Consider the following 288,358-nt stretch of genomic DNA (forward strand, 5'->3'; position numbering starts at 1 on the left):
CAGAACCAAAATCTCCTGCCCCCGAAAACCTGCAACCCAAGGAACAGAGGGGGGCTAGGAGAAACTCAAAAAGACCCAGTTTGTGGAGGAAGATAGTGTCCTCCAATTTGAAGGGGAAGAATCCTCAGAGGATTCTGGGAAAAAGATATTCTCCTTCAGGGATGGGGGGACTCCTCCCAAAATAAAATGGGTCCCAAGAGATCGAGATGAAGACTGGGTAGGTCTTCTGGGTGAATCGCCTATCCTTGAACCCCAGAATGAGCATCAAGAAGACATAATATTAAAAGAGGATTCCCAAACTTCCCAAAGCAATTCTGGTGACTGTCTCCAAAAAGGGGGGGCAGCCCAGATTCAGAAAAGGAGGAGCCTGAAACTCCTCGAATCTCTGAGTGCAACATTTTAATTTCAGATTCCCAAACTCCTACACAGAATTATGCCCAAACTACCCCTGTGACGGAGTCCAAAATAAGGAATTTTACCACCCAATTTGCCCAAAATGCACATTATCTTTGTCCCCTGGAGGAGAAGGAAGGTAGATTTTATGCCCCGGTCTAGGTACAGGGACAATGTACATTTTCGGCACTGGTAGACACTGGATCCCAAGCCACTCTTCTGTCAAAAAGGACCTTTGATCAGATAAATTCAGGAAGGGGGAGAGATACCAGATCCCTCTCACCCCTCTTCCTGGACAACTCCAGAACTTCGAAGGGAATGAAATTCCTGTCGAGGGGACTGCAGATTTGGAAATAAAAATTGGGTGACATAAGGTGAAACACCCTGTCATAGTCGTGACTCCAGAGGGCACACCCTGTCTACTAGGGAATGACATCCTGCAAAGCTTGTCCCTTTTAATAGACTATACCAACAAGGTCCTCTCGACTCAGACTAACAGGCCAATAAAATTGAAAGAGAGTGTCAACCAAGTTAGTTTAAATGGCACATGCCACATGGTTGAACAAAAACCTGATCATATTGAGTTCCATGTTCAGAACAATCAAATACCGACGTGACAGTAATTGCAATAGGACAACAAACTGGTGATGGGAACTCCTCTCCATTCCTGAAAATCAACCTTCCTTCCAGGAAATACTTTGAAATTCTATACTGGTTTACAATCTGAAAATCCCAATTCCATAGTTAAAAGTGATGAGAAACCAGCTCAAGGTTTAGCTGACATTCAGAAAATTGGAGAACAGTTATTCATCCCTATTCAGTTAAATGAGGGGAAGGAATCCGTTCTCACCCGAGTGTGCGTGATCAACGGTAAGAGCTTCATCAGCGAAGTCATGTTCCGACAGCTCCAAAAGATCCCGCCATTCCTACATTTAAATTGATCGATAGGTGGGAAATGGGCCCGGAAACTCCCAATGCCAAACATCTCCTGCCTAGCAGGTGTATGCTCAAAATCTCTATTGGAAACAAAAGCATAGTACATAATTGTTGGGTCGTGCGAGATGTCCCTGCTGCATTCTATTTAGGCAGTGACATTCTCAATCGTTTTGCCATTAATTTGGACCTGATAAATTACAAAGCCTGGTCCTGACTAGGGGGCAATCACATGGACTTTGATTATTCAGAAAAAGCATTTCGGTCAGCCCAACTGCTGCCGTATGCAATTGAAGTTCAAATTGGAGAGGAGGTCACCATTCAAAGGACGGGCATGACTATTTTCACTCGAATTAAATTCTGCAAAATCCTGACTCATATGTACACCTCAATGCCCATCTCCAACAGCAGGGGTTGGGGCTAAACCCAACCCCATTAGTCAATGTAGAACACAACACCATTCCAATATTGATGGATAACAGCGACCTTAGGCTTATAACTCTGGGCGCAGGCACCATTATTGGAATGGCGGTTGATGACTGACATTTTTATATGGATCTAGTTAATGAACTGATAGGATCTAGGTAATGAACTGATAGGACCAATCCCCAATGACTGTTTTGACAGTGATAGTGACAATGACTTACCACCAGACAGGATCTTCACCAGGCAAGTGGAGAATTTCCTGGTGTACTCTTCCTGCCCTTACGGGGAGGAAGAGGTGACTTGTGACATCAGGCAGGATGAGGTGATCTTCCAGGTCCCCAATGATAGCCTCGCCTACCTGAAACCCTCTGTCCAGGTCAATACTCTCACCAGGAACCTCTCCACCGAGCTGGAGGAGGCCGCTGACATAGCAAAACCGGAAATCTTTCCAGGCTTCAGGCAAATGGTTGAAGAGCGGGTCAACCTAGCTGATGCATGTGAGACGCCGGAGCAAAAGCAAAAGTTGAAACAAGTTTTCTTAGATTTTCAAGATCTCTTTGCGATGGACTCGTATGACTGTGGTCGCACTGAAATCCATACAACAACAATTCCCACAGACCCTGGAATGACTCCAGTGTTTGTGAAGCAATACGCTTGCCTCTCGCATCCATGGAGTCCCTGACAGAAATAATCAAAAACCTTGAGTCCCGTGGGATAATTCGTCCAGTCCACAGCACCTTTAATAATCCGGTGCTGGGGATTTTAAAACCGAACGGCCGGTGGAGACTCTGTGCCGACCTTAGGGAGCTAAATAAATGTGTCCACCTGTCCCGATGGCCTCTCCCCTACATTGACCAGGGGCTGGCCCAGACCCATGGGTCAAAGGTATACACTGCCATTGACCTGACCAATAGGTAATGGACCGTACCTGTCAGTAGGGAGGACCAATACAAGCTGGCCTTTACATTCGGGGGGCAGCAGCACACCTGGACCCGGACTCCCTTCGGATACATCAACTCCGGCAACACATTCAACATGTGATGCACATACCACGCCATAGCATCTTAAAGGCGCACACTTTTATCATAACAATAAACAACTGTCCATGCCTTCTCTATTACTCAACCACATAACATATACTTTATCATATAACTAGCATACTATTCATCAAGACTAAGTCCTCTAGATGTGCTGGATGGCAGGGTCCAGCCAAAGGATCGAAAACAAAAGGATCAAATGCCTTTTGTTCGACACCAAAAGGACCGGGAAAAAAAAGTGTTGAATGTTTTTTTATTTATTTATTTATATATTTTTTTAGTTTGGTATGCATAAAAACAAAATATTAAAAAGAAAACAGGGGGCGGCAGAGGGAACCCCCCCCATAAAAAACCCTGGATGGCATCAGAATTCCCTCGACGTATAGCGGCGTGGGCTTGTCGCTTCAACTGGTGGATCCTGTGCTCTACTTGCGTCATCTGCTTCAGAGCCATTCTCACCCTTGCTCATCAAGGTTAAGTGGTCATCGTCTTCTTTTGAGTGTATTACGGCCAGGCCCCCATTTAGGCCACACTCATTCCTTTCACGGTGTGTTACAGGACCTGTGTATTCTTCTCTGTGTTGTTAACTAGTTGCAGAGACAGGGTGCTGTGACGATCCTTCAGATGGCGTCACTTCTCGCCAGGGGAGAACCCCTCTCCATGAGGCTAGGGAGGTGAGGCCACTAACCAGTAGTCCCCTTAGGGGTGGTAATATGCAGGAGGATCTCATGAAGAGGGACTCCTCTCCTGGGTATAAGGACTGGATTGGGAGGCACAGCCCCTTTAAACCCCAACCCGGTAGGCTGACGGTAGGACGTGAAACGTGTGAGTCTAAACTCATGTCTAAAACCATGTGTTACTGTGAAACATCAAACTACCATGACGGTTTAGGTACTGAGACGAAGAAGCTCCAGAGAATGCCACAAGCGAGCAGGAACATCGCCAGAGCAGCTGTAGTCAATGGAATGGACGTTACATCAGGGCAGACCGTACCATATCAGGGCATCAGAAACAAACAAAGGCGGAAGGGTACCAGAGAGAGTACTAGAGAGAGAACCAGAAAGAGCAGTCGAGGTGGAGTGACAAAATGAAGATGGTTCTGGCTGCGTACTCATAGGAGCACGAGCTAGCCACCAGTGAACACACGCTTTCTGGCTCCTGTAATTACTGGAGCCTGTGGGTACAGCACACTGGCCTGTGCGGCTGGTGCATTGAGCCGTGTGAAGGAATGACCATGACACCCACAACACTTTGCCTACAACACAAGCAAGGCATCACCCCACTCCTGCAAGGGCACACGTCTTCTATATAATGTTCTGAATTTGTACTGAATTTCCCCTAAAACACCCGTACCCAGCATTCTGGCTCCCCCGTCCACTCCCCCCCAAGCATATGACCCTATATTGAGTCCTGCCTGCCCACCACACTACCCCTCCTTACAAAGCACAAGACACCTCCCCATAGTCCTGCTACCTCGCACTACTACCTAAGATCACAAGTTTACAACAGAGGGTCCGGTCTCAAGCCTGAAACAACACAGCTCCCAAGTTTTCCCAATTCCATGCAGGCAAAAGTCACAGTCCTATTTTTTTCTAGAATTCTCTAAATTTAAAATTGAACAAAAATCTACAGATACCAGCATTCCAATTAATAAAAACAAACAGGACTCAATGACGTGTGCATGGAATTGGGAACCAAGAGCTTTTCCTATAGAGCTTCCTGCAACCCCACCGCACTCCCACAACAGCAGAATATTCCTAGCTGGCATCATGCCTTCCTACTCAAATGCGGAATAGCCATACCTTATGTTTAGAGAAACAAAAAAACAATCTTGCTTGGCTACATGCATGTCTGCACCCTGACCACCTCCATTGTTGTATGATGTCTGTGGTGCCTGCCCCTTTAAGGGCACACACGCGGCGTAGTGACGCAACTCTGCCACGTGTGCCTGGAATAAACGGTGCATTTCCACGGCCACATCAGGGCGATCGTGGAGCCCGGACAGCAAGCACGTCTCTGAGTGTGCTCTGTCGCTGGGGGGATGTCGGGGGCCAGGTGGGCAATCTGGCCACACACAACAGTGGTGACGAGTCGGGGGATGGATCCAACATGGACCCGGGCGCAGGCAGTGAACAAACATAGAGGCACTCTTCTCCAGTTTCATGCTGCGAAGCCGACAGAGTCCACGCAGTCGGCTGCCATCTTGTCCACGCAGTGGTGAGGGTTGTGGCTCCTGCTAGAAGTGCTTGTGCCCCACCCATTTGGAATTTTTGGAAACCCTGTACAGGGCACAGCATTGTGCTTTATATTCACCACTTCTGGCGTGTTTTCAACACTTTTCAAGCATCGCGTGTGAGGTAAGGAGAAAGGGGAGGCCTACACTGCGTTATTCTTGTCCCAATGGGCCCACCCCATTCAATTTTTGGCATATCTAGCCTTTGGACCAAGAGAACTGTCCCATTTTTCTTGGCTATTTTGACATTGGTGAACAGGGCTACTATGGCCACAAGCCCTAGGGTGGAGTAGTGGCAAGTGGCTACACGTGCACATTTTTGGACATTCTTGACTGGGTGCCAGGCAGTGCATTTTGTGACTGTGTGGTTTGGTGGAGAGCACTCATCAGAAGTAGCTTCAAGGGGAGCGTCTGGCCAACATCATCACGCTCAATATTTTGGTGTAGTTTGCCTGAAGGAGGCTATCTGGGAGTTGTGGCCTGGTGCTCTGGTGGGGTGCTTGTGCGCTCACCATCATTAATCACCAGGATGGCGGTGCAGGAGCCGAAGCACAAGTGGCAGGACCAGCAGACCCAGTGGGTGCCCGTGCGCTGAGACAACAGGGGGCGCTCACACTAATGCCTGAGATTGATATCTCGGGAGCCCTGTTAAGCCTTGGACCAAGGTGGAGGCTCTGGATAGATCGGCTCGACATGTAATTCCGGGACACTGGTGAGACTAATGAGGACAGTAAAGTGGCCACACTTCTCTACTCAGCAGGACCAGCAGTGCATGAAGTCTTTCAGTCCCTGACACATGCGGATGCATCGTACATGGCGACCAAGAACGCACTACACAAGCATTTCATGCCCCTGATTAACACAGATTATGAGCGCTTTGTGATGTGCAGTGCCAGACAAAAGGACAATGAGTCTCTGGACACTTTCAATGGAGGGCTGCTTCGGATGTCCCTGTCGTGTGCCTGGGAGAATCCCCAAACAATGATCAGGAACCAACTCATACAGGGCTGTTGTTCTGGAAAACTGCGCAGACAGGTGCTGCGGGAACCGGGACTCACTCTACCCTGCATATTGGAGCTCGGCCATTGCCAAGAGGTGTCGGAGGTGCATGCCTCGAGAATGTACGGCAGTGCGTCCAGCGAAGGCTGTGGAGGTATGTGCTGTATGCCGCGGTCAAGGTGGAAGAGGGGCCCAATGTCCAAGTGGTGGCCATCGTGATAGAGATGCTAGAGCACTCGAATCCTGAATAAAGTGTGGGTATGATCCTCTGCACCCCACAGAGTGCCCGGAGCAGAGGAAAGCCTGCGGACGTTGTGGGGTGCTTGACCATTATGCATGTATGTGCAGGGCTCCGTTGCCAGTGGTGGTACCAAGGGGGCCGTACTGGCAGGATTCTTTAGGCCGCAGCGCCTGCCCAATGTTTCCCAATAGACCAAGGGGAGGATGGTGGACTTCATGAGGATTGAGAGGAGGATGAGGAGGAGACTATCGTCTTTATCTTGAGTGTCAGTGCGCTACGTGCCACCACCAGAAGACAGCCACGGTGCCTCGTGAAAGTCAATGAGTCGATGATACCGGGGTTAGTGGACTCAGGGGCGTCAGTCAATGTAATGGCCAAGGTGCACTATGACGCCATGGTGGCGCTGTGCACATTACAGAAGCCTAGGGTGCACATGTTCACTTTTGGCGGTGAGCAGCTGATCCCAATGGCCGGGGCATTTGTGGCAAACATTGAGCATGGAGGGTCGTCCATCAAGGCCTGATTCTATGTTATGAGCATCAGCCGCAATACCCTCCTGAGTTGTGCCGCAGTAGAAGCACTGGGCATCGTGAGCTTTGCCTATTCTGTGTATGTGGAAGACGTGCAGGGGCTGTTTGTGAAGTATAGCCAGCTCTTCGAGGGAATCGGCCACATGACCAGCGAACCATTGAGGTTGCATGTTGACGAGTCAATACAACCAATTGTGCTTGAGCACTGCAGAGTACCATTCCATCTGCGGGACCTTGTCGACAAAGAGCTGGACAGTTTGGTGGAACTAGACATCATTGAGAAGGTGGATGAAGCGACCCCGTGGGTGTCTCCAATTGTCATCGCAAGGAAGCCAAAGCAACCTGATTCAGTGAGAATTTGTGTGGACATGAGGCTCCCTAACAAGGCAATCAAGTGTGAAAGACACATCACCCCCACGATAGATGATATAATTGCGGAATTGCAAGGGGCGCGTTTCTTTTCAAAGCTTGACCTACGGGCAGGATACCACCAAGTGGTATTGCATATGGACTAAAGGTACATAACCGGCTTTACCACACATTGAGGCCTCTACAGATACAACACCTAAGCTTCGGGGTGTCTTCCGCGGCAGAGGTGTTCAAGAACATCATTCGTGGGGCCCTGGCTGACTTGGATGGAGTCCTCAATATCAGTGATGACATCCTGGTGTTTGCGAAGACAGAGGCAGAACACTTGGAGAGGCTAGGGAAAACTCTGGAACAGCTGCAGGCACTCTGACTTTGCATAAGGAAAAATACAAATTACTCAAGGAAAGCATTGAGTTTTTTTCGGGTTCGTGTTTAAGGAGGGAGGTGTGTCACCTGATCCCCGAAAGGCCAAAGACATTGGCCCCCGGAGAATGTGTCTGAGGTGGATGCTGGCACTCCTGGAATATGGGGTCTCGTTTGTGTATCGGTCGGGCAGTAACAACGCTGCAGACTATCTGTCTAGGCACCCCAGAGGCGAGGCGGAAGGACGTGCAAACATCAGTGGGGAGGAAGCTGATGAACATGTGAGACTGATTGTGCAGGCTACACCCCCAAACTCGGTGCATCTCAAGAAGCTGGAAAAATTGGCAGCCCAGGACGAGTGCTTCATAATTCTAAAGGCGGCCTTTCAGCAAGGGTTGTGGAGGTGGGTGGTGGACACGCTGGCACAAAGGACCAAGGAGGCACGGTTGGCACTTGAACAACTGTGGAGAGTCAAAGATAAGATGAACTGGCATTTGTTGAGTCTTGGCTATTGCTCTGGGGTGACCGCATAGTAATACCAATGTGCAAGATTCCCCAAGTCATCGAGTTAGCGCACCAGAGCCATCAAGGAATTGCCAAGACTGTGGCCTGGCTACGACAGAAAGTATGGTTCCCAGACCTTGAGAGACGGGTGGAGGAATTTGTGTCGGCTTGTGTGTGGTGCCAAGCAGCGGCCACAGCACAGAGGGAGCCCCTGATTGAGATGATGCTCCGAGGAACGAGGCCTTGGGAAAACGTCCATGCTGACTTTGGGTCCACGGGCCGGGGCACTCATTTCCTGTTGGTGGTGGATGAGTGGTTGTGGTACCCTGAGGTCGAGTTCATCGACTCTGTTTCTTTTGACAAGGTAGCTGTGGCCCTAGAGAAAATCTTTGCCACTCACGGCCTGCGTCAGACCCTGTGTTCGGACAATGGGGACTAAGGGATACAACATGGGAAAATTACACCAGTCTGGCCCTGTGCTAATGGCGAAGCTGAAAGGTTCATGAGGGCTCTGAACAAGGTGCTTTGCATCGCTCAAGGCAAAGGACACTGCCTGTAACGGGCCACCCCTCATGCGGCCACTGGAGTGGCACCAGCAGAGTCAATGTTTCGGCGCTGTCCAAGGGGTCGGATCCCTGAGGTGCGGGAGCGGGAACCGGCTGTCATTGATGATGCTCAGGTGGAGTGTGAAAGGAGACTCAGGACAGAGGGAAAGTACATCAGGAGAGGGTTCCAGCCCCAGCAGGCGATTCCTGGGGATGAAGTACCTGTGAATAACCGGCATCTTCAAGGCAAGCTTTCACTAACTTATGAGCCTGGTCCGATGGACGTGGTGGCGATGCGTGGCTCGATGGTGACTGCATCGGATGGGACTGCCACTGTTACCCGTAATGTCAGCTTCTTCAAGAAGGTGGGGGAGACCAGGCCGGAGGTGATCCTGAGAAGAGACTGTGGTGAGGTACCGCATGAGGGCGGTGGCCTGGCCCATCCGCAGAGTCCCCTATGTTGAGGGCCCACAGGTGAGGACTATGTGTTGGACCCCTGAACTGGTAGGCCTAGCCCACAGGGTGAATAGTGACTTGTGGGACTGGGAGGGAAGTGGTTAAAGGGGTGTTTTATTTGGGGTGCAGTATAATGTTTGATGTGTGTGTAATTACCTTCTTTTGTTGTTTGTTATGAAAAAGGAGGAGTGTGGTGCCTGCCCCTTTAAGGGCACACACGCGGTGGAGTGACGCAACTCCGCTCTGTGTGGCTGGAATAAATGGGGTTTCCACGGCCATATTAGAGCGGCCGTGGAGCACGGACAGCAAGCACGTCTCTTAGTGCGCTCTGTGGCTGGGGGGGTCTCACGGGGGCCAGAGGGGCAATCTGGGCACACACAACGTCTACACGAGTTTTAATGTGTTGCAATTGTCCTTTGCCTTATTTAGTCTTACTATGATTTTATTTTTAACTAGTCACCCAACAGTGGGGCAAAGGTTTGCAAAGATAGATGGAGGGAATGGCACATTCCCGGTGAGAAAAGCAGGGGTGGGGGGGGGGCAATATTGTTGTATTGTTTATTTATATTACGTATATTCAATACCATGATAGGCCTGGGGCGTGTGCGTTAGGTTAGCCTTATCAGCTATTTAGAGCCAAATTCTACCATCTAGGCGTGGGGTGAGGAATGGGAGAGGGTCGAGGTGAAAGCAGCGACAGACTTGAATTGCATTAACCGATGAAGTATGTTTGGCAGGATTTGCACCGGTCGGTTCGGAACACGAGGGGTCGACCTGAGGCCGTGACAGTGACAGCTGGGACCCTCGGTCTCCTGTGGGAGGCAGGGCCAGGGGGCTCCTGAGACGGGAGTTTGTGAGACAGGGACGTGACTTTAAAGAGGAAGGCCCAAGGTGGGACAGACAAGGAGTGTGGAGTGACTACCAAGAGGTATCGAGTCCTGGGCGAAGGGTGGGTGGAGCTGGGCGAGTCTGGCCCAGGATGGGGTGGGCAGGAGGCGTGGTAAGGCAGAGCCTAGGCGACTCCTGAGACTGGGGGCAAGCACGGGGCGTGGTGTGGCAGAGCCTGGGCACAGTGAGGCGGGTCCTGGGACTGGGGAGGCTGGACTGGAGGGCACGCACGCGGCGTGGTGAGGACCGCCCAGGCTGCATTGAGGCGCTGGCCTAGGCCTGTGTAATGAAGCGCTGGTAGGCGTGGTGAGGCGGAGAGTCCATGCGAGGCTTGCCCAGGGGCGGAGCGGCTTATTCCTGGCCTTCCCCCCCCCCCCCTCCGCTTGCATACATTTCCTTCAAAACTGGAGCTGCAGCTCACGCACCCCTTGAAGCTGAGCCCGGCGGGAGGGGGAACCGAGGACATGGCAGATAAGGACGTCGCGCAGCCGAAGACCCGCAGGGTGGCCGAAGGTGTGGGCTATATCGAGAGTAAGAGAGGTCTGGTGGAGGTCGGAGGAGCCGACGCTGTTTGTTGTTTATACAGGGGGAGAGTGGGAGAGTTTCACACTGGCGGCGGTGTTGTTTACGTTGTTATGGTGCATTGAAGGGTGACTCTGCGTAGGCTGGAGAAAGTCTAGTGGCCACCTGTGGGTCGACTCTCAATCATAAGCAGTAGGATGTAAGTGCGCAGGCTGAAGAAACCAGGGCCACTGCCATAGGTCCTGTGATGTGGATGCGAGAATTAGACATCAAGAGTAGAGAATACATTGCTATCCTTGTGTAAAAGTTGTGGGGTTGGCGCACAAGTAAAGGGCAGCGAGGGTGTGAAGTGGAGCATTTGTGACCCGGAGAAGCCAAGTTGGTCTTGGCAAAAGCGAAGCCCCGTGGCATAACGCAAAACATGCGGGTGTGCCGCTGAGCTTCCCACCTCCCAAGAGCATTGGACCTGCACGCATGCACGTTAATCATGGGTTTGGACGGTGATGGTGATCTTGAGGTGAGCACTGGTGGCCTGGAGAAGTGTAGATAGTCTGGGGGGCGTGGAGGGGAATGGGGATGAGCAGGGGTTTCTACTAAGCAATCTATTGTAAAGGGGGGGGGCTGTAAGAAAGGGGATGCAAACATACATTTTTTTAAATTAAGAAACTATAGTGTCTAAATTAGAGTAGCAGTTTGTTGAAGACAACAGATGAGTATTAGTGGTGAGCAGAAGGGCACAGGCAATGGATGGGGATCCAGACTAGAAGGGAGTAGAGTAGGTCTTGAGTTGAACACAGGTATTACAAGCATGTATGATTTGGGGAAGAATAGGGATTGGGCAATATCGAGGAAGACTGGATCTAAGAGACAAGGAGCATCATTATAAGGCAGACCTGGAGGGAGAAAGCTCCTTGCAAGTAATACAGAAAGCATTCGCCCAGTCATAGAGAAATGGAAGCATGGGTCCCAATAGGAGAAAGAAGTCTGGCTACAACCATAGGCGTGAGGGACCAGGCTATTGAGAGAAGAACCAAGGAAACCAATCCGGGAGAAAGAATTGGGAAGCTGGCCATGATGAGAAGGAATTAAGGACCAACCCATAGGGAGATGGAGCCACCGGTTCCAGCCATAGCCAGTAGGAACGTTCGGCCCAACTCTATCGAGAACTTCAGTAGGCACAACACGATGGGAAGGTACCAGAGCCCCAGCCGTGAGAAGAACGATTCAAATGCCTAGTAATAGGTAGTGTCATAGAGAGATGGACTCGGGACCCAGGCATAAGGAGAAGGCGGAAGGCACACCATTGCCAGAAGAGGGGAACCACTAGCACGCATAGTCGCAATGATTTATGGGAGGTTCTCTCATTATGAAATGTCCTTTTTGTAATCTATACAAGGCATTATTTCTGCCCTCTCCTTCTACAAACACATATTTATTCAAAAGTTGTGTAGACTGCTTAGCCAGGTTGAATAAAATCTCCCAGGGCAAGTACAGCTTAGACTGTCAGCTTTTATGGGGAGGACTGATGGGAGAGTTCTAAAGGACTGATACAAAGGACTGGGTGTGTAAAAATCTAGTGTGCCTGATTGCATTACCCAGGATATCAGGCAATAGGCTTCTCCCATTTCAAATGCTGGATGATATGCCAATGAGACGGCTCTGGTGGCAGGGCCGATCATTAAGTGTATTTGCGGGTGGGGCATATATTGTTTCAAGGAGACTCATTAAGTGTAATGCCAGTGAGTTATATGCTTGTGAGGCTACTATTGTGGCGGGAACTCATTCCTTTTATGTGTAAAGGGAAGATCAATGAGGGGAACATAGGGACTGCCTTCTAGGCAGTGCTACATGGGATGGTGGACCATGTGTTGCAGCAGCAAAACATGGTGTGCCTGCTATAGTGTTTACAGCAAATGGGGCACCACCCACTTGACCGCCTCAGCCTGTAATTGGGATGGTGCTTGTAGCAGTGTAAGAAGGGTCGGGCTAGGAACAGGCCATAACCCCCCTAAAAGGCGATAGAACTATGGCACTGAAAAGTGCCAAAGGAAAGCATCTGTCAGTGTAGTGTAGGTCTCTGCGCTGAAGCTGTAAGCTTGTTGTATGAGGTCTGCTATGTAATTGCATTTTCTCCTTCGCCATGGCATGCCATTTTCCCTTCATGTGTTAACTTGCTTGGGCTGTCGTGTACGGCATCTTTGGTCAGTTTCTACCTGGCTAACGCCACATACGAGGCCAGACTCCGACACTGGCCTTGAGCAAAGATCAACGCTACCAACTTCTTACCCGATTCAAAGCCTGCACCGAAACCAGCCTGCTGTAATAACTTCTCCTCCAGTGGGGTTGCGCAATTTAAGAATTCCCCAGTCATGTTACATTTCTTGTGGTCACATGGTGATTTTATTAACTGTCTTCCTTCTTTAAAGGTCAGTGGTATGTGCGTATATATTTTTTAACAGTATCGGTCGTATAGCCGCCCGTGAATAATGTACACTTATTGGAACTACAAGAATGTTTTATTTTATTTTTATTTTCTCCTCCTTAGGAGCCATGTCATAGCTTTACGAATGCCAGTGTTTTCACGGAGGGTGCACATTTTGTATTAAACTGGTCGTGTGTAGAACTTGTTGCTTCCTTGAAAGTACAAGGTCTTGTGAGAGCGAACAGGTGAACAGTTAAGGGAAGACATGAGACAATATGAAGAGGGAGAGAGAGAGAGAGAGAGAGAGAGAGAGAGAGAGGCTGGAGATGGAAGGGGGGAAGAGAGTTAACTTTGTTAGGAAAGATATATATTTATTTATGTAGTACACTAGTGGCTACTAAAGAAACAAAAGCAGATTGAAGGAAGATGTAGGTGAGGCAAGGAGTTAACATAACACACTATAATATTCTAAACCTTTTTATGATGCTTTAAATTGCCTCTTTAATTAGATAAGGAGGCCATTTAAACGATAATAGAAAGGGCACAGTGTATCCAGTGGTATCGGCTAAACGAGGAAAACAGTTTCAACAGACGTTAATGCCGTATACATGCAAAAATAGCACTCCCATTTTAGCTAGCCTTTTGTGACCCACAGATAAAAAGAAAAGGCAGCTGTTTGAAACGGTCTATACACATGCGTGCTGTCGTGTTTATATAAACAGACAATACGAAGCAGTTTCTAAATGATCAGAGGTTAGCGCTATCTTGTGTATTGTAAACTGAACACTTAAGCGTCAGCCCCCTAGAACGCCTTCATTGAGCAATACATTTGTAGAGCATACCATAAGTAAACCCCAATCATAGCTAAACATACAATTAGAATGTACATAGTAAATAGCAACATTATTATTTAAAATAATAAAGAGAAACACGTACGCGCTTCTGGTGCGATGCATTCTAGGTGGAGAGGTTGGTTTATGGGTGCAAAAAAGAGTGAAACTGCCTGGTACAGGTGTCGAAATTGGGCTTTGTTGCCCAGGTGCAAAAAGCAGTTCCTGAGTATCGGGCATCACCCGTTAGGTAGGGGCTGCTTCTGGAGAACCAGGAGCTAGTGCATAGTGGACAGAAAATGAAACGTGTGCGTAAGTTCAAACTCTAACTTTTTGTTGATTATATATTATCCTATATGCTTTAAATGTCAGTTAGGTGTGTCCTTTATTCTCTTTTATACACATTCCGAAACTTACACTGTTAATATTACATAGCTATGTTTGTATGCCACCCCTTGTCTGGGGGGTCACAAATAGCTCTTGGTTTAAAGCTAACCAGGCCCTTCTTCGCTCTAACAGGAGCTAAATAGCTCCTGGCAATTTCGAACCCCGTTGGTACAGATCACCCCCTTGCTACTACATACACCGAAGAAAACGGACATTTCTGAAACTAAATGCAAACAATTGATGGCATTTCGTTGTAAAACAAAGAACATAAAGCATTTGCGGTTTTTGCATTCGTCATTTGAATTTCTATTTTTGTTTTTTACTGTTTGTTTTACCTTCAGTGTCAAATCTGGTATTTTTTGTATCCGCCTACCCCCTTATTATAAGTTTGGGTTGTTAGTGACCAAGTTATTACATGTAGGCAAATAAAAAGCCCTGTGGTGTTCTTGTCATCATTACCTTTTGACAAAGGTCAGAAATCTTGTAACCCTTAAGTAAGCCTGCATACATATTCTTCTCAGTGCCTCTATGCCCGTGGGTTGTAGCGCGCTATACAAATACTAAAAATAAAAAAATAATCAAAAAAAAAATCGATAGTAATAAATAAAACACCAGTACGCTGAGCCGTTCACATTTTAACTATTAAAATGATGAAGTGAGAACTTAATTTGGTTGATTGATCTGTTGAACTGGTATTTGTACAATGTTGAAGCATAGGTGGAAGTAGTAATGTTCCTGTTTTTAATTGGAGCATTTTACAGCTAACCTTTGGAACAAATTTATGAGAGATGAGCAATAACATTGTCCTTTTATCATTGTAATCCTTCATTAGTCAAATGAATTATCAGACACTCTGAATGAAAAGGGAGGGGTTTGAAGCAGCTGTGCATGGGCATCTAACCCCAGTATTTCGTTTAACGTGTGGGGCCATTTGATGGCGTAATGACTTATGCTCTAACGACGTATGGGACTATGCCATTTCACATACAACAGGACTTTTTCCCTTTCTCTCAGTGACTGTTTGTTTGTTTTGTTGACTGCTGCTTTGCCGTAGTTTGGATTGATCCTGTTTGATTATATCAACTTTCTGAATTTTGAATACCGACTATAGACTACCGTGATGTACTAATCTTACGCCTGGGACTACACCCCATACCTGCTGCATCATTCTTTCGGATTCAACCTTACTTCACTATTGCCCCTCCACTATCTGATCTGGATTTTGGGCCTTGAAACCGACTGGTTCGGTTGAAACACGTGTCGGCTGTACAGAGAATAATTAAAACATTACCTACCTTTATGTTAGAATCGTATCTTGTGTATATATCTGCACCATTATTCTGTACCTAGCCCATACATGTTGGGCTTTGCGCGTTTTACCACATTCCCATTCAAACTATGAGAATTATCAGACACCCGTGAGTACATATTTAACCCAACACATCCTCTTCTGCGCCACTAACATTAGCTCCTGCTGGTTTCATAGCAGCTTCCATGAAACCACCTTGTTCCCTTTTGAACACCACTATCCAATTCACTCCTTTATCTCTGCCAGCCCTCGCCCCAAACCCTGCATCTCTCCAGCGATCACCACTGCAGGACCAACGACCAACATGTGCCTCAACATCTAGGATGCTGGCGCAAAGACTGACCCCTTCTCTCCCATCTGGTCATGCTCTCCTCTATGGACAGGCTGAGTCCAGCTACTTCACTAACCTTATATTCTCACTATAATTCCACCTCCACGTCTCTCTACTTGCCTTCAGGCTGTGTGGGCTCACCCTGGTTCACACTTGATCGCCACCTGTATTGGCCATCAACTTTCTAGTGTCTTGTCTAAGATCAACATGAACGGACACACCGTAACCTCTCTCCAGTCTCTGTTGCCCATACTCTTTCCTTGCTTTGTTCCTTCACACCTGCCGAACTAGCATCCATTCTCCTGAAATGCCAGTCCATCTCCTCCCCCTGCGGGCCCTTTTGCTCTTCAAACACTTAAGGCTTGGCGTCCCTTTCATGTTCCTACCTCTCCACCCTCTTTAAACTTTCCCTTGTAAGTGGGATCCTCCCCTGTCTACTTTAAAATTATTACCACTGCAGGTGTACGTTGCAAGCTCCTAGCCCAACATTAAAATTCACTCGCATTTTATGCACAATTTCATACTCCCAAAGAGTCCATCATCATCAACCAATGGCTAGTGCTGAGTGCACATTTTCAGGCCTGACCACTGTACATCAAAATGCCATTGTTTAACCCTGGCAACATTGCTCTATAGTCCAGTCTCCCTTCTCGCCCACTCCTCTAAAGTCCTTGAGTGGGTGGTCTATAACCAAATCACCACCAACTCAACACAGCAACCCTCCCCTCCTGCCCCCCTAACCAAGTCTGGATTCTGAAGCCATCAGTCCACGGAACCAGCACTGATCCATGTCTCTAACTTCTGTACCTCTTCCTGTTACTCCAAACACTCCCCTCTACTCTATGACACTGTTGCCCACCCTCTCTCCTTGAATGATCTCACCTCAGCATCCAAAACGTCACTTTCCTGTATTGCTTCGTACCTTTCTGACTGCTCATTCTCCATTACTGGAAACCCAACTCCTCAGATCCCATTTATCTCCCAGTGGGCGTTCCCCCATGGGTCCATCCTTGGCCTGCTCCACTTTATCCCCAGGATCCCCTCTCTTGGAAAACGAATCTAATAATTCAGGTTGTCCTACCCACCTATTTGCTGATGACAGCCATATTTTCTTCCCTTTTCCCATCTCTGCCCCTTATCTCTCCAAGTCCTTCCATCTATAATTATCTGATGGTCATGTACAAGTTGGCCACTGTATGGTGCTTAATTTTCTTATACGCAATCCCTCTAAGACCAAAGTGATCTACCTCGTAGCAAACTATGCACCACCACCGATCCCATCCCTTCTGACCTTTCCATCCTATCATTTCTCAATGGATCCCCTCAAGGTTCATAACCCTGTGGTTGTCTTTGATGGTGACTTAACAGTCCTACAACCACTGATGGGTTAATCTTCGTAGACATCATGAATATCATCCACTTCCTCCCTTAGCACTCCACCAAAATGCCACTGTTGTACTCTGTTCAATTTACTGCTTCTCTAGACCTTCTGTTCTGGGCCTACTTCTGTCTTCCTTCGCCCACCTTCACAAAGTGCTCAGCTTTAAAACCCACACTACCTGCTTACTCCCCTGCTATTCTCCTGCTTCTTCCAACTAATCCAGTGTCCGCTGGCTCTCTGAATACCACCATTCCCTCTTCAAATTCCTTCACCATATCTTTAAATCTGTCTCTAGCCTTGCCCTGCCATCCCCTTATTTGGCTGGCTAATCATTTGCTACTTCCTGCACTCTACACAGTCCCTCTATTCCCTGCCCTCCCTGTGCGCCACTCAACTTCCCTGCCTTTTTTCACTGCTGTTCTTTTTCTCTCGTTATCCCTCATCATTGCAGTTCCCCCCTACACAAAATATCACAACTATCCCTTCTTTCAAATCTGCCCTTAAACCGCACCACCTGCCATCATCTGGACCGTTTCCTTCTTAATCATCTCTTGGACCATTTTAAAGCACGGTGGATAGGGGTGTAGAGAAGCCCCTCAACGCGCACACCAGAATAAATACAGCCAACTAGGGGAAAAAAGCCAAGCACAACTCTTGCAAGAAAAACAATGTATTTTTTTTTTTTTTTTTACAAAAAGAGAAATGCCCCAGCATGGCTCTGCTGCCACCGAATGTTCTGCTAAAAGTAGTACGAGCAACATTTTAGAAAGGCACACAGCGCCATCCGTGACGTAATATTTATAGGTTGCAAATCCGAATGGCTGCTCCATATGGGATGCCAGGCCATTGGTCCCAGCCTCGTCTGTCCATGTTCTTCCACGTGGGCTCCTTCTCGCCAGTAGGCAAGTTACAATTAATTGCTCGTTAGGCAAAGCAAAAAACAATACATTCTCTATCTCTGACCTAACATGCACCTGTTACTGCAGACATAGGCTAAGAAGAGACCTTGAGGCCATTGCTTCTAACTACAACTCGATTCAAGACACGTTGGCACCCTCCCGAAGCTTCCCACCCTTGTTTTAGCTATATTGTTTTATCCTTCCCGGCCCCTCGCAGCACAAATCACATGACCTATGGTGAAGGAAAGTGGTCCCTGCTTTCTCATTTTACCGACTCGATCGTGGGTCTAACAGTTTTATGGTCGCTGGTCTGGGACTGGCTGGTATTTTGGAATGCTGGGGGTCTTGGGATGGGGGCATTTAAATGCTGTTACTTAGAATTGAAACATGGAAGGTCGGAGGCTTGTGCCCTCCTTCTCTTGTGATAACTTTTTACAGAGAGCTCTCAACCCCCACGTGGCCTTACAAGGCACATTCTATCTGGGATATGAACACTGGCAACATGAGACAATGGAAGGTCTATGAATCTCTGCAGCTCTGGCCTTTGTCCCCGGTGCCCATGCTACGACCTATTCTCACATGCAATCACCTACTTCCTCATGTGTGCCTTGGGGCCTGCGGTCTTAACTGCAGTGCAACGCTAGGCCTCGATTTTTAATATGTTATCCAAGATGGCGTTTAATTCCCCATGTATACCAGAGTAAAAAAGTACACTACCCTCCCTTCATAACGGTCCGTAGCGATACCCCCCTCTACCCTCCCCAATCCCCCTACTGCACAGACCCAGGACTCTGCCTCATCTGAAAGTGCTGGGGGCCTGGGGCGAGCGTCCCTCCCTCCCAACGCGAGTTTACCCACTCAATGTTTGTAGAGCGTTTGTTATGAATCCATTCCCTTTCTTGTTCAGTAATTTCTAAATACCAAGACCTCTTTTACTAGCACTACACATCTTATCTTAAAACACATTTACACTTCATTTTATTGTATTAGTATTTCATTTTATTGATCCGAGTAAGCTGCTACAAAACATAAGTGCCAGGGCTTGGGGACGCCAACAACATGGGTGCATTATGCCACATACGGCTATATTAGGAAGTGGGAAGATGATGTTTTTGTTAAAAACCTTTTTTTTTTTTTTTTTACACTTTTTCCTCTGTTTTCTTCCTGACCCCTCACTCTAGGAATCTTTTTAGTATCGTTTATTATCGTGACTGGCGACTTGGAGTCATCTGTCCATTCAACTTTATTGGGATAAGCCACTTGGATGAAATCAGTTGAAACGACGCATGAAGCATTTTCCCAGTGTTCCTTCATGATGTCTGTGCTAAGCAATTCTGGTAACAAGGATGCATATATGGCATTGAAGTCCTTGGGGATATGGCACGCCACAGCCCCATCTTTTTAATCTAACTGTGTGGTCTTTGTTACTACTTTGCATACAAAAACTACCCTGTGTGCAAAATGTCAGGGCTTGCAAAATCTACTAGCCCACTAGCATTGACTAGTTTTTAAGAAGGACGAGCACCAGATACCTAAGGGTTAGGCGCGCACCATAAATTAAACTAAACCATTTGCAGGATACTTGACCTTGCTGGCGAGTATGGGGATGTTACAAACATATTTTGCATTTACTGCAAACACTGTTTGCCGAAACCGGCAAATGCAAGTTTCACTGTACATGCTTGGCAGCATTGCACCAAATATGAAGTGTGCTTATGGTGACATGCACCATATTACAAAAAGCACTGGTAACTATTGTCACCAGTCTCCTTGGGGTGAGTGCATTTCTCTTAGATTGAGTATGTAAACTAAGGAACTCGCCCTGCCGGTCTAGTGGGATTTTAAATAATTTCCAAGGCCTGAATGTGCACTCACCACTAGCCTTTGCTAATGATATTTGACTCTTGGTGAATAAGAAATACTGTGCCTGCTACCTATCATGTGTAATTTACACATGTATAGGGTGGCGGTCACCACCCTATAGTTGAGGTGAGTCGATCTCCCATAGGAAACCTGAAAAAATGAATTGCTAATAACATTTGACTTGTGCAACGGATTTGCTCATAATTCTGAAGATACCTAGGTGAAAGATTTGTTAAAAAACAAGTTATTAAGAAAAAAGACAGTTATGGCCTACTCCCCCATTCATTTTCCCAAAGACAAAAAAGGTTAATGTTTGCTGGACCGGACAGCCCAAACTCCCGGATGTTTTTCGACCTAGTCCTTAACAACTTCGGCATTAAGCGTTGACACGGGCCCTTTCATGGTTTGGGGTTATTACGTCCAGTAGCTTTTATGATTGGATGGACAAGAGGGTGCCTCCTTCTCCAGGTGGATAGGTATATCTTGGTTAAAATGGCCAAGATACCGGGTGTTTATAAATGAAACAGTCCCATCTTTTATTTTTCAAGAATGCAAGAGATGGCCGCGGCTATAGCTGAGGGTAATGGAAAATGATACACAGAAAAAAAGCTATTTGGAGGTAAAAAAACATCCAAATTCCAACAGTCTAGTGGTGGGAGGAGAGGTAAGAGGACACTAAGTGAAATGAGAGTTGGGGGGGGTCTAGGGACTGAATTTGCAACACAAAGCTTTTCTGTAACCTTGGCTATCGGGCAGAAGTCGCAAATAGCCGACACCTCAAAGCAAACTGCGTCACAGAAACAGCATAAAGACTGTGTTGTAACCGATACAGTGGGTGGACATTCCTTTGTGGGTGCTTGGGAACTACACTATACTTAAGAACCAGCCCGCATCACCTCCTGAGAAGCTAGGCCTTGATTGCTCGACCACATTTACCAATAATAGAGAATCTTGGCAGGGGCTTCTGTGCCTCTCCTCTACCATATAGAGAGCAGAAGTACAAACACCCCCCTCTGGCGTCTTTACTAAGAGGCACAAAGTTAAGGTGTCTTTAGCTGGATTTCAGGGGTTTTGTTGCGTTGGGTTCTCATGCTAGAGTAAAAAATATTTTTTTTTAAAAACAGGGCTGGTTGAGCTACTCACGCCTCACGTAACTCAGAGAGCTGTGTAGTTTACATCACTCTACTTGCCTGCAATCTAATTAATGCTAATCCTGGACTGTCTGGAACTAGCCTTTGGCTGTTCCTTGTCTGGCTCGATAATGGATGCTTTTTGTATTAGCGCGAACAAGGAAAATAGTTATTCTAATTGTTACCTGTAAACATTCCTCTAAGTGGAGGGTGAATTACGAGGCAATTTCTGCTAGTCCAATTGCATGCAGGGAGAAGGAAAAACGAATGCATACACAGGAAAGCAGGGACGAATGCTGGCTTTGAAGGCAGTGGGACATATCTTTCTCCTGTGGTACTAAGGGTTACAAATAGCGTGTGCTAAGCACCAACGAGTCTGTAACGCACCACCACCCTTAAAAAATAAAAATAAAAAAATAGGACTTTCTAAATGCCAATTATAAACGTACAACTGTATCTGTTGTAAGTTTTTTTATTTTTTTAGGTTTTTTTAATATATACTTGGGGAATCTGAATTTACATCAAAAGTCTGATATTTGGCCTCTTAACAGGGATCGAATACCGCAGAGCCTGAGACTCTATGCAGAATCTCAGAGTCTCTTGGTGTCCATGCACCGCAGACTTGGACACCAAGGGAGCTCAAGGGCACAGGGGAATAATCAGGGGGGCCAGGGCAAGGGAACAGGACATCAAGCAAAGGCTGCCCCCCTTCCATGCACTTTTCCCCTCCCCCCTCTCCCATGCACTTGCGCGTTCTCATTGTCACTGGGCCTAGTAAGATCACTGTTTTGTTCTCCCCTTCTCCCCTCCCTTGCCTTGTCGCGCTCTGAAACACTTGTGTACGAGCACGATAGAAATAAAATATCAATCAAAGGGAGAATATTTGATATTTATGTGTTTTGAGTTTGATTTTTTTAATGTTTTTATTGTGGTAATATTCCAATGGAATAATGTAACAACACAACAGCCAATTTCATTTTTGTAAACCAAAGGGCTAAATACATGTTTTTAAATATAAAAATTACAAATATCCATTAGACTGTGCATTTGTAAATTCCCTTTTTTTCTTTCTTACTCAAATTACATCAATTCATATGCATTTAGACTAATTATTACTTTGTCTATTACTCATGTCTGTTTGAAATTTAACAAATTTCATGTATGTGCCAATAACTCTCTCCTGCATTATTGCATATTTCCTAATCGACATATTGATCTCTGCAGGTTTTACATGGTGAAACTGAATTGAACAAATGCATGATATAAAGCAACCCTGCAAGGGAGGAAGTTTTTAAGTTATCAAAAAATACTTCAGTCAAATTCATAGTTTATTTTATCAATTTCCCTAAAATTGAAAAGACAATTATTATAAATGTATCAGAAAAAAATGCTTTTTATCATCTTAAGTCTGTCCCTTACAAAAGTGAGCTCCTCTTGTGAGCTACATTAAGACTGAGCTCTGTCGCCCGAAATATGCATATCATTCTGGCCTCAGTTTGCACGTTCTTTATTTCCTCCTGTCTTACCTAATGAAACTTTTTTAAGACCTATAAATCTCATTTTATTTGATGGTGCTGTTGCCAATGCTGAGCCCAAGGCAGCTTAGGGTCTTGGCTATTAATAGAGGAAATGTGTTCCCTTATTCTAGTTTTCAATGGCCTAATTGAGCTACCAATATACACTCTATCACAGACACATATTTATTTATTTAAATTCTTAGTTACGCGCCACATCGCCCGGGGGCCTCACGGCACATATCGGTGCATATTCTCCAAAAGTAGTTTTACAGTTTATGTAATCCTTAATGTGTACTGTTATTCCGCTCACGTCTGTGAATGTGTCTGTATTGCCTTGTGCAAATGTGCATGTTCCACATTTGTAGAAACCCAGTCTCGAGGGTTACAGCCATGTCACTGGCCTTTCAGTGTGTTTGTTTTTAAGCATTTTTCTGCTCTTTTAGAAATGACTGTGAATTTCCCATCCAGATATTTATTAAGATCTTTGTCCAATAGAAGAAGATGCCAATGTCTCTTAAGAATGTCTCTAATCTTGAAGTGGTCCTGACAATACTTTGTCATAAACATGATTTTGGCTTTTGCTATGTCTGTACTCTTTTCCTTCTGTTTCAGCGTCTCCGTTCTGACAGTTCGCTTCGCCTTCTTTCGTGCTTCATGCATGCTTTCTTTGGAGTATCGCCTTTGTTGGAATCTTGTACAGGATTACATTCTTGTTCAAAAACGGCTTAGTCTTCAGTTACCCTGTGACTTTGCAAGGCAAAAATACACTTTGCACTGAATCAGGGTGTTTGTTGGCAGTGCAAAGTCACTTTTCACCAGTGAACAGTCCCTTTGCACTGTGCAAAAAAATTATCCACGAATCCTGCCCATAGCCATTATTTCATAAAGTCTGCAGCATTATGCATCCTTTTCACTTCACTTCCTCCCATTGCCATTTCTAAAGAGACAAAAGTCCCTGCTAATATGCCCCCCCCAACCTCTCCCATCAGTGCCCAATGGCTCACATTGTATTGACACAGAGCAACGTCAGACACCCTCTGCTGCCCAGAGCTCCTTGGGACATTGTCCTGGCAGCGGGACACCTCTCCCGTTCAGAAGGGTAAGGAGTCCTGCTGCCAGGACAGTGAGCGTGCTGAGCAGGAATTGCTTGGCACACATTGTCCTGCCAGCGGGACATCTTTCCTGTTGGGCACCCTCTTTGAGGTGCTGAACTGGAGAGGTGTCCAATGCATGAACAAATGTCCCGGTCTTGCTCTCAAAAGAGCCTTTGGAGGGGCAGCTGCTCCCCCTACCCAGCCCCCCGGTACAGCACTGCATTTATGTTAGTCCGGTACGTCCTGTGTAAATGAATTGGGGTAATATGCCATTGGGGGATTTATTTGAATCTGTGCCTTGTTACATTTTGTAGGTTTCTCGCATACATGAAGATGCCAATAGTTACTGGTATAAATCATATGTGCGTTTATTTTGTTTACTTACGCAGAACTAGTGTTAGTCACTTTTTCACATACACCTTCTAAGATAAATGTTTTGTTTCATTTATAGATTAAGGGAGCCTGTCCTGATGAAACCCTTGTCTCCAGTTGGAAGTTAGAATTGTTGAAACTAGTGACTTTGTAGTGCCTCCTCATGAGCTCACCGTTGAAAACAACAATAGGATGCTCAACACAGTTGTCTAAACTAGTAGACTTTGGGCTCACTGACCTAGGAGAAATGTCATGGTTTACTCTTCCCTTTATGAACATTGTATTTATTTTGAGTGATTTCTATTCAGGAAAGTATATTGCACTTCCTTTACTAATCTCTGCTGCTGAATTTTGCACTGTTTGTCTCTTGTTTAGTTCATGTTTGACGGCTGTTTAGTGTTAATCACGGTTTACATGATTGTTTTTGTAGGTGTATCCTGTAATATGGGACTTGCAATATTCTTGTAGATACTAGGTAATATACGTGATATCCTAAAATCGTGTATTTTTACTTTTTCTACCTTCATGCAAACCTTTTTGTTTGCTTCCGTATGGAAACCGTCCCACTGGTTTCACGCCATCATGACCTTCTCATGCTGGCGTAAAAGTTGTTGTCATTGAAGGCGGCGGAGGCCAGACCTGAGGTGGGAACATAACTCTTGGAACGCCTCTGCCTTCAAAACCGATGAAACCTCCCCCCCCCCGTGAATGGACGATCTTAACTGTGTTAGCCTGTTATTAGCCCCTCGATTTATGCTGTCAGGACGATGGAAATGTGCCCCTCTCGCAAATCTTCACACTCTCCTGACAAGGCACCTTTTTGTTTAACTGTTAAAATGCATGTTTTTATTTTCAAAGTTGTAGCTGCAGAAATGTTTAAGCAATTTGCAGTGAGGTTACCAGTTCAACATCTGGCACCACTGACTCATTCTGCTCCATCAAACTGGCTACCTTTCAGTTGGGTGATGGTAGTACCTGTGTAAACCTGCATTTCCTGTGGGGTTTGTGTGTGCCTGGACTATGTGTCACGTTGTTGGCAGGCATGTTTGTTTACATTCTCTTTGCGTTGTCTGTTTCATCTGCAGGGGTTTTGGTGCACAGAATTAGTCAGAGCTATCTTGGTAGGCTCCACCAACAGGGCGGGCGGGGCTGTCTGTGAGGTGATTTCACCTCGGGGTGGGCGCAAGCCCCCCAGCTGGCGGACAAAAGTGGAGAGTTCCCGGGGGAGATAAGAGCCTGAGGGGATCAGCTGAGGAGAGAGCCGGGAGGGATGAGCAGAGAGAAGGGAGCCTGTTCTGTCAAGGAGGGCATCCCAGGCCCTCTGGTGTGCCTGGGATGGCCCATACTTCATAGGCCGTCTGCCGGTCTAGGCCCGCAGTCCTTTCCCCCCACCTAGGGTCGAAAGAGTGCGGGAGGCTGAGCTGCAGAAGCATTTGGCGGGTGCTCCACCCTGCTCGCCACCGCTCCTGAGAGAGAGAGAGAGCGGTGACGGTTTTCTCGCACTATGTATTAGCGTTCAGGTAGGAAAGGGAAAGTGAGTAAAAAGGGACACCGGGCCCTTTGTGAGCCGGATTTACGGCTAACCCGTGGGCAGGTAAGGACCGGACGAAAGGCGGTATTCTCATAACCTGTCCCTGGGACGCTGACAGGATTACTTTTACAGTAGCTCTGTGGAAGCAGAGTTGACCAATTTCGGAGACAGTGTATAAGGCTCAGTGGAAACCGGAGGGAGTTGGGTCACTCCTGCTGTGGAAGGGTCCCTCCTGTCAGTCGATAGCCAGTTTTGGCCCAGGCTGTTAAGTTGAGTAATGGATCTGTTCCCCCGGATATAGCCGCACTGGGGGTAGGGACTGTGATTTAACCAGCCCGGAGCTCGGCACTTCGCCAGCTGGGTGGGGACGTTGAGAATTCCCGTGGGATCCATTCCTAGGGGACTCGCCTAGCGTATTTCTGAGGCGTGATACGGCCCGGTTGTCTGACTGGGTAAGTGTTGTAATATTGTGATAAGTGTTGTATGTCCCAGTGGTAGTCTGCAGCTACCTGTAGTGAGGGGACGGGGTCCGATCACGATATAATTATTTATTTGCCAATTGTGAACTGCCCGCTCTCAGGTGATCCCACTGATGTATATGAATATTTATTTGCCAAATATGAATGTGCATTTTCTCAGGTGACCCCACTGAGAGATATGATTGTTTGTTTATTTACCAAATATGAATGCGCACGTTCCCAGGCCTTTGCTATATATGATTAGTTATTTACTACATGTGAATGTGCACGTCCTCAGGTGACCCTACTGATTTCATTTAATCAGATATTTACAAGAATGAAAATGAACTTGTCCTCCGGGGCCCCACAGGACCCACTTTAATATTACTTCAACCCAAAGTGTAATTAATGCTACGGAAAGTGATTGAATGAGAAATGTATTGGGTCTGTTATGTGCTAGCAGAGAGTGCCTCTGTTAGGAGGTATGTTAAATGGTTCATGTGTAACAAGGATTGGGTTAAAAGATTGAAATTACATAAAAGAAACCGTTTCATGCTTGTTATAAGAAGAAAGGCTTTGTCTGTTCGTTTAACCACAGGCACGGGTATAAGTGTCAGTGATCTGGGCTGACCGAATCTAGGCCCTCATGAGGGTCCATACATCATCCCCTTGGGTCTTCATTATTTGCGCATGTGTGCAGTAAGGTGTTGTACTCCTATACCCGGATCTCCTACAGGTGCGTTTCACTCATTGTACAGAAAAGAGAAAAAAAAAGGGAGAAACACCTTACACCTGTTAACATGACCAGTATTGTGATTTAATCACGTTCTCAAAAATGTAATGTCCTTTTGCAAAAGACACTTTTTCATGGTGCTACCAGCCAGGGTGATTGATCTGAAACTCATGGTTTCCTTACTTGACCAAATTGTGTGATCCTAGACAAATCGGGTTATTTGTCAAAGAATGGTTGCTTTCAATGAGTGTCCACATGTCCTGACACAAGCACGTGACCACGGTCTACTCCTGTACTTCCCCATTTTGAACTACTTTGTAAATAAGCCAACGTGTGAGAAAACATACTGAATAAGCATCATGGCTGCCATCGCAGCATACACAAACAAAATAGTTTATGCTGCGTGTCATGGGACTGTGCCTGCCCTGGGCTAGAATCCACATCAAGGTTGAAGCCACTTGACCCAGAAAGAAAAAATGTTTGGTATCTTCTTTTGACAAAATTGTATTCACTTTATTTCAGCATGTCGCATGCGCGGTTTGTTTGTATCGTGTTTTTGTTTTCTTGAAAGCATTGCTGTTGTGCTTTTTCGTTTTTTGCACTTCCTCCAATCACACCCCTCGTGACTTGGCCAGTTTTTCGAGTAGGGACTTTTGAGAAGAGTACCTTGCTGTTAATTTCTGCTTTCACATCCTTCTCTTTAGAAAGGCTGCTATACAGGGAATTAGCACAGTTTACTCATGTCAACACAATGCAAACCAGCCCAAGGGAATACATCGTTTAATTCCTTTGGCAATTCTCCACTGTTGCCCGGAACTGATGTTGTTTTTTAGACATCGGATCAGTGCTATTAACCAGCTCTCCTCCCCTCCCCCTTCCCTGTGTCGATTTTCATTTACTAGCATAATGTTATTTTTGTCAACATGAAAACTTGGAAGCACGAGCACAACTCTTAGGGTCAAACAGAGCGACGCAAAAGTCGAATTGAACCATGGGTGTAAATGTTTATTAAAGCTCTTTTTAGCTAGGGATCACTCGCCTGCACACCCAAACATGTCCTACTGCCACACGGGGCACGCCCCTCACCCTCTCTTCTCAATCAGTCTACAAAAGCAGCACCTGCATAAACCCCTCTGTGACTTTTAATTATGTGGAATGGCTGGGGAGTCGCTAAGGCATTTTCTTTAGTGCCGCACACATGCACTCGATAATGGCCAATCTGACCCACCAGTAATGTTCTTGCTAATTTGTTATTCCATATTTTTCACGAAAAGCTTTTTACCATGACCGCATTAATGTAATTTAGCAACATGATCATTAAAGTGCAAACCACAAACGCGAGTTGTATCTTTCTTCTTGAATAGGATTTCTTGTCAGTTACCCAATGCTGCTGATTTTGACCAACTTCAGGAGAATGAAATTCAGCCATTGCAGGATGGGAGCACGTGACCTGCAGAGTTGCTCAACCCTCTAGCTATCGCCTTGGCTTTCTAAGCTGGTGGGATCGGTCTCCGTGTTGCCTCCAGATTCGTAAGGCCGGAGAATAAGCCAGCAACCTGCTACCATCCCATACCTTCCACTCCATATTCCAGCAGAGCAAAACGTAAGCCCACAATGAAAGCTTTTGCAATAAATGATCTGATAGGTTATGACGGGTTATTTATAACGTGCTTAATACCCAGAGATTACTAAGCGCGGACCGAGGGATCGAACCTGAGTTGCTCAGTGTCGTCTTGCACGTTGCCCCTGAGCTATCCTCTCGAGAATTAGAATAAGGCACAACTCCTGCTCCTCTCAAAATTGCCAAGATTTTGGGCTTGTGGTCTGGACCAACGTTCTGTGAACTGTTCTTGTGTGGTGCTCTCCGATGAAGAGTAGGTTACGCCCGGAGGCTTTGCACCCTAAAAGTGAGTTTCCACAAAAGTCAAATTCAACTCTTCACGATGTGAGCCAAAGGCAATATTAAAGTATTCTAGGCTGTCGATTATTTGTGTAGTGCAGCCAACTTCAGAGAGCAAAACAGTTAAGAAGTAAAGGACAACTATCGAGATCGAGCATTCTGTAAACGAGTGCGCTTTTTTTCTACTAGAAATTAGGCAAAGGCCCCTATATCAACTTTTGTTTTCTTCTAGAGACCCGTTAAAGGCCACTGTGGTTGCAGTGTGTTAAGAGTCATTTGAGGGCCTGACTTTATTGTTCGTGAACCAGGTCCGCAAGTAGGGTATAGTGGGTTTGCTGAGCAAAGCCAGATCAGTTCAGAGACATGGAAGTGGGTCACAGGCAGTGAGGCCCTTTTCAAATGTTGATGTTCTTGGATTAGCTTGATGGCCCGTCAAGAGGATAACTTGTAGTGGGGAAAAATCGGGTGGCAAGGCAACCTCTGCCATCTTTCCCAGTGGTGGTCTCTTATAATGTTTTGTGGAGTAAATTTGAAGAAGAAGGGAAGCCAGGAGTTACAGATGCCACCTAATGACAGTGCATTGAACTAGGTTTGGCTCAATCCATCTGCTTCCAATCTTTATATAGTGCTTCAAGCAAGACTCTTTCCCAATCTAAGAGCTGTACTTTGGGCCTATCATCCAATTTAAGTACTCAGTGTATCGGAACAATGAAGGGCTTAGTCAACCCTGTCAGAATATACACAAGTTTCCTGCAGGCTGAGCACCAATAACTTGGGGCAATGCGTAAACTCGCTGAGCTGTCTTGATGCAGGAGCCTCTCCGGGTCGGTTGTTTTTGGAGTGCCGGGAAGTCTCCAGGTGCCACGTGAACTCCTGATCTCACTGATTTGGCAGTATGAGCTGCGTCCAGTCAGACTCATTATTTTTGATGGACAACACTGCCACATTTCAGGTAAGTCCTGTACAGTGCGTGTCCTAGCCCCAAAGTAGTTGGTGCAATTATGGTGCCCCTGCTCTGATTCTGGCCCATTATCTTTGCACCACAATACAGAGCTTCTTGGAGCTCTGCAGCAGTTCTGTCCCAGAGACCTTTTGTCTTGTGTTGGGAAATGTGGGCGCCATCTAGATAAGATGGACTTGGGGTACCACTGCCCCAGAAGACTGCTTCTCCCAACTTCTTTCACATTGGTAATTTCCATTGCTCCCATATATAAAATGCATTTCAGAATTCTAAAAGCTGAAATATGCCATCGTTCAATCCTTTATTTTAATTTCCTCAAGAATGTTTTCCTTCTAGCTCCTGCTTATTAGAAAATGTGGGCACGGGTAATTCCCCTTACGGGCAATTCATTGTGGGGGTGGCCTGTAGATTGTTCCAATGGCCCCACCCCCCCAACCACACCCAAAATGGCAATGTCTCCCCTGTGACTACGAAGACCGGCACATTTTAAAAAAACTGGTTATCTTGGCAAAGTACATCATCTGCCTTTCACAAAGGGGCCAGTTTTTTCCCAAGCTCATTATAGTTTTCTTATTCAAAAGACGACGCGTAAAGCTTCCTTTTACAACTGAAGTAGCCTCTGGGCACTCCGCATAAGAATGGAGAAAGAAATACTAACATGGCAAGCCTGTGGGAACTGCCAGATGGTCACCACACTGAGTAGAAGAATGACATCTAAATTGATTGTTAATGATGTCCATCCCCACTGGACAATTTACGCGTCTATTTCTAGTGCCAGTGCAATGGATACTGAAGTCAATCGTCAAAGAGGAGTGTAACATTGCAGAGGCAGTGCTTGGGACTAATTGGTGACCTTTGGGGAACTTCAATTACTCATTAATGTAGTGTGTCGGTCTCCTCTGTGAGAAACCTGAAAATGTCTCGCTGTCTGAACCCTGGGGATCTCTTTCTCAGGTGGCCAGAGCACGGCCATTGCTCTTTGATCCCGACCTTGGGGGTGGACACGTGGGGGAGGATCACCTGGATGAGGGATCTTCTGGGAATGGGGGTGAGATATTCGATGGCGAAACACGGTTTTCCCCCTTACTGATGCCTCGTTTAACTTTATTGGTTATTCTGAATCCTGTCCCGTTGCGCCCCTCCGTAATTACAGCAAAATATCACCCCATGTATTACAACAGCAGGACTATCCCCTTGTCTCAGATATGCCCCTATCAGACATTCCTTCAGTTGAAATAGACTATTGTCAAACCAGTACCATTATGCCCCAGTACCTTTCTCTGAAACCACACTAACACATGTATTTACCATCACACGCTGGTCCCTTTTATTTGGACAAAACCCAACACAGTTTCCCCCTAATTAATCAGAAAAACTACAACTCCCACAATCCCTCCTCACTGTTTTTTTTTCTACAAACACTGAGACGAGGAAGAGCGGACCTGACTGCCATATTGTGACTGGACTGTCCCGCTAATGAGGCCAGGCAAGGCCAGGCCTCCCTTTCTAACTGCTCACACCTGACTCCACTTAACATGCCCAGGTGGAGCAGGAGAGTACACTTTGAGCGAGCTGGGGATGCTGGAGGGTGCCAGGATGCCAGAGAGAGACCTGTGGAGCTGAGAGGAACCTTGTAGGCCTGGAGGAGAAAGAACACCCAGACACTGAGCCTGACTGCGCAGGGGAGGCTGCAGTGAGGAGCGGAAGCTATGGCTCCAGGGAGTCTTAACCAGGGGCAGCTGGTGTTACCTGGTGGCACCCACAATAAAGCTCCTCCCCATTGCTAAACCAGGACAGCCCAGGCCTCTGGAGGGCGGGGGGCAGGTGGCGAGACCCTGACCCCAGGTAAAATTCCCGTAGTGCTCCAGCAGCTCCTAAAACTGCAAGAATGCCGTTTTGGGGGAGCTGAGAAGTGTGAGCAAAATGCCAAGAACTGCATTATGGGACTGGAAGTCCAAAGACATATATATTTTTTTTTCTTTTGATAAATTGAAGGGTCACAGTCCGGCAGAGGGCAACCCCTTGTGAACTTTGGGAGGGGGTCCGAACCCGGTGGAGGGAGGTCCGGAAAGAATGAGCAAGGCCAAGCAGCGAAGAAAACAGAAAGCCGAACCTTCAACACAACCAGTGAGTCCAAGGCAATGTACACGAAACCGGTTTGTGAATGAATGAAGGTCGAGCAGCAACAAAGTGTCCATAGAAACCAAGCGTGAAAGTGTTGGACGAAGAGGTGAGAAGATTGCAGGAAACCAATAAATAATTTTTTAATTGTGTAGTGTTGAAAGGAGGATATAAAACTAAAGAGTGGTGAAGCAAAGGGAAACTGCCCAGTCAAGTCTCGGTGAGATGTGTTTCAAACTCTGTAACTGAAGAGAACGGATCTGTGTGAAATTACTGAGTTGAAAAGTCTGACCACCAAAAGACAGCCGCCCCCCATTTTTTCGCACATATACATATATGTGGGGGGAGACACCCTACTGCCCCCACCTTACACCTATGCATTTTTATTAACTTTACCCCCCCACATATACATATGCAAATAAATGGGGGTCAGACCTTTGGTGGTCAGACTTTTCCACCTCAGTATTTTCGTCCTATTCCAAAGAGAACAGTGTGTGAAGTGTATGTGGCGAGCGAAGTGAAAATAATTAAAGCAGCAAAGGAGTGACTGAACTTTGAAGTTAAGATTTAATACCGTATGCAGAGTGGTCCGGTACCACGTGGGTGCTCATTCGAAAGTCTGTTAGGTATCTGACCAAAAGGTGACAAATGTTAAAGGGGCGAAATTGCAAAATCGAAGTGGTCGTATAGCGGTCAAGCCAAACCCCTTGCACATTTGAAAGTCTTCGATACTTGATGTAAATTGAAATTGGTCCGAGCCTGGCTGAGGGAGACTAATTGTTTTAAAAGGGATCTGAGCCTGGCGGATGGGAATCCAGGGTGCACTGTGAGTCACCCGAGAGAGAATATCCTACGAACATTGTGCAAGAGTATCTGTGGGGGATCCAAAGTGACGAACATTGTGTGTGTAAAGGATCTGAGCCTGGCTGAGGGGGGTGTCTGGGGTGAATAGTGAATCGCCTGAATTAAGTACTTGAGAAAATCTGAAAGAGAATAACGTATCTTTGTCGAATCAGGCCCTCTGCATTAAGAGACTTGTATAGGCAAAGAGACTTGGGCACAGAAGGCCATGATGCTAATTATTGAACTGCATCCTCGTGCTAAAGAAGCCAGAGATTGTGCTATGCTCGAGTGAACCGCCTTGTCCTGTGCTGAACACGTGGCGAAATGCAGCCAACGCCTGAGCATCCTGATTTACCATGTTGTGAACACTACTTTCTTTTTGCTAAGACAGTTTCCCACACTATTTGTATTTGGAGATCAGGATTCTCAATAGGTTTCTTAGTATAGACCCTTTTATTTTGACAAGACACCACTAGGACTGCGTTATCATTATTTAATGGTTGTAGCTTGCTCCCATCTGTACATTTAGGATTAGATGGGCGTTTTTCAGACCCTTTTTGAAGTTCAAAAACAGTCTTGAACTGTGGTCACTTGTGTCGGTCTTACTGTTGATATCATGCCTTCCTTACACCACATATAGTAATTTTGATTGCATTCAAACCAGCAGACAACCAGGCATGGTCTAAAATTTGTTGTGGAAGCGACTATGTGTCATGTAGCCAGGACACCATGCCACTGGTTCCGACCTTTGCTTTTAGAAATCCGTGCAATCTGGTACTTCCGTTTTTTCACAGTATCAAGCATGAACCAAGACTTGCTCTCAAGATGCCTTTAGGTTGTTACATGGAATCCCAGAACTAAAAACATGGTGTTTTGATGACTCTGAGCGATGCGATCAACCTAGCCATGCGAACGCTAGGCTTCAGCTGTAGACCGAGTATTATCTTCACAGCAATGATTAGCAGGAACAAGTGGTGGCAATGCCACCGTTTTGACTTTTTGTGTGCGCATACGATCAGCATTTGCCAGGCACTGTCTTAAATGTACTAGCTAGCCATTAATGGTAGCAGCTGCAAATGGTGCAAGTAGTTGGGCATATAATAGCAGTGCCCGGCTAATGCCTATATAAAACCTATGCACAAGCCCAAACTGTTGGCTTTGCCAATACTAGTTATCAACAGGCCTTCCGTGAAGGGCATGCGTACTGCTTATAAACCAAGTAGCGGAAGTCGCGCTTTGTTAAGGCATTTTTATTACACCAGTACTGCATTTGCAGCTCCAATTAAGCCATTAACTGTATATACTGCTTTGAATTAACACTTGCAGATACTTCAATGAAAGAGTTTGATGTTACTGACTGATAAAGCAAGCTCAAACATATCCCTGTAGGGATTTGTGCTGGGTGGGAGAGGGCAGGAAGAGGGTGGGAATGGTCAGACATAGCGGATCCTTGCCATTGTCACCTCTACTGTAAGGAATATTGGAACCACAGTATATGGCAAGCTTGCACTATAATCCCAGGCTTAATCCATTGGTCTACTTTCTCTCTCGATACAACAAACTCTCTAGCCAAACACCTCTGTACAGCAGAGGGCCACCTAGTCTTCAGCAAACGGCTATAAACCTGACTTTTCAACCAATTACTTCACAAGGCCAGCGTCCCCACCCAACTATACACTTACTTGCCTAATACTTGCCACAGAGAGGGCGCCTTTCAAACCATAGAATGTACCAGGAACTTGTGGATACCCCACGACTAGCTGTTTGGAAAACGGATCCACGTGTATCGGATGCCACACAACTGGAATGAAATCCAACAATTATCACTGCGATCTTCCGAACAAACCACTGTAGTCATGTCAGTTGTAAAGTGCATCTTGTCACACCTATATGGAGCCCAACATTAACCCTCTTCCCCCTCCACTCCTGCCATCACGTGTCTACTGCCCTCGGCTAACGTATTCCCTTCTAAATTCTCGGGCACATTGCCCAAAGATGGCCGCCACAACCACACTCGAGACTACACGAAAGTGTTCAAGCTATGACTAAGCTCCCCTCTTCACTCCTATTGTACTCTTCCCCCTCACCGCCCCCAACATCAGCAGATAACATTACCCAAAGCACGCCTAGTCTCTTAGATTTTCAACATTACCCAAAGCACGCCTAGTCTTAGATTTTCAACATTACCCAAAGCACGCCTAGTCTCTCAGATTTTCAGCTGTTAAGCTGCGGTTAAAATATTCCCAAGGGTCTAAACGCCACCGAAACCAGGATTAAACACATTGCGTCGAAGCCTTGACAAAGTGCTTGATTGGGCAAAAAACGTGCTTTCTTCTTTTGGGTAATGCATTCAAGAATAAGCTTTGGGCTGGGATACCTGATCCAATTTGCTCCAGCATTTAAACTCTTTAGGATCTTTCCATGGGTGCCTGCCAGACCCATAGAAAAATACAGCACACAGAACCCAGGTGCTCCTGACCTGCACCCATCTAAACTAGAGGTGGGGGAGCCAGAGGTGTCATGGGTTGGCCTGAGCCTGGGGGTCAGACCGGGCTCTAGGAGCCCACTACGTGCCAAGCCTGGGATGTGGCTGCACAAAACGAGGATTGGGGGGAGTGATGGGGGTTTGGGAGTGGCCGGCGGTGGGGGCGGGGGGCTGTGTCAGGGTCAAAAGAAGGTGGCAAATCATCCGTAATACCATGGAGCAGTGGTATGGCAAGAGACTGTTAAATATGAAAAGGGTGAGCTTTAAAGTGAACGTTTTCAGTTTCACTCTCGTGAATGTATTTTGCTGCAAACTCTGTGTCCGGAAAAGTGAACGCAGAATGGGCATCCTAGGATTTGTACAAACAGACATAAACTGAAAAGTCGTGCAGCAGAGAACAACTGATGTGTTCGGTAACTGATATTCAAGATTGTCACATGTCCACTGTCTCCACATAACAAACGGGCTGGGAGAAGAAGTGGGCCTGAGTGTAAGCAAAGAATACAGCAGGTTGGCAACAGCTGGTTATTGAAGGGAGGAGGCAACGGGGACGGAGATCAGTCTTTCCCAATAAAGCCCACCCAGGGAACAGGCAGAAAACTATGGGAGAGTGGACACCCCAGAGATCATCACACTGTACGCAGATGATGTACTCCTCTACATCAGAGACCCGGCTGTCCACTTGGACCCGATTATACGGGACATAAAAAAAATCGGCACATTTTCGGGCTTCACCATAAACTATACCAAATCTGAAATCTTCACGCTCACACCGACCACTTCTCAACCAGCATGCGAATCCCCCCTCCGCTGGTCACCTAAGGGCATCAGCTATCTCGGGGTCCAGGTATCCCTCACCAAATCTTCACTATTGGCCAACAATTACGTGGCTACAGAGCAGCTTGCAGAGGCCCAAATGTCGAAATGGCGCAACCTCCCGCTCTCCTTATCGGGCAGACTGTCCCTAATCAAAATGATAATAGACCCTAGGCTGCTCTATGTTTTCGTTAACGTGCCGGTCTGGCCTGGGAGACGATACTTCAAGGACCTACACACTGCATGTGCCCAATTCTTGTGGCACTCTGCCGCAGTTCGTAAGAAGTGGCAGCATATGACGCTTCCATACGAGAATGGGGGCTTCACTGCCCCAGACTTCGCTAAATACTTTACCCCTGCGCAAGCCCAATACGCTACACACTGGTACACATTCACCGATCCTCCCCCACAGGTGAAACTCGAACAACTAGCAAGTGAAGGGATTAACACCCTCTCTCTCATACTCCATCATACATTTCATACTGATGCCCCAGCTGACCCCATAGCGGCAACAACCATGGCTTGGAAACGAATACTACACACACAACCTGACCACCACCCATGCTACAAATGGCTGCCCATTTGGCAGTTCCCAGGCCTCAGCCCCACCCAAGACAAACTCCTAATGAAACACTGGCATGACTTGGGATACCGAGCCCTGACTGACTTATACTCTGAAGGGAAGTTTATCACCCCATAGACATGGCGCCACGGTCACTCTGGCTCTGCGCTGGAACTATTACAATACTCCAGGTTGAGAGCAGTGGTCCGTGCCTGGTGGCCCTCATACCCTGACGAACCCCCAGATTTGCCTGAGATCCACTATATAACCAACTCGGCCGGGGCCAGAGGGATAATATCCTCGCTCTACAAAATGCTGATGGCCAACCCTAAAGATGTGCCACAGGCGGCACGCGACATGTGGAGCGGTGAGCTAGGCCTGCCCATCACTGATGTAATGTGGAGGAAAATGTGCATCCACACCCGCACCACTTCCTTAAACGCCAGATATAGGTGTATACAATACAAGCTCCTGAACCGATTATATTACACACAGCACAGACTGGATAGATTCGCAAACAGCCAGGCTCACACTTGTCCGAGATGCAAATCTACAGATGCAGATCACATACATATGTTTTGGACTTGCGGCACACTAGGCCTGTACTGGAAAGCCATAACAGACGCTCTCCCTAAAATAACAGCGTCCCATATCCCTCCTGAGCCATTAGATGTACTGTTCGGCCTATGGGACGAGCCCGAATTGAGAAAAGTGTCCAGGTTTTTTAAAACAAAAGCGCACAGAATAACATTTCCACACAACTCCCATTCCCAGGCTATCTACCGGAGGGCATCGTATGCGCACGACTGACCGCTTCTTTCAATCACAATACCATTGCTGACTTGACCATTCCAAAATAAAAATAATTTGTCATTTCTATAGCGCCTTCTCCAAAGCGCTGCACATACAACATATTTGCGTGTTGATAAATGTGTACTGCAGTTGGTACCCATTTATCTACCTTGGAAGGAGGAAAGGCTGAGTTGGTCTTGCCGGGATTAGAACCTGCATATCGCACTACGATCGCAGCAGTGAGTGCTCAAGCAACTGAGCTATCTTACCCGCTATGGTATAGAATAAAGTATGAGAAAGATTTTCTGTGTCACTTATATTTTCAGCTTCAATGTCAAATGAATGTAAGCAGGATCAGTGCCCGAGCAACCGGTAGGCGAGTGCGACACCCTGAGTGCCCGAGCAACTGGTAGGCGAGTGCGACACCCTGCTGCACTTCGCACTCCGCCTCCATGACACAATTGAAAACAACGAGATTGCAGGGGGCGGGAATGGCCCTGAGATGAAATAACGTGTTCACGGGAGCGTCACACAGAGCCGGCGTGTAGGGCCAGTGGCGTGACTCTGCTCTATATTGTGCCTTCATTAGATCCTCATTATGCTGCCAGTCAGGCGGCCGGAATATAGGCAGACGTGAGTGAATCTTCTTTTGCAAAACACATTTTTTTTTAATTGATGGAGTGGGCGAGCACCCGGTGGGGTTCGTGGCCAGCCCCTGCTTTGGGCAGGCACTGGCCTGACAGGGGCGGGGGGGGTCAGGCCTGAGCCCTAGATGGGGTTCAGACCAGCCCAACCCCTGCCGGGCTCCCCCAGCTCTATCAAAGAGGCAACTAGATAAAGAAATATACTCCTGCACAGTGCTGCCTGTCCAATGCCACCACTTCTAAGCAGTGTGGTAATGAGTGCTCTTACTGCCTAATTAAATGATACTCAAATTTACTGATCTCGGAATGATAATGTGTTATTTATATAGCGCCTTAATCCAAAGCGCTTTACAGAGCACATATATACATACAATATCACCCAACCAAAATTGGTACTCATTTATCGACCTCGGAAGGATGAAAGGCTGAGTTGGCCTTGCCGGGATTCAGCGAGCGCTCAACCGGCTGAGCTATCTTACTGGCTACATGATGAAGGGCTAAGGATTCCAATCTGTGTCCTGAAGGCCGAACACACATTATTGTGGCGTGGGTTCAGGGGTGCAGTGAAACCTACATTTCAGTGGGGCTGGATGGGGGTAACCCTTCAAATGTTGGGAGAGGTACTAGCTTCAGAGACTGGGGGAGGGGCAAACCTATTTTGTGGGGTGCCTCTAACTTCTTTACGAATTCTAATGAGACTAATTATAGTGGAGCTACAATGTTACAAACAATTAACTGTATTCTTTAAGTCCGAAAGCAACCACGGAAGTACTGCTGTGAGAATAAGTGGTCTCCTGTCTCCTCTCTACCCTTCCAATCACTTCCCTGGTTTACAAGTACTAAACCCACATCACAATTTGAATTGCCTAAAAAAATTCTGCATATAAATGCAGGTGCTAACAATGAAATGCTTTTCGTTGGTAATTGCAGGGCCTTTGTTAACAGTGAAGCCCAGGTGTCGTTTAACATCTGTGTTCTGTTCTGGCTGGCCATGGCTCTGTAGGTTAGCCGGGTTGAGTCGCCAAACATAGCCCAAAATGTTAGGGTATTAGGGGGGGAGCGAAAGGGGGCTGAAGCTCGGTCAGTTCAATGGTGTATCGAGAACAGGACAAGATCAAAGACGGACCTTTCTCTACAAGTGTGTAAAAGCAATAGCTACGAACTTGAGAATTTGGAAGAATGCTGAGCAGACACGTTTCAACACAAAGCATGACGGGCCTCTTTTTCTAATTTTGTGTCTCACTTGCTTCCCAGTGCCATGACTCTGCTCTGTCATGCCTTCACTAGACCCTCATGATGCTGGCTGGCAGTCAGGCCCGGAATAGTTGTTCCTATGCCTCACTGAAATAGCACAAACCTTTTCATTCATAATAGCTTTTTCACTACTGGCCAGCGGACCATAGTCCTTCTTTTATTTCAAGACAGATTTCATCCATTCCCTTGACTGGTCAGAACCACATATCATTTGCGCCCAGTAACCAACGCTGATTGTAATGATGGGGAAGCTGGCAGCCTCCTGGGGCACAAAGGTGGAAGTGTCTGATGTACGTGCAAATATGTGCTCCTAATTAACCTCCTAATGCGACCGCTGCAGAGGGCTGAAGCCTGTTCTGGCCAGTATGCTCAAATGTCTCCCCATGGCTCCTCCCACACACAGCAAAATCTTTGTTTATCAACAAACCCAAACATTAGCGGCTCATTGTGAATCTATATAGCTACCTTAACTTAGACTGCCTTCCTTTCCGCTTTCCTTGATCAAGGTGTGGTCATTAGTACCCCACAGGGTTGTTGGGGTGGTTGGAGGAGGGCAGAAGGATGGATCAGGAGGCAGCAAATAGCAAAATGGGCCGATAACTGCACCAAAAGAAGAGAAAGCAAAGTGAGAATGGAAGGAGACAAAGGGGTTCGCAAGAGGAAGGGGAGGAGACTAGGTAGACGGGATGAGGCTTGAGAAAGGCAAAAGCAAAGAACGAGAGAAACATAGTGACCATGAATGTGAGGGAAAGAATAAGAGAGGGTGTCAATGTGCCTTCTAAGCCAACCGAGGCGGATGCATTCAAAGGAAAGCGGGCATTGAGCGAAAAGCAAAAGAAAAGGGGAGTGAATGAAGAAAAAACAGAGAAATGGCAAGATGAAGGCAGCAGCATTGCAAGAAAGCGGGTGGATGGGGGCCAGGAAAGAGCAGGCAGACGACGGAGAGAGAGGGAGATATATAATAGGGAAGATGTCTGTCCAGCAAGTAAGGCATGGGGTGGTCTAAAAGAAGCTATATAATGGGGGACCAAGTGCTGTACATCATATGGTACAGGAGACCACATTGTGCAAATTAAAGAGAAAAGGATTCAATTTACTCTCACTTATAACAAATAGCAAACAATGTATTAATATTCATATAAAAGACAGGCAAATACCAGTTACAATTACAGGCAAGTCTAAAAGTGCTTCCTATAGTGAATACCTACTAAAACATTGAAACAATACAGAACATAATAAGTCAACCTAAAGATATAATGAGACAGTATTGCACATAACAATGGTGGAACTTCTTCAGGGAACTTTCTGTCAGTGTTCACTTGTCTCGTATTTTCAAAACCTCACTTAAGGCGAGTGCAGTAGTCCATATCGCACTATCCTTATTTCTCTGTGGTATCCTGTATCGTAAAAACATATACACAGCTCTAATTAAATGCTGTTGTAGTTGTGTAGCAAATTAGATTATAAGCTAATGGTGGCTTTACTTAAGTATATACTTAATTTACTCTCTTAACTATTATCTCGTATGTAAATAGGTCTTTGGGAGAAGCGCAATTTGTCGCTTATCACTCTTCCTATGAAATTGACATTTCTTCCCATGTGCACAGTATTCGTAACCCAGGTGCACAGAGATTTTCCACAATGCACCTTTTCTAAAAACATGACACCATGTGCAACCGAAAAGCTTTACTGTCAGTCAGGCTTCTCCCATGTGTAAACAGAAGCACTCTTTGCTGAGGCCAAATTCGGGCCTGACGGGCCGGTGGAGGTCAAAATGCAATGCGACAGGTCAAGAAAATATGTAGGGTTTTACAAAAAGGCAGATGGCACTCCTTTTATGCACTCTGTACAATTAACTGTCTCTGTGGGCTTCAGTGTGTCTGAGACAGGGCTTCAGATTAGTGCTTCTTCAGGGCTTCAGATTAGTGCTTCTTCAGGTGTTTGCTCAAGAGCTTGTGGTTGCTGACATAGTTTGATCATAGCGATGTGGTTTCACAGTCGGGGACCAATAATTGAGAAGTGTTCACCAATCATAAGAATCCTTTAACTTAAAAAAAAGACCTCCCATGAAATTGGTGCAATGTTTGCAGCCCATGAATGATATTATTGACTTTGCATGGAGGGCGGTTGCTGTGAGAACCTGACTTTGTTTGGTAAAATCATGAAAAGGAATTTCTTAGAAACAATTTGTTGGCAAATAAATGCTGTCTTGCTGTTATGTACCCTCTGTTCATACATTGTCTCCAAATCTACCATGGTGTGTGTGTGTGTTCATTTTGTTTTTGTTTTGGGTTTCGTTCATTGATCAGATGCACTAGCCTTTGCGCTGACTGGCCGTATGGCACATATGTTTTTCTGCATATGAACTCTACTAGAATAATTGTGATGTTTGAAATTATTATTGGGTTGCAAAAGAAACACCTATGCATTAAGTAAAAGTCGGGACAAATTTACGACGTGCGAATTGCAGGAAAAAAAGAGAATTGAAAATAAATTTCAGGAAGGTAAAAAACTCCCTCTAACTCATTTGGAACTGAATATTGAGACATCTAAATTAAAAACAAAGTACCGAACTGGCTAAGATTGCATAAGGGGACTTTACGCAACGGCAAATCATTTTTAAAGCCTTGCAAGGTCCGGATTCCTGTAAATTCTGGGCAATATATAATGGCTTTATGCTCATCTTTGTCAATAAATGAGATTAACCCGATTGCTGAGGACGTATGGCTTAAATATGTGTACTAATCATAGTTTGGGGACGAATGCTCTGAAACAATGCCCTCCAGTTATAGGGGTTGTTATACTAAGAACTGCCTTGGGGTATCTGAGCCTGACATCCTTTTGATCATACAAAAATGGAAACCCTTGCGAACCCGATGGGATTGCTAACATAATTATCAAAAAGGCTCCGGAGTTATGGGCAAAGGTGATTAACCGGCTCTTCATGTATATTCTCAAGAACAGCGTACTCCTGCGGACCTGGAAAAATTCTGTATCGATTCCCATTTATAAAAAGGGTTCTCGCAAGCATCCAAAAAATTACTGCCTACTAGCAATGGTGGACTCCCTATAAAATCTTTTCTTATTTTCTGCTGGATAAGATGAATGAATGGATCGAGAAAAATAACATTATAAAGAGACAGGTTTCGAAAGGGAGTAGGCACGATAAGCAACCTTTGGTGTCTGTTTCATTTGATTCGATCTACTCGAAGAGATAAGACGTTCTCTGTATATCTTCTATGCTGACTACGAGGGGAGCTTTTTGATACTGTTAATGCTACCCAATTATGGGGAAAGCTTGAAAGATGGTGCTTGGACAAATCCATCCTGTACTTAATAAAAGAATGATACACTAATACATAATACATATATACTAATGCATAATAGATTACACCATGAAGGATGCTGATCTTCGATCCCTACAAATTATGGTTTAAAATGGGGATGCGTCCTTGCACCGGTACCTTTATGTTTCCGATTTGGATGACGTTTTATCAAACTGCCAACATTTCTGACCTTGCATTGGCCAGCAATGTGTTTGTTGCCTTTTGTATGAGGATGACACCATCATTTTAGATCGGACCGCAATCGGATTACAGTGCGGTTTATGTGCCTTGGAACAATTGTCTGTAAACAATAATCTTAGGATAAATTTGGAGAAAAAAAAACAAGGTTATGGTTATTAAATCCAGCAGGAAAAAAGATCCGGGACTTGTATAGAAAAGGGATGATTCCCCTTTGAAATTGTAATGAAATATACATATTTGGGCATCCCGATATGACTCCCTAAATGTGTCATCCATAGCTAATGACATAAGCGCAAAGATACAGAACACATTTTCTGCTATAAAGTCTTTTGTATCCAAAGGTGGAGGCTATTCAATAGAAGGCCTCTTAAAAGTCCAGTATCGTTCCCAATGTCTTATATGGACTAGAAGTACTTCAGAGTAAAGAAACCCTTTGTTTAAAGGTACTGGAAGGTAAACTATCGCAGTCTGCCTTTGGGTCTTTTAAGGTCTACTCCTGTAGAAGCCATCTGCAGAGAACTTGGCATGGTTTCATTGTATACCAAGTGTAGAATTGCGTGTAGTTGTTTATATATAAAGATCGTATCAGAAGACGACAATTATGTATCGTTATACACCCAATTTCCACATGTTTTTAAAGAAAGTGCCAAAGGCGGTGTCTTTAATAGTTGGTTGAATGATGTTGAGAACTTTAACGAGAAAATGTGTTTTAAATTATGTCTCCCAATAAATTTAAGTGTGGCCCATAAAGAAATGAAACAGAAGGCCAGAGATGGGGATATTAGCAATTGCTTCTCATCTTTCTTGTAAAACATTTAATCACGAATGTGTTGCAAGGCTTTCCTAAGGATCTTTCCTTTAAATATTTAATCGATACAAGAGATTAAAAAATCAGGGTTTTTGTTATGAGTCTACGTTTTAATCCATTGCCAACAAATGAACTTCTGGGAGCATGGACGAACACACAATATCGTTTAAGAACTTGTAGGATTTGCAAATCGGAGGTGGAAACAACTCTGCATTTGCTAACATCTTGTCCAATGCTGAAAATTGTATATGAGAAGGGATATGCAAAGTTTGTACATACTTGGAAAGCATCAAGGAAGATCAATTTTGGGTTTTGATTTTCTCTGGAGAATCAACAATTCTACTTGTCTTATTTGGTCAATTTTGGAAAAAAATACTTTAACTTTAACTGTTAAGACAGGTTCTTGATTGATAGGTTTAAACAAAAAGAATAAACGGGAGCAGAAGCTTTCACTGGGGGACCAGGAGCTAGTACATAGCCTTCCACTAATCTGACTTCCACAGAAGATTCAAACTTAACATTTTGCTTTTTTTATGACCCCTTGTGCTTCAAATACCGTAGAGATGTGTCTTACTACTTATTTATAGATTATCCCAAATGCACAGAGTTAAAGTTCTATATGTATGTTTGGCATCGATTTTCCTCAGGAGCCGAAAGTAGCTCCTAGTAGCTGTTGATGTCAAGCTAACCACGCTCTTAATGGCTACAAGCAGGAGCTAAATAGCTCCAGGATAGCCTCAATTTAGAACCCTGCAATTTGGCCCAGCATTAGCAATCTGGAGCAGTGGCCTGTGAAAAGTAGATGGGAGATCACTCAGAAAAGCTTCATCAGTGGGGAATGTAACATATATGTACTTGCGAGGCATCTCCATGGTAATATAGAATCGGCACATGCTGTAGAATGTTTGTGCTTGAAGCACACGGAACGTTTAGACCAGTGGCTTGCTGGAGATGGTGGAGCCGGGAGCTGGCGGGTTGTTGTACGGGAACCTATTGACAATAACTGTTTACCTGGTGTCCCGTGCGCTGAATTTCAGTACTCTATATTCATTCACTGAAATCTTGTACATGACAACCCCATAATGCTTCCTAACATCTGCAAATTCAGTTACAAACAAGCCTGCTGATGGCGAGTTGATGGATGAGCCCATCTCTTCTTTGCATGCGCCTTGCAGAATTTGGATAACAAAAATATACATTTCCTAGCACCGTGACCCAAAGTCAACATAAATGTACAGATGCCTCAAGAACTCCATGTGCACTAGAGGCTTGAAATGAATCCTTTTATTTTGGGTATTCATTGAGCACAGAACTTGCTGCGAGATGCCCCCCCCATCCCCAGAGTGCTTTGCAGTAATGGCTTAAGAAGAATGCGGGCAAGGGGGAACACATAACAGGCGGCTCTGTTACATACAATTAGACAACAGTGGCAGTAATTTGGGGGTGAGGTGGGATCTGCAAGCAGGTGGGATTGGGGGTGTCTACTTGTGCATGATCAGAGAGATATAAAATCTTCATTTCTAGGGTACTACCGAAAATTTGCTGAAATTGGTCAATGGATTTCTGGGCATGCATGTTGGCTGAGCTTCTTGTATTCAGGTGCAATTCTTTCGAGGTCGCTTTTATGAGAAAGCTGTACATGTATTCAGTTTGTACTTATGACTTTTATTTGAATTTCTACACTATATACACACTCGGGAATAAAACGCCCTACCTTTTTTTATTTATTTTTGGTAATCTCTGAAGTACCAGCTGCATGCTTAGTGCTGCATGCTTAGTATCTTTGGTGCACCCCAATCAGTTACATGGATATATATATATCTTGTTTTTGCTTAAATAACAGTTAGACAAATGTATCGCCCAAATGCTTCTCTGTGCCGGGATATAGCTCTCAGTAGTTTGATTGGACTACACCCAGAGTTCGCTTGTTCCGATTCCAGACGGATGGTGCCATTCACACCCCCAGAGGGGGGGGTGGTGCTCCTCTCAGCCCCGGGGTATCCTTCCGTAAAGACAGGCTCTCCTGCTCCTTAAGACTCCTTTGCATGATCCACGCAAGAAACCTGATCGGGCCTTCCATCTTCCTTAAGCTCTGCGGTTTCTTCCTCACTCTCAAACCGTTGAGCTTGGCCAGGCCTTGTGGCTCCTGTGTCTTCCACAGCTCACTTGTGTTTGCAGCGCTGCCCGCCTTCTTGCTCAAAAGCTGATTACGCCTATGCTCCCATGCCTTGGCTCCATGCAGGTATCCCCTTCTGGACCTTTTGATTGTTCTTCTCTTCGCAATCCGATAGCCTCTTGACATGTCCCACTCTGTAATTGCCTCGTTTGCCCCAGCTGTTGCTGCTTCATTGTCCTGAGGCTTTACAAGCCCTAGCCGCCATCTTGGATTCGGGCATGAGACAGCTCTGTTCTGGCTCACAGTCCATCAGTGGCACTCTGGTGTTTAGTCACTCCCCTTCCTTCCTGGTCCGGCCTCTCCACTGCATTGGGCGAGGGCTGATGAAGAGCCCTTTAGGTTCATAGAATCCTGTTTCATTTGCTACTCCTTTCCCTCTTCTAATTTCATTTGCTCATTCTTTTCTCGTGTTCCCACAAAGGTTTCAACTGACACATGGGCTGTACCCCATTCTAGTGGATGATATTGGATCTGATTTGTGGAGGGCTAGTTTCTGTTGGTGACTCATACCTGAGACCACACAATCCAGTATCTTCCTCACTCTATCCAAGAGCTGTCTTGACTGCCCATGCTCTGACTAGCAGTAAGACTCTCTTTCTTTGACATCACCCACAAAGGGGTCCAATATCTCTCCACCGCCTGACACTGGCACCTCGGGGAAGACCTGAGCATTAAGAGAGGGTCTCATTGGGGGCCTTGCAGCTCCCTTCCTGAACATCTCTAGGTAGCTAAGCACCTTTGGTAGCAGGGCCCTGGTTGTGAGCCTTTCTGGCCTGCAGTTTCATCTCTAGGTTTTGGGATGGGATCGGGCACCAGACTTCATCACAAAGCATTGAGTGTAAACATAAGTGTGTGATTTCCTGAGAACACATAATGGCTCCGTGGGATTCATTATGTTGCCAGATCACATGTTAATGCTTCCTTCCAAGCACCACGACTGAGTCATGAGCTTGCTGTTGGAACCTTGCCCTGCGATTTCCCCTTTTGTTTCCTTTGAATCGCATAACCATTACATTGCGAAAGGAAGGGATGTAACCATAGATCGCAAATGCAATACTGGCGCGCCTCTGAAGATTGAAGACCTCGCAAACTGCTGAACCACTTTAAAATTTCAATTAATGACCAGTAAATTGCCTGGATTCTTAGTTCTGATTTTGATTTTTAAAGAAAGAAACCAGCTTTGGTAACTGTTACAGTGGCGTTTGCAAAGACACCCTTCTCAAAGCAGAATGAGGGAAATTAAGTGATATATTGGGATGAGGGAAGGGCGACAATGACCCCTTTCCATCAGTTTGGAGTCCCTGCTGGGATTTGCGGGTCTACCTGCACCCCCTCGAGATGCTGAGGTACGACAGGGATGTTGGAGGAATGCGGAAGGTGGTGTGAGCTGGCAGGTATGCTTCATGGTATTGCTTATTTTAACCAACTACAATTTTGCCCATTTTTTATTGTTGCCGTTTTTTAAAATTATAATAATTGTTTTTACAGCAAAACTCTACATTTAGTTTGGGTATATGCAAGGGGAGCTTGTAGGGGGCGCGAGGGGTCAACCCCGGGTTTCTGCTGTTTGAAAATAAGAGGTAAAATCTGCAACAACAATAAATCGCCATAGTTGTAGTCAGCTAAAATATTGGAGGAATGTTCATAGATCCTGGCTGGATAGTGCCAGTAGACCAATGGTGCATCCTACATGTTGAGCTTCACAGCGCCCCTCTGCTCCATGGCAACCTTGCTCTAGATGGCGATATCCACCCGATCTCGGCCAGGGCAGGGCGTCTCTGAAGTGACCAGTTGGAGTGCTGGAAGAGACTGGTGCATCAGTGTGCCAGGGCGGGCGACTAGGGACTATGAACGGATGTCTGGCAGCGGTCTCAGTAGCTCAATCCTGGGTTGCCATGGAAGACCCGCAGCTCGTGAGGGAAGTGAACACGCCATGGGCGAAGACGCTGTGCCGGGCAATCCCTGGAGGGCCTGTTACTGGTGATTTTCTGGATTCTTAGCCCCTGGAGATGACAGGCATACAACGGAGGTTCACAAAGGGTGTTTTCTTCATGTCCCTTGCCCACTATTGGAAGGGATCAGTGGGTGAGGAAGGCCCAAAGACAGAAGTTGGAGAGACTTCTAAAGGACTTGAGGAAATGTTGGCTATTGGTGTTAATGGAATACTGCGTGACCTGAACAGAGATTAAATGGGAAGCCATGAATGGGCACCAAAGAGGCACTGAACCAGATCTGCAGAGAACGAATGGGCAGCTGGGTGCCTTGAGCACAGGGCTCAAGTCGAGGGTAAACGCGGGGGACGAAGTCCACCCACTTTTTTCAGAGGGTGGACTCAGTCCCCACAGCTAAAATGAGAAACATTGAATGTCCTCTTTGAATTAATGTATTAAAGCCAACCACAGGGATCGAACCACAGTCGTCGTGTTTGTAGGCCGGACACTTCACCACTGCACTATATATCCTGATGAAAAATGACAAACCACTAAATGTGAAATGTGTCATTTTGGTACTGCAATTTCCAGGGAAAACAGCTGTATTAGTTCTTGGGAGTTTAATACACGCACAGCTTTTAACGTTTTCAAAAACACTATTAGAAAAAAATATCCTCTCTTTGTTTTGTGTGTCTGTTGATTTTATGAAAGGCAAATGCCACTCGTCCTGTGCCATTTGGGTGGTTATGCAAAGCCAATTTTATGAAATGTGCATATTTCACCTTGATATGCTCATTTCTGGCGACGTCACATCCCATTTGCGTTTGTTGATGAGTCCCCCCCACTTAAATGTTTAGGACTTGACCCCGGCTTGAGCACCATGTCACTGATGTTGTGTCTGCATGAACGATTCTGCTGCATTCAAGGAAAATGTTGTGGGTTCCACATACATGCCCACCCTCCTGATTTAGGTGGGAGACTCCTGATTTTTCACAGGAAAATATAGCTAATTTTCACCCTCTCCCGCCTAAAATAACAGTAGCCCCAATGCGTTCCTATAAGAAATTCACGTCTCATGATTTCCCTGGGGAAATCTCCCTCCCAGGAGTGTCGGAATGTTGGCATGTATGGTTCCATAACCTCCTGGAGATAAAGTCAGACGGAAGGCTTGCAGTGTATATTCGTGTCCTGGGGTCCCAGGTGCGATCAGAGGCAGAGCTTTGTGGCAGCTTCCTGCCCATGCTGGACACCAATCTGGCCAAGCCAGAGGATATAAAGGTTTTGTTCCAATTAAAAGGTGTTAAGTCTTACTTCCAGGATGCTTAGGGTGACTGTGCAGGAGGTTGATGGTACGGATGTGATGCTCGTAGTGAACCCCGAACCAGGAAGTGCTTCTAAAAAGAGCTTTCTGCGTGAATGGGTAATCTTTAAGAAGGTCCAAAATCTCTGCAGGTGCTACAAATGTGTGCCTCTGTTTGGCCCCTAAGAAGGGTTCGTTTTCGGGCATGGACGCAGCAATGGCATTTTAGAGGAAAGCCGGCTTGGACTGAGGCCTCTGTCTGAGGAGGGTTCTAGAGCTGCCGTTCCGTGCAGAAGCATTGGAGGTGGTCACGTGGTCATCGGTATTATTTTGGTGCTGATCCCGATTGCTGCTTAGCAATAATGGGGGCTCATGACTTAAACAGCAACTGCTGTTGGAGACTGGTTTTATCCGCAATGTTTCTCTGCCTCCCTACTTTAGTTCACGTGAGCCCCTCCCTTTCGCCCCCACACACTACAATTGTCCCGTTTAGCACACCTTTACTTGTATTTTACTTCGTTTGCTCAATAAATCTAAAGTTAGAAAAAAAAGTTGCCCTCAAAAAACCAGTCCTCGTTTTTGAGCAGGGCACTTTTGCCAACACAATTAGAACCTGGGTCCGCGACCTCCGGGAACAAGCCCGGTCCTTTCTGATGACTAATGCGTGCCACACGCGATTAATCGTCGTGCGTGGTTTCAACAGACACGCCAGGCAAGGCCTCGGGAGCATGCGCACTCTAGCACTGGTAGACATTTTTGGAGCTGAAATAATGGCTTAGCACAGTAGCAAAAGACGATTCCGACTTAACCCCTGCAACCATCCATTTGCCTCTTCTGCCAATTATTCTTTGCGCATGCACCCCGCTGCGTTTCTCCATATCACACAATGAATTGGCATGACACAGTATTTCAAATGACAAACTTGGCCGCAGTTTTATTTCCATGACAACAGAATTATTTGTACACATTTGTGAACTTCAATCTGTACGTGTGGCGCTTGCTTGCCGGATTTCCCTTGCTTCCCACTATACTTGGTATAGTAGGCCCCCAACTCCCCCGCCCCATTGTACCTGTTCCTATCCTGCCCGTGCAGGTGTCCGTGGGTGGGGTGAGCGCTGTTTGTTTTGGGGGAAGCTGAGCCTTATTTGCCACCACCAGACGCCCGCGCCGTTTAGGCACCCAAGAGGCGCTGGTCTGGAAGAGCAAAGACCCATTCCGTTTCCTTCTGGCTCGTCCGGAGTCTATCATTTGTGCTTGGTTGCCCAAACACCGCCACGCCAACAGGTGGGTTCCCGCCCACCATGGCTCCCCCTTTCCTCAATCCTTCTCACAACTCCAGCAATTTGGTACAAATGTTCCAGAAAAAGAGCTCCATTCCTTTTGTGGACAGGTGCACCCCGTCCGCTAAGAAGTATTCGGGTGTCTTCCCATCCAGCAGGCCATGCCTGACTTGATGGAAACCTCTGCCCCTGCAGAACTTGGAAACGGCCCCGTTCAGCTTCCTCCTTGATTTCTCTATTGCTGAATGGCTCTCTGCCCCTCTCCATTGTGCCCGGTGAATCACCTCAGACCATATAATCTCCGTTTCACCCCACTGTGCTGATATGTCTTACAGTGAGTTTGTAATGTCTTTCAGCAAGACCCCTCCTCCCCAAGCTGGTCAGGTCGTCCCCCCCCCCCCAAGTGCATCACCAACACCTCCGGCTTCCGCCGCCTCCTCAGCAGCTTTTGCAATTGCCCCTTTAGCTGCGCCCATTTCATCCCTGGCACCCCATGGCACTCAATCCTGAACTCTCCAGCCGTCAAAATCTCTTGCTGTTGAGTCCAGCTCGCCTTGGCCCTTGAGATGAATGAGTGCCCCACTACCCACACCGTGCGTAGCTTCCTTTGGGTGTACCGCTGGGAAAATGAAAAATGGAGGGAACGGCATGGTTAACTTTACATTTTATCTGGTCTGACATAATGTTTGTAACATCCCGAAGACCATCTTCCCAGCCTTTTGATGTTCTCCGCCCCTAACTCCCAGACCGCCGCGGAGGTGGCAGCCCCAATCCGAAACAAATGAGTCCCAAACCGGCCCCCTGTCAGCCCCATCTTTTCCAAACCTCACTTTCCTGAACTGAAAACGGCTTAATGCGGACCCATCCCTGTGCATGAGTCACGTCGCCTCTGCCCCTGACGGCTGCCGTTGCCGTATAAAGTTTGCTGCCGCCGCCACCGGGCAGACCCTGCTTGTCTGAATGGCCTGCAAGGTCACAGCCGCCCCCTTTCCCTTTTGATCCGTTTTCGACCTCCTCACATAAATGACGACTTGAGCGCTTCCTACTTGGACGTCCCTGACGCGCAAGAACCCCTTCCCCTTGCCGTCTTTGTTCTCTGGCACCAATTCGCTGACTCTGAGAGCCCCAAAAAATGCCACCGTGAAGGCGGCCGTGAAGAGCACCCTCTCGGACTCCCCATTACACATTGCACTTAGACATTTAATTAACCCGTGCAATTTCACAATATCAATTGGCCGCCTCTCATCGGGCTTTGCTATGGCTTGTCTAGCCCAGCCCCTCATGGCTAGCATGACGTAGTGCTCCTTAGTGGGGTCCTTCTTCCCTTTCACTTTTGCGTAATGTGCTATGGCCGCCAAGTGGTAGCCTACCCACGCTTGGGTCTTCCCTGTCTTCCAGCACCAGCCTATGAATGCCCATACCGGGTTCTCCCCCGGGTCACCCGCTAGCACCTCCACTTGGAATTGTGTGAAACGATCCCAACAAGCCCTGTACCTCTTGGCTGTACCTGGTGCTAGGGCAGTCTCTACCAAGGGGGTCAGATCCCTCCAATCTTCCCCCACCACTGCTCCTCGAATGGGGTCATCTCTTTCCTTGCTTCGCGGCAGCTCTCCCGGAACCGGTCCCACTGTAAACGAGACAGAGAATCAGCGGCCGTGTTTTTTACCCCTGGAATGTGCCATGCCCTGACCTCGATGTGCGGTATTAACAGACTTTTGGTGAGTTCCCTGAGGAGCCTCAAAACCCTTAGATTGCTGGATGACCCTGTGTTAATAATCTGCACCACAGCCAAATTATCTGACCATAGCGCGACCTTCGTATTCTGTAGCTGCACCCCCCACAACTTAAATGCAACCACTATGGGGAATAGCTCCAGCAGAGTAATTTCCTTAGTGACCCTTTCCTTATGCCATTCCATTGGCCATGCCATGCCACACCATCTGTCCCCCAGGATCGCCCCAAAACCCAGGGATCCCGATGAGTCGGTAAACAGTTTGAGCTTCTGGCTGCTCGCCCAGTCAGCCCTCCAGATTGCCACCGCGTTGGATTCTGTCAGGAAGCTATCCCACATCCTGAGATCCTCCTTCACCTCTGAACCCAACCGGACGTGTTGCGAGGCGTGTTGTAAGCCCACTGTTTTAGCTCTACACTTCTGGCAAACGCCCTACCTGCCGGTATCACTCTACCTGCGAAATTGAGGTTCCCAGCCAATGACTGTAACTCCCGCAAGGTCGCCTTGTTTTTCCCCAAAAGCTCCTGAATCAAGCCCCTCAATTTCTGCACCTTGTCCTGCGGGAGCCTACATTCTCCCTTCACTGAATCAATCTCAATCCCCAGAAATGTCAATGTTGTCGCCGGACCCATGGTCTTCCCTGGTGCCAAGGGGACCCCTAGCTGCTCCATCCGTCCTTGAAATTCCTCCATCAGGGCCCTGCACTCCTCCGTCCCCTTTCTCCCAATGAAGAGAAAATCATCTAAGTAGTGCAATATTCCCCCTCCCTTTTTCCCAAGCTTTACTGTAAATTCCAGGAAGGAGCTGAATGCCTCAAAGTATGAACAAGAAATAGCGCAACCCATCGGTAGGCATCTGTCGTAGTAGTACTTGTCCCCCACCTTAAAACCCAGCAGGTGGTAACTGTCCCTGTGGATTGGTAGCAGTCGGAAGGCCGATTCTATGTCTGCCTTCCCTAACAGTGCCCCTTCCCCTGCTGCCTTCACCATTTGTATCGCATCCACCAGGGAGGCGTACTGCACCCTGCACTGCTCCTCAGGGATGCCATTATTCACCGACTGACCCTCGGGGAAGGACAGGTGGTGGATCAGGCGGAATTGTCCCTCTTCCTTCTTTGGCACCAACCCCAGTGGGGATACCACCAGATTGCTCATGGGAGGCGCCGTGAAAGGGCCGGCCACTCTCCCCAGCACCACCTCTTTCTCCACGTTCCTTTCCACCACCTCGGGTTTTTCCAATGCAGACCGTCTGTTGTCCGCCTCCCTCCCCCCTTGGGCACCTGCCCCCGGTATCCGAAAGCCCCACCTGAACCCTTGCCATAACAACTTTGCATCGGCCTTGTTGTGATACATATTTAAAAAGGGAGTCATGGCAAGGAGGCTAACTGGTGTGGGCAGTGTCCCTTTAATCACACATTTGACATTCACAACTTCCCCCACATTGCCTTGTTTCGCCGGCATATCAATCAACATTTGCTTTTTCTTTTGGTTTGCTACTTTCCCTGGGCTTAGCCTCCCCTGAGGCGCCTTTGCGAGGGCCCGTGCCGCCACCCCTCTGGTGCTTGTATCTGCATGTCTTCCCGTATGAACAGTAGCCCTCTGCTCCAGCAGATTTCCTGCTCCCCCTGGTGGGCTGCTGCCCGGTACACCCAGGAGGAGGGCCCGCGAAAGGACCCTCTCCCCCATTGCGAGTACCCGCCCCTGGCTCTCCCATCACCACCCCCGGGACCTCTCCCCTTGTGGCTTGTCCTCGGGTTCCCTGCAGGGGACCACTTTGTCCATATACCCCCTGACATCCATTTCATCCCATGACATTGCTGGCCATACTTGCATCTTTAATCTAAAGCCCTGGTCATAATCCAACCATCCCTCGCCGCCATATTTCTGATACAAATCATGCACATATTGTTCATATGCTATCATTGCCAGTGCATCCTGCGGGTACCTCTCCAGCATCACTGACATGTACATCCTATAAGCTTTTAGCCAATTGTTATTGGAGTGCTCCACCTTGGTGCATTCTCTGTCCCTCTTTTCCTTCTTTCTCGGACAGATCCTTCAGCCCTCCCGCCGTGGGCACAGTCACTAATAAGTCAAAGATGTCAATATAAATTCCTTTCTCCACAACCTCTCCTTGACCCCCCATGGAATATGCCACACCAAGGAATTTACTGTAGCCCGTATCGGTGCGAACCCTGGCATTGGTCTCCCATACTGGGTTGCCTGGCCCCACACTCCCCCTGCCTCACAGCTGATCGGGCCTACTGCCGGCAGCTGAGCTGCGCTCTGCCCCCCTGGCAAGACCGCCCCCGGCCTCCCTTCCTTCTGGGCCGACTGTGCCGCCGTTGGTACCCCTATACCAAGCTGCTGGGCCATCCCTGCGTTCACCGGAGCCCTCTGCCCTTGACTCCACCATTCCTGTCCCCATGGAAGCCCCGCCATCTGTGCCTGTTGACTGCCCCCGGTAGGTGGGCCCAAACTAGGCAGCCCGACAGATAGGAAACCCCCGGGTGGGATCCCGCTCCTCTGTGGCAGCTGACTCACTCCCCCTGTCTGAGACCAGCCCTGACTCCTCCCCCAGCACCATGGCCCCCCTAGCCCCTGAGGTGCCCCTGATTGCGTGGCTATACCCCCATTACTCATCATTCCCTCCAACATACTAGCATTGGCAACATTTGGCCTTTGCCCATTTTTCCCCCATGCTTGCATGCATTCCATCACCATACCTTTTACCATCTCCAGGGATGCGGTTCCTCCACCAGCGACTTCCACCGTTCTGGTCACAGGAGTGCAGGGTGGGCTCACTCGGTTCCCTGGAGCCTCAGCAGGTGTAGGAGCCGTTAAGGCCACATCCTCCTGCGCCCTCCCCTTTTGTCGCGGTCTCTTGGTGCTATTGGCCTGTTCCTTGCTCGCCTTAGCCTTGGCCGTCATTGTCCTTTTCCTCTTGTTCACTTGGATCTCTTCCTCTTCATCCTCCTACACGCTGTGAATCTCCGCTTCGACCACCGTGGCCTCACTGCCGCTGTCCTGAAACATCAGTGAGGAGCTCTCCACCCTCTGGCTGTGCCCGCGCCCTTCCTGGCTAGGTTGGGCCACCATCTTTGTCATCCAGTCCGGGCCATGGGTTGCTGCTGCCACCCTGGCCATTTCCATAAATGCCGCCAGATCCATTGCCTGTTGTTCTCCTGCTGTGTCAGCCACCTGCTTCCTGTCCCTCCCGGGCAGCCTGTTGCTGTTGCCCGTGCTTCCTTTTCTCCTCACGCTGTCCCGGTGCTTCCCCCCCTGCACCCTCTCCTGGCGTGTGCTCACACGGCCCCCTCCTTCTGCCAGCCGCCGCTCAACCGGAGGCTGCTGCCTCGCGGCTTGCCGAGTGTGTTCCCGTGAGGGGGGGGAGCCTGTGCGCTGCCATGCCACTGCAGCGTGCGGGCAAGCCCCTCGTTCGTGGGCTCTTGTCCGTAGGGGGGGCGGGCTCGTTCGGGCCGGCAAGGGCCTTGAAGCAGGGTCGCTGCCCTGGATGCACCAGCTGTGCCTCCTCGCTCCCTGGGCTCCTGCCCTGCCTTGGCGCTTGTTCGCGCTGGAGCCGCTCACCTTTCTTTCCCGCTTTGTCCTCTGCTGCACGCTGGGCCCCCGCCCTTCCTTCTCTGCCGTGCCGCGCCGGTCCGCCTGTGCCGCTCTGCTCGGTCCCGGCACTCTGCTCTGCTGCGATCCTTGGTCTCGGGTCCTGGTCCGCGCTCTCCTCCTGCAGCGACTCGGCTCACAACCCCGGTCAGCTGGGCTATCCTCCGGCTGCTGGGCGGTCCTCTGGAGTCAGCGCACGATCCCGTCTCGATCAGCTGGGCGCTCCACACGAACCAACGAAAACCAAAACAAAATCCTTCTCCTGGCGAGACGGCAACCGGGTCCCAGTGCAGGGGCGAGATGCCTTGCACCCTGGCTCTGCCTGCATATAAAGTGCTCGCCCCGCCCCTTTTCTTTTGTTTAGCCCTTCGCGGGCTTTTGGGCCATTTGGCCTTTGGCGCCGTTCCGCCCCCTGACCTCCTGCCCCCCCGGGGGAGGATCTCAGGATGCCGGCGGTATGACCCTGCATGGGTTAACATGCTGCCTCCTCCATTTTGTCTTGGGTGTTTCCGTCGTCAGCGACAGAGCCCGCTCTTCCCTGTCTACGTCAATAAAGCTATCACTCGGTATTAGCTCATTGTAAAAAATGACATTAAAATGAATTCGACAGCATTTCATGAAAGCAGAGCGCGCATAGGTTTTCTAGTGCAGTTTCAAATTCAGTTGGCCGATTTTTGCAACATTAGGCCAATGTGTCGGGTAATTGGTTAATCGCACAGCTTGTTTAAAGGGGCTCATCAGGAAAGGCACACGCAACTTCATGACATTATGCCACGTTAAGTCTAGGTGAGCAAGAAACCTACATTATTTTTCTTGACACCATGTCAAGGTAACTGTTTAGAAATTATATTTGCGTCATTTCAGTTTGGGGTAAGTTGTTGTCATTTGTTTAACAGCACGGTCGCTTTCTTTAAAAGTACTTTTGTTTCCTGTTGCATGTGTTGTTGCCCTACTTGGTCCAATAACTCGACCAGGACCCCTTTTTCAGTAGACGTCCTTGCAAACCACTGATCAGAAATACTCATGAAATCCGATCAGTATACCTAATTAGGCTGCGACATTCATGGCAACACAATGCATACAGACCTGTGGGAATTCTAAAGTGACGCCAGCAAATGATGATTCGTTTGTGTACATGGTGCTAAGTCTTGCTATTCGATAGCATTTTATGCTAGGACCAGATCCGTTCTGTTCAAACCATTGTTTTCAAATGACGAATTGCGTCAGCAAGGGTCCATGAAAGCTTGACCCCTCTTTGGCTGAAACTCAGTAGGCCCAAAGTGCCTGCAGCCTAGGTGGGTCTTGTGGCACTGGGGTAGATGCTCATGCATTCGTATTGCCCACTGCCCTCCACATTGCTTGAAGGGGTCAACCGGTTTGCACAAGGACATGCTACCCTTAAAGTCCACTTTAAACTTTCATTGTTAACCAGCTCCACTGCCCGTTTTGTCCCCCAAAACCTAACCACGTGATTTATCGTGTGACCAGATTGCCAATATAGGCACATGTGCACACCTTGTGGAAGATCCAAGTGTTCTGCACATGGAAGTACCCTAAGAAGCCGATGTTTATGCTTCAAAGCTCACGTCTGTAACCCGGCTTGGTGGTAATTAGTTGAACCCGGAACTGGTGTCCTATCCCGAAACCGGAGCGTGCTGTCCCCACCACCTTGCCTCCCAGGTGGTCCAGCCAGCGGGTCCAGTGAAGTGCAAAAAGCAAAGGACATTCCAGCCATTAAGCCACCAAGCCGGTTGCATCGTCCTCCTATATCACAGGGAAATTACCAACATGTCTTGCACCTCAAACATTATACCCACAATCGTGTGCTCGCAGGGAGAACCACCTACGGTATTCGATACGCTCCTACATTTTAATACAGCAACCTCACGCATATCCCACTGTCACCATCCACAAGCCCCTCTCCCAAGCACCGCACCATATGCACATCATCGGGCCCTCAACTTTGCAGCACTCCAGCAACATTGCAGGCCTAATCAACGATCACAAACCTAATGCAGTCATTGCAGCAGAAATGCGGTTCACCCTCACCTTGTCACTCGTTTTCTATCCACTGAAGATGACATGAACACACCAACCAATCTCAGAAGACCAGCAGAAGCTTCCCATTGATCCACACCTCCACTTGGCCATGCTCACCGTGTTGGAATAGGCCAGCCCTTTGCTTCTAATCCGATTTCCAGACCTGCATTGACAAACATGCATTCCTCAACATAATATTCAAATTCTACCCCATCAAAGTGATCAACCACTCCAATGACCTCTGTGTATGAGATTTAATTATGCCAGATGGCTTTTCCACCAAGTAAACAAAAGAATCTCTGCTCACTCTCCTAAACATCATCATAATCAAACTGCTCCGCTCACATGCACCATCTACGTGGTGGACTTCTTCACTGGAATGCCACTACTTGAATGACTATCACCAATACCTTTGGACTGGCATGACCACTCGGCCATTCCATTCCACATTCAACATACACTGCCCAGTAACGAAGATCAACCATAACACATCATAGGACAATACGTCCCTTTTATGAACCTCCTCTTCCATTCATTAATGCATTTAATTCACCCACAACACGAAGCAACATCAGCACTCTCTATCACTCAATCACTGCGTCATAATCCATTTAAAAGCAGATGCCGCACCCAAGCGGTGCTTTTTCATTTTTTTAAAAAAATGCAAATAAAAAAAATGTCCCAGTGGTACAGAAAACAATCCCTGTGCAATAAACACCTGTGACCGGATATCAGCTGTTTGGGATGGGCTAGCCAGAGCTTTTTATTTAATGGTTAAATGGTAAACAAGCGGTGGGGCAGGGTTTGGGGAGGGGTAGTAATGAAGGAGAAGAGTGGGCATGGAGGACCCCCCCCAAAACATTTGAAACTATATGTTGTAACATTTCAAAGGAATTACTTCATAGTAAATTACCACAAAGTAATTCCTTTCGATGAAATGACATGGAACCTGCTGTTGATACAGAAGACATGTGAGAAAATAGCCAGGATGCTGACTTTTGATCCTCCAGCGGGAAAGGTAGTACCTTCCTCTCCGGGCGCAATAACCTTCCACAGGAGATCTTCTGGAAGTCCATGCTTCAAAGGCAGCCCTGAGGTAAACCTAACAAAGCCACATTTGCACAATGGTGCTGACCACTGGAGTCCCTCTGCAGTCAGCAGACCTGGGAATGGGGCAGAGTTAGGGTACCCAGAAAGGAAAGGTGAGCTGAAAGAGGAGTTCCACCATCTTGGTTTCCAATGAGGTTCGCTACCTATTTTGCTCACCCTATTACCCAATTCCTACAGGCATGGAACTCTGGATGTAAAGTCAGAAGGCAGAGGGCAATTGTTCCAACAACCTGGATTGGACCCCTCAGAGCAGGCTTGGTTTGGATCAATTTGCCGTGCCATTTTGCCTCTAAAAGGAAGGGGGCCCCCCTTCTCCCCCCCCCCTTGATTAATCTTTTCTTTCTCAAAACTAGTAGAAGGACCTATGTTGGGAAAACAGGCTATTCCAAAGTCCTGGGACAGGAAGAAGACCGCCGGAATCTAAGGCAGAGGCAAGCTCTTGTCTTTTACCTTTTCCAGGTAACAGTGGGGGTGAACTGCTATGAATCAACGCCTCTATGGTGACTTCCCTGGAACCTGAATCCTGTACCCTGAAGGTGAAGGACCACCAGCCAATTTCCTGTAATATAAGCGCATAACTGAAGACCTCACTTTGTCCTGGAGACCCTGGATTGGGCCACCCAGAAGTCCAGAAGCAGCTGAAATCCCTTTTCATTGCATCAAGACATCTGCAAGCTGGCTTGACCGCAATCCATACACTTGAAGCTGCAAAAGGACACACAGTGCTGCTTTTGGCACTTTACAAACCTTCAAACTGAATTCAGTACTTGAAGCTATTTCAGACGCTGCTTGGCCCATTGCCATGGATCGCCTCGATCAACCTAATCGTGGGATCGATATCCCAGGAACAACTGTTTTGAGTGCAGACTCAACTGCTGGAAGCCATCAATTCGTCTGTCTTGAACGCCGACTCTGCCCAGCAGATCCTTTGTCTTGCCTGCCGACTTGACCACCACCCGAACCATTGGAAGCCATTGTCAAAAGCCAACTCAACCTATTGGGAGCTTGCACTGTCCAACCTACTTGACGCTGATGGCCAGTGGGATCCAATTGACTCAAACATCCCAACATCGACTCCACTGCAGCTGAAGCACCAAGAAGCCCAACTCAACATTGTCGAGCACCTGAGACAAGATTAATTTAAGGTACTGTGATGACAGTGACTTCTGAAGTGCCGCTTTCTCTACCCTTTTCTTCAAGAACATATCCTTGAACATTAACATTGTTGCATAATATGATTCCTGAACATCTCGGCTTATCGTGGAAAACCAAAGACGAGGGTCACATGGGTAAGTACTAAGATTGTTTAAGTACTCATGAATTCGAATAGATGTGCAGAGAGGAGAGGCTCAGTCAGGTAAACAATAATTTCATATTTTAATATTGATCAAAAACATCATAATAGCATAAAAATCCATAATACATTCACACAATAACATCCTTAAAAATCATTAATTTCTATAATATTACAAAGCAGTTATGTCAAAAATATTAGAAAAAGACTGGAGATTAAATTTATAAGAAACCTATCACCTCAGAGTGCCCTTTCACATAAGTCTTCATTCTGTTTCTTTTACAGGGGTGGGTGTCCTAGTGTTTTACGGTTAGTTTATATTTTGTTTGATTAAAGTACCTATATTTTTACAAAATAAAATGTGAGCAATATGCCCCTAGGAAGGAGTACATAAGATGCCCCCCATCCATTTAGGGTGAGGGGGGCACCAGTAAACATTGGAATGGTCCCCCAATGCATGGGGCAGTACGTTTTGCCTAGGAAAGGGGCAAAAGAATTCATAATTATAACTTTTTTTGGGGAGGCCACTAAACCACCATGGATGTTTTTAATGGAAAGGGGGTGCCCACGGGTGTCTTCTTTTTGGAAATGCACGGGGTTCCCTGTTTTCCTTGGTGGCTTTGACACCCTAGGCCCAAATCTGTAGGTTGTCCGCATTAGCGAAATCTGCTCTGCCGAAAGGCTTGGGGTTACCAGTGGGTTAGCCTTTTCCCTTTGCGCCCAGGTAGGTGCACCCACACATGTGAGGGACCGTTTTCATCAGGACACCTGTGGAAATGCAGGATGGTAGGACATGTGTTGTTCGTGGCGTGTTTCGGTTGGTGGGCGGAGGGAAATGTCAGAAAATGGTGTGATTTCACCAAATTTTGGACTTTGCCAGGGATTGTGGGTAATACATTCTGGGGCGATTCGCGCAAGTCAGACCTCTGTGGATTCCCACGGGTATCTTCTTTTCGGAAATGCATGGGTTTCCCTGTTTTCCTTGGTGGCTTCGACACCCTAGGCCTTAATGTGTAGGTTGTCCACATGAGCAACATTTCTCAATCTGCTCTGCCGAAAGACTTGGGCTTACCAGTGGTTTAGCCTTTTCCCTTTGCACCCAGGTAGGTGCACCCACACATGCGAGGGACCTTTTTCATCAGGACACCTGTGGAAACGCAGGATGGTAGGACATGTGGTGTTGGTGGCGTGTTTCGGTCGGTGGGCGGAGGGAAATGTCAGAAAATGGTGTGATTTCACCAAATTTCAGACTTTGCCAGGGATTGTGGGTAATACATTCTGGGGCGATTCGTGCAAGTCACACCTCTGTGGATTCCCACGGGTGTGGTCCTTTCGGAAATGCATGGGGTTCCCTGTTTTCCTTGGTGGCTTCGACACCCCAGGCCCAAATCTGTAGCTTGTCCACATGAGCAAAATGCCTCAATCTGCTCTGCCGAAAGACTTGGGGTTACCACAGGTTTAGCCTTTTCCCTTTGCGCCCAGGTAAGTGCACCCACACATGTGAGGCACCGTTTTCATCAAGACACCTGTGGAAATGCGGGAAGGTACAAAATTTGTTTGCGTGGTTTTCATAATGTTTCGACCCATTTGCTGCTGCCCTTTGTCATACAACCCTTTCATTTCCCAAATGTGACCTACATTTAGTCGCTGCAGTTCAAGGCTCTGACATTAGTGCACAAATGCATAAATGGGCAAGCCCCTGGGTACCTCAAAGAATGTCAAAACGTGCACCCCGACTAGGCTCTCTAGATCCAACAAAGGAATCTGCATCTTAGCTCCAAGGAGCAAGAGGGCTAGAGTACTGGGTAGGTCTTTTATGTTCCATGTCGCCCCTTTGTGGAATAAGCGTCCTCTGCCTCTATGTGCCGAATGTTCCGGAAGGGAGTTAAAACGATTGTCTTTGGTTTGATCTTCTTTTCGGCGCGTTCAGTGTTTGATGTCTGTCATCTGCTCTTTTTGTTCCTCCTGCGTCGTGATGACATAACATAATTAACGGGAGCATTTTACAAGCTAGTGAAAGTATGTTTTAACTATGAAACGGAAATGTTTTGTATTAAATAGGTCTTTGACGAATCTGTAACTCCTGGGATCAGTCAGTAACAGCAGTAGTTTATCTTCCTGGGTCACTACTGGTCCAAGCATATCCAAGCAGGGGGGGGGGTGTGTGTGTGTGAGAGAGTGAGAATGCAGGGGCACACGCCTCTACGTGTCGGTTTCTTATTTTGTTAGTTGGGAGTTGCTCCCCATTTTTTCTTTTTGGGAGGATTTGCCTGTTTTTAGGGAGTAAAAGTGATCAGTAAACTGCTTATCTGTAGGGTTGAGTACATACCACAAACTGTATCCGCTTGCAATGACAATAATACATGTTAGTATTACTCAACTCAACGGTATGAATATCTGTGTTTTGGAACTCAGAAGGATGAAAGGCAGAGTTGTCCAGGCTAGGAGTCCAATCTTTGCCTTGCCAGTTGCACGTAGCTCCTCTCTGCAACAGGCGCCCAACCCACTCTGCTATACATCTCCTGACGTGGTACTGCTACAGCCTTCTCGTCAGAAAGCTTACAGTAGCTAATAAACCATAGGCCCAGTTAATGGAACAATTCACAGAATTAAAATCCCACTCATCAAACACATTTCTTTGGAAGGTGTTGGCAAATAGATAAGCTTCATTCATGGGTTGTTTTTCGAGAACGTTTATGAAAGATCACCTAATCATTTCATGCCCTTTCCATTTCCTGGGTCAGGACTTCTGTGTTCAGCTGTGTCACTGTTGACACTAGCTAAATATAGTACACTGCCTTTCTAATATGTGCTGGGTTAGCCAGCAGCAACCTAGCCGACCCTTGCTTCCATCCCTGTTCTTACCCCCAGCCACATGCTTCTTAATTACCAAACCCTTCTCTTTTTCCAGTTCTGGCTTTTTACCCAACACCACTTAAAGTATGTATCTTGTACGTGCCTACTTCTAATAGAAAAAGAAGAGATGGCAGTGCCCAGCAAGTACACGTTAAAATGAGTTTCCAAAACCATAATACACTTGTGTATGGGCGCGATATAAATAAACTATCATATCAATACTGAAAATGGAGGCATACATATGTTGCCAAACACATATAAGGTACACATGAAGAAAGCTAAAATAACACACAAATAATTCAACCTACCAGCGCTTTGAGGTCATACCAATGATATATAGACCGCTATATAAATGCCATATAACATAACAAACACAATTTTGCATAAAAAAACAAAAGCACATTTTTTCAGAGATAAATATATATACAGAAGTTCCCTTTTTTTAGGAAAAAAACAAGGTAGCTAAAATAATGTTATTTATTTTTACCCTTTCAAGGAACTGCCACCATGGTAGACAAAACAACAACCCAGGATCTGAAGTCGTATGACACACATTCCGTTAATTAAAAAAGGTCCTTAATAAAAAAGGTACCTGTCCAATATTGTGTGCATATCCGGTTTATAATCACTTATGTTTTGGCAGGTGAAGGCAAGGAGCAGGATGCAAATAATTTGCTCAGGATCACACACTGTGAGTGAGAAGAGGGGATGGGATTCGGGCGTGGCTCTCCTGGCTTTTTAGCCACTTTCCAGGCTTCTGAAACATCCCAAGAGCAGCTCATTCTCAAGGGGCATCTGCTTGCATGGGGAGCTGGACCAAAACAATGACGGGGTCACCAAATCAAGCGTACCCGAATCGAAGATAAGAAAAGCCAAGGTCCACGAGCATAAAAAGTGAGAACATGAAAAATGTTCTATAATAGAAGTTGAATAAGCCTCTTCCAATGGAAACCATACCTAGTGCTTTGGGGGAGAAGTACTGAATGACGCACGCACGCACCACCCCTCACCCCCCCCCCTCCCACTCTCGGCATGTCTCCGTCACGGGACTGGATTCATCGCACAGATCTTACAGAGAAATACGCCTTCGGTTCAGAAGGTGATCCTTCCGGTTTGCTCTGTTGCCAGTAAAGGGGCGTGCTCATGGTTACTGGAATGTTGGGAGCCCTTCTGGTTTCCCTTGGGTAAGAGTTCTTCATGCAGCAATACCCGTGGCCATTACCTGAAATTATGGACCTGGAAAGCAGTGGTCGAAGTGGGGCGGGAGTGGTCGGAGCAGTGCTTCTCTACTTTTAATTTTTACCGTTCCTATACTTTTATTTAAAAAGGAAAAACCGTTTGGTTTCGTTTTAAAATAAAAGTGTAGGAAGAAGTTGAAACTTGCACTTTCAGTGCAGTGCACAGGACGTTTCCTTAAAGAGCAGGCACATGTGTTTTGGTGTTTTTATTGTGTGTGGGAAGGGGCGTGGTGATGGTGTTTGTGGGGAGTGGGTGCAGGCCAGTAGGGAACATAGTTCCACTACTTCTTTTCATACACTTCGACCACTGCCTGGAAGACCACCTTGTTGGCTTGAGCTGAATGCTGGGTCGATGGGGTACGTGCACCAGACGTCCTGGTGCGGCGTGGCTGAGGTGGCACGTGGTCCAGACGTCCTGGTGCAGCGTGGCTGAGGTGGCACGTGGTCCAGACGTCCTGGTGCGCCGTGGCTGAGGGGGCACGTGGTCCAGACGTCCTGGTGCGCCGTGGCTGAGGGGGCACGTGGACCAGACCTCCTGGTGCACCATGGCTGAGGGGGCACGTGGACCAGACATCCTGGTGCGCCGTGGCTGAGGCCTATACTGCTATTCACCAAGTTTCGACCCTTCTTTCCATTGGGGGGGTTTAAATTCAGTATGGACGAATAGGCGTAGGAACGAGCTGAGATGGAATGACGTAGCAGCCTATCAGGAGGCTTTAGAGGAAGGAGAGCTCAGCGAGGAAATTGGCTTAGCCAGGAAAGTGCAGAGTAGATAAAGAAGATGCTACACATGGTCCGGGAAGAAGAACCCAGGAATATTTCCTGGATGCCGGTGACCCCGATTGGCTGGATGACAATGTGATGTATTCACCAGAACAACATTTCCCACCAGGAGAGGGGTCTCCCAAGTGCATTTCTTTAATTACCAGCTAAGCCACGCCTCTCCCTGGTTGCCTCTCTTGATTCTTCTAATGCAAAAGAGAGGAGGTGCGAATTTCAGGAATTGGGATCCACCAAAGAGCCTCGAGTCTGGGCTACTCTCCTGCCACTGATTCTGGCTTTGCCCCAGATTCCACACCCTAGCTGCTGTGAACGCAGTGATGCAAAACGACAAGGCACCAAAGCCATCCTCCCATAACAAACCTGCCTCCCAACCATCCAAGTACAGTCATTAGTGGAGAAGATCCTGCAATGAAAAGGCGCTACTCACTGGAGCACCCTACCTTTGCCCCTTCACCTCAAAGCTGTCATCCTGAAGTACGGAAATAAGCTGAACATGCTCCCTTCATGGCTGATGTCTTGGTCTCATTCTTTACTACTGCCCTTTTCTTATCTCCACTCCCCTCAGACTGTAGAAGCACCCTGAAGCTGCCAAAACAGCACCATGCGCTATACAAAACCACGGAAAAATATAAAGCAAGGATGTTTTGGCTTCATAGCTGATTGAACTCTAAAGCGCAACGTCCTCAGTACTCTGCCTATCCTAGAAGAGTTACCCAGGCACCAAGTAAGAGTCAAGCAACTGCACAATGACCATCATGCCTCCGGCAAATCCTAGCCCGCAGTGGGCAAGTAGAGAATAGTGGATACAGCCACCATCTCCCGCATGGAGTACTTCGCAATGACCATCATGTCTCCAGCATATACTATCCCACGGTGACCAAGTAGATAACAGTGGATACAGCCTTCATCTCCCACATGGAGTACTCCACAATGACCATCATGTCTCCGGCATATACTATCCCACAGTGGACAAGTGGAGAATAGTGGAGACAGCCACCATCTCCCGCATGGAGTACTCCACAATGACCATCATGTCTCTGGCATATACTATCCCACGGTGGACAAGTAGAGAATAGTGGAGACACCACCATCTCCCGCATGGAGTTCACCAACTCCATCTCACTAGGCCTTACAGGTTCCCCATCGATTTCAAATGCTGTAGTCCTAATTGCAACTCAAATCCAACATTTGTCGCCCATGTTACTCCACTGGCTTCCTGTCTAGATTTGAGTGGCCTTCAAATCTCCTATTCCTCAGTCAGAAGTGCATACTTGGGGAAAACCTCAGCATTCCAAAATAAAATACACCCTGGGACAGTCCTTGGGCTCATCCAGGTAATGCCTAGACCTCATTTCCAGATTTGAAGGGCATTGATGCTTCCGGCCTCCCTGGTTATGGTATCCACAGCCGGTGGGCATTTGCACCACGACAGACCACGATGTAAGCAGAGAAAACCTTAAAACTTGTATTTAAACCTCTTTATGCTCTAAAGATGAAACACTTTGAGGCCAGGCAGTTTTCAGAGCTCTGCTGCACGTTCCCCTTAATGGTTCATTCATTCATTCATTCATTCATTCATTCATTCATTGTATTAGCAAAACCACCTCTACCAAACTACACCACGTGCGCCAGTACGGACCAAAGAGCTGCAGGCTGTTACCCTTTCGTTTTGGATTCCAGTGTACTTATGGACCATTCATCATATGCTAATGTATAGGTTTGTGAAACTTTCCGTAATGGATAATGTCGGGGCTCTTACCAAAAAAGTGACTGGTGGAATGTTTCGAATTAATCTGAACCACTGCCACGGCTCTGGGCAACATTCCACACCACTGTTTTTTAGCCCGTCTGTGCCATTGCAAAAGGGGTCCAGCCATAGGCAAATCAGTCGGGTACTGCCACCAATGGGAGCAGCCCTGTCCGAACTGCTAGATCAGGTCCCCTCTGCACGAAAACCCAAGCAACCCAGGCATGTTTCGGCCTTGTCAGGGCTACGCAGGAAATGAAGTAAACATTTTGATTTTGTTAGGTTTGCTTGTGATTAGTCGTCACCTGGTGGCCCTTTGTTTGGCCTGGTGAGGGGGTTTTTGTTCTTGGTGTACTTTGCTACATTTTGGTCTGTGGACGCAGGGTAATTTACAAGCCAACACTCCTCTAATGCATTCACAGGGGAAAGCTGCCTTTATGTCATGGCATTTGAATTTATTTATTTATTTTTTCATTGGTATAGCGCACACAAGCCCTGAATTCAATGTTTCTTTTCTTAGGAACCTTCTGCTGCTTAATGCTCACCGGGGGAGACCGACTATGCCCTCCTTTCCCCCTTTTTCCAGCTCTCGTGATGGGGTTTGGGATAGCAAGTAGAGATCCGGCTACCCTCCATAATTCATGGGGATTAATATAAAGATTTTATGAGCAGGGGCTTGCAATAGCTCTTGTGAATCGGGCATTTCCGAGTAAGCAGGAACGTCGTTGGGGTTTGAGGAGCTAATAAATGGCACGTTGCGAATATAGTGTGCACACAAGTTGCCCACTATAACTTCCCGTCCATTCTATAAACACCCAAACCCTTTCATTGCTGGGGGTTCAAGGCTGTGATATGGAGGTTAGGATGTACATTAGTATACTGTATTATGAGTGTCCTAATGGCAGTGAAAGAGTTAAATGGCTTCTAGATGTCTGAATGCTCCTTTATACACACTCCCAGTATGTTTGTGTGCCACCAGTAGGCCTGAGGAGTCAAATCTAGCTCCTCTGAGCTCTTAATATCAAATTAACCAGGTTCTTCTGGGCTACCAGCAGGAACTAAATGGGTCTCTGTAATTGCAGTGCTTGATAAATCATGAGTGTAGTACAGGCACTTTGAAACAATTAGACTTTTCGTATCTTGGGTAGATGGAAGAGTGCAAATGATGAAATGTGAAACAATATATTGATGTCATTTTATAAATGTCATTGTTTTATTAAAGATTTTGGAACAAAAATAGTATTCTTTATAGTTAAAATATTGCAGTTTTCTTCTGCGAGAATTAATGGTCTGCACTTCTAAGACACTTGAAAAGATGCCTCGGGGAGACATGATTCTAAAGGGACAGTTGCATTTGCTCCGTAGAGCGGGACTTCCTCCTCCGAGGCGGCCTCCTCGCCACGCAATATGGAAAGAATCCACCTTGTTTTCAGTCGTTGCCATAGGTGTCTCTCAGCACTTGATCTGCTGTGGGAGAGTTGGTTGTGCTTGCCATGGTCTCCATAGTACTCGCAATGTTTCTGTAGGACCCAACGTGATGCATCATCGCGGGCCCCTCGTTGCCAAGCAGCGGAACCCGTGTTGGTCCCTGATGTCTTGTTAAGGCAATGTTACGCATTACTTGAGGGTTCCTCCCATTGCTAGGCATTAGCTGTCAAGTTTACCGTATAATTGTATTTGTTGTTGCTATTTACCTTATTCCCATGTGTGCTTCCACAATTCCTTCTTGTAATCTGTTTGTGGTTTTGCCTGCAAAAACCCCCTCCATTTGTGGGCAGATAAGATCATCTTGAGCACATGGGCTGCGAGACTTCAAGGCACCTACTAGCAGACGTAAGAAATGTAATACTTTTGACTGTATAATAGTGTCTGCAGCTTGGGTTGATGAAGCTATGTATAAAGAGACACTGACCTGTAAAACAAAGAACGTTTTCTGCCTTACATGCTTGCATTTGGGTTAATTTGCATACCCACAATACCTTGCTCATGTGGCTCTGAACTGCAGGTGAATTTCCATTTAATGGCTACGGAGTGGAACTGTGGCATTTGTGGCTTGGCTCAAATGGCTTATTCTATGTTTACATTTTAATCAGAAGGGCTTGTATAAGACTCTTTTTAAACCCACCCTAACTTTTCTGGTATTTGCTACACATTGCCTAATGCTCAAAAGGCAGGTTTCTGCTAAGTACTCCCAAAATCAATTAACGAGAAGGAAAGGCTGTCAGACTATCCTGCACTGATGATCCCCAGAAAGGGCGAAGCCACTATGCAATTGTTTGCAGCCTTGCAACATGCTCTTTTTGGGTTGAAGAAGCTATGTATAAAATGCAAGAACAATTTCTAGGAATTGAAGACACGCATTTTGTGGGGCGTGGAGGGGTCAGGGGTCTAATATGTACTGTGCAGATCCTGCATTGATCCTCCAACCAACAGAAAGTTGCAAAATATAAAGGAAGCCTTGTACCATAACATTACTTGCTTTGGCTACCCTTAACGAACACGGTGCAATATGATTGGCACAGAGACACTGCAAGCTAGTTCTACCCAAAGAAAAGACAACCTGAATTACAACCCCACCGAGTTATCTCCCAGAGAAACAGTGCAGCCCGAGTCACTGTAGTGCTTCCCAGGCAATTATGTTACTTCAGGGTGCAAAGTTTCAGTTTGCAAGCTACTTGCCAGCCCTACGAAGTCCCTTGCCACCTCAGTTCTATACAGACCGACAGTACACCATTTCTTACTGGCCAAGAGTCAATTCTCACTAGCCAATGGTTTCCATGCTACTCGCTTTAATGTTGTCAGTAGGATGAAAGGCTGAGCCTGCACTGAGGTGTGATGTGCACATTCTACCCCAGCGTGCTCCTAACTACGCCATCTTTTTGGTGTTGTCGCAAACCTTTTTTTATTATACTCTTATTTTGTCCTCTACATTTGGCTGATGCAGAATATTTTAGAAAACTACATATGTAGAAATACACAAATATTCTGCACAGTAGTGCCAATTTTCTGGTCAGGTAGCCAGCTGGCACCCAGTGTAAATTGTACACTACTAGCATTGTCTTGCTGAACACTGCCCATTCCTTTTATTGCGTTTTTAGCAATACATTACAACAAATATGTCCCCCAGAGCTCTCCCACCCGCTCCCACCCTCAAACATGCATTGAGACTTCAAGCACAAAAACAAGTAACATGCCACTACCTAATTATTTGCTAGGTCGATCAACCTCCTCTCCTTTCCCTCATTTATTTTATTTATGTATTGAATTTTTTGGTAGAAAATATATTATAACCCTCAAATTGTCCATTCCACCCAAAAATATGTTTCCCATTGCCAATAAGCCTTTTAGTCTCCAGGCCTCTTATGCATCAAACGCTAAGTAATCCCAAAGCTCTCTGGCTAGTAGGACATGTTTGTCCCGGGAGAATAGCTCGGCGGCAACGTGTTCACCTTGGAAGCAAGACGACAGGAAGCAACACAGGTTCGATCCCCGGGTCTGCGCTTAGAAACCTCTGGGTATTTAAGCGAGTTATAAATACGCAACTAAGACAAAAAAAAAAACAATTATGCAACTGAAAAACAAAGAATTCCTGTAACAGCGCCTAGATGCCTGTGGGTCGTGTGAGTGCTTTAAAAATGCAAATAAATAAATAAAATGTTTTATGTAAACTCAAGTGCTCCGAGAGTGGTCCCTAGATTGATTGATCAAAGGTCATCTCCTCTTTCAAGGAGTACATTATTTTCTCTTTAATTAAGATGGGCTGCAGCCTTTGGTAGCATTCAGATAGCCCAGCTGCGAGTAGAGCTTTCATAATCCAGTCACTGGATGAGCATTGTACAGATATACGCCCCGATCCCCGGCTTGTTAACTACACTGGTTTCCTCCATCTCTGACAGAATAGTTTTCCAAAAAGGTTCGGCTTTTAAGAGGGTAACCGTATTCTGAAATAGTTTTTGTGAATAAAGTCTGATAGCCTCATTCTGTAAATAGTGGCATCTCTACCACAGTGGTTAGTTTGTCAGTACCCCCGGTGGTACAAAAACCCCTGATTTTATTCCAGCAGTAAATTTACCATTGGTGGCAAAGCAGTACCACCAGTAATTCCACTGAAAACAGGACTAGCGCCGAGCAGGTTTAGAGATTGCCACCAGCACTGTTTATGAAATATATCATGTCTTCCTGACAATGGAGTGGTATGCCTGCAAGAATGTATCCCGTGTCATGGACTTCTTTTACAAACTTCAGAATCTAAAGGATTGTGTGATGAAACGCCACTGATTGCCTGGAGAGAAGGTTCCCTTGCGTGGCCAGGGAAAGCAGAAGTTGCCGGACTATGACCACGGAGTGGCTGTCTGTGGGAGGACCGACCATGTAGGGAAGAGCAAACTCCAGGGAGACAGAATAAAAACCATAGACCAAAATAACCTGGCTATCACAATTTCCCATGACACCTATACACATGTATAACATACATGTATGGCTTGGTGTAATGTGGAGGAAGAAACCCCAGGTTTTCCCAACCAATTGCCTTATTCAGCCCTGAGCCCCCCTCCCCCCATTGTAGTACTGAGACGAGGTAGAGAAATGGAGCAATGAAGATGACTAGAAATGGTAAACCAATGCTGCGTTCTAGTTTTTGGAACCTTTTGACTTATGACGGGAAGTTTGAAACTGCCATAGCTGATAACAGTACAGAGATTGGCAGAGTCTGAGGCTGTCGCCATCCTTTTCAATGCCGACCAGGATGCCAGAAACCAGCAGATTGTGAGCAGCAATACAAAGTCTCAGACTTACAGTGTGAGGAGAGACCAAACTGAAAGCAGCCTGGTGACCGAGAGCAGCTGAAGCCACCCGCAGCGAAAGAAACCAAGGTGAAGACTGAACAGCTGACAGAATGCACACCTAGTCAGCGGAACGAGCGAGAAGCTGAAGAGGAGACGTTAGGACCAGCAGAGATGCCCGGTAAGCACAGGGAGATGGAATGGGTTCCCAGGGAACCTGAAAGCAAATGCTACGTCACATTGATAACGCAAGAGAAAGGAACTGATACAAATGAGAACACTGTTAAAGAAGGGTCGGTGACCCAGTGTTTCAAGGGAGGGAATAATATGTATGTATGTAAGTATGTATGTATGCATGTGTGTGTATATGTATGTATGTATGTATGTATATATATCGTGTAAAAGTTGGACGGAAGCCCAAAACTTGAGAAGAGGAATTGAGATGCATATGAATAATGTTGAAACAGGGTTGGCAAAGGAGGAAAAAATGGGTGGAACCCTCTTTTTTGTTGGGGGCCTGACTCTAGAGGGTTGAGGGGTACAGAGCTATAGAGGAGTAGAGTCAGCGGCTACCCAGGCCTAAGGCGTGACAGGGGGTCACAATACTCTGTGCAGGAGAGCTAGGAGAATACTAGCTTGAAAAAGAGGTCACCGTGGAGTACAAAAAACAGGAAGATATATTTTGACAAGAAGACCTATTTACGGAATTCTTTGTGCCGTGGCACATAGTATATGCATACTTGAAGTACATTTGTAGTTTGCATATCGGTGGGTTAGTAGTCATAAAATAGTGACAAAATATTCCATATATCGGACTTGGTTAAGTAAGAAGGGCGTCATCCATGTCCAAGTCCGACCATGACTTGATGTCCTGAAGACAGTTCAGTACTACTTTGCAGCGCTGCTCCATTTCATCCAGCCACTGCCCTTTTGTAACCTACCGAACCAGAAACACCAATTAATGTGTCGACAACGTTAAATGTATTGTGAATGTAAACAATACATGGAATATTTTGTCACTATTTTATGACTACTAACCCACCGATATGCAAACTACAAATGTACTTCAAGTATGCATATACTATGTGCCACGGCACATAAAGAATTCTGTAAATAGGTCTTCTTGTCAAAATAAATCTTCCTGTTTTTTGTACTCCACGGTGACCTCTTTTTCAAGCTAGTATTCTCCTAGCCCTCCTGCAAGGAGTATTGTGACCCCCCTGTCACGCCTTAGGCCTGGGTAGCCGCTGTCTCTACTCCTCTATAGCTCTGAAACAGGGTTGGCGACACAGCTCTTGAGAAGAGACACTGATATACATGCAGACAATTTTGCAAAGGGGTCGGTGAATCAACACTTGAAAAGGAGAGACAGAGTAAATACGAACTTTATGAAAAAGGGGGTCAGGGACCCAACTTCGGAAAGCTATTGTGATGTGGATGAGAGTAAATGGAGAAAGCCCTGGCAGGTTAATGCATCAGGCAAACAAGGTGTATGAGACTCACACCCAGGAGGGGAAGATAAGAAGTAAAGTGATATCCTATCAAGAGAGTAAACCAGGAGTAAGAAGTGAAGCGATATCCTGGAAAGGAAGTAAACCAGGAGTGAGAAGTATTGATATCCTAGGATGGGAGTAAACTAGGAATACAGAGGTAAATGAACCCAAAGTTTTGGAAACAAAAGGAGAGACTCATAGCCTTATTAAGGGCCAGAGAGAACGTCACAAATACTCTGGCAGGAGAGTGCACCAGTGGTAGAAAGTGGGCAGATTGTGAGAAATTGAATATTGTAAAGAACTGCATGCTTGAAGGAAACTCAGGAAGTTGTATGCCCTTTGAGGACAGTAGAACCGTAAGAAAGAGACATTCTGAACTGTTAGGACTGTAGGGAAAGGGAAGCCTCTTTCTTGGCTTAACCTTTTCATTCTTGTCTGGTCTGCACCTTAAACCTTTATGTTGAGAACTCTTGAAGCAAGCCACAAGTATATAGCTTATTCAAACCCCCCGTCCGCATTATATTAAGTTTTAGAGTGTATTGGTCAGTTTAGGATTTTTGACACTGGACGCTCATCTGTTTGACATCCTGACGGGCATTCCTTTGTTTTGTTGAGGTAGGGAACCCCTTCTTCGGATTAGGGATAGATGGGATTTCCCTCAACCCTTATTATTATTTTCTGTAAATGTCTATAACCATCGCTTAACATGCCACTGTCGAGTATTACTCTTTAAGTCAATATCAAGACTCTAGACATTGGTAACCCTGATTATCTAGTGTAGACTAAGAATTGGGTGAGTATTTGGACTGAAACCATCCCTGTTTTAATCCCTCTGGAACTTCCTAAGGGTTATCTGCTTTAGCATTCTCCCAGGATTGAATCACTGTAATACACGATTGTGCTTGTATCAGATGTTCTCCCTCTTTCTCTTGCACTCTTGTTCTCCCTCCCCTTCCTAAACTGTCTCCTATTGCGCACTCTCGCTTTTGTGGGTTCACTCCTCACCCCCTCCACCAAGTTCTACCTCCTGCTCCCCTTCCTTCTACTCCACTACTCTTACCTCGCCACCTGCTAACCCCCATGTCTCCCACACCCCTCTCTCCTAACACTTACTCCTTCACATGCCCTCCTCCAACACATACTCCCACGCACACTCTGTCACAGCTTCACTCTTTCCGTTTTTTTTCCACTCTCTGTCATTCAATACCTTACCTGTACACGCATCCATCACTGCCACAAATTCCTCAGCACTCCGCTCCAGTTGCTGGCCTCCTCCTGATCTCTGTCCACCACCTAACCTCAACCAAACATCTTTCACTCTGGATTGTCTCTGTGTGTCCTTTTTACCCATGTCCTCCATTCCTCCACCTTCCTTTTGGCTCCATGACTCTCCTGACCCAAAGGGCCAATGTAATTCTGCACCTCATGTGTGAGGGCCATCTCAAGGTAATATTTTACTGGCCACTCTTAACCCCAACCCCTTCCTGTTGCACAGGTTGTTGTGTGAACCCTGCAGTCCTTTCTGCTTGGTGTACAATCGGCATTCTCATTTGCCTTGGTCAGCGTGTAGTATTTGCTCACTATGTTTTGGAGTCTGACGGTGGAGTCGCGCAGGCTTAAGTGTTGTTGGTGGCTCCTTTTTAGTTGTTGGTTCTGTTGGCTTGATGCTGCACTGCATTCTAGAACATATGGTCCTGCAACAAATAAGAGAACTGCGGACAGTATTGATCTGGTAAGACATTGGATGAGTGATAGGGGCACCAAGGGTATAATCCAAGGTACATTCAGGGGATTCAGCGATGGGAGCACTCCCAACTCCCTCCCTCCACCTCTGGGGTGGGGGGAGGGATCAGCTCTGGCCTTCCCCCAGTTTGGCAGGTTTCTTGCTCTCACACACCTAGTGAATGTATGATACCCAATGGAAAACGAATTGTTTCTTGCAATAAGTATAGGAAATCAGATAAACAATAAGAAATGGATGTACTTAAGTAGGAATGCCATCCGCTTTCCACTAGGACATCGGAATGTTCTAAATCGATCGGTAACGGTGAGGTCGTAAAGAGGCAAGTTTCCTATAGAGTATCGTTTTAGACACATTCATGGCGCAAGGGGGGGTCTGCGTGAAATGTATAGCCTAGCCAAAGTGGTCAGCAGTTTAAAGCCAATCCCACCTAGGCACATCTCAAAATATTTGCTGTGGAGATTTGCAGAGGTTTAGCTATGTCTGGAAAAGGTCTGAAGCGAGGCTATTGTTTGGACTGTCGGGACTCGGGGCTAGCTAGCCTTTTGGCTGTAGCCCTTTACCTTCTATCCGGGGCTACAACCAAAAGACCTGTCGCTACAGCCCCCTCACCGCCCCTTCCCACTGAGTTGTATATTTTAATGTTTATATTTATGTGCCTATCTGTTCATTTTTGGACTGTAACTTGTAGGGTACTGTAGCAAAACAGAAAGGTGATGGCTGGAAGGTTTTGAATTAATCATAACCACGGGCAAAGCTCTGGGCAACCCTCCAGACCATCGTTTTTCAGCCTGCCAAGCCATTACAGAAGGGGAAAAACCATATGCAAATCAGGCTTGGTCCTACCCTTGTAGGGTACTGTGCGTTGGTCTTCATTGCAACACATGTGTAGGGTGTGTTGCCAAATGTACGGGGTATCATGTGGCACATTTAAAACGGTAACCCCCAGTGAGGTAACTTTTTAAAATAAAAATGGAGAAAAGGCTATTATGCAATTTCAAAAGGACTTTCTGTGTGCACGTATAGTTTAAACCCACAGATTTCTTCTATGTGATCCTTATTGTAATCCTAGTGCGTCCTATTGTAATCTAATAGGATCTGCTCTAAGGAATCCAAACGCCTCGAAGTATGAGCCCCGAGAGTGCCTTAGATACGGATCTTATCAAGTAACTCAGTGCATTTAGTGCTGCAATATCTTACCGGCAGGTTGCAGGTTCAAGACTTGGCTGGGTTTACTCGGTCTTTACGTTTTTATGGTCATGCAGAAAAATGTAGGGCAGCATACTACAGCATACTACTCATGAAAAGTAGTATAGGAATCTGTATAGATATCTATGCTACTGACCCTCTCTTGAATGTGAAGTGCAAATATTTGAACTTGTAGCCCCCTTGGGCTTATATGTTTTTTTAAGGTCTAATCCTGTGTTCCTAGACCTACAATTTTTATGTGTGTCTAAACTTTTTGATTTAATTAAAATGGACTCCTTTAACTCCCTAGCCCTGTGTGTGACCTCTATCAGCTAGTATTTGTTAAACCTAGCCTGCTGCTTTTCATGCCTACCTCAAATGCGTGGTTGAACAGGGGTAGCTGTTGACTATGCTCACTTCTCTATATGTTTTTATGGTCATTACATCGAGTACTATAAAATTAGGTGATTCAAACATTTCTTATTTACAGCACTAAAAAGTGTCAAGACCTGCTTTATCAGACACTATGTAAAAAACATGTTGATTTGGGATATACTTCTTTTAATAAAACTTACACAAGACATATATAAGTACACAAGATATAAATGTAGAAATATTTGTACATATTCAAATAATTAAATAAAGGAAAAGAGAAAAATATCAATATTATCCTTCCTAATAAATTCTAAAAGATAACATTCAAAAGGACTGTGCGTTCTGTATTAAAATAGCAATCGTTTACCACGTTGACACTGTTGCAGTTATTAAGATTAATGCCCACTCAAAAGCCATGCCAAAATTGGTCCAGATACCTAGTTTCGAGTTATTGATTTTAATACTATATTCCTAGTGGCTGCTGTCATTTTTGTTTTTGGTATCCCATTAAAATGTCCTATCCGAGTCCTACCTTCCCATGGGAAACCCATTGAGTGATTTCATAAAGGCTAGTGGTAGAGGGGTCTGTATCCAGGCAGGGTGCAACAGGTGCACCCCACTAGCTGTTGGCTAGGGATATTTGACTCCTGGAGAGTAATGCATGGTCTGCTGTGTGCATGTATAGAAATTAGATGACTTGTTTTTATGGCTTGTTAGTAGTTTGGAACTCGAATGTTTCCCCTTGATCTAAGTTATTTGCAGAATAGGGCCTCTAATGTCTTTCTGATACTATTCAGCTCTCAGGAATGGCGTATGCCATCGACCTTTTAACAGCACTGGAATGGAGACATTGGTAATCGTAGATGCGTCTGTTTTCCTGCACCGTGCAAGATATTTCAAGACGAACACCATCCCAAAATTCTTGAATCGTTTTGTCTGCCCTGCTCCCCGTATTGGCCGAAGAGTTTTCTTTTTTGTCTTTGGTGCATTTTACATAACAAAGTTCTTCTCCTGATGCTACAAAAACAGAATTGGGTGACGCCATCTGTCCGAAGGCACGATATCTATCTGATTTTGGGCAGCCCTTCCTGTTCCACTAAATGGAACCATAGCATTGCAGGTTTGCATAGAATGGGCCTCTACATGCAACGCGCTCTGTGAAAATGTGAGCAGCAGGGTGGATCTGTGCAAACCCGCACTGTTACATCCTGTACAAATGAAGCTATAGACTGTACCTACTGGACCACATTGCCCGTTTCAAGGCATCGGGCAGTGCTCCCTGAAATGATTTCAGCAAAACCATAAGGTTAGAATTGACATCACTCTTGCACTTGTCCCCTCTGTGGCCTCACAGGATTTGATGGTACATGATATGATATGATATGATATTTTATTTCTATCGCAGTTCAAGGGTGTTTTTTGAACTTGAAATGGTTTGATGGACGCCTATATATCCCTAAATCTAAGCATGGTAGCAAGCTACAACCATCAAAGTAAAAATAACGCAGTCCTAGTGGAGTCTTGTCAAAATAAAAAGGGCCTATACTAATAAACCTATTGCCAATCCTTACTTCTAAATACAAATGGTGTGGGGGAAAATGATGTCTGCAAAAGAAAGTGTTCAGAAAATAATAGGTCAAAATGACGGAGTAAATATTTTCAGCACGGGGCAAGGTGGCACACTTGAGCTTCGAACGCACTCTGGCTTCTGTGGCTTGAAAATGCAGTTCAGGACATAAGTCGGGGGGTTTCTGCGACAAGTCTTTTCCGCAGAATAAAGTCTCTTGTTCGCAGGATGCCTGGACACATAGAAAAACAAAACAAATTTCCTTCTCCAGGTTTTTTCAAAGTTCACAAGTTTAAATATTCACGGTTTCCAATGAGTCTACCTCAGCCGGGCTTGGACCCGCTCAAACACAAGTTCTCAATAGGTCTCCCTCAGCCGGGCGCTGGCTGGTCGTACACAATTGGTGGTCTCCCTCGATCGGGGTTGGACATCGGATCTCCCTCGTTCAGCTGGGGCCCCTTATTCACACATTTACAGATCTCCCTCCGCTGAGCTCGGACCTGTTGACCCCCATTCCTTCTCCTTTAGCTAATCGAAGACTTTCGACTCTGCGTGGCCTTTGCGTAACCTTCCTATGACCACTTCGATGTATTTCAGATTCATTCCCTTGACACTTCCACGCACCGGGTTACTTTCATTCTCAGAAACTCACTGGTTGCCGTGTTCACAGTTCTTCTGTATTTCGCCTTTATTCAGGGCATCGCCAGCAGCTTGCAGCCTGCCTTCTCCTGGTTTCCTGGAGATGCGTCTCCCTAGCCACAGCACAGCTTCTCTCCAGCCCAGAGTCAGCGTCTCAGCTACATATTCCCCTACGGTCTATCAAGGCTTCTTTCCTTTCCGGGTCCTCTCCGTGCTCTTGACTTCTTTCCAAAAGCCCTTCGGGTTCTCTGACCCCTCCCTAATGTTCACACACTAGGATATCCCTCAGCCGGGTTCGGACCCCACTTAGTTTTCAAAAAGAAATGGTTTTGGACTTCCAGTCCCAGAATGCAGTTCCTTGTATTTTGCTCCCACTTCACCAGCTCCCCGAAATGGCATTTTTGCGGTTTGGGAGCAACAGCCACACAAGGGGGTGTTTCAATGAGGTTAGGGTCCTACCACCTCCCCCTCAAAGGCCTGGGCTCTCCAGTTTCACCCATGGGAGGAGCGCTGATGTGGGTGCCGCCTGGCAACTCCAGCTGCCCCTGGTTTGACTCCCTGTAGGCACCACTCCCACTCCACACTGCAGCCTCCTCTGCACTCACAGGTCCAGTGTCTGGGCAGTTGTTCCTCCTCCAGGCCTTCCATGTTCTCTCTAGCTCGATAGGTCTCCCTCTGGCTTCTCTGCACCCTCCAGCATCCCCAGCTCGCTCAGTGTGTGCTCCTGTGCTTTTTATACTGGTAGGGAGGTTTAACCACTTCCAGGTGTGGGTGGTTGAAAAGGGAGGCCTGACTGCCTGTTCTCGTTAATGGGACAAGATGGACACTTCCCATAGGGTTCCATGCTACATGGCTTCCTGTGGACCTATAAATATTCATAACTCTGTTCCTCATCTTCTTCATCTCATTGGTTTTCGAAATTGGGGAGTGGGAGACAGGATAAGATTCACAATATCCTGCTAGGGTTGGGAAAGGGTAGGATGTTTGGTAGTTATTACCCAAATTCACCTTTTACAATTGACCTTTTGCACAATTGACTTAATTATAGTAGTCCTAATTGACCTTTTGCACAATTGACCTTTATATTTTAATTATTTTATATATGTATTGGGTTGGTTTTGGATTATAAATAATATAAGGGGATTGGGTGGGAGGTTTAAGGGGGTTTTGGATTGGGTCGGGGCTTGCAGGGGGTTTCCCCCCGCATATTTGTCCTAATTGACCTTCTAAATTAGGTCAATTCTCCCAATGTCAATTCTCCCGAGGTCAATTGTGAAAAGGTCAATTAGTATAAAACCGTTTGGTAATTAGGGAAAGAGGAATACCACGTCTCACCCATGGACATACCACTTCCAATTCCCAAGGTCCCTCCACCCAGGTGATCCTCCCGCACTTTCCACCCTCAGGGACTGGATCCAAAGGCAATGGCCGTGTCACCTGAGCAGAGGATCCAGGGGAAAAAGAAGTGAGAATACCCTTGGGTTTCTCACAGAGCCTGAGGTTCGGAAGTACTGTAGGCAACTGCCCAGAAGCAATGGTCTTGATTTTGTCTTTGACCCAGAGGCTTCTATTATTATTTCCCCTCCCTTTCCAGTATTAGGGACTGACCACCCTGTGGTGCCTTTTTCCATTTCACTACCGGCTGTTATTCCACCTGTAGTCAGACGAGATGTTCTTGAGCATAGCTGGCACCTTGTCTTTAATTCTGATCTTGTAGCTTCTCTTACTTCTCAGTGCGCCCGTAACACGCCCTGCTCGCTGCTAACTCTGGATGCAACCTTTTGTGCGGTAACTGACTCCTTTGCTCCCCTTAGGCTTTTTAAAAAGAAAAATCCCCCCTCTGAGCCTTGGTTCTCAGATGAACTCCAGGCCCACCTACCTCTCTGTATGCAGTCGGAAAGGAAATGGAGAGCCAGAATTATCTCTGCCAGACAATCGGTTTTCAGTATGAAGGTGGAGGCAGCCATAAATCAGCCTAATGCCCTGTTTGACTTGGTTCACTCACTTTCTTCCCCTGCCAAGCTACGTTCAGAGGCTCTATCCTCTCAGGATCTTTGTGATTCTGTTTCCCACTTTCATCTTAATAAGATTGATGCTATTTGTCAGAATATTACCAATACTATGGGGCTATCTGTTACTCATTTCTTCTCTGCTTCCTCTCCTACAGCTAAAGCGTATTGGTCTACTTTTCCTACCTTTTCTGATCTAGATGTTCTCACTGGAATTCATAAACTTAAATCTGCCTCACCTCTTGATCCTATCCCTCTTGCTCTTCTTAAAGATATTTCGGGGGATATTTATTTATTTATTTATTTATTATTAATGTGATACAGTTTTATACAAAATGTAAAAACTTTACACATAAATTACATTAAACACTTAAACTATAAAATAAGTTGAGATATACAAAAAGAAATCATTATAGACACTATAAAATTCATCACAGATCGATCGTTCAATCGAGGCAGAAAAGAAACAATATACAGATCAGATCCATAATAAAGTTTTAAATAAATATTATAAGACTATTTGCTAAAGGTAAAACCCCTTATGCATATGGATGGCCACCCTTGTGCTTGCTTTCAAATATGTAGTAGCCTCACGCCACACCTGGAAAAGTGCTAGGTGCAGTTTAGGGTTTAGGGAATTGGTACATTGATTCCAAAAATCTGGGTGTGTGATTTGATCATTGTCATGGACAAATTCCTTCAGATATTTCATATGCCTCGTTTTTAGCCTACTGCATTTTGTTAGTACGTGGCATGCCGTCTCCGGCGTAGATATAGACTCACATATTCTGCAGTATCTAGCTGTGGTAGGCAGGCCCATTGATGCGCCACGGGCTGTCAAAACTGGTAAATAATTGAAGCGTAAGAGTAGTATAAAGCGCCTCAATTGGTCCGACGGGCATAGATTTAAATATAGCTGAGGCTTCATATAGGTATAGAGTATGAATGTGATGAAGCCATAGCTTTTCAGACGTCCCAGATGAATAAAATTACTCTGCCAATCCCATAGTTTTAAGCGATTTCGCATACTAATAATCAGGTGTTCATTTTCCCTACCCCACTCCGGGGACCAACTGATTTCTTCAATCAGAGTATTAATCTGGGTTTCAAATTTTATCTGTTTGCCCGCAGAAGTATCCTCTTTAATGGTCCATTAGGAGGTTGTTTGTAGGTCTGTTGTTAAACCTGATGTAGAATTCCAACCTTTTCCTCAGAACCATAGCCTTAAGAGAAAGAATGCCCAGCTCAAGCCTAATCATAGCCATGGGAATGCATCGGGGGAGACTAAGAACTTTTCTCCAGAACTTCCCCTCCACACGTTGTAACCAACCAAGGTCCATATTGGTCAGGGACTCTAAACCATATATGACCATGGGGGCCAGACATTGCAGATAAAGTTGGCGAGCTGCCCATATAGAGAAGCCGCATTGCTCACATGTAAATCTATAAATTAATGCTGAAAGTTGGGCAGCCTTTGTTCTACGTTCTTGAATACACCTATGGTAGTTTCCTTTATAATCGAACTCTACCCCTAAATATTTATATGAAAATGTGTATTCAATTTCGATTGGGCCCACCATCATACGAGGCCTGGCGACCCTTCCTGCTGCATATAGCATTAATTTGGTTTTACTGTGGTTAATGGTGAGTTCGTTGGATTCTGCATATCTCCATAACTGATTGGTTGACCTGAGCATTCCACTGAAAGTGTGGTCTAATATCACCAGGTCATCCGCATAGGCCAGTATGGGGCAATGGTGAGAACCTATCTTAGGGGGACAATTGTTTATCCCCAAAAAGCAATTAGGCACATCAGATACAAATAGATTATATAAAATGGGGGCCGTCACACATCCCTGTTTTACCCCTCGCTTCAGGGGGATAGGTTTAGTCACTGCTCCCTGATTATCCAGCCTAACTTGTACGGTGTTATTAGTATGTAGCAGCTCAAGGTAATATAGCAGAGATGCGGGGCAGCCGAAATTCTTTAATTTTTCCCATAAGAGAGATCGATTAACTGAGTCGAAGGCGGCCCTAAAATCTACAAAAAGTGCATATAGTGGAGGATTAGTACGTATCAAAGCCTTATTGCTTAGGGTATTCATGATAAAAAGATTATGTGATGTGGAATGGCCAGCCCTAAAACCACATTGGAATTGATCCCAAATGCCCGTCTCCTCAGTCCATTTTTGAAGTTCATTAAGAATGAGAGCAGCAAACATCTTCCCGGTACAATCTAGCATAGATAGTAATCGATAGTTCTCAGGATCGTTCCTGCTGCCCTTTTTGAAGACAGGTATGATGATGGCCTCTTGCCAAGATGTTGGTATACGTCCATCGGACATGATTTTGTCAAACAGAATTTTTAGCAGATTGGCCCAGAACATTGAGTTGTTTCTCATCACTACATTCGAGAGACCATTAGGACCTGGAGCTCGTGAGGAATTTAATTCCTTAATTCTGCATTGTAGGTCCTTGATGGTGACACGAAAAGGAGGAGTAGGAGGATTAGGAGAGGTGGGAGAGTAAGGCTTATTGCTAATCCCGGCATTTCGTTTTTCCAGATGAGATATCCATTTGTCACTGCAAATGGGGTTCACCATATTGGTGATCTTCTTGCCTTTTACCTCTCCTAGAATGGACCATATTTTACGGGAGTTCTTACTACATAAAGATTTAACTGTAGATTGCCATCTCTCCAATTTCCTATGCCTTTTATGAATTTTTAACCATTTTTGATAAGCAGCCTTCAGCTTTCTTATTATAGATGCTTTATCATTGAAGGAATGCAGGTCCTTTCTAGTGGCACGGATTTCACCTCTAAGCTTGCGCTTCTGATCTCTGATGGCACGGTCATAGATTAACTCTTGCGGCAATTTTCCTGCCATCATCCGTATTTTATAGGAACCATGCAAGCCAGAGAAATAGCTGATCCATCCTTCGATTTGTTCAGGCGACATCTGTGAGAATAATTTAGACTGTTCAAGTCCCCAATCTCCGGATGCCATAGATGCCTTCATCACATTTTGTGCTGACCAGGATATGCGATTTAAAGAATGGTTGGCTATCAGTCCTCCTAGATTTGCCATTCTCTCAGTCGGTATATGGGATCCCAAATTAAGTGTCAAGGGATCATGGTCGCTCCAGATACATTCCCTTACTGCCATATCTTCGATGATGTTTGCAATTTCCGCACTCGTGTAGATATAGTCGAGGGTACTTCCACTCCTTCCATTTTTCCAAGTGAATTTTGCGGGTCTGTCATTCTTTGTCCTGCCGTTAATTACTTCAAGATCCCAGCATTCAAAGAAACTACTCCAACATTCTCCCTCGTTATCGGTGTATCTCTGTTTCCAGTAGCTTTTGCTGGCTAGGTTCCGGTTATTGGTGGTGCTGCCTCCATAGTTTATCCGGCAGTTTAAGTCCCCTGCGACAATGACAAGATATTTATCATTTGATAACCTCCAATTGCTGAGAAGGTCATTTAAAACTTCTTGTATATGCTCTCTATATGTTGCCCCCGGGGGATTATAGATATTTATTAATAATGTTTCTTCCCAGACCTCTCTTATCCTAAGGGATAAAGCCACAGCACAAATATAATTACTCTCTACTGAAATCATTTTACTTTTAATTTTATTTGACACACCAATGGCTAAACCCCCATAGGGGCGCCCCCTTTGTCCTTTCTTAGCCAGGGTGTGATGGGTTGTGTATCCATCCATGGCCGTGGGCCGTAGTAGCCAAGTTTCTTGCAGCAATATAATGGGGTAACTGTTAATGAGTGATAAAGACCCCTTGTCAGTAAGAAAATGTTGGTGGCCATGGGTGTTCCAGCTCAGTAGGGAATAATCTCATGATTGTTGTAGTACCATTCGTAATGAGTCGGCCAGCCATTTCAGCGTGTTTTGAATATCCGCCATCTGGACTTTCTTCCCCAAAGGTTGGGCGGGTTTGCAACCATTAGCCTTAGATGGAGCAGGCTCGTCACTTGGGAGACAGGGGTCCTCCTTCTCTTTACAGGCATCCACCTCTATCCCAACTCGCATAAGGCTTTTTTTTATGGGAGCGGATTAATTTAGCTGATGCCATAACACAGCAGTGAAGGGCTGTGACATTAGGGTTTCGTACTGTAAGTGGTTCCACAAAAGAAAAATCTTCCGAGCGTATAACACGCAATTGGGGGATCTGATGAAGTTTTTATCAGAAGTTCGGATCTTGTGAGCCACTTATCCCTTTTCTTCTGGTTTAGATTTTTAATAACACAAATTTTACTGGCATTAAAGTCCTCATTGTCTGTTGTCTCTATGGGATCATGATGTTCATCTTCCTCATTTCTCGCGTTCCCAGATGAGGAAGAGCAATTTGAGGAATCATCCATTGAGTTATTAGTCATATCGTAGTCTTGCTCTTCCAGAATCGTACTGGTAACTTCCTGAGGTATGTCTGGGATGATCCAGCTTGTTAGAGTTCCTGCTCCTTTATTCGTACGCATCTTTGTTTTTCGATTCCTTTTTTTTGCTTTTTTGGATCGTACAGCAGGAGCAATAGTGGCTGGCAAGGGGGAGGCTATCTCGACTGCTACATTTTTTGCTGCCTCTCGTCTTAGTTGTCGACGTTGTTTTTTGGTTAGGTGTACTTCAGCTGCAATCTCCTTGGGTTCCCCCAAGTTTGCCTCTTCTGGCTGGATCGTTAACTCCCGACCCCCCCTTCGGTATAGGTGCTTTTAGCGGTATTTGGTCCGTACTTTCAATAAAGTTAATGTTTCCTGGTTGAGCTAAAAAATTACTGTGAATTTTCCCACATAGCTTTAACAGAATTTTCAGAGCAAATTGGACGGAGGCCATAGAGGCTTGAAGTTCTGCAATTGCTACATTATTTAAGCTTTCGATAACATTGCTCAAATCTCTACCGGAATGTTCCCGATCTTCCATGTCAATATAGAGGTCTGGAGAAGCCGATAAACGTCCTGCAGTTGGTGCTACAGGTGCAGTAGGAGTAAGATGAATAGGGTGTATTCCAGACAAATTTGAAGTAGAATTGCCTGTGTGTTTAGGGCTACTTGAGGGTGAGAGTTTCCGGTGATCATTATGAGCCTCAGTCAAAATTTGTGCTTCTACCACTATTGGAGTGAGCTTCTGGGGAATATAAGGTTGATTAAAAGAGGCCATTGATTTTTGGATAGATAGACAAAGGTCAAGAAGTGAGTTATTATCAATATCGTTATAGTTTGTTAAATCAAGAGCCTCATTATTGTTTTGAGGGGGCAAGAGAGATGGATAGTGTTCATCAACTGTCGATTTGTCAATGGAAGATGGTACTTTAGGATTATCTTTAGCAAAAAAAGCCGGAATCGTGCCTTTTGCCGCTGCGCCATCTGTTCCAGTTTGTTTATCAATCTTAGGGCTTTCAAGTGGCAAATTATCCAGTTTCCCAGCATTCCCTTTGCGCAAATCGTACCGCGATTTGGCAGGCTTTGATTTACCCATGGTGCTATGAATGCCCTTGATCTGCACTATGGTTTTATGGCGACAATCAGGTTCTATAGAGTGATATGTACACTATTATGTTTTTTCTCACCTGAGTGACCAATATGCGTACACGAATCTTCTGAGTGGTCCGCACCTTCAGCACGCAACAGTCACGTAACAGTAATCGGCCTTTGCCCCTACCGGGCTTAACGCCGCAAGGGTGCTCCGCTCTGTCCTTTGAGGACGTTCGAGATCACGTGATGAGTCACGTGTGGCGAGCAAGCCCCGCCTCCTCCAGGAAGCGCTCGGCCACCAGCAAGAGCCCCTTGTCGGCTCGCAATGCTGGTCTTTAGGTTCGAAGCAGCAGTGTCCGGGCAGAAAGCAGCTTCACACAAATATCATTTCGGGGGATATTGTTACATTGATTACATCATCTGTTAATATATCTTGTTCTTGGGGATTATTCCCTTGCTCAAGAAACCTTCTCTCGATCCTTCTGTACTCTCGAATCTTCATTCTATTTCAGTTCTTGCTTTTGTCATAAAGCTGCTTGAGTCTCTGGTTTCTCCTCTGCTCTCTTCCTTTCTTGAATCCTCTGGTTTGTTTGATTCTTTTCAGTCTGGTTTTCGCTCTGGGAGAGGTACCGAGTCAGTTCTTACATCCGTGATTGACGATCTTGTCTGCCTGGTTGATTAGGGTGTTGTCGGGGCGCTGATTTATATTAGATCTATCTGCTGCCCTTTGATACTGTTGACCATCCTACCCTGATCTCCAGGCTAGCAGGCTTGTCGGGTCAAGTTCTGACTTGGTTTATATGCCTTTTTGGCGGACCGTTCTGTCTTTTTTTTCTTGCTCCTTTCTGCTCTCTGTTCCTTTATCCTGCGGGGTTCTGCAGGGGTCTGCTCTCTCCCCTGCATTATTTACATCAAACCATTTCTCCGCCTAATCCTCTCCCATGGCTTCCGGCATTACTCCTATGCCGATGACATGCAGATTTTGGTCCGTCTCGCCTTTACACGGCTCACCGCTGCTGTACGGCTTAGGGGCTGCCTGGAGGATTTGGGCTCCTGGATGGCCGCAAACTGCTTAAAATTAAATGAGGAAAAGATGGAGGTTCTTGTTGTTGGCACCTCCAGCCCTCTGTATTTTTGGGTGCCAGACTTCTGGCCTACTACGCTTGGCTCATTTCCCTCTCCCTCCTCTTTTGTTAAGGGTTTGGGGTAAACATTTCTTCTTCGTTGTCTATGTGCGATCAGGTCGCCTCCGTTTGTAAATCTGGTAATTTTAAACTCAAAATTCTACATAAAGTCCTCCCAATCATCCCTGTGCAAATTCGGGCACCTGTGATGGCTGCTTTGGTTCTTAGTAACATGGACTATTGCAATGCGCTATATTTGGCTCAGCCTGCCTATCTTGTGCACTGTCTTCCGCTCCTTCAGAACGCTGATGCTAGATCTGTTCTTCGCCCCCGTTTGGTGCCCATATGTCTCCCTTTCCCCGTCAACTTCATTGGCTCCCAGTCAAGAAGCGTGTCCTCTTTAAGTCACTGTGCATTGTACACAGAGCCTTTTATAAATGTGACACAGAATATCTGCAGATTAAATTCTCTCCTTATGTCCGTCTGCGACCACTTCGCTAGCAATCTGCTCTTCTGATAAAATATCCTAGGGTTAGACTCTCTCGCATGGGTGGCTGTGCCTTCTCGGTTGCCGCGGCCAGGGTACGGAATTCTCGTCCCCATTCCCTGCGCGCCTATCTTCCCTTTCGTCGGGCCTTAAAAACTTTCCTGTTCTGAATCTCATTTATTGTTTTCTGGCTTGTCCTGTTGATGAGCACGATGATGCCTTGGCGTGAACCTGTGCTATATAAATTCCGCTAACATAACATAACGTGGTGCTGAAAGGAACTTGATTTTTTTTATAACATGTGGTAATGGTTGTATAGTTTAAAAACCCAAGTTAATGTTCTGAGGGATATAGTGTTCAAAGCAATCTTTGTTTCGTTGCCGTTTCCAAAGTAAGAAGTGTACTTGTTTAAATACTAATTCTTATTAGAGCTACATGTGGTATCTTGCAGACTTTGCATCGAGGCGCTTGTAACAAAACCCCAAAAGTAGAGCATTTACCATGGGGTTTACAGAGTGCACAGATACCTACTGTAAGAGCATTTAGCAGAGTTGTAGTGGTGTGAGATAAGAACTTGTTTTCTATACTGCGATTGTTATCTCGCCCGGGTTGTTCCATTGTACCTTTAATCACAATCTTACTTTAAATATCATCTCACAGTAAGAGCGTCACCATACTGGCTCACAAGGAGTAAACTAGGAAACCGTCCTTCGCATGTAATGCTCTGGTCCTCTGGAACACCATACCGTTGGCAATCCGGACTGTGCCAAGACTCCTACAGCTTAGGAAAGAGTTGCCATGGCTTTTCTAACAATACATTGGTGTAACCTAGATTCTGGATATCCCGTATACAACGCCATCCAAATATTCTACTGTGATAATTATTACTAATATTTGCTTAATGATCCATTGAATTAGTGCTACAAAGGTTTTGTTCTATGAGCTGTACAGCGCCCCATTGCTTCCAAGCTAGGGGTGTGCAATAAAATATATCCTTAATACTATAGTCCACATACTCAATTTGCTGACCTCCCTAAATGAAAGGCTGAGTCAACCACGTCTAGATTGAAACCGGAGTCAGTCATGCCTGGATTAAAACCTGTGACCCACTTGGTAATCGCAGATGAAATCAGGAAGCAGTATAACCCGCTGAGCTATCTCAATGGCTAATGGTACTCATTGTTTCAGCAGTGTGTAGGAGAACCGAGAATGGTCCCGTAATTTTGCTGGTGTGAAGTCTGCCCCTGATTTACATGAAAGGCTCTGCATGATCTGTAGTTGCTGCCCCTTTGTGAAGAAGGTAGAATCCCGCTAAATATCTGTTTTGACCCTGAGAGTGAGCCAATTGCTTGCTTAAGAGGTTAGAATGTGTCTGCACTGTTGGGAAAATTAGATTTTGATAAATTCTGAACTGGGGCCACCGAGGTCATTGGAGGGGTGTGACACTAGAACAGTGCCTGGAGGCAGAGATCAGCCCAGCTTTGTTGTTTTGGATGACTTGCTGCCATCAGATGTGTCCTCTCAGAAGTCAGATGAGAGGGCTGTCCCATAGGTCAGGCAGTGTGAGATTAAGGAGCTAACTTGGTTTGATGATTTGAGGAGGTCAGACACGCCTTTGCGCTCTTTACTGGATGATGCATGTTTGACATCTGAGTGGGTCTGTTGGATAAGTGGGATAGGATGCTGATCAGGTGGGTCCTAACCTGTTGCAGAGTGGACAGTAGCTGCAATGCAGGGAATTGTGTCTAGAGCAACCCTGCTCTCAATCACGGGTGTGCATACTATTAGAACCATGGCACAGTTAAGGGGTTGGTTGAGGCGTACATTAGAACAGGGTGTTCCAGGCATACCTCATACATCCACATTTAAGAAATTGACTAATATACTTCCTTCCGTACATTATAAGGCTATTGCATGTCATTGTGGATCTCTGGGACCAAGTAGAGGAATCCCGCCAAAGGACAAGTTTCTTAGTAAGGTCACAGAATCCTGAGGTGACTTGCAATATCCTGTTTACATACGTTGGATGTATGCCCTTCCTTATAATGCACGTTCATGCACTGCCCTCCCTTTTAGTACCTTGCTTTTCCCTTAATCTAATGATAGATCTTCCAGTTGCTATTACGTTTTATCAATGTAGAATGTTTTTCGATTAAAACACAACCCAATATGCAGCAATCAAAGGTGTTGCAGAAATATATTTGATGCACATTTATTTTTTTGTATTCACATTTTTATTGACAAAATTCAGAGTTGACAATCAAAGACAGTACATAACCTAAAATTAAAGCCCTAACCCCCTATATAGCTTGGTGAACAGAACAATTATTTACAACTCCAGAAACCTCCCCCAAATCTCTTTGTGTATGTTGCATTTCTTATTCCTGTACATAATCACCTTTTCTAGCAAATACATTCTCCGTAGATCCCCCAACCATGCTGAGGCAGCAGGCAAATTCCCACCCTTCCATTCCAGCAATACAATTTTCTTTGCTGATAAAGAGATGTAGAACGAACACCATTGTGGGAATTATAAATCTTCTATTCGATCTTCCTCCCCAAGATGATGGTAGAATAATCATAATCTACATCTAGCCTTAAAACCTTATTCATTGTCTGTGCAATTTCGTTCCAGAATACCCGTAAACTGCTATATTCCTAAAACATGTGCTCGAACGAGCCCACCATGTGTTTGCATCTCCAACAAGTATCAGATTTGAGCATTCCCCTTTCGTAGAGTCTCTGTGGTGTCCAGTACACACTATTCAATATTTTGATTTGTCTTACCCTTCCTCCTAGGTTTAGCGATGTCCATTGCACATTTCTGTATATCTTTTCCCATCTGCACATATGCATTTCAGATCCAGTAGTTTCAGACCACTTATTTAGTAGACCCTCATTGTCCTCCTTGTACTTTGACATATGTTTTTACACTTTTGACGCCATATGGCCGTCCCCAGTGAATTCTTTCACCCAGTCTGCAAGCTTTGTTCTGGGCTGGAATTCCCTCATCAAAGCTCTTCTCAATTTTCTGTATTGTGTGTAGGCGCAATATTGCATACCCTTTTCCGCAGTAAATTTATTGTAAGTAATCTAAAACACGTTGTGCTAAAAAATAAGTAAACCTGCAGATAGATTTAATTTAGGGGGTGCACTGAATAAACCTTCTACAATAAATGTCCTTAATCATTAATGGCTGGAAAGTGTCTCAGAAAGCTGTTGTAAAAGAAGGAATTTCGAAAAGCTTGCCATGGCTTTAATTGCTACAGTGATGGCTGGCATTCTGCTCTGGGCTTGCCCAAGCAGCAGGCATTGTGATGTCACAACTGGAATAACTGATTACAAAATGCTACCAATGTCATTTTCTTATTACATATCATTAGTGATGTCACAACTTTTAGGGCCCAAACGAGGGCACCGGCCGTTACCCCCACACCCACCAATGTTACCTACCCTCCGCATTCCAGCACTTGGAAAAGGGGATTAATGCCATAAGCACCCCGGGTTAGCAAAGCGGCAACCTGGGGTGCTAATAAAATGGTGAATGAAGGAAAATACTATACCAAGATGTCCGCCATGGTTATAGAAGGCGGGGCTACGAATGCTATGACCATGGTGGCCGGAAGAGGCTAGCTGTGGCAACGGGCAGCACCGCTGCTGCAGCAGTCAGGTAAGTGTGGTCAGGGGGTGGGATTAAAAATATAAAACGCAAGAGGGGATGGGGGGGTAAGATGAAAGCCCACGGCGGGGGAGGAAGTATGCGGTTCTGTGGAACGTGGGCTGAGATCGGAGATTTCAGCCTGCATTCTGCGGAACCTGACTGGCTGCACCCCCCGCCCGGGTGCTAATGAGAACATTATTTACAGGCTTGTATACAGGGTTTGCCACGTGTCATCTATTATAGGCTGAATAAAAGGGGCAGTGGCTCGCCTTTCTCCAATCAACTACCAGAGGATTGGAGCTCTGGACCTTTGGTGCAGGAGGACTTACTGGACTTGGGAGAAGAGTGGAGCAGCACATCAGTATGAAAGTCTGTGGGTATTTTAGCCCAGCAGCATCCCAAAGAACTGCAACAACATCAGGAGCTCAGTATTCTAACGAGCAAGAGAGATGGCCATCAGCAGCAGTACTTAGAACAAGTGCAATATGGATGCAGGGCCTTTTTAATGAGAGCATTTCTTGGGCCAGTGTGGAGAATCTGGGCACTCCTAAGTGAAGTTATACAGGCCAAGCCACAGCTAGTAGGACATTGCTTCCATCTGTGAGTGACAAATCAAAAGCTTACTGTGCAGAATGAAGCCCCTTATTGGTCAGCGATTTGGTCTTGGGGGGGAAGAAACCTTGATCATCGTGTGTGAGGATACAGGAACTGAAATTGCTCTGTAGGATCTAGAGAAATGAACCTCCTCAGAAAACGACAGATACTTATAGGTGGAAGAACTTGGTGAAATCATGTGGCAAAAGGAAATGCTCATGCTAAAAGGGTATGCACTTAAATTCAGAAGTGACTGGCAGGCTGTTGTCTCCGGGAGAATGTTCTTATTAAAGGGGCATGAATCGTCCATAAATCCTCTGGTTCTTTTGCTGAACACACACACACGGCCACTCACCCCTTTCTCCCCCGTTACATCTGCTGTCTTTCGGCTCTAAGGTTGCTACGTGCTGGGTAATGTTTCTTCCACATTGACACAGTATTGTAATCGTGGTCCTGGAAAGTCCCAGGGATAGCGGAATAGACGGGCCAGGAAATCCTGCGCCCAATTGACGGAAATGGCAAAGGGCTATTTTATTAATAGTTCATATAAAAAAGGGACAGCAATGAGCATACAAGTCTCCAACTCTCTCTATACCAATCTAATACGAAACAGTACATTATAAACAAAACATGCGCAATCATTGACGTTGCATCACAAACTTGGTTACCAAAATCTACGGGAAGGTGGAATTGGTTAGAGGAATTGTCTAAATATGGGATACATAAGGGTTACTGTTTTCATTGGATATAGTTATATGGTGGCCCCACCTTGGACCACCCCTGAAATGATACAAATAAGAAGGACATGATCTTAGCAATAGGTAATTGGCTAATGCAACATTTACTGGGCGGCATCCTATTGAGAATTGTGATTGGCTGTCATTGGTTTGACCAACCTTGGACATTTGGCAGGTCATCAGCACATGAGCGGATGAAATATTGGTTGGGGGAGGGACATCAAGGAGCTGCTTCTTCAATTTAATAAGAGGTTTATAGTTAATATTTTGAATGTAATAATTTCGAATGCAAAAATGACGAAAAAATTATACCAAAAAAAAAATGTTGAATGTCTTTTTTTTGTAATTTTTTGTTGGAAATGGGGGGTTCCACCCCAACCTCCCTTTTTTTAATTTTTTTTTTTTTACAAACCCTTTTTTTTACTCGCGAAACATAAAAAACATTAATTAAATAATACATTCAATTTATTTTTTTTGTCTACATTTTTGTGATTCGAAATATTATTTTCAACATATTAACTGGACACCTTTATAAGACACCATCCCTTATTTCCCAGGCCTCGAGCCAGGACATCTAGCTTTGAACTTGGCCTTGCCTGGTGCCTCTTTTTCTGAGAACTTTTGGGGAGTTAAGGCAGGTGCATATGTGTCTGGCGCTAATGAATGGACATGGCTCTCCAATTATAAATCACGTGTGAGGAGACCATGCTTTAAATTATTCTGCTCGGCTTTAATTAGGATTTTAGCTCATATTAATCTGGGTGCTACTTCTCTATTTGGCTTCTAGAGGCTTGGTCGAGCTACTCCTAATGCAGTATGTGGCTTTTAATTGCTGGGCACTTGGCATCAGCGGGTTGTTTATTCTTTTACCTAATCAAAGAGGAATATGCCTGATGCTTGGGAATTATTATGTTATGTTCTCTTCAAAGCTATCCAGACCTACCTTCTCGTCGTAACCTTGGAGGGGGCAGTGCAGCTACTGTCTGGCCCACACAGATCTGTGTTTTTCCTAATTTTAGCAAATTGATTCTTCCTGCAGCATTTGAGGATTCTCATTCACTCTAATGTAGCACCGCTGTCCATTTTGCTCAAAATGCCTACCTGCTACTGTTGCATTTCCATTTTAAGAAAGCTAGAGTAAGCTGTTTGTTTGTTGTTCGCTTTGCATTTCAGCATATACATTGATTATGTTATGTTACTACTGTCTATCAGATGCAGTTAACATTCTTCATGTTTAAATGCACGTTTTGCCTAATGTCTGGTTTCTTCATGGTGAGTGCATATTTGCTTCATGTCTCGTGTATCTACATGTGTGGATTTGCCAGTGATGTCGGTTGCTCTCATTATCTTCAGTTACTGCATGTTCATTTCTTCTAGAGCTTGCAGATTCATTTCTTCGATGGTTCCAGGATAAGGTTGATAGCACGAGAGACGCTACTCACTAAGACAGCCCTAACGGTTTTTAGGTGGGGTCGTTTCTATGGTGTGGAGGTGGGGGAGGGTATGACGCCATCGATGACGCCTGCATCTGCCTCTCGACAGTGTTTCGGAAAGGGGGGTAGGGAGCAAGGGGATTTGACCTCCATAGGTTTGGTGTCCCGTAGATCTGAACTTAGCCTGTCAATGATCCACAAATTAGTAAAAATCTAGTGCTGAAGTGTTTGTGTAGGTTCTATGTGAGTTCATCTGTGCATTAGAACCCTCATGGCAGGAGCCAGCCAGGTGGCTTGGATCGTGGGCTGAAACCTGTGATCTCGGCCCGTGTTCCATGCCGCCTGATGGTAGGTTCCCTCTGCTGCCTTCTTCCCCCCACACTACTTCCCCATTTTATTTTTTTTACCATATCCACCCCGCCCCATTTCTCTCATTTTGGCTGCGTCAAGTGTCACAGACGCTTCTTTCTCCTGGCTACTGGAGGACACCATAGAAAGGGAAGAGGGTCTCTGTATAGAGCTCTGCCTTCCCTTTCCATGGTGGCCATCTTGGAATAGTATTTTCCTTCCACCATCAGGATGCCACAAGGCGTTCTGTTTGCGGCAGGAAAATACTGTAAATTAGCCCCATCCCAGCATTTTGGACGGGTACTAGTTCCAAGTGCTTCGCTCGGGCCTATAACTCGGCGGCCGGGCCATTGCCCCCCATTCCAGCCCTTGGAACTGGAGGTTAACGCCACAGTAACCTCTTTTGTACGTTACAAAGCTTGCATTTCTCCATGTCAGTTGCCCGTAAAAATATATAAACCTCAATTTCATTGCAAGACAAAAGCTTTATATTTTCAACTCGGTTCCAATTTCTTTTACATTGGGAATTTGCCGACGCTCCTTAATCCCTTCTTGCCTTCGGCAATGTCTCCCTTTAAAACCATTAAATGAGTCTTCTCCATGAAAGAAATCTCCAAGGCACTTTGCTCCTTAATGGAACCCAATTAACTTTCAGAATCTTCTGTTGTAACATGTGTATGGTGCTGTTACCGTCAAGGCTTTTAGGTACCCGAGCCGACAAAGCTTCAGTTTAAGGTCAAATTATTTTTGAGTAAATTGTTGTGAGTTCAAATTTCAACAAGATTAAATCCTATAACCATGATATTGTCCTATTGCATTTATTTTTTTTAGAAAATTGAAAATGTCTTTTCCCTGCACACCATTGGGTACATCGTGAGTGCGGCATCATGAAGGCCTGAGGTGTATGCTCCATAGACTCATAGGGCAGAATTTGGTATGTTGCCCACATTGAACGCTATTCCAAGGGCAATGCTGTGATCTACCGGGCTAGTGCCCTGGTGTGGTCATGACTCTGGCTGTATGGCTTATTGATAGCTGTTATGCAGCTATGCAGTGGTGTAGCAAAGTAACTTACACACTAGGCCACAGGGTCTGTGGCGAATTCATGCCTGGTGATTATTAGTCATACTTTTACCAACCCTGAGGCTAGATGGCAAATCCTAGGCAGATAAGCAGTAAGCAATCTCTAGAAAGAGCGAGGTGGACAAATAAACTTCTTATTCAACATAGCCACCAAGGGCCGCTGTAACGCAGGTTCAACGTTGATAATTGAGCGTGACTGCTACTTGTGCAATATTGTGGGCAATGTGCAGCAAATACACTCATTGTACGTCTGTTTGACATGTGAACACACCACACACCCAGATTTACATTAGGGAGAAATGCCGGAGGAATGTTTCCACCTAATGGTTGATGTTTGGCCACAGCCGGGGCCTGGTTTGGGTCTAGGCAGTGGCACCACATTCACACTTCCTGCTGGACAGAGATGGTACAAACCTTCATTGAGGGGAAAATGTGACCTCTTTCATATTGGACAATGTGACCTCCTGTCTGACCTTTGAAACATTCCTCCAGATGGACTTTAATCGGGTATGCTGAGGCCACTTGGGTCATCCTACGATCCTCCCTTTAGTTGAATGGCTGGAAATGATGGCATGAACAGGACAACGCCATCAAGGTAAAGGACTACCATAATTGTAGTATACCAATGTATCAAATGATTGTATTTCTCAATGTGACTCTAAACTGGGAATTTGCGATTGAGACTTCTCTATTTTGATATATATACACATATAAATGTGAGATGAACAATACATGTTATCACTTTTTATGTAGAACTTGATCGTTGGGGTCAGAACAACAGTGGGATCATTCAAGTTTTATAATGGCCGTAGCCACCTTGTAGCAAGCTGCCGGATGTTAGACATTGAAGAGGAAGGAAAGGCGGAGCAGATGACCGGTACAAGTTCACTGATCATTTGGCGTGCAAAGAAATCAATAGAAGATGTTCAATAATCTGCTGAGCCAAAGTTTGGTGTGAGCTCGTTAGGAGAGAGGTAGGTCGTTTGGAGAGCTCAGAAGGTCCCTCCCGTTTTTTATTTTTGCAGATTTAACCACTTGTTTAACTGCAAAATGAAAGGGAAGCCCCTACACCTCTGAATTCAACCCCTTCTATTTGCCTCACCCAAACATACCATCTATACTTCTGTGGTAAAGCAAGTTCTAAAAAATGTGGGGCTGGGGAGGATAGGCCTTGGACTGTTGGCAAGGGTGCAAGAAGAGGAAGGAGATGATCTAGTATGAAGGCATGGCAGAGTCTAGCAGTAGTGAGGGCGAGGAGAGAGTCCTTGTGGGTAGTGGGGAGAAAAGGAGAGCAGGTTTTGCACCAGTGGAGGAGAAACATAGTTGTCCTCAGGTGCAGCAGGCAGTGAATCTCCATGTTTGGGTATTTGGACGGGCAGAGTGAAGGAGCAGGATGGATAATTCTAAGCAAAGGAGGTAGCCAGTCACCATAACAGTGTTGAGTTCAGCAAAGGGGAGTTTGGTAGAGTGAGAAAGTAGGAGGGCAAAAGTTTGGAAAGAGATCTGACTTGGGCTAGAGAGCCGTGAAATCGGGCTTAAATGTTCTTTTGGTGCTAGAAGTGGGTGAGGGGGGTTGATGAGTGTGTGGTTAAAGGGTGAATCCTCAATAGAGAACAGGGGAGTCAAGAGTGGAGGATAAGAGCATAAAACTAAGTGACTTGCCGCGAGTGTGGCTAAGACAGCTGTCTAAATGAGAGTGGCCCAAGAAATTGGAGTCCAGCAGTAGTCGATGGCCCTTGGTCATGTTGGTGAGGTCACCCATGATGACTGAAAGATATTGGCTGCAAGAGTTTCAAGTAGAGGGTCAAGGTATGAAGGTGCCCTCTTGCCTACTCTTACCTTCTGTCCCTCCAGTGCTTTATATTCCCCATTCTCCCCCTGCTTTCTCAGACCTTGCCTCGCCTTTACCTCCTCCAGCTCTCCATTCTCTCCACTACTAGCACCTGCATCTTCAGCTCTCTGCACCTCTTCCTTCCCATTCTCACTTTTCCTCTGCTCCACCTCCTGTACCGTCGTCTTTCTTTTCTCCTCATCCTACTGAACCTTTAGATCTGTCCACACCTCTGCCTCATGCTGCACCTTCACTTCTCTCCACACCTCCTCCACATGTCCCTCTCATTCCTGCACCTTCCTCTCTCTCTCTGCCTTGCTGCTCTGTTACTCCCAACGCCTACACTTCCTACTTATGTAGTCCTCCCCCTGGGCTGGGCTCTGCACTATTGGGCTGTTAATGGATAGGGTTCTCTTCCCACTTTGCGGGCTATTAGGGGGCTATAGTTCCCTTTTTAGTATGCACGCTATTTGTTCTCCTTTACTCCCAAGAGTTACAGTGCCCTCACTAGGAACAATATGGTGACCTGCACACCGGGTTAGTTTTAAGGTTCAGGGTAACTAAGTAAGTCTCAATGTCTTCCCCCAGACTTTCCGACTACTGAGAGGCTTGGACTCGAGGGACTTCAGGATTCTCCAAATGTGGCCTCTGTTAGCCCTGAACTCTGAAGTCCTCTTGAAGGATGCTGGACTCTGCATGTGCACACCTAGTTTCTCCACTCGGGAAACTGGCTTCCTTGCATGCTACTCGGTCACTGCTGGTCCTATCTCTTCCTCATCTGCTTTCCCCTTCGGCTTTGCCTCCATCTCCCTTATATCGGAGTTGAATATGATTTCATTCTCTCTTCTTTGCCTGTATTGGTTACTTGCTACTTTTCCAGCATGTCACGCCAGTGAATTCTTTCCTGCGGTTCCTGTGGGTCCAAAAGTATGAAGGACAGGTGGCCATTTTGTGACCAGGCAGAAGTTCCACCATCTCTAGAGCTCTGCTTCCCTGCCATGATGCCCTCTAAACCTCTAACCCAGAGATTTGTATCACTCCTTCTCTCACATTTTACTGTCAGTAATTCTGTTCATTATTTGTGCTCAAGCTTCCGCTGTGCGCCACTGTCTCTACCGACATACCGACAACAGGAGTTGGTGTGCCTGTTCACCTTATTCACTGGGCTTGTATCTGGTCACTATTTTTGGTTTTGGTACTTTTTGGTGGCACAAGCCACCAAATTTCACAAAAACATTGCTATAGGACGAAAGGGGTTCCAAGAAGCAGTCTTTGTGGTTGTCATGACAACTGGAAATATTGTGGTATACAATGCCCAATGCACAAAGTGTTAATTCCTGTCGTACTACGCGGATATAATCCAATAGTGGCATGTTTAACGTATTTTCAAACAATCATGGGTACTGTCGCTTGTCGAGTGTCTGTGTGACTTACAATGCTGGATCCGCCGAGGCGATCTGTTTTCTAGACGGAGCCTGGGGCAACCAGGCTTAGCAGGGCCGGTGGCTGCCTTTTTGTGAAGGCCCCACTGGTTGTCGGCACTGCCATGGACGTGCAGGGACTACAGGAGTTTGTTGAGAAGCACTGTCCGAGCGCAGTGTTGCTGGTGGGCCTGCTAAAGCTGGCACGGGCGTTATGGTGGGGTTCACCGAGACCACCGCTGCCTCGCCACCTCCGACACAGGTGCTAGTGGACGGAGGTTCAGCTCTACAACAGTATTTGTGGCAGGCAGTGGGGTGAGGGCTGCCTGGAGCCCTAGGAGAACCACATCTGGCCGCCGAACCCAGGCAGAGCGCCAGATTTCACAGCTCATCGTGGGCCACAAGGGCACGCCGCCCCCTCGAGCCTGGTTCCTGCCACCCGCATGCATACAGCACTGCTTGAGACTGGTGCTACTTTGCTTCAGGTTCAAGGTGAGGAGCTGCAGCTTTAGATGTGATACGATGGGCGGGCGACCTTGTGTGTTTCGGGTGTGACGGGTGCGGGAGGGATGGTTTGCCTGTGCCAGCTCTGCACGAGTCTGGTGAAGGGGGTGGCACTGGAGGGGATATTTGAAGTTCATGAGTACATGGTGGTGGATGGTCTAGAAAGCAAAGGACAATTAATGCTGATGAAAGTGAGCCTCTTTGATGTGGTTGGGGAGATTAAAAAAGTACGTGTGACCAGCTTTGATGTGATGAGTAGTTTGTTAGGAATCTCCGAAGACTGGTTTTACTTAGCTGGGGGCCAGGTTTTGAAGCAGCCCTTTTACGGAAGAATAGAGCGACACCTGTACAACAAAGGGGAAGAAATTAGCAGACATTAAACCGGAAAAGAAGGCGACGGGCCACCAAAGGGGGTTTTGAAGGGACGTTGGAGGGGGTCGTGGCGTTTTGAAGCAATCCTATCCCGGTGCTGCTGGGGCTGCATCCGGCCTTTTGGCTCCGGGAAGCCCGCACACACGCAGAGAAGCCGAGCTGAGTTTGTTTTTGCTTTTGGCATTTTTAACGACTCACTCCGGGTTATTGCGTGGACACATAACTACCCAAAAGTCCCATGCCATGTTCTGTGCAGCTGTGAGCCAGCCTGGGCTTTTTAGCCAATAGTAATTTGCATTCTGGGACTATTGGTCGTGTACCTATGGCCAACATGGGACCTGAATACCCATAATGCAAATTGATGTTCTGAAAAGCAAGGAGGCAGGTGCACGTAAGGATGGGTGCCACTTATTCACCTCTAGGGGCTTGAGACCCACTTGTATGTTAATGTGTAGGATTCGTGTTCCATGTGTTAATATCCCCACAAAAATATCACCTATGGCGAGACGAACAGCCATATGTACGGCGATATTTTTGGTGGGGATATTTTGTAGGGGATACCGGATTCGTCAGGCTGCAGTGAGCAGGCATGTATCGAGAACTCCACACTGACTCAATGTAAAGCTGTCTTGGTGGTCTGGGAGCCAGCAATCGGGATGGAGGTCTCGGGCCAGCCGCATCCTCTTGGAGAAGTCCGCCCCTCTGAGAAGTGGAGGCCTCGCGGCACAGGCCTGTGATATTGAGGAACACTACACAGTCCGGCTTCTGTTCTGCATGACGGCGCCTTGCCTGAATGCTGCGCATTATAAAACACAAAATAAATAAAGTGTATTTCTTGGCCTCTCTAGCGCGTCGTTAACATACCAGACTGCATTGGCTTAGCTGTAAAGCAAACCTTTCCGCTGCGAGCTGCCTCCTTCCCTGTGTTGCTGTTACTTTCCAAACTGGCCGTTGCACCTGGGTCCACTAATGCGCCTTGTGAAGCTGGCATTCCAGTTGCTTGGTGATCTAGTGGGACGCCTTTGTGACTGTTGGCTATGGGCCACAGGTCGGCAGGAAGGGCTCCCATCCCCATCCTGCAGCTGTACTCGGGATATGGCAGTGTGATGGAAAGAGATCTGCAAGGAATCCGTTTGATGTCTTATATGTTGGCATGTTGTCTGTGAGTCTGCCTCCTTGGATTTTGGCATGCTGCGTTAGAGTCTCGCAGGAATATGCAGGAGGCATTGGGCCTCATTATGAGTCTGGCGGTAACCGAGGCGGTAAAACATCCTGGGTACTGACGGACTCCTATTAACATTCCGCCTGCGTGATTCCCGGAATTACCGGGGTATTAAAACCCCGGTGACCCGGGAATTACAGAGGCGGAATGGAAATCCCCATTCCCAGTGAGTCCCATAGGACTCCATGGGAATGGGGATCATGGAAACACTGCACCATCTCGTGATGGTGACTGTGTTTCCTCGTCCGCCTGCAGGCGGGCGGTGTCAAACCCACCAGGTCAGACCTGGCGGGACTGACGCCTCCGCCTGCAGTAGTTGTGATCACCCGGTATGGAAACAACGGTGGCGGCGGGTTTACCGTCACCGTTGTTTCCATACCGGGTGAGTTGTTGTTTTGGGAGATGGCCAGTAAGTGTCTTTCCATTGGCAGTGGTTTTTCAAACATCAATTTGTAAAGTCCCATGCTAATACGAGGCACTTTTATTATGTTTTTTTGTCCTAATGGTACGTTTGTTATCCCGACAGTGATGTTTGTAAGGTAAACCAAAACGTATTGAACGTGCCAGAGCCATCACTATTTAAAAACAATTCTGACGAGGGAAAACTCTGATCTATGAGAACGCAGGCCCATTTTCAATGTTCCACTGCAATTGGTGGTACGGGCTTAATGTGGTGGAGGGTCAGTCACTGCGTTGACAGAAGGACGATGGTCATATGTTGCTTGTAAATGAGTGTAAAAGTGAGGCCGGCCCGCAGAATGAGGATCCCCCCACAGATCTTTGGTTAACCATTTCCTTTTTTTTTTAACAGGAATTGGGGAGGAGGACATGGTAACTAGGCAACACTTCCAGGGAAGCACACAGCCGCCGCCTCCCTCGTATCTTCAGACGAACTGGCTTTGTAAATAATTTATACTAGAAGTTAGCAAGAAAGAGACGTAAACGTACTCGAGCATGACCGCCCCAGGCAAATTACAACTAGCGCGCGATTCCTGTCTCTCATTGGCCGGAATGTTTCACTCGGGTGTCTGGCGCGCGATTCCTGTCTCTCATTGGCCGGAATGTTTCACTCGGGTGTCTGGCGCGCGATTCCTGTCTCTCATTGGCCGGAATGTTTCACTCGGGTGCCTGGCGCGCGATTCCTGCCTCTCATTGGCCGGAATGTTTCACTCGGGTGTCTGGCGCTGGCGCACGATTCCTGTCTCTCATTGGCCGGAATGTTTCACTCGGGTGTCTGGCGCTGGCACGCGATTCTTGTCTCTCATTGGCCGGAATGTTTCACTCGGGTGTCTGGCGCTGGCGCACGATTCCTGTCTCTCATTGGCCGGAATGTTTCACTCGGGTGTCTGGCGTCGGCTCAGTTTCTCCGTTTATTTACTGTACGGAGGCTGGACATGGCTGTGCTTCTTTGGTTGTCATTAGATTTGTTTCGGTGTTCGCATTTGCCCGTGGACAAAGTACAGCAGCGCTGGGTGTCTAAATATTTGTCGATCTCGAATTGTTAACCCTCCTTTCTCATCAAACTTTTGTGGTGGCATACGACTGGCCTCCACAGTTGTGTTGCTGCCCAAACAATTCATAGAACCTTTTCCTATGGGATTGCGCCATTATAAAACACTTCCATGAATCAGGCCCTAAGGATCTGAACATCCCCATCAGTGTGCTTGCTTAGCTTATGTCTTAAACTGATGGTGTCAGGCCCTGGTGTCTCCAACCATCAACATTCTTGTGGTGCTGGTTTCTTAATATAGGTTTTATAAAAATCCATAACGGTGTTTAATTTAAGACTCCCCAACCGTCTCCCCAGCTGCCATAGCAATTGAGACGCAAGTTATCATAATTATTCTAGACGCGAGCTTAAAAATGATAGTCATCAACCGTCCAAACAATGTTGCTTTAAAAAGGCCACTCCATCCATTTGGAAAATTTAGCGTGAAATATTATTGACCGAAGAAAAGCTAAAATGCACATTTTGTGGCTTGTGCATGTAGTGTGGCTTCTGCATGTAGTGTGGCTTCTGCATGTAGTGTGGCTTCTGCATGCATTGTGGCTTGTTCATGTACTGTGGCTTGTTCATGTACTGTAGTGTGTGCATGTAGTGTGGCGTGTGCATGTAGTGTGGCGTGTGCATGTAGTGTGGTTTGTTCATGTACTGTGGCTTGTTCATGTACTGTGGCTTGTGCATGTAGTGTGGCTTGTGCATGTTTTGTCTGCATCCGTTAGGTCACAATGGCATGTGTTTAAGGACTGGGGATTTGAAATATAAGATGGGATTAGGTATCATGTTAGGTTAATAAATACAGTAGAAACCCTTTTTAGTGTGGCAACTTGAGCATTTGGTAGCAGACAATTGGGGTACATATTTGGTGGACAATAAGCAGTAGTTTGCAGCACAATAAATAGCAGGGAGGTTTGGTAAATGGAGATGTGTGCACCAAAGCATGTGTCCCATCCCCCATTTACGTTGACAACTTGATGAATTTATTTGTATTTTTCCCTTGAAAAAAACATTGGGATTACATTAGTGGTTTCTAAACCCTCTATAGGCTTCTAAGGTCTGTCCTTTAGTTCTGGGAGGAAGCGGTCTTTAGTGCAGCCCACAGTTGATCTTTGGGAGGTTGTGCCTGCCCCAAAGCATTCATTGGGATATTTGCATTTCCCAATAAACAAAGATTCCTATTAATTATCCCATGTTTATGTTCTGTGTCAAAGTGAAGGCCACTCCCCTAGATGTTGCTGCCACAAAGGCTTCTATTGCTGCTGCATCCTCTATTTTTCCAACAATTTTGCTCTCTTCGCATGTTGTCGCGCTCTCTCTCCATCCGCTGTCACTCTGTCCACACGTTGTCACTCTCTGCGCTCTCTCTCTCTATCCATGCAGCGCTGTCACTCTTTACACACACGGTCACTCTCTGCACGCACTGTCTCTCTCTCTGCATGCACTGTCTCTCTCTCTGCGCGCACTGTCTCTTTCTCTCTCTCTCTCTCTCTCCCTCCCCCTCCCTGCACACGCCGTTGCTCCCTTTCTGACACTCTTGAAGATATCCCCTTATTCCGTCTTCTCCAACTCTCACCTTTGCTCTCAGCCCTTACTTTTTGTCTCATCCGTCCTCTCACACTCACTTTTTCTCTTTCTAGCTCACCCTTTCTCGCTCCTACTTCCTCTTGCATATCATCAGCAGCCTCTATCTATCCTCGGTTGCTCTATTCCCCTTCTCATTCCTGCACCCCTTATCGCATCCTCCTTTAAAACGTTGCACTCTCCTCCTTGCACCCTGGTGCCTATATATGCAAAGAACAGTACACTCCAAAACGATTGCCATTGCCAATGCTGGTTTCCTCCTCTGTCCTTCTAGGCGCTATTCTCATGGAGACTTATCTTCTGTCCTGTTGAGCCTTTCATTTGCACTGATGTTTGCATGACTGGTATAAAGGGATGTGTTGCCTGGCTAGGGTTGCAATGTCTGACTTTCCTCACTGACTTGCGTATAGACACTGCAGACATGCCCATTCAGTACAAGGGTTTGGTTACTGGGCTCTCAGCATGTCATCACTTAAGCGAGGGCTTGCATCCTTTGCTGGAGGGCGTCTTCTGCTTCATCGCTCTTGGATAGGATGACCAGACTTTCAAGACGGAAAACCGGGCCTTCCGTAGACATAGGAATACCCCCTCACAGCCCACCCCCCCCCCCCTCCAACCACCACCCCACAGTATTTCCAGCACTGCTCCCATCAATTGCGCGCTTTTGACTGATGGCCCAATTCCAGGACTGTCCAGCAAGACAGGGACGTCTGCTCACCCTACAAGGCTTCTAGGAAACGTGCACCTTTCGTCCAGGGATGCTGGTATGCGGCTACACGGGGATGCAGAGAACCCTCCAGGACTGATGGCAAAGATGGCAATGGGGCTTGGGCACACCCCTTTTCAGGTGTTCTTGAAGGAGAAGCTGGGTGTAGTGGCTAAGTTGCTGACCTTAAAATCTGAATTCTGATCCTGTCTTTAACACTTTTACAAAGTGTGTACAACTTGGCAAATCGCAACCTTTGACCAACTCCAATTGTGAATGTGTATTTAAACACAAACCATGTAAACGCAGTGGTTTAGTGTAACCCCGCTCACCCAGATCCAAATCGCAATACCGTCAGATGCACTGCACTTCATGTTTAAGGTGTTACTGCTACAATAACTATTCTCGTTAAAGTGTTGGGCTGTACTGCGCGTTTGAGCTAGGTCCTGGGACGATGTCCCCTAAAGTGGACATGTACTAGGGGGCAGACCACACCATCCGCTGCATGATGTGGGGCCCTGTGGCTGTATAGTGCCAATTCCTTGCCACCCTCCTCCCCCACCACACGGTGGCTAGTGGTCGGGGAATCACCAGTGTTGCTGCTGGCACTTTATATGCCACTGTAGGTGTCCTGGAGACAGTCTCTGCAGCTCGCTTCCTGACAGAGTCACGGACTTAGCAAGGAAGACCAGCATTGGCAATGCCAACAGTTTGGGCTTTTGTGTAGGCATGGGAAAGACACTTGCCGGGCAGTGCTGTAGTGGTATTAACTGGCTATTGAGGTTAGCGGGTGTAAAATGGTGTGAGTACCTGGGCATCTAATTGCAGTGCCTGGATAAGGCATAATACTTAAAAACAAGCATTGACAAAGCCAACAACGTTGGCTTGTGTATAACAGGACTTCAGTGAAGGAAACACAGTGTTTGTAAATCAAGTGGCTGAAGGCCGACCTGGTCAAGACATTTATATTACGCCAGTTGCACGTTTACAACTCCAAGTAAGTCATTAACTCTGACTGCTTTGAGAAAACGCTGGCAGACCCTTTGAGTGCAAAGTTTGAGGGTAAGGCTTGATAAAAGCGAGTTCAAAGAGTTGCCATAAGGAGGTGTTTTGGCCGGGGAGGGGCAGGAACTGGATGCGAATGGCCATAGGGATTAGCATGACCATGGGCAGTCAATGGGTGGGCAAATAACCAAACAACGCCTACAAGCTGTGGGTCCCTTCTCGTATGCCATTTCTCCCTAGCTGCACTCAAATGCAATCGTTTTGGCTTTTAAGTGGCACTGAAGAACCACCTAATAGCCCAAACTAAAACAGGAAGGCGAGGTTATGGAAGTAGAAACAAAAGTGGACATTGTTCTAATGCCCCCCACCCCGCAGGCAGACTGGTAAATCTTCAGAATTTTCACCCACTCACTCCCTTTCAGGCCCCACAATCAACCCGTAACACAAATGCAAAGGAAGGAAATATCCAAGATGTCGGGCCAGCCTATTAAAGGACCAGTTTGCCGGGCAGAACAGAAAGCAGCAAACTGTGGCTCCACTGCCCAACCAACCCCTTAGTAGCCTTATAGGAGATCCCTGGTTAAAGATACTTAAGGGACACCCTGTCGATCACAGTGAATCGGGGCTCTAGGAAGCATTGTGCCAGACCCTATCCTGCTGATGTGGATTACAAATTGCAGGCAAGACGATATACGCCCCCCCCTCCCGGCCCCCGTGAAAGAAGCAGCTGGGCTCTATATCCCTGTGACTGTATTGCACCTGCGATATCCTTAAGGAAGGCCCATAACCCAATGATGGGGACATTCTTTATCCTATCATGACACACTTCCGAGTATTGTCCCAAGGATGAACTTTTGCTTAGATTATGGCAGAAATGTTTGGCGTTTATCCCAGCCCTTATCTACTTGTAAACAAAAAACATTGACTCTTCATGTTGCGTGATTTGGTCTCAATCCACCACTGGGTAGATCGAGCCAAAAGAAAATCTACATTTCTCTTTACCCATTCCTACATCATCGGCTACCAGGATTCCGGATCTCTTTACCCATTCCTACATCATCGGCTACCAGGATTCCGGATCTCTTTACCCATTCCTACATCATCGGCTACCAGGATTCCGGATCTCTTTACCCATTCCTACATCATCGGCTACCAGGATTCCGGATCTCTTTACCCATTCCTACATCATCGGCTACCAGGATTCCGGAAAGACTTGGCTGGGACATAAGGTGACCTCATTCACTGGCCTGCCCATTTAAGCCCTTTCTCTTCACCTTACGTAGCCTTTTTCATGGACTTCCATGCTAGCTGGCATTGCACCTGGAGAGAATTATATCGCAGTATGTGGGGTAATTTACCTAAATAATTGATTGTGCTGCTTCAAAATGTTTAAAACGTGTACCACCTACATGGACTTCAAGCCAGTCCAAGATTTTGAGTTGGTGCCTGATTGGTTGAATCCCGTGCAAAGACATCCTGGCCAATGTCACTTCACTGGGTGGTTCCACAGAGCGAAGCAAGGTTGTTTTCCTGCAAGAACATGGAGCGCAAGGCAATCGGTTGTAAAGCGGTTTTGTAAAGATTTGTAATGGAAAAACTATGCCTCTGAGATGTTTGCTTAGATACCTAATCAGTGTTTGTCATGTGCTTTGATTTAAAGCATTATGTTGCAATGGACGCTGACCTATTGTGCACTCTCTCTTGTATAGCAAATCTGAAAACGCTCCTTGAGACCCCTGCATCCGGACACGCCCACTGTTTCTGTTTTGTGAGCCAATCTCCTAAGCTAAAGTAGGGTTTCTAAAGAGATCGCACTTTGTCTTGTGACCAGCAGTAAGCATTTTCCTGTGCAAACCTCAGTTCTCCGATTTGCTGGAAGAAGAAACACTAGGGTCCTGCATAGCGGCATAAGTATCCCGATTGGACTGAAGGGAACCCGGGTTCTGGAGAATGAATGCAAAACAGACCAGGGCTCTTTGGAAAGTGACCCGTGTGCTCTCAGAAGCCCTTAGCAGCAAAAGGTGTTTTTCTTATTTCCAATGCCCCATCTTTAGTAATTGACTCCATTTGAACTTTTTGGTCTAGTTTTGTGAAGTGGGGGCGACATTTTGGGGCTTCTATTTCCATCAAGACATTACAGAGCAACCTCCACTGCAAAGCGTGGACGGCTTGCATAAAAATGCCCTTGCGCACCGAATGCTGTCTGTCTGTCTTCTTCTTGCTGATAGATTTTATCCATCAGCTGTGATTTTGGATACCGAGGCTTGAGCCTCATTACTCCATCTTCTCGAGTTGCGTGTGGTTAGGATTCTTCCTGGTCTGTGTGAACTTGTCACAGTAGGGCTGGTTTCACAGAGTGTTCACCGGGATTGGCCGCGGGTAGCGGTAGAAGGGTTTTGCAGTGGTGGCAGTGAGTCTTCTGATCAGAGGGTTCGGTTTCTGATCCAGTCTTTAGCAGAAGTTCTTACTCCTCTTTGCTAGATGTTCGTCCAACATCTCGATGTCTAGTTCTCTGTGACGGTCAGGTCTCCTTGTGGAGATTGGCGCTCCAGACGATATCTGCAGAGCCTTGTTCTGGACTATCTGAAGACTCTTCCGGTGTCACTCATGGCAGGTCGTCCATGCTGGGGAGGCATACGTCTGGGTAGGTCTGATGATCGCCTTGTAGATGTTGATCTTTGTCCGAAGGCGCACTGAATGCCTGAACACTGGTTGCTTTTATATGTGTTTGGATGATGAGGCAATTGGTTGTTGCTGCTTGGGTGCCACCAAGAGTTGCTTCTGGGGAGCACTCAAATGGCTCTACAAACAGCAATTCTTGCCCCCATTGCAAGCAGCAAAGCTAAAATGGTGCTCTGTCTGAAGCAGCAGAGATTTTTACGCCGGCCATGCATCGTCTCTCCCTGCAGCCCATTGCCAACGGCTAAACCGTTTCTACAGGATCCGTGTCGCATGGAAATGTATAGGAAATTTGGTAGGATCAATGGTGCATTATGGCAGCATCTCTCACCTGCAGGTGGGAAGTGCTTAAGCATTAAACCAAATTGCTGAATATTGAAGGTCTTCAGGCAGTAGAATGCCAAAAACAGGCGTTGCTCAGCCACTACCTGCCGCAGCAATAACTAGGGTGGTAGCCCCAACTCGGCATGCCACACACAAGAAGCACACCCCAACCACTGCTGGTGCTGTAGCCTGCCTTGCAGAACCTGCAAAGGGTCATTGATCACCAACTGTTGATCTTAGATCTGGAGACGGGTGCTGCCTCCTGTTGGGCAGTTGCCCCAGTTTCATTTGTGGGAACCTGGTTGGCCTCAGCACCGTGTGGAAGAACTCTCGTGACCAAAATAGTCCAGCTGTAGAACTGCTGGCCTTGCTTACGTCTGCTGGAGCGCACATTTGCCTCTTTTCGTGAATGGATTGCTTTGCAGCTGTAATTTTTCGATGCAAGTGGCTGCCATTTGTCTCTTCGGTTATTCTGCGCTGCTCTCAGCAAGCGGTGAACGGCATGTTGGTGGTTCAGAGCAGCCGAGGGCAAGACCAAACAAATCGTGAGGTGGTTTGCGGCCTCTTTGGTCAACAGCAGCAGGTGACACTGGTAAGTGTGCGAATGATGGGGGATTCTGGTCCTTTAAGTGTATAGGCGCTATACAAATAAACAGTTCAATGCAGCACTCTCCAGTGATCCACAAGGAATTAATTCATCAAATGTACTTCTTTAGTGTCCATAGGTGTTGATGTGGTAGAGGGTTCCTAGTCAGTATTTCGAATGACGTTTTTTCGAATGCCATAAGGTCGAAAACATGTCACCGGAAAAAAAAAAATGTGAATGTCTTTTTTTGGGTTATTTTTTGTTTGCAATGGGGGGGTGCCCCCTCAACTCCCCTTTTTTTTTTTTTTACTCGCGAAACAAAAAAACGTAAATTTAAAAAATACATTCAACATTTTTTTTTTCAGTAAAATGTTTTCGACATATTAACTGGATACCGTGGTAGAGGCCGCAGCATGTTGCGAGGAAAAATGGTAAATCAGCCTGTGGTCGTGCGCCCCCTTCGGCTCCGATTTTAAAGTCTGCCATGGCGCAGGCCGACATAAAATCCTGCAGAAGTCCATACTAGAATCTTTAACTGAAGCATTTGTGCATTAAAAGTGCAACTCTTTATCTTGGGTATTCACATAACCCGACATGTTTTAATGCAATAAACATTCCCACAACATCGACAGACTTGTTTGTGTATTAGTATAGTGAACCTGCCACCCTCGGGCGGTTTGGCCTACAATGCCCACGATGTGTCGCAGCTGACTGGTATCTGGGGTTTATGGGAGCTGTAAGCCACATGGTTATTAATAATATGGCCCGCCATGTGTTTGAACTACAGCTCCCATGATCCTTTGCTACTGGCTGTGCCTGCTGGGGCTAATAGGTGGTGAAGGCCGAAACTTCTGGAGTGCCACATAAAGAGGAACAATGGCGGGTGACTGGTGGACTAGCCCACCTTCTGCCTTGTGGGCAAGAGGGTTTGCAGGTATAGACTGGATAAGATACCAACAACCCAGTTTGGGCTTCTTTTAATGGCGGCCAGTGCAATTCATGACCTTAAAAAAAGGGTGTTTGTGCTTCTAGTATCGTGCAGCTGTGCAATGTATTTGGTTTGGCCAGTGTTTTGTTATCAACCCTCTGGCAGCATTTGCTGGTTGTTTGCTCCTTAGTCTTCCAGAGTTCTTTAGTTATGTAAAGTGAGCATTAAGGAAATGTATGGTGGTTCGCAGCCACTTGAGGCTTTTAGAAGGTTGCAAGGATGAAAGTACATAGATGTGGTATGAGGTTGGGGCGGACCTGATTGTGCAGCAGGTCAGTGGTGCATTTACAGCATTCGTGAGTGACCTGCCCAGGATTTTAGGAGGGTCAGTGGAGTAGCTAGAAAAGGTCCCATTGCTCGCATAGACTAAGAGTTCATGTATAACACTGTGTTCTTGCGCGTGCTTCCAAAACCAAGCCACACTTTCATAGACTGCCTTCATTGCACTGTAAATAACCAATGTTTTTACCCAGCTGAACGGTACTCCTTTTATCAACACGCAAGATAAAAGGGTGCAAGGACACTGTCAGAATTCACATGTATGCATGCAGGCTCCCAAAGATCTCTGCAAACCAACATGTATGTAACCTGGTCCCATTGGTTGGATGGACCCTCCTTAATTGGTCTCCTTTCCCCAAGCTCTCCCTTTCATAGCACTCTGTCGCTTGGTTTACGCTCCGGGTTGTCCGCCTCGAGGGTCGGCACCCTCATGGGTTTTCAGGATTTCCCTCATTAATATTCATGAGAAAAAATGTGAATACATTTCGAATCATCGTATGCACATTTGTCTCATGAATATTAATGAGGGATCTCCTGAAAACCGGCCGGGATTCTGGGCCTCGAGGCCTGGAGTTGGCTAACTACCCCATGCATGCATAGCTAAGAACATGTTTACTCTTTTGCTGTGCAGCAGTAACCTGCATGCAGAACCCCTTCTGAGGAGGGCAGATCGACCACTGCCCACTGTGTTGAAACCAGCTTTCAAATCCTATTCTTGTCTTGGTGGTGTTTGCACATACCATCTTGCATTCCTCAGCAGCATATCAGTTATGTTTGCAATATGATGTGATCGTAGAACCCTCCTGCCTTTTGGGATGCACTACTTTAAAGCTTCAGAATAGATTCCTGGCATGGGACCACTTGAGATCCTGCCCTTTGGGATGTACTACCTTAAAGCTTTAGAATAGATACCTGGCATGGGACCACTTCAGATCCTGCCCTTTCGGATGCACTACTTTAAAGCTTTAGAATAGATTCCTGGCATGGGACCACTTCAGATCCTGCCCTTTCGGATGCACTACTTTAAAGCTTTAGAATAGATTCCTGGCATGGGACCACTTGAGATCCTGCCCTTTAGGATGCACTACCTTAAAGCTATAGAATAGATACCTGGCATGGGACCACTTGAGATCCTGCCCCTTGGGATGCCCTACTTTAAAGCTTTAGATGCATCCAAGAAGAGCCTGCATGATAAAGGTGCATGTTTGTAATCGATGTTTGGGGCATGTACATTGTTACACATAGCATGCATAACATTAGCAAATCCACCAACATATATAATGTTTTTATTTGCCTTTAAAAGCACACGTACACCCTCCTCAGCTGACGGCATGCCACACTGTCTATGCCACGGAAGAGGGCTGTGCTTGCCTAAAAACCGCCGTATGCTGCGCCCTGAAATAGGATGTGTAGGGAACCAGGTTATGAAAGGGCTGTAGATTCCAAAACCTCTTCAAATAGTGTCTTACAGATGGACTTTGTGTCACGCCTGGGGCATGGGTGAGTGCGGTAGGTGTCTCGGGGGGGGGGGAGGGGGGGTTCTGTGTGTCAGGGATCCAGTTTCATCTTTGGTCATTCCTTGGTGTTTGCACAGTGCCCGCACAGCAGGGGACATATTATTATCTCCATGGAAACCCGCTGACGTTCGAGATTGGAAGTGTGATTAGCACGGGCACCCGTGCTCGCTTTTCAGCAACATTGGATAGTGCTCTGGGACGTGACGTGATGGGTGCCCGCAGTGTGGCAACACCCGAGGAAAGAAGACCGTGAGATGCTTAGCTAGAGAGGGCACGAAGAGAAATTGGCGAGCGCCCTCCACCCGTCCTGGTCATACACACATAAGGCAGCCTGCGCTATTGTCTGGCAACCTTTACAATAAACCGAGAGGGTGCAAGTGGCATTCCTGCTGCTGAATTACCGGTAATCATGCCCCCCACACCTCTCCCTCTCTCCAGAGGCGTGTCCAGGGAGGGGCCTGGGGTGCCACGTGCTACCCTTGGAGTCTGATTGGCCACCCCAGGTGCCACCCCATATCCTAAACTATGATCATTATTTGTGTGTGTGCGCGCTTGTGCTTCATGCCACCCCTGAATATGTTAGGGCCCCACTTGGGCCAGCCAGGGCTCAAGTCGAGGGTACACGCAGGTAGAGAGCCCCTCCACTTTTTTCAGAGGGCACCTTGATATGCTAATTTCTGGTGATTACACATTCAATTGCTATGTTAGTCATCCCAGTCAAGAGTCTAGACATGCAACTGCCCGGGGAATGTTTGCTGGTTGCCAATCCGACCAGCAAGTTAGGAAATCGCGCCCCTGCGCGCTGAACCTGGCTGCATTCCCACAGGAGTTCCACACAGTTCCACGTGGATATGTGTTTTTTTTTAAAACCCTTTTTGGATGTTTTCTGAATTTGGCGGTGGTCCTCTAATTTTTTTGGTTTATTTTTCCTTTTTATTTTTTCCCCTTTGTTCTTTATGGGTGAATGTGCCCCACCCACCCAGCACCACAGCACCCAAACCTGCCCGATTTTCCTCATTCCTGCCCCCTTGCTCTTCCCTTAGGATATGCCATCTTGCATTTATATAGCCCCTAGCTTCGTTTTACCCTTTAGCTTGTTTCCCTTCGATGCACGCGTTAGAGACTTTAAAGATGTGTGCAATGCTCTTTTCACATATTTTCGTTATGCTATGCATTGCTGTTTGGTGGGAGTTCGCTAGCCAGTAGAGTTGCATCGTGTGGATAATTCACCAGCGGAGTAAAGCTGGCAATGCCCAGACAGTGGAGCGATCCTTGGGTAGAGGAAACTGAAGGGAGAGGGGAGGGAGAGAGGGGGAAAGAGAGGGGGAGGGGGAGGGGGCGGGGGAGGGGAAGAGAGGGAGGGAGAAGGAGAGGGAGAGAAAGGGAGAACATAAATACACACCCACCCCAATGGAAGAAGCATCTTACTGAAGTTAAAAATACATTGTGTGGTATCATGTCTTAGCAGCGCTGCACTCGCATATGTAAACTCGTTTTAGTGTTTATCTTTTTCAGAGAGCACACACTATAGGGTTAACAAAGGGTAAGTGGGCACTGATTTCAGGTGCATGGAGTCTTGCCACCATTCATAAACGAGCAGTGGCAAAAAAACCATGTTTGGCTTTTGTGTGGGCATGCGTTAGACATTTCCTAGGGACTATCTGCCATAACACGTTAACAGATATAGAAAGGTCTAAGTACCTGAGTATATGATGGGCATTTGTCAGACATTGCTATCTAATACCTAAACACAAGCTACAACTGTTGGCTTTGCCAATGCTTTTTTTTAATGTGAGGACACACATACTGCTTGTAAATCAAGTGTCTGCGGGCTCACTTTGTAAGCGGATCTCCACTTGATATGAGGTCACTCATTTTCAGTAGAATAATTTGAAATAAAACTACAAGGCCCTTTAAATTTGATGTTACCTCTTGATAGCGCTAGCTCAAAGAGATCCCACAGGGATCATTATTATTAGGGGATTTATTCAACGTGGCCCTAGTTTCAAGAAGCAACGGATCTCTTTACAAATAATAGGGGGGAAGGACATGGTGAGGGAAGCAGAGATACAAGGAAGTGGGGAGAAAGCCGTGGGGAGCGGATCACTCTGTCTCAGGTAGTTAACAGAGTGGAGTGTGTGGACATGGGTGTTAGAGAGGAGCCATTCCTTGAATAGGTTGGTCTTGAGCTCCTCGCTGAAATGTAGAAGAGAGGGGGCGAGTCTGGTGTTGAAAGGGAGTAGGTTCCAGACTCTTGGGGCATTGACAGAGAAGGCCTTTCTTCTGGTTCTTTTCTGCCTGCACAAGCAGAGTTACTTACTTCTGGTGGATCATAGGCCCCCAGAGATGCAGTTAGCTTGCGGACATCAGTGTCACGACGTGATCAACCGAGTGGACTAAATACTTCTGTCCCCAAGCACCAGTCAGAGATGTTAAAACAACTCACTAATCAGGTATTGGGGCCACAGATGGACTGGAACTGCAGCACCGGATCCCCAGGAAGCTGGAAAGGAAACGACAATATTAGGACACAATAATATGCAGGATAACCATGTATGGAAATAGGTATTGTAACCTACCTAATAGGGCACCAGTAGTAGATCGTAAGGAGGGAAGGGGAAAGCCCAGAAGTGGAAAAACCTCCCCTCGGAAGATGAGTGCACAGAATGTAAAATGTTCACAGTCAATGTTCCAATAGCGAGTTCCAGGGAAGCAATCCAGATGAAAAAAAAAAAAACGAAGTCCAAAGTACCTTCTGTAGCCAGAAGTGAGTCCAGGTCACCAGAGCACAAGGGAAATGCAGCAGCAATCCAAGGGAAAAAATAGAGTGAAAAAACCAGAAGAAAAAGCACAGGTCAGTCAAAATTCAGTGAAAAATCCAAAAGACAATCCAGTAAACAGAGCCAAGGTTGAAAGCCACAAATACAGGAATCAAGGAAACAACCGCAAACGCCACTCACAGGAAACCTGAGAAGCACTGAATAAAGGATGGTTGGGCCTTTTATGGGCTACTTCCTGGTTGTTTTGTCACGTGACTTGGTGCTGGTCACATGAGTGGGAGCATGTCGTGCTTCCCGGGCGTCCAGGAGGCTTCATGGTAACCTCCAATCATGCAGCACTAAGCGCTGTGCAGGTGCGGCCCCAGACATGCTGCAGTTAGTACCACGGCACCGGGAAGGCTGAGTGGGAGACCTGCTGTGTCCCAGCGACCCCTGTGGGCATGGCGGTAAGCAGTGCTCCAGATAAGATTTTGAGGTGGGCGTATTTTACTCTGTATTTTTAAACTCTGATAGTAAATGTGATCTTAAGAGAGTAAAAATGACTTTTCTTCGCAAGAGAGTAAAATGTATGCAACATCAAGCCGACGTGTCATTACTATGCGGCAGCTTTCTGCATTGTGTCAGAATACACCTTTCATTATTTCTGGCCATTTGACCTCTCCTATATATATTTAAATGTTGAAATCACAAAATCCTAGCCAATTCTATAGTAAAGCATACATTAATTGTATTGTGTGTTTTGAGATTCGATAGCAGAATTGCCTTTTGATGTTTAATGAAAGTCCTAATTTCCTAGAGCTATTACTACCAATGTATGCCAATGTTATGATACAACAGTGCAGAGAGGCAAGGACTCCATGCTGAATTCTATATGTGATCTAGTGGTCAAATGGTTATTTATATAGCTCTTTTGGCAAAGCGCTGTACATAGAACATATTTATCACAATTACTACCAAACCAAAGTCTGTACTCCTTTATCAACCTTGAAAGGATGAAAGGCTGAGTTGGACTTGCCGGGATTCGAACTCGCAACCCACAGATCACGCAGAGATTGCAGCAACGAGTGCTCAACCTGCTGAGCTATCTTATTGGCTAACATCCTTCAGAGGTTGGTTAACGGAGTATCGACTGAGGTATAATAATAACAGTACCTAGATGTATGACAAACCATTCATGAAGCGCTACATAAAGTTAAATACTTATCTGGATTATCACAGGGACAGGTTTTGCTGAGTTTCTATTTCAATTACCAATGTACTTTCATTTGTTTGTTTTTGAGCAGCGCTTGCACTTTCTTGAGAGTTAGGTTTTGGATGTTTTATTTGTAGTCTTGACGATTTGAGAGGCTAGAACACCTGTGATCAGTGTAATGACAATTACTCGCCCTTGAGCAAAGACTCTACTGCCACTGACCATTTATAGTAATGTACCCCATTGACTGCAAGGTTGAATGGATGTAAAATAGACTGTGCATAGTCATCATTTTACGCACTGTTTTTATAATTAGACTGTAAATTAAATTAGAAGTGTAAAACTGATCTGCCTCTGCATGATTATGCACACAGCACCGGAACTCTGAAAAATACAATTGTGCAGTACTGGTTTGCTTTCACTGGAAAAAAAGCATAACTTGTTGAAAAAAAAAAAAAATCTCAATTGCAACTTAGTTTTCCATCTTATTAATTATACAACATGCACAGTGCTTCTGAAGCTGAATGGAAAGAAACCATTCCTTTTATCAGTGTGCAGTTTTATTTTTTTGAAAGGCTTCAGAGAAATGGATTCTGTTTCAGAGGTGGCTTGCAATTACATCCATGTAGATAAAAATCACAAGAAGCCTTCTGGTTTCTGTCAAGTAACCTGCCCTTTGCACTGCCCTCTGCTCTAAACCTGTGTGTAAATGTACCCAGGAAAATAATAAAGCTGGCGTATTACAAGATTTTCATGCGTAAAAAGGCCTTGTACTCGCCTTATCTGGAGCCCTGGCGGTAAGGAAACAAGACGGCCCCGGAATTGCGTAGAGGCAAAAGCCAGAGAGGATCTGGATTCCTGGATCGCTGCAGAGGTACGTTTATGACAATCGGGACTTTATAGATGATGCAGCAGGATTTCAATACGATACATGCTTGCAGAGGGAACCAGTGCAGTTCGATGAGGGTCGAAGTGATGTGGTCAAATGTACAGAGTAATTTGACCAGTTGTGCTGCAGCATACAGGACACAACTAAGAGCTGCCCGGGAAGTTGCTTGAAGGCCTTTTAAAAAGGGTACTACTACAATCCAGGTGGGAGAGTACCAAGACTTGGACAGCATATCTGAAGTTGTTTCCTGGAATGAAGGGTCTGCATTTCCACAGGAGATGCGTTGTGTCTTCCTAGCTATTTGCAGATCAAAAGAGAGGTGTCTTTTGATTTCAAGCCCAGGGGACTTGGCACAGGTGGCCAGCTGGGGTGTAAAGCCCTCAAGGTTCAAAGCAGGGAGCCCGGTCTGAATGTCAAGGTATTCAATGTTGTTTAACAGTAGGAATTTAGTCTTGGATGGGCTGAGCTTTTGGTGAGCACCAGATATCTAAGACATCCAAGACTGGATCAATGTGAGGCAGGCACTGAGCCTGTAGATGTTTTTGATGGAGGATCTCTTAAAGTAGAGCTGAAAATCATCTGTGTGTTGGTGGATGTGTGCACCAGGAGGTTTCCAAGCAGTTCTACCTAAAGATTGAAAAACACCGGGGAGGTGATGGATTCTTGCATGACTCCACAGGTGATTGGTAGAGTTGCTTATATGCCCCTCGCTTTTGCAATAGCCGCTGCCATTGCAAAGCATTTAAGGTAGACTATACTGCTACATTATGAACCTCTTTGACGATTTCTTGTGCACGCCACTTCCCGGGTAATGTTCGCTGGTTGACAATCCGACTAGTAAGTTAGGAAATAGCGCACCTGTGGACTGAAACTGGATGTGTTCCCACAAGAGTTGCACACAGTTCCACGTGGTAACATCAAATTTAAAGGGCCTTCTAGTGTTATTCCAAATGATTCTACTGCAAATGAAGGACCTGCTTGCAATTGGAGCCCATACAAAACCATAATTACCTGGACAACTTTCTTAGACACTCACTATGGAAGACCTCACCGCCGCCCTATCATCCCTTAAGGCCACATCGTACGCTGACAACACTGCCACTTCCTCCAGACCCTTTCAAGTGAAGCACTCCTCCTTTGCCTGACAATCATCAACCGCTCCCTAACTGAAAACACCTTCTCCTCTGCACTCAAGACCAAACACAAATCCTTGTGCTTCTCAAGAAATCAACACTGGACCCAGACGACCTCAGCAACTACTACCCCATCACCATCTTCCCTTCCTAGGTAAGATACTTGAGAAGGCAATAGCCACGCAACTCCTTCGACATATCAAAGCCAACAACCTCCATCGGTCCTGCAATGTGTCTTCAGACCCAGGGCAGCACAGAAACATTTACCATCAAGGCGATCAATGCCCTTAAAATCCTCGATTATGGCCATCCTTGTATCTTGGTTCTCTTTGACTTCTTGACAGCATTTGACGCAGTAGAACACCAGACACTCCGACAGTCTACATTGCTGATTGGGAATCAGAAAGATCTTCCTCAGCTGATTCAAATCCACCTTGCTAATCGCCACCAGTTCATAGAAATGTTTTCCTCCAGATAAGCAACTGCCCAATCACCTGTGGAGTCATGCCAGGATCCATCACCTCCCCAGTGATCCTCAATCTTTACGTAGAACTGCTCGGAAACCTCCTGGTGGACACATCCACATCCATCAAAACACAGATGATATTCAGCTCTACTTCATGAGATCCTCCATCAAAGACATCCATAGGCTCAAGAACTGCCTCCCATTGATCCAGTCTTGGATGTCTAGTGCTTAGCTAAAACTTAACCCCTCCACGACTGAATTCCTACTGCTACAACAACATCGAACACCTTGACATTCCGACCCGGCTCCCTGCTACGAACCCTGAGGGCTTCACACCCTAGCTGGCCACCTGTGTCAAGTCGGCTGAGTTTGACATCAACAGACGCCTCTCTTTCAAACAGCACATAGCAGACAAAAACGGCTCTCCTGTGGAAAATCAGGCCCTTCATCCTTCAGATATGCTGTCCAAGTTTTGGTACTCTCAGACCTGGATGGTGGCAGTGTCATTTTTAAAAGGCCTTTTGGCAACTCCCCGGCAGCCTTTAGTTGTGTCCTGTATGCTGCAGTGCAACTCGTCAAAGGACTCTGTACATTTGACCGTATCACTTCGACCCTCGTCGAACTGAACTGGTTCCCTCTGCAAGCATCTATCGTCTTCAGATCCTGCTGCATCATGTATAAAGCCCTGAAGTCCCCAACCTACCTCACTGGGCAACTGCATCTCTGGAGGCCTATGATCAACCAGAAGTAAGTCACTCTGCTTGTGCAGGCAGGAAATAACCAGAAGAAAGGCCTTCTCTGTCAATGCCCCAAGAGTCTGGAACCTACTCCCCGTCAACACCAAACTCACCCTCTCTCTTCTACGTTTCAGGGAACAGTTCAATAATTTCTTATTCAAGGAATGGCTCCTGTCCAACACCTATCTCCACACCCTCCACTCCGTGAACTACCTGAGACAGGGTGGTCCGCTCCCCAGTGTTTCCTCCCCTGGTTGCTTGTAGATCCCTTGCTGCCAAATTGCCTGTCACTCCCTCGTTTTTAGCTCCCAACTTCCTTGTATCTCTGCTTCCCTCACCATGTCCTTTCCCCTACTTGTAAAGAGATTTGTTACTTCTCAAAGCTAGGTCCACGTTCAATAAATACCCTAGTAATAATGATCCCTGTAGGATCTCTTTGAGCTAGCGCTATCAAGAGGTAACATCACATTTAAAGGGTCTTCTGTGTTATTTCAAATGATTCTACTGAAAATTAATGACCTAATTGCAAGTGGAGATTCGCTTACGAAGTGTGCCCACAACCACTTGTTTTACAAGCAGTATGTTTGTCCTCACATAAAAAGCATTGGTAAAGCCAACAGTTGTAGCTTGTGTTTAGGTATTTGATAGGCATTTGTCAGGCACTGCTATCCATATACCCAGGTACTTGGACCTTTCTATATCTGTTACCGTGTTATGGCAAGTAGTTCTTAGCAAATGTGTAACCCTTGCCTACACAAAAGCCAAAACTGGTTTCTTTGCCACTGCTTGTTTAAGAATGGTGGCAAGGCTCCATACAAAAAAATCAACAAAAAATAGCAATCCGTATCCACTTACCCTTTGTTAACCGTATACTGCTTGCTCCCTGAAAAAGAGCAACACCTAAACGATTTTCCAGATGCAAGTGCAGCGGTGGAAAGACTTCAGTAAGATGCTTCTTCCATTGGGGGTTGGGGGTGATGGGGAGTTGTGGGGGTGTGTGTGTATATTCTTGTGTCTGTTCTCTTCCTCTGCTTCCTGTATTGTCTTTGTCCTGCAAACCTCTTATTTTCCTTTTTTCTTTCCCCCATTTTTCTCCATCCATTCCACCCTTCTCTCTTCCTTTTCTATATTCTCTACCTCTCCCCTGTTTTCTCTTTCTTGCTCTTTCCCTCTCTCTCGGTTCCTGCTTTGGTCTCCTCTATCCAAGGGTCGCCGCACTTTTTGACGCTCCCATTCCTCCTTTGAGTTAACAATTGATGTGTTTTCTGATCGCTAGAGGGCTTTCCTAAGTAAACTGTACTCGAGTTTAAATCTTTACTCTTACCCCCGCGCGGCCCCTTCCTGCTCGGATAAGAAACGCTGCACCTTCCTGTGTTCATCCTGAGTGTGAAGTAAAGCATTGAGCAAGACATTATTTGCACAATGTCACTGTGGGATACTTATACTTCGGAATCCTATACTAGATAAGAGCCACTTGAATACATTCGCTCAGCGGTGAACTGGGGATGACTCCCTCTGCCTCCTTTCCCCCTCTTTGAAGCCATTAACGTGTTACTTGAAAACTGGAGTACGGCCAGAAATCTTTTCATATAATACTCGGTTGGTTCCTTCTTTGTGCCAATAATTGTAGTGATGCAGACTTGCTTTCAGGGGAGAAGGAGAATAAAGGATAACCTTCCAAACTCTCCGATACCCCTGCGACCTAATCCGCCATGGCCCAGTTGCAGTGGCGTCGCCAGGAATCAAATTCAGGAGGGGCACAGAGGGGGCCAAAGACAAAAGTAGGGGGGGCACAGACAAATGTAGGGGGAGAACATGGTCACTGCTCATCTTAGGTGGGGGGGTACAGAGTTTCACAGGGGAGGCACCGGCTCCCCCAGAACCCTCCCTAGCGACGCCACTGCCCAGTTGTGGTTAGAGAGACCCGATGTCCCGATTTTGCTGAGACTGTTCTTGAATTATGCCTTGTGGCCCCCGCTCCCTAGAGTTTAATTTAAAAAACCCATTCCGGTTTTGGGGTGATGAGGACTACTGGCAGAATCCCAGTTGTGACTAGAGCAAGGGTATAAATCTTGTCCATCACAATTTCCATTTACCAACGATTCAATATAAATTATAAATGCTATAATTTGGTAAATTAATTGTAACACTTAATCCACATCTATGCGATCTGTAGGCTTGAACCCCCAACTTCCCAGTTAACAGCCACATGCCTTCATTGAATATGCCATAGAGACTGCTTGGGAATTGGTTTCAAAGCAAGGCCTGTAAGAGCAATTAGCACCCTGGTGGGTGGAGCCAGCCAATCTGGTGGATAGGAACACGGGCTGAAACCGGCAATCTCAGCCCGTGTTCCATGCTGCCTGATGGCCATTCCTATGGACCACCCCCCCTCTGTCCCTCTAATTTTTGTTTTTGTTTTCCCACCCCCTACTTACCTTATTTCTGCATCAGCGAATGCCAAATCCGTCCCTCCTCAGCTGTCAGCTCCCACAGGGCACAATGGAAAGGGAAATCGGGCTCCCTAGCACCCTGTGTTACCGATTTGGCAACCGGGGGAGCTAATAGCCTTAATTCACTGTTCCAAGTGCTGGAACGGAATGGGAGAGGGGGGGCTAACAGGCCAGAGCCCTCGCTATCCGCTGTCACTTTGCTTGGGCCAATAACTTGGGCTGCCAGGCCATTACCCCCCCCCCGCAAACCACGTTGAAGCCCTTGGAACAGGGGATTAACGCCATATTGGAGCAAAACCTCCTTTGTTTTTATCATGCTTACAGTCACAGCCAAATCGCAGTTTATATCCAGGGACATGGCAAGAACCTGACACTCAATTTTTCTGACTTAATGAAATGGAGTCCTGGCAGTCACTGTTGGTTGTAGTCCTACTTTTGTCGGTTGCCTGTCCCGGTTTTTCATTTAGAAAATCTGGTCACCCTGGTGGTGGTTGATAGTGAATTGTCAACGGATGTCTTGTGGTGAGGGGCTTATTATGCCAGCAGTAGTGCCAGAGTTGGACGGCTTGATAGACAACGTTCCTCTTTAAGGGTGTTTCAGGCAGTGAAACCGGTGTGTTGTCTGTGTAGCTTTTCTTAGGAAGGTCCTGCTCAGTCTTCAGTGATCCTTTCTTACTGTTCCACCTACTTTTAAAAAAGATTTTTTTGGGGAGGGCAGGAGGCGGTGAGGGGGTGGTAATACGAGGTTGGGCCATCAGCGTATCAATCCACATACACTACAAATCCAATGGAGGCAAACCAACTTGATTAAACTGCGGGTACATTCTTTGCAGCCCTCCCCCAACCTGAGGCTGACATGGGGTTTTGTTTTCGTTGAAGTTATCAGATAATCCTGTGTACGCGACTGCACACTCCTTGCAGTCTGTAACTTGTGGGGGGTTTCGGTGAATCCAAGTGGACAAGGCTCAATACATGGAACTTTAATGATTTGGGGTGGTTTTGCAGACCACTAGAAACCGTACTGCTTGTCCAAGACCTCACTGGAAGGCTGAGTTCTCAGTCTCGTTGGCATCATCTGGCACAGGCAGGCTGTTGAGGACTAGCTGGCAGCTTCAGTCTTGGCAGGCTGTATACGGATTCTCTACTCAGTTGCCTCGGCGAAAGCCGATCCTCTGAAAATAGATATGAGGAGGACTGCTTGGATCCCCGCTTCCCACCACCTGCCCTCCACATCTCCTTCTCCCTCCCCATGTCCCTGCTCTCAACACAACAGGGGCTAATCTGCTCTGTTCCTCTCTGACCTCACCTTAATGCTGAGCAACTTATTCTCTGGCAAAGTAGACTTGATGACTAGATTTTACTGCCAGGGAGCTGTGGTTGCCTGGAGAAGGTGCAACGTCCAGTGACCGCCAGTTCCATGCAGCTGTTCTATACTGTGTCATAATTCATCAACTTAATGCCTCTTCTTTGCCCCTGCAATTCAGATGAGCACATTATGTGTCATATTGCCATATTTTGTGGTATAATAATCCTGATGATGGTATATCGTCGGTGCCTTCTAAGGCATAGGGTTTCTGTTGGGCAGATTTTCTGCCACGCAAATTCCCATGACACTTGTTTGGTATTAGCACTGGTCATCTGAGGCAGTAGTAATCATGTAATCATTATGGACATAGGCCCTCATTACAACAATGGCGGTAACCAATGGCGCTACTAGCACCATGGTTGCTGCCGGTATTGTAACCAGTCCGCCAATGGTAAATGGGGAAATACCGCCCCTTCCAAGGTTGGCGGGGCGGTAATTCCCCATTTACCATTGGCCCTTCCCCATTCCCATTTTTGCCCCATAGGGCTCAATGGGACTTGGGAAGGCGGTAATTATGGTACCACAAATTGTGGTACCGTAATTACCTCGGAAGTCCCTTTGCGGGTCCCTACTTTAACGGCTGGTCCAGACCAGCCGTTAAGGTCGGGAGCCGCAAAGGGACCTCGTAATCAGGCATTAAGGGTTTAACGGTGCCGACACCTTTTACTGCGCCGTTAAACCCTTAACGCCAGGGTCGTAATGACCCCCATAGTCTGCAAGCACTGAAGGAAACTGTATGTAGTGATGATGACTAGGGACAGTAGTTATGCTCTTTGATATTTGTATAGCCCCTTTAATGACATTGTTATAGCCTGTAAGAACTGTGGGTGAATGGCCCTTCGGCAGAGCATAGTCTGAGCTGTGAAATAAAGAGCGTTGCAATGCGTGCAAATAGCATTTAGAATTTCAAGCAGCTGTTAGTTATTAGCAGGGATGAATAGTGTAGTGACTTTATTATTGCCATAGTATGAAGAGTGTTCAGGCGCAGCTAGATTAATATGTCCGTCACTGTAATGGCTGCGCTCCATTTTTCATGGAACTCAGCCATATTCCATGGGGCACAACGCCAAATGTCGTATGACGGCTAGTATGAATCAGCCTTTGAATTCCAAGGGCAACTGTCTACAGTTGAGGGCTCTGCTGTTTTTCACATATAGCACAAATGCACAATGGATAGCATGCACATTTGTCAGCTATGTCAAAGAACCATTCAATATATGTTCACTTGTCAGGCCATATTTAAGAATGATCAGAATATATGACATCAACTGTGTACGATGTATGCATATCAATAAGTATTGTACGTTTTGACTGTATCTAAACGGTCACACGTACAAAAAGGTCTAAAAATGCTACCACCAAAGGTTCGTACACCAAAAGTTCGAACCTTTGATGGTAGCATTGCAGGTAAGTAAAACAAATAATACTGCGGGGGTGTCCCCCGCAACACCCCGCTCACTATACTTTGTGGTATAGTGAGCGGGGTGTTGCGGGGGACACCCCCGCAGCCCCCGTTTTTTTTTCTTCTTTTTTTTTTTTCTTTTTTCGTGGGTGTGCTGCAACACTATCAAATCAGCCGCGGTCGGATCACGTAGATCCTATTAATACAGTAAAACCATGTTTTAGTAGGGTGCTTCATACTAGCTTTGGCTTCCTCCTAAGCAATGTGAAAGTGAAAATTCAATGTACCATTCTCGGAGGGAATAACCCTCACTGTGAGAGCTGTATAAACTGCCCTAGTTCATTATCACTGGGGATGAATGTGTTGTGATCAGAACAAAGTGTAATCAGAAAAAGTATCCTAAACTCCCCTTAGTGGCCTAATCTTTCATAACCCATTTCTAGCGTGTTGGATGTATTACTATGAGTCATGATGTGGATGTGTGATGGTCTTGAAGGTGTGTGTGCTCAAGAGTTCTTCAAGTTTTGGGGGCTACTAATCATATAATCATATTGGATTACCTCCTACTGATCGGCGAAAGGGGTTCTGGCCAAGTCAAAATTGGCTGTTTGCACAATGAAAGCTGGGGGGGATGCAAAACGAGAAATTGGCAAAAGGATCTCATTCACCCCAAGCCACAAAAGATTGGCCTCAGTTGGAGAAGAGAGAACAATTGTTGCCCTTGTATGCAGTGAATTGGTAAACTACTGAATTTAATGGTGGCAGCGCTTGCAGTAAAGGTAATTTTGGCACCATTAGTGAGAGTGACTGGGGAAAGTGGCAGCGATGTTATTTAGAAGATGCTGGAACTTTTGATGATAAAACTATGTATGCAGAACTTCACACCATATTCCTTCCACTTCCAAGCACTTCAATAATTGTTATAACCCAATGGGGCTCATTACAAGTTTGCCGGTAATTCCGACGGGAAACTGGCAAACTGCCCCTGTTTCCGCCGACTGATATCCTGGAATTATCAGGATATTACAGGTGGCAGAAAGGGCTGTAAATCCCCGTTTCTAAGATCTTTTCACCAAAAAACAGATTTAGAAAGACCGCTCCGTGACCGCAGCCAGCTGTCTTTCTAAATGGAACTGTTACGCCCCTGCTGCACAAGAGTGCGCGCAGGGGCTTACAGGTACATCGGGACCCAATAGTGCAGGATGAAGAGAACGGGTAGGTGTGTAGGTGTGTGGGTGGGTGTGTGTGTTGTGTGTATGTATGTGTTTTGCTTTGTGTGGGGTGAGGGGTCTGGGGCTGAAATCGCATCTGAGAGGGTGGGGGGGGGACAATGGGAGGCTCAGGGTGTGAAAGCCCTGAATATTTACACCAGAAAAACGTATTTTAAAGGTCTCAAGAGAAAAAAGACCTTTACAATGCTGTTTTTACGATCAGAAGAAAATCGGTAATTGTAAATCGGTCTTTTTCTCTTGAGACCTTTAAAATGAGGTCTTTTCACATGGAACCTTTCTTTGGCTGCTGCAGCCAGCCCCGAGGCCAAGGTAAGCCCCCTTCGCACCTCTCCACCCCTGTTGCTAGGGGGTTGCCGAGTCTTACCCCAGTGGCCCCGCTCTCATTAATGCAATTGTATGGGCCGCTGCTGGAGGGACACAGGTCGCCAGCCATTTACTTGGCGGCCCTGTGGCTGGTTTCAAAAATAAAATAAAAAAATGCAAAATTGCAGCTGCGGGGTCTGCCAGGGCAAGACCCGACGAACCCCACAATTGCTGCTCAGGGGAGTGGGGGGGGCTTCACCAGGCCTTGCCCAGGCTAGTTAATGCAGCTGTGTGGGTGCCCAGGCCCAGACCCGGCAACCCCCTCAATTGTTGGTGGAGGCAGAGGGGGGACGTGCCACGCTTTGTCTGGCGGCCCACCGTTTAATAATGCAGCTGCGTGGAACGCCAGGGCAAGACCTGGCGACTCCCTCAATTGTTGCTGGGGGGTGTTGCCGGACATTGTGTTTCTTTCTTCTTGCAGAGTTGATACTTCCTGTTGTAAGGTCACTTACCAAATTGTTTTCAAACTGTAAATTCCAGTTATGCTGTATTGGGACAGGTGCTTTGGTATCCGGACCACTGTTGCTGCTGTGGAATGCGTTGAAGTGGGTGAACATGAAGATCCTGTTTACGTCTTCATAAATGCAGGCAATGGTTTGGGCAGCCAATCCATTGGATGTTTTTTGTTTCTTTTATCCTGATGTGCAGCTTTAGCCACAGTTCAATTGCATCCCAAACATCCACTGACTCACGCACTGCCTGACCCTCCGGCACAGCCCTGCAAATGAGTAACAAACCAACCACTTTACTCCCTAAGAATAGGCACATGCTCCCAACAAAACAATAGGGAGTACAAAGAGTCCCTGCAAAAGATGGGGAAACCACAACCGGATAAAATCCTGTCCTCTGCTTTCTCCAACATGGCTGCAGGGCATATGTTCAGATCTGTGGTGGACGCAGCGCGCCTATCCTATTGGCACAGGGTACCTGGATGGGCTTGAGGAGTGTCTGGTGTGGCTGGGTTTCAATATGTACGTTCCATTCACTGCCCCATTCCTACTCTACTGTTAACCCTCCTTGGCATGGGGTCACGATTGTTGGCAACATTCTGTGCTCTACTGGTAACGAATGTAACTTGTACAAGGTCTGAGCAATATGTCAGTATGTAGGAACATGTGGCCACTTGGTTCTATAGAATTTCAAGTCGAAGATTTGCAATTTTGTCCCTCTTGATAGAAGGGAACTTCGGTGATCTCATTTGGAACATGCAAAGGCTCTTGTAATATGTCAGATAGGATAATGATGGCAGATGATAACAGGATGAACTCATAATAGCATTTCATGGACAGACATATCCATGAGAGGCTCAAAGAGCATGTCCAGAGTTGTTACTTTGGGGCTGTAAAGTTGAGAGGTCCATGTAATGACAGACCTGTTAGAATTATTTCTTTTTTTTAATAGCCAATTTTGGTTTAGCCATGCATTGATGGAAGCTATAACGGAGGAAACCTGGGTCTCTGTAGGTGTCCAGTCTTTGCTTCAAATATATCTGGATTAGGAATCCTATTGCTATGCTCCTAAACAGATCATGCAAAGATTTCACATATATGTTCAAAAGCAGTCGGAACATAGATAAACTCTGTGGCACTCTGCATGTTATAGGTTTTTAAGATCAAAGATATAATTTAGAATAATACAAGAAGTTTTGTAGTACAAGCGCCTTGGATTACGGCGCTATATAAAACAATAAAAATACAAATAAAATATGCGGCAAACCATTTTAGCACAGAGGTGGATAACCTGGCAACTGACGCGATCAATTATTAATAATCGTGTGGCCCGGTGTTTCGAAGGCTGTCGGTGGATCTAGCATAATTACCAACATGGTTTTGTGATTATCTTTATTCTAAGATAGTTTTTTTCCGGAAATCAAATAATGCCAGTTCTGTACCTTTACTGAATACAAAAGCCTGATTAACGGCCAGGGGGTTATTAAATCTTGTAATTGTGTTGTCACAACTGTCCCTTATATTGTTGCCAAGAAATGGGTATGTGCTACTGGGCGGTAGTTTGTTGAAATGTCCAGATCTAAAGTGAATTTCTTAAGTAGTGGAGTTGTCCACGATATTGTATGCAAGTCAAATACTGTGCCTAACTTCAGCGAGCTGTTTGTTATGAATAAAATGGCAGCATCGCTTCCACATTTCTCTTTCAAGTCTTTGGGCAAAGGTTTCCTTGGGCTATAAATCGTTTTAAGAGACGTAATCCGAGGCAACCGTTCCTCACTTAAACTCCTGGCCCATCTTTTTTGCTATCTTCATGGCCTTGTCTGTACTCGATAATGGTAAGAAATGATTGTAATGGTACACTCTCGTTGTCTCAGGCTTTGTGGATCGAGCTCATTTAGAGCAATAGGAAAAGTGGGTTTAGACTAAGCCTCATTTTCGAGGGCTCGTAATGTGTGTGTGTGTATATATATATATATATATATATATATATAATTATTATTTTTTTACATCAGTTTACTGCTTCTTCTATTGCAGTGGGGGGGAAAGTTATTTTTCATTTTAAAAATTGCAGTTTTACATTGGGCCTCATTATGAGGTTAGCGGTAACCCACAGGTGCCACCTGCGGGGTGCGGCCAACCACATAACACTATTGCCGCTGCCTGAGATCCCGATGCCACTGGGACATTACAAGTCCCGGCGGACCGGGATATCAGGCGGGGGAAATACTCCACAGGAATGGGTGCACGGAAGCACCGGCAACGTTGTCAGCGGTGCCCGTGCTTCCATGGCAACCCTTTCCTACCTGGGCCGATGCGCCCGGCAGCTCAGACCTGCTGGGCGTATCTTTTCCGGCAGGCAGAGTTGTAGTCTGCCGGTCCGGAAAGTGTGCCGGTACGTTGCTACTGGCACTCTTGTTTAGAGAGCGGCAGACCCGTAATGAGGCCCTTTGTCTCCTAATAATAATGAATAAATGTTCACTCTTGTGTTGAAACCAAGCTCTTTGAGCCTTACATAATTCTAGAAAGATTTTTCGTACATGGAAAGGGTGGCGTGTTCTTTGGGTACTTTCATGGCTCTATTTATTTGAATCAATGTTAAGTGTATGGGTGATTGAATCGTTATTTCTACACCAAATCTGTAGTATTCCCCCCCCCCTTCGGTTTAATTTGCTGAGAACTGGAGTGCATCACCTCTTTCAGCTCAGAAGATTAAGTGCCTTCCAGGATTGCTCTATCAGGGGGCAACATTCAAGTTGTAAGCTACTAGCCAGCCATAAAAAGTCACTTGCCACCTCAAAGTATTATATGCACATAGCATACCATTTCTTAGTTGTCCAATATCACTAGCCTATGGCTAGTGCACATGTTGTGCCCTGGGTATGTTATGCTTACTTGGTTTGAGGGTAAAACATTTTTAGTAGAAAGGGTTCAAAGAGCCCAAACGCCAAACGACCGTTTAAGCGGTCAAGTGGAGAAATCAAACCACATGTCCCTGTTGATGTGCAGGCGTGGCTGGGACTCCAGTGAAATATCCCTAGCAACCGGATCAGACAAATATTCCGCTCTTCTAGTCTCCCATGATCGGGATATATTCTGATGTACATCTACCCTGGACCAAGGTGGACAAGCTGATCAACTCCTCTGCTTTGCTTAAGTTGAGGAGGTCAGGATAATGATTGCATACATTCCTAGATGCTGTGCATATCCTTTTTTAGCGTAGCCCCTCAAAGTTCTTTACTTGCGTATCAAGGATTTTGCGTGCCTGAAATATTATAGCATTGTTGTGATCGTGACTTCTAGTATACTAGCATATCCAAACCAACCACCCCACTGAGGAAGGATAGCTTGGGGTCAACGCGTTTCTCTTGGAAGCAAGACCACGCTGCGCAACAAAGGTTCGAATCCCGATCCCACGCTTAGAAACCACTCGCTGGTATTGCGCGCGTTATAAATGAACGACACAAATAAAAAATAAAACAAATTGTCTAACCACGCTCTCTACCTGCTGGGCTGTGATTTCATCCTTGCGTTAGAAAGTGGCAGCAGCGTAAACCCTGCATCTGTCACTAAGGGACTAAGAGTTGTTAGGAGGCCATCTCTTCTGTGTAAAATCTGCAGGGTAAGAATTCAGGTTGCGATGTTCCATATTATGTGTCCATGTCAATGTCTGAGAGTGACGCAAGAGTTGCTAGACGCAGCATGACGTGCTCGTTGCTTGGTGAGGGATGTAAACACTCTGGCTGTGTTACAGGAACATGGCATGAAAGCGCTTGTGTACAGGTAGGTCAGGGCACAGAAAGGAACAGGGAGACCTGCTGAGAAGAGCGAGGAGCATTAATAGGGCCATGTTTTATAAAAGCTTGAGAAATAAGGGGTCATAAAAGGCTCCAAAGTGTCAGAACAGGAACAAAAAAAGATCCAGGCGTGTGGAAGGCAAATTTCAGACGAGCAGAAAAATATTGGGAACTTGACAGTAGGCCATTTCTATTTTAAAGACTTTTGCTGTCTGTTTTTTTAAATGTTACTGCAGATATATAGGAAGCCACTTGGACATAAAAAGCTCTGTACTGAAGACCTAAAGAGGCTAGTAGCATTTGCACTGCTGGCCGCTTCGCATTTCAGAGAATTGATGTTGAGAACGCAGAACGTAAACCATGAGGGAATTTAGCACAGAATATGGCCACCTACATGGGTGTCTTTGAGGGGGCTGGGTGGGGCACAGGCCATGTCCACTGGTGAATTAAGGGACGGTAACAGGTTGCCTAAAATCTGCACTGCAGTGAATGGAGAGCGGAGGAGGGGGAAGAGATCCCTGAACCGGTCTGAATCTGGGGGGGCTGGGGCGAGGTCCACCATGGTCAATGAGTCCTGCTGCTGGATCAGATGGTCTGCACCATCTTGGCAGGTTGCTGGCAGGCATGGGGGGCAGGTGAACATGCAGTTCACCCTTCTGCACCCAGGCCTCCCTCCTGGGTGAGGTTACCCTTAGGAGGGGCACAGAACAGAGGGGGAGGACTCGCCTCAGTAGAGGGGCACTGGTCAATCTGGCCTAGTAGGCACGCTGGCTTCTGAAGTATAGGCCCTGGAGCGTTTGAGTCCTCTTGTGCTTATGGTGCCATGATCTCAGTCCTGAGGGGACTGCAAGCCAATAATTGCAGTTTCGGGTGCACATCCTTTGGAAGAAGATCTGAAAAATGTGATTTTTCCTTCTCGTTTCCCCTGTATGCCGGTCACTCTAGCTAGTCCATATTCCTCTGCTTGCTCATTCTCGATATGCGTGTACACCGACACAATGTGGCCATGAAGCCACTGGTACGCAAAGCACCTTGGGAAAGAGGCAGGCGGATATATACACATCTCCACCTGTAGGTTTGTCATGTCAGATAGCTAGTTGGGCTGGTTGAAATCGCCCTAAACAATTCAGCTGAATATTTTACAAAAGTTCAGAAATTTGTGACGATTGTTCACAATTCTCTACCGGTTAAGAGGGTGGAAATGACTTGTGAATCAGCAAGTCCTGGAAATTCCACAATTTTAATCAACACTCAACTAGGTGAGCTAGCAGGGCCTGTAGGTGGGAAACACATTGAATTCCTCTGATTCTGCATCTGCCAGGAGTTTATTTAGAGTGGTCAAGTTCTACCTGCCAAATGGATGAGATGTGCTGCGAGGTTGCTTCCTGGCAACACCTGTTGAGCCATCAAAGGCACATATTTAATGGACCATTTCATGTCTTCTTTCTCTTCTGATGTGTGTGGACTATAGATTAGTCGGCCGGGGGCCTTGGTTGGTGCTCTTGAGAATCCTGCTGATCAAGCTTGAAGGCAGGCAGCCGGCTTGTGGTAGTGGGACTAAAGGCTTCAGAGGTTCCTTAAGAAGGTGACCAGACGCTTGCATGACTCCTGGACACCCATGTTAAGTTCAGAGCTTTTATTTGCAGATACAGTATTCTGGAAGATCTAGTTAAGTGTATCTTCAGTTGACCAAAGCACACCCAATAACAATGCTTTGTTAATGGTGAGATCAGGAGTGGAAACCTGTTCCAGTGGCTTGGGGCCAATGATATCGCTATGTCTCGGGGTGCAATTCAAGTGTAGGAATGCGAAAGCAGAACGTATTGAAGTTCTGTTAGAATGCTTTTATGCTGTTGCAAATCGCCACCATAGTGGTCTCAGAGCACCCAGGCTTGTCTGGAGGTAGGTGTGTCGCCCCTCTCTGGGCTGTCCAGACCCCGTCTGCAGAGGAAAGCAGAGCACAGGGAAAATAAAAGGAGAAGGAAAGAGGGCTCACAGTTGCCAAGGGATCGGAGGGCGTAGATTGGAAAGACAAGTTTTTGGAGGCATAGGTGCATGGAGATCTAGCTACGAAGCACTTACTAGACATGACCCTTTTTTCTATGTTTGGTAACAACTGGACTGCCTTAACATGGCAGTTACCAAAAGCAGTAGTACCTGGCAGATCATTAGGGAGTCTGTTGGAGCCTCGGACATATGTTCTCTGCTCACAGCGTTCCAAATTTTAATGTAAAAGGATATTTGTACCGCGCACTATCACCACCGGAGTGGTCCCCTGGCGCTCTGGCGGCTCTGAAAAGGGAGAAGGAGGGTGAGTTAGTGGGAATAACCTGGAAAAGTGCAAGAGAGCAGTGATGTGCTGATGGCAGCCTCAGCCCGGTGGGTCCGTTGGCTGGGCTTGGGGTGTTTTACGGCCGGTAGTCGTCATGTGCTGTTGTGCAAGTCTATGTGTGGTTTGTTTTGTTGTTGCAGTGTAGTGAAGTTTGTGCGGATTACTGCGTTTGAGGTTTGTGGTTGTGTTTGGTTAGAGATTGAGAGGTGTATGCAGAGGGATGAAATTGTTAGTGGATTGGCTGGTTGGCATTGCTGTCCTTGCAATTGTGTCTCGGTATGATGCTTGCTATCATTCAGTATTCCATCTGAGAGTGGCATTGGCTAATCCTCAATACTCTGTCTAGATTTGAGGCATGCCAGTGATCACGATTCCATCTAGGTGTGGCGCATGCCATCAAATCTGTTCTCTTTCGATCAGCTTTCTCTCTTAGACACTGTTTAGTTAGGATATTTTATTGTACGTTTATAGCATGCATTCCCCCCTCCCAGGATGTCGTGGAAATGTGCCGAACATAAAACATTATAATAGGAACAACAATAAATTCAGCACTAACATTGCTTAGGCAGGGCTTCGCCTACTGCATGGAAACTCCTCCAGGTTCTAAGCATCTACATATAAGCGGGCCTCGCCTTTGTAAGCAAGTATAAGGGCTGTGAAGTGTCTGTACCGCCCTTCAAGGGCCTCACCGGCCACTCCGTAGCTCTCAGAGGACTTTCCTTTGGAGGGCAAGACCCTCATTGGAATCCTAGCTTTTGATATTGCCCATTTGTATCGTTTCCAGAAGTGAGCCTTCAAAATACCCATAGAGATGTGTTCATTGTGTCATTTGTGGAACTCGATGTTGAACAACGGTAGAGAGTCTACCAACAAGCGCCAGGTCCATGAAAATAGTACCTGGAAAAAAGCCAGGAAATTAATTTGTTACAAAGTTTTTCAGTCTGTGCATTTTGATCTCCTGTGATTTGGCCTGTGTGCTGGCAGGGACCAGTGACACACTTGCAGGGAGGCAGTGTTTTCCTACCCTGGTCCCAGTGCATAGGTTGTTGTACTTCTGTGTCGCATTGGTGGTTGCATAGAAATCATGTATCACTCTGGCTTCAAATGCTGGCTCACTTTTGGATCTCTATGCAGCCATCTGTTTGCTTAGAAGTGCTCCTCGCCACACAAAGTTGCTATTGTGTCCCTGGGTGTTTGAAGGCATGGCTGGCTTCCCTGCAAAGCCCCTTTCCCCCTTCAGTGGATGAGATGGGACTTGGAGTCTCAGTTTCTTCACTGGTTCCCCGGGAGTAACCTCCTCTCATGTTTCCAGGGGACGGCAGTCGCTATCTGATCCTGACACTGGAAGTGGATCACATGCGAGGGGACAGCTGTCAGAGGGGAGGTGGGGAATTCATCAGACGATACACAGTATTCTACCCTTCCTCCTGAAGACGACCTTATAATACCCAAGTTCTTGATGGCTTGTTGTCATTCCACAAATCCCCCTTATTGTAAAAACCAGAAACCCCTTCCTTTGCCACACTAGACAAAATTCCATTTATACATACGCAACACTCACATCTGCTGTTTCTGATGTTTCTCTGTATTCAACTTTTGAACATCATTTTAGAAATCTAATAACATCTGTGGACTTCAGCTCCCATAAAGCCTCAAGTACTGAGACGAAGAAGAAGAAGAGGAGGAAGGAGTTTATGCAAACTAAGAGAAACCTAATGTGCAGACTAGTTGTTGGGCTGAACTTAAAGTGTGCAGGTCATTTAAAAATCGTGTCCACACTCAACGCAGCAGAATGGGAGAGAACCATGCCTGAGAAAGTCCAGAGAGAGAGAGAACGGGCACATTCATGTGGTGGCTCGCGAACGCGAATTACACATACCAGCATGGCGTGAAGGAAGGATAGATGCAACAGGCACACCTGAAGAACCGTGTAGGCGCTGGGTGCCCCAGCAGAGCTCGTGGAGGTACAGTCTTGCAGGGAAGCAGCATTCTCCGGTCCAAGCCACAGTGGGAAGCCAGCGGATGAACGCTGGGTTGCAGGAAAAGCTGGAGAAATGTAAAAATCATATGAGAAACCGTCCCAGGGAGGAAGCTTCACCGCAGAGGCATGCCATAAGTGGAAGACTCTGCGAACTACCAGTGAGCCTGCCCAGAGCCATTGGGGACATCAGGGTGTACGGACACAAGCAATAAAGTGAATTCATTATTTGAGACTGCTATTACAGACAGTGCTTAAAGTTTAAATACAGACAAAACCCATTGTTATAGCAATCCCCGAAATGAAGAATATTTGAATACCGACAAGATAAGTGCAGCAGCAAAACCTGAACAAATATCTATGCATGAAATGTCAATGTGGGAGAAAGCTGCAGCAAGTTGTACCCTAAGTAAACATATTGAAACGCAACAAAGTTGATATGGCTGTGGCATAGTGAAAAGGACAGTGAAAATGAGAATTAATCTTAGCCACTGGCGTTGCTCTGTTATCAAGCAGTTTGGCCTGGACTGCCCCTTTTGGGGTCGGACCAGACCTGATTTTCATATGGTCTTTCCCCTTTTGTAATGGCTTGGCAGGCGAAGAACCATGGTCTGGAGGGTTTCCCAGAGCAATGCCAGAGGTTAGGATTCATTCCAAACCTTCCAGCCATCACCTCAATTTGTTTTTGTTGGTGTAAGCCACCACGAGATATTCCAGCTGTTCGTGAGTACTGTATGAATGGTCAAAACTATGTTAATTGTACACTTTATTAAATAGATTTAAAATGTGCCCACTTATATTTTGCTCATCATCAAAATCTGTATTCGAATTGTACATATTCTAACTAAAGAGCTCAATAAAAAAGAATACATAACAGAAAATCTGGTAGAAAGAATTACATATGTATCAGAATCAGGGCTCAATAGACATATGGCAAAGTTGAATCGCTTTTCTGTAAAGAATTATTCAATGCTGTAGGACCCAAAATTGTTTACATAAAATCAAATGGTTAAAAGCACACTGTCTTGCATTAAAAATTCTAAAAATCGGTATTCAGTATTGTGCGCACAATTTTTCATATTTCGGGCACAACAATAGAAAGTGGAAACTAGTCTCTATTTTATCGGGACAAAAGGGGCAACAAGTATTACATAATTTTGCATTTGTCTTCCAAGAGACAAAAAGTGTTTAGAGGCAATACATTAAAATGAAATCTAGTAACAGCCCAGCGATAGTGGAAAGATGTTTGGAAGTATGGCTGTAGCCCCATTATAGACCAGGTTTGTTGTCCCAATATCCTATTGAACTGGATGATCTCCAAACAGCCCTTTAAGATGAGTAGCAGTACCATCGAGATAGATGGGGATGCAGATTCATACTCCAGCATCAAATAATCAAGACAACTCAATAGTTTGGCAAAGTGAGTCTGTTTAATGACAAGTCCATAAAACGGGGAGTACAACGAACATCAGCAATTGCTCGATCTTCTCGCTCTCTTTACTTTCAGAAAAAACACAATATTTATAGCCACAACTTATCATTGCTGACGTACAACCTGCGCACGTACTAACGTAATTCTATGTGGCAACCTTAAAAACCTAACATGCAACGTGATTGGTTATAGGAAGGTAACTTAATATAGGTACTATATCTGTATATGTTAACGGGGAGAGGGGATTGGATAATCAATGTCAGGTGGGGCAAGTAAGCCCTCCCTTCAAGATGGCCACTATGAACGTCACTAAAAGTACGACGTCTCATTGGCTCTACTCACTGTAGGACCCTAGATTACATGGTCCACTATGATTGGGTTGGCATCAATCCCACTCATACCTTTCCATCTACGTCTAGCAGCATGCAGAAAGAACATCCAGGTGCAGAGAAGCTTGTCTGCACCCTAGCTTCCCACCAATTATGCTACAATCGATCATCACTTCAGTAGTCCTGTGTCAGTTACTTCTTTGTAGTTTGGCCTTGAGTCTGCTCTGTGCTCTGAGAACTTTTAAGGAGTATGGGCATGGTGGGGATACATGCGTAGGTGGGAAAGTCTCACTCTTCCAGCCTGTCTTTGTCACGTGACTGGACACTGTGAAATCAGCTTTACTCTGTCTTTTCGTATATTTGATTTAATTCTACCAGTTCGCTGACGTCTGTGGCTTATCTTGACCTTTCTGAACAGGATTCTCTGTTCTCTTTTCTCCTTAATTGTATCCCATGTCAGCCCATACCAGCCAGATAAGACCTTGGCTTCTTGGCATAGTCATCCATAGCTGAGTTTTGCTCCGCCTCGATTCTCGATTTTATTGCTGCAACACTCCATTTGAGGCCTTTTGTAACCTTTGTTCAATTCTGTTCATATGCGTAGTGGACTTGCATTCATACATAAAGTGCTTCTTGAGGTATATACTTGTAAACATTGGTGCTTGCTGCAATTTATTGACTATTTAAGCATAAGCTAGCTTCACAATTCTTTTGCCTCTTGCAGTTACTTGCATCTGTACACGTTTAAACTAAACTAAATATCTTCATCATGTATGTGGCATATGTTTCTTCATCTTGAGCCTGAGCTGTCACTTATCCGTGGTGTCTCCTTTATATTTTGTCTCTTGTCAATATTCTTAGGTCATTATATCTTCTATATGTGCATTAATCCGATTTCTTATGACGCCACCATTCATCTTCCTTAATTATCATCTTTGCTTCTTCGGGTATTTCATTCAAACCACCATCATATTGTCTAGGATGTAGATCTGGCTTTCTCAATGGATACCTTACTGTCCAGGTTTTCTTAGGTGTCGGTATATTAATAGGTGCTGTTACACTGATAGGTACTGGGCAGAGCCCATGTGCTGCTCTCTGCTGATTTTATTTGCACTTTTGTCATGTTGAAATTAGAGACCCACTGAACAGTTAAGCTTTGGAGTACATGGTTACACCAAGATATCATATTATACTTTATCTGGCAGTAATTCGATCAAGTAGATTATTAGGTAAAGCTGCCTTCTTGTGTGAACGGGTTGATAGCCATAACTTTAGTGGGGCACTCTTCCCACAACTCGGATATAGGGCAAATTCCCAAATCTATATAAAACTTGTTTCCGGATGAGCATACCGGTAAACTAAGCAGCTTACGAAAAAAGTATTTTTCAGATGTCCGGAGCTTACTTTGCTCCTGAAAGCCCCAAAGTTTGGCACAAAACCAATTGCCCTTGCTAGTGCAGTGTAGATGTCAATTATAACTGCCAATGACTGTCGTCTGTAAAGGGAACAGGATTTATGAATTGCCTTAATACTTTGTTTCATCTTTACAGCGGCAGTTCTAGGCCCTCCAGATTTGTGAAGTGGTCTTTTTCAGGTATTCTGTCTTTAGGACTAGTGTAATAGGTAAAGTGTCTAATGAGGCGGTTTTTAATTTGGGTGAAAGCTAACTACGACCTTTAGGTCCAGAGTATACATGCAATTCACATACCTGGTTTCTGCAAGGAGCAAGGGGTCCTGGCGATGAGGGCAACTTTACACCTTTTACCTGGATGAATGTTTGCAGTCTTGATGAGCAAAGTTTTATGCTACCTCAGGGAAAGTGTTTTTAGTTCAGGCGAATAGCTCACGGGTTAAGCACTCAACACCGATATGCTGCCAACCTACAAGTCACAAGTTTGAATCCCAGCAGGGCCGACTCAGTTCTTCATCCTTCCAAGCGTAATACATTGAGTATCATTCAATTGGGAAATATTAGAAGCTATTATTATTACAATGCTTAGAAGCAGGAGGAATCTGGGATAAAGCACTACATAAAAACTTCATATTACTATTTTGACACCCCTTGACCCTCTTTAGGCCCCAATATAGTGTCTGCATAGGTTATTCACTAGTAAACTGCCTAGAATTGTCTTGTTTTAGAACTGGCCCTGTATCAAACCCATTTGGTTGGATCAGCCCAGAAATCTTAGCATGTAGATATTTTTCAGACTATCCAAACGTTGCAGATATAGTACAATGTTATGACTTTTTTCTCTCGTTGACTCCACATTGGTTATTCATTCTCATGCCGCTCGGGTCCCAGGGAATAATCTCACGAGAGCAAGCGATTTCTCTACACTTCTCTCTGATCTCTAACCGGTTACTAGCCATGTGCAGAGCTAGTCCCTGCAAGTCCATGTCTTCTCAGTCCTGCTGTGACTCCTCTCTGTCCTCTAACCGCTTACTAGCAACGTGCAGAGCTAGTCATTGGTCGTCAATTGTCCTCTCATGTCCTGGTGTGACTCCTCCCTGTCCTCTAACCGGTTACTAGTCTCGTGCAGAGCTAGTCCCTGCAAGTCCATGTCCTCTCAGTCGTGGTGTGACTCCTCCCTGTTCTCTAACCGCTTACTGGCCACGTGCAGAGCTAGTCCCTGCAAGTCCATGTGCTCAGTCCTGGTGTGACTCCTCCCTGACCTCTAACCGGTTACTAGCCATGTGCAGAGCTAGTCCCTGCAAGTCCATGTGCTCTCAGTCCTGGAGTGACTCCTCCCTGACCTCTAACCGGTTACTTGCCACGTGCAGAGCTAGTCCCTGCAGGTCCATGTGCTTGCAGTCCTGGTGTGACTCCTCCCTGACCTCTAACCGCTTACTAGCCAGATGCAGAGCTAGTCCCTGCAAGTCCATGTCTTCTCAGTCCTGGTGTGACTCCGCCCTGTCCTCTAACCGGTTACTAGCCACGTGCAGAGCTATTCCCTGCACGTCCATGTCCTCGCAGTCCTGGTGTGACTCCTTTAACCGGTGACATTGACCTCCTTCCCTCATACACGTCCTGCAACTCGTCGGTGTGTTTTTCAGTGTAATAAATGGATGCGCTTCACAGCCCGGCTCTTCCCAGTAACGAACTATGTTTAGATTCAGGCAGGAGGCCAGCAAGCGTTGTTCTGAGTTGGTGGGCGTGAGAACCAGCTACTGTGAATGGGAATCCAACCCCTCCCGCCCCCTTCCACACAAGACTTCTGGCCCCATCTGCAAGTGCGTGTGGCCAGGGCTTCAGTAACCATTTTGTGTCTGGCTGCCGGATGCGAACATTGGGTTGTTAGTCTCTAATGCTGCCTTGTGACTTGAATATTGAATGCACAAGAGCGATTACATAGCACTCACTGAAAGCAAAATGTGTCGTATGCTTTTTATATGTACTGCAATATACAGGGCACTTTAAATCTGCTTAAATGAAGTATTTAACAGTTTGATGCCATTGTTGTGTTCTACTTAGTTCACTAACCCTGGAGATAAACTGTTAAAGCTGTTCAGCGCTGAACCATATCCTCGTCCTCTTTGGATGAGACTTGCGGGGGTAAGGGGGGGGGTGGAAACTAATAGGCAGGAGATTCCGCGCAGTACAATAGCAAAGTAACGTGACATAGCATGCCCCCGTTTCATTGCTGCTGTAGATGTCTTCTCCCCATACTGGAGCAATAGTGGCCGCCCACTCATTCTGGACCATTGCTCTGGCTAGCTCCCAACAATGTCCATTTGGTAGTGCTTGGCTCTAGCCTCCATGAAGCCCGTCCTATTGTTAGCCTGTTGCTTTGTCTGGTCATTGTCAGCCAGCGCTTAGGGGCACGCCTATACAGGAGGGAGAACTGTGCAAGTGACCCCATCATTCTCTTACAACATTACAAGGTCACGTTGGGCCTGCTTTCAAGTGGAGTCTAAATGTGAAGGTGATTAAGCATTTTATAAAGTTCTTACTGTAGATTACTTGATAACATTATAACCAGAGGCGATGCCAGGGGAGATCTGAGGGGACTACAGCCCCCCAAGATAACCAAAAGATTGTAACCCCAGACAGCAGCTCAGGGGCTGCAACCAAAAGGCTAGCTAGCCCCGGCCCCGACAGTAGCTTAGCCTCAGATCTTTTCCAGAGCTAGCAACACCCCTTATTACAACCATGTCGAAGATATTTTGTTTTTGTTCTGTAAAGCGTGCCACAGATAACCAACTTCTTAGGTGGGGCCTAACATCGTTTCATCAAAACTACAAGACAGAGCCAGCCCAGGAAAACCTTGTATATTATAGCAATCGCCCCCACTTTGGGGCATAAGGGGGTATACCTGGTAACGTCACTCCAGCCCGAGCCTAGGCAAGTCCGAACGAAGTGAGGGCCCCGCCGAGGGATCAGGGCCGTTACCAACCCAGTACGCCCATGACAAGGAAGTGGTAGCTATTCGCACCCCGGGGGAGCGAGTATTTTTAGTTTTTTGTTTTTTTTAAATGAAGACTGATTCTGCATGCATTGCGCGAGCCCATTCTCCTGTGAAAAACTAGATGGCTGCTGCCAAAGAAATGGAAAAGTGACTGAGTCGGGCCGAGACGGAGCCTCGGAGCCGGCTGATGGGAGCCCAAGCACGTTAGAAGGGTGGGATATGGTTGGATGGCCTGCAGCCAGAGGGAGGGGGCGCAGTGCTGGGGATTGGTGGTGAAGGGCAGAGGCAACTAAAAATAAATAAATGGTGGTTCCCAGGATGTGCCTCGGATGGCTGTTAAAACGCGGGTGGTGCACCTGCAGTTCTCACCCCCGTTTCCAGCTATCTGGGTGCCTTTCTGCAGGAGCAAATCGGTAATCTCTGCATGTTGGCTTATTGCAAAGCACTTGCCCATTAATCAAAAGTGGGACTGCCCACCGAATTGCGTCCAGCTTCTGCATCTCGCACGGTATAGTTCCCAAGTCCCCCAAAAAAAACATTGGATACAAGTGATGTTTGTCCATTTAATTCTGACTCCTAGAAATTATAGCAGGGACGTCATTTGGGGGTCTTGAGGTCTCCCTTGCTACCTCTGTGGTCTCCCTTACTACCCCTACATTTTTTTTCTTTTAAAAGTTTTTAAATCGAAGCTCCTGGGCTGTGGCCAACGCCATGTGGCTCTTTGTTTCTGGAGTGGCTGGCTTTCTTGTTCAGGCCTATTAAAAAAAAAATATATAAAGTTTTACACTGCTCAAAGTGCAACACTTGGAGCAATGACCCTAAATAAGAAAGAATAGGAATAACAAATGGTCTTTCTGGAATTCTATACAGTTACCAGTACATTGGTAGCCACTACAGAGTGTAATGTGTTTTCTGACTTTGAGAACATTCAGACATGTAATTGCTAATTTTACTACACCCGGTAAGATATCTATAGCTGATAAAATAGCTCAGTGGGTTGAGCGCTCGCTGCTGCGATGTGTGTGATCTGCAAGTTGCAGGTTCAAAATCCCGGCAAAGTCAACTCAACCTTTCATCTTTCTGAGGTCTGATATTGTATGTATATTTGTTCTATATAAAGTGCTTAAGCACTATGTAATAACACATCATTATGATTTGGCCTTGGACGTCTGCTTGGATTCACAGTAATTTGGTAATATGTGCCTATACATACTGATATTAACGATACATATGGTGATTTATTCTTTTCTGAAATGTATATTATTATTATTATTATATCACATTGCAGTCGCATTGTAACCATATTTATTGTATTTGTAAAAAAAACACGAGGGTGGAGAGTTGTAGCACTACAAAAAACTCCCCAACAACGTGTCAGACACGGTCCCTTGCACACATGACCATACCAGTATCTAGTGAAAAAGTAGTCTTTATTTAGTTTAAAAAGACACGTAACCAACAAAAAATGCAAATTAGCATTATCAGGGTGGACACAAAGTTACTAGTCTCTCCCCATGGCATACAGGTCTAAAAAACACTCACCCCCCCCCCCTGTCCTACCCTCCCTTAGGGTGGAAGTTCGCCACGCGTTCCGCTTGTTCACCAAGCTTCCTCAGGCTGATTAACATCCACATTCGTGAAAAACACCATTTTAAATGAAAACAGGAACAAGCGCGGCTCGAGCGTTAGGCTCCTCCCCTTCCTCCCGTTATTCTAGGTCATGTGATAACCTCAGGTCATATTATCAACAGTGTGAATAATACCGCCATGTTGGACTGGCTAGTTTGCCTAATAGGCGAGTGGTACTGTGCATGAAATAATCTCATCTAGCAGTCAAGTATGTAATTGACTCTAAAATGAGGTGAGGAAATGAGCCCGAAGTTCAAAAAGCCGCGCTTCCAATTCCCTATTAAAAAAACTTTTTTGTAACATGTACATTTTATAGATGGTATTCAGCGCTAATGCGCTATCTTATAACATGGTTATTGTTTATCTGACTTAAAGGGATGGTCTAGTAAAAATGTTTATTTAAAAAATAGATAGGCCACATAAAAAAAAAATACTAGCATCCTCCGTTTTTAAAACTTCCTATGTAAAATTTTGAGCTATTCAAGCTCAAAATTCGAAAAAGCAAGCACAGGGGCGCAGCCATTTTGTGAAATGGAGGCCCTCCTGTGCTGGCTTTTGCTTTTGCGGCACTAATGAAGGAAAAGCCAGCCAGCTGTAGTAAACAAAGTCTACCGCTGGGTGGCTTTCCCTTCATTAGTGCCGGGACTCGGAGGACGCGGACCGGAGACCAGAGCAGGAAAGCTGCAGCTGAATCTCGGTAAGTGCTATTTATTTTTTTTACAAAAAATAAGCACTAGCTGCGGTTTTCTTTCTAAGTTTTCCGGGCTGGAGGAGCCCGGAAAACTTAGAAATAAAACCGCAGCTTTAAAAACATTGTATTTATGTTTGCGGTCGCTTTTGAAGCGACCGCAAACATAAATACAACGTTATTGTGTTGGAAAACGCTGCGGTTTTTCTTTCCATGTTTCTCAGGCTCCTCCAGCTCGGAGGAGCCTGATAAACTCGGAAAGAAAAACTGCAGCGTTTTCCAACACAACCGCGTTGTGTCTGCCTGAATCTGCTTTCCCATTTGGGGCTCTCGGACGGGGAGCCCGAGAGCCCCAAATGGGAAAGCAGATTTAGGCAGACAACGTAGCATTTCCCATTTGGGGCTCTCGGGCTCCCCACGGGGAGCCCGAGAGCCCCAAATGGGAAATCAGCTGCAGGTAGAAACACTACGCGGCATGTAAACATAACCGCGTGTGTTTCTGCCTGCTGTGGCTTTCACTTTGGGTCTCCGGTGAGCACCGGAGACCCAAAGTGATAGCCACAGCAGGCAGAAACACACGCGGTTGTGTTGGAAAACGCTGCGGTTTTTCTTTCCAAGTTTCTCAGGCTCCTCCGAGCCGGAGGAGCCTGAGAAACTTGGAAAGAAAAACCGCAGCGTTTTCCGACACAATAACGTTGTATTTATGTTTGCGGTCGCTTCAAAAGCGACCGCAAACATAAATACAATGGGCCTCATTACACGGAAGGCGGTGATCCAGGGTGCTATTAGCACCCTGGACCATGCCGGTAAATTACCGGCACCGCCTTGCCGGAAAGGGGATTTACCGCCCCATTCCAAGGTTGGTGGGGCGGTAAATCCCCCTTCCGCCATTGCCCTTCCCCATTCCCATTTCTGCCCCATAGGGCTCTATGGGAATGGGGAAGGCGCTAATTACGGCACCGCAATTTTGCGGTGCCGTAATTAGCTCCGAGGTCCCTTAGCGGGTTGGTTTTTAACGCCTGCAAAAAGCAGGCGTTAAAGCACCAACCCGCTAAGGGACCTCGTAGTAAGGCGGTAATGGTTAACGGTCACCGTTACCATTAACGGTGGCCGTTAACCATTACCGCCTTCCGTGTAATGAGGCCCAATGTTTTTAAAGCTGCGGTTTTATTTCTAAGTTTTCCGGGCTCCTCCAGCCCGGAAAACTTAGAAAGAAAACCGCAGCTAGTGCTTATTTTTTGTAAAAAAAATAAATAGCACTTACCGAGATTCAGCTGCAGCTTTCCTGCTCTGGTCTCCGGTCCGCGTCCTCCGAGTCCCGGCACTAATGAAGGGAAAGCCACCCAGCGGTAGACTTTGTTTACTACAGCTGGCTGGCTTTTCCTTCATTAGTGCCGCAAAACTCTTGTTCAGAGGAGAATTGCCTCGCATTTCGGTGCTGGACTGCCCCAGGGCAGGACAAAGACTGATATGTTTGGGATATTTCTTCTCTGTGAAAGATAGTGAGCTAAAGACTCTGGGTAAGTCCCTCGTAACAAGGACTAATGTCTGGCAGAGGGACTCCCAGGACCCCCCTTGTTAAATCTGCATATTTAAGTAACTTTGGGTCTCACCCTAAGTTACTAGGGGAATCCAGACGTGGACCCCTTGCTCACTATTCTTAGAGAGGCACAGATCCACCCTACTGATGAGGTCCAACCAGACCGAAACACGTGTCTGGGGTTTCTGTTGGTACTCTTGTTCAGAGGAGAATTGCCTCGCATTTCGGTGCTGGACTGCCCCAGGGCAGGACAAAGACTGATATGTTTGGGATATTTCTTCTCTGTGAAAGATAGTGAGCTAAAGACTCTGGGTAAGTCCCTCGTAACCAGGACTAATGTCTGGCAGAGGGACTCCCAGGACCCCCCTTGTTAAATCTGCAAAAGCAAAAGCCAGCACAGGAGGGCCTCCATTTCACAAAATGGCTGCGCCCCTGTGCTTGCTTTTTCGAATTTTGAGCTTGAATAGCTCAAAATTTTACATAGGAAGTTTTAAAACGGAGGATGCTAGTATTTTTTTTTTATGTGGCCTATCTATTTTTTAAATAAAAATGTTTACTAGACCATCCCTTTAATAAACATTTAACCATTACGCCCCAAGCTTTGAAGTGTTATTGAGGCCATGGATCATAGCGTAGCGCGGACAACTCTGCCAATTTAAAGTGACATACATTTGTATGCACCTTTGTATTTTCATAAATTGACTCCGTGCCACTTGAGAAAAATTCCACATTTTTCCAAAGTGCAAATGCAATAATCTTTCTAAAGTGCAAGTGCATAGACCAATTAAAGAAGGGCTAGTAAAATGCAATATAATGAAAAGACATGTTAGTAAGCAGCAGCATATAAGTAGAATTCAAGGCAGCATAATCTTTCTAAAGTGCAAATGCTTTGACCTGTTGATAAAAGACAGTCATATCAATCAAATTACGATTTAGAGCAGCATAATCCATATCGAAAGTGCCAGTGCAGTAACCGAGCATTCTTTGTAGATGACAAATAGATAAAGTGCTAGTACATTATTATCCCTAGTTCTAAAAACAGAAAACTACCAGCCGCACATTTAAATTAGATACATAATATCAAAATATCAAATATAACATTTTAAAATATCAGACTTAAAAGTGTCAAATATAGAACTGCTGGGTCTCAATCACCAAGATCATCTCTATTGTTATGGAAATGTCTAGGCACCAAGGGTCACCTTGATTGAATAAATGGGCCACATAGTAGCCACTTCATTGATTCATGAATTCACCTCTAGCATTTTACAAAAAAAGGGGAAATTTACTGCAAAAATGCAAATAGTTCTGGGTCAATGTTGAGCCCATTGGGCCTTAGAGTGTCAAATTTGCAAATCAAAGATGCCTCCAATCGTCTCAACTTGAGTTCTCTATTCCCCAGTCTCTTGTGTATTGGAACATGAGCAAGACCCACAAATGTCATTTCATTTACATTTACTCCATGTATCTCCAAAAAATGTTCCTGTTAATGGATTGGTAACATCCCCATTTTTAATCGCTCTATAATGCTGCAGAATACTTAACTTTAAAGACCCTATAGTCGAGCCAATAATTATTGTAGTATACTTAGGAACAATGCTATGTGATACCATTTCCTGTTTTGTCAAGGGGTGAAATGTTGTGTACCATTGCTTCCCGTGATGTCACTTTGGGGTGGGGTCAAATGACAACACTTCCTGTGATGTCATCAGAGGTCAAGGGTCGTTTGTTGTCACTTATGCTACCACTGGCATTTTGGTGAAATGACATCCATGAATTACAGTAACCTTTTAGGATGTGTTTTTTTTTGTTTTGTTTATCGAGCATTCATTTTTCTCATGGATTTTTCTCGGGAATATGGATGGCCCATATTTTTTAAGTTGAACTTGGAAGAAAAATAAAAAGCAATGCTCCCTTGCACCAGTGGCGAGGGAAGAGATTCTTTCGTCGGAAGTTGACAGCAAATGACTGTTGGCCACATCCCTATTGCATGACTCACTCTGCGCTATCTGCAATCAGTGTCAGGGACCCCGATCAAGGGTGCCTGCCTGATGTACAGACTGGGAGAGTACACATGGCAAGCTGTGCAATGCACTGTATCATTTTCTGACCCCCAAGGAATTGAGTTATATTAAGTTGTGTATTCTTGAGACAGGACTAAGCCAGTGATGGCAGACAGGATAGCTTGAAGGAGAGAAGGGTGCCAATAGGCAACAGTGTTTCGTCATGACTGTTTGGGTGCTTATCACTCCTTAAGGACATCAGGAAATTTAAAGCAATCATTGGCAATGCCAACAGTTTGGGCTTTTGCACGGGCATGGGAAAGGCACTTGCCAGGCACTGCCGTAGTGGTATTAAATGGCCATTGATGGTAGGAGTGAGAAAATGGAGCGAGTACCTGGGCATCTAATAGCAGTGCTTGGCAAATGCCTAATACTTAGACACAAACCAAAATGGTTGGCTTTGCCAATGCTTGTTTTTAACAGGACTTCAGTGAAAGACATGCATAGTGCTTATAAATTGTTCGGCTGAAGGCAGACCTGGTTAAGACATTTTTATTATGCAAAATGCTCTTTCCATTCAACCCTCTGGTCCGACACACTCTGCCGGACATACCTTGGATGTTCTCATCTCCTCAGACGTCCCCCTCTCGAACGCTCTTTTAGAGAAGGAGCCAAGTACCCCCACCCAAAGCTCCACCCCCATGTTGCCTATATGTTGGGAATCGGAAGTTGAGACATGTGCAGTACCAGTGAGAATGCCTGTACCGCAAAGAATCATGTAAGGTACCCATTAAGGAAACCATATATGCACTCAAGAAAATATGGTGGCCATTTGAATTAAATCACAGGAAGTGTGAAAATGAGCAAGAAAGAAGACTGGTGACGTCATGAAAGCAGAGCTGACGCTCCCAGAAAAGAGGCAAGAGGCTGAAAACATAGATGTTCTATAGGATCAAGGAGGAGGTGTTAAAGATGAGCAACATTTCGGCCTCATGATGAAGATGCTCATGCTACAGAAACGATGAAGAAAATGCAAAATCAATTTAACAATTGTGCAGACACGGTAACGCAAGCAGGAAAGGTATTTTTAAGGCTGGCTATGTAGTGAATAGATAATGTGCCAATGTAAATCCATAGGAATCTGTACACTATGGATGTTCCACAACGCACTTGGACCTAGTGAATAGAAAGGCTTTTTCAGTGTGGCGCAGTTGGAAAACAGCTAATGATGGAGGGAGAATCCAGGAAATGCTTGGCTGGCCCAGCACCAAGAAGTCAAGGCCGCTGTGAGCCTGAGTGTTCATTCAGTAGCTACAACACATGTAAAAAGAACAAACCCCTGTCTGAGGTGGGTTGGACGAACATTGAAGACGTCAGAGGTTCATCATTTAATAGGATTTAATACAGCAAAAAGCTCTGAAACATGGTCTCCAGTCACATGGTAAAATGAAAATAGACACTGGGTCGAGCTACATCGGAACCAAGAGACAAACTATGCCTATAATCCCTTTTATTCTCAGACACGAAGAACATTTACAAGGCCATGTTCAAAGGCTAATTGACTGGCAGACTGCAAGAGTGATGATAGAAGACAGGCTAATTAGGTGGGAAGCTATGGTCAAGACCATCCCACGAGCACCTGCGGTACCATCCTGCGTGCAGCTAGCCTGCGTGGAATATTACAGAGGAGTACTAGGGTGGCAACCAATTATAGAGGGCTATATAGATATAGGGCAATATAGAGCCCTATAGTTTGTTTGACCAATAGGGCGTTGTGTAATTGATGACCTTCAAAAGTGACTATTATTAGAGGATGGCTTCGTTGCCTGCCTGATGTTAGAGACCCAATTACTATCCCTGTCAGTATGGAACGTATACTTAGATGTTCCCTCTAAGTCTATCACTTTCCCAAGTAGGTTTTTGTAGTTTGCCACGTAGATTGACGTCAGCGATGACACGTTTTTACTATATAAACTGTGTTTTTTATGAAACTCGCTCAGTGAGAGAAATCGAGCGTACGTCCTTTGATGTTGGTTGTACTCCCTGTTTTAGACGATTGCAAATAAAATAGACTAACTTTGCCAACTTCCTGAGTCGGTCTGATTATTGTTGTTTGAGTAAATTCTGCATCCCCATCTATCTCATTGTATTGCTACCTCGTCTCAAAGGGCCCTGTGGGTACACGGGTTCACTCTCACCGCTCCTCTCTCTTGGACTGAACACTTTCTGCTCTCCTCTCACCTGAGGCTCTCTGTCCTCCAGGCTAAACCCACCCCAGCACTGCCAACAAAGCACAAGAATCAAGCCAGAGGATATACAAGCAAGTACACTGAAAGGAGCACAATCCCACCAGCTGAGTCGGGAACGGACCCTCAATCAACCCCTCAGATCACTGCACATGAATCACAACCGTATTATTTAAATACATTTCTTTATTCAATTAGAAACATTAAAATGATTATTAAATAAGTTAGAGCTCATACATGAATAAGAGTAAATATTTGACATACAATTATAAACACAAAGTGCATAATGTGAAGCAAATACTATTTTCCAAAAAAGACTGCTAAGAACCCAATGCCAAATCACAAATTGGAGAGCGATCACAATCATCCCCAAATATATCTAGATCAGTGCCAGTGAATTGGACACACTCGGGAGACGGGGATCTATCGAGTGAAAAATTCTGGTCAACTGAACAAGTCTGAATGATTTAGAAATGCATTCATAGGCTGGTTAAATCCTAAAAATGGCAGGAAAGAGGATTTGTTATTTCCAAATGTGGCAGTGCAATAATAGAACAAACAGGAAATTGAAAAGCATCACAAATTTAAAGCCATACTCTAAAAATTCTAGCATGGGATGCAATACACCCCAGCACTGCCACCTACCTTCTCGGTCATTAGGCCCATGAAGCGTGTGTCAGTAGATGCCTTGGCCACTACTTTCTCTGCTGCTCCTATACCTGCGGCTGACTCACATTCTGACAAAGCCCTCGCTAACCTGCACCTTTCTATCGCCAACACTCTGGGCATCCTTGCCCCTGTCATGAGAATCCATCTGAAGCCTATCTCCGGGTGCAACTCTTGGTATGACCCCGACCTCGCCGCCCTGAAACACAAGTGTAGGGTTGCTGAGAGGAAGTGGAGGGCATCGGGCACTCTCTCTTGGACTGAACACTTTCCGCTCTCCTCTCACTTGAAGCTGTCTGTCATCCAGGCTAAGCCCACTCCAGAACTGCCACCTACCTTCTCTGCCAAACTGGCCTGCCGCCTGCTCCAAAGGCAATGCAGACTCTCTGGCCTGTCAAGGAAGAGAGCCCACATCCAAGACCGACTCTCTGCAGCCTCTAACAACATGGCTGAAATCTTAAAAATCTACAAGGAGCTAGCCAATCCTTCTGCAGTCTTCACCTCTCCTGTTTCCCCCCAGGCTCTATGTACGGCTAAGGCTTCTCACTTCACCACTAAAACTCAGGACATCCTGTCCTCCTTCTTTTCCTCCCCCTCTACCTCTCTCAGCCTCCCTCTGGCTGCCCCTCCCGCTCCTCCTTTCTGCTCTTTCTCTCCAACTACACCTGACGATGTTTCTAGACCAGTCTGATCTATGAAAGTGTCATCCAAACAGGTGCTCAACTGCTACTCCAGAACCATCAAAGACCATATTGACACCCTCGCTCCAGCCGAGGCCGATTTCTGCAATCACTCTTTTGCCACTGGAACTTTCCCCTCTCTCCTCAAGCACTCCCGTGAGCACCCCTTCCTTAAAAAGCCTTCTGCCGATCCTACCTGTCTGCCATACTATCGCCCAATCTCCATCACCCCTTTCCTGGGTAAACTCTTGGAAAAGCTTGCCATCTCCCAGCTTACTCTCCACACTGAATCTGTTGGTTGTCTCCATGACCATCCGTTTCGCTTCAGAGCAGCCATAGGCATGGAAACTGTTCTCCTGAACACCCATGAAGATCTGCACACTAATCTCGATTCAAGCCTTCCTTCTGTCCTCATCCTCCTTGACCTTTCCTCTGCTTTTGAAACGGTCAATCACGACATCCTGACCAATCGACTCTGGCGCCAGGCTCATAACCATCATGAAGACCAACATTAGAATGGGACTATTTACTTGGGACTATTTAACTTCGGAGGGTTCAGCCAACATGGAGGCACACACATAGCTCAGTTACAAGGAACAGAGCTATGCGGTCTAGTCTTTTGGGTGTGGCAGGCCTGGGACTACTTTACCTGGACTACTTTGGGTGCGGCAGGCCTGCGACTATTTTACCTGCACTACTTTACCTGAGACTATTTAAACCACACCCAAACAGCAGAACATGCTTTGTGTTATTCTGCTGTGGGCAGCGTAACGCTCACCGTGTCCAGTTGTTTGATGTCAGTTTACCTGAAACCAAGGACCTGAAGAGAGAAAGAACACTATGGGCCTCATTACGACCCAGGCGGTAAGTTACCGCCTGGGCCGTGACTTTACCACCATGGCGTAAACTATGTTTACGCCATGGTAGTTGGCGGACTTACCGCCCCATTCCGACCTTGGCGGGGCGGTAAGTCCCCAATCCCCACTTACCCTTCCCCATTCCCATTTTTGCCCCATAGGGCATAATGGGAGTGGGGAAGGCGTTAATTACGCCACCGTAAATTACGGTGACGTAATTAACTCCATGGTCCCTTAGCGCCATAGATTTTAACACCTGCTAAAAGCAGGTGTTAAAAGCTCCATGGCGCTAAGGGACCTCGTACTCAGGCGGTAAGGGTCGGCGCTGTTTACGCTGCCGTAAACCCCTTACCGCCTGGGTCGTAATGAGGCCCTATGAAACTTACCTGGAACAGTATCCTGTCTTCAATCCATCGCTGACTTCAGTTCCACTCATCTGAAGGTACAAACTCCATCATCTGGCACCGCAGGCATCCTGGAATACCATAACCTGGAAAGAAGAGAAAGAAAGACAGCATTAGTAAGCGTTTACTCATGTTTCCTCCCGAATGAAGAAAGCCACACAATTCTTACCTGGGTAGTCATCTCCTGGTCAGTATCATTGCTAGAACATTACGCCACTCGGCGAGGAACATCGTAACCTGCAAGGAGAGAAAGACACAGGTTAGCAATATAATATGCAAAATAGCGCCGAGCATTGCGCATTACTCACCGGACAGCATCGCGCACACTACGCTTTCGCCTACCGGCCCATACTCATCTTCAAACTGCATGACAACACCAAAATACCTTTCCATACCTAAAAGAAAAGAAGCAAGACATTATTATTCGAACTAAGAGGAACATAAGAAGTGCATATAAAGACTGTAAAGCAGCAAACCTACGGAGTCGCGGCAGGCCTGGATTCCCACAGGGGGGCTTGCACCAGTGAAGTAACTTGGTCGCTGCTCGCCCCCCACATCTACGCGCCCCTGCCACGAGGAGCAGGACGGAGAATCCACCTTTTACAATATTAAGGTGAGGAGAAGGCCCAAGGGGGAGGAAGGAGTTGAGGCCAAGGGAGGTTGGAAAACATAAAGACAATCTGGTATTGAATCCAGCGCTCCTATATTGCAGACCCATCTTTAACCAGAGGCCTTACCATGGGACCGGGAGAGGGTTCGAGAGTGCAAATCATCCAAACAGGGCTGGGTGGCGTCCCCGTGGATACCAGGTGAGCGTAACACTGACCTCCTTCCGCCTGGACTGACCCTCCCAGGGCCAACTTAGGTACTTTATCTCCACCATCTTTCTCTCCACATGCAGTGTTCCCCAGGGCTCTAACCTCGGACCCTGGCTCTTCAATGTCTATTTGGCCCCTTTGGCCCACCTGATCTCTACCTTATCCTCTGACTTTCAATGTTATGCGGCTGCCACTTTGCTCTCTTTCAGGCTCCCCTCAGCCTCCTCACCTTTCTCGCCTGTCTATCTGCGATCCAGGATCAGTGCCCCTCCAACGATCTCTGCCTTAATGCTACTAAGACTGAGATCCTTCTCATTGGGACCCCTGCTTCGCTTTCCTGTGAGGCAAAAAACCTTGGTGTAATATTTGACTCCACTCTTTACTTCTCTCCTCACATTGCAGACCTGTGCAAGAAGGCCCCTTACCAGAGGTATTCTTCCTTTCTCACTTTCCCCCGGAAGCTCACTGTCTCCAGAGCCCTGGTTCTCTCTGGGCTGGACTACTGCAACAGCCTCTTTCTCAGTCTGCCTTCCTCTACTCTCCGCCCTCCGCAACTATCCAGAACAGGACTGCAAGACGTGTTCTTGGCCTCAAGGCCAGGGACGGTATCTCTCCAGCACTGACATCCCTCCACTGGCTCCTGGTGGCTGCAAGGATCAACTTCGAGACACTCTGCATGGTCCACAAGACTTTCTGTGGCCAGGGCCTGCACTACATCCAACTCTCTCTTCCAAAACACCTTCCTTCTCGAGCCCTTTGCTCAGCTACCTCAAACTCTCTGAGGGTCAAATGCTTCTCCAGGCAGAGAGTGGGGATGGGGGAGTAGATCTCTCTCCTCTGCAGGCTCTAAAATGGCCTCCCTGCCCCTCTCAAACATGAGCCAGACCACCTGAAGTTTCGGAAGCAGCTCAATACCTTCCTTTTCGCCTCTGCTTTCTCTCACTCTCAGCCCTGCTGATCTACCTGTCTGCTGCGCTGACTGGTTGCCTGGCTACCTTGGAGTCTCACTGGGTACCAGGCTCCTCCATGACCAGTCGCCCCTGCACTGCCTATGGGCCTACCGTACATTTAGGGGCTGTAACTGTAACCATACAGTCCCCATCCTCCTTCCACTTACCCAGATCTGGGCTTCCATGGCTGCACGTACTCCGAGCAATGCCGTCCTGATTTGACTTCCCCCTTCCCTCTCCCTGGCACTCCCTATTCTCCCTCCCCCCTGCTCTTTGTGTTATATCGCACTTGCACAATCTGAATGATACAAACACCAGTAAGATTGTTTGTTTTGCCCTCCCTCTGTCTTCCCTCCTTTGCCTTGTCGCGCCTAGAAAAACATGTGTACTGCCGCGTTATAAATCACTCGTATCATATCATCATATCATATATATCATATCATACCAGTAGCGTATTTACAGCTCCAATTAAGTCATTAACTCTCAAAAGACTGCTTTGAAAAAAACTCTGGCAGGCTTTGAGTGCAAAGTTTGATGGTAAGACTTGATTAAAGCGAGCTCAAATAGTTCACATGGGGAGTTGATTTGGGTGGTGAGGGGCAATAAATGGGTGGGAATGGCCATAGGGATTATCATGGCCTGGGCAGTCAATGGGTGGGTAAATTACCAAACACCTTCACCTCCTCGCATGCAATTTCTCCCTATTTGTACTCTAATGCAAGAGTTTTGGCAATAGGTGTCGAAAGTGACACCTAATAGCCCAAACTAAAAATGGCAGATGGAGGTACTATGCGAGTTAAGATTTTAAGGATTTGGGCTTGGTTCTCTTATTGAATATGAATAGTGCCCTAATATTCTTTTATCTCATCTGTTACAAGCGTGACTGTCTTCTAATGTTCTCCTTCTCTACTGTATGAATGTTTTTCTCCCTACCATCTCTACCCAGCAGTTTCTCTAGATACGTGTGTCTTAAGCATATCCTGCAGCACTTGAAAGACTGGTCATGAGACATGATTAAGGCCGCTGAGTCCCAGTCGGCACCAGGAAAGCTAAACCTTCTCAACAGTTCAGATACAGTGCCCCACTCTAGTTTGCCCACCGGGGAACCTGAAATAGGGGGGGGGTCCCCACTCCCCTTCTGGTGCTGTCGATTACACCCAGGCTGTATATCTGCATTGCTGCCAGTAGGTGACTCTGGTCTTTCTCCCCTTCTCTTCTCTGCAGATGAGCCTGACCCTGGACTTGGTTGCTGCGGGTGGATTTTGGTGATCGTGTCGTTCTTCTTCACACTGATCACGTTCCCCTTGTCCGTCTGGATGTGCATTAAGGTAACAATGAATGTATTGCAGCGTAATGTATTTGTGGAGGCCGGGCACTTTGCCACGCATGAGGCTTGCAGCCAAACTTTGTTTAAGAGTCTGCTATTAATGGCTGCCCCAGTTAGGGAAGGGGTACCCGCAAGCATGGCCGAATCACCACGCTGCTGATCCAGCTCTTTTCTCCACTCTGATTCCCCACCCTTATGTCCCCTTCACTGGCAGACCTATTTCTATTTCAACATAATGATTCCAACCCCTTATGATCCCAACCCCTTATGCCCACTTCACTGGCAGACATATTTCTATTTCAGCATAATGATCCCAAACCCTCATGCCCCATTCACTAGCAGACCTATTTCTATTTCAACATAATGATCCCAACCCCATATGCCCCCTTCACTAGCAGACATTTCTATTTCAACATAATGACCCCATCTCCTTATGCCCCCTTCACTAGCAGACATATTTATATTTCAACATAATAATCCCAACCCCTTATGCCCCCTTCTCTGGCAGACATATTTCTATTCCAACATAATGATCCCAATCCCTTATGCCCCCTTCACTAGCAGACATATCTATATTCCAACATAATGATCCCAACCCCTTATACCCCTTCAGTAGCAGGCATATATGGTCACCCTGAGTTACCTGGGGGCAACCAGACATGGACTCCCTGCTCACTGTGCTCCGAGAGGCACAGCTTCACCTCACTGATGAGGCCCAACAAGGCTGAAACATGTGTATGGGGTTGCTGTTGGTATTCCTGTTCAGAGAGGAATTGCCATAGCATTTTGGTGCTGGACTGCCCATGTGGGCGGGACAAAGACTGATATGCAAATGGATATTTTCAATCTGTGAAAGGTACAGTGAGCAAAACGCGTGTGCTGCAAACTCTCATCTCAGAACAGGTTATCATGCCATGTTCATTCTGGAGAGGAGCGCCTGCTACCTTTTTTTGATATATTTATATTCCAACCTAATGATCCCAACCCCTTATGCCCCCTTCACTAGCAGACCTATTTCTATTGTAACATAATGATCCCAAATCCGTAACCCACTTCACTAGCACACATATTTATATTTCAACATAATGATCCCAACACCTTATACCCCCTTCACTAGCAGGCCTATTTATATTCCAACATAATTATACCTCTGTCCAGCAGTGAAGAACTTTACATTTTTAATTCGTATTGCCATTCGATTGATCTGTGCAGTGGACTCCCTCTTAAAGACCTGCACATTACAGGTTCAACTCCTCCAGAAGTGACTCAGCATTTTGTCCTTCCAAAGTCGATTAAGGGAGTGCTGTTGAGTCGGGTGATGGCGCCTATTGTTTACGTGCATTGGGGTGATTTAGCGTGTAGTGCACGCTCTATTCTTAGCCATGTTAAAATGACCCTATGATCATAATATTCTTTTCAACTGTTTATTTTGTGTTCTGTATGCCCTGGCATGGCTTTGGTGTTGTAAACATATAACATTCTGGATCAGTGGTTGCACACGTTCTTTGTATTTTATATACTGGATAAAGTGCCCCCTATGGTAGGTAGGTACCTTATAAGGATATTGCAAGTCGCAGAGGAGTTCCATGACCAAATGGAAGAACAAGGCTGAGTTCATTTCTAAGGTTTTGGAACTCCTTGCTGACTGGCAATATCCTTTTTACATACGGTAGAGGGTATTATATTTCTTATAATACATGGCAACACACTGTCATCCACTTTGCTTAATCTAATGTAGGAGATCTTCCAGTTGTCGATACATCCAAGAATCGATTTGGATAACAAAATACAATATGCAGCTTTTATGTTGCAGAAACAGTTTAAGCAATTTGATTCAGTGCATCTAAACGACATTTTGTGCTTTTTCTGCAAGTTGTGACTTATTTTAGATTCTTTCACCCATGTGTTCAACTCTGGGAGTGCACAAAATAAGCATCTCACTTTAAACAGTTCCTTTTCAATTAATGTTTTGAAAGTGTCACATTAAGCTATTTTGAAAGGAAGGCATTTAAAAGTGTGCAATAACTGCGGCAGAGGTAGCTGGAATTCTGCACCCTGCTTCTCCAAGCAGGATGCATTGTGACGTCACAAGTGAATCGTACCAGTGACTACAGTGCAGTAGGGATGTCGCAACTATCCTGTAGTAAGAGCATGGTTTACATACTTGTAAATGGCTATTGCAAGCTGCTATGTCTTATAGGAGACTAGGGGTTGGCCTCCAGCTATTGAACCTAAAAATGTAGAACTAGCAGCTCGTTGTGACAGTGTTCCACACAGTGTGTGCTCCTAATCGCTAGTTGTGCACCACTACCCAGGTTGGGTATTAAACTTTGTCTGCCTGCTTTTCTTTATTCCAAATGAAAAATGCATAGATTTGCGTGAATCTTCAGCTGTCAGGCTGTAAAGCACCTTTCAGGACTGAAGTTCAACATTACACAAAAAGTATATGTAAGAAATACATATTGGTACTTATTCCTAAAATAATGTAACTTTGGGTTCTTTTCTCAAACGGCTGGGTATATTTCCAGGAATTGGCTGGTGTCCTCTGCATGATTGGAGGGCTTACCCGCAACTTGCTGCGTCCCTCCACGCAACCTTGCCGTAGCTTCCCTTCTCCTACCTTTCCTCAGGTGTTTGCTTCGCGGTTCGACCAAGGGCATCTGCTTAAGCAACGTATCACTGATTTGGAGCGGAGCGACCCTGCCAATGGCACCAAAAAACAGGGCAAATCTCTGCCCACCCGTTGAGCTGTACCGCCCTCTGTGGTCTCTGCAATCTCGTCACCAGATGTTGGAAGTGCTGTGCAGGCAAAACAGGCAAGTCAGTCATCAAGTATTTTTTTCTTTTTCATAATACAGAAGGAGGGAAGGCTGCTCGCTCCTTGAGAAAAGCTTCCACCAACTCCCATCACTGGAACTGTCCCACAGCAGCCTTGCACGCTGCAATTTCAGTACAATGTCACATGACGTGGGCCACCACATTCACTGGAAATGTAAATCATCGTGAAATAGAATGCAACAGCTCTCCCCCTTCCAGGGAGATTTCATTTCTGTAACGTGTGCAGAATTGACCCAACCGTTTGGTTGCTCTTCAGTTCAGTCTCCTCCACACTGCCTCCTATCAGGGACTCAGGGCACCATGATCTTGCTCCCCTCCTCTGCCACCTGCACGACCAACTGAGTCAGGAACGATCACCAACATCGCCATGTTCCAAACTCTAACATCACACTAGCAAAGGACGGCCAGCCTAATGCCTGAAAAGGCAACTGTGATGCAATTCTAATGTATTCACAAAAATGAATGTACACCTATTAGGAAATGTAAAAGATCCAAACGGTGCCCTAGGCGGGCCCAACGTGCACACACAGAAATATTTATGACACAAATTCGAATGTGATTATTTAATGCAAAGACAACAAGGAAGTAAACATAAAATGCGACAATCAACAAATAAATTGGATCGATTTCTCAAATGTACAAGTCAAAAACACTGGCTGACTTGAGTTGTGTCATTAATGGAACATGAAAGAATAAACTAAGAAAAAAACAATAACAGAGATTGAAAAGATATTTGACAGAATCAAGACAATGCAAAGGAACAAACGGATAAGAAAATATAAACAACAATGTCGGAGATATGCACTGGAATATAAAGTGTAACCTAATCGAAAAGTGACATCTGTCACACTTTGGCTACAACCAGTCTTGTTTTTAGAGAGGTCTCCGTCCGAGCGAAGTGGGTAAATGACCTAGCAGATTGTATGTCGTCGACTCGAGCACTTAAGTTTTGGTCCATTGTAGGGGTCCACATTTCAGCAAAAAATTGGCTCAGCCCTCCTCGGACGTGAAAAGGACAGGCAGCATACAGCGGTGTGAGAGTCCATTCAGATCGTCTGATTCCCACCAACAGTAGAGTATTGAAAAAGACAGATATGGTGGTGGAGTGAGTGTGGGAGTGGGGTTCAAAGGCTGTGTAACCATGTTCAAAGGACAAAAGGAATTAGCAATGTATGGGTGAATGGAGTACCTGAAGGTAAGGTCTCAAACAGTTTAAGTTCAATTTTGTGTGGGTGGTTTTAGTCTATATTGTACATGAATCCCACTGTCAAATCAGTCAATGCGGAAACGCAGCACTGCGTCTGGGAATAGGCCAGAAAAGCACCTGTGGGGAAATCCAAATTGGGCAATCTAAATGATGAGTACATAGAGCCTAGGGATAAGGAGTATGCATGTGAATTGGATAGTGGGTGGTGCAAAGCTGTAAAAGTGGAAAGAATCCACATTTAAATAAACACATTAGTAATTAAAAGAGTTGTAATAGGACATGGCGGAGCAGGATTGCCTATAGGTTTTAGCAAAGTGGCTGGTGAAGGGAGACAAGTCAAAAGATAGTGCATTCACTGTTGCGTCACATGTGAAGGTGCATTCACTGTTGCGTCACATGTGAAGGTGTATCTGAATCGACGGACAGCGTCAAGATGTGAAAAAGTCACTTTGTGTTCCTAAAGCGGTGCGCATGTGCAAGGCAACCTGTGCAGGAGTAGCAGGTTCAGTCCCAGGGGGACAAATGTCTGGGGGCTCACCTCGGGGTAGAGGGTTGCAGGTCCAGGGCACACTGGGGGGGCTCGGTAAGAGCCAACACTTGTACCGCTGCAAGGTGGGTGCCGATGCAGTCCAGCTCAGAAAAGTATGCATAGTGCAGTGTGTATGAAACTGAACACAACTAGACATAAAAGAAGGGTAGTCCGTGTGGGCCTTATGAGTGCCATCTTGGAACGGGGTCCGGGCATGGGAACCTAATAACAGTAAAAGCCAAGAGGTTGAAAATAAATGTTTGTTGTTAGAACAAAGTCGCACAGATGGTGCAAATATGACCACGAAGTATACAATTGTTAAAGAGTGAGGGAACCAAGGAAACGATAAGAAATTGGAAACAAAAGCAAAAAGCAAATGCAGTCATCTAGAGTGAAAGGACCCGAGAGCGATACTAATAGGCATGGGAAAGTGTTTCTTATGTTTGAAGTAGAATAGGCCAATTAATGTTCTCATTAAGACCGGAACTATGTGTGTCTAGTCAAAGTATCCAATGCTGCTGGTTTGGTATAAAAGGTGGTATAGCTCCGGAGCAATTTGCTCGCCTTGGAAGCAAGATGACGCAGAGCACCACTGGTTCGATCCACGGGTCACCACTTAGAAACCTCTGGGTATTAAGCGCATTATAAATAACCTATCATATCATATATAATCTGCAGTTAGAATGTCTGATCGTCAGATGAAGGAACGCAATCTCCTCCTTGCTACATTGGATAGTAAAATGTAAATTGGGCATGATGTTGTTCAGCAACTTTGTGAATCTGTGCAATTAATCAATGTTGCCATGCCAGATACATAAGATATTGTCAATAAAACTGTGCCATAGGCGAATGTTATGGGTAAACTGATGTGGCATGAAGATACATTTACCTTAAAGTGATTGGTGATGCTGGTGGCAAATGCTGCCCCTATCACTGTGCCCTTAATCTGTAGTGATCTTTTGGAACTGAACATAAAGACTTTTCGGTTCAAGGCAATCTTTGATAACCATATCAAAAATTCAGTCCGCGGAGTTTAGCGGGTATTGCGAGCTGTTTCAGCCACTAACAATGCCTCATCCTGTGGAATATTGGTATAGAGGGCTGTGATGTCAAGAGTTATCAAATCTGTGTTTGTCAAACTCGCAATCTACGATCAGTTTAGTTGCATCCAGTGTGTCTTTTAAATATGCGCGTGTGGTGAAAGTCAATGGTTTTACAAACAAACTGGCCTATACGTTGTAAAATGGACCCGCATAGAATCACTATAGGCCTGTCGGAAATGGAATAACCTCTGGGTAATGAATGTGGTGTACACCCTAGAATCCTGGGAAATGGACAAAATATTCTCTTCTTTCCCCCCAGCCCGCCGCTCCAGCGGGTAGATGAAATGGGGGTTTCGCTGTTACATGTGTGGTTTCTTCAGTGACACAGTTAAGGGTCAAAATTGCTAGACTCAGTGTTGATGGTCACCTTCCTGGACACTGATTGTCCCCCTTGGACGTGTACACCTTCAGAAACTGCCCTCACTTGTCGCAGCTCATACATGTTTTGCCTATGGCTGGTCATATCTTGGAGTTGCCTCAGTGATTCAGAGAGCCACACCTGGCACTCTGCCCTCTTACTCTGTGGCACCGGTCTTCTGCATTAACCACCGCACTGACTTCGGGCTCTGCAACTTGTTGATCCTCGGAGTAGGTGGTACAATAGTTTTCCTTTTCCACTTCTTCATTCTGTGTCTTTTTTTTGTTCCATGAATTTGACCATCAACAGAACTTTCTCCAGCGTGGGATTTTCTTCATGAGAGAGCCATAACCTCTCCCTAATTTGTTTATCCTCAGCCTTACCATGAGCTGACCACTCATATCCACATTTAAAAATGGTCCCATTTCACATGCCATGGACATTGTGGTGAGCCGCGAAGCATATTCTTCTGTACTCTCCCAATCCTGCTGGTAGCACATGTAGAACTTTCACCTTTCCCTCACAACGTTAATCCTAGTTGCATAAGACTTATATGCATTAAAGCCCCTTCAACCTCTGTTGCTATTCTGACCCCAGACCATGGAGCAAGATGGATGTCTTGTGGGCGTTTGTTAAGTCCATAGCGCCGGCAGCGTTTAGTAGGTTGGAATTCCTGCTTCGATTACTGCCAAAGAAGTGTTCAAGTCCCTGGAGTTTGTAGGAACTTTGGAGGTGGTTCAGCATGATGAGGAATAATGAGCTTTTATTACTCCGTTAGCGAAATTTCGTGGTGGTCCCTTCCTTAGACTCGGTGTAGTTGAGTGGCAAGGGAGTACGTTTCCAATTTGTTGGAGCTGCCTGTTTCCCTCAGTGCTCCTTGGTTGATAGCCCAGAATTGATGTTGGTCCTCTTTTCTCAAATGGCTGGGTAGATTTCCAGGAACTGTCTGCTTCATACACGCAACCTTTCACTTTTGGGTGCATTGTTCCAGTGTTAGGAGGACCTGGTTTCCCTTCTCCTACCTCTCCCTCGGGTCTACCTTTCGTGGTTGCAGGGTCTGTGGCAGCAGCGTATCACGCATTTGGGACAGGGTGCATCCTACCAATGCCACCTATCTCTGCTCACCCATTAAGCCATTCTCTCTGTGGTCCCTGCAAGCTTGTAAGTACAGGCAACTCATGCAAGCTGGTGATAAACAGTACTAAGTATTTTATTCATGGCACAGAGGTTAGACTACTGTACTTGAAAAAAGCTTCCAACATCCATCTCAGAAAATCTCCTACGGCAGCCTTGCACGCTGGAACTTCAATACAATTGTAGCCCCTGGCCCATTTATGGTCTGTCTACGAAGGCTGTAGTGCTCACCCCCATAGGAAAATAAACAGACACTAGGGTGTGGAAATAAAGATGTATGTGTTTGTGTTGTGTTTTACTGTACGTACCTGCCATTTTACATTTTATTGATTGAACAATCAAGATCCACCATGGGGCTGGGCGTAATCCTGAGTGGTCGGAACAATCTCCAGGAACAGATTGGGCAGGAGAGAAAACTGAAAAAGATAAGAAAAAGACTGTTCGCATAACATTCGGTTTTGGGGCGGCACGATGGTGAGAGCCAGAGGCTGAGGAGAACATTTCTTAGGGGACCTCTAGCAGCACCCCCGACCCCATGGCTCCATATTCAAAAAATTGGCAGAGTATGCCAGCAATGGCCCAGCGATATCTGTGAGCCATGGGCTGCGTGTCCGTTGCCCTGACGGCCAGGGTGGGCAGGTCCAGAAGAAAAGTCTAAGGCCACATGTGCAGTATTGCTCAGGCAAAGAACAGGGCCACCTAGCCCACAGCACGTGAGCGGGGAGGCCCGGAACCAGGGGTTGCGGCCATAACCCCTGTAGACCTCCAGCCACCACCCCCCCCCCCCCAACCACCCGAGGCTAGTTCACGTGCGCCCAGATGAAAGTTGCATCTGGGTCGAATATGTCAGAAGCGGTCCTGGAGCCATCAAGAGTGTGGCAGGGAAGTCTGCCCCGCCCATTGTTAGATGAATGGGGCGGTGAAGAACTAAAGTCCTGTGCTGAAGGTCAGGGTGGTGCCCACCTGTCTGCAGCTGGGATGGCGGGCCAGTGAGCAGTGAAGGCCACGTCCTCTCAGCCCAGGCGAAGATTCAGAGGCACAGACATCAACTGCACTGGGGCATGGAAAGTTCTGGGGCGGAGCTGCACAAGTGCCCCACCGCCTAATTCCCCAGAGGAAGCTCCCTTAAGCGCTGGATGCAGCAGCGATGAGTGCAGTGGCCCTACAGGCGTGGAGCACCACAAGATAATGTCAGGAGCACAGTGGCCATGCATCAGTAAATGTCATCACGTGGGGCACTGGGAGCAACACAGAAGCTAAATTAACCACATGCTCAAAGTAGCAGTGGCGGTGAACCACATGGGCACAGCATTGCAATCATTTTGGCTGCACCTGGGGCGGGTCACCCTCCTGGATGCATCAGGGAGGGGCATGCTCTCCCCCAGGTAACGTCACCATCCACCTAGCTATTGTCGAGCCATAAATGAGATCTAAAGGGCATTGGGTGTGGCTGACAGCAGCAGCCACACTCCTGTAATTAATGTAAATGGTCATCTGTAATTAATAGTCATCTATAATTGTATATATTTATTGTGTAGATGTATGTATTTATATATGTGTTGGGTAGCAGTTTGGTGTATGACGTTTTTAGGTAAGGGTAAAAAGGTAACTACACTGGTGTAAGATGGTTTGTATCGATGGTGGCCTGAAACAGGCCATTTAGGGGGGAGGCCATCCACCAGGACCATCTTCTGACTCCTCTTCCTGGGTGCGTGGAACTGGATCAGAAGGAGGAGGTTTCTTCTGTCAGTTCACCTGAAGGGTTCCTCCATGACTTAGTCCATGGAGGGAAAGCTAGCGGAGCAGGTCATTATAAGGAGGACTTGCGCCAGAGTAGGGCAAAAAGATGCAAGTGTAACCATTTATAAGGTCTAGTTTGGTTAATGTTTAATGACCAGGGGTGTCCATTGGGGCTCAACACTACTCTGGTGTTTGGCGTCACTCTGAAGTCTTTATGGCAGTTGTGAGTAATGTGAGAAACCTGAAGGTGTCTCACCCACTAGTCCCCAGGGATCTGTCATCCAGGTGGCCAGGACACGGCCATCGCTTTTGGATCCAGTTCCTGGGGGTGGACTAGTGGGGGAGGATCAACTGGATGATGGGTCTTCCGGGAGTGGAAGTCGGGCACCGGATAATGGGTCACGGTATCCCCTTCCCTGTAACACCTTTTCCCCATCCTACCAGGTAGGATACCTAGGAACTCAACCATCATTTCCCGACACAAACAACTGTCTCACGAACAGTACACCACGATCAATAACGGACTAACACCAGAGCCGTATACCTGGCATGTCCCAATATGATGGTCAGGCAATTCCTGATCATTACACACACCTGACTTCCATCACACTTCCCCACACAGATAAAAGGGGGAGCATGAAAGCACACGAGGAGCGAGGAAAAGCACATGAGGAAACATCAGTTCCAAGATGGCAGTTTAATACAAGGAGAAAGATGGCAAGACCAGAGGGGGTTGCAAGGAGGAAAGTGCCCTTGACCTTTAAAGACTGTTACTTTCACAAACCTTGGAAAGTAAGAAGCCTAAGACCGGGAACTAAAGCTGAACAAACCTACACTGTGCATCAAAGGTACCCGGGACTCTCCTGCGTCGATAACCAAGATGGGGAGGAACGATTGCCGCTGTGATGCTGTCCTTGGCTCCTACAAAAAGCAGCACCAGTAAAGACCGCACAGCTGGTGAGTCGGAGAGACCGATGGAATACCAGCTTGTTTGAACCAAGGTTGCAAGTGGCAACATTGAAGAAATCCAAAGAGGACATTGTGTGAAACGCATGTGAGTAGCGACGCGAATATAAATAGGAACCAAAGGAGTGAATGAACTTTGGGGAAGCCACGCGAGATACCATATACAGAGTGGTCCGGCACCACGTGGGTGCTCATTCTAAGGTCTCTGTTTGGTATTCAACTGAATGGCAACTGTTTTGTAAAACAGAATATTGTATCGAAGTGGTCCTGTAGCGGGTCAAGCTAAATCCCGTGCACATTCGGAAGTCTTCGATAAACCAAGGTGAAATACAATTGGTCCAAGCGCTGCTGAGTGAGACTAATTGGAAAAGGGGAAGGATCTGAGCCAGGATGAGGGCATCTGGGGTGAACCGTGAGTCACCCGAGGAAACAAATATTCTTTGAAATTTGTGTAAACAGTGGGATCTGACCCCGGCTGAGGGGGATCCAGGGGGTAGCACACAAGGTGAATACTTGTAAAAAGAAAAGAACTGTGTATCTTATTTTGTGTACATCAGGCCCTCTGAATGAAGAGACTTTGATGAGAAAAGAGACTTGGGCACAGAAGGCCTTGTTGCTGGACCTAGAACTGTATCCTCGTGTCAAAGAAGCCAAGCGTGTGCTTTGCTCGAGTGAACTGCCTTGCCCTGGATGAAAATGTGGGGAAGGGAAGCCAACAGCCCGAACATCGTGACATATAATTTTGTGAACACTTCTTTCTTTTTCATGAACATTACCCCACACTATTTGTAAATTAGCAGGAAGTAATGGCAATGGGTTTTTTTAGTATAGGCTCTTTTATTTTGACAATAATCCACTAGGACTACATTATTATTATTTGATGGTCATAGCTCGCTCCCATCTGTAGATTTAGGTTTAGATGTGCATTCATCACTCCTTTGTCAAAGTTCAATAAAACACCCTTGAACTGTGCTCACTTGTGCCAGTCTTACTGTTGATATCATGCCTTCCTTACAGTAATAACTTGGGGGGAGGAGGGTTAGCCCACTTCCTGCTGCATATAATGGATTACCATCTGTGTTGATTTGCAGGTTGCGTAGCGCCTCTCTTGTTGCAGCCTACCCATGGGAAGGGGGTAGTAAGTGGTCCCCCCTTGCCATGGGGGTAGAAGAGCACACAAGTCACCAGGCCAGGCTAGGGTAAGAACGCCAGGGCTACACAATGATGTCACATAAGAAGGCGTCACACATTCACTTGAATTGTAAATCCTCATGAAATAGAAGGCAGCAGTAGCCTGATATTATTTTGTGATATTTACTTGTGTATTTGACAAATTTTGTCTCGGTATCAAGTTCAGCGATTTTTGAATATCTTTGCATACACATAATTCAGTTTTAATTTGGTAGCAGTATCCTTATATATGGGAGTGAAGTAACACAAATATTTTTCACGATCCCCAGCGAGACACCCGGATAGCAATTGAAAACAGTTTAGCATATTTTAGATAATAGATGTGATGTATTTGGTCATTGAACAATCGGATCAAGTAGGGCAATCTGACATAAAATTAAGTGACAAAATTCTACCATGTGTGACGAATCACAGGATTCGGTCACTTCTCCCCAGGGGAGAGCCGTTCCCTGTGAGGCTATGGAGGCGTGCTACGCAAAACCCTCACTAGGGGTAGAGGCAAGCGGGACCTCCCCGGGAGAGACTTCACCCCCCCACCCTTGGGGACGAGACCCCTCATTCTGGGGAAGAACTCCTTAACCCATGTTCCAGAAAACCTCAGTCCAGAACATCTCTTCAAGAACTCCCTAAGCTATATATCCCCAACCCTCATGCTATCGCATTACCGGAAGAAAGAAAGAACATGTCAGTGAAAATCTGTTACTGTAATTCTGATGCTGTACTAATGTCTGAAGAAAACCGATAGTACTGGGACGAGGAGGTTTACTGGAGAAATACAGATCAACAAGGTAAAAGAGAAGAAGGGCTTGCACAGTAGAAAGAGCAAGGTGCAAGGCAGCATCATAAATTCAAGGGGAGGAGACTGGAGAGCAGGAGAAGCCTGGGAGTTACATGTCGGCTTTGCAGCGAGAACTGAGAAAGACTGGGACGCACAGCATTTGAACCTGAATGGAAGCTGGCATGTGAAGGGGGACAAGAGAAAAGCCGGAAGCAGGAAAATCTGGGGAAAGTGAACCCCAACAAAGATACTGATCCGTACATTGTGGTGTGACCGAGAGTCGGTGGACTATAAATCCTGCAACGATGCTGAGACCACAGACCCGCTCGCATCATGGAGCGGAAACTGAGCGAGCCGCCCTGACTATGTTAGAGAAGCTTCCCGTCCTGAGTGCAGGCCCTGTGACGCCAACCCCAGTGAAAAGAGGTAACTGGGAAAGTGGGAGACCCGGGAAGGATAACAAATATAACGAGTTTATGCATCATACTCATCTCAGCGAAAACAAAATAATGGATAAGATTGAGAATTACTAAGTGAACTCTGGTACAAGTATCAATAAGGAAAGGGCCCTAACGAATCAAGAGAATCCTCACTGCAACATTCATACTCATCCCAGTAAAACTAAAGAGGTGGGAACAAGTGAATGGCATTGCTGGAACCTTCCTATTCGTCCCAGTACAAACCAAAGAAATGGAGAAAAGTGAGAGTCCTTTTGAGAGTGTTTCTAACTGGCCCAGCCAGGTAAAAGAGTGAACATTGTGAAAAAAGTGAGAAACCTAATAAATTAAGGGAGAGAGAAGAGGAACCTCCAAAGGGGAAAGCAAGGTGGCAAGGTGTCAAGGACATGATGGAGAAGCGGAAGAACCCTATTTCTGAACTGTACGAACAGGTCAAAGCAGTTGCTAAAAACTACCTACGAATATGTTACTAAAGTGTCTGTGCAGAAAAGTGGACCACAAGACAAGTGAGTCATTCTCCTGTGCCTTAGTTCCTTTTGATAGTGGTAGGGACAGAATAGCTTACTTTTGGACAGAGGACAGATCTTCCTTTTGGACTCACCAATGACTGACGAGCACCATAGTTCATTTTGTGTTAGTCCAGGAAAACCCATAGCATAGGGCTAGTAAGGAGTTTGCACCATTTCATTTAATCAATAAAATACTTGGAAATTGAACATATCAGTCTGTCCACCTTCTGACCCACCACACATGGCATTGGAATACATATGGAAATTATTTTAAGTAGGAGTAGAGACTGAGAGCCCCAGTCTCAAACATTTTCACTGTAGCACATTGGGAGATGCTGGGGAGAAGGTCAGATGTGCACCTGCTTCCTTATACTTCATTTACAAAGCCCAGAACTGGAGCAGATCTGGAGAATCTTTGGGTGCCTTTGGGCAAATCTTTGTGAATCACTTTTGCATGTGAGATTCTCAGATCTTTGTGAATTGGGCCTAAATCAGTTTATGCACATCTGTGATGCTCACGAGCAGCTCCTGATTTGCTCTCGTGCAAATCTTTGTGGCTCTGGTCCTGAGCATGTTGTGCATTCGACCGAGAAGATGGCTAATACAGATGACAAATGTAATGTTTCCCTGAGTTTTGCAAATAGGGAGACTACATACGTTTTTGGAGTGTGAATTGTATAGTTTAATTATATTTGAAGGGCGGTTAACACAATTTAACGTAATGTTAAAGGACAGTTGTACCGCGCACTATCACCACCGGAGTGGTCCCCTGGCGCTCTGCATCTAATTGCTATGGAATGAGTGACAATTTGTGTATTAGTTGCTTGTTTTATTTATAACTTTTAGAAGTTTTTGAAATTAGAAAAATGTTATAGCTTTAAATAAACTGAATAATGCTAAAAGGAAGAAAAAAGTTTGATCCATTAGCTCTTACAGTTTCCTTCTGATCCTGATCTACTCAGTAAAGATCTCCCTGGGTCGAAGGCTGGTGCCCTGCTCCACATGGACTGACTGTGGATTCTTTTGAGCGGTTGCTTTGGTTCCCTAGCAACCTGCACCAAGCCCGACGCTTCACGCTTTGTGACCGGGTCACGTGGTGCAGCGTCCACGATTGCTATTTACACATCCTGCTGTGGTAATCAGACAGGTGGGGCTCTGGGAAGGTAGGGTTCAGTTAGCCTTTTGTATGACGATATCCATTGCATGTACATCTCTAATACCAGCTTCAGGGCGTGTTTAGCCACTCGTTGTAAAAGGGTGGTAAGGCAGATACTGAGATCGTTCCAAGCTGCAGCAAAGCCCGGAGAACGCGCCCATCCCCTCTTCGTGTTCATCTGCCTTTCATTTAGCACAGCGGTTTACCAAAATGGAGTATGCCATTCAGTGTTCAGTATTACGCATTAATGCAATTATTCCCATCACATGTCTGCTCCATATGAGTTTCAAGTGACAGGGATTTACTCCCTATATTTGAGTTGGGAGTAAAGTTATATTTTTGTAAGTACAAAACATAGTCCCATACTCACTAGAGGTGTTCTTTTTTTTTTTCTAGCAGTAAAAATATATTGTAAATCGAAAAACAGATATGCTTCTGTGCACCCAGTAGTCCATGCACATTAAGAGGTGTATGTTCGCTTTTAAGTTATTCTTCTATTCAGACAGTAATATTATCATAGGGACATCGCTAGCCCTGCTCTGCTGGTACAACTGATCCAAGCATATTGGCGGGGTTGTGTGGATGGAAGCAGAGGGAAAGTCTGCTATTCCTCGGCTTACTCTGGTTGTAAGTGGCGATATGATACTCTTTCGTAAGGCTGATTACAGGGTAGGGAGAGTAGATCTGGTGGCGTGGAAATCTACTAGATTTGGCTATTTTCACATGCACAAATAGCGTGGCCTGTGACCTCCATGGTTTTGAAAGTTCTGTGCATGAAAAGACAACTATGCAGACTTGTGGCTTTCGACTGTTTTTTGTGTGTGACCTAGATTTTTTTTTTTTTAAGTGTGTGCATGTCGGCACGCAACCTCTTTAATGGCCCACCGAAGAGTCAGTGCTCACCAAAGCAGCAACAATCTCTAAAAGCATTAAATGTAAAAATAAGCACAAAATATGTTTCATGGCGGGAATAGTGATTTTTATAGAGTTTGAAATGAGGTTGTAGAAACCCTATGGACTACACACCCTCCTTTTGCACCTCTCCAAATGCTCACCACGTAAAGTGTACAAGCAGGCAGACATATTGAGCATGCAAAGGATTAAGCCTTGAAGGACTGTGCTGAAGACCAATGCTCGAGGCTAGAGGATGGGACTGAGCTGATCCTGGGGGCAAGGATTATGTGGGCCGACTAGTGGGACTATATGCTTGCCCTTTCCCTTTGAGGGCACACACACCTCTAACGCCCCCCCCCCCCCCGGGGCGACCAAGCTGCCGCCTGCCCCAAAGGCAATACAGACTATATGTCCTGTCCAAGAAGAGAGCACACATTCAAGCCCTGTGTCTCTGCTGCCTCTTACAACACGGCCAAACTCTTTAAAATCTGCAAGGAACTATCCAATCCTATTGCAGTCTCTACCTCTCTGATTCCCTCCCAGGCCCTCTGTACGGCTCTGGCCTCTCACTTCTCCACTAAAACTCAGGACATCCTGTCCTCTATCTCCTCTTCCTCTCCTTCTTCCTCTCTTGGCCCATCTTTGGCCGTCTCTCCCTCGCCTCCTCCTTTCTCCTCTTTCTCTTTGAGAACACCTGAGGAGGTTTCTAGGCAAGTTCGATCTATGAAAGTGTCGGCCAAACAGGTGCTCCTCCCGAACCATCAAGGACCATATTGACACCCTTGCTCCAGCCTTGGACGATTTCTGTAATCACTCTTTCCCACTGGAACTTTCCCCTCTCCCCTTAAGCACTCCCTTGTGCCCCCCCACCCACTCCTCAAGTAGCCGTCTGTCGATCCGACCTGCCCGGCAAACTCGCACAATCTCCATCACCCCTTTCCTGGGCAGACTCTTGAAAAAGCTCGCCATCTCCCAACTTACTCTCCACACTCAATCTGTTGGTTGTCTCCATGACCATCAGTCTGGCTTCAGATCTGCCAGAGGCATGGAAACTGCTCTCCTGAACACCCGTGAAGATCTGCTCTTTAACCTTTGATTCCAGCATTCCTTCTGTCCTCATCCTCCTTGTTCTTTCCTCTGCTTGCGACATGGTCCACCACGCCATCCTGATCTATCGACTCTGTGAGAACCTGGGCATCACGGATCAGGGCCAGGAGTGGTTTACCTCCTTCCTCTTCAATCGCCCCGCCCAGGTCCAACTTGGTCCCTTTCTTTCTGCCACCTCTCTCTACCTGTGGCGTTCCGGGGGGCTCTATACTCTCACCCTGATTTTTCAACCTCTACTTGGTCCCTTTCACCCACCTGATCCTCTACCTTCTCCTCTAGCTTTCAGTGTTATGCAGATGACACTCTGCTTTCCTTCAGGCTCCCCTCAGCCTCCACTCCTCTCGCTCATTCCTGATGGTATATCCGCAATTTAGGATTGGTGCGCCTCCAATGATCTCTGCCTTAATGACAGTAAGACAGAGATCCTTGTCATTGGGACCCCGGCTGCTGCTTTCCCTCTCTCGCTCTGGCTGCCCACCTTGGTCCCTGTTCTTTCGCCTTCCTGCGAGACAAAAAAAACTGTGGTGTCATCTTCGACTCCACGCTGTCTTTTTCTCCTCACATCTCGGTCATCGTCAAGAAGTCCCACTACCAGCTTCACCGCCTCAAAGGGACTCTTCCCTTTCTCACTTTCCCCCAGAGGTTCACTGTCTCCAGAGCCCTCGTTCGCTCTAGGTTGGAATACTGAAACAACCTCTCTGCCCTCCTCTACTCTCCGCCCTAATCCAGAACAGGATTGCAAGACCTCTCCTTGGCCTCAAGCCCAGGGACCGTATCACTCCAGTCCTGAGATCTCTCCACTGGCTCCCTGTGGCTGCAAGGATCAAGTTCAAGACACTTTGCATTGTCCACAAGGCTTTCTGGGGCCAGTACTACTTCCAAAATACCTTCTCAATCCCTTCACTCAGCTACCTCCAACTCTCTAAAGGTTTGACGCTTCTCCAGGCAGAGAGTGGGGAGTAGATCTCTCTCTTCTCTGCAGGTGCCTCCCTCTGGAATGGCCTCCCTGCCCCTCTCAATCTTCAGCCAGACCACCTGAAGTTCCAGAAGCAGCTCAAATATTTCCTCTTCTCCTCTGCTTTATCTCTCCCCCTCCCCTGCTGGCCTACCTGACATACCTGTCTGCTGTACCAACTGGTTGCTTGGCTACCCTCAGAACCTCACTGGGTACCAGGCTCTTTCTTGATCAGTCACCCTTGCACTGCCGCTGGGCCTACCACGCACTTAGGGGCTGTAATGGTAACCCTACAGTCCCTTGTTCTCCTTTCACTACCCAGAGCTGCGCTGCCCTGGCTGCACTTGCTCAGAGCATTGCTGCCCTGTTTTTCTCTCCCCCTTGCACTTCCTTCCTCTCTTTCCCCTTGCACTTCTCGTTCTCACACTTGCACAATCTGAATGACACAAGGCCTAGTAAGTTTTTGTCTTTTCTTCCCACTGTCTTCCCTCCCTTGTCTTGTCGCGCCTAGAAACACTTGTGTACAGGCGCGTAATAAATGACTTATCATATCACAAGGATTTCCAGTCCATTCTTGGCATTGTATTTTTAACCAGCCCTGTTGTTCCTTAAACTCCTTGGCAGCATAGGAAGAAGTCATTTCGTGGGGTGCACTTCAGGATTTAGGTCTAAGGACAATGCAGATTGCAGGGCTGCCACAGCAGTCACCTGGAAACACCACTGTGCATGTAAGAAGGCCGGCTTCACCGATAGACAAAAGCTCACTGCCCAGCAGTCCAGGAGCTTTGCAAACTCTGCAGATCCAGTTAAGCCAGAACCCCAAAATGTTACTTAATCGTAGTATCAATTAGACACCGACTCCTCCGACTAACCATCCCATTAATTAATCCAAGATGGCTGGTGGTTGTATTTTTACGTCAGCTAGGGGTGGTGATAACTCGGCAAAACGGCAAAAAGAAAGAGAACAACAATCGGGCCGGGAGGAGAAAAATAAGAAGAAAGCAGTAGGGATTTTGAGGAAAAAGATGCAGGGAAGACCATAAGGGAGTGAAAAGTCCCTCAGTACTCAATTCTGAGTAAAACAGGACAGTGATGAAAAGGGCTCACAATTCTCCTAAGGGTTCTTCCACTAGTGGATCTCTTGAGCCACCACTGCCAAGGCGAGAAGCAGCCTAATTATCAGGTTGTCCAATCCTTATGAAGGAGCCTAACGCCCAACCCCTGTACAGGTGATCCAAGGCACGATGGATGATTGGGCCAGGTATCCAGTAAGACCAGGATGAGCAATCTGACATCCTGACTACTCCAAGACGAACCAAGGAAGACGAACAAAAGCTCAGAATCAGTGTGTGGGCACTATTCTCCCCAGAGACTGCGAGTGGCTGGTTCCCACACAGAAGGCGGACCTGTTTGGTGGAAAGAAGGGAGGACTGAGAACCAAGGTCCTAGGAAATGTTGCTCAAGCTGTACCTAGCTCAAAAAACCAACCGGTGGCATCAGTTAAGTCTAATCCCATGTTTGCCTTGGTACTTAATATTTTGTGACCTTATATCTTAAATTCAAATTTTCTGTCGATCCCTTGCTGTGGCAGGGCACGGTACATCTTTAAGAGCCTGAAATGTCTGCATAATGCTAGCTGTGCGATTGACCAGTATCCTCGCACACCCTCTGGTCAGAGAAAGGAAGGAACAGGGAAGCAGTAGGATTTTAACTGATTTGGTAGCAAGAACCTGCTCTAGAGACCTTTCCGTCTTCACCTATGACAAACCCTGGATGCTTCAAAGTGAGGTTCAGATGGTGTGATCATTGTAGCTATGCAGAGTTGCATGTTGGGGACCCCCCTGCGCTGTGATGCAGACCCAAAGGAAATACACCTGGGTTCTCCTAAATTGCCCATCCCAGCACCAGTCTTAGGCACGCAGTCCCCTGAAAACCCAATAACAACCCCTGGCTGACTGGAACTGGTCAGTCTGGGAACACGATAAACCAGCAGAATGGTTCCCAGAGAGACAGCTTGCCAAAGTGCTGAGGGGCAGGTTCTCAGAGAAGTTTTTATGGGAGGGCAAAAGGGGCACTTGCCCAGGGCCCCCACCTTGGAGGGGGCCCCCACAAGGCTGCCTGATCTAAAGAAGTAAGTGTCCATTGTTCACCAGACCTAAATAGCACACGCCAAGAGATTTTATGGCATTCTGCTGAGGCTCTAAACCTAATGCCTGTATGTTTTGACAAGTACATTCTGCCTCGATCAATTAATCATGTAATACTTTCCGTGTTCAGTGTGGAATACATAGTTTGTGTGTTCCATATGGCACAACTCCTGTAGCATTATTTCCTTCCTGTTGGAATTGTGTTGATCATGTGCAATAGCCAAAGTTGAAATGCATATTAATACATTGAGTGCCACAATGGTTCAGAAGTTAGCTCAGTGTGTTAAGCACTCAATACAGAGATATGTGTTCATATGAAAGATTAGAAGAGCACATTCCAGCAAGGCTGGCTGAACCTTCCCTATGTCTGAAGTTTATAAATGTATCTGCCTATGTACCTGGTGTTTTGCAGCATAACAGGTGCTATTATCAGCAATGTACCTGCACCAGATGGGTGTTGCTATAAAAACTAACACGTCATTCGTATGGTGAAGGTCTAGAAATTGGTTTGTTCAGATGGGGCATTCTAAAACCTATGCAATCCCCACCAAAGATGAGCATAAACTATTAGCCCAAGAAGTGACAAGTATCCAAATTCAAGACTGTGGAACCAAAGTGTTCATACTCGTATCCTGGCTTTGCCAGCAGACGATACAGTGATTCTGGTCAAATCATCTAATATCTCTAGCATTACTGTGCTGTCTTCTGTGAGGTTTGCCTTGTTGCATGCTGCCCATTCTTATGTAGGCCATTTGAGTGGAAGGGGTGGTAGACGGGAGAGAGTGGACCAGATGTTGTAGGCCTTGGGCAAGCATATTTAAAGGTCTCCTCATTTGACACAAAAAACGGTTTGCTTTTTGTATAAAAGTCAAAGGTTTTTCTGCATGTTTATGAATGACAATTTCACAAGCCATTGTTTTGGAAGTATTTAAAGATTAAAAGTACAAAAGTCATACCTAGGTTAAATCTGTTAAATCACATCGATTGGTATGCTGGTACTTAAATACTTCCCTAGATGATGGAGAGAATGAAGCTAGAATCATTCCCATTTTGCGTAACACCCTTCTATGATATTTTGGTTAAAAAAATTGTCAGATTTGAAAATGTGATTTCTGTACTTTGCAAGTCTGTTTTTATAAAATGCGATTGTTTTAGTACATGGTAAGAGCTGGGAAAGAAAGTGTTCAAATGCAGAAATTGCAGAGTTGACACAAATCCCAGCTTCACCCCTAAGCAACGTGTGATCCTGGGTCTCTCGTAATCTTGTATTGCCCAACCCCTCAGAATTGCCAGTCCCTAAACCTTTCAAAATTGTCAGCCCTTCAAAGTGATTTCCTTCTCAGGGTATGATCTTCATAAAAGCCTGACTCATGTTTTCACTGGCTATAGGGTTGCTTCCAGTATCATAGTGAGCATTGATATACAGCACACCACAGGCACGTTTTCCCTTGATCTCTTACGGCAACACTATTTGAAAACCATGTCCGACTTCTAATCTCAGTCTGTCTGGATAGAGACACCTTCCTGGTAGTTTCTAATCTGTATCCACTATCTTTTTTTTTTTTTTTTATTTTATTTTTTTATTGGTTTGTTACAAACCTTTAAAAAAAAAAGAAAAAGTAAGGATAGAGAAGAAGTGAAAGGAAGAAAAGCAAGAGGAGCGTTATCTATATTATGCTACGTGTAGCTTTCTCCTTCTTACAACCTGTCTCCTCTATCTATGCTTGAGCACTTTTGCATTCTCTGAGGCAGCTAATGTGAGTTCTCTGCCTATTCTGGCTACATGTACCTTTTACATACAGTCCTGCATTAATACTACAGGCTGCATACCTCCAATGATGCTATTGATAAAAAGTACCATGTTTCTATATTAGAAGAGAAGTAACCTCTTCCTAGATTGCTAATTTTGTCTTTCAAATGCTACTTGTTTATAATTCTAATTAGAGCAAGAATGAAGAGGGTAAGGGGACTTGAAGGGAGTAAACATGCTTATTTGAAGTTAAGTGATATACCCCTCGCACTTCGCGCTTAGCCAATACAGTTATGCGGTATTATTAGCAAAGGTTTGTCCATAAAGTTGTGTCCCAGACTCTTGAGTCAAATATTAATCCAGTTTATTTCCTGGTAGTAACTTGTGCAGAAAAACAGCCGATGGTCCTTTGTCTACTTCTAGGCTTTCCTCTTCCTCCCCTCATGCCCCTTGTGGGGTAATTGCTGTAGTTATGTTTTTGAATACTGCAAGGCAGCATATCAACCTATAGGTTATGAACATGATGGGGGGTAGGGGTGCCAACAGATATTCTTGATCACTTAATTGCTTTGGGTTGGTGGAGGGGGGGGCCAAAGATGTCAATGCCCAGGGCTCCGAAAATGCTTAAAATGGCCCTGCAGGTTCTAGAGGGTTCTGTCCACAGGGAAGAGAATACATCCTGACCCCAGGTCAACAGGAAGCCTATGGGGCATGTGCCAACCCACTAAGCTCCCCCGGGAAGAGCGAAGGTTCGAATGCAGGCCACCTACAGCAGAAGCCAGCGCAACCGATCCAGGCCCCTTGGCAGCCCCGGTGAGTCCCTTTCCCATTAGCAAGAAAGCCTGTTTATGAGTGCCATGGATGGTGAGAAAAGTCTCTTGTGCCAGTCAGTTCCCAAACACAGGAGATTTTATAAGCTACCCTTCCAGAAGCCGAAGGGTGTGCACAACAGTCACATTGAAGAGTCTTGGGGGTATTCCACAGAAAATGTGCGGTGGTTAAGTGAGTACAGAGATCACCTGGGATTTTGCCAAAAGCGCATAATGGCAGCAGTAAAATACCACTGTCTATAATGGAAGCAACTAAATACTTTTTAACTAGCCAAGTGAAAACTAACTAGTTAAATTCTCAAAATGCCATGGTTCCACAGTATGCAGCTCTAAAGATGAGCGATGCACTTGGCCACTTTCACTCTCTAAAACAGACAAACCCTCCCAATAAAATAGAAAATAAAAATACTCTCCACAGAACACTGGGAACAGACGCCTAAGCACCTGTCCCCTGCTGCCATCCACTCGGCTCCACGTATCTATTTGGAAGTGGTCGCAGCACAGCATTTTGTTTTTGCCAGGCTGTAGTTGGGTGTCCAGACATTTGGTCGACCTAAAACTGGTCGAATGACATTTGGTCGACGCAATTTGGTGGAAAACCCAATGGGCGAATTTTTTTTTTAATTATATATTTATTTTTCAGGTTTTCGTTTTGTAAAAAAGGGGGTTTTTAGAGAAAAAAAGGGGGTGGGGGGGGGGACCCCCCCCAAAAAAAAAAAAAAGGGTTAAAATAAAAAAATTCGACCATTTGGTTTTCGACCAAATTGGTTCGACCATTTGTCTGGTCGACCAATTTTTTTTTGACCAAATGTCTGGTAACCTGTAGTTGTCATTGCTCGTGACCCATGTTTTGTAGATGTTTATGTCAACACTGCGACTTCCTGATGACGAGACGAGTGCGTGTTTAGCATACTAGTGATTACGAATTGGTGCGTTTCTAAGAAGGTGCAAAGCACTCCGAAATATGGTGTACTGCAGTCTATTGTGATTTCCCACTGCCTAGCAAACTTCTTCATTATATAACCTGTCTCTGCAGATCGTGAAGGAGTATGAACGAGCCATCATCTTCAGGCTGGGGCGCATCCTGCGGGGAGGAGCTAAGGGACCGGGTAAGTGTGCCACAGACCTAGGTGGCTTAGGCCATCCTGGAAACTAATGGGTCACTGTCCGCAGTTGGCTCTTCAAATGAGATTCACAGACCTGATTGGCGTAAAATAGGAATGATTGATGGAAATAAACATTAGAGAGGCAAGACCGTATGAGCCTTGTGTGTGTGCTGGCAATCCACCGTGGGCAACCTCCTGCTCATTAGTTGCAAAACACTGTCAATCAATGTCAAAGCTTTTTAGATTTGCAGAAACGTCACTTAGGCGTCTCATAGTGTGGCATGAGCTGCAGCGGCCTACACTCCCCTTCAGCTTCTCTTCCCAGCCTCCTTCTTCTTGTGCCTTCTCATAATCTGCACGTGCCACCAGTAATTGCATGTTTTTTAAAATTAAATTCGTCCTCTACAAAGATTGACCTTGTTCCTGGAGCAAAGTTTTCTTGAGTAAGTTGAATCTGAAAAGTAATGTACTCCTCACACCAACTCATGCCACGGTCTCTGGGGGTGGAGGGGAGGGAGCTGTGGGGGAGGAGGGAGTCCTTTCACCCACCCAGGACGTGGGGCCTGTGTGGAGGCAGGCGGAAATGCTTTGTGATGCCGCCGCCACTAGAGGGCCATGGGTATTTGCCCTATTGCAGGAACATACAGAGCCCCTGCTCTCCTCCACACATGCAAATGATGCCAGTGGAGGCGCGAGTAGGCCAGGATATCGGGCAAACAAGGGATGCCGGAGGGTGTGGCAGGAACACGCTATTTTGCTGGCGGGTGGGGGGCAACCTAAGGGGTATTTATGTGGAAAAGTGAGGGATCCGCCTTGAAGACCGTGATGGCGCTCTTGGTGGAAGATATTTTAACAGATTAACCAATGTGAAAGGTAGAGATGCTGCAACTGAGGGATGCCACAGAGGCTGCCCTGGGCTCGAATAGACTGAAAGGAAAGGAAGCCCTCCTGTCGCGCTTCTCAAGAAAAGTGTTGACACAAATGGTATGTTTCTAAACGATATATTGTTTTTAATTTCAAGTCTTTAGATGTGAACATATGTATAACTAGCAAGCCTTAAGTTGATAACAAACGCACAAGTTGAAGCACTTACGAAAGAAAAGAATCCTGTTCTAAATAAAGTTTTGTTACTTATGCTATCCTTAGTTAAATCGCACTAGGTCAGCGGTGGATTCCTGGGTAACTTGTTTTCACTGGTACTGTGATGAGATCCAGTCAGTTTCAAAATTGTAGTATCCTTAGTTATATGCACTAAGTGTTAAAATTATGATCAAGGTTTCAAGAGAAAAGGTTGTGAATTGATTGCGGCTTGAAATATCCTTGGTTGCTTTTGCTAGGTTTCAGAAAGGGTTGCACGTTGGCTGAGACTTGAAATTTACTTAGTTACTGTCACTAAGTCAGAATCGCGGGGGTTCTTCAGGAGGATTGTTATGTAAATCAATATTATGATGGTATTTTTATAATCTCAACAATATCAATAATTTCAGGAAACCAAACGGGAAGGACCTTTAGCCACATAGCGACAAGATTTGGTGCAAAGATCAAGACACTTTCCTTCATACCAAGCGGAAATCACCATATTTGATATTATTGAGTTTATAAAAATACCATCTTAATATTGATTTACATAACAATCCTCCTGAAGAACCCCCGCGATTCTGCGGCGGGGAAACACGTGTTGAGGAATTATATTGACTTGTTCTACTTTACACTGCCAAGTCAAGTCCACTACAGGACCTCCTTTTTCAAAGCAACATTCCAATTCAAGAGTCAACTGTACTTCATCGAAAATCAGGACCGATCAACTACTCAGGCCATAGCCAAATTCATATTTCCCTCTTCGTAACCTTGACTTAGTGACAGTAACTAAGTACATTTCAAGTCTCAGCCAACGTGCAACCCTTTCTGAAACCTAGCAAAAGCAACCAAGGATATTTCAAGCCTCAATCAATTCACAACCTTTTCTCTTGAAACCTGGATCGTCATTTGAACAGTTAGTGCATATAACTAAGGATACTATTTTGAAACTGACTGGATCTCATCACAGTACAGTGTAAGCAGCACTCGTATGTGCCCTCTACGCTTAACCCTCACCTGTTCACTTTGTGAAACAAAAGCACACAGCCCAGCACCAGCAATGGTGGTGAGGGGGGTACGCCAGGACAGGAAGAGGGGTGGCAGCAGCTCCTCACAAAGCCCCCCCAGTTCTACCACAATTCAAAGGGCTGAAAATTGGATCCCTTTTCTGGCCATGGAGTCTATGTCCATGTCAGCAGCCAGCCTTTGAGTTAAAAAAGATAATGCAGGCATAACTTTAATTCCGACCTCTTCCTTCAAAAACAGACTTCACCGTTTTTAAGCCTTGCGTTTTTCAAATATTGTTGAAAGTGTATATTAAAGAAGCAATCCTTTTCAAACCCATTAATGGCGAGTAATGCTTTCATTGCGTCTCGGTTAAAAAAACGTAGCACACTGTTTGTCTATGTGGGTTTTCCAAGAGATGATCTAGAAAACACTCCTCAAGTTCAGAAGGCGCCCTGCAGTCGCAGGAGATTAACATCCTGGAACTATGTCTCTCTACCTTCCATTGGCTGTAATTTGACAACCGCATTCTCGCCACGACCCTCTCCTTGGTTCTTGTATCATTCATTAGCTTTGGCCCTATATTTCTACATCAAAGAAATGCTCTCTTCAGCGCCCACCAGAGGTCTATGTTCAAACTTCTTGTTTCTTTCATTAGACCCCCAATATCTAGTCCCTCATGCTGGGGCGGCTTCTCCGTCTTGTTCCTTTATCCACCTCTCTGGGCCACCATTGTGGAATGTATTCGACTAACCTCTTTTATTTCACGTGCCATTAAACCTGGGGATATCCTCCACCCTAGGTTCACTGTCTGTCCTGGATTGCACACGTGTGCCTTCTGCACCGGAGGAGAGGGAATTGCCCATCACTGGGTAAACGACCCAAATCTTAACGAAAAACATTCCTATATCCACCACATTGTTGTGGCCATGCCAAACCGATCACCCCTTATAGTTCCCTAGTTGCCAATGACATGCATTTTGTATCACCCTAGCCTTTTACACATGGGATTTTTGGTTACTTTTATATGTGCCTAAAGAGAAGCTGGTGGCAGCAGATATGTTTTTACAATTGTTGTGTTATTTCAATGTGCACATTCGTGTCCGCGGCGTATGGCTACTACCCTGCTTTATTTTTTTAACTGAAAGGCTGACTTGCAGTACATGGGGCCCTTTCACAAATACATTGGTGGGAGGGTACTGTGTTTCTTTAATCAATCTGATATACAGTATTTCAGAAGTCACCTCCGTGATGTAAGTCCCAATGGTATGCAGCGTGGCACAAGTCTGTAATTAGACCTCTTATTGTTGTGTAAATGCCACTAGGCTCTCTGTGCTGTCTCCTAATGGTTTATGAATACACTGAATTGACATTTTCTGCCTGGACAGTGTCTCATTTCAGACTTTCCAATTCCACCCCTAGGTTTGTTCTTTGTTCTGCCTTGCACAGACAACTTCATCAAAGTGGATATAAGAACAATTTCATTTGACATTCCGCCTCAAGAGGTACTGCTCATGCTTTGTAGAAAAGCCCTTTGGCTGAACTTATTCTATTCTTGTTGTCTAATACTCGTGGCGGCAAATTATGAAAATTGTTTGTAAAATTAAAGGTCACCTTAATGTACATTAATCTCACATCCATTAAGATTACCCGAATATGTCTGCGTAACAAGATTTTGGAAGCGAGCCCAAACCATTGTATTTTTTATTTGTTTTGTATCTATGCTTCACTCAATGCTCTGAACCTCGTTCATCCCAATAGCGATGTACATTCACTCAGTGCTCTGAACCTCGTTCATCCCAGTAGCGATGTACATTCACTCAATGCTCTGAACCTCGTTCATCCCAATAGCGATGTACATTCACTCAGTGCTCTGAACCTCGTTCATCCCAATAGCGATGTACATTCACTCAGTGCTCTGAACCTCGTTCATCCCAATAGCGATGTACATTCACTCAGTGCTCTGAACCTCGTTCATCCCAATAGCGATGTACATTCACTCAGTGCTCTGAACCTCGTTCATCCCAATAGCGATGTACATTCACTCAGTGCTCTGAACCTCGTTCATCCCAATAGCGATGTACATTCACTCAACGCTCTGAACCTCATTCATCCCATTAGCGATGTACATTTTTCACATTTGAAGGTATATCCTTTTCCCGATGAAGGAGTACTGTGTCTGATGTTTAATGTGTAAATGTTTTATCCCCCCCCCAGATTCTCACCAAGGACTCTGTGACGGTTAGTGTGGATGGAGTTGTCTATTACCGGGTCCAGAATGCCACCCTGGCTGTGGCCAACATCACCAATGCAGACTCCGCCACCCGGCTGTTGGCACAGACCACACTGAGGAACGTGCTGGGGACCAAGAACCTGTCCCAGATCCTGTCCGACAGGGAGGAGATTGCACACAACATGCAGGTATGGGCTTTCCCAGTGAACTCAGTCAGGATTATCAATGGACGGCCCATTTGTTGACAAAGTCCGAAACATTTAAAATTTTGCTGAATGTTAGTGATGTTGACAGCAGGATGGGAAAACCCCAACACATTCATTGGCTATTTTTTGCAGAGATTCTGAAGCACTGCCACTGCTCAACGTCACATGTTACCTGGCTCCTTCCAGGCAGCCACCTGTTTTGTTTTGGAATATAGATGATCCGTTTCATCATGCTATGTGAGATGGGCAGTGTCGAGATTGGGGAGTGTGCCGCCAAGCAAGGCATGGATCCTTCATGCGAGGGAGCCTATGATTCTTAATTTATGAGATGTTGAAGTTGCTTCATAGTTGATACTAATAGTGTTTCATGCGGATTCCTCCTGCTTCTAATCGCTTTCACCAGTGCCATTTATTACCAAATGTAATGATACTCAATTTGTAGACCTTGGAAGGATTTATGGCAGAGTTGGCACTGCCAGGGGATTTAGACTTGGCAAGAACAGGCTAGTCATGCTTGCAGTGAGCACTTAACTCTTCAGATATTCACTAGCTTGGTGTAAATATACATGAATTATTGACAAATTGCTCTAAAAATTAGATGTGATGTAGATCGGTGGCATAACACACACTGCTATGGCACTGGGCCACGCTTGAAGAACTGGACATCCCACTCGAGTTGTTAAGAGCCAGCAAGATCTTGTATACACGAAATGGGGCGGCAATACGTTGGGGTGGTGAAGGACACACATTTGCTACTGTCAGAATTGAAATGGGCGTCCAACAGGGCTGTGTACTTGCCCCGAAGTTCTTCTGCGTTTTCATCAAGGGGTTATTACAAAACTGCTAGCAGCCCCAGCGGACACCCCAGTTCTGACACGAGATAAGATCCAAAAACTCATTTTTGCGGATGACGCAGTTTTGTTCTCATCTCCTCAACGGGATTTAAATAACAATTAAAGAGCTTCGATGAATTTTGTGACTTAAATGGGCCGTCCATTAATGTACAGAAAATGAAGGCAAGGAAGGGTTTTGAGGGGAACTAAGGTTAAAAATAACCCTAGCCCTCAACTTTACCCGAGTGAAGGCCCCATTGAGCAAATGAAAGCCTATGACTATTTGGGCGAGAGTAAGGGAGGATGGCAGCTGGAAAAGTCAGGTGTATAAGGCAGAAATTAAACTTACCAGGCATAGTGGTGCGAAAGCTAGGTTTACTAGAGAGCACGAGAATGGAGCGGCGGGTGGGCCCTTTGAGGTTTACCTACAGCAGGCTAGGCAGGCACCACTTAATGCAGTGGAAATTTGGGCCTGGACATGCTCCTCAAACCTTGCTGTGGCAGAGCAGAACTTCTTAAAGAACCTTTTGGGTCTGCCCAAACCAGCACCAAATCTTCTAGTTTGCCTGGAAACTAGCTTCTGCAGTATTGGAGCTATTTTCAAGGCAAAGCCAGTCTTTTATTGGGCAAGAGTGTGGTCTAATGAAAATTCGGATAAATATAGACAGGCCGTATTGGATGTAATGTCCCTCGGTGGGTGGTATGCAGCTACCATGGTTCACTCATCTTAAAAAAGAGCATCACATGATTGGGTTGAGTGGCCTTTGGTCTAACCCTATTATTATCACTGGATGCTCCCAAGGTTTGACCAGTGGAGCCTATGCTTGCAGAAAGGAAGCATACACTTTATCCAAACTGGCCCTATCGGATCAATCTATTAGGTATTGGGCGTTAAAGCATTCTTTTTGCTTTGAGGGATATTTAGACAATATGCAACGTGAGCAGATGAGGCCACTGTATAAAACTTTGCATGGGAATTTTACCAGTGGTTGCTCTTAAGAACCAGTGGAACTGTAATATTGTCCCAAACTGCTTCTTTGTCCAATTGAAATCGAAGATATTATTCTCTTTATTTTGATTTGCCCAAGTTATGGCGACCCAAGAAGATGATTTCTGAAACCATTGTTCAATAATCACGCCATTAGAACTATAACGGAGGCCATGGTTTTGTGTCATGCTGCCAAGGACAGCCTGGTAACCTATGCTACGGGCAATTATTTACTTGGGGCGTTGTAAGGAACTCAAGGTGGCAACAGTAAAGAGAGATACAATTGATCACAGTTCAAGGGTTTTTATTAAATGGTATGCAAGTTGGAAAAACGCCTAATCTAAACCTAAATCTAAAATGGGAGCAAGCGTCGACCATCAAATGAAAAATAAGGCAGTACTAGTGGCGTTGTGTCAAATAAAAAGGGCCAATACTAAGGAACCTATTGCCAAACCTTACAACTAATACAGAAAGGTTGTCAGATAGTTCTCGAGAAAAGAAAGAAGTGTTCACAAATAATATGTCAGGATGCGGTGGCTTGGGTCTCCTTTCCCCAGGTTTTAAGCACAGGGTAAGGTGGGAACTTGGAGCACAGTACAGTCTCAAGCTTCCCCAGCACGAGACAACCGTTCCACTTGCAGCCATCAGGACCGTCGATGGCCAAGTGTTGTTTCTCCTGAAAGTCTCTTGCCTTCGAAGGCCAGACGTAGCCAAATAACATTCCTTTTCACGTTTTCTTTAGGTGATGGTTTCACCCCTGGACCTCCCTCGTTTGGGATCGGACCTTTCAGAAACGGTTCGTATCTGTAACAAGGCCTTCAGTGGTTTTACCTCCTGGTGCTGAGGGCCTGATAGCTTCCAAAGTATCAAAAACAAAGATCATTTCAAAAAGGTTCATTCTCTGTACTTGGGTGATATGTCTCCACCCCTGGGTCCCCCTCTTCTGAACCTTCTCAAATCTTCAGCCCCCCCCACCGGGTTCACTATGGCTTTCAACAAATCTTCCTTTATCTTTCTCACAAAATCTTAATGTCTTTTTAAACAGTTCCAATGGACATCCCTCGGCCGGGTCCACGTTTGTCAACACGCTGTTTCTCTGGAGCTTAGACTTCGTCCCTCTATCGGCATCCCTCGGCCGGGTTCACGTTTGTCAACAAACTGTTTCTCTGGAGCTTAGACTTCTCCCCTCTATCGGCATCCCTCGGTCAGGTTGACTCTTTCCAGTTCATTAGCATCACTCTTCCAGGTTCACTCTTGCCAGCTTCACATTCACATTGGGTGCTGCCTTCACCCCTGGGCCCCCCTCTTCCGGGCACTGACCCTTCACATTTACTTTTGTTCTCAATGTTTGCGGGATTCACTTCCCTTTCTCTACATGCGGGATTCACTTCCCTTGCTTTTCTTAACTGCTTGTAGATCAAAGTCTTTCACAGGGACTTTGCTTGACCTCCTGTATGACCACTTTGACCTATTTTGGCAGCTCTCCTATGACTTTCTGGTATTTGTAGTTTCACACAAGATTGGGACGACCAGAGTCTCTCAAGTTAGCACCCACTTGGTGCTGGTTCCCTCTGCAACTGGTCTTCCCTTACACAACTTCAGTTCTTTGAACTTCCTTCAAATTGCCACTTTGCGACTTTCATTCAACACAGCCCGGTTCTCCCTTCGACTCACCGGCTGTGATGAACCGCTTGGCTTTTCTCTTCACTAGAGTGGAGGCGGTACCACTGTCGCGGGAGCTTCCCTCACTCCTGCTTATCGGCGTAGGCTTGTCTCGTGTACCGTTGACATCTGCTGCATGACACTTGCACTATTGTTCAGTCTTATGCTCTCTTCCTCGAAGGATCCGCAAGCCTGGGATGAAAATGGCAGGGTCGCTTCTCTCCTCACTTCCCTCTCGATTCCTGCTGCCTTTCTCTGTCTTTTGAATTGCCGTGCCTGGTTAGCTGTCCCGTCGTGCTGTCTGCCGTCCTCGTACTGTGCTCTCTTATTCCACCTTTTATCCCTGTGGGGAAGGGAAAGAGTCATTGGGTGTGTGTGATTTTGATCAATTGCCTAACTTTGCCTGACCCTTGCATTGTGACTTGTCAGGTAAACGGCTCTGGTGTTAGTCCATTCTCTTGTATGGCGTGCGAAAGTATTCATGTCGGAAAGGCGGGGGGGAGCGGTTTTGAATGTCCTATGTGGTAGAGTGGGGAAAAGGTGTCAAAGGAAGGGGATACAGTGTCTCACCCATCTGTGTCCCACTGCTCGAGGACCCCCCCCCCCCCTCCAGGTGATCCTCCCTCACTGGTCCACCCCCAGGACCTGGATCGAGGACCCCCCCCCCCTCCAGGTGATCCTCCCTCACTGGTCCACCCCCAAGACCTGGATCCAATAGCGATGGCCGTGTCCTGGTCACCTGGATGACATATCCCCAGGGATTAGCCCGGGAGACAACTTCAGATTTCTCACAGCTTGTAGGAGGAAGTCTGCAAATGTCTGCAAATGTGCCCTTGTAATTTCTGGTTGGACTGGTGCAAGTCGAGCACTAGTTTCTGTATTATTAATGTTGTGAGTTACCCTATGCATTACTGCAGTAGGCCATGCATTTTATAAATATTTGTATTGACTGCCATTAAATATCATTTGAGTGGATCTAAAATAGTTTGGTGCTATTGAAATGTATATAGCCAACTGAAAAACTGATAGATACTTAAGGCTGTTATAGCGTTTCTTTATTGTAGCATTTTAATTGTATTGGGAGAATGAGGGTTAATGTATAATGTTTCTGAATTGCCTTTTTGTACAGTCATGTGCGTAATTTGCACTTATCAGAGGAAGCTTGGTATTAGATCCTAAATGTATACGGCTTATTATACATAAATCACTTGTAGCACCGTTTTCTGCACTTTTTTTTTATTTTAATAATTTTTATTAAGGTATATAGAATACATTTGTAACGTCATAATATCCAAAACATAATGCAGTTAACCATTACATGTACTTAAGAATTCACTTATCTTATGACTTTTGCCCATGGTGTAGGGGACGTATTCAGTGAGATATTGGTTCCTACTATGCACTTTGTACATTCATGTTGGGGAGTTGAGCGCATTTAGCCATCATAGTACAGTGCCCTTGGCTATACAACAAATGGCGGTTATGCACATTGTGTCCAGGGTTCAGCTGATGTTGTGGGAGGCATCGAGTTTTATTGCTGAATGTACTATGAGTGCTATTGTTTTTGTGAAGCATGAGTTTATATGTATTGTGTATTTTATGAATGTGTTCTTATTTAAATCTGTTGCATTGATTTTATGGAATATGTCGCCCGAAATACAACACAAACGAAACTATATGGATCCCGGCAAAATGTGCTGCATTCTCCTAGAAATGACGTCATCGAATAACTGTCTGACTTTTCAACAGCAACAAAACTGTCTGGTTTGCAAATGATTTTGAAGATGCACATTGTCGGTCAAATTGGTCAACATTTGTGGGCCAGTCGCTCTGTAGCTCATTGTTTTCGACGGCAAAATTGTCACGCCTCTGAAATTTCATAGTCAGTTTTCAGTACAAGCATCTGTATCTTTAAAAGGTCTTATTTGGTAGAGGTTCTTTAACTTGTTTTATGTTTGAATTTTGTGGGAATTATACCTGCCGTATTTTTTTTGTAACCTGTTCCTCCAACTTTTTTGTGATCATCTGTGGTGGAACTGCAGATGTGGTCATATAGGACTTATGTGATGTCCTCATTAAGCACAGATGAAATTTGATGGCTGGAAGGTTTTGAATGACTACCTCTGGCATTGCTCTGGGCAACCCTCCAGAGCTTTGTTTCTCAGCTTGCCAAGCCATTACAGAAGTGGAAAGACCATATGCAAATAAGGCTTTCCCCAACCCCCAAAAGTATGACTGCTAGGTCACATCCTTTCTGCACGAGTCCACTGGCAACCCTGGTAACTGCAATGGAGAGAAGTTAAACTTGTTTGGCATTTCAGCCTTCTGATGTTGTAACTTAGGGTTTCCCATTTCATTTTTGTAACGTTGTTCTGATCAGTGCCTTACACTTCTCGTGCCATTTTCTCTTATCATTGTAAAAAGGTAATCGAGGCTCTCAAATCCTTGCTGAGGGTTTCAATTGGTGGAACAGCCTAATTTTCATTAGGTCAGAATATAAATGCCACATTCAAAAAATCCACTGAGACAAAACGGGTGTTTTCATGCATCAGTGCCATTTTAATTCAGGCGCCTCATACAAAGCGGGAAGCAGAGCGGGGCAGCTGCTAGGTTTATTTCACCTGTCCCTTCAAGGACTCCCAACGCGTTTCCACCCATATCATGATACAGGCAGGGAGGCAGCGGTGCCTGCAGACTCCCCCCGCCTGCAATGCACATGCAAACGAGTGGGCAAGTCCCCAGAGATCCAGTCTAATGGCTGTCGTGGTGCCCCGTGGCGCTCGCCATTACCGATCTCCGCCATGCATGTATGCATCCCATAGCCAATATCTCATCAAATTCATGTCCTTGATACAGTGTTAGGCATGGGAACATGGGCTATCCCCGGGTTCCTGTGTCTACCTGTAACGCGTTGTTTTAACAAAGTAATTTACTTGGAAGTACTTTGTGAGGAAGTAATTTTGTAGAGGTAATTTAGAGTAAGGCGGTTTGGGTAGGGGTGGCAGTTAAGGGAGAAGAGGGCATACGGGCAACCCCCCGCCCCTCATAACAAAATTGGAAAACAAATTGTTAATATTTACAACGAAGTTATTTATTTCGTTGTAATAAAATATAACCGTGCATAACACCACAGCATGTGGTTTATGACTAAACTCCCTGATGAAGACCCTGCACCGCGGCGGCAGCAGTGGTTGGGCTCCGCCCAGGCCAAAATGAAGGGCCAAGTGTGACGGTGAACTTGGAAAACCTATAAAAACCTTACAGCAGGAACACATTATGCAGGCAATCACATTATGTTGAACAGAAAGTGAGAGAGAGCATATCTGGGATTTGATCACAACCTCTTTATTTGTGTATGGAAAGATAGTTTATTCTGTGATTATTCTGCTTCCCTTAAGTAATAGATTTGCAAACCTTACTTTCACTTTAAAAAGAGCCTGATCACTAGGCTGGGCAAAATATTTGTATTTTTCTTATAAATACTGAGGAGGCAATCGGGTTGAAAATATTATCAATGCACTATTTTGACAAAAAGAGAAGCCACTATTGAGTGGCTCCTCGTTTACCAATTGATTGTTTTTTTTCAAAACTGTTTTTTTTTTTTTAATCCATCTTTTTTTCACTTAATTTCCCTTATTAACATCCGTTTTGTTTTTGTACAAAAAGTTATTGTTTTTTTACCTTTTTGTCCATGCCAAGCTCTTGACAAAAAGGAGGTGATTTTGCATTCGCCAGTGAAGTCTTTGGCGGTTTATAGTGATAATACCGAATACAAAAATCTCAAACAAAAATCTCGAAAAAAAAAAGCCGAAAAAAAAAAATCGAATTTTTTTTTTATGACGTTTTTTTTTCGAAATGGGGGGGTTTCCCCAACCCCCCTTTTTTCTATTTTTTTTTATTTTAACCCTTTTTTTTACTTACCTGACCCCAAAAACACATAAATAAATAAATGAAATAAATAATTAGATTTTTTTTTTCCGAGATTTTGTTTTCGAGATTTTTGTCATTCGGTATTATTTTTTCGGCCTTTTGACTGACCACCGTCTTTGGCCAAAATGCCTTACTTTGCCTGGGGGACGATTAAAATACGCCCACTCCCACCCCAACTAATCTCTTTATAAATGTTAGTTTTTAGGCTACCCCTCATCCCCCGCCCCCTTCATTTCTCGACACCGGGATTGACAGTGGCAGCCCACACAGAATGCATTAAATGCCTCAACACAGTCACTTGCTGCTTGCCTAACCGCATACTTGCTCACGTTCTCACCGAAGCATCTTACTCCGTGAAAGGAAATGCTTCTATGGCCCTGGGTTTAGTTTCAGAGTGTGGGTAGAGGTTGTGGGTAACCTATTCCACTACAGGCCATGTGCTTTTGTGGTTCTGGCACTACCATTCTTGTCAGCAGACACCTTGTCTAAGTCCACTACTCAACCACCTATGACTTTGCTTACAGAAGACAGTCGCCCTAAAACAAGTAATATTTCTAGAGGCTGTATATTTCATTGAAGTAAGTAGGTACCTACCCCTTTGCAGCGTGGAATGAGAAGTATGCATAGCAAGGCACATCCAACGCCACCACCATATCCTTCACTAGTCTGAGCAAGTAGCCCAAATCCTCGAGCAGAAATTACTGCTTCGGCTGTATTTGACCCCCAGAGAAACATAGCCCACCTGGGTCTCCTAGATAGTAAGACTTGCTGGCGCTTTAATGTCCCAGAAGCGAGCGCCTGTTCATTGATTGTCCTAAAATCAAAGGCTTAAGGCAATGGGTGGGCTGGAGGATTCCTGAAATTTTGGATGACAAGCAGTCTCTCCATGATCAAGAACTTGACCGTCCTAAAATGGGAGAGCAAGAATGTCTTGCGAGTGGGTTCTTGGACAGGAGAAATGTCCCAAATTTTCGATGTAGCGAGGGTTGCCCCACGCAAAGTGCTGGTCACATCGTCTATGGGTGATGTGACTTTGCCGCCACTCCCCCGAGAAAATTACTCAATTTAAAGATCACGAACAGAGGAGCTCGCTGTTATTACTCTAGTGTTTTTGAAGTTGGTAAAACCTTACAGGTTGATAATTGGTCATGTGTGCCCTGCATTGAGAGCCTTCTTCGGGCCGCCAAAGGACACATATCTTTCACTGTTTGCCTGTGGATCGGGGTACCCGCATCCTTCCCAAACAGCATGAACCTCTACATCTGCTGTTTGAGAGGACGCTTTGCTCACGGGTGCATCAGTGTGAAAGCGTAGCCACGTTGCCACACCGCCCACAGACCAATGCGATGGTATGCTGAAGCTCCCTTCTTCTAATAGCCAGGACTGCTTGGCCTTCAACTTACCCAAAGATTGACCATGGCCATGCTAGTCTCTATAGCCATTTCCCCCCCCCCCCCCCCCCCCGCTACCTGCCCAAGTGTCACTCCCTGGGCTCTCTTTGATCTAGTTCTCTGCTTTTAAGCAAATGCCAATTTTATTTCTATGCAGTCCTTTGGAAGATGGCTTAATTGCAGCAGTAAACCAGCTCCTGGTGTAATAAAAATGTTGTATCTAAGTGTCCCTTCAGCACTTGACTTTTAAGCAATATGTGTGTCCTCGCTGGTTGTTTGCACTAAATTCCTCTTTAACAAACATGCATTGGCAAATTCAACAATGTAAGCTTTTACATAGGCATTTGATAGGCATGCACTGCCGTAATATGCCCAGGTTCCAACACCATTGTCAGCTGTTGCTATTTTATGTCAGGTAGTACCATTATGGTAGTGCCTGGAATATGCCTATCTGTTGCTTAAATGAAAAGAAAGTGTTGGCTTTGCCAATGCATGTTAATAGAAATGAGAATGAGGTAGGAACCAAGAAGCATTGGCCACTGGAACCAAATGTGTGCATTCCCTGTGTGTGTCGCAATGCTCATACGGAGGAAAAAGGAGACTTTGGCAAAGTTGTGCTACTTTGCTGGGGAGCAACCTTTTACCTTTTACTTTGGATACGCCCCCCAACCCCCACTCCGCCGGCGTCTTAAAAGGAGTGCGATTGCTTTGATGTTCTGAAGTATTTGTGGAGATCAGTAAGTGTGTGCGTTTCTCCCATCCCTGCTGTTTGATCAGTTATATTAACATCAGTGCATCAGAAGCACCGCTGGTGACGTCACTGCTTACCAGCGATATTAGTGTGGTTCAGCCTATTAAAGGAAAGGTTTCAATACCAAGGATTCTGCGGTTCGGCACACTGCCTAGAGATGGGCCCCATCTTGCCAGGAGGTGGGCCCCATCTTGCCAGGAGGTGGGCCCCATCTTGCCAGGAGGTGGGCCCCATCTAAAGAGGCTGTAAAATGCTGATTTAAAATATGCTGTGAAGGGTAGAGGAGATGTTTACCTTTCATGCAACCACAAGCCCAATGTAAGCACGGTATGTTCACAAACCCAATAGGAGGGCCCTGCCACTGCCAGGCAATGGGGCTCGTGAGTTTCAAGCACTCCCAGCTGTTTATCTTGAGTAAACTGAATGGGTCGATAAGGGAACATGGAAAGGGTAACGCATTGCCTGCAGGTGACCTTTCCAGTGAGTGATGGGAGAGGGTGGGGCTTTGCGTGTCAAGCAGTTGCTGTTCTGCAGCATATGGAAGATGACCTTTTAAAGCTGACCATCCCATAGGCTAATGGCGTCTATGGAGTGATTTTAGGGTTTACAGTTACATTTATTTCATTGGAGTGCTCCCAGAAAAGCCTGTACTCGCTCGGTCATGTTGTTGCTGCAGCTGTCAATGTGCGGGTTCAGGGGGACCCCAAGAATTGCACAATGTGTTCCAAGTGTTGTGGACAGGCATTGAATAGACCGCCCACATGCACACGAGCAGGTTATTTATTTATAGAGCGCTTTACACCAAGGCATTAACTGGAATAGGTGCCTAAAGGTCCCTTCTCCATTGATGGCGGGAGGCTGCCCGTGCCAAGCGCTGCCATCTAACCCAAGCCGCTGACGGAAGCAGGTTAGATGATCCAGGAGTACAAGGAAGCTGGATCACGCAGCGCCCGACATTGACCACATGCCAGCCCATGTTACATAGCACAATGGGTATTTGTACAGCACAACCTTCACCCAAGACGGGTATCTTGGCGCTATAGACCTCGGAAGGCGGCCAGGCTGCGGGAACATGGTGGAATTCGATCCTGTGACCAAACACACAGCCATGTAGTGCATATATTATCCACTGCGCCACAGACTTGGCGCTACACGTTGTGTACTTTTACACAGCATATGACAGTCAGTCCGATGGTTCAACTAGACGCCATTAGAGAAATCATTCGTCACTGGTGCACCCACCGTGACTGCGTGAGCCTAAGCAGTAAAAAAAAGGTGCACGACTGTGCTTCTGTTGGAGCAGTGAAAAAATACAAGTAATCCTACAGATGAGCAGAAGACCAGCCACTTTACTCCGTAAAACAAGGCAATTGCACCCAAAAAATAATAGTCAAAATACTCCCAACAAGAAACCGGAAATATCCGGCACACAGGAGCCTGCACTCTTATTCCACCCGTGCACCCCCATAGATATGTTCAGACCAATGGTACCAACAGAACAGCTCAAAGGAAGGAGCTCTCCCACTATTATGGCCTGATACGAAGACAAACTTTGATCCAAAAATCCATCTTTAATTTGCAAGAATTACTAGGTGCAGTGAAGGGTGCATTCAAAAAAGCAATCATAGTTAAAATATATCCTCATGCCCCCTGGAAAATATCTTCATTGGAAAGGGAATTTCTTTTCGACTCTCTAAACTAAGCAAAAGGATTGTACTGCAAACTTCAGCAACTAAGTGTTCAATGTTCCCTCCTCCCAGCCCAAGCAGACCATGCGGCCTAGGAACAAGTACACTGGGCTTGGTTCTATCAATATAATGTCCTAATCATCCTAAGGGACACCTTTGGGCCTGGCGCGCATTATAAATAAATAAACAAACAAACCTTAAAAATGCGCCAAGAAATATAAAACGTGTGTTTCTTGGTGCATGTTTTTACATGCACGACATCCCATCCTGCTCAGTTGCCATACAGGCCCTCATTAGGTTGGCAGCGACTATAAAAGCAAGTGTTATTTGGAAGCAGTGCCTGTTTTTACCACCTACCACCAGAGTGTGGGGCAATCAGTGTTTTACAGATGCTGTAATCCTGCGAATACCACATCTGATAAGGACTGCTTGACTATTACCCGATTCACCTCATGAAAACTCGCAACAGAGGTGAACCCGGCGGTAAACCCTGCATGAAAACAAATCTGTTGGGGCCTGGAGGTCGCCAAAAGAGAAAAAAGAGTCTCTCGGGCGCCTACCTTCTCAGCCACTTTTCACTCATGTGACAGTGTGAGGATTTTTCGCAGCCTGGGAGAACCCAGCCAGTCGGGCTGCTCAGAATGCAGGCTTTCTTCACCAGTAAAAACAAGCATCCTGAATGCTGCATGTCCCTGCCTCTCGCCGCCATTATCCTGCCTGTTGCCACCCAGCAGCCTCCTGCACAGTCTTTAGCCCCCGGGGCCCCCAAGTGGTGCTTATGGCTCTTTCTAATTAAAGCATTGCAAAAGAAACCTTCTCGGCGATCTGCAACATGGCAGGGATCAGGTGAAGTGTGTTTTCTGTGTTGAGGATGTCACCACTCTCAACATGGAAAACGGGAATGTCATCGTAGGTACTGGAGATACGTTTTTTTTTTATTTAGAATTTATTTTTATTTATAGAAGAGACTTTCACACCTGCTTTTAGACTTTATGGATGCAAATAACAATAAAAACAGAGGTTGCAGGCCATCCCTACCAGTAAGAGCGCTGCAGCCCATGTTGAGGAACACTTTCTTCTCTCGGGCCCTTAACATGGGTGCCAGACCATTACAAGCGAGGTTAAGATTGATAATCTAGTTATTAATATCTGAATAACAACCTTTCTCTACATTACAAGCCATGTGGTCTGTTACCGTACAGAATCCATTCCCATTTTCGAAACAAGAATGGAAATTCTAATACAAAGTTAAAAATAAAGTTTCTGCATCGTGTGATGAATCCAGAGAATTTTTCACTCCTCATCTAGGGGGAGCCACTCCCTTTGGAACTAGGGAGGTGAACCTGCTATGCAAGACACTCCCTACGGAACAGGTAAGTCGGATCTCACAAGTGGAGATCCCGCCCCCTTTTAGAGGCCAGGCAGCCCTAAAGATTGTGGGGTGCATTTAAAGTCCCTAAACAGAAATCCCTTTCGCCTGAAATACTGCTTCAAACCTTGCCAGCAAAAAGGGCTGTGCTTTGCTTTCCTTGTCACATGAGTGGCAGGCATTTGAACACTGCAACCCAAAAACGGTCCTGTGTTTGCTTTTATTTCATTTGAATGATAAGAAGTTATGCAGTATATCCCAAAACGACCTTGTTTGACTTTTAATTCACATGAGGGGCAAGAATGTCAACACTCCTACTAGAAACAGCTTCGTTTTCCCTTTCTTGTGAACAGCAGCACTCTAAACACTGCAAATGAAACAGCTTGGCTTTTTCTTCTGTTCAAGTCAAATCAAAGAACCATGTGGAAGGGGGCCTAGCCCTTATTGACAATGGACCAACAGCAAATGCAAACTCACTCAAAAAGGAGAAATTAAAGAATCCCATGACCTACAAAACAGCATTTCAAACATTAGATGCAAAAACGGCTTGCACACGTGTGGAAAAAAAGCCAATATGAAAAGATAGCGCTGCTCGCACTGTAAATGTCAGGGAAATATGTTGTGGGTGGGGGGTTGACTAAAGCAATGTACATTATCATACACCTACCAGTGAACCATTCCACAGTAACATGTGATGTGACTAAGGGCATCATAATTCCCTGCTCTGCCAGACTTTAAGGCATGGGCTCAGGGAGGACAAAGAAAGCGAAGTGTCACAGGAGCATGACTAGAAGGGGGGAGCCCTTCCTGCACCCACTCCAGACAACTTCAAAGGGGGTCATAAAAGTCTTTGGTTGCAAGCTGACACAGGAAGACAGTGGTCTGTGGGGGGATGAAGCGCCCCTCCCACACAGGGGAATAGATCCTCCAAATTGACATTAAAGGATTGATTCAATGTAGGCATTTCGAGGGGATTGGGTCCTCCGACGTATTCCATATCTATGACATGTAATCACCACAGCTGTGCTGCTTCGGAAACTTTTTCGGCGTCTGCGTCCTGCGTCGATGACGTCGATGCGCCGCCGTCGAGGACCTCCTCCGACGTCCGACGTCATCCGATGTGATAAGTAGGACGCACGACGCCAGTAGCCTCAGTTCTGTTTTTTCCGCGAACGTGTTGCTTCGTGTTTCTCGGTTCTAGCCTCGACTCATTAGAGTTCTGTTCTTTCCGGTTCTTCGAACCTGTTCGTTTGTGAATTGTTCCTTCGACGATGTCTTCCACTTCGTCTTCAACCCCGCGTCCGGGCTTCAAGATGTGCGGGGAGTGTGGGTCCAAGATGTCGGTGACTGACTCGCACGATGCCTGCCTCTGGTGCCTCGGGGCGGCCCACGACACGGATGACTGTGTCGACTGCCTGTCGCTCACGTCCAAGGCCTTACGCGAACGTAAGAAGAAATTGTCGGTAGGTCGGGTGTCCAAGCCCCGGAAGTCGAAGTCGGCGGGGCTTTCGACGGATGATTCGAGGGGTGACTCTCCGCGTCATCGTCGGAAGTCTCGTCGGTCTTCTTCTAGGAGTCGGTCTCGCCACTCCTCGGCCTCTTCGAGGCATTCTCGGAAGCGCCGACACCGGTCGCCTTCCAGGTCCTCTTCAGAGGACTCTGCCCGGCACGTCGGTTACCCCACCAGCCGTGCGACGCCGGAGGAATGGGCTTCCTTCGGGAAGATGATGTTGGCGATTCTTGAGTCGCAGGGTACTCAACCGTCCGCCCCCCCGAGTGGGGTCGGCCGTGAGAGGTCGAGAGCCACCGCTCGCAAGAGTGGTCGGCGCGAGTCACGGGAGAGGTCCCGTTCGGACAAGGGGGCTCGTTCTCGCCGTACCCGTTCCAGGTCCCGGTCCTCGACGCGATCGAGACCGTGTGCACCTGTGATGTCTTCGAGGAAGACATCGACGTCTGGGGCGTCGAGGGCGTCGACGGGCTTTCTCGAGGCTCCGGCTCCGAGGAAGTCGTCGAAGCCGTCGACGGTCAGGTCGTCGAGGGACACGCTCGGAGCTCCGGCTTCGAGGGCTGTGTCGACGCCGCCGATACTGGAGGCGCTGCATCTGACGTCGACGCCGATTTCCTCGACGTCGACGCCGATCCTCTCGGCGCCGTTGCCGGTTTTCTCGACGTCGGCGCCGATTCGCTCGACGCCATCGACGCCTTTCGTGTCGGAGGTGCCCCGTGTCTCGGGTGTTCCCCCTAGGAAGGCTCTGGTTAAGAGCAGGCACTCTCGGGTGCCTTTCCACCACTTGGATTATATTTCGGAGGCGGATGAGGATTCGGATGGCCTGGTTCCTAGTCAGGTGCCGGATGACATAGTCTCGGGCCATAGTCAATTTGACGATTTGAGGCAGTCGCTGCATGATGCCAGTGGACTGGACACCTCTCCGGAGGTGGAATTTGGTCGGCCTGAGCCTGGCTCCCATGCCGATTCCTCATACCGGCGCCTTATGGCTAGGGTGTCTGAGTATCTGGGATGGTCTGCTCCCCCAGGTGAGTTTGTGCAGGATGATCTGACGGACATCCTTGATGTTGGTCCCCCAACTGACCCGGTACTGCCGTTCCATATGGCTTTACAGCGTAGGGTGGCGGCGGCTTGGACTGCTCCGGAGAGTCTCCCGGCAGTGGGCAGATCCTTGTCGCGAAAATACCGTCCAGCCAGTGGCGACCCCTGCTACTTGACCAGGCACCCCACTCCGGAAAGTTTGGTGGTGCAGGCGGCCACGGCCCCGGCAAAGCAGGCGTCGTACCCTACCATCCCTCCTGATAGGGACGACAAACGTTTTGATGGCTGGGCGAAGAAGGTGTTTTCTTCTGGTGGTATGGCGCTTCAGGCGGCCAACTCCGTTTGTGCCTTGTCGCGTTTCACGCACACTCTGTGGAACTGTGTTGCGTTAGCGGCTGAACATATTCCCGAAGGGGTCGAACGGGATGGTTTCCTTGCTATGGTCCAGGATGGTAAGGATGCCATGTGTGAGTCCGTTCAGTCGGGTTTGGACTTGGCTGAATGCGTCAGTAGGTCCATGGCGGCGAGCACCGTGATACGCAGGTTTGCGTGGTTGCGGAAGTCGGGGTTTGCTCCTGATGTGCAGTCCCGGCTCCTCAACATGCCCTTTGATGGTGAACATCTTTTTGGCAGCAAGGCTGACGAGAGACTTGAGAGGTTGCAGACCTCAAAAGCTGCAGCGAAGTCGTTGGGCGCTGCAGTTCGCCAACCTCCGCTTTTTCGTCCTAGGGGACAGCAGTGGAGGGGTGGCTCCTTTCGCTATTACTCGTCCTTTGGTAGAGCGAGAGGAGCTGGCAGTCAAAGGGGCCAACGCAGGGGTACCAGAGGTGGACGACAAGGTACCTGTGGTGCCAAGGCCGCTCGGGCAGTTGCCTCTTTGCCCTCAGGTAACGCCGCAGCCGCTCCTACTCAGTCATGGGGCCATGTACCATGGTTCGCCGGTTGGGGGAAGGCTGGCGCAGCATCTTGTAGAGTGGCGTGCCATTACTTCAGATGTGTGGGTTCTGGAGATCATTTCCCACGGCTACTGTCTTCCCTTTCGGCACAGGCCTCGCGACAATCCACCGGGGAACCTCTCTTTGAAGAGTCCGGATCCGCTCCTTGCGCAGGAAATTCAAGCCCTGCTGGAGAAAGGCGCCATAGAACTGGTGCCTGTAGCGGAGAGGAACAAGGGATGGTATTCCCCTTATTTTTTGATTTCGAATACTCTCTCTCAAGTCCTCCAGGCCCTTCAGCTTCAGGACTGGTTGGTGTCACTCGACCTCAAGGATGCTTACTTCCATGTGCCGATCCATCCCAAGCACAAGAAGTACCTGAGGTTCGCGGTTGGCGACTCGCACTTTCAGTTTCGGGTCCTGCCGTTCGGTTTGACCTCCGCCCCGAGGGTTTTCACCAAGCTCATGGTGGTGGTGGCAGCGCATCTCAGGCAAGGGGGGATTCACGTCTACCCCTACCTGGACGATTGGTTGATCAGGGGGAGCTCTCCCGAGCAAGTCCTGGATCATCTGTCCGTCGCCTGCCACTCCCTTCACAGGCTGGGCTTCTCCCTCAATTTAAAGAAGTCCCATTTGACGCCAACACAGAGGCTCCAGTACATCGGAGCAGTGCTCGACACTTCCCTGGGGCAGTGTTTTCCTCCCCAGGTGAGGGCTCTTCACATTCAGCAGATGGTGCACAAGTTTCAGCATGCCCAGACGCTCCCGGCGTTCGAGTTCTTGAGGTTGCTCGGCCTCATGGCATCCTGCATTCTTCTGGTGCCAGAGGCTCGCCTGCGGATGAGATCTTTGCAGTGGGCACTCAAGACGCAATGGTCGCAGTCCTCCGGCAGGATGTCGGACCCGGTTCAGGTGCCGCCCTCGGTCGCCCGGGACCTTCTGTGGTGGGCTGTCGAAGGCAACTTGATGAAGGGGGCTCCGTTTTGGCTACCCTGGCCGGAGGTGACGATCGTGACGGATGCATCCCTCACGGGATGGGGAGCTCATGCCAACGGGCTGACAGTCAGCGGTCGTTGGTCTCCGTCGGAGTCCAGACTCCATATCAATCTGTTGGAGCTGAGGGCCGTCAGGCTAGCCCTGAAGGCTTTTCTGCCGACTGTGCGAGGAAAGGCTGTCCTGATCATGACGGACAACACTGTGGCCATGCACTACCTCAACAAAAAGGGGGGGGCAGGGTCACTTCCTCTGTGCAGGGAGGCGATGCAGCTCGAGTTCTGGGCCATCCGGCAGGAAGTTTCGATCTCGGCAGTTCATCTGGCCGGAGACGAAAACGTGACGGCGGACGCTCTGAGCAGGCAGAGCGCGATCTCTCACGAGTGGGAGTTGGCTCAGGAGATTCTCCTGGAGATCTTCGCCCTTTGGGGGACCCCTCAAGTGGATCCCTTCGCCTCCAGTGTCAACCGGAAGTGCGAGAGGTTTTGCTCGCGGGAATTTCCTCCGAAAGGAGCCTTAGGCGACGCGTTTGTGGTGGAGTGGTCATTCCCGCTGCTGTACGCGTTTCCTCCAGTCCCCGTCATCCCGCAAGTGCTGCGGAGGTTGCGGAAGTTCGGTTCCCGGATGATCCTCATTGCTCCGGCGTGGGCTCGGAGGACGTGGTACCCGGACCTTCTCGACTTGTCCATCTGCCCTCCACGTCGTCTTCCCTACCGAGACGATCTGCTCTCACGGGAGGGGGGTCAGGTTCTCCATCCAGAGGTCGGATCCCTCAACCTTCACGCTTGGCTTCTGAAAGGTTGAGGTATAAGGATTGGGACCTCCCTGAAGACGTGATGGAGGTGTTGCTTTCGGCCCGAAGGCCCGCAACTAAGTCTCTGTACCGTTGCCGTTGGCGTAAGTTCTGCGACTGGTGCAGAGTTCAGAATGTGGATCCTTTTGCATGTGACATCCCCATGGTTCTGTCCTTTTTGCTTTCTTTGGCCCACAGGGGCTTGCAAGTGGGTACCATTAAAGGTTACCTGGCGGCGCTGTCCATCTTTAAGCGCTCATCTGAAGAATGTTCTTACTTTAAAATCCCTTTAATTTCACAGTTTCTGAAAGGGCTCACTAATGTGTTCCCTCCGTCGCCTTTCCTGGTGCCCGGTTGGGATTTAAACCTTGTTCTTAGGTTTCTTATGGGTGCTCCGTTTGAGCCTTTACATTCTTGCCCTTTGAGACTGTTGACTTTGAAAACTGCGTTTCTAGTTGCGGTTACTTCCGCTCGCAGAGTGAGTGAGTTACAGGCACTTTCTGTTAAGCCACCCTTCACTGTATTTCACAAGGACAGGGTTGTCCTTCGAGTTCGTCCTTCTTTTCTTCCAAAGGTAGTGACGGAATTTCATTTGGCCTAGAAGATTGTTCTTCCGGCTTTCTATCCTCCTCCGCATCCTGGTAAGAAAGAGGAGAGGCTCCATAGGCTTGATCCTAGGAGAGCTTTGAGCTTTTATGTTTCTCGCATGTCCCGGGTCAGAGTGGACGATCAACTCTTTATTGGTTACGCTGGTAAGCGCTTGGGGCAAGCTGTGACGAAACAGACTTTGTCACGCTGGATTATTTTGGCCATCTCGGAGTGTTACCGCTTGGCGGGTAAGGACCCACCGGCTGGCTTGCGGGCCCATTCTACCAGGGGCGTGGCTGCATCTACTGCCCTGCAGAGGGGTGTTCCTATTCGCAACATCTGTGATGCTGCCACCTGGGCTTCAGTACATACATTTGTACGGCATTATTCCCTCGATTCCATCAGAGGGCAGGATCTGGCCTTTGGCAAGGCGGTCCTTTGCTCTGCTATTTGATTGGCTATTCTAAATTTTGTTTCTAAATTCTTTCCCTCCTCCTTGATTTGGTACTGCTTTGGGAGCCTGTCATAGATATGGAATACGTCGGAGGACCCAATCCCCTCGAAGAACAAGTTACTTTCTTACCTGGTAACGTTCTTTCGATGGGATGGTCCGACGACGTATTCCATATCGCTCCCACCCTGCCTTCCCCGCTGCAGAATTTCTGTTGCGATTGCAGCTTACGTTCCGCAAGGCTTTGTGTCGGACTGGCAGTTGACTAATGTCACACGTTCTGGGGGAAAAAACTACAACTGAGGCTACTGGCGTCGTGCGTCCTACTTATCACATCGGATGACGTCGGACGTCGGAGGAGGTCCTCGACGGCGGCGCATCGACGTCATCGACGCAGGACGCAGACGCCGAAAAAGTTTCCGAAGCAGCACAGCTGTGGTGATTACATGTCATAGATATGGAATACGTCGTCGGACCATCCCATCGAAAGAACGTTACCAGGTAAGAAAGTAACTTGTTCTTTTCGCAGCACTCAGAATAAGAAGTAATTTCGTTGTATGCTATTTTTCCACGTGATTTCCAGGTGGTTTTTAAGAGATGAAGTGCATGTTTCTAGGACTGAAATGGCCAGTAAAGACTAGCTTCTGGCTGATCTAAAAATGGGACAAATATGACAGTTGATGGAAAGATGGGACACGAAATTAGGAACCTGCTTGATCATTTGCAAATTCATAACTGTTGTACATTTTCTGAAAAGGACAAACATGTGCCAAATGGCTATGCTACATCGTACAGATTTGGCAATCGACTTATCTAATTCCCCATGACCGGCCACAACTGCATATCTGGTTAATATGGCCAGGGCTAGTAGAAGTATGAAGTTATGATACATACCTCAGTCTTGCTAAAAAGTTGACCTGAGAACAAATAACTGTAATAAATGCCATATAGACAGATGGTGCTATCTCCCCCTGAACTGATAATGCCAGGGAGGCGGAGAGAGGAATGGTAAACTGTCCTATCCCAGGGTAGGAGTAATTATAGAGTACTCCCCCTAGATTGTAAAGTGAGTGATGTCATGTGTGCTATATGAGGAGGGACTGTGTTAGGACACAGAGAATCCAGGGAGACAGGAGAAAAAGGACCGAGAGAAGGCAGGAACCTTACCATCTTGAAGAGTGCAGTGACCAGATCCCTTGCCCTAGCTGTCCAGAGTGTCCTGAGATTCAGCTGGCTTTCCAGAATCCCAAACCAAGGTTTACTTAAGTAGCAAATATCCCCAGCCCTAAATTGCATAAACCCTTCCTTTTTGTAACATTGCAGCGAATGTCCCCCATTGAACCCCCATCGAAAATCCAATTGAAAGCCCCAAATTGCCAGCGTCATTCATTCACGTTCCCTATAAGAGGCTCTATTAGACTGTGTATGTTAGCGTATTCCCTTTGGTAAACCTTTCAGTTGTCTGTATAAATCCTTAGTATTTTTCTCAAGTAAATCAATAAATATCTCATTGAAATTCACGTTCAAAATTGTTGCCATTCGAAATCAACAATCTTGTTGAGTGATTTTATTTAATTATTATAGTCATTAAAGTATTGCCTCAAAAGTATTAGTCTCCTTGTAACTGAAAACCGAATGTGTCCGTGTCTTGTGTGCATTGCCCCACAAAATCCTAATTTGCATCTGTCCTATTAAAAGCCCAAACTGTAGTCCCATTGAGAGCAACCCCTTTTGCCTAGAAGTCTATCTGTTTTGTGCCTCTGTCTTTGTCCTTGAAAACTGATTCCCTATTTTAAAGCTAAACCGCTTCCCTCAGCTGCCTGTCATTGTGAACCCCAGTGTAAAACGGATTTCCATTTGCCACTGCATTTTTTTCCTTTTGCATTTGATTTCTCCCAAAACCAATTTTTTCATTTCTTTCCTTTGTTTCCCTGGTGTGCTGATTAGTATTCTATAAACTTTCCCTATCTCGTAAGTGTAAGCAATCCGAATTTCCTTTCATCCTGTTCCCTAGCAGTTGTGAGTAATAATCAAAATCCGATTCTGCCGTTTTGCTCCAAAAACGGGTTTTCACTTTCTTGGCTGGCTTCCCATCTTGTGGTGGGCTTTACCCCGAATCCGAGTGTCTCTCTCTATTCTTACTCATTGCCACTGCCGTCCATTCAAAGGAATTAAGTTAGCTGATGTTTTGGGGGTGAGTGCTGCAAGGGGTAGTGCTAAACATTGATGCTATCACGTCGTAAAAAATTGTTTCTTTCTTGTTTTGTCATAAAAAATCAGTGTGAACTGTATAGGATATCTTAACCTAATTGTTTTGTAGAGGTTAGTGCACTTTGTGTAACCACAACAGTGGTGGCTGTTGTAACATTGTTTTATTTTCCTTTTTCATTAAACCATGAATTAATAAATATCTTCTTGATACACACCGGCCTGGTTCCTAGTCCATTGTGACACGGGTGTTTCTGAAGGTTGGGTGCGAGGCGGGTTGGAGGCCTAATCCATAGTATATTAAAGATAAAACACGTTTTTATTGTGCACCACATTCATTGTCGGGGAAAGAGTCCCTGGCTGGAGTGTGCTGTGTAATAAATCTGTGACAACATACATATGGTTACACCTCCCTTTTTAAAAGTGAATCCCAATTGTTTATGGGTTACATGAGTGTTGAAACATATTATGAGAACAAAAGCCCTTTCACAGGGAATGGTTTGGCTACTGACCCAGCTCCGCTGGACTCTGTACCACAAGCGAGGAACCAATTCGGTTTTCTCTCTTGCTACGCAGGGGAACATAAAAGGAAGCAGTAACATAACTGCAGGGGAGGAGCAGGAAACCTCAGCCAGCCCACACACAGGTAGCGCCTTTGCTATGATGCAGGCGGATCACATGTAGAGGCAGGACAACATCCAATATGCAGTGGCTGGAGGAATCCCACAGCCAGTGGATCACTGCTGAGCCCTGGTGGGCACTACGCCCAGCAATCCCGAGATGCATTGGTGGGAGACAGATCCCAACGAAAGCTGATGCACACGTCGCCCCTAAAGAAGCTGCCGAAGCGAAGGGGCCGCCGACAGTCGAGGGCGTCGCCGCCACCTATCCCCAAGGACGCCACTAACATCCAGGTACGCGGACAGCAGGGATGCAGTTGGTTGGACTCAAGACTTGAGACCCTGAAGGGGTTAAAGGCACTGCAGCTCACTATGTCCAAAATGACCAAGCAGCCCCCGAGGCTGAACAAAACGGAAGACCTGAAGGAATCTGAGACACGGCCACTCAAATATGGCCATGGAGGCCGAATCACACACGAGGGGCTGAGAAGATCAAGACCCTTGAAGAGTGCCGCAATATTGGACAGCTACAGAAACAGATCCTTCAGTTAGTCAAAGAACGTTGGGAAATTAGGAGAATCCTTTGAGGGCCGCAGCGGCTCCCTTCGAAATGGAGCACCAAGAAGAAGACAGAAGCTGTGTGTTTTGAACTCCTCCCAAGCTTGCTAAGGGGGATAGGAATCCTTCCCTTTGGGACATTTAGGAAACCGAGACTTTGTCGAGGGAATACTGAAGTTGGTTTCAAATTGGTCCTTATGCTTCAGAGAGAAGGACTCGGCAACCTTTTTCTTAAGCCTATTTGCAAAGACTGAGATTCCACACAAAAAGGGGGTGGGGGAAGGGGCTGGAAGTACAGACAGGGTGGGAGTCTATTGGCAGCCATCCCAAACAAGAGGGGAGCAGAACACTTCTTAGGCTGGGTTGTGTTTCGTTATTGGTAGTGGTAGAGCTGGCAGTAGGACAAGACTAGGTTAAGCGCAGACCACAGTTGTTATTATGAAGATATCCTGATGAGCACCTTCTTTGTTATTTTTTTTAGCATATGAAATCCCCATCAGTAGAAGTAGCGCCATTTCTTTTCTTTAATAAAAGCCAGCCAGAGGATTGTGTCAGCCTCCTATTCTCACATTAGTTTGCTAAACTGCTTGTGGTACTTCTGAAAATCTGATGCTATTTGTTGCGCCTTGAAACACCATGGTGTATAGTGTAAGCGATATTCAATCAACACTACAGCTAAATCAATGCCTAGTTTGGGAAGAGTGGCTGTGCAGGTTTCAACTCCTTCAGCTAAATGTCACTTTAGTTCCCAGTTTAAATCAAACTTACAATTTTTACCTATACATTAAATAATTACTTCCTTCAAGTCATTTCAGAATATAGTTTTACATTCTTCCACCTCTTAGCAAGTCTTTCCTTGGCCTGGTTTTGTTTCATTTGTTCAGTTTTACACAAAAGTCTGGTGGTTTTAAAACGCTGGCTTTCTGATAGTGGTGAGTACCGGTATTGCAACCATTTTTGGGATAAAGAAAATGAATTCCCCACAGTTCTGAGTTGCTTTTTGGCAATCAGCATTGCCATTCCCAATGGTTTCAGGCTACTGTGTGTGTAGCCCAATGGTGGTTTTAGGCAGTGCCCTCCTGTGCTCGCAACATAGGCAAAAATGGGTGGCAGCCTATTCTTCATGTTTTCCCTGTGCGCTCTCTGGGGAGTTCTGGCCATCATGATGTTTTCCATGCCAGTACTGCACAGTTTTATGGTAGGGCTTGGATGCATTGGTAAAAACATCCCACAATAGGCACATTATAAATAACCAATAAATAAAATAAAAATTACCACATGTGCTGACGCTACTGAACATGGTAATGTTGGGTCAAAATCTGTTAAACTGTTAATGAGAGACATAGATTCATAATTCCCAGAAATAGGCCTGTAAAACACAAAATGTGTACAACCTAGTGCTGAAAGTGCGATACAGCAAATTGGACTCCATTAACTTCTAGTGCATATGAAGGAAGGTCATGCATCACATTGCTATTTAGCTGCTGTACAGAACTAACACATGATGCGATTTGTCTTCTCCAGTACATGCATCATATTGGCTGTCTGGGGCTGTCCAGGCCGGTGGCGCCTTAGACAATGTTCTAGGGCACAAATTCAACATTACATAAGAATCCTGGGACACACATAAATCTGCATCGTTGCCAGAAATCTTAAAATGCAGGTGCTGTGGGTGAGTAGATGCAAGAGATGCGGTCTATAAACATTCAGCAACATTGCAGACAGTCATTCATTAGAGAAATCGACTCATCAACTCCTCCATTAATCCCTATTCTTAATTACTTGGAGAATAGGAGGAGCCTCATGCCCCAGATGCATGAAAAGCACCTAAAAAATGGTATTGGCCATAGTTGGGGAGTGGGTGGGGCTGTGTCATCATCTAGCTTAAAGGTTCGAGTGTCTCTCACCAAATAAAAGACCAGACTCTCTAATGGTAGTAGCTGTGGCAGAGCAGTCTGGCTTAACTCGAGGGAAGGAGGGAGGAAGGCACAGTTAATCAACAAAGTTACCCTGAAGAAAACACCCAAACTAGTATACTGAAACATATACAATTTATGGTAGAATTACACATAGAATCTCTACCAGGTAACATAAGTACTACAGGTTAAAGATAACAAAGTGGATGCATAAAAACAGTAGTGTGCAGTGAAGACCAACCCACTCCAAAACTGTTGTAAGCGTATCACAGGGCCAGTGGGTGGGAAGAAAAGGGGAACTATAAACAAATAAATCCTTTCGTTTCTTAGGGCTATCCAGGAATTATTTAGGTTATGAAAGCTGCCAGCCTCACAGAAGACTTGTTCTTCTTTGACCACTAACCACGCTAAAGGGCGGCACTAGGGGTTACTGATTGGGTGTTCTTTTGTAGACTGCTGTATAATGCTTGGGATGGATGCATGAGGCTGCTGATGTAAGAGAGAATGTTGTTGCATGAGTGAGAGAGAATGTTCTGCGTAAAGGTTCCTCACCTGAGCAGTTGGAGAGAGCTTGCCTGGGTGGTGGGTGCCAGTGGTTTTCCTATGTGTCATTTTATGTAACTTAATGTAACGGAATAAAGCTATTTACTAGTAGCCTACCTGAAGAGCCTGAGGATCCTACTTTACATCAATGGCGTCAAGCTGGTCTTTGTCTAAGGCCTGGAAACGAACCGGTGTAGAAGAAGAGGTTTCAGCTGTCAAATCTGCTGTAGGGGGTGCAGAAAAGAAGAAAGGAACCACTGCCCCTAACAAGTAAGCCCCATCACACAGGGCGAAGAGTGAAAAAGGTGCGGTACCCCAGTAGTAGACCTGGGGAGAAGAAAAAGAGAAAGGGGTGATGTGCCACTGTGGATTAGAACCAGGGCGAAGAGGTCGAGTGCAGGAACCCAGTGAGAGTCCCGGGTGACAATAAAGTAAAAAGATCCAGGGCGATCCATTGCCCAGTATGAAGTTGTGAGACCGAGGACCCAGAGAGTGTCAGGAGATCTAGGTCAAGAAAGATGCACTGCCAGCCAATTGTCCCAAGCCAAAGTAGTGGATGTTAGGAGAAGTGCAAAAATCAAAACAAGAAGCAATGCCCTGTGCCTATAACAAGGGCGAAGAAGTGTGTCAGCATTGTTGTTTTCTCCATTAATGCATGTACGAAGAGCCTTCCGAGTGCGCTTCCGACGTGTGGGTGCAGACCATAAGGCGATGTAGTGGCTGTAAGTGCACGCCGACATTATTAAGGGATTAGCAGAGCGTTTGCTTACCCAGCACCGCCATTGACGGTTGGGAGCAGGAGCTCCATATTGCCTAAAGGGAGAGGCAGGTATGATGACGTCATGCCTGAATCTGAGAGGATGGCGATTGAATGGAATGCCAAAGACAATGACGTGTGCCCTCTCGATGTGCGTTGACCTGACAATGGATTCAGTATGAAGCAGGAAGTATTTGAGGAAAGAACCTCACTGCACCAATGATACAAGGTCCCATTGTGTGGAAGGATTAGAAACTGGAGGAGAAGCTGGATTAAGGTATCTCTCCATGGCGCAGCTCTGGCGCATTTAATCAAGGGGTCAGCATGTTAGAACGGAAGCGTTCCAAGTCGGTTATTGTTTTTTTTTTTAAAGGGGAATTCAAGTGAATTTATCCATCATGTGCCGTGTGGCATGAAGTGCAACAACACATTTTGGGGTACTGTGGGTTTGTGCTGTTAGCAGCACAGGAAGAATTCTACTGTGACTTTATCCTAACAGCAGCTCAGGAAGACATCTCCCACCCTCTGTATCGATGACCGTCAACTGTCATGTCTGGCACTGTGTGTTTACAGTAGTCCACCCCGGTATGGGGGGCCTCACTGCTGCTTCAACTGAGACCTGCCGCTTTAATCGGGAACCACAGAAACATCCATTAACCTGAGAGACTCTTTGATCAACAACAGACAGGAAGATGGGTGGGACTTCGTACCACAAGTTTTCACCCCTTTACCATGCCTATTCAACAGCACTATGGTTATGACCTCATGCATACAGAAGATTGTGCGTAGGGGACCCAGGATTGGGTAATTAAAGAAGGCTTAGCCTACACCAATCATTGTGGCACATTTGGCTTTAAAGGAGGCTTGAGCGCCTCTGTTGGCAGTTCATCTGAAGACTATGCAAGGAGTAGCAAGAATAACTCATCATTGGACCCTGGCTGAAGGTACAGTGTGCCTTGCATCTTCCACCAATGAAGGAAGGACAGGACTCTCAAAGAGGGAAGCAAGATCCCTACCTTAAACATCTCCCAGGGAACAGAGGGAGATACCGAATACAGAGGACCCTTTAGCCCCTCCAAAACCAGTACCCAGCCAGAACACTGCGTGCCCTGCTAGGCTCTGCAGAAAGCTTCTTAGTTACGAAGTGCCAGAAGGTGTCTGAACCCAAAACAAGGCAGCTGCCTGCACCACACTTCCTCGGCTTTGGGCTGTCCGCCTTAAAGGACGACACAAGCCCATTGAAGAAGCTGAGGGAAGTGCCTTGACTTGCATCAACCGACGTCCGCCTTAAAGGACATTTTTGAGCCAGTCCAGTTCCTCGAGCTGCAACCGACTGCAATGCTGACCGCTGTGAAGCCGCAGTTGCTTAAAGACATCCGGGAAGTCTAGACCAGGGCTTCAGAACTGCTGATCAGCACTGATTTGATTCCTGACCCTGAGCCGCCGTGTAGGCTAGCTTCGCTTGCCGAACCGTCTTGCCGCCTAATACCTGCAGCAGACTCCTGTCTTGAACTCTGTCACAGAAGCCTGAAAAGCACCCGGGAACCCGACTCGACCCTGTCGAGCACCAATAACATTTTGACGGCATCATGAAGCAAGACACAGACCACCGATTCAAAGTTCAAACAAAAGGTCTTTATTAACCTCAAATGTCAGGATGGTGGAGGGCCTGACTTGTCTTTTGCTAAGGTGGGATTTCCCTACCTAAATAAACTAAGAATGGTCTGAGTCAGTAAGTTCAACTTAAGTCTGTATGTATCCAAAACCTATACTTGCCCTCACAACTAAAGCTAAACAATGGGGGTCATTCCAAGGTGGGCGGTAAGGGATACCGGGCACCGGTAAGGAGAACGGTGGCGGTAATCCCTTACCGCCCTACTACAAGGTCCCTTAGCGGGTCCCACCAGTAATGGCTGGTCTGACCAGCGGCTCTGGGTGGGACCTGTTAAGGGACCAGGGCGCAAATAACGGGCTTGCCATTCGCGAGCCCCTTATTTGCGCCCTCCCCATTCCCATTGAGCCCTATGGGGGCTCAAATGGGGAATGGCATTTTCAATGGAGACTTACCGGTCCCGCAAAGGTCGGACTACACCGGTAAATCCCCATTGAACTATACCGGTGCCAGACCCGATATTGGTGGCAGTCATGGCGCAAATAGCGCCATGACTACCACCAACCTCGGAATGAGGGCCAATTTATGTTCAAATCATTACTTGCTCAGTAATTCATTTGGTATTTAAAAGTTCACTTTTGGTCACCAGACCCTTTTTCCATGCATTCTTGCATGATCAGTATTCACTGTGACCCATACCATGCCCCTGGAGCCCGCTGGCTTCAGTTTACCTTCCCTGTCACTCACTGGGTGCTCTGGTTTCGCTCCTGGGCTCCCGCTCACTCCTCTCGAGCTCCCACAGAGCTCTGGCAAGCAGAGGTTGCTCTCTCCAGTTCACTCTGCAGCGGTTGGCAGCATCTCTGTGTTCCCCACTCCGAACAGGGAACACAACACAATGGACTCTGCACAGCTCCAGACCTTCTCACGGCCCGTAATGGCCTTGGTGTCTTCCTGGCTTCTCTGCTGTCGGTATCCTTTTCACAGGCCCATTCTCTGTTCGCTCCAGCTTGGATGCCCACGCTCTCCTGTCCAACTGGTTCTCTGCTTTGCTGCTTCTGACTCCTTTTTATACACCTGCAACCATTTAACAGGTTGCAGGTGTTAACACTTATTTTCAATTGCTTGACCATAGTTATTCGGACATGCCTGACCCTCACAACAGTCTTCAGGCCTCTTCCTCGTCTCACTACTAGAGTGGTTAAATGACATCGGTGTGCACTACTCTTAGTCACCTCTTCCTTGTCCCAGTACTGTAATGGTCTGGATGAGGAAAAATGAGGCGATGGTTTACAACAGCCTATAAAGGTGGGGCATGGTGGGGTAAGGTTGGTTCTCAACAGAAAAGGGGGGATATCATTTCGCCTGCAGATATCCCCAGGCCAATCTCCAAGGACCCTCCACTCAGGTGATCATCCCTCGCATCTCCACTCCCAGGGTCAGGATAAAAAAGCAATGGCCTTTCCCTGGCCATCTGAGAAGAGGATCCAAGGGGAGGAGGTGTGAGGACACCATTATGCTTCTCACAGCACTGTAAGGAACTCATGGTGGCAACAGTAAAGACAGACCCAAGTGATCACAGTTCAAGGGTGTTTATTGAACAATGTTTGCAGGGTGGAAAACTCCTAAACTAAACCTAAGTCTAAGATGGGAGCAAGCGTCAACCATCAAATGAAAATAAGGTAGTCCTAGTGGCGGTGTGTCAAATGAAAAGGGCATATACTAAGAAACCTTTTTGCAAACCTTACGACTAATACAAAAAGGGGTATGGGATAGTTTTCAAGAAAAGAAAAGTGTTCACAAATATGATGTCAGGATGCGGTAGTTTGGGTCTCCCCCACGTTTTGAGGTGGGATCTTGGAGCACAGCACACACTCGAGATTCCACAGCACGAGTCGACAGTTCTGTTCCAGTTTATCATGAGCCTCGATGGCCAAGTCTCGTTTCCTTTGAAACTCTCTTGCCTTCGAGGGCCTGATGTTTTCAAATAACAAAACTAAATTTCCTTCAACAAAATGAAAGTTTGTTTCTTGGCTCTCTACAGCCTTCTGGTATCTGTAGTTTCACTCAGACGGGGATTGACCAGGGTTTCTCGGAGCAGCACCCACATGGTACCGGTCCCCCTTTGCAGCTGGTCTCCCCTTCACAATGTTACAGTTCTTTTAAACTTCTTTCACTTTGCCACTTTGTGACTTTCATTCACCACCGCCTGGTTCTTATCAGCTCTCCCCTCGACTCACCGGTTGTGATGAACCTCTTGGCGTTCCTCTTTACTGGAGTCAAAGCCAGTACCAAGGAAGCAGGAGTCTCCCTCGCTCTGGCTTATCAGCGTTGATAGCTCTGTGCACCGTTGACATCTGGTGCAGCACACTTGGGCCATTGTCCTCGGTCTTACGTTTCTTTCAGCAGAGTGTTCGAGGGATTTTGTCAAAAAGGGCATGGTTAGGTCTCTCCTCATCAGCCACTATGTGGTAGGATGGGGAAGAGGTATTGAAGGATGGCAGATACCGGGTTTCAGCCGTCGGTGTCCCACTCACCGAGGACCCCCATCCAGGTTATCCTCCTTTACTGGTCCACCCCCAGGAACCTGATCCAATAGAGATGGCTGTGTCCTGGGCACCTGGATGGCATTTTCCCGGGGACTAGCTAGGGAGACGCCTTCAGGTTTCTCACAGCACAGGGTACATTGTGGTTCTGTCCCCCTGGTCATTCCCGGAAACCCCCTAGAGACATATTAACATACCGCTTTAAAAAAAAATGACTTTCTGTTAGTGATTGATCATTTTAGAATTGATTTGCTGCTAAAGCTGATTTTTCTTTTAAAATTCACCTGCTGCTAGATTAGTTATTACTTAATAATTTTAAAATTGCTTTTAGTACTATGATTTTTTTACTTCGCTCATATATGCTTTAGTGTTTGAGTTCGAACTGCCTTTGTATGCCTTTGTATTACTTTGGTTCTTGTAGCGTTCTACGACCTTGAAACACCTTTGTAATCTCGCTTGCCGCAACATTAGTGGAAGAACAACAGTTCCTTTCAGTCCTGTAGTTCTAGTGTTAATACATATTTGCATACCAGGCACATGAGGAATAAGCTGGTCTGTGATGTCTGCATCACTGCAGTATACTTCTCGGATCATAATTTCCTTGCAAGTTACTATCTTACAATATTCTGCATCCTTTGGACGCAATTAATACTGCGTGGAGCCAAATCAGTAAGGTCAAATATGCTGTAAGTGAATTTCTTACGCATTCTAGGCACAAGGATATTATAGAACGCCACACTTAGCCCTCTTCGCAAACACTGTTGTTACAGCAATTACCCAATGTTGGGTTCAGACTTACTAACCTTACTTCCTCTGATGCTGAACATAACTGTCAAAATCTTAGAGAGATCGCACCCAATACGACTGAACTTGTTTCATCTTTGGCAAAATGCAGTGCAATAACTCCGATATCAGATTTACTTAATAATCCAACTCTTACTGGCCAACTCCCTGACAATGTTACTGATAAGTCGACCTGTCACATTATTAGCATTGCCTCGACTCAATGCCAATTGAAAACGGTCTTATTAAATACCTGCTCTCTCGTAAAACATGGTGTAGAAATAGCTGACCTAATTGAGAGCCAGGAACTCAATCTTGTCGGTTTAACAGAAACTTGGCTCTCAGACACCATTAATCATGCTACCTCACTGGCTTTACCATCTGTTTTTAGGATATTTAGAACCGATCGACAACCGGAAAAAGGGGGTGGTACTGCCATTATCCTTAAAAACATGCTTGATGCATTAGACGAGTGTCAGTGTACTTTTATTAAGATAAAGGTTAATTGCAAAACTACCATCAGATTCCTTACTCTTTATTGACCACCCATGACTACATCACTATTTGAGGAACAGCTTCTGGCAATTATTGGAGACTTTATGAAGCCCTCTTCACACCTCCTAATATTAGGTGATTTTAATTACTGGGCTTATTATAACGATGACCATGTGGCCGGCTCTCTTCTTTCCTCCCTTCAAGCCATTGGTCTTTCTCAATGGATTAAAGACCCTACCCACAGGGAAGGTCACATTTTAGATTGGGTTTTCACTTTTAACCTTGACATTATATACTTGCCATTTCTGCCTGTCTGTGGTCTGATCACTACCTGATCACCTTTACTTTTCAGCTTCCTTCTAAGCATGTCAAAGTTAATACTAACCCCAGAATGTTTACCAGTCATGAATACTCATAGGACTTCCCCTGAAGTCTTTGCAGATATAGTCCATCCTTTGCTGAGTGGTCTCATTTATTCCAACGAGACCTGTTCCTTTACGAAGCCATTTTTGGATGTCACTGCTCGTGCTATTGACTATCTAGCCCTTTTAGTGGCCAAGAGAATTAAAACTGAAACCATGGGTGAAACTTGTTTTCCAATAATCTTCTTGAGCTTAGGAAAATAAAGAGGCAGGTTTAAAGAGCATGGTGGAAATTGCCTTGTCAACTGAATCATACTAAATATCACAATGCGGCTGCTAATTATAAGAACTCTTATCTCTGCCAAAAGGGATCTCTTTGAAGAAAGAATCTCCTTTGTCAAATCTTGTCAGAAATAACTTTTTTTCTATTATCAAAGAATTTGAGGGCAAATCCATCACCTATCCAGCCGCTATAAGATTTATGGTGATCGGAAATTCAACAAGGTTTTGCTTCTAAACTCGATTCTCATCGAACTGAGATTTCAGCTCATCGCTTATATTTAGGTCTATCAGACACTGGTATCAACTTCTTTGAGATTTGAACACTAGCTGTGCCCCATCAGACTTTTGAGTTTTGCTTTAACAAAATCTCGAAAGAAGAGCTAACCAAGATTGTTAGCGGCCTAAAACCCTCCTTTTGTCCTGGAGATCTATGCCCTGCAGCGTTATCAAAGACGCTATTCATTGCCTACTGCCATTTATCACTAAAATTGTCAATTCTTAATTTTCTTCCTCATTGGGGCTGCTATTATTAAAAATGGTTGGATTACTCCTATTCTTAAAAAGGAAATATTAGATCATTACTTTTCATCCTTTTTTTTCATAAAAAATATTTGGCAGAATGGCATACTTGCAGTTCCAGAATCATGTTGAAATATGTAATCTTCTGGGCCCCTTACAGTCCGGCTTTCATTCCAGACACCGCACAGAGACCGCCATGCTCGATTTGAGAGCCAACCTGACCAACATTGTGGACTCGGGACGGATAGCCTTGCTTATGCTGCTCAATCACTGAACTGCTTTTGATCTTGTTGATCATGCCTTGCTCCTCGAGAGATTAGATAAAATGGCTAAATGTTTTAAACCTGCTTTATCTTGGCTTTCTTTCTTTTTGGGTCCTAGAACTGCAAGGGTAGCTTTGAATGAATTTGTCACCACCGTAAGTACTTTCCTGTGGCGTTCCTCAGGGAGCCTGCCTCTCGCCCATCCTTTTCAACCTATACACCCGGCCCCTCTTTGACCTCCTGGATGATCAGGACATTAAATCCACTAATTACATCAACGATTCCCAGGTGATCTTGGAGATGATGGGTGACTACGAAAGGAACTGGCAAATTGTTTGATACCATCCAAAACTCTCTTGCCTCAAATGGTAACAAAACTGAGCTCATGTTAGTGGGTCCTGGTCAATTTACTCCTTCAGATTGTGTCATTAAAACAAGCCCAGGGGTGAAAACAAGTGGCGTCTTTCTTGACGCCAATCTCAACATGAAAAAACATGTAATGCGCACACCAAGAGCATATGATCTGTGAGAAACCTGAAGGTGTCTCACCCGCTTATCCCGGGGATCTGTCATCCAGGTATCCAGTACACTGCCATCGCTTTTGGATCCAGTTCCTGGAGGTGGTCAGTGCCGGAGGATCACCGAGATGAGGGGTCTTCGGGGAGTGGAAGTGGGACACCGGACGGTGAGACGCAGTATCCCCTTCCTTGTAACACCTTCACCCCATCCTACCAGCAAGTGAAAGCACACAAGGAAACAGCAGTTCCAAAATGGGGTTTAATACAAGGCGAAAGACGGCAAGACCGAAGATGATTGCAAGGAGGGAAGTGCCCTTGACCTTTTCAACAAAAGACCATTACTTTCATGAACCTTCAAGGGTAAGAAACATAAGACCAGGAATTAAGGCTGAAGAATCCTGCAACGTGTGTCCGAGGTACCCGGGGCTCTCTCGCGTCGATAGTCAAGGCGGGAAGAATAGTGTGCCGCTGTGGTACTGTCCTTGGTTCCTACAACAAAGCAGCACCAGTGAAGTCAACACAGTTGGGGAGACTGATACCAGACCGGTCTGTGTTGAAGCCAAGGCTGCAAGCGGCAACATTATATAGAGAAAACTGAAGAGAACAGTGTGTGAAGCGTACGTGGCAATCAACGTCAATATAATTAAACAGCAGATGAGTGACTGAACTTTGAAGCCAATATACGATACCGTAGACGGAGTGGTCCGGCACCAGGTTGGTGCTCATTTGAAAGTCGCTGTAAGGTATCCAACTGAAAGGTGACGAACATTGTATTAAAGGGAGCTGAGCCCGACTGAGGGGGATTCCGGGGTGAATAGTGAATCACCTAAATTGAGTACTTGTGAAAATCTGAAAGAGGAAAGGAACTTATTGTTTATTTTGTTGCATCAGGCCCTCTGAATGAAGAGACTTTTATAGGCAAAGAGACTTGAGCCCAGAAGGCCCTGATGCTGATTGAACTATATCCTCGTGCTAAAGAAGCCAGAGACTGTGCTACGCTCGAGTGAACCGCCATGTCCCGTGCTGGAAACGTGGGGAAGGGAGGCCAACGGCCTGAACATCCTGACATCATTTTGTGAACACTTCTTTCTTTTGCATAACCTTGTTTCCCACACTATTTGTATTTAGAAGTAAGGATTGGCAATCAGTTTATTAGTGTAGGCCCTTTGATTTTGACAAGACACTAGGACTGCGTTATTATTATTTGATGGTCGTAGTTTACTCCCATCTTTAGATTTAGGATTTTTTCAAACCCATTTTGAAGGTCAATTAACACCCTTGAATTGTGGTCACTTGTATCTGTCTTACTGTTGATACCATGCCTTCCTTACAGCGCCTACACTACCAAACTCATCAGACGGATTAAGCCCCGTCTGTCTGATGCCAATGTTGCTGCTCTTGCCATTGCACCTTTTAACTCTAAGACTGATAATTGCAACAGTCTTTTTGCTGGCACATCTAAAAATAATTTGAAGATGCTACACGTTGCTCAAAATAGTGCCGTTAGAGAGGTCTGCAGACTTGCGAGAGCAGACCATGTTACTCAGGCCTGCAGATCCCTGCATTGGCTTCCAGTTAAACACTGTATCTCTCATAAAAAAACTACCTTTAACCTATAAATGTCTAAGCAAGCCCCTGTGTATTTAACGAGGAGAACCAGAAGACTCTGACTATTCGATCTATTCGCTCTAATGGTCTCAACAAATGCATCCAGCCTCGTTTTAAGTTACAGAACTTCGGTTGTGCAAGCTTCGACTTCTTTGCCCCGCTCATCGCTGGAACACGATTCCAACAGACTTGAGAAACATTCCAGAACTTCTTAATTTTAAGAAGGTTCTACAACCTTCCTCTATAATTCCCAAGATTAAAGCGCCCAGGTTTTTGCCCTGATTCTCTCCTAGCTTCTGATCTGTACCAGCCTGATGATACTTATTTTCTTTTTGCGCATAAGACCCCTTACTCCCTTTGTACTGAAGCCAAGAAACCTTAAACTGTTGTGTTGATTAACCACACCGACTACCCTCCTGTCAGCATCCAAAGTGCATCTCTTTTCCTTCTTTGAAACTGTCGTTTCTCTGCATTACTTTACAGGGTGGGTTGTATTTTGTAGTGTTACGATACAAATGAAGTAGATATTTTTAATACAACCTTAGCTGGGCAGTCCCTTTTATCATTGGGTAATACTTGTTCTTTTGCTGTGTTGCAACTAACCAACGATCCACCACTTTTTGGAGATAAGCCTGCCGTTATGTCCACGTTACCAAAATTGGACAAGGAGGTTTATAATTTGCTTGTGTTTCTAATCTGTTCAGATCCCTTCTGGTGTACTAGAGGTGTGGGACACATTGATGGTTCCAAACTGATATTCATCCCTGGGCCACTGGTGCTGCCCCGAATGGACACATCCTTCTTTTGGCAAATCTAAATCGGGCCTGTGCAAAAAAATTGCACCAACCCCCTCTCCTTCAGGTTATGAAAACTGGGAAGCTGGCCTCTATTTACTAGGGAAAGGCATGCTCTTCAAGAGCACAGTGGATTGGAAGTCTTGCTCTGCTCTCGTTACCACAGATGTCAATATATGGTGAGTCAGTTACAGTACAACAGCCTCAGTCCCCCCCCCCCCCCCCCCCCGGCAACCTTCCCCCCAGTTATTTGGGATCAACCTTGCCAGCAAATAATTATTAGCACTTCTGTCATTTCCCTGTCAAAATAAGTCTCCTCAGTTGAGGTGGAGTTGAGCTATAGCCGGATCAAAGAATGGCCGTTATGCATCGGGTTTTCAATATTGGAGGCCATCATTATTACCTGCAAAGCTGCTTTAGAGCGCTCAATTTCCATGATCGGAAGGGCACGGATCATCTCCCACATAGAGGCACTGCAGTGCCGGGGCTATGCAGTCCACTCAGCAGAGCCCCACCATTTAGTACACTGAAGCTGACTAACCAGAGTTATTGATGACAGATAAGTGTGTCTCCACTGCTTTAGCAAACCTCAGTTTCACGTGAGCGCAACACACAATCAGAGTGGGCAAGGGGCGATTGGTCTTAGTATCTTGTGCATGACAACTACTACAGAAGGGGGTAATGCACCAATGCCTGCAATTAATTCTCCCGGGGCAAAATGTAAATAGTGTAGGGGTTTGCTCAAGGACAAACTCGATGAATACCAAAGAGCAACCCCAAGGATATGCCACATACCACCAACCTTTACTCCCTAAAACAGGCAAATAGTCATATAAAATAAATAGGGAGTATAAATACTGCCCCGGCCCCAAAAAAGACTGAGGCCTGCTACCCCACTTCCAGCCACACAGCTCCACAGATATGTTCAGATAACTGGTGAGAGCGTAACAGTGGCCACAGGAAAGAGCTCAGCTATTGTAACTGTATGATCAATGAGGATCTTTAGGTCAAAATCCCTGAATTTGTGTGTTGTATGTGTTCTACACAGACACCAGCAGTGCATGCCATACAGGAGAGCTCTTCTATTATGTTATCTCATCTGAAGAGGCGTATGAAAGGACCAAAACACATTTTCCACATTGTTGGGTACAAAGAAAGTATATGTTTTAACAACAAAAAGTTATGTTTTTACAATTGTATTTCACCTGCTTTAAAAATACCTCAGCCAGCAGTGAGAACTACTACTTTTTTAATTTTACTTTTTAATTTTTACTTTCGGAAACACCCTTCTACTACCAAATTCCAATGTTGGGGGTAACATACTCCCACCTGAAAATCAGATCTGAATTCCTGGTTGGAGCGGATACGTGCAGTATCTGTTTGACCCCAATGGACAGTATCGCAGTAGCCGCACTGCTGCTACCACTTCCCTGCTTTATGCTCTTCCCACATCAAGTGGTGCGAGGCATGAGCCCGAGGTCCTTGTTCCTGAAACCTCTTCTTTCCAGCAATCCTCTTTGATCAGTGCCCTGCACGCACGCACGCATGGCAGAGATGAATAATGGTGGCTGCCATGGTAAAACGTGGTGGCTGTCATTATCGTGCACCGTTCTTTCATCAACGGCTATTGTTTCGATGTTTTTTTTTTTTAACGAAAATGTTTTGCCAAAAAAAACAATCTAAAATATAGGGGGGTGTGGGAAGGGACATATAAAGGGTTGGTGGGAGTTGTGAATAGGCATTAGCGGATCGTTATGGACACCGCCTGCTCTTAGCCCATGATAAAAAGGAGACCGTAGGTATCCAAGCTCCTCTGCCTGCTTCAAAATACTGATGAAGGGGGAGATGCAGTCAATGATTCCCTGCAAGGAGCAGGGAAAAGAATGAACCACATTTCTCAATGTTTTCCCCCTTCCTTTACAGTGAGTGTGCTACAAAAGGGAGCAGATGTGCGATATTACACAGGAGATCATTTCCATGGGTTTTCACTCATCCAGACCGTTTTCAACCGTCCTAATGTTTCAAGCGTCCTTAGCAGGCATATCGGATGCAGCTGTTCTCTCAAAACATGTCTTGCTTCTTTGCAGGCTACCTTGGATGACGCCACTGATGACTGGGGGATAAAGGTGGAACGCGTGGAGATCAAGGATGTGAAGTTGCCTGTCCAACTCCAGCGGGCAATGGCTGCCGAAGCAGAAGCCACTCGGGAAGCGAGAGCAAAGGTACCATTTATGATTCTCAGCACGCGGGACACTTTGTGGAAGCTCGAATGTATTTGCACCATGGCAAAGGACCCAACCGAGCTGACGCTCAGGGTGAAATCTAATTGGACTGACACGCTTAGGTTTACCAATAGCCCCATTTCCGCACATTTTGCTATTAACCTTACCAAATATGTATCCTCATCTGCCCCTCTACATCCAAATCCATCCCCTGAAAGCAAAGGGGATCTAAGTTTAATGGGTTGTAAATGTTGGAAGCAAGACCACAGAGCAACACAGGTTCGATCCCGGCTTAGAAACCTCTGGGTATTATCATATCATGTCAAATGTGCAGGGATGGATTTAATGTTTGGTGCTGCCTTGTTACAAAGCTGTTGAGACACAAGATGGAGACAGCAGGATTATTTGGACATGCACAGAATGTATTGAGTAGAAACATATTTAGAACTACGTCACAAGGAATGCCATAGTAATTTGGTACCTTCCAATTAAAATCTAGCCTACACAAGCCCGCTTTTCAGTTGTCTTACCTGGGCTCTGGAAAGATGGGTGCCCTGCAAACCTTTGCTTGGTCTCCCTTGTTCTCGGGGTCCCCCTGATTCCTGTAATGTGATCTTGCACCAACCACCCTAAATAATTTAGATTCAATAGTGAAACACACGTGTGAATCTGTCCTCTAGCACGCCCCTTTAGCACTAGTAAACCCCGTGTAGACACTCTAGGCTTATTAGCAGAATCCTAAGAGGAATTTGAGTGTTAAAGAATGAATGGTCACTCTGTTCAGATATATATTCAGAGTAGGTAACGCCCGGAGAGCAGATGAAGGTCAAGTAAGAGACTGGGTATCCTCAGCCTCGGTTTGGCGTGCCCCATGTGCAGTGTTCAATATGGAGAGCCTGGGCATCTTATCCCACCCACTGACCTATTTCAGAAGATAGTAGTCGTTTATGTTTCATTCACGTTCCCTTCATCCTTTAACTGTATATTGATTTGGTTCCCAAAGATCTAACAATCTCTGCCTTAATGCCAGTAAGACTGAGATACTTCTCATTGGGACCCCATCTCCCTCCCACTCTCTGGGCGCCCTCATTGGGTCCCCTCCCCTCACCCTCGTCTGAGGCAACAAACATTGGTGTCATTTTGCACTCATCGCTCTCCTTTTCTGTTCATATCGTAGACCTTGCCAAGAAGGCCCACTTTCAGCTTCACCTCCTCAGAGGCATCCTCCCTTCCCTCACCTTCCCCCAGAAACACAATGTCTCCAGAGCACTGGTTCTTTCCAGCCTGGATTACTGCAACAGCCTCTTCCTCAAACTGCCCAAGTCCTCCCTTTGCCCCCTTCAACTGATCCAGAATAGGACTGTAAGACTTATCCTTGGTTCAAGCCCTGGGACCGCATCTCTTCAGCCCTAAAATCTGTCCACTGGCTCCCAGGTGTTGCAAGGATCAAGTTCAAGACCCTCTGCATCATTCACAAGGCTTTCTGATGCCCAGAACCCCGCTACATCCAACGCTTTCCCCCAAAATACCTTTCTGCTAGAGCCCTTCGGTCTTCTAGCTCCAACTCTCCGCAGATCAGATGCTTTTCCAAGCACAGAGTGGGGGGAAGTGGAGGGTAGATCTCTCTTCCACAGAAGCCTCCCTCTGGAATGGTCTCCCTGCCCCTGCTCAGGCTTGAACCAGATCTCCTTAAGTTCTGGAAGCTTCGCAAGACCCTCCTCTTCTCTTCCTTCCCTCTCCACCTTCCCTTGTAATGTACCCCTCTGACTAATTTTAACTGGCTGCCTGGTTCCTTCTGATTCATTAGTGGGCTAGCCTCCCCTACACTAAACAGGCGGGGTCTGCGCCCCTACTGGGCCCATCCAGATCTGTCCTCGCACTTAGCAGGTGGACCTTTATTCCCTGCACTCACAGCATTCCCCTGGCACTTGTCCACCTAGCCTCCCCTTAGCACTTGCCTAGCCCAGGGGCCCTGCCTCATCCAGGGGCCCTCTCCCCCGCCCAGCACTTGCGTGCTCTCCACTCCGACCTGCACTTCCTTTCCCCCCTTAGCATTGGCTTGCTCCGCTCTGACCGGCACCTCCCCCACTTCCCTGCACTTCTTGTTACTGCACTTGAACGATCCTAATGACACAAGGCCTAGTAGGACTGTGTTTTTAAAATGTTTTTCTTCATCCCTGCCCCTTTTTTTATCTTGTGCACCTTGAAACACCATTTGCTGTATAGGCACATTATAAATACCCAATAAATAATAAATCACTCCTCAGTGAGCTGCTGGTTCACAAGTAGTCCATGCAGGAACGTTAGGCTGGTGCAGTCGTATAGCACTTGTATAGAATTGAATCACCCCGCAACGCTTCTGACATTTTGCTGTACTACTTCCTGTGCAGGTAATTGCAGCAGAGGGGGAGATGAACGCCTCCAGAGCGCTGAAAGAAGCTTCCATAGTGATATCTGAATCACCAGCCGCCCTTCAGCTTCGGTACCTCCAGACACTGACCACCATTGCAGCAGAGAAGAACTCCACCATCATCTTCCCTCTTCCCATCGACCTGCTGCAAGGCATCATGGGTGGCAGGAAGTAGACGAATCAAGGCTTTCAAACCAAGTGGCAAAACGTTTCGCCACAGATCTAATCTCACAGATGCTTGGCGCCAGCGATTGTTGAGCTTGCCAGTTGACAAAAGAAAGCGCAGGCTGCGAAATGTCAATGTGTGTCCAAAATAATGTCATTACCAACTCCTTCAGGAACATTTTAAAGCCTTATTTTTCTAATGTATATGAATGAAGTTTGCAGACTATGGTTTGTGATTAGTTCTAATGTTTTTAATGGCACCGACATATTGCCATGTTGTGAAATTGATTCAAATGGTCTGTATCTGTATTTGTATGTTTTTAACCAAGCACAGCCTGCTGCAGGAGGAATGGCAGTGGAAAAGGCAATATTCCGGAAGCCTATCAAACATTGTATCCCTGGGTGAACGCTTTATTGCTATATTGTTGCATGTAGTAAAACATGTTTATAAAGTCTTTTTAATCCTATTAAATAAGGCAATAATTTTTACATACCTTTTCATTTTCAGTATATGGCAATGACGCATATCCAGACAAGGGGCTCACTTTTATAACATATATATTTGGATGCACAAGCAATTTTTGCTAGGTTTTCTTGTGAATAAATGGCATTTATACTAGCAAAAATGCTTGCCAAGGAATTCTTTAACCTCAGAATTCCCTTTGCAATCCACCTGCCCCGCAAAGCCCTGCCGCTATGCCGTCTTTCTAAATACAGCACCACCCCATGTATCTTCTGCACAACTCTTTCTGTTTACCCTTACCGCAAGCCTTTCTTGGAAGTCACACTACTTCCATGTCCCCTGGGATAGTGCTAGAGCTTGGAGGCTTCCTTGGCGGTCACACTGCTTGCACGTCCCATTGATGGTGCAATAGCTTGTAGACGTCCTTGGAGGTCACACTTCATGTCCCATGGACATTGCTAGGTGCTGTAGGCTCCCTTGGTTGTCACACTGGTTCCATGTCCTATGGACAGTGCTAGAGATTGTAAGCTTGCTTGGAGGTTGCACTTCTTCCATGTCCCATGAGCATGGCTAGAGCTTGGTGTCTTCCTGCAACTGTTATTTGTAGTTCTTTGTAGGTCTCACGTCTTACATCTCCCATCAATACAGCGTTGAGTTGTGTCTTTGGAAAGTTCAGAGCGTTGACATCCCGTGAGTATCGCTAGACTCTGAAATCTCCCTGTGCCTTTCATGATAAGCTTAATGGACTGCCTGCATAATCTAAAGGTCTGAGGTTTAATCTCGGGAAGGTCAGTGCCATGTTCTATTTGTTTGTTGGCTATAGAAAAAACTGTTCCTTCCCAGGCACTAATCCATTAGTCAAGCATTCTATATCGGGGAACTCCTTTTTCTTGTTAGTTGGAAGAGTGTGTGATATCAAAGTGATCGTCAATAGCCCATGAATTTCAGGGGCACCTGGATGCTCCCCTGGACTTCTTCTCTGCGTTCTTTGGCTATCAGTGTGCTTCCTCTGACGTATGCTAGGACAGTGTCCAGAGGTCCCTTTTTCGATGTTCCAGTAGTAGAAGAGGATCGTGGAAGATACCTATTGGAAGTAACTGCTTCTACATTCAATGATGTCAATGGATCCTTGAAGTTTCTTCAGATATTGGCTCGGAAGTTGTTTGTAGGTCATGCTGCCCTCATGTTCTGTGAGATCAATGAAGCATGGAAAGCTTCAATGGCTTTCACTTTGAGGTTGTCAAGCTGACGCATTGCTTCCACATCCAACGAATGTCCGAAGACTTTGGACATTCCTATAAGTTTTTTTTACTTTGGTGTTCTCCTGATATCACTCTACTACCACAGTGTAGAAATGTCAGTGTTTGGAGGATGTGCTTTTCCATATCCTTTGAATATCAGAGCGTGGAAACTCACTCTTGCATGTTCCAAGAATTGGACCCTTCCCATTAATCCTTCTTGGAAGTGCATTGGTGATCATGCTGTTTCCATGTCCCCCCACATCCGTGTAGCTAGAAAGCTTATATTTTTGTTAAGAGAGCCAAGTCTAGGGCACCAGAATGCGGGCGCTTCTGCTCTGATCAATACAAAAATAAATGGACCCTGCTGCATGTGTGTGGGGATGGGCGGGGCAAGAGAGATGGTGCCCTTCCGTCCCAGAAAAGGGGGGGGGGGTGAACCCTTATTTACTTGTATTTATTGAATATTTGTAAGAAGCACTATACAGCAAAAAGGTGTTTCCAGGTGCCACAAGACAGGACCAATGAGATTGCTGGAAGCAAGTAGGGCTGAACATTGTTAAGCAAGGTGCATGCCGAAAGGCTTCTTACAGCAGGCACTATACTCTGAATCAGGATTATATCAAGCCTTGGAATCGCTACCAGCAATCTCATTGGTCACTTTGATATCACAATGGACTTATTTGCCTTGATAAATTCCGAGGAGGGTTGAAGTCGGCTGGAAATAGAATTAAATACTTTTTCTTTGACATCATTAATAATGTCTGATTCCTTGAATTGACTATTACTTTATCATGTGGAAAATTCATAGCCAGTGCTTCAGTGATAAGGGTTCATCCCCTCTTCTCTTACTCTCTGGTCGTTTGGCAGTAACGCAACTACTACCGTGTACCAATATCCGTCTACCATGGATGCAATCTATGACCTTCGTTATGCAGCGTGGTATTCTATTATGGCTCCACACCCAAAGATCAGTAGACTGCAAACCCTTGCTATTTTAATCTTCTGTTCTTTATCAATACTCCCATCACCTATGACTATGGGTGAAGTGTTGATACGTCCTATGTCCTTTACTTAGAAGCAGGACAACCACTGAACAACTTCAATGTCCCCATAATATCAAGAGGCTGCGGGGTACCACCTACTGCTTTCCCTCTCGGGTGTTTCAGAGGTCACACAAGACCACATTCTGTGAATGGAGTTTCAACCTACCTAGGGTAGGACTACAACCAGGCCCAGCAAACTATGTTGTGTTGATAATTTGCTTCTGGGGCAGATGGTGGATTATTTGTAGCCTATGTGGTGTTCATTCAGTCCTTGGGAATGCAGTATCCGATGGATAATGGACATAACTTCGCATTGCCTTAAATGTGGGTTCACGTTCATGGCCCAAGAATGCAGAGATGGACTCATCTAATACCTTTATTTATCAGACCGTCTGAAGCCTCTACTTTCTATTCAATCAGTTTGCCTTTCACTTCGCTGCTGTGCCACCTTTTACTGTAATTGTTTTATATGATACTTAGCACAGTTTCATGTTAATATATTATTCTTGACATTTCCTATGATTGTTTTAGCAAATAAATAACAAACATGTAATTTATCTTTTTATTGTTTGTTTTTTTGTTCTATTTTCACACAACCTAAACAATATGTATATAATCTGCCCCTTCATTATTTCTTGAGGGCTCAATTACTTTGCATTCAAAGGGGGAAAAAAACGCTATCAGGCATGTGACTAAGCACCGTGTCTGGCTCTGAGCACCAAGGAGGGGACCCCGGGGGCCTCCACGAGGCGATAGATGATGAACGCGGGTAGAATCTTCTGGTCATCGTCCCTTGGTCCCTGTCATAAGGAAGGCGACAAATGGAGCAGATCAGTCTCAGAACCCCTGCATCCCAATACATCCTGGCAGGATGGCTCCAGTAACACCCACCCTCTCCTGTAGACTAATAGGGCTTAGTGTGACAGTTTTGCGAAGTCTCGATCCAAATGAGAATGACTGAAGCTCTATAGGGAGACCCAAGGTTCTAGAAGGGGATGGGGGGGGACGAATGCCTTGCTTAACCAAAGTCTGTTTCATTCACACAATATCAGCAGTGTTGTTCCTTATACTGTTACAATCCAACCTGCAGTGTCAGAAAAGTCCTTTTCCAAGCCTCCATGAGAGTTCCTGAGATCTGTGTTTGATACTGTTACCAGTTCACAACTGTATGACCGTGGGCTTCTGCACGCTATAAGAGGAGTTATTGCAAACCCTCAGTGACGTACAATCTCCAGAGACCCACATTTGATACAATGTTACACGTTCACAGGTTTCCAACCATTTGCTTTTCATCGCATGTGACAAAAACCTACCACTTCATTGTATTTCGGCAAAGCATTCCCTCGCTGGAGATGCAATGCTTCAAATTCACTGCAACCTAGTGTTCTCGATATGAATGTGAGTGTTCTCTGAGTGTTCAAACAGCTGTCCAAGAGTTGGTCCATCATACCATTCCCACGCTGAGGAAACCAGAGCCCTAAGCTATGTTATGTTAGCAGAATGTCTATAGCGCCCCATCACCCAAGCGTATCCTGGCACTTAAGAGAAGACCTTCACATGAGGGACCGGGAGACTGAGACAATTCATGAGTCCTGCACAGACAGTACGAGAGAGCGATGAGAAAGGGAGAGTGACATCCAAGTTGGCAGGCAGGTCAAGTTGAGGACTGGTCTAGCCCACTAAATGAGGCCAGGGGCAGCAACCAACTCCAACCTTGCCGCAATTACAAGACATTCACAAACCAAGAATGAGGAGGGACATACTATAAAACCCCAAATACCCCAGTCATTGAGTGCAGGAGGAGGAGGCTGCATTTTAGAGAGAGCTGTCGAATGCAGAGACTGCAAGAGCAGCAGCGGGCAGGAAGAAGATGTTGAGAGTGAAGGGGAAGGTGGTAAGACCAATGGTGTGAGTTGTAACATCAGGAGGAGAATGTGGTGGTCTGGGCGTGATAGGATTAGGAGGGAAAGGTTGTAGGGAAGGAGGTGGTGGTGATATCAAGAGCTGATGGTGGTATAGAAGAGGAGGAAGTGATACTGACACTTGGAGGTGGTATAGAATAATTGGGAGATGTGAGTGGTGCACAGTGGTTAACCTCCGGAGAAGAGGAGGAGGAACCATCAAGGGTGGGGCCTGGACTCGGGAATAAGGAGAGCAGTTCTGTAGTCAGCCAGAACAGGAAGGTACCAGTGGCCTGGGTCGGCGCTAGGCAGAACCAGGAGGTGGGAGAAGGAGCAAGAATATTCCAGTGATGATACAATGAGATCTGAGAGGCAAAAGTGGAAGAAGGAAGTGCCCAGTTAAGACAGGCAAGAAGGTGTACCGCTGCAGGTTTCCCTGGCAGCTAATCCTACGGACCCATCTGCTTGCCATGCATGGAGTGCAGGATCGTGGAAATGCCCCAAATATGGTTGATCGGGAACAGTCCTAACCATCGAAGTATGTAACAATCTCACACCTGATCTACAAAATATAGAACACCATCTTTTCTGTGGTGCATCAAAACTGTTCTGATTCAACACCCTCTTTTTCCACCTCGAGCAGTCCCCTCCCTTTCCAATGTTTTCTTCTGGGATTATGAGGTGCAGGTGCACTAAGATACTTTCACTATCATTCACCGTCCCTCTACGTAGGAATGAGCACAGCCTGATGCAAACTAGTATCAAGTGAAGAAGGGTTCTGGAATCCCCAGAGTCTGCTCTGAACAGGTTATGGAACCCCTTTTTGAACTGTAAGGTCGAGAAAGTCTGAGAGCCCAGTGTTGCTGGGAAGAACATTGGGCCTCATGGCACAATGCTGGCGGCAATTCCCCCACATCACCGCCGAAATGCGGCCATTTCAGTGCAATTACCACCACAGGTAATTATGCCGAAATCTCCATCTGGTCCTATAAATGGGGATTAACACTGCCATTCCACTGGATCAAGTGGCGGTAACAAGAAATTCGTTTAGTGGTGTTTCAGTGAATTCACCGCTGAAATATCACCAAACTTGTAATGAGGCCCATGGTGTTTTGTGGGGGCAACCTACTACCCGGATTGTCTTCATCACCCCCCAATGAATTCCAATCACACTTCAGGATTCAGTAATCGCAAGAGACCATTATCAACTCCACAAGGTCATGAAAATGGCAAATGAATACTTGTAAAGCAGCTTATGTTACATGGGATTTATAAATGCAGTATACAAGACCTTAAAATATGTTGCAAGGAAAACACTTTACTCCCATTAGCAATATTTCCATTACAAGTGTGATCATATCCCAAGCTTTGTGTTTTGCACTCAACTATTGATACAGGCTCATAGCAAAGATTGTAATACACAGTGGGGTAATCCAGCACCCAACCGGATCTTATCTTCTAAAGTTGGTTAAGGCACCAGCTGTAGCATTAGTTAACATCACTTTTCCATACAAGTTGATTTGTTTTCTTACTGCTTCCAGCTTCTACATGCCTATGACTCAAGTAGACGCATGACCTCTTCCTGGCTGTTCTCATGCTTTGGAACCTGTCAGCCACTTTCCTCATGGTATTTCACACTATGTTGACTTAGTGGCTCAAGACAACCACTGATCCCTTGGGTACAGCTGTTGACTGCTTGTATTATTCCTGAGTGACTCAGGACAGACCAACTTTTCCTCCCTATTGCTCTGCATTAATCCAAGTCCGGTGCAGAGTCATCCAAGGTTCTCACCACTCACCTCTTCCGTTCCAGATCTACTGGCACCGCCATGAACAGCTCAGTGAGAATTTCTATGCATAGGCCAATGGCACCAGCATGTCCCTAAAGTTCTCTGTCCCCTAAGGCCTCTTCTTCGGCATCTCCTTATGCAGGGGTGCCCTGGAAGAGTGGGTAGACAAAGTGGACTCGCAACCAACAGCTTCAAGACCGGGGTCTCCTGCAAGGCTCAAGACCAGTGCTGCACTGAAGCACCGTCGGCCCAGAACTGCCTTCTTCGACCATTCTGTAACCTTCCCTTTGTAGGCAAAAGTATCATGCAGAACAATATGTTGACCAAGAAGAGCTTTTGCGATTGAAGACCGTCTAGTACATCTCTTTACTTCTACAATTCCCTCTATATGTCAGAAATATGCACATGATTTGATTTTGAGTGCTTGAAACGCAAACAGCAAAAATAAAGTTGAATGAAAAAGTGTGATTTCAGACTTGTATCAGCATTTTACATTAGCAGAGCATGAAGGTCCCCCAAACAATATGCTAGCAAATTCTCTGGATGTAAAGTCTCATCTGTGTAGAGTCCTTTCTGGGAGACTGCTGAAGTGCTAGATTTGCCACTGGTCCACTTGGACCAATGGAGCAGCCAGCCACTCCTGGCTCCTTACCTTACCATGTTTACTGTGGGATAAAACAATCCATTTGCTCCTACCTTGTGGCCGACGTCACGGAATGGGGGTTGAGAAATGCTGTTGACTATTTTTCTCTATCAAACTAAATATCCAAATGATCTGTAACACAAACCTCCATGACACAAATTGGTATGTAGTCCTATGTCCATTCTCCAGTCTCATGGGTGTTCCGTATGTGAGGGGCGCCGGACCCGAGTCGTATCTTAAGAGCAAGAAACCAATCCCTTATTTGTAACTCGCATCATGTGGCTACTCCTTTTCAGCCTTCCTCTGCCAGTCCTTTTCTCTGCAGGACTGGAGGCTCTGGCACGAGGAATGGCTTGATTGCACCGTCTCTTCCCTCCATTTCTGTTCTCTTTTTTGGATCTGTCTGCTCCCTGGCCCCTGGGCTTAACATCAGTGTCACTTCACTTATTCCAGGTAAATCTGGATTTTCTTAATGCGCAAGCTGCGGGCGGCAGGTGCCGCGTTCTGAGCCTCACTTCCTTGGCTTGGAGTGCTTGGGGATCGAGCTGCTGGCGGCAGGTGCCGGGATCAGAGCCTCGCTTCCTTGGCTTGGAGTCCTTGGGGATCGAGCTGCGGGCGGCAGGTGCTGCGTTCTGAGCCTCACTTCCTTGGCTTGGAGTGCTTGGGGATCGATCTGTGGGTGGCAGGTGCGGGGATCAGAGCCTCACTTCCTTTGCTTGGGGTGCTTGTGGATTGAGCTGCGGGTAGCAGGTGCCAGGTTCAGAGCCTCACTTCCTTGGCTTGGAGTGCTTGGGGATCGAGCTGTGGGTGGCAGGTGCCAGGATCAGAGCCTCGCTTCCTTGGCTTGGAGTCCTTGGGGATCGAGCTGCGGGCGGCAGGTGCCGGGATCAGAGCCTCACTTCCTTGGCTTGGAGTGCTTGGGGATCGAGCTGTGGGTGGCAGGTGCCGGGATCAGAGCCTCACTTCCTTTGCTTGGAGTGCTTGGGGATCGAGCTGTGGGTGGCAGGTGCCGGGATCAGAGCCTCACTTCCTTGGCTTCGAGTGCTTGGGGATCGAGCTGCAGGCAGCAGGTGCCAGGTTCAGAGCCTCACTTCCTTGGCTTGGAGTGCTTGGGGATCGAGCTGTGGGTGGCAGGTGCCGGGATCAGAGACTCACTTCCTTGGCTTGGAGTGCTTCGGGATCAAGCTGTGGGTGGAAGGTGCCAGGATCAGAGCCTCACTTCCTTTGCTTGGAGTGGTTGGAGTGCTTGGGGATCGAGCTGCGGGCAGCAGGTGCCGGGATCAGTGCCTCACTTGCTTTGCTTGGAGTGCTTGGAGATTGAGCTGTGGGCGGCAGGTGCTGGGATCAGAGCCTCGCTTCCTTGGCTTGGAGTCCTTGGAGATCGAGCTGCGGGCGGCAGGTGCCGGGATCAGAGCCTCACTTCCTTGGCTTGGAGTGCTTGGGGATCAAGCTGTGGGTGGCAGGTGCCGGGATCAGAGCATCACTTCCTTTGCTTGGAGTGGTTGGGGTGCTTGGGGATCGAGCTGTGGGTGGCAGATGCCAGGATCAGAGCCTCACTTCCTTTGTTTGGGGTGCTTGTGGATCAAGCTGCGGGCAGCAGGTGCCGGGTTCAGAGCCTCACTTCATTGGCTTGGAGTGCTTGGGGATCGAACTGCGGGCAGCAGGTGCCGGGTTCAGAGCCTCACTTCCTTGGCTTGGAGTGCTTGGGGATCGAGCTGCGGGCAGCAGGTGCCGGGTTCAGAGCCTCACTTCATTGGCTTGGAGTGCTTGGTTATCGAGCTGCGGGCAGCAAGTGCCAGGTTCAGAGCCTCACTTCCTTGGCTTGGAGTGCTTGGGGATCGAGCTGTGGGTGGCAGGTGCCGGGATCAGAGCCTCACTTCCTTTGCTTGGGGTGCTTGTGGATCGAGCTGCGGGTAGCAGGTGCCAGGTTCAGAGCCTCACTTCCTTGGCTTGGAGTGCTTGGGGATCGAGCTGCGGGCGGCAGGTGCTGGGATCAGAGCCTCACTTCCTTGGCTTGGAGTGCTTGGGGATCAAGCTGTGGGTGGCAGGTGCCGGGATCAGAGCCTCACTTCCTTTGCTTGGAGTGGTTGGGGTGCTTGGGGATTGAGCTGCGGGCGGCAGGTGCCGGGATCAGTGCCTCACTTGCTTTGCTTGGAGTGCTTGGGGATTGAGCTGTGGGTGGCAGGTGCCGGGATCAGAGCCTTGCTTCCTTGGCTTGGAGTCCTTGGGGATCGAGCTGCGGGCGGCAGGTGCCGGGATCAGAGCCTCACTTCCTTGGCTTGGAGTGCTTGGGGATCAAGCTGTGGGTGGCAGGTGCCGGGATCAGAGCCTCACTTCCTTTGCTTGGAGGGGTTGGGGTGCTTGGGGATCGAGCTGTGGGTGGCAGGTGCCGGGATCAGAACGTCACTTCCTTTGCTTGGGGTGCTTGTGGATCGAGCTGCGGGCAGCAGGTGCTGGGTTCAGAGCCTCACTTCATTGGCTTGGAGTGCTTGGGGATCGAGCTGCGGGCAGCAGGTGCCGGGTTCACAGCCTCACTTCCTTGGCTTGGAGTGCTTGGGGATCGAGCTGCGGGCAGCAGGTGCCAGGTTCAGAGCCTCACTTCATTGGCTTGGAGTGCTTGGGTATCGAGCTGGGCGCAGCAGGTGCCGGGTTCAGAGCCTCACTTCCTTGGCTTGGAGTGCTTGGGGATCGAGCTGTGGGTGGCAGGTGCCGGGATCAGAGCCTCACTTCCTTTGCTTGGGGTGCTTGTGGATCGAGCTGCGGGTAGCAGGTGCCAGGTTCAGAGCCTCACTTCCTTGGCTTGGAGTCCTTGGGGATCGAGCTGCGGGCGGCAGGTGCTGGGATCAGAGCCTCACTTCCTTGGCTTGGAGTGCTTGGGGATCAAGCTGTGGGTGGCAGGTGCCGGGATCAGAGCCTCACTTCCTTTGCTTGGAGTGGTTGGGGTGCTTGGGGATCGAGCTGCGGGCAGCAGGTGCCGGGTTTAGAGCCTCACTTCATTGGCTTGGAGTGCTTGGGTATCGAGCTGCGGGCAGCAGGTGCCGGGATCAGAGCCTCACTTCCTTGGCTTGGAGTGCTTGGGGATCAAGCTGTGGGTGGCAGGTGCCGGGATCAGAGCCTCACTTCCTTTGCTTGGAGTGGTTGGGGTGCTTGGGGATCGAGCTGTGAGTGGCAGGTGCCGGGATCAGTGCCTCACTTCGTTTGCTTGGGGTGCTTGGGGATCGAGTTGCGGGCAGCAGGTGCCGGGTTCAGAGCCTCACTTCCTTGGTTTGGAGTGCTTTGGGATCTAGCTGCAGGCGGCAGGTGCCGGGATGAGAGCCAGAGCCTCACTTCCTTTGCTTGGAGTGCTTGGGGATCGAGCTGCGGGCAGCAGGTGCTGGGTTCAGAGCCTCACTTCATTGGCTTGGAGTACTTGGGGATCGAGCTGTGGGTGGCAGGTGCCGGGATCAGAGCCTCACTTCCTTTGCTTGGGGTGCTTGTGGATCGAGCTGCGGGTAGCAGGTGCCAGGTTCAGAGCCTCACTTCCTTGGCTTGGAGGGCTTGGTGATCGAGCTGTGGGTGGCAGGTGCCGGGATCAGAGCCTCGCTTCCTTTGCTTGGAGTCCTTGGGGATCGAGCTGCGGGCGGCAGGTGCTGGGATCAGAGCCTCACTTCCTTGGCTTGGAGTGCTTGGGGATCAAGCTGTGGATGGCAGGTGCCGGGATCAGAGCCTCACTTCCTTTGCTTGGGGTGCTTGTGGATCGAGCTGCGGGTAGCAGGTGCCAGGTTCAGAGCCTCACTTCCTTGGCTTGGAGTGCTTGGGGATCGAGCTGTGGGTGGCAGGTGCCGGGATCAGAGCCTCGCTTCCTTGGCTTGGAGTCCTTGGGGATCGAGCTGCGGGCGGCAGGTGCTGGGATCAGAGCCTCACTTCCTTGGCTTGGAGTGCTTGGGGATCAAGCTGTGGGTGGCAGGTGCCGGGATCAGAGCCTCACTTCCTTTGCTTGGGGTGCTTGTGGATCGAGCTGCGGGTAGCAGGTGCCAGGTTCAGAGCCTCACTTCCTTGGCTTGGAGTGCTTGGGGATCGAGCTGTGGGTGGCAGGTGCCAGGATTAGAGCCTCGCTTCCTTGGCTTGGAGTCCTTGGGGATTGAGCTGCGGGCGGCAGGTGCCAGGATCAGAGCCTCACTTCCTTGGCTTGGAGTGCTTGGGGATCAAGCTGTGGGTGGCAGGTGCCGGGATCAGAGCCTCACTTCGTTTGCTTGGGGTGCTTGGGGATCGAGCTGCGGGCAGCAGGTGCCGGTTTCAGAGCCTCACTTCCTTGGTTTGGAGTGCTTTGGGATCTAGCTGCAGGCGGCAGGTGCCAGGATGAGAGCCAGAGCCTCACTTCCTTTGCTTGGAGTGCTTGGGGATCGAGCTGCGGGCAGCAGGTGCCGGGTTCAGAGCCTCACTTCATTGGCTTGGAGTGTTTGGTTATCGAGCTGCGGGCAGCAGGTGCCAGGTTCAGAGCCTCACTTCCTTGGCTTGGAGTGCTTGGGGATCGAGCTGTGGGTGGCAGGTGCCGGGATCAGAGCCTCACTTCCTTTGCTTGGGGAGCTTGTGGATCGAGCTGCGGGTAGCAGGTGCCAGGTTCAGAGCCTCACTTCCTTGGCTTGGAGTGCTTGGGGATCGAGCTGTGGGTGGCAGGTGCCGGGATCAGAGCCTCGCTTCCTTGGCTTGGAGTCCTTGGGGATGGAGCTGCGGGCGGCAGGTGCCGGGATCAGAGCCTCACTTTCTTTGCCTGGAGTGGTTGGGGTGCTTGGGGATCGAGCTGTGAGTGGCAGGTGCCGGGATCAGAGCCTCACTTCGTTTGCTTGGGGTGCTTGGGGATCGAGCTGCGGGCAGCAGGTGCCGGTTTCAGAGCCTCACTTCCTTGGTTTGGAGTGCTTTGGGATCTAGCTGCAGGCGGCAGGTGCCAGGATGAGAGCCAGAGCCTCACTTCCTTTGCTTGGAGTGCTTGGGGATCGAGCTGCGGGCAGCAGGTGCCGGGTTCAGAGCCTCACTTCATTGGCTTGGAGTGTTTGGTTATCGAGCTGCGGGCAGCAGGTGCCAGGTTCAGAGCCTCACTTCCTTGGCTTGGAGTGCTTGGGGATCAAGCTGTGGGTGGCAGGTGCCGGGATCAGAGCCTCACTTCCTTTGCTTGGGGTGCTTGTGGATCGAGCTGCGGGTAGCAGGTGCCAGGTTCAGAGCCTCACTTCCTTGGCTTGGAGTGCTTGGGGATCGAGCTATGGGTGGCAGGTGCCAGGATCAGAGCCTCGCTTCCTTGGCTTGGAGTCCTTGGGGATCGAGCTGCGGGCGGCAGGTGCTGGGATCAGAGCCTCACTTCCTTGGCTTGGAGTGCTTGGGGATCAAGCTGTGGGTGGCTGGTGCCGGGATCAGAGCCTCACTTCCTTTGCTTGGAGTGGTTGGGGTGCTTGGGGATCGAGCTGCGGGCGGCAGGTGCCGGGATCAGTGCCTCAATTGCTTTGCTTGGAGTGCTTGGGGATTGAGCTGTGGGTGGCAGGTGCCGGGATCAGAGCCTTGCTTCCTTGGCTTGGAGTCCTTGGGGATCGAGCTGCGGGCGGCAGGTGCCGGGATCAGAGCCTCACTTCCTTGGCTTGGAGTGCTTGGGGATCAAGCTGTGGGTGGCAGGTGCCGGGATCAGAGCCTCACTTCCTTTGCTTGGAGGGGTTGGGGTGCTTGGGGATCGAGCTGTCGATGGCAGGTGCCGGGATCAGAGCCTCACTTCCTTTGCTTGGGGTGCTTGTGGATCGAGCTGCGGGTAGCAGGTGCCAGGTTCAGAGCCTCACTTCCTTGGCTTGGAGTGCTTGGGGATCGAGGTGCGGGCAGCAGGTGCCAGGTTCAGAGCCTCACTTCCTTGGCTTGGAGTGCTTGGGGATCGAGCTGTGGATGGCAGGTGCCGGGATCAGAGCCTCACTTCCTTTGCTTGGGGTACTTGTGGATCGAGCTGCGGGTAGCAGGTGCCAGGATCAGAGCCTCACTTCCTTGGCTTGGAGTGCTTGGGGATCGAGCTGCTGGCGGCAGGTGCCGGGATCAGAACCTCAATTCCTTGGCTTGGAGTGCTCTGGGATTGAGCATGGCTTGAACTGCTGTTGGTGCTAGAACACCCTTAGCGTAGCACTTCCAGGGGTGGAAAGATCTCTCTTGCCCACAGCACCTTCAGAACTTCATAGATGTGTGCAATCTGTGCCAGGTAAGTACATTTCTTTTTCTGTTTTCATGGCACCCCTGCATGGTGACTCCTTTCCAGGGTTACTGGTTCTGGGGGCGGCCTATTTGTTTCTCTTCTAATGCGGTCAATCCGAGGCTCCCTGTAAAGAGGTAAAGACCAGAAGTATCACTTAAGCACCTCATAAAAGGGAGGTAAATATGGATTACATATCAAGGTTTCCTGCAAATTGATTCCTCAAGTGAGCGGATAGCACGAGGCCCTAATTACAATAGGTTGGTGCTTGTTTCCAAACCTTGGTGTCAATGTTCCCTCTAAGCTGTGCCCAGGCACACTTGCCTAGCTTCCCTCTGGGTGCCACTTAGAAGAGTTTTAGCAGCGCACAGAGACCATTGTCACCTTCTCAAGAATGAATGCACAAGCCACAGCAGTTACCTGACATGAAGCTTTTCTTAATCGAGCTAAATTATACTAACTAGTCTCGATATTCTGGCCTAGCCGATTTACATTATCATTTTATGCCAGCGTGACCTTAAAATCTAAAACAGAATATACCTTCAAGACATAAAAAATCTGGTTCCATGAACTGAAGATATAACTAAGATACGCCTGCATACATTAACCAAATAACATTTCCTCCACACCCCTGACTCTTCTACTTTACACTACCACCTTTATACTTTGACTCCATTCTGCCGTAGGCCACATTGAGCTATTACTGGAATCTGCCTTACTTGACTCTGTGAAAAGTTACCAGATGTATGCATACGACCACTTGTTTTATGTTTGTTGTAATGTTGTGAATAATGTCCAATCACCAGAAATTGTGTTACTCATGGTGACTTAGCAAAAGCATCCTCCACGCCATGTAAACCAATCATTAGCTCAAATATCAGATGCATACTGCAAGGAAGCAGAATACTTGGTTGTGTAACCTCATACTATTTTGTGTACATGTGTCGCACAGGCACTTTGAAGCAGTACTCTGAAGTATTGTTAAATTAAAATAAATATATTTTGCCATTTAAGGATTTTGAGTGGGGAAATGTTGTGCTCAGCCACTCTTACTTTAGCATTGCTAACATGACCCTACCATTGGAGAATACCATTGCAATACCAAGAGTGGCCTGCCAGGGATAAGGGGTATGGGATATGCACGGCACTAGTCGTGAATTGCATTTGAGCAATGGGCATTCAGACAGCTACAATGCTTTTCACACAATCTCCAACCCTTCCAGGTTTTCAGAGTTATATTGGGCTGCGACCGTGGTGAAATTCCCATTCGAGGCAGGACCTCAGTTCCATGCTGAGTGAATCTGCTATGGTGTTGTGGATCCCTGGACGATTGAAGGGAAGTAGGAACATATTGGAAGCAAGACGACACGAAGCAACACAGGTTCGATCCGGGGTCCGCGCTTAGAACTCTGTGGGTGTTTAAGCGCATTATAAATACGCAACTAAGACAAAAAAAAACACAATTACGCAACTAAAAAACGAACAATTCCTGTAACAGCGCCTTGATGCCCGAGGGCTGTGTGAGTGCTTTAAAAATGGATATATATACATATGCACCAGCACCCACGTCCATAGCGCATGCAGCTCTGCAGATAGAATCAGAGAGCGGGTCCCACATTTCCTGTGAATATACAACATGGTGTGGTTGTTGTCTGTGAAGACGTGAACGACCCGGTTCTGCAATTGTGGCTTGAAGGACTTCAGGGCCTAGAATACCGCCCTCGGCTCCAGGACATTGATGTGTAGGGCTTTTTTTGGTGGGGACCACAGGAATTCTCCTGTGTGAGCTCCCTACCCTTCTAGGGAGGCATCCGTTTGGAACTGTTGGCTGGTGTGCTGGAAGGTGAAAGGGGGCTCCCTGAATTTGGTTGAGACACTGACCCCACCATTGGAGGGATTGCCAGAAGGAGGGTGTGCAGTGAAGTTTCTCCCAAGATCCGATACCATGTACATCTAAGAACTCCTGAAGTGGTCTCATTCGGAGTCTGCAGAGTTGGATCGATGGGATGCATGAGGACATAAATCCAAGGAGGGACGTGAGGGCGCGGAATGATGCAATCTGCAAGTGTGATAGCTGCTGAACCTTGTTCAGGATGGTATTCACCCTCCCTTCCGAAGGTGTGGCGATACATGAGTGTTGGGGAATGGGCCCAGCAACAGAGAGTATTGAGCAGGACATAACCTGGACTTTCCAAAATTCACTGAGAACTCCAGAGATGTTCGACATAGGATTGTCTCCTTGGTGTGTTGTATCGCTCGTGGAAGCGATGGGGATGCGCACCAACCAGTTGTCCAGATACGGGTAAACATTAATCAACCAACCTTTATACTCTTGTGTTCACATTGTATGGAATATTATGAGGATCTTGTAGGGAGGAACTATTCCATAGTTAATACTATATGCTCCGTGGTGGGTCAAAGCTCAGTCAGTTGGATAGACAGGGCTGTGCGGGCAAGGGGAATACAATCCAGTTTTGAAGCCTGGAGAAATGCTAGTAGAGGAAGAAAGCTCTTAATGTGTGCTTAATATAATTTGGTGGTGAAAATATTTCTAAAGGCTAATTGTGCTGACATTGCAAAATATAAATGTGTGTGTGTGTGTGTGTGTATATATAATTATTTATTTTTTCATTTAATTTCCTGTGTTCAACATGCTCCAACAAAGATGGTTTCCATTTCAGCTTATTTTGGCACTAGTGCCTCAACCAACAAGTTTGCCTTTTGAAATAGTCCTACAACATGCTTTAAATTACACGTTTCCCTCAAACATGTTTGCCTCTCACAACACCCACAGATGCCCTCAATTTCTGTCTCGCCTGAGCAAGAGGCCACACTTTCTAGGGACGATATCTAGGGATGTCTCTAAATCTGCCGCTTGCCTCTTTCTCTTCTTCCACAGGTCCAGTCAATCCACCTTTCAGGACTGGACATCCTGTCTCTCAGGGAGGCTAAGGTTCTTCAGCTACTGCACAATTGATGAGCTTTTCTGCCTGATTCCGGAGTGCCTGACCTTAGGCCAACTTAGCCTGTCATCTGACAACATGGATCTTATCATGATGGCCTGGAAGAGTGTCACTACAATCCAAAATATTAGAAAGTGGACTAGATTTTGACTCTGGTGCCTTCAGCATGAGGTGAACCCATTGTCTTGTCTTAACAATGTTTTATCTTTTATTTCTCAATTAGCCAACTCAGGAATTATATATAAACACTGAAATGCTGTACTTTCTATCTGTGTGGTCAAGCAGCACTATGAAGGCCTCTTTCGCACCTTCTCTAAAATAAAGGCCTCTCACCATCCTTGAGAGCTTAGTGTGGTTCACTCCACCCTGGTGCATGAACCATGTGAGCCCATGTATTTGATAACCGTGTATTCTTGGCAGTGGTCACTTCTGCACGTCGAGTGACCCAGCTTCAGTCTCTGTCAGCCTTAAAGCCTTACATCAGCTTCCCTAAGGACAAGTTGGTCCACCATACTCACATGGACCTTACCCTTAGAATTCTTCCATATTTGCACCAGAATCAGGAGCTTTCTATGCCCTCTTTGTTCCCGAACCCTTCTTCAGACAGTTGCAGGTTGAGCCCTCACATTTTACTTGGTCTGACCAGGGATTCTTGTACCTCAGACAGGCTAGTTTTATCTATACAGTGGTCACATCTCTTAGTCACTTTGGATGCCCATGCACCATCGCCCATTGGATAGTTTCTTGCATCTTAGTTTCTTGTTAATCCTCTCAGAAGATTTCTGAAGAGTTGAATACACACACCCAACGGGTAGCAGAATACCAAAACAGTTGCTATTGCAGTGTTTGAAATTGCCAGGAGCTGGGAGCTAGTTAGCTCCTGGTTATCACCATGGGAAGCCTGGTTAGCTTGAAACCAACTTGTCACTCCCCAGGCTAGTGGTGCCATATTGTGAACGGAGGATAGCACAAGGGCAACACGCTGGTCTTGGATGAAAGACCATGCAGAGCAACAGATGTTCGAATCCCGGATCTGCGCTTAGAAACCAACTCAGGTACAGTATTAGGCACGTTATAAAAAGCAATTAAATAAAGTATGTGATATTAGCTGTGTGTAGGTTTGGGAATGTGGGTACAACTGAATAAAAGGCACACCTAATAGACATTTAAAGCATATTTGATAATATATAATGGACAAAAAGTTAGTTTGCATCTCACACACTTTGTAATAGCTCCTGGTTCCCCACACGTAGCTCCTGTTTAAAGGGTGATGGCTGATACCCAGCAGCTGCTTTTTGCTCCTGGTCAACCAATCCTAATTTCGACCCCTGTTATCTGTTTATGGCAGGTTGAGACTCTGCAGAAATGAAGGCGCCTGCTGTACCACAAGCTGTTGGGGAAGCCTCTCAGGTCTCGGGTGAGCATATGGCCCTTTGGCTTTCGTGCACTCAATGGTTGGGGATGCAGAAAAACTATGACACCAAATCGAAACAACCTCAGAAAGATGGCAAATGTGCTGTTTTAATAACAATTATCTAAAACGGGGAGTTACAATGGACATCAACAGACGTTTGCTTGTGCTCTTAATGCATTTCTCATAAAAACAGCTTTGTATGCAAAATATACGTCAGACGTGACATCATGCTACGTGACAAATGAGAAAAACCTACGAGGGATTGTAATAGGTTCAAGGGGAACATCTAAGTATACGTTCTATGCGGGCTTGGATTGTGATTGGATATCTACTGTCAGGTGGACAACTTTTGCCTACATCTAAAACATGTCAGTTTCAATACTATTAAGTACACTGTATATCATTGGCTAGCAAACTATAAGGTCGTCCATTATACGGCCATCTCTAATTGCTTTGCATGCTCGTGCCATGTCTAGAACATTCAGTTCACTTAGCAGCACGTAAGCTCAGACCCAGGTGCCAGGAGGTGGACTTGACTTTGCCTCCCCTCCCAATTAGCCCATCATCTCACATCACCCATGCCTTCTGCCATGAAGATGGTCTTTGAACTTGGCCTTGCAGAGTTTTCTAGTCTCTGGGAATATATGAGAGTGCAAGCACGCACTATCGTTGTCCTAGGACTCCACGCTCAACTCTATTTCCATCTTTGGCTCACATGACAGTAGACCACGATTTGGTCCATTTTGCAGCATTTAAATTTCTTAAATGAATAAAACCTGCTACGCTTGGTGTTCTTTCTTTGCACCTTAACAAGGGATGCTTCATCTTTGGTACCAACCCAGACAGCCACACCATTCGTATCCACGATCTCTGCTTATTCTTGCTGCAACACAGTTCTCGGCCTTTCCTCTCCATGGGTCCGAGCTTATTAAATTCATGACACCGATGTCCAGTTTCTATACAGTGGCGGCTTTGCCTGCAGTCTATTCACTACATATAGCCAATTTCTATTATCACTCTACTTGTGTTACAGCATCTGTACAGTTATTGAACGGCTTGTATTTTCTGCAGTGCTTCACACACGTGCAATCTTCTTTTCGCATACTCGATTCTTAACTTTGTCATCATTTTCTGTAAGATCCATACATTCTCTTCAGTCATTATTCTCAGTGTGTCACACTCGTCTTTTCGTGATGTCACCAGAACCTCTTTCACTCTTTTTCATATTTCTTCAGGGAGTTCCTCCCGCAGATTGTCATCTCTTTGGGGATACATTTGATAGGGCTTTCTCAGAGGATACCTTCTTTCGAATATTCACAGTGGTATAGTCACACTGCTGGTGTTAAGCATGGCACAATCTCAGGCTTCCCACATATAGGATGTAGGGGGGTGGGACTTCCTGCAGAAACAGTTAACTGCTCCTCTACACAGGGTTTCAATGTTGATTAGGCAGGCCTGTGACAGTGTTCTCTACTGTTGCATTGAACGTTGGCATAGCTGTCTATCCGCAAACCTCTACTCGACTATAGCAGAGTTTTGCGCAAGGTAAGAATGCTCGAGTGAGGGCGAGTTGGTGAAATAGCTGTGGATCTGCTTTGCCATCTGCTTTATGATTTAACAATTCATTGTGTGAAGTTTACTGCAGCGCTTCACACCATCTCACTCGGCTCAGAAATGTCTCTCTCCATCGCCCTATTGGGGATTGCTGCTTTTTCTTTTAAAATAGACAGCTTTATGTTTTCTTATTTTCCAGCTTTGCGCAATATGACCCAACCTTCAGCGCCATTAAAAAGTTACTTTCTTGATTTAATTCTTGCTATCAAAGGGGATGGTGATTCAGAGCCGACACTTGTAAAGGGGAAGTACTGGCACAAAGGCAGGCCTGGGCATGCATCCCATAGCTCTTTTTCAAATTCTGGTTTGCAAGAGTACTTGGCCCCATCACTGATTAATGGTGTACGTGTGGAGGAAAGGGGGTACGCTAAGGTATGGAGTACAGTAGTCACTGCAATGTGAAACTAACTTTTTATCATTAAGCACCGTTTTAAAATGTAGGATCCCTATACTAGTGTCACGGTCCATTTCCCCACACATCAGGTGCAGACCAACCTGCCCAGGACTTCGACTTCCATGAGGGCCTTGAAGGCCCCAAAGACTCTCTCAGGGGCCTCCTGGACTTGGTCCTGGTGCCATTGGCCCCAGGCTCATGCTGCCATTACCAACATGGCAAGTTTCAAACAAGGTAAGGCACGTGTGGGCCAATCTGAGGCAGGCTGAAGGGACTACTTGCCTAGGGAACTATTTACTTGGGTGTGGTTGCTGGAACTACTTTACCTGGGGACTACTTTTCTGAAGCTATGTAAACCACGCCTTTAGTACAGAACACGCTTCGCGTTATTCTGCACTCCTGCAGCGTAGCGCTCACCGTGTCTGTTACCTTCAGGCCAGTCAGCTACAACGCCAATCCAGTTCCTTCTCGAGCAACCTGCAAAGGAAGAAAAGGCATCAGGTTAGCCACACTGACCAAGGATCCACATCCCTACCCAGCACTTCGATCGTACCTACCTGAGAGCTGCTCTTCCCGGCGAACCAGCGAACCTCCATCCCGCGATCGCTCATCGTTCGCCCACCACGCCTGAGTCGCCGCACCTGTCGGACAAAAAGAAGAAACTTCAGGTTAGCGCAAATTGGGAAAAACACCATTCGAAACAGTTAACTCAGCGACATACTCACCTGAAGGCCGCTCCTACTAGCGATCCGCTGATCTTCGTCACGTGGTCCTACAGCACCTACAAAATAAGAGAGCAGCAGGTCGGTCGCACAGAAGAGTCATAGCGCATATACAGACTTATCACAGAACGCTGGTGCGAACTTACCTTTTCTGGGAAAACAACTCTGTGTTCTACGAACGTTCGCATCAGTAAGAAACCTACAAAGGAAAGACAACATAGGGAAAACCTGAACAATTTGAACTCTTTGGCTAACCATTTTAATCGTAAAGACTTACTCATTGAGTCAACGTTGTCTGAGACTCGACAGGATCAGTGAAGTAACTGGATCTTAGAACTCTACGCGCCCCTGCATAGCTGCAGGATGGAGAGCCTGCCATCCTTAAAGCAAAGGTGAGACATAGCAGAGGGGCTTTCAGAAGATCACGGGAGGCGGGTGTGGGTCTTCCGCCTCACAGTTGGGTAACGCTTCATTTAACCCTTTAGGCGCACCATCGTGGGGGCACAGATACAGAGAAGACACGTGAGCCATCTAACAGCAGACCTGCCAGTCCCGTTCGGCGCCCCTGTGGAGACCAGGTGAGCGTAACAACTAGCTAGGCTCTCAATTTCACCTCTGAGATGCAACCACCATTTGTTCTGATCTTCCATAAAATTGAAACCTTTGTATCCCTGATTAGTTTATTTCATAGATAAAGGGCCTTATTACGAGGCTTGCGCTCACGGAATGAAGGGGGCCGGTACGGGACCGGCCCCCTTCATTTCGTCAGGGCTGATTACAGGGTTCCCATCGCGGGACCCGGATCGGACGCCTGGTAAAACCAGGCATGCTTTCTGGGTCCCGCGAGGGGAAAAAGGAGGTAACAACGGGACACTTATAATGTGCTCTTTGTTACCTCATCCCCATTCCCATTTGAGCCCTATCGGGGCTCGAATGGGGGATGGTTCCTGCAAGGAGGACTTACCGGGTCCACCTATGTCGGAATGACCCGGTAAATCTCCATTGCAGGAAGCCGGAAAAGGAGCCCGGTTTGGAGGCAGCCATGGAGATAACAGCACCCGTCTACCTCCAAACTCGTAATGACCCCCAATGTCTTTTAACTCTTAGTCAATGTATTCTATTGTTTTTTTCAGGTGCTCAGCCCTCCGGTTTGGGGGTAAATGTACATCTCCGAGCCATGTACTATACAAGAATTATTCTTTTGAAAGGTTTCTGAAATAAGGCCAGGGCCATGCCCGAAACACAGTTTGACTAATTAATGTGGCGTTATGTACTTGTTCACTCGGGCCATTAACTCGGGCCCCGTGCAGTTACCCCCCCACGGGGATGCCCGTGGAACGAGTGCATAAGGCCATTAGCACCCATCCCATGGGCTGGAACAGGACTAATTTACAGTATTTTCACTCTAACGGGGCTCCTCGCATTGTCCCGTTGACGGAACGAAAATACTGTTCCAATATGGCTGCCATGGGAAGGGAAGGCGGGGCTCTGTACGGAGCCCCTCTTTCCTTTCTATAATGGACGTCGGGAGAGCAGAGTGGAAGGTACAGCTGCAGTGGTAAGTTTGGGGAGGGGAAGGGAATAACAAAATAAAATAAACTGGGACGGAGGGTGCAGGGAGATGGCAGCGTAGGGGGCCGGCTGTTAGGCGGCCTGGAACGCAGGTTTTCACTGGCGGTACAAGTCCGCGTTACTAGCCTGCTAATTTGTAAGATGTTGAAAACATTAGCAGCCTTAAAGTCAAACTCTATGCATGTTCCTCGCACCCGTCATCATTATATACATGAACACCATTTATACGCATTCATGATTAGATGGTATACAAAGCTTGTGATGCTTTGGCCGCCAAACCACAATTTAGGAAAAACAAAACATTCTTCCTCCTTATAGAGCCTTTTGTACCCCCTCTTCCACAAGTGTAGTTTGTAGTCCCCTGACGACTGTCTTCATTCTATTTCACATGAAGCCAACTGCTTACAGGTAATTGTGAATCTGCTTTTATCAGCCTTGTTTTACAAACAGAAACTCTTAAGCATTTTCTGGCCAGCACTCAACACTAATTCCAGTCCATTTTATGGTTTTCCAAATATATACAAGGATTTGGACCATCTGTTTCACGACCAATTCTGGCAGGGAGGGATTGATTCTGTTTTTCAACCCCAGCACAATATGTTGACTTAATTTTTGCAATCTTTAGTTAAACAGATATCAACATACCCTGAAGACACTGATGATTATTTGATGAAACTGTGAACTATTACTTTACCAGACGAGGAGATGCATTTCATTACGGCTGATTTAAAATTGTTGTATCCAACATTCTGGGGCTACGAAGGCATTCTGCTACTGAGCATTTAGAGGGGGGACATCACCACCTGAGATTCTCTGCAGCGGTGGCACTTTGGTGGCTGGCACATAGTCGGTGGATGCTTGTGTGATGGACTCAAGATGTGCTGGAGTGGCCCTTGAAGTCTGCAGGCCGTACCCAGATGACGAAATCTAAAACCGGGAGGAAGATCTGGGGGTGCCAAGCTAGCTGACGGAAGCACCTGGAGTTAAGGTCTGGGCCTGTAGTGTGAATGCAGGTTCACAAGAAGAGAGGAAATGGAGGAATAAGGACAAACTCAGTCCGTTCAAGGGCCATATCTGCTTGACTCCTTGGATAGGAGGTGTATTAGGGGATAAATGTCCATTTCCGTTTTGTCTCCACCAAATCATACGCACGGCCATCCCAGAGCACCCGGACCCTTGGGTTGTGCTGCACCAGATGCCAATGGTTGTCTCGTCTCAGTTCCAGTTTTGCTCCCTAATTAATGATATGTCATTTATAACGCGCCTGTACAAAAATGTTTCTAGGCATGACAAGACAATGAAGGGAAGACAGAGGGAGGACAAAACAAACGATCTTACTAGGCCTTGTGTCATTCTGATCATGCAAGTGCGGGGGGATGCCAGGGGAAGGAAGGGGGAAGTGCAATTAGGGCAGCATTGCTCTGAGTAAGTGCAGCCAGGGCAGCACGGCTTTGTGTAGTGCAAGGAGGCAGGGGACTGAAGGGTTCAAGTTACAGCCCCTAAGTGCACGGTAGGCCCGCAGGCAGTGCAGGGGCTACTGGTCGTGGAGGAGCCCGGTACCCAGAGAGACTCTGAGGATAGCCAGGAAACCAGTCAGCGCAGCAGACGGGTAGGTCAGCAGGGGATAGAGAGGAAAAGCAGAGGTGAAAAGGAATGTCTTGAACTGCTTCTGGAACTTCAGGTGGTCTGGCACTGAAGGGGTTTGAGAGGGGCAGGAAGGCCATTCCAGAGGGAGGCACCTGCAGAGGAGAGAGATCTACCCCCCCCAGTCTCTGCCTGGAGAAGCATCTGACCCTCAGAGATTTGGAGGTGGCTGAGCGAAGGGCTTAAGAAGGAAGGTGTTTAGGAAGAGAGAGTTGGATGTAGTGCGAGCCCCGGCCCCAGAAAGCCTTGTGGACGATATGGTATGGCATTTATAACGTGCCTATACACAAGTGTTTCAAGGCGCGACGAGGCACAGGGTTACACAATTGTATTTATTGTAATTATTGCCTTCAGCTCTTTCTGAAGGGATTGGATGCTTCCAATGTTGCTCTACCACTCTCCTTCACCTCATCTTCCCAAAGCAGCCCCCTTTGCTGCTTCACTCCCTTCCACAATATGCTTAAAACTTGGGGCACCCTCCCTGGGTCTTTTGTTCCTATGATCCGCAAAGTGTATTTGAACTTTTCCAAAAATCTATCTTGTGGAGACTTTTCCTTTGCACATGCATTTAAACATTTAAACAATGAAATTGTGTGGCATGAAAAAGAAGACCCCCATCCTGCAATCAACCTACCAGGCACAAATAATATTACAACTCAAGATCTAAAAAAATAAATATATGGTGCAATTGAACTTTAAAAGACCATAAGACCAAGTAGAAAAAGTGTGCGTGTTCTGGGATCCTTCTGGTTTAGAATCGCAACATGCGCGAAACCTCCTAAGAGACGCTCTGATTGCACCAATAAAGAAACTGGTTCAGAGGAAAATGGATAGGACACGATTGCGTGACAGTGAATAAACATGCGGGCCACCAATACTAGACTGAACATTCCCTTTATGTGAGAGCACAGCCTTTGGACGTTTTTGTGGTTTTAAGGAATTGAGGCACCCCGTTTATTTTAAATACTTTAAATTCATCATCTGTTTTTGATATTTAAAGATGTATTATGAAAAAACGCCAACCAATAAAAGAATCAGGTACCCTTCTCTGTAAATAGTCACTAGATTGGTGCAATAGCCGCAGGTCGATTGGTAAAAATCTTTGGGAGCTAGCCTTTTTGTTTTGAAATAATGTGTTTTTATATGAACTTTAAAAAGCACTGGCGAAATTCATTAAGTTACGAACTTTGATCTTTTTTTAATTTATTTTTTTTGTTTAAATCGCAGACCTAGCTTGAGAGCAGCAGAGTGCTGTACAGAGTGTGGGTAGCCAGCGTTTGTACTGGCATCTTAACAAGTAATGCTGTGAGGTCTGTGCATCGGTGTGTGCACCCGTTGGAATTACTCCTTGGTCAGGTGTTCTTGAAAGAGCCATGTTTTGAGAGATTTGCGAAATTCGAGAGTTGCGTGGGCAGTCCGAGCCGACACTGGGATGGAGTGCCAGAGCATGACAAGAGAAGGATTATTTGCGGGTCCTCACTTTGCGGACGAGTTGTGATTCAAGTCGATTTGCTGCGCGAGGAGCGTGTGCCATCAGATATGTGGCGCTTAGCAGCTAGGTGCACTGCTGCCTGCATTGTAGATGATACATGCAGTCTTGAACAGTATCCTGGCTTGGAGTGGAACCCAATGTAATTTACGTAGCATGGGGGTGATTCAGTCAAAGTCTGTGCTCCCGTAATAAGACGTGCTGCAGCGTGGTGGACAGTGGCGTAACACAAGCTCTGGGGGCCCCCCTGCAAGCCATGCTGAGGGGGCCCCCCCAACTTGGCAACAAATCACGAGTCGCGCCACACTCTGGGCTGCCCTAGATTACCACGCTTGCGCAATATGCACAAACGTGTTGCTGAAGGAGTATGCCACACACTGCACTAGGAGAAAGCTATAAATATGAGTTTTAATGCAACATACACCACACTTTCTGAGAAAAATGTACTAAAAAGCAACAGTGTTTGGAATTGATGTGTAGGGTAACGGCAATCCAAAACATGCAAGTCACCAACAGTGCACATGCACATTAATGCTTTGCTATTAAAAATGCCATGCCACAATGAAAACATGTCCAACTGGCTGCACAATGTAGACCAGTGTAGACACATAGTAACATTACAGTAACATTAAGACATCCTAGACTGGTTGCACCAAAATGCCAGTCAAAGCAATAACACTCATCAAGAAGAGAGCACACATTCAAGCCTGCGTCTCTACGGCCTCTAACAACACAGCCAAACTCTTTAAAATCTGCAAGGAACTGGCCAATCCTGTTGCGGTTTCTACCTCTCCTGTTCCCTCAACAGGCCCTCTGTAAGGCTTTGGCCTCTCGCTTCTCCGCTAAAACTCAGGACATCCTGTCCACTATCTCCTCTTCCTCTCCCTCTTCCTCTCTCGGCCCCTTTTGTCAATCTGGGAAAATGAATACCCTTCATTTGGATGATAGACGTATCTTGATGGCCGAAGGCCAACTGTCTTATGCACAGAATTATAGAAATACAGACTGCTATTCTTGAGAACAAGCGCCCATTTTAAACATAGCAAGAATCGCCATTTTGCTTGTTAACGATTGCTCAATGCTTTCTGTCTGAACTGCTTTGCAGCTTGCAATTCTTGCGAATTCTGCTTACTCTGCTCAACTGTTAACATTGTTGTCTGAATATGAAAGGGCAAGGCCGTGGGACTGAGGAGTTTGTTGAAACTCCTCATGAGCAGCCCAGAAAGGAAAGCCCACGCTCCCTCTCTGTAGCCTTGAAGGAGAGCTGCAGGGCATTTAATCATTTCACAGCTGCCAGCCAGTCTCGTACTGTGGTAGAATATGTTAGAATAAAGCAGCTAAAGGCTTGAATTATGTCCTCTTACGGCCCCCCTTCACAAAACCCTTTAGAGCGTGTCGGCTCCCAGGACACGAATAGCACCTCATAGATAGCAAAGCTTGGAATGTGACTCTTCCCCCGTGTGCAGCTTGCTTCCAAGAACAGAAGCACTGTGTTCTGTTCAACAACTAGAAGATGCCTCCGCACTTTCTAAATTGCACATTGTTACTAGAACATCGAAAGTGTCATAATTGTCATACTCGTCGGAAATGTCCATCATCCCGAGTTCAAAGAAACTCAATAAAATGGGGGTGTTAAACATGACATAGCTGATTGTATGAAATGCATTTTGTGTATATGTAACTGATGTATGTAATTCGCTCTCTTGCATCCCTTGAGGTCTAGAAAATACACGTCGCGGGCGTAAGACCACAGTTGGCCAATTGGGACTATTTTGCTTGCAATAAACCCTAGCATTGGGAATTTGAAACGTGTGTCTGGCGCATCCTTTCGTGTATGGTTATTGCCTTGTTTCCATATCGCGAGGGACCTCTAAGTGCCCCTTTCAAGATGGCGCCTGAATAGGGATCCTCCCCCACTTGCCCCTTCGTATACGTTGTAACGGAGTAAAGGCGGAAGAACGGCGAGGACGGGACGATCGAGCCGGGATCAAGAGGTGTGCGGGGGTGCCCTGTAGAAGCGAGGATTCCTTCCGCAGATCTGCACACATCTGATCCCTGATCGACGTACCGGGCCAGAGGGCAAAGGAGGCAAGGGTCCCGAAACGAGGCAGAAGCCAGAGAAGCACAGACACGACGTTGGGAGAGGTTGCGTCAGGAAACAGGCGACTTGTTTTATCAGGTGAGTCATTCCCCGATTCAAATGAAACCCTGATTATTGGTAGAGTGTTGATTTTTCAAATTCAAACATCCAGAGTAAGGTTGGTTAACCAAGGGGAAGGTTAAGAACATGCCTGGAGTACTGTCCACTTTAGCGGGGCTTTTCCGCTGCGGTAGACAGTCCTTGGAAAATGGCCAAAGTGCACCGCCTGGAGGAACGCCGGCTTATGACATGTATGCAAAATATGGTGTGGGTGCGATAATGTTTTGTGAAATTTGGCATAGGCAAACTAGAAAGCAACAGGACCATCAGTGGCCGATTAATGGTAGCTTTGAGATTGCGAGGATAGATAACCTAGAAAGGGTGTTGATAAGGGAAAAAGTGCGACCCGCAGCTTTTGAGACTATCAAGATTGGAGGAGGGAAGCAATGCTCCGATTTAGGAGTAGAGAGAAGCATGCGCGTAGGCACAAATCGAAGCTTGAGGTAGCAGAAGAAAAGGAGGAGGAGGAGTGGATGGCAAGTCTAAGACGGGAAGGGAGACGTGAGCAAATGAACATAGAAGGAATATACCCGCAGCGGGAACTACACATAGCAGACGAATTGTTAACCCATACGGGTCGAGGCCCAAAACCAGGATCAAAACCAAACACGCCAGTAGTGACTGCGCAGGCCCAACCAGTAGCTCTCATACCCCCTCCCGCAGCCCAAGCACTTCCCCTCACGCAAGCATTAACCCGATCCCCACCCACAGCTCGAGCCCTCCCACAAGCGCAGACCGCAGACGCGCAATTTCCCAGCACCCAGGAAGGCCCTTCACAGATGCCACCTGTGTCACTTGTCCCATTCGCACCTCCCGCTCCAGAGACAGATTCAGCACCATCCGCCCCTCTCGAAGTCGAAATTGAGACCGAGGAGGCGAGAGGCTGGGCTGAAGGAACAGGATTTGGACGAGTAACTCGCAGCGCGATCAGCAAAGAAAGAAAGGCTGAATTACAACAAGAGGCAGAAAAGTACATAGAAGGAAATGATGGGACGGCAGCATTGGCCTCATTATGTGGGTACCGAAGAAGCAACGAGAGACAGGTAGTGTTGGAATGCATGGGGGAATTTTTGGTGGGAGAACGATTGTTAGATTTGAATAAGTTAGCACGCAGTGAGCAAAGAGATGAATATGTAAGAGAACATGTGTACAAACTCATTGAATTGAAAAATGAAATGGAAGATAGATATGCTGAAATGTATGCTACACCTGAATATAGTTATGAGTGTATTAAAAAAGGTAGGAAGGAGGCATCAAGGTTGTATATGCAAAAATCGTGGCCGACAGTTTTTCCAGGTGGTGCAAAGCATTTGCCGGCACCGGGACAAATAAGTGATAAACAAAGATTGCAGGCATGGGTGGGGGAAACAATGCGATGGATGTCGAACAAAAGAACGTCAGTGAAGGAAGTAAGTGAGATGTGTAATGGGTACCCATTGGAGATGAGAAAAGAAGCGATGCGAACGATAGTAGGAGTGTTACTGCAGCAGGTAATTGGATACAATAGAGGAAATGCACAAGGCAGGGGAACTTTGAATAATATGCATGGGGTGTCATTGGGATTAAATCAATGTGCGTACTGTAAAGAGGAAGGACACTGGCGAGCGCAATGCCCGCACCTACAGAATAGAGGTGGGTTTGGCCAGAGAAGGCCTCATAGAGGACATCAGGGGTCGAATGGCCCAAGCAGAAATAGCATGCAGCAGGGATATACCAATGGAGGTAATCAAAAACAATCCTGTGGTCAAAACCAAGCTCAACAGAACCAGGCATTGAACCAAAGTGTTCCGAACCAAAATCAGGGCGGGCAGGGCCAACAGACAAATGATCAGAGTGGAGGACACCGAGGGGGAAATGGGAATATTTTTGATACACAGCCAAACACGTATATTAGCAGCAGTGGTGACTACACGTCGGACGATGTGTTATTTTCGCAATAGGACAGCCCACGGCAGGGGTCGGAACCAATGTCTATTCCCGTGAATCAGAGAGGACTCTACGTAGAAATGAGAGTCGGGAATAAGGAGCACCGTTTCCTTGTAGATACAGGGGCACAGAAGTGTTCGATAGACCACCACTTGGTTCCGGAGATCCCACTGTCAGGGCAAAAGAATGTTTCTGTAGGGTTCGCAGGTACACCAGTAATTAACCCCATGTCCGAAGCTGTCCCAATTACAATAGGACCATTTACTTAACAGTGTCCATTTCTTCTGACAGAAAATTGTGGGGAGAACTTGCTAGGATTAAACTTGTTGAGAAAATTGGGGGCAGTTATACATTGTACGGCAGATGGGGTGTTCCTCACGATTTGGCCTCACGATGCACTGGTGACGGAATTTATGTCAAAAGCGTTACCAGAAGAGCTAAGTAGAGTACCAACCTGTCTGTGGGCAATGCATGATAACGATGTAGGATGCTTGAAAATAGAGCCAGCAAAAATAACTTTGAAAGAAGGTGTTACATTACCACGAATTCCCCAGTATAAAATTTCTGTTGAAGGTGAGAAGGGATTAAAGAGTATTGTTACTGACCTGGTGAGATTGGGGGTGGTTGAAGAAATTGCAGGTAGTACGTGCAATAGCCCGATTCTTCCAGTTTACAAGAAAGGAGGCAATGAAGTACCATATCGTTTCATAATTGATCTGTGCGCATTGAACAAAGTGGTAGACCCACAATTCCCTTTGGTCCCAGATGTCACAACAATACTGACAATGATACCGGCCACTGCAGAATACTTTAGTGTAGTTGATTTGAAGAATGCGTTCTTTAGCATTCCAGTGGATAAAAGCAGTAGATATCTGTTCGCGTTCACTCTAGGAGGTCGATCATTCACATTCACACGCATTCCACAAGGATACACAGAAAGCCCGAGCATTTACAGCAGAGCGCTAAAAGAGCAGCTAGACATGTTAGCATTACCCAAAGGTTGCGTACTCTTGCAGTACATAGATGACTTATTACTAGCTGCTGACACAAAAGAGATCTGCAAAGAAAGTACTATATTACTATTGACACACCTAGCGACCCATGGCCACAAGGCAAGTTTGAAGAAATTCCAGTATAATCAAAAGGAGGTGTCTTATTTGGGTTACCTACTTTCGAAAGAAGGGAGAAGATTAACACCAGAACGCATATAAAGTATTTATAGTATGCCTATTCCAAAAACTCAAAAAGGAGTGAGAGCTGTAATAGGCATGTTTCTCTTATTGTCGGCAGTGGATCAGTAACTTTGCGTTGATTGTGAAGCCGATGATAAAATTAACTAAAAAGGATGCAGTGATGCCTTTACAGTGGGATGAGGAATGTCAGAAAGCGTTTGAGCAATTGAAAGCCGCATTGTGTGCTGCGCCAGTTTTAGGCACTCCTAACTATAAAAAGATATTTAGACTATTTGTGAGTGAGAGTGAAGGATGTGCATTGGCGGTTTTGATACAGGAACAAGGTGGAAGAAATAGGCCGTGCGGCTATTATTCTTCCGCGCTGGACCCTGTAGCGCGCGCACTACCATGATGTTTGCGATCTGTTGCAGCGGCTGCTGCATCAGTGAAACAAACGGAAGGAATAGTATTGGGGCACACTTTAATTCTGATGGTGCCACATGCTATAGACGTTCTATTAAATAGAACACAGACGCAACACCTCACCTCTGCTAGACTAACAAGATATGAGCTCATCTTGTTTGCACCCCACATCCAAATTATGAGGTGTAGCACATTGAATCCTGCAGAATTAATGCCACTGCCCATAGCAGAAATTGGTGACAACGAATCACCACCCCATGATTGTTTAATGGTCACTGAAGAAGAAACAAAGGGAAGAGTTTACTTGAGCGACATCCCACAGAAAGAGTCGGATGGGGAGTTGTTTTGTGACGGCTCTTGTTTTAAATTACCAGATGGCACGTCAACTGCCGCGTATGCTATCACTACTCTAGAAAGGGTTGTGGAAAGTAAAAGAATCCCATATAATTCAGCACAAGCCGCAGAAATTATAGCCTTGACTAGAGCTTGTGAACTCTCTGAGAATTTGAACGTGATTATTTATACTGAAAGCCAGTACGCCTTTGGCGTTCTAACTTTGGCCGACTCTGGGCTGAGAGGGGCTTCTTGACATCACATGCGGCCAGGATTCAGCATGGCCCTTTGATTGTACGATTGATGTCTGCACTTAGGTTTCCAAAGCACCTAGCAATAGTAAAATGCGAGGCGCATAAAAAGGTAACATGTAAAGTGGGAGAGGGAAACGCATTTGCAGACAGGATTGCGAAACAAACAGCCACTGATTTGAGTACTAGAATGATGACAGTACAAACAGAGGAAGTATCTTGTATGATAGAGAATGGAGTTGCCACAGTCAAAGAAATGCAGGCTGAGGCCACGACCGAAGAGATTCAGGGGTGGGCTGAGGGCTCTGCTGAGTTAGATTTGAAAGGATGTTGGGTGGACAAAGAACTGGATGTTGCCAAATTGTTACGTAACCGCAATGGTTACAATGGCGCATAGCCCTACCCACATTTGCACGAAGAAGATGATACAGCATTTATCCACAGTATGGAAAAATGAGCACATAAAAATAAAATGCAGAAAGGCTAGTGCAGAATTGCAACACAATGTAGGGAAGGGAACCGTGACTCCAGTAGGTAGTTTTGGCCCACCCTCTATGCCATTCGAGGTGATCCATTTTGATTTCATAGAAATGGAAAGGTGCCAGAACTACAAATATGTGTTAGTGGTGATTTGTGCATTTAGCAAGTGGGTGGAGGCATATCCTTTAAAAGACTGTACTGCCATGTCAATGGCAAAAGTAATGTTGAAGGAGTATTTCTCCCGGTTTGGGGTGCCCCGTGTCCTGTGGTCAGATAACGGCCCACACTTTGTGGGCGCAGTAGTACTACAGATCTGTGCAGGTCTACAGATAGAGAAACGATTCCACAGTTCCAGGCATCCCAGTTCTGCCGGGCTTGTTGAGAGACATAACGGTATCTTAAAGTCAAAGATAGCTAAAATCTGTGCTGCGAGCAAGTTGAGTTGGGTGGATGCATTACCCCTAGCGCTGTTGTGCATGCGCACATCTGTACAGGCTAAAACTGGGCTCTCTCCCTATGAAATTATAATGGGGAGACCAGCAAATGTATGGTGCGCACCGCAGCCCAAAAGATTATGTGAGGTTGAGCATCCTGTGTTAAGCACGTACTGTGGCCTTTTAATGCAGAAGTTGCTTTTGATTCATCAGCAGGTGCAGGAGGCGTTACCAGTGCGATACACCGGACCAGGCACGTGCTGGAGCCTGGAAGCTGGGTCCTGATGAAGAACTTTGAGCGGAAGACAGCATTAGCACCCAGGTGGCGCGGCCCCTTTCAAGTGTTGCTGGCGACGCAGACGGCCATACGGGTGGACGGCCGCAAGGCCTGGATTCATGCTACCCATGTCAAAAGGTTCCCAGCTTCACTGAAAACTTTGCCTGATCCAGACGACCAGAAAGAGACAACGATTCTGGAAAAGAAAGAAACTGTTGCCAGTCCACTGCCACAGCATCAGCCTGAGCGAGAAGTGAAAGTTGAAACAAAGCCTAAGCGAGAAGTGAAACTCGAAACAGAGCCTGAGGAGGCTGCCAGGAAGGGGAAAGGGCGAAAAGTGCCCCAACGTTGCTCAGCAGAAACAACATCACTACCGAGCGACACAAACTCTGCATTGCAAACACGAGCAGAAACAACGCGTGTACCCCTTTGGCGCCCACCAGCTTCTGCAAACGCACCAAAGCCAAAGAAAGAAACTACATCATTGCCACGGCGCTCATCGCTACCCATCATTGTGCCGCAGGCTGACACTGAGCCTGATACTGGAAGTGCACCGGCACTATTCACGGATCATACAATACCAGGAGTGAAACGGTATAATTTGCGGCCTCGACAGGCAAAGTGATCCACAGATCTTTGGTGCTTTTCTTTTGCCTTTGGTTCCACTCACGGACGGAGTAGGAACCAGGGGCGTAGAGGAGAGAAGTGTGAAAGTTGTGCAAGTCGGACAATTCAAGACTCACGGCTCCTCGGTGCACTTATTATAAAGTACATGTGTCAGGAGCCAGAGCAGGACAAGCTGGACGCACATGAGTACTAAGGCTGATAGAGTACATGTGTCCTAAGCCAGAGCGGGACAAGCTGGATGCACATAGTACTCCGTCAACAAAGAACTGTTCAGAAATCGTCTGAGCAGTGGGAGAAAGAACAACTAATCTTGCTCGGAGGGGATAAGTGATCTAGGCTGTGAAAGGGTTGGCAGAATTGAACTGTGACATTTTCATTGAACTTTTGGCATCAAGAACGAGAGACATTTGCGACGAACTTTGCCAGCAAGAAGGATGATGAAGAACAAATCAAGACCGGTTTCAGCCTCCTCCTACAGCCCTGCTGAAAAGATCATAGTTTTAGAGACTGTAAATTTAGGAAAAAAGCATGATAAAAGGAATAAGGTACTGATTTGGACATTGGTCCTGTGTTCTCTAAGTATGGTAGTACCAACAATAATAGCTATTACACTATGGTTCCTGGAGTCCGCGCACCCATTAGAAACACTTTTGCTGAAAGCAGCTACTGAAAGCCCGGTTCATGTAATCACTGGTACTTTGTCCCCAATGGAAGAAAGACATAGAGAAGGATATGGCAACATACATTGTTGCTCATCATGAACATGACCCATGCGGTTTTAAAGAAAAAAGATTGCTGGGTTTGTGCCCATTTACCACAGCACGGTGGGAAAGGGATAGGCTGGTATGTACAACCGTTGTCATTGGTTTATTCATGTGAAATATCGTTGAGTGCAATGTTCTTTGGGAAATGGAACAAGAGTAATACGGGTCAGCTAGATGAGATAAATATGAATGAATTTGAGGAAGTGATCATGAAACCTGTGGGTTGTTCCATATTCCACAAAGCTTGCGTGTTTTCACCAGATCCCATGAGGAAAAATACACGAAAGACAACAAGACTGGATAGATTACATAGGCAGAATAGACCGACCCCGCCAGCAGAAGAAAATTCAGTAATGACATTTCGAATGAGGGATGAATGGAATAAAGATACTGTGCCCCCTGCCTATACAGTGGATTACAGCCCCAAAACTGCTCCCCTATGTTTAGAGAAAAAGGTTCCTATAAAGTAGGAACGTTCAGCAGCTGCCTGAACACAGTGGTTTTAAAGCACGAAATAGAACCCGTGTACGTAGGGGACCCTGTTTACTTTATATGTGGGGAAAAAGCATATCCATGGTTACCTAGAAACTGGGGAGGTACGGGTTACTTGGGTCTACTATTCCCAGGAGTGTTCCTCTTAGAAACTGCAGAAGTAGTGAGGCGATTAAAAGGTAGAACCCGAAGGAATAGTGAAGATGGAATGATAGCATTAGATGCAGCCAAATCTTTTATACCATTCTTGGCCCAAATAGAAAACTCCTATAACATAAGGAAACTGTCCAGAACACTGAAAAATAAATAGATACAACAGATATCTTATACAACATGACGTTGGAAGAAAAAGGAATTAGGCTAATGGCACTACAAAACAGAATGGCTCTTGATATAATATTAGTTAATTGTGGGGGAGTTTGCAAACTCGTAAAAACTGCATGCTGTGTGTTCATAGATGACTACTCCCCTACCATATTCAGAGCCATCAGGAAACTGCATGTCCTTCGTTCCACACTCTCTACTGAAGAGGGGGGTTGGGGGATAGGATCCTGGTTTTGGGGACTATTGCGGTCCTGGGGATGGAAGCTAATTTCGATACTAGTGGTGGTACTTGGTATATTCATAACATGTTGCTGTTGCATACAATGCCTACCAATAGTTTGCACTGAGATAACTGAGGGATGTACTAAGGGATGTGTGCACATGGTGTCGAGAGGAAAACAAACGCATGGCCGAAATAACAGAGACACTGATGAAACAAAAACAGTAAAACAATTCATGGCTATAGACATTTATGATGAAGATGATGCTTATGATAGCATGAAAGGTTTAGACATAGATACCCCAGACTTATCCTCATCAGAGGAGGATACAATGAATGAATAAGACGTTTGGCATACGGCCAAAAGGAGGGTTTGTCAATCTGGGAAAATGAATGCCCTTCATTTGGATGATAGACGTATCTTGATGGCCGAAGGCCAACCGTCTTATGCACAGAATTATAGAAATACAGACTGCTATGCTTGACCAACAAGCGGCCATTTTAAACGTAGCAAGAATCGCCATTTTGCTTGTTAACCATTGCTTTCTGTCTAAACTGCTTTGCAGCTTGCAATTCTTGCGAATTCTGCTTACTCTGCTCAACTGTTAACATTGTTGTCTGAATATGAAAGGGCAAGGCCGTGGGACTGAGGAGTTCGTTGAAACTCCCCGTGAGCAGCCCAGAAAGGAATGCTCACGCTCCGTCTCTGTAGCCTTGAGGGAGAGCTGCAGGGCATTTAATCATTTCACAGCTGCCAGCCAGTCTCGTACTGTGGTAGAATATGTTAGAATAAAGCAGCTAAAGGCTTGAATTATGCTGTTCTTACGGCCCCCCTTCACAAAACCCTTTAGAGCGCGTCGGCTCCCAGGACACAAATAGCACCTCATAGATAGCAAAGCTTGGAATGTGACTCTTCCCCCATGTGCAGCTTGCTTCCAAGAACAGAAGCACCGTGTTCTGTTCAACAACTAGAAGATGCCTCCGCACTTTCTAAATTGCACATTGTTACTAGAATAGACATCGAAAGTGTCATAATTGTCATACTCGTCGGAAATGTCCATCATCATCCCGAGTTCAAAGAAACTCAATAAAAGGGGGGTGTTAAACATGACATAGCTGATTGTATAATATGCATTTTGTATATATGTAACTGATGTATGTAATTCGCTCTCTTGCGTCCCTCGAGGTCTAGAAAATACATGTCGCGGGGCGTGAGACCACAGTTGGCCAATTGGGACTATTTTGCTTGCAATAAACCCTAGCATTGGGAATTTGAACCTCATGTCTGGCGCATCCTTTCGTGTATGGTTATTGCCTTGTTTCCATATCGCGAGGGACCCCTAAGGGCCCCTTTCACCTTTGGCCATCTCTCCCTCTCCTCCTCCTTTCTCCTCTTTCTCACTAACACCTGACAAGGTTTCTAGACCAGTCCCATCTATGGAAGTGTCGTCGAAACAGGTGCTCGCCTGCTCCTCCAGAACCATAAAGCCATCAAGGACCACATTGACACGATCCAGCCTTGGTCGATTTCTCTAATCATTCTTTTGCCACTGGAACTTTCCCCTCTCCCAAATTCTTGGAAAAGCTGGCCAACTGCCAGCTTACACTCCACACTGAATCTGTTGCTTGTCTCCATGACCATCAGTCTGGCTGAAGAGCTGCCAGAGGCACAGAACTGCTCTCCTGAACACCTGTGAAGATCCGATCTCTAACCTTGATTCCAGCATTCCTTCTGTCCTCATCATCCTGGAACTTTCCTCTGCTTTTGACACGGTCAACCACGCCATCCTGATCAATTAACTCCGTGAGAACCTGGGCATCATGGATCAGGCCCTGGAGTGGCTGACCTCCTTCCTCTTGGACCGCCCCTCCCAGGTCCCTTTCACTCCGCCACCTCTCTCTACATGTGGCGTTCTCCAGGGCTCTATCCTCTCTCCCAGGTTTTTCAACCTCTACTTGGCCCCTTTGACCCACCTGATCTCTACCTTCTCCTCTAACTTAGTGTTATGCGGATGACACTCAGCTTTCCTTCAGTCTCCCCTCAGCCTGCTCTCCACTCTCTCTTTCTCTCCTCACATCTTGGAAGTCGCAAAGAAATCCCACTACCAGCTGCACCTCTTCAAAGGGACTCTTCCATTTCTCACTTTCTCCCAGAAGCTCACTGTCTCCAGAGCTCTGGTTCTCTCTAGGCTGGACTACTGCAACAGCCACTTTCTCAATCTGCCTTCCTCTACTCTCCACCCTCTGCAACTAATCCAGAACAGGACTGGGAGACTTATCCTTGGCCTCAAGCCCAGGGACTGTATCTCTCCAGCCATGAAAACTCTCCACTGGCTCTCAGTGGTTGCAAGGATCAAGTTCAAGCCCCTTTTCATTGACAAGGCTTTCTGGGGCTGGTATGTGCACTACATCCAACGCTATCTTCCAAAATACCTTCCTTCTCGAGCCATAAGGTTTAGATACTTCTCCAGGCAGAGAGTGGGGGGGGTAGATCCTTCTCCCCTGCAGGCGCCTCCCTCTGAAATGGCCTCTCTGGCTCTCCCAAACTTGAGCCGGACCACCTGAAGTTCCGGAAGCAGCTCAAAACGTTCCTCTTCTCCTCTGCTTTCTCTCTCTCCCTCCCGTGCTAACCTACCTGTCCGCTGTACCAACTGGTTGCTTGGCTACCCTCTGTCTCACTGAGTTCAGGCTCTTTCTTGATCAGTCACCCTTGCACTGCCTCCAGGCCTACCACGCAGTTAGGGGCTGTAACTGTAACCCTACAGTCCCTTGTTCTCCTTGCACTACCCAGAGTCGCTCTGGTGAGGCGGCACTTACTCAGAGCATTGCTGCCCTGTTTTCCCCTCCCCTCTCCCTTGCACTTCCCGTTCCCTTTCCCCTTGCACTTCTCGTTCTCGCACGATCTGAATGACACAAGGCTTAGCAAGATCATTTGTCTTGTCCTCCCTCAGTTTTCCTTCTCTTGACTTGTTGTGCCTAAATACACTTGTGTACATGTGCATTATATATGACTTATCATATCATAACATATCATTTTATCACAGATGCCCAGAAAAATATAGTGCCGCAGTAAGAAACGGCTAGACTGGCAGAACCCAAATACCAGTCTAGCCAGGTAATTACACTTAGCAGGACTGCTTTATCAGAAATGCTCAGTTAAAAAAAGTCATACCAAACTGAGAAATGGCTAGACGGGCTGCACCAAAATGCCTCTTTAACTACTAATACCACATATCATGCCTGCTTAGCATGGACATGGACGACCATTATGATTTATTGTGCAACCCCACCCCCCCACACATCCCTTCTCCCTCCCATCCCCTACCCCACCCTCCAAAATCAGCTCATTGGCCCAGAATTACCTCCACGTCCCTCTTCCTTGTCCCAGTGCTTACGTATGAGGCTCCTTGCCTCACTGGTAAGTACTGAAGGAAGAGTGGGACTAGGAGTAATCAAGATTACAGGTAGCTAAATCAGGCATTACCTTCATGTACCTCTACCTTATCCCAGTAATTGTGTATGAGGCATAGCGCCTCATACACAAGTACTGCCTCATACACAAGTACTGGGATGAGGAAGAATAGGGCTAGGTGTAAAGAAGATTACCAATAATTAATCAAGGCATGAAACACAAGTAGTGGTGCAACACCATTGAGCTGACTGGGCTTCAGCACTCCCCCCACCCCACTGAAATTGTGGGCTATGTTGACTTGACCTGGCTGACCTTCAGAGCAGTTGCCGGACAGAAAGGACACAGATGTTGAACGGCACCTGGGTTTTGCCATTAACAAGGGCCCGGCCCAGCAATTACTAATGTACGTCATTTCACTGTTAGTACCTGCATTCAAATGCCAATTTTTTTTAAGCAATTGAAATTGTGATGCGGGTTTAGTACTTGCATGCCAGGGGAGTGATTGGAAGGGTAGAGTGGAAACAGGAGACCAGTCATTCTCACAGCAGCCCATAAGTGGGTACTTTCAGACCTAAAGGAGAGAGTTAACTGCTTGTAACATTGAAGCTGCACTAGAATAGTCTCATTAGGGGGGGCTAACTTTAAAATGTTGGGAGAGGTGCTAACTTCATGTGTGGTGGGGAGGAGCAAACTTATTTGTGTGGGGGTATCTAACTTCTTTGCGCATTTTAATTTGTATTTGTATTTATACAAATAAAATAAATACAAATACAAATACAAATTAAAATGCGTAAAGAAGTTAGATACCCCCACACAAGTTTGCTCTTCCCCACCACACGTGAAGTTAGCATCTCTCCCGACATTGTAAAGTTAGCCCCCGAAAAATGTAGGTTTTGTTGCCCCCTTGAACACAAGCACACACACCATTCGCCATATGTACACACACACACCCAGCCATCCATATATTTAAGTGTGCACCCTTTCACCATACAGGCACACCCAGGCAGCCACCCGTACATTTAAGTGTGCAACCTTTCACCACACAGGCACACACACCCAGCCACCTACCCATACATTTAAGTGTGCACCCTTTCACCATACAGGCACACCCAGGCAGCCACCCATACATTTAAGTGTTCATCCTTTCACCGTACACGCACACCCAGCCACCCATACATTTGTGTGCACCCTTTCACCATACCCTCACACAGGCTGTCACCTATACATTTAAGTGTGGACAATTTCAGCATACAGGCACACCCAGGCAGCCACCCACACATTTCGGTGTGCATCCTTTCACCATACACACACACACACACATACCCAGCCACCCATAGATTTGTGTGCACTCTTTCACCATACACTCACACACACACACGTCATGGGTTGAGAGGAGCCATAATACTTCAAAAATACATTGGGCCTCATTAGGACCCTGGCGTTGACGGTATGAACCGTGCCGGTAAGGCACCAGCACCGTTCATATCGTCCCTCCGCATTACGAATTCTGCTCGCGGGTTCCTCACAGCCCGCCAGGTCTTACCTGATGGGCTGTGCGGCACCCGAGAGCATAACTTGTAATTACACCGGCACTGTTATCAACTGAGCCGGTGCAACCATGCTCCCCACCCCCAACCATGCTCCCCACCCCCCATTCTGCCCTATTGAGCAGAATGGGGATCGGGAGCCCGGCAATACCGCCACCCGCGAAGGGGCAATTACCGGCCCATTCATCTTGTAATGGGCCGGTTATTGCCCAATCGCGGGAGGCGGTGCCGGTAGCGAGCATGGCGGTAGCTGTGCCTGCCATACAGTCACAGCTACCGCCATGCTCGTAATGAGGCCCATTGTTTCTTTTTGAAGTCACTCTGACTTCATAAAGAAATTATTTCCGTTAAGGACTGAACCATAACGGAAATAATTTCTTTATGAAGGCAGAGTGACTTCAAAAATAAACTATTTATTTTTGAAGTCATAGGGCTTCCCCCACCCCATGACATGGAGGCCTCCAGCCTAGGGTCTTCATGTCATGGGGTGGGGGTAGCCACCTGACGTTTTGTATTCACACTGCCTTCATAAAGAAATTATTTCTGTTACAGAAAACATTTCTTTAAAAATGCAGAGTGAATTCAAAAAGAAAATGTAAAAAAAAGAAATAATATATATATTTTCTTTTTACTCCAAGTGGGGCCCCCTTCCAGAACATGTGGTCGCGGGGCTCCCCCGCACCGCGGTGGGTTTGGGGGCCCCTGTTACGCCAGTGATGGTGGATTACTTTTAGGGCAGCCATGTAAACATCTGCGAGCCCTGTCAGAGCATTTCCCCATCGATGTGCGAGACCACCAGAGCCTGCACTACTGTCTGGAAGTCTTGCGGCAGGATAAAGGGTTTTATTTTTACAAAGGGAAGATATTCTGAAACAGACTATTTGGTCCTTTTCAGCTGTCTGTTTCTGGAAGGGCAGGCAGCTGTCAATGGTGTAGCCTAAGGATTTTGCTGAGTCTGAGAGTTGCAGATCAAATGGACTGGGAACTAAAAGGCGCACTGGAAATAATGTTCAAAGTGCCCCCACATTATACATTTTCAGCAAACCCATACCTTTCTCCATGCAATTGGAGATACCACACAAAAGAGGCCTGGGGTGCAAAGGCCTATCAGGAAATCTCCTGGAAGGAAGTACAGACCCCATTTTGCAGGAGAAACCAAGCGATTTAGGATTCTGATAGAAATAAAGAGGTTAAGAGTTAGGCCAAATAGAAGAAAGGCAGGGAGAGACCCACCCGGGGGTGTGTATGAAGAAACAGGATGCCGGTGGGAATTGCAAAGGGCTGGGGGATGGTGTTCAGAGCAATTTAACCTCTGTGAATGTTAGCTGGTTAATGTGAAGTAGTCACATGGCACGGACAGTGGTGGCAGTGTAACAAGCTGAGCAAGATGGAAAGTTCCAAGGTCTGCAACACAGACAAACCTACCATTCACCACCTCTGCTCAAACATTTCTTCACCCTCTTAATTTTGCAATTAATCTGCCCTGCAGTAGTCCCACCCTGTGTCACTGCACCCAGCATGCAATGGTCCCATGGGCCCACAATCAGTTCAAACATAAAGGAAATACAAGTACCAGAATTCAACATGATTGGGGCTCGAAAACACATACTAGTTGCATTATTTGTAATCTGTAAATGGTCATATTCTATAGTCAATCAGATTATGTAAATTATGGATCTGTTAGTACAGCATTAGAGTGAATCATGGTCCCTCTAATCTTAAATGACTAACATAGTTATCCAGCTGTAGCAAGGCTCCATATCCTTAAAGTGGTAGAACCAAGGCAGCAATGTGAAATGAGTGCCCCCCTGTTGTACAAGGGGATGGGTTTTTAGGGTGGACTTCAGAGGGCACAACTAGAGCTCAGGGATAGGACCTTGGAATTAAAGGAGCAAAAAGCAGGTGAAGCTTGGATGCACCGTCCCTTTGGGGGAGAGAAATTTAGCCACAGAATGGCAGTGTGCCATAGACGTATTTACAATCTGGCCGACTAGACCCAGGCCTAGGGTGACAGATTGCCAGAGGAGTGGCATTTTATTGCAGTTTATTTTCAATTTGCTGGCTGTCATTATTTACATATAAAGCCAATTTTGTTTCTCTGAGTCTGGCTGATCCACAACAGTGTGAGTAATTTTGAGTTGTTAGCAGTCATTCCATTCTGACAGATAAAGTCTTTGATGGCCAAACTTGTGTAGATATACGATTGTTATTTGCAAACGCTTTATTGTTAAGGTGTATTTTGTTTATAAAAAAAAAAAGGAAACTCGTACCAAACCCAGCACGCTTTAGGTATTTAGTGATTTGCTCATACAACTCTCACAGACATACATGACTGATATAAAGCTCTGTGGTCATTCTTATCTTTCCAAAATGCTCTTCAATATGCAAAACAGCGCCATTGGTTCCACTTTACATTATCTTTGGAGTTTTCTAATCAATACACGCATACACTCTGTTAAGAAATCACTTTTATATTCAAGTACACAACATGCATTTTTTAAACTGCAAAAATTAGGGTTTTCCCTTCAGAAAAGTAAATGTTAAAAAACGATGCATCATTTTGCAATATTAAACTCATGCCTATGCTCAAGTCAAGCACAGAGTTCCCACAGATGACATCCAAATACCTATCAACTCAGTCATGAAGAAATCTCAGACCAGACTTCTCAGATCCAACAATAACTCGCACCTCGAAATCCCACGATATAAAAGAGAGAAAGTTGGGGGTAGCAGTTTCAAAGTCCTAGCTCCTAGACACTGGAACACCTTGCCCACCAATATCAAGAATGGAACATCATACCCACTATTCAAAAAATCACTGAAAACTTGGTTATTCAACCAATATTAAACTGAGCTTAGACCACAAACCCATCCTGACTTGACCTCCACCCTCCATTTGTATATACACTGTATGTAATACTACCACTGCTCTATTGTGTATAGTGTGTTGTTCTGTTATAATATAAGATTGTACTTACCCACTGTCTGTAACTACACCGTGATATCTCCAGGTCTGGGCGTACAATAAATGTAATAAATAAATAAATAAAATGATGTTCAGAAGCAAGCACTAATTTCCCTCCCCGACCTCACATTTCAGAGGTCTGTGGCGACACGAAAGGTGCAAGCATGAAATAGATCATAGAGAAGCTAAACTGGTGAAGTGTAAATCAGAATGCGCAAGTGCATCAAGAAACCTGTGAAAGGATACCCAAAACTATAGAAGGCTGAGAACAAAAACTATGTGCCAAAGGTACACACTGTTTCACAGCTGTAAAGGTGTCCCGTGAAGATATCGATTCAGCCATCTTAACAGAAGCTGCTCAGGTCTAAGCAGGCAAATGGCTTTGTGCTGGGTTTATCATATGTCTTTGATGGCACCCCGCTGCACGCTCAGTATTACCAGGAGAACCAACTGCAAAGCATGTCACACAATGCCTAATTGTGATTCTTATAAGTAATCTTTACATTAATTATATTTTAAATACAAGGTAGGACTTTGACTGTGAAACAGTACTTCAAACGACAGCAGGACATATATATCTATACCCACACATCTCAAATACTTCTTATATATTGTACAGTCCAACCAACTCTACAGAGTTAAAAAACATTTGAAATGACCTCAAATGCAAGCTGGCAAGACCAATAGCCTAAACCACACCCACAAAGGTAATATTGTGCTGGAAGGCCGGACCCATTGCTTAATTGTACTCATGAGTGCTGACAATTGCACAAACAGCAATGATCTAAACAGTATGTATCACTTAATTTGTTATAAAAGGTGCCTGCATTGTGCAGCTACGAGGAAATGCTGTTGCTTCCCACACATGAATGCTCAGGATCACCCTTATCCATTACTCCACAGTGAGAATGCACAGCCAAAGATTCCTTCCAACTTTCTTTGCTCTACTTAGGTGTTTATGCCCAGGCAGAGTTTACAAATTTCACTTGCGAGTTTGCCATATTTTTATGTCGTCCCAGCCCAAGGGATTGGAGATCCATCGGCTGCAGCAGGCAACTTGCCTTATTTCCATTTTGAACCCTGCGGACACCAGAGCTGTAACCATGAGAAGGGGGGTGAGTTCTTTTTATTCATCATGTTTATAATATGGGACTAGAACTTGCATTTATTTCATATGTAAACGTTACCATTTGTCAAGACTGGATGTAGAAATGTAGTTATGTTGCATTCATATTACAGACCAGTCTAGGTTCTTCCCATAGTGTGGCTTCATGCAATTTGTTAGAGATACCAGATATTAGCATTCAAGCCATAATTCCTCATTCCAACCTTCGTTCACTTGTGACCAGTTGGCAGACAGCCTATGTTCTCATCACTTCCTCTGAAAGATTGTTTTTGGATTTAACTGAAAGTAGACATTTAGCTGTAACAATTACCTCTAGTTCACTCAACTGTAGAACACAGTGCCTTCTCCAAGTCTTGGGCAGTAGAGATCTGAAAATACTCTTTCAACAAACATCACATAGAAGATGACAGGCTTGAATGAATCGATAGGAAGCAATAGCTTTCTAATCCCTGCAACCTCAAAAACATCATTCTAATGTTATGGAGCTGAAATGGGGACAAAATGGGGGTGAAGGGGTGTATTTTGGATAACGTGGACAGAGTTTTTTGAAGGGGGCAAAATCTGGTGAAGTTGCAGAGACTGGCAGAGGGGGGTGTGAAGTTGGGGGGGCGCATGCACTTCTTTGGGCCTAGTACAGCAGAAAGCCTAAATACGCTACTGATGTGATTGTCAAACTCTGAAGAATTCCTGATTGGAGTTCTGCTCCGGCAGTTGAACCCGTCATGTAGCCAACGAGTTCTTTCTGCCAATGTACCCCTCAGGGATGTTAAAACAATCGCCTGAGGAGTTAATTGACCCAAATATGGATGGACGCCACAGGATACCGCTGACCTGTAAAGGAAGGTCAAGATTAGTATGCACTTGAATAATTGACAGGGCAAGATCAATGAATTAGTACCTTTGCGTTAACAGGTAATGTTCCAATAATAAGATCTATGTTCCTGAAGATGAGTAACAGGCGTATCCTATGAAATGATAACAATATAATAAATGGAAATTAGTAGTATGACATAACAAGACAATGCCTCTTACCATATGTCCAAGGGTGTGGTGCTGCAGGCAGAAGTAGGCTTTGAGAGGAATGTAAGATGGGGAGACCTAACCTCTGTTACACAGTCCTTGTACCAATGGTGTGAAGAAGGCTCCTCCTAACACCCGCCAGCACAAGGATGCCAAGCAGAGTTCCCAAGAAGCAGTCCAAGTTCCAGTGAAGAAACGCTCCTCCTAACACCCGCCGGCACGAGGACGTCTAATGTATTTCCTGAAGCAGTCCAAGTACATGTGGGAAAGAGAGTCGCAAGGTAAGGTAGCGCGGGGTAGTTATTGACTGAGTGCAATGACAGCACGCTGAGCTGGCAGGAAGAATGGTCAAGAGTTCCGGGTCAATACGTGTGCGGGCAAAAGAAGAACCGAATCAGCAGGCGTAGTGGGTCAAAAAGCGTTCCAAGTTCGTAAACTGCAATTCGAGTACAGAAAGACAGGGAACAAGACTAGAAGAATCCATGGGGCGTAGCCGGGTAGGTAATCAAGAAATCCGTTCTAAACAAAGTTCAATGGCCGTAGAAAACAAATTCAGAAGCAGTGATTCCAGGATGGGCGGGGCATAAGTAGGAACCATGAATCATGTGACAGGGGGAAGCAAAGTTCAACGTGAAAAGACACGTGACTGAATGAACACGGAAGGACCTTGTTTCCATGGTAACTTCCAACACCGTTTCAGTGCTAAACGGCGGATGTTCATGGAGTTAGAAGTACTTGACGCAGTTAACTGAGCGCGCAGACGAGAGGAGGAGTTATGGCTAGGAAATCTAGCCCGTAAATGAGTTATATTCTTGCCCACGTGTTGGGACCGAAGCAGTTTCCTGACAGTGATCTAGAAAGAGGGGGCAGATATGCAGAGAAACTAAAGAGGGAACGTGCAAAGCAAGATATGGAAAATACAGCAGGTTCAAAAATACAATGCACAGAAAGAAAGGTGGAGGACGGGAATGTCGTGTTGAGTGAAACGAGGGAGAAACACTAATTTGGGAGAAAGAATTAAACACACCACTGCCAAACTAGGCCAACCTACCAAGTCCAATAAGAGTGTTATGCTGGGCTTGCCCTGCCACAATGCATAAACATGTCAATACAAGGGTAAAGGAAGGAGGAGCTATGGCCTTAGCTCCTCCTCCTTTATATAATACACATGTGTGTATGTGTGTATTATATATAGCGGTAGCATACATACGCATATAATTATATACATATATTCGCTGTTAGACAACACTGTACAAATGAAACCTTAGGTGCACTTCAACACTAGCCCATGAGCTGATATTGGGGTCTCTTTCCTACAAAGAAATGCAGTCCTTTTCGCTGAATTTATTTTTAATTTCAAACCGCATTGTCTCACAGAAATCATTATTTGGGGAATGTTATGTTCTCTCTGGCTCCAAAAACAAAATTTTCTGATTTTTCAGACCTCATGGATATCTGGAAGAATGGTATTTCTGGAATTTTCAGACCTCTTTTTGCCTCTTAAAAATTGAATTGTCTGAGCTTTTTTGTTTTTGTCTGTGCTTGTGTGTGATTTTCAGGTTTTGTGCACATGCCCAAATAATTGACACATCAAATTTTCTTGCCATGTCTGTGCTTGTGTTATGACTTGCTCGTCTGTTCCTTAGGCATGTGTGCGTTGCTTAAACTAGCAATTTGGTTGGGCGACGTAGGCGGCAGCGTCAATGAGTGAAACCAGACACCGATATTCTTTGGAAGGTATTCAAAATGTGACAAGAAGCAACATATTAATGACATCTTAGCAAATCTGTTAAGTCATTAGTTGCATACGTGAGTGCGAGGGCATGGTAGTCGTCATCTCCCCTCACGCTCTGGGAACAGACCTGAGCAAAATAGGTGAACCCTGTAGAACGACCAGACCCCAAGTCCTTTTCCCCCTTGACTTCCAAGATATGCCTGCATCTGCAACAGGCAGGGTTTCGCTGCCTGCTCCATAGCCACTGGGATGCCTACTGCAGCGCTTCCACCTGGTGTGCAGCCCACCGGTTGTACCGCACTCTACTGCCACACAACCTCTGCATGTACAGTACAAATATTATTCCAGATGAATACCAACTGGTGTCCGTGGCAGAAGCCAACCGGGATTTACTTGCAACCTCTTGTCCGACTGGATGCCGAATGGACTCCTCTTAGGTCATCTTGTGTAGCCCGCAGATATCACCCCAGCCCTTATGCCCCTCAACCACCACTCCCTCCACCTTGATCACCACATGTACTGTGGCAATCATTACAAGAAGGGACGTCTGGCAGATGCTCCCCCTACCACTGGTTGTCTAAAGGCAAAATCAAGATAAGTTGATACAGACCCCTCGCAGTACCCGGTAGAATTCAACTTGTGCCCAATCTAACCAGCACTGAACTTGTTGCAGCCCTTGCCGGTGCAAGCAATCCCCCATTCCCCCAGCCATCCGCTAGTGCGGGAATGACACGCTCACTAGCATGCTTCTAGCTGAAGCATCATCCACCTCCGTCACCCTACGCATTTGCCAACTGCGCCCAAATGTATCAAAACAAAAATACTGACCCAACGTGCCTTTAACCTTTAAGCCAACTGCACCAGAATGCTTTACACCCACATGCCAGCCCCAAGCCCAACTGCAGAGTCCGCGGGCCATTAGTCTGATCCAGCATGGTAAACCAAACCAGCCCTAGCTAGCCTCCAGGTAGCTCCCTAAGCATGTACCTCCATGGTACCCTGAGCGCACCTTACGGATTGTCAGGCCGTCAAGCAAGCTCCTTATGGCAACCTTATGTGCCTCAGACAAGCTACAGTGTGCTCCCACCACATGTACCTCCACATTACCCTGAAACTGGCACCCATCTACCTCCGGTGTGCTCTTAACGCATGTACCTCCATGGTTCAAAACAAACTAATGCGCTGCCCTGAAATGATGCCCAAACCTCCGTTCAAACTGCATCAGTGTGCGGTCCAGCCGCATGCCAGTTCTGAGCCCGCCTATTAGGTTTGCAGGCCCCTTGTAAGATACAGCCTGGAAAACCAAACTGGCCCTCACCAACCTCCAGTGACCTCCCAAAGCATTTACCTATGTGGTACCGTGAGTGCACCTATTGGGTTGTCCAGCTCTTAGGCAAGCTCCTGTGGGCAAACTTACCCACCTCCTACAACCTTGGGCATGCTCCCATCACTTGTTCCTCCATGGTGCCGCAAGCACACCTACTGGGTTGACAGGCCCTAAGTATGCTCTTGCATTGCCACCTTACAAGCCTCGCAACCTCTGGTGTGCTCCCACCACATGTACCTCTGTGGTTCCCTGAGCATGTTTACTGGGTCACCGTCACCTAGGAAATTCATGGCACAACCACCCCAGAAAACCACCACACCGTACCATCCGTTGACCTGCATGCAGAGCCATACTCACTCAAAAGTTGAACTATCATATTTCTGCACCATCCGATATGCCCCCTCAACCAACAAGTCACCATAAGGGAAACTCGGAAAGCATTGGCACTCCCCAGTCCGAACGGGCTAGCATCAACCATTATCTCTGACTCCAGACCATGGTTGAAAAAACGGCATTATACCCTACCCTGTAAGTGCCTCCTTGATCCTTTCAAAAGACTCCTGCTCCAACTGAGTCCACTTCCATGCTGTGCCTTTTTTTGTCAGGTGCCTCAAAGGATCTGACAATGTTGCCAAATTCGGGATGAAATGCCCGCAGTAAGTCACCATCCCGAGGTGACTTGGCATATTGTATTTTCTTTGGGTCCGGTGACATACCTCCTTTGTGAAACACAATACCAAAAAAATCTATTTGACTGCGCAAAAACTCTCATTTTTCTCAGTGAAGTGTTAGGCCCAAATGTTTGATTCTCTCCAGCGTCTTCTCCAGTCTTACCATGTGTTCAACCTCAGAGGCCACAAACACTAAAATGTCATCACTAATGTTGATCACCCCTTCCAGGCCTGCCAGTACTCCTCTGATGACATTTTGAAAAACATCAGCAGCGTATGCTACGCCGAAGCTGAGCAGTTTGAATTGGTATGCACCTCTGTGCGTGGTAAAAGTAGTAATGTATCTGGATTCGGGGTGGAAGATCACCCAATGATATACAGCACTCAAGTCTAATTTTGAGAACCCGCTTGCACTTTGAAACTCTCTTACTACATCGTCTACCATGGGGGCCCGGTGTCTTGCCCGTTTAATGGCCTGATTTGGAAGCCTCATGTCTACGCATATGCATACTGCCTCCGGCTGTCTTGGTTTTTTGTGCCACCACTATCGGGGACACCCAGGGAGTAGGTCCCTCTACCTTCTCAATTATGTCAAGATTCACAATATGGTCTAGCGCTTTGTCCATCAGCTCCATTATGAGGAAGGGTATCCATCGCTGTTTTAGTGCAACTGGGCAGAACAACCCATCTATGTGCAGTTTTATTGTTTCCCCTACCATCATTCCAATTCCTTCAAACACTCCCTTGAACCATTTCGAGTAGTGTGTTGATGTCTTCCGCCTATACTCAATTTACAAAGTTTACAATTATCAGTGCTTCCGCTGCTGTGCAGCTGAGCATGGGTGTCCTTGGTGATGTTAGTGACAAAGAATCTTGCCTTTATGGACTGTCCATCATGAACAACCTAGGAGATGAGCGCCCCTTTCAAAGGTATGGGACTTGTACCCCCAAATGTAAAGATTTTTGCTTCAGCCGCTGTCAGTGGTCCTGGTAGTGCCTTGTAGTGTCCCTGCGCCATCACGTTCACTGAAGCGCCAGTGTCCACGAGTACTGGGGCATCTGCTCCATTTGAAAAGAAGAAGAGGATCCGAAGTAGGAACCCTCCCGTCCCTTTCACACTGTCTATATTCCACCAGAAAGGCAGTAATTAGTCATAAATATAGATTCATAAAGATTATATCTGAACTCACTGAGAACTGTTACAAGAATATATATTCCAAAAGATATTCTAGGAACAAAGACTGTGTAAAAGCAACAAGTATTTTAATCACATATAAAGCAAATGTGATAACGAGCAAAAACACATTTCTTAAGTTCAATACACTGTGGCTTTACGCGTTTTAAGGAAAGTTCCTCTTCATCAGAAGCCTACACTGAACTGTTGGTAGTTGATGGGAGGTAACCATAACAAAGAAAAAGGACAAGAGAACAAAAGATTATAGATTAACAGGGGGTATCTAACAGAGTGATTCTTAAGCAGTCAATTCCATGTTAGTGTATTCAATATACAGGCACAAAAGTCTGCGTTCTATTGAAATACAATCAGCAAAGTTTCAATGGTGTACACATATGTTAGTTGAATATTTCTAACCACTTGTCGAGATCATTTCATAATGTTCAAGAAAGACATACAAGTGCATAGATCCAGAAACATTGCATCAGCCTTTTCTAGTGAATCCAACGGGAGAGTAGACCACAGCACTTCAACTTTTCAAGTGATTCAAACAAATAGATGCCCATAATGTTCACTTTGATTGGGAGATACATCGTGGTAATTTAGATAGGAGGTATACCAAATAGTGCCCAGGAGGCTTCAAGAGATCTCCAAATAGTGTTATTATGTTCCGCATGTGCCTAGTCACATGATTAGGGAACTAGTTGTGAAATGGAGTCTGGTGATTTTGAAGAGCCCAGGTCTCTCGTGTAGGAACAAGGACAAGGTTCCCGCGAGTATCCCGTGGAGCAAACCAAAGTAAAGTTTATAGTGCATAAAAAACTGGTATCCAAGATCACCCACCTATATATGCGAAAATAATTGTATGGCTATAATGGACGACCGAAGTCGGTACAGGTGGTCTCACAGCATGTCAGGACAGGCTGCTGACTCAAATAACATTCCCTATAGGGAAAGAGGAAGGGAAAATGTAGCAAGGAGCGAGTAGTCTGTGAGACATTCCAAGCACTAAAACGTGATATCAATGACTTTACCTTAAAGAGGCTGTAGGTCAATTTCTTGAACATTGTATGGATTCGTATCAAGAAGCCTCGAAGTAATAGCTTGGAGCGCCCAAGATTGTCGCCTAAGCCAGACCAGGTTTAAAGCGGCGTGCGTGTTATATAAATACTGTTGAAAAACATAAAGAAAGGTCAGGGTTACTCTCATGAAACTAAATGTGTATCTAGAAATTAAAGGAAAGAAAATAAAGGGTGCCTGGCGGGGTCCCGATATGCCCAGGTGGGTACATATATTAATAACACAAATAATCAGGATGCAAGATCCTCACAAAAATCCACAGTTTTTGGACACATTTATTTCAATCTCAAAAACCAGTGTCTTAAATTATTACAAACTTTCGCTAAGCACAAAAGCGATACCGGACAGATTTCAATAAAAACATAGGGAAGTGCAGTTGTGCACCCTCATCGGGATGTAGAGGATGAGTACCCTAGTGAGAAGCACATATGAGTATAGGAAGTAGGTGACACAAGTAACTCAGATCGGTGCTGCCGAGGCTGTTCTTCAACCCGGGTGTGGTTTTTAAACAAAAACAGTGTACACAACACGAAATTAGAAACATACAACAAAGGGTATTTCTACAGTTGTGCCACAAATGATCGACAAAGTTGTGTTTCGGCCACAATGGCTTAGTGGAAGCTTCTAGTTGTGGTAGCCTTCATCAGGAGAGACTAGTTGAGGAGTCTGTCCATGGGTAAGATCTGTGGGAGGGAGAACTATGAGGATCTCAAAAAGTACATAATGAATTAAGGGTTAGTAAATAACAGCTCATTGGTGCTAGAGAAATATACCAGTGGTGTATTGGGGAGCGCAGCTTACCGTCCGACCGGAGTGAGGCGGTATGCTGTCAAAAAACCTGGGTGAAATCCTAGGTCTGGTGGTGTGAAAAGATACACCAATGGGTGTAGATCGGCCGTGCCGGGGAGACCGGATTCAAACGGCACTGGGCTTATGATTAGCCATTGATCTAGAGAGAGGGAGACACAAAAGTATGCCCCTGTCAGAGCACTATGTTGGCGAGAAGTCAGTTGGTGAAACAAGACGTGTCAAAAGTGCAACAGTCTTGTAAAGTACAGGAGTGATGGGGCTCTGGGGACAGCCGGGGCCTGGCTTACCTGATTTACATTCTTTTAGTTCTTGCTGGGTTCACGGCGGCGATGGAAATGGCTGCCTGCCGTGAATCAGCAGATATGACTGGGGGGGTGGACACGCCCCCCATGTGCTGGGCCAATCCCAGTGAGGGTGTGTGGAGGACTCGTGATGGTGTCGTGAGCACCCTCCGTTCAAGACAAGCCTCTGGTTGAGCATTTTTTTAAAAAGGACACAAACATGAACAGTTTACATGGACCGTCCTTCAGCAACTAAACCCGCAGAAACGAGGAGGAGATATCAATCTCGCTCTCACCAGATTGGAGCAGAAATGGGTCCACAGACTTGACACTGTAAAGAATGGACTCAATATTACAGTAGAATGGAAACACTTCTGGGACTAGTCCCCTAGAATCATGACTAGTACCCCTTGTGTGGGACCCTTTACCAACCACACCACTTTGGTCGCGTGCCAACAATAGTTAGAGATGTTGTCACAAATGCAAAAATATGCAATAAACAAAAATGGTTTTATGCGCCCGAATGGTTCATACACGTTGCCAGCAAGAATCTGTGGTGTTGCACTGTTTGACTTTCTCTGCAAAATATGTACGTGAATACACATGTGGTAAAATCATACACGTGCATGTTTAGTTTGCCCTGGTTTTTCTCTCAGAATGACATATATATGGATATGTATAGAGAAAACTTGTATTCATTGCTTGTGGCATCACTGTCCTCCCACCACACGTGAACACAGGGTCATGTTGATTCACACGAGCTCCTTACCAGTGGGCTCGCTCGCCTCTCTCACCTCTCACCTATGCACTCCCAGAGACTACCTTTCCCATGATACATCCCAGTGTAGTTCTTTCACTCCATTCCACACTGGATGCATACACCCCAGACACGGGATGGCTCCCGTTGAGTGACAGTACCAAGAAGCCTATCATAGGGTGCTCACGACACCTTCACGAGTCCTCCACACACCCTCACTGGGATTGGCCCAGCACATGGCGGGCGTGTCCACCCCCCCAGTCATATCTGCTGATACACGGCAGGCAGCCATGTCCATCGCCGCCGTGAACCCAGCAAGAACTAAAAGAATGTAAATCAGGTAAGCCAGGCCCCGGCTGGCCCCAGAGCCCCATCACTCCTGACCTTTACAAGACTGTTGCACTTTTGACACGTCTTGTTTCACCAATTGGACTTCTCGCCAACATAGTGCTCTGACAGGGGCATACTTTTGTGTCTCCCTCTCTCTAGATCAATGGCTAATCATAAGCCCAGCGCCGTTTGAATCCAGTCTCCCTGGCACGGCCGATCTACACCCATTGGTGTATCTTTTCACACCACCAGACCTAGGAATTCAACCAGGTTTTTTGACAGCATACTGCCTCACTCCGGTAGGATGGTAAGCTGCGCTCTCCAATACACCACTGGTGTATTTCTCTAGCACCAATGAGCTGTTATTTACTAACCCTTAATTCATTATGTACTTTTTGAGATCCTCATAGTTCTCCTCCCTCCCACAGATCTTACCCACGGACAGACTGCTCAACTAGTCTCTCCTGATGAAGGCCACCACAACTACAAGCTTCCACTAAGCCATTGTGGCCGAAACACAACTGTGTCGATCATTTGTGGCACAACTGGGAAAATACCCTTTGTTGTATGTTTCTAATTTTGTGTTGTGTACACGATTTCTGTTTAAAAACCACACCCGGGTTGAAGAACAGCCTCGGGCAGCACTGATCTGAGTTACTTGTGTCACCTACTTCCTATACTCATATGTGCTTGTCACTAGGGTACTCATCCTCTACATCCCGATGAGGGTGCACAACTGCACTTCCCTATGTTTTTATTGAAATCTGTCCGATATCGCTTTCGTGCTTAGCGAAAGTTTGTAATAATTAAAGACACTGGTTTTTGAGATTGAAATAAATATATCCAAAAACTGTGGATTTTTGTGAGGATCTCGCATCCTAATTATTTGTGTTATCAATCTAGAAATTAAAGTACATGAGTTTCTATGTGTTCTAAGAAATTAATTTTACCGCTCTTACCTGCAGCTGAAATTCCACTGGTGAGTGGAAAGATCTAGCTCAGAAAGTGCGGATGGTACTGTCTTGGTCAATGTGAGGCGTTGATGTAAGTACCATACAAGGTGCCTGGTATACAAAAGAATCAGCCGCCTAGGCGCGTAAATCTTCGATCACAGGGAAACCGTAATTTAAATATGAACGACAAAGTAGTTGGTGGCATACTGTAGATAACCTAAATCTTTTCAATCTTTTAAAGAAAGGAAGGGGTGGTCAGATGGCCTGCTTCGCATACCTGTGGAAGATAAATGCGGTCGTACAGCATCAGAGAGAGGACTATAAAAGTCACAGTGGTAACGGGGTCAGCCATCTTGGAAAGTTCAGTGAAACGGACAAAAGAACCCATATGTATAGGTTTCACTCAGTCCTGTAGCAATAAGCTCATTGGCAAGTAGCTCCATTCACATTGACTGTACATCTTGGTTGTCTTCTCCCCTTTTGTAGAACCCTTATGCTGGAAATGAAGAAAATCTTGTCTTCTTCCTCCTCAGCAATGTCCTGGTCCCTACGATCCATCTCCAGTTCAACCTGTGCCACTGCCTGCGGGTGCCTCTGCGTTCTGGTGCTAGGCTTTCCAGGACCTATGAGGACTGTGACTGGCATAGGGGCTTTGCACATTCGGGCAAAATTGCCAGGTACTCCACAACAACAGAATGTCCTCCCTTTTGCTAGGCAGTCTCCTAGGTGTTGCAGTTCAGATTTGCATTTTGCGCAATGCATAGGCGATGTAGGTGACTCTTTCCTAGGGGAACAGGTTTTGTTCATGTACCCTGTTACCAGCTGGCATCCCACAGCGCACACTTTGTTGATTTTAAGCTTGCAGATGGCCATGTCCATTTTGGAAGCCCTGACTTCAGCCATTCGTATGACCGCCCCATTTTGGGGATGAGGGCTAAGGTTTGGCCTGGCTCCCTCAATACTGTTGCCTTAGTTTCTCAGACGTACACTCCTGGATCAATTGTTATTGGACCATGCTCTCCTCATTGTCCCAGGTGTATGTCACTGCCAAGTGTCAGAAGCGCCCATAGAAGCTGTCCAAAAATGTGTCCTCTTTCTGTTTCACTGCACACATTACAAACTTTTTCATAGTCCAGGTTCGCAAGTTGCATGACGTTTTCTTTCAAACAGTGTCTGGCCGCCTGGTATGAGTTGTCGACTGGCACTAGAGTGTTGAAAGTCTTGTGCACCGCCTGGCCTGCTGCATATATTAGAGTGGACAGCTTGACATCGTCGTTGGTCTCCCCCACCGCTCTGAAATACATTTCTAACCTCTCTAGCCATAGACTCCATTGGGATCTCTGGCTTGACGGCACTCCGGACGTATCGAATTCAGGCATGGGGGCTAGGAAGCTTTGCTGTCTCGGCCCTTGCATCCCCACACCCACAGCAATGGCTGCTGGTACTTGATTTACTGCCGCTGCCTAGGCGTTGTCATGGTTGTCTTCGATGCTGTTGTTTCTGTCGCCTCACTGTATCCGACCTTTGTCTGAGCGCATATGCACCAGTTAGAGGCCGCAACTCAGGGGACAAATGATGTTCAATACTGTCCCTCCTTCTCCCAGACTGCACTAGGGCCAAATTGCTGCTGTAAACATATACTTTCCCCCGCAGAATGCTTCTCTTGTGGTTGTATTTTTTTTAGTACATGACCATGTTCGTGCTTTGCAGCGCTTCCAAAAATTAGCAACACTTGGAGCACAAGCACTGTTTATAAGAGCCGCTGCCACCGGGACATGTGGAGCCTTTCCGCAAGGTTCGTGCTTGGCAGGCGCGCAAGGAATCTTCTCCTGTTGCTGTGGAGCGGACTGTATTCCTCCCCCTGCTCGGGCACCCACATTGCATCAGGTGGGTCCTTCGTCACCAATGTTGTCATTATTCATATGTTTGGCCTCAGGCACGCATAACACCCTCCCCCTCGTAACAGAGGACACACAGGGCCTCATTACGAGGTATGCCGGTAGCCATGCTGCTATTGGCGGCATGGTTGCTGGCAAAACCGCATCCGTGTCCTCGGAATGAGGACTTACCGGACCATTCCGAGTTCGGGTGGCCCGGTAATTCCTCACTTGAGGACACGGACACGGTTCATCCCCATTCCCATTTCAGCCCCCGTAGGGCTGAATGGGAATGGGTGAGGGAGTAAACAACGGGCCATTACGAGATGGCCCGTTGTTTGCTCCCTTTTCCCCTCGCGGGACCCGGTCTGCACACCTGGTTTTCCCAGGCGTGCTTAACGTGTCCCGCGAGGGGACCTCGTAATGTGGCGGAACGGCTTGAACGGTGCGGCAGCCTTTTACGGCGCTGTTTAACCCGTTCCGCCAGGGTCGTAATGAGGCCTACAGTGTTGCGCTTTCGGGCTCCTGGTGCAACTGCCTTTGGCGGGTGCAGGAACACCCCTTTATTATCTTACCCAACAGAGTTGCATCACCCTGTTGCGTGCTATTGCGAGTTGACTTTTTAGCTGTCAGTGGAACGTTCAAGTGGCACAACCACTTCTGTTCTACACCTGCTCCTCTTTGCACTGTGTGCAGCCCTGAACACAAACCTCTGTTATATAATGTGAACAGATAAAGTTGCGACGTTTGCGACAGGATTTGAGTGAAAAGTTAATGGAAAAAATCATGTGACCAAAGAGACTAAACTTATTTAGCTTATGGTGCCACTTGGCTGTGTTTGTGCTGCATAAATTAAATAATTAAAAAAAAAAAACATTGTGATGCAAGTATAAAACAGGGCAGAACAAAATAATTGGGGAGGAGCTGGATCGGGCAGCAGGGGCGGGAGAGACATGGTGCAAAGAGAAACACAGCTGCCAATCACCACTGAAATAGAGAGAGCTTCCCTTCTGGGGATTGTGCCCAGACAGGAAGCTGTCGGAGAGGGGGGAGCCAGGACCGAGTCGTGCTGCTGCCCCTCACAGACAGTTTCAACGCTGCAGAAACATCAGAATGTATTGCTGTGCATCTAATGTGCAGATCCCAGTATCATGCATTCCACATAAGCTCGCATCGAGAGTGTGAGGTGAGACTTCCACACGACTATTCACCATTAGTGCACCCAGAACAACCTCTGAACAAGGGGATCTGATTCGGCCACACCACCAGTGTTTAAAGCTGTAACCTATGGTTACCCCAAGCCCTTATAAAATGCCGTTCCTCACGCCGAGCTGTCCTACCAGTTCACTGAGTGCTCTTGTTGATGCTTCCAGGTCTCGTTATTTATTCCTTGGCCGCAGTTCGCTCTCTTGCCATTATAAATAATGTGTGTGGAATAAGGAAATTTACAACACTGTGGAAAGTTTTTAACATGGCATACAGTTTTTCTGGCAAGATACCGAAAACATGTGGTCCATATTTGTTATATTGCGTTATATATTCCGGTGGCCTGCACCATTTCATATCTTTTGCTTCAGAAACCTGTCGGAAAATGAGAATTTAGTGCACTCCTTTAATTTGGCCAGCACTTACCAAACATAAAATATAGTCACTTAATAAATATCTTCAAATGCTACTGGTCTGAATTTGAGTTTATGCTTTTTACATGGTGCGTCATTGTAACTAAATCGCCTTAAGGCGTGTTGCGTTCTCTGAAAATATAAACATAATGGTTGTGCAGTGGCCGCGTGCCAAAGATCCCAGTACTGCTTCCTTCATTACAGTACCGTTCCTTCCCTTTGCCATAAGCAACATGCCCTGTTGACACACAATGAGCCTCTTGGCCTTAAAGAGAGGCGCAAAGTATCATGTTGAAAGGTGCAGTTCCGCAGAAAGGGGTGGGAGCAGGGTGGGAAGTGACGGATAAGGGAGGGACAGAGTAAGAGTACGCAGGAGAATAAAATTGTGTGTTTCAGTTGCTCCATCTCTGCGCTTTATTCGCGCCCATTGCGATTGATGATGTAATTGACTGGCGGCCCCTTGAAGTACAGGGCTGACACTGGCGTCAAAGGGAAAGGACCCGGAAGGACAGCCTGCGATTCGAGTGCGTAGCGTGCATTTGCGGCAGCGCATCGTCCCGTCAACACAACGGTGAGAAGAGAGGCCTAGGGAGGCAGGACACAGCAGAGAACAACCTGTGGCTGCAGCAGTGATTGTGGGAGGTGAAAGGGGTACCCGGACAAGGGCCATACACGGCGGTGCTCGTGCCTTTCAGGCAGCCGCTACCCCAGCCCTCACCACACAGTCCGGGCAATGCTTGTGCCTTTTTACGTGGCCGCGTAGCTCCACAAGTGGGCTACACCACAACTTGCACCACAGTGCAGCATTGGCCGGTGAGGGAAGAAAACCCCAAGAAGGAAGGCCGGGGCTGTGAGCAGAACCCAGAGTGAGGCTAAAGAGCAAAAGGGTGAGAAAACCCTTACACAGCCAACATGTTGGAAGAGGACCACACTTCCAGTGACACCCCAGGCACAAGGCCCACATCGAAATCCAAACTCCCTGGCCGTTCAACTACCCGGAACACTTGATGTATCGAATACTAGCAACATGGGGCCATGATGGGCGAGATGGATTAGGGACTTTAACTTATACATGGGGGCCGCAGGGCCCGTAGAAGATGCACAATGGCAATGCCTGTTAAAACTAGCGCTGGGACCCACCACAAGGGACATCATAGACGAACTGGCTGAAGAGGCTCTAGCCGCGTATTTCACGCTGCACACTAACGTAGATTACGGAAGACACTTGTTTCATAGCACGAAACAGGATAAAGGTGAAACCATGGATGCCTTCGTCATGAGACTGCGCATCAAAATGAAACACTGTGACTTTAGAAATTACTCATACTTGGAGGCGCTAATATCTCAAATCATAGCAGGGTGTGAGTTTCAAGCATGTTCATGCAAATTACTGCAGAAGTCCAGGACACTAGATAACATTCTTATACTAGCCAGAGCAGAGTTGACCGTGGAGAGTTTCAATACCCAAAAGGCGTCAACAATGCACAAAGACACAATCCATAGGTTACAGAATGAGCACAGTGCCCAAGGGGAACCGCTCTGCTACAAGTGCTGTTATGTTTTATCCTCATGATGGGGTGTGCCCGGTGTGAGAAACCATAGTGTGTCACTAGCTAGTCCCTGGGGATCTCTCTCTCAGGTGGCAAAGGCACGGCCATCGCCTTTGGATCCAGACCCTGGGGGTTGACCAGTGCGGGAGAATCGCCTGGGTAAGAGGTCTTCAGGGAGGTGAGGCAGCCGATGATGAGACGCAGAATTCCCCCCTTTTTTGTACATCCAACCCCTCCTACTCTGTAGGATCTGATGTCCCAACCCTTCTTTCTGCACAAACACTAGGCTGAGTAAGACGGCGAATGAGAGTAATGAGACTAACACTTACATATCATACTGGGCATGTCACACTAATCGGGTCAGGCAAAGTCAGACACTTGACTTCAAGTGTATACACCTGATTCCAATTAGCTCCCCTGCGATGGATAAAAGGCGGAACCTAGACACACACTCTGAGCAAGGTGGAACACGAGAACCTCCAGGGCAAAGGCAAACCTACTGGAGCAGAGCGACAGACTAAGAGAGAGCAGCGGGCCAAAATCCCCAAGAGTTCCCAACAGGAGGTCATTGTCTCCACAAGGTCATGAAAGACATGTGGAGAAGACCATATCCCAATATCGAGGACTGCACTGTGTTTCAAGGATGCCAGTGACCCTCCCGGCTAAACAACAGAGCTGGGGAGGCAAGGCCAAGCCTCTGGTACTAACCTTGACTTGTGAATTGGAAATCAAAAAAGCAAGAGAGAACCGCACAAAGCCGGTGAGTTGGCAAGCAACCTTAGAGACTGGTGTGTGGTGAGAAAGATTGAAGTTTGCAACAAAATATAGCAAGTGAAGGCTGCACACGTGTGGAGAAGACGCGAGGAAAGGCAGACCTGCGTATGAACTTTAAAGCAAGAGCACCTGTGCTATCGGCGATACTGAGTAACGGAGTGGTCATGCAAAAACCCTTGTTCTAACACACAAGGCCCAGAACAACTCGGCACCCGCTTACCTATCCAATCGCTTCACACGGCATACTGCCACATACCACATACCCAGATATAAGCTTCACACGGCCGGGGGATCCAGCTTCCCATTCCTTGCGGCCAAACTTTGGAACACACTACCTACCTCACTCAGAGCTGAACCTTCCTTTCTATCCTTTAAGAACAAAACCAAACTCTGGCTCCATGAACTTGACGCCGCTGACTCTTCATCCTAACTACCGTGGCTAGGTATGGTAAGGTGCCATTGTCTGACTCCTTAGCCATCTTCTTCACTAGCTACCCCTAGTTATCTTGTACGCCAGTTTACCTGATACTATGCCATCACACTACATGATTTGCTGATATGACTGTCTGTAACTACATAATGTCCTTGTGACAGCGTTTTTTCCCTAGAACCGCTTATTCTTTTTATGTTCTGTTATCTCCCACTTAGGAAACCTATGTACATGAATGTAACCATCTTCTTACTTAAATTATGCGCCCAGATGCCCCAGGGCAAGGTGCGCAATACAAATAAATAAATACAAAATACAAATACAAATACAAAAAGGAGTAGCCCACTCGGAAGTCTCTGTGAAAGGTACATTGTTTGAGATGATAAGGGTAAATGAACTGTAAAAACGAAAGTGAACCAAGTTAACCTCGGAAGAAGGGGAGAGGAAAAGCTAAACATTGAATTCTGAGTCAAAGTGGTCCTGCGGTGGTCTGTAAAGGAAGCCCTGCACATTCGAAAGTCTTCGAAATCCAAAAACTGGTCTGAGCCCGGCAGAGTCAGATCGGAAGTGTAAAAAGCCTGGGAAAGAAGGCCCGGCAAGTATTGTTGAACTGTGAAAGGTCTGAGCCCGGCAGAGGGGGACCAAGTTCGAACTTTTGTTTTCTATGAAGAGCTCTGCGCCTGACAGAGGGGGACTAGTGTGAATGTTTTGTTTTGTTATTTAGGAAAGACTGGAACAGGAGCCTTTGACTTGGAAGGTCAGGTGGGCCTCGATCCACGTTGCAAACTGTTTCAGTGTTAAAGCCCGAGCCAGAGTGTGTCATCCTACCTGTAGATGATGACTTATTCCGTGCTTTCTAAACATGGAGAGGGGAGCTTATTCAGCCACATTTATTCTTTGTCGAACATTGATTTTCCTTTTTTTTTATACATACCTCCTTTACACCTTTCTGTTGTACAAGAGATAGGGCAGGCATCAGGTTTTGTTAGCATAAGCCATTTTGAATTGACAGACGCGACTAAGACTGTTTTCTTTATTATGTTCTTTATTATGTTTAACAAATTGTATCTTTTGTGTCAGTGTCATAGTTGTGATACCATGCCTCCCCTACAGCTGCAATTGGTCAACAGTGCTCTCTGTGTGGAGAGGAAGGACACTTTAAGTCAGTATGTCGAATAACCCGAGATGGAGGAAGAGATGTAGGAAGAGCGGCAGCGAGCATGCACAAAACGAGGCGCAACACTACAGCAACCCAAGTTTCCCAAGCGATGGCTCAAATACCTAGAAAGAAGGAAGGAAACGCAACCCAGAACCTGGCGATGAGAGATCGAGAAGAGAAAGCAGCGACAGGAGGAGGTACCACATGGTCCAAGCGAGACCAGAATGACGCTCCAGACGACACACACCTCTGTGACCTACAAATTGATCAGTTGGAATACCAGAGGTTTCAAACATTTACTAATGGCCGAGAATGTAACGTTTACAGATGCTGGCATTATAATGCTTTACCAAACCTCCATTATGGGATGGACATGTTTTGCTATTACTTCCTGCTGTGAAAAATCAATGTGGGCGCCCGTCAGTAGGTTTGCTTGTTCTAGTAAAAATCCACTGTGGGCTCACGCTGGAACTGTGGGCTTCAGAAAATATGTTCACGCAATTGGTTAAGCTCACGACGATGGGTAATGGACATTTGGCCTTGTTAAATCTTTATTGGAATCACACAGCCATTACTGGCTGGCTGGCCAAGGAATAGAAAATATGCTGGATTTGTTTCTAGACGATCCGAGCATTATTTATGTGGCACTTGGAGGTGAATTAAACAACCATTGCTTTCCTAATGCTCGAGTGAAACCAACTGTCAAGGACGATAAATGGCTTGCACTAATGCATGAGAGACAATTCAAAATGATAAATGGCGCATTTCCAGGAGATATTACCCATAAATCCACCTGGAGGAAAATAAATTTGTGTTCAACTATTGATTACTTATTTCTGCAAGAAAGTATGTTTCAAGTTGTAAAACATTTTCAAGTCATTTCACAAGATCAAAGTGATCATGATATGCTCAGTCTTAGTTGGGAATGGCCTCTTATCTGTTTGGAAATTCCGACCCTTTACATCGGCCACTTAACATTGACAGGTGATTGAAATAGGTTCAGGTTGACTGAAAAATCCTTGGCTGATTTCAGCACGTACCTTCAAATTCAACAACTAGATCTGAATAAACAAATAGTTGATTTGGAGGGTCACTATGTTGCAGTAATGAGTTTATTTAGACAGCAGCCATTGTTAGGCCATAAACCGTGCTACAAGCACAAACATATTTTTGACCCCGTAGTAGGCTTGAAAAAGAATCAGCGAAGGAGAGACAGAACAGCATTAAAGCACTATGATCCTCCAACAAAATGTCCTCTTATGCAAAAGCTAAAGATGCGATACAGAAACTGGTCAAAAATTCACCAGGCTATTAAATTCCAGCGAGATGGGGAATTTATGATAGCCACCCTTGCCACCAATAGTAGTACGCAGATATGGGCGGCTTTGAATGCAGCCAACCAGGAGACTCAGTGTCCCTTTCGAATTAATCCAATACAGGAAACGGTTTGGGCGCAATATTACAACGAATTGTATGCAACCCTTCAACAGTCCGAGAGGAGGGCACAGAGAATCTGTGGGATGATGGAGAATCATGGAAGAGATCAATCATTAGCCCAATATATAAAAAGGGTGATCGAAACCTACCCATTAATTATTGTCCAATTGCATTGTTGGATGTGCCAGGCAAAATATTTGCATTTCTGCTCTTAAGAGATTTTAACCTTTGGATAAAGTTGAGAGCCCTGGCAGATAAGTTCCAAACAGGTTTTGTCTGTGGACTAGTAACCACAATAAATATATTGGCCATATCCACAATCAAAGCTCAAGGTCATTGTTTAGATCAACCAATTTACATGGCTTTTGTTGATTTTCAAATGGCCTTTGATTCAGTCCCTAGAAATCTCCTCTAGAAAAAAGCAGCCTGTCCACCATACATTCATGCACTGATTGTGCAATTCTACTCAGATACTCCTGTGCAGATTCGACTGTCACAAGATGGCAAACTTACGTCGTCCTTTCAAACTAACAGAGGTTTGAAGCAAGGCTGCATTCTAGCATCCACCCTTTTTAACTTCTTCATAGCAGACATTAGCAAACATGTTAAAGCTGTTGTTTCTGACTCACCAAAATTGGGTTCATGGCACTTTCATGGTTGCTATATGCTGACGATTTGGTTTTTATGGCAAAAACTCCCAAAGGACTGCAGAATCTATTGAAAGCGTTAGAAGTCTATGCTATGTCAAATCACTTAGTCATAAACTTGGAAAAAACTAAAATTTTCATCAATGCTTCCAAGAACAACACAACAGAAATGCACATTTAAATGGTTCCTCCATGAGACACCTCTTGAGATAGTCAACGAATATTGCTATCTGGGGATGAATGTAAATAATGATTCTGCAGATCTTCCCTATTAACTAGGGTTAAGGAACAAAGTCCTCATTGCAGCCTCTCAAGCCTGTGTAAATCGTAGAAGGTATGGCAGGTTTTCATGTAAACCTCTAATAATATACCATAAACACAAGGTAATTCCTACTCTTAGTTATGGTGTAGAAACAAGGGCCTACAAGGGTGTACTCTTCCGGACTAGGCTGGAAGGCTTGTTCTGGAAAAAAGTGTTGAAGCTTCCTGCCAGTCAATCCATGAGCATTGTACGATTTGAGTTAGGCCTGTTGTCTGCGCATATAATGATAAGGTGGAAAATGCTAAATTTATTTAGGAAATGTTTAATCTCATCTACCTCAGAATCACTGCTATCTCATATCACAATGAAGCTACAAGCTGATAATGACAAGTTCTTACGACCTTGGAGACAACAGATAATAACAGTGATGACAGCTGCTGATATTTCCGTCGATCTACTGATAAATAATCCAACGCGAGCCAAGATTAATCTCTGGATATATGATTGGCAAATGACTTGGCAACAATGTGAACAATATCAATCCTTTAAAATTGGTAATTTTAAGTGTTTTAATCAACCAGAGTTATAGCTGATTAAGGTTTGATTCACTGGGCCGCGCTTAGAAACCTCTGGGTATTAAGCGCATTATAAATAACCGATTGTAATAAGTTCCCTGCCTTGAAATATCAGAACATGTTCCTGAGATTTCATCTAAATCTCTGGCCGACATGAAGTGTACTGTAAATTAGGTCTAATATGGCGTATGCTCAGAAAACATGCAGATTATGTGCTGATTTGTCGCATTTGGAAACATGGGGCCTCATTACACGGTAGGCGGTAAGGGTTTGAGAGAGAAACACATGCATGCAAAACAGAAGATGAAGGACTATACGGACACAAGAAGAAGAGCCAAGGACTCGTTACTAACGGTAGGTGAAGTGGTGGTGGTCAAGCAGCCCCAGACCAGCAATGTTCCATAAAGATCCACTCATCATAACAGCCCGGAACGGGTTGATGATCACTGCAAAAGGGGAACATTGACACATAAAAAGAAACTCCTCACATTTCAAAAGACTACCCCTGAATGAACCACTCCGGTCACACCCTAGTAGTGAATGAGAAGACTACTACTCCTAGTATGACTCCTACCAAGGGGGTGGAGAAGAGTCTGACAACACTGAGGCGGTAAATCTGATGGACACAGAGCCCCCAGTGCTGGGAGAAAGAGAGGAACAATGGCTACAGCGGGCCAGGACCAAACCACGCCGACTCATCAAAGAGATGGGATTAGGGCATCTTACAAGACTCACGCAACAGTTTCCTTTGGGGATGGATGTCATGTTGAAGGGTGCACTGGAGCGGGTCGGGTAGTGACAGATAAGGGAGGGACAGAGTAAGGGTACGCAGGAGAATAAAGACATGTTTCAGTTGCTGTGTCTCCGCGCTTTATTTGCACCCAGCGCGATTGATAATATAATCAGCTGGCGGCCCCTTGAAGTACTGGGCTGACACAGTGCTGGGGTTTTGGAGGGTGATTCTGTTGAAGTCAATAGAGGTGAAAGGCATTTTCAATGCATTCATTTAAGGGTTTGGTTGAGCAGGGTACATTTTTCCTACCTGCTTCTTCAAAATGCAAGAGTGGAGCCAGATTACTGCTGTATTGGTTGCAGCACTTGTGGCCAGTGTTTGGTCTAGTGTGGGAGGACAATGTTTCAGATACCCACTTCCCTGGCATCGCTGTCTGGGGCGGCTGGGATGCAAGCCTCCAATGCATGCTTTAGAACATCTATCAGGGCATTTTTCTTCTGAATGTCAGAATGGATGGTTGTGATTTTGGGGTCGGTTCTATTATGTGCTGCTGTTTGGTTTCCTGATGTCATAGGGTCCTACCACCACCTTTCTTAAATCCTGCTATTCGGTAATGTGCCGAGTTTGCTGATGACCGGAACTTGGTAGTCACGAGAGAGAGCCAATCTTCCATAAGTATGTTGGACCATTGTTGTCTGATGCCCTCAAGGGAAAGTTATCTACATGTACTGCTCGCATGAGCAGAATAACACCCATTGAGGGCTTTGGCTTGCCTGGTGTTACCAGACACAGCACCCTTAAGAGGGGGCCCCGCCCACTAAGGGGCTGGACTGGTGACACGTGATTGTGGGACATTGGGGGGAAGGCGTGTTTCGCGCCAGTTACAGTTAGTACAGAATAAAGAAAGGTTGAATTATATCTCCGGCTAGGTGTCCTTATTGAGGCCCACTTCCCGGGCAACATTGGCGACAATGATCTCTCCCTCACGTGCCAGAGTCCTCCTTGCCGGCATCCGCCGTGCTCCCAAGCCCCTGGCAATACGCCAGGTCTCCTCCTCCGCCTGTTGCAGCCGGCGATCCCGCCGCGCCCACGCTCCAGCGTCCTGGCAGTTCACCAGGCCTCCTCCTCCTGACGCGGCCGGCGATCCCGCCGCGCTCGCACTACATCCCCCCTGGCAGCAGCCAGGTCTCCGCCTCCAGACCCAGCCGGGGTCCCCCAGCGAGACCACGCTCCGCTCCTTCGCACTCCGGAGCCCAACAGCCGACGCCACCCACGTGGCCATGTTGAAGCAGCCACACGCGCCACTCACAAGAAGAGCGGCCAGCCACTCCACGCCACACGAGGCCCCACGCCTCACTCGCAAACCTTCAGCGCCCGCACCCTAAAGCCAGCTACCACTACTGGAAAA

The 288,358-nt window shown here is 46.4% G+C and overlaps 1 protein-coding gene across 3 annotated transcripts; it reads left to right on the forward strand.

Annotated features, from left to right (window-relative positions):
- Nucleotides 1-10,280: 10,280 nt before the first annotated feature.
- STOM (stomatin) lies at nt 10,281-224,994 on the forward strand. Of its 3 annotated transcripts, none has more exons than XM_069609515.1 (7): nt 10,281-10,430; nt 154,213-154,316; nt 177,002-177,074; nt 180,576-180,658; nt 181,371-181,574; nt 218,981-219,115; nt 221,506-224,994. In XM_069609515.1, the coding sequence occupies exons 1-7, from the start codon at nt 10,382-10,384 to the stop codon at nt 221,698-221,700; spliced, it is 843 nt and encodes a 280-aa protein (XP_069465616.1). In that variant the 5' UTR covers nt 10,281-10,381; the 3' UTR covers nt 221,701-224,994. The 3 variants fall into 3 exon arrangements, with proteins under 3 accessions (XP_069465616.1, XP_069465615.1, XP_069465617.1); XM_069609514.1 differs by having other exon boundaries at nt 10,291-10,448; XM_069609516.1 differs by having other exon boundaries at nt 10,302-10,457; nt 221,506-221,862.
- Nucleotides 224,995-288,358: the final 63,364 nt, after the last annotated feature.

This window comes from Ambystoma mexicanum, chromosome 8, assembly GCF_040938575.1.
Source record: "Ambystoma mexicanum isolate Mex_15411 chromosome 8, UKY_AmexF1_1, whole genome shotgun sequence".
Classification (NCBI taxonomy): domain Eukaryota; kingdom Metazoa; phylum Chordata; class Amphibia; order Caudata; family Ambystomatidae; genus Ambystoma; species Ambystoma mexicanum.

Coding starts and splice junctions, on each gene's coding strand:
- STOM (XM_069609516.1), top strand. CDS start 10,382: ATGGCAGATAAGGACGTCGCGCAGCCGAAGACCCGCAGGGTGGCCGAA. Junction 10,458..154,212: donor CTATATCGAGAGTAAGAGAG/GTCTGGTGGAGG, acceptor TCTTCTCTGCAG/ATGAGCCTGACCCTGGACTT. Junction 180,659..181,370: donor TTGACATTCCGCCTCAAGAG/GTACTGCTCATG, acceptor TCCCCCCCCCAG/ATTCTCACCAAGGACTCTGT.